Genomic DNA, 260531 nt, shown 5'->3' on the forward strand with positions numbered 1-260531 from the left:
TGCATCTAATGGAGAGTGAGGGGGACAGCATACACTGATGACCTTTAAGAATTGTTCCATTCAGTTGAGTGGGATAATTCTTAATAAAGGATGGATGGATGGATGGATGGATGGACGGACAGACATAGACATAGACATAGACAGAGACAGAGACAGAGACAGAGACAGAGACAGAGACAGAGACAGAGATAGATAGAGATATATAAATATAGATATATAAAATTGTGTTTGTGTAGTGTGTGCACTACAAAATGTAAAATGAAAGTTTATCAGCCACCAGAAATGGAATAGCTGCACAGTTTGGGATCATTTATGCAGCCTTGGTCTGATATTCCAATATATTTGTTTTGCCTGTGTTTACGGGAAAGAACAAAGAAATCAGAGCCTACATTATAATATAAATGTAACAGCACACAAAATTGATGATTATAAATTAATGGCTTGAAACAAGGATAAGAAAATTGCAAACATTGTTGCCTTATCTGTAGGTAGGCAGAGCTAGACAGCATGCAATCACTTTTGTAATATTGCTATCATTATTTCAACCCATTAAATTACAAACTGAAGTACTGAATAACTTTCCAAAAACACAAGCAAGCCTGCTATTTTCAGTAATCGGAATCATCATCATCAAATTTTTTGAATCAAAATACAGGCAAATTATATGTGATGTTCACAGTGTTGCCACCAACTGAATGAACATTCGGCTTTTTATGAGAAAAAATGTTTTAATGAGCATAAAACTGTACTTTGGTAAATACATCATTACTATAATCATATATAATATCGGTAGTGCAGCTGTCACCTAATTTATCACCAAGGACACAATGTTAGTCAAATGCTCCAATAAAAAGGTTTGGTATATGCAGCAAAATATTTGTGTTTTCCCAGATCTGTTTAACTTAGTAGGAAGCAGAAGAATAAATGCACATGGCGCAGGAATTAAATACAAACTGAAAGACCCATTATCTTGTCAGTTCTACTTTCATGATGCATCAACACCTATGGACCTGCAAAAGTTCTGCTTTATTTCTCTGATCTCTCCAGAGAATGTTAAATGCATCTTCCCCTTTTTAATAATCTGAAGGAGCATTATCAAGGTTTTTTCCTCCTCAGATCATCTTGATGCTATTCCTCAACAGGACTTTAAGCCTAGATCCAATATCAAACTGTAAAGTTACATAAGTGGCTTAAACTCACATGTTCATTCCATTTCTCCTCACTCCGTTTCAGTTGTTTGATCTAAGACTTTTCCAGTAAATACTGCCAGAGTTGCCACTGTTCACATTGGGTGGCCATAAAACTCTTTTAAATTCATTAATAATATTTCTAAATGTAAAAAAACAACAACCAAGAATATGTGTTCTAGCTATAGTATTGTGTACCCAACTTCCTAATATTTACAAGGAAACTTTAATATCCATATTCAGTGGACTGCATAAAATTCTCAAACCATTTAATTAATCAAACTATATCACAACTATTCTTCAAATATTTCCCAATTATATTAATCATTGTGAAGACAGTCTGGCTAAAAGATATTGAACAGATCAAGAAGAATTTCTTATTACTATTAACCAGTTTGACTAATGATGTTTGAACTCAGAATTAGAAAGCATGGCTGAAATGAAAGTTTGTACTTATAAATGTTTACACTTTAATTCATTTCCTTGCTCTTCATGGTCATTACAGGTATTAAAACAAATTCCTATTAACATCACTCTCCCCAACACAAACAAAAGGATAATGTAAACCTGGGAAGCTAAGTATCTTATATAGGTAATATTGTAAAGGGATATTTATATATACATCCCAAAAAATGAAAAGTGGCTCATGGTCAGAGAGATTTTGTTCAGTGTTCTGCTCCTAGAGCAGTGATGGCTAACCTTTTTGCCAAAAGGGGGGGGGAGTGCAGGGGGGTGCCCACACCCATAAATTCAATGCCTCCCCACGCCTTGCCCCCCCCCCGCGTATGCACACGCGCCTCCCCTGCGCGCGCCCCACTTTTGACATGTGATGGCCTGGTGGGCCCGGTAGGCCCATTTTTCAGCCCATTCCAGGCTCCAGAGGCTTTCCCAACTTCCAGTGGCCCGGAAAGCCTGAAAATAAACTGGCCGGCACATGCATGTGCACTGGAGCTGAGCTAGAGCAATGCTTGCATGCCCACAGATATGGCTCCATGTGGCACCTGTGGCACGCATGCCATAGGTTCACCATCACAGTCCTAGAGTAATGAACTGGATGCCTGGTGAAATTCACCAGCAAAATATCAGTTTACTCTGTCATTCAAATTCCTCAGGAACTACCATTTAGAGACATATCACTTGTTGCAAAAAGTAATATATAGTTGTGTGAAAAACATATTTTTTTTATCTCAACACAGCAAGATTAACACTAAAATTAACACTAGACCAACAATCAAGAAATAAACAATAGTTCCCAATTAAGGAACTATCAATGCAGACAACAAAAGTTAACAGTAAACAACAGCCTAATCAAAGAATCAAGGAATGACCAAGACCACTCCCACCAAAACTGACAGAGTAAGCCACTTCTAGCACTGATGATGTTATCTAGTTTGTTAGTGAAACATCTACAAGAAAATCACCACGCTCAGAGACCACCACAGACCCCATAGTTTCTGTTTCATTTTTTCCTTTCTTTCTTCCTTTGACAATGTTATTTATTTATTTAATTGTTATCCGACCCTTATTACTTTATAAGTAACTCAAGGCATTGAATATATCTAAGACTCCTTTCTCCTTCTATTTTCCCCGCAATGACAACTGTGTAAGATGAATTGGGCTGAGAGTGAGTGATTAGCCCAAAGTCACCGGTTGGCTTTCACATTCCATAATTCAAGTCTACCAGATATTCAGTTTTTATATTATACACTTTCCCAGCCCAAACTCCATTTTGATGTCATCACTAAAGATTCATACTTCATTTAAAAGCCATTTCTATTTTTTATTGCACATAAAATCTGTATAATTTTATTAATTCAAAAAATGTCTAAAATTTTTACTTCAGCTCTATGATAGCGAACCCAATACATTTTACTAATCAATCCAGGTAACATATAGCTGTGTTATGTCTTTCTGAGGGTTGGGGGTTTATTTTTGAAATATTGTTTCATCAAAGTTGGTCTTTTGTACTCTAGACTTTTTGAATTTCCCTTCTAATTTGAGATTAGAGGGTTTTTAGACATTACTGGCAATGATGCCTATAAACAACTTGAATGCTGCAGGCATCCAATTGGTGGGTATTGTTTCTTTTGCTTTTCCTAATTACTAATTTATGGAAGCCAACCATTGATCATTGTTACAACATTTGATTGAAATTAAATGTAAAACAAGAATGCAAATTACATAGACATTGTCAAGGTTCCGACTAATGAACCCAAGCAAATCAGAACTCTGAGGCCAGACACTTCCTCAAAAAACTTCTTTATTGGGTAAATCATATCGGCACACTTTGCTGAAATCTTTCCCGTGGTTTCAGCATAATTAAAACCAATAGTCACCCCTTGCCCCCTGTGTCACTGGTCACATTGGGCAAATAGTTTAATTGGCGGGCTCCTCAGTCACTCTTCTCCTTTTCCTTCCATCACCTAGGAGATGACCTTGGTTCTCACAAGAAAGTTCAATGTTGTGTCTAGCACTGCATTCCAACCTCCTCTCCCCTTTCATAAGGTGTGCAATGATGGACCAGGAAAATGGCTCTAGCAAGTTCAATTCACCTTTGACAGAAACTGGAACCCAAAATTCAGAGTGTTTGTCTTTTCCTGGTTTATTCTATTTTTTTTACCTTTTTAGCTTGTCCTTTTACAGTGCTTCTGTCAATAGACAGAAGCACTGTAATTTAACACCAGCTGTCTGCAATTAAAGTAAGATAGAATCTCGCCAGGCTCAAGGTTGACTCAGCCTTCCATCCTTTCTAAGGTAGGTAAATTGAGGACCCAGTTTGTGGGGGCAATAAGCTGACTTTGTATAAATATACAAAAGTATGAAGGCTATTGCTTAATGCACTGTAAGCCGCCCTGAGTCTCCGGAGAAGGGCGGCATATAAATCAATTTAAAAAATAAATAAATACTGGTATTGCTACATTTTTTCCATTTGCTCAGGTTTTGCTTGCTTTTCTATGTCAGATATCTTGGGGGAATTTCATTGTGTTTTTTGTTTGTTTGTTTGTTTTATTATCTTAATGTTCCTTCATTATTTTGGGAGATTCATTTGGTTTTTCATTTTTACTTTAGTTTTAAAAAGTATTGCTGATCTGTTCTATCCTATTTTGCTGAAAACACTTGATCCTACATCCATATTGTTCAATTTTCTTACAAGTCTCCACCAGTCTTAAATTAAATTATTACATGATATCTGCAATCATTTTCTATCAAGATTGTATCTTTTCCAAGCTTGTTTTTTTTGCTTATTTTTCAGTTTGTGTTATTTAAAACTATGTAGGTTGCTAACTTCTTTTTAAAGTTGATTTATTTTTTCCAATCTACAGTATTTTTTCACATTGGCACTGAGTTTTAGTTTAGCAGCTTGCTTTCAATTCATAACCCAGTTCTGTTATTAATTTTGTAAGGCTATTCATGAGCTGATTAGTCTCTTTGATCATTTATGTCATAATAGATTGGGCAACCATATTTGAATCAGGCACTGAGCTTGTCGATCAAAAAAGTCGGCAGTTCGAATCCCTAGAATAAGTCTCCTGCATGAGCAGGCTTGGACTAGATGACCTCCAAGGTCCCTTCCAACTCTGCTACTATTACCAGATCCTTGGGGAGCTCATGTTCTAAGGATGGATGCCCCAAAAGAAAAGGCTCTCTATCTTGGCACGTCATCATGAAGCCACCTTCATTTCATCCCCAGATATTGCAAAGGTTTTGCAACAAATACATATTGAATGACTTTGGAAAAATCATGCTGAAATCTGCATATGTAGATGTGCATAGAAACAATATTAGCTATTTATTAATGAGAAACAGATTTAGAAATCAGATTAAATTTTGTCTCCTGATGTTTTTCCTCCTGCATCACCACATCATTCTCATGTTCACTATGTTCTGTGGCATTCTTCCTAATTACCAATTCTCTCAATTCATCTTTTGACCACTACCACCACCATTAACCCAATACAGAGGCAGGGACTAAGGCAAAAAATGTATTAGAGAACACCTTCTTGGTGGAACTGAGGACATTGTTAAAAGAATAGCTTCCATTCAGCTAAGCTATTAAGTAGCTTAATAGTTTAGCTGAATGGAGGAGCACTTACTTTGAGGGTTGAAAGTCATTCAAACTTAACCCTTCCAGTAAAAAAGAGAATCGAACCTGAAACTCTAAAAATGTTCCCATTTGGAGCAGAAAATGAATGTATAGTTTTATTTTATTTTATTTTTACTTTAAAACCTTTTCTTATATTCATATATATATGTATATAAACTCAGCTTGGATCGACAGAGCATTTAAAAGAAAAAAAGCCTCTGCCGATCAGGCAACTCAGCTTGGATCGTCAGAGGCTTTTAAAAGCATTTTTTCTACAACCTCTGAAGAGGTTGTAGAAAAAATGCTTTTAAAAACCTTTGACAATCTCAGCTGAGCTGCACGATCATCAGAGGTTTTTTTTTTTTTACTTTTAAAAGCATTTTTTCGGCCGAAGAGGTTGTAGAAAAAATGCTTTTAATTTTTTTTTTAAAAAAGCCTCTGATGATTGTGCGGCTCAGCTGGGTATGCGGGGGGCAGGGATTTTTGCTACCGGTTCTCCGAACCACCCGCCTCCATCGCTACCGGATCGGGCGATCTGGTCCAAACCGGGAGCATTTCTCCAGAGCCTTTCCAGAGCTGGAAGTTGGCAAATGGGGCGGATGAAGGCCATTTTCGCTCTCCCCAGACTCCTAGAAAGGCTCTGGAATCTGGGGACAGCAAAAAACGGGCCTTCCCCACCACTCCCCGAGGCCCTCCAGAGGCAGGAAACAGCCTGTTCCCTACTTCTGGTAGGCCTAGAAGGCCCAAAAACCAGCTGGCTGAGCTCGTGTGCCCACCAATATGGCTACGCGTGCCATTTGTGGCATGCGTGCCATAGGTTCACCATCACGGCTATTGTGTATGTATAGTATCCTTATCCTCCACCAATTCTCTCAATCTTTGTATAATAAATAATCAGGTCAATCATGCTTTTACATTTATGTTCATTCCTTAGCCACATATATGTATTTCAATACATGCTTAAACCACATACATTACTGAAAACCCAGAGATAGCTACTCACTAAAGGTTTTTCCCATTCATTTTTTGGTCTATAAATGTTCCTGAAACTTTTTTGTACTCTCTTGTATCATTCCAGCCAATTCATCCATGTCAACTAGCTGAATGTTTTCCTCCAGATCACAACCTTTCGTAATGTTGCACAATTTTCCTTAAATAGTTATTTTCATTATCATCATTCACTGGAGTGTAACATGCAGCTATTATTAGCCTATGGATTGCTGGATTTTCATATGCAATCTTTACTACCTAGATGAGATTAATTCATTATTCCATACATACACTTTAGCTCTTTCATTCGTAACTGAACATATATGTCCACCTTCCTGCTTAGATTCATAAACACCACAAAGTCTGACCATCTTCATTCAATCCTCTTAGTTTGACAGACATACCTGCGTAACATATTAGGTTTTTTTTTCCCTTCAATTTCCTTTCATTAATTCCTAATCAATCTATTCTAAAGCACCAACTTCTATATGCCCTGTCCATTCCAGATTGATGTTCCTGTAATTGTAATGACTGTATACAGTTACTCTGTATGGCTGTAAATGAGTCCAGAATTATAGTAATAAATTAAGCCAATCATTATGTGGGTCACCATTTGACTGCCCCAGATTTTATGACCTTTTTTGTAGCAATGATTACGTAAATGTGATAGTCGTGAACACCACATCTATTAAGAAAATAAAGCATTCATTAAGCAAATCCTCCAAGGTCCCTTCCAACTCTATTATTTGTGTTATACTCCAGTTTGGTAGGAGACAATTCACAGACAGCCACTTTTACTTCTCAGCAACTTTGAGCAACAGAAACAATACATGTCTTTTTATTGCAGTCAAGTGCTTCTCTTCTTGACCCTGAATAGGTTATAGACCAACAGAGAGAAAAATACTATCGCCAAGTCCTATAAACCAAACCAAATATATATGAAAGCTCAACAAAAACTGTAAAGCAATATATAGGACATGCCAACTGACTGGGGTCCAGGCATGGGAATTGAGTGGACCAAATGATTAGTTTGATTGTATTATTGCTGCCATGGGAAGTGGCGAGTGGAGTGTTATGGTTTCTATCTTGTGGATTTTAGTGCTGTAAGCCACCCAGAATCACCTGGGAGTGAGTTTAGGTGCCATGCAAATTTGTTAAGTAAATACAGTCTTTGTATTTTTAGATATTACTTCCAAAGCTCCAGGTTATATTCATAGTTTTATTAATTTAATGACTCTAGCAGTACTTGAGGGAGTACAGGGTGCACATACACACATCTTTGCATTTACCAGCCTTCACTGGTTTCTTTTGCAGGGAAAACTGCATGCCATTTCTTTTTATCGCATTTATATCTCACCACTATGGGTTTCATCTATTCTTAATATGAGGAGCATGTTCAGCAGATATACATACATCTGGTTTCAGTATTCCCATTATTCAACCAAGCTTTCTCTCTTTGCTTTTATGTAGTTAGATATTTGTTTTAATTGTAACGAAGCACTTTTAATGATATTTGTTTATGTTTATTTCCTTTTTCTTCCGGCCTTGGCAAGGCATGGCGGGGAAGAGAAATAATCGCTTTGTGCATTGTATTTATTTGCTAGAATTAGGGGTTTTTAATATAAACAATAAGTGCCTATTTACAGAAGGGTGAGATCTTTTGTTTTTTTCCCCATTCTTCAAATACCATCCGCGAAACTCTCCTAGATGACGCTGGAAGGCTTATGAAGAAACATTCATTTCCGCAAGCAACGGCCTTTTGCTGCCCTAAAACTACGGTTCCCATCTTGCCTTTCGGCGACGGTCTTTCCTCCCATAACGCCTGAGTCACGTGGCTCTAGATTAACTGAAGGTCGTGAGGGAGAAGCAACCTTTTTGTCGCCGGGCTCTCATTCCGGCCGATATGTTGGCTAACAGCGTCCGTCGGTTCGGCACCTCCGCCCTTCGGCGGATGCATTACGAAGATGGGCCGGGAAAGGTAAGAAGGAAGTGGGGGAAAGGCTACGAATTCAGGGCCTCCGTTAGTTCTTGACCCTCCAGCGGCGGCATGGCCAGGGGCGGTTTTCCTGAACAAGTCGGGCTAGGCCTGCTTCCCCGCCACCCCCACCCCACCCCCACTCCCCGGCCGTCGTTCGACGCGGGAGGAAGATACCGGAGAGAGGCTCCTTCGCTTCTCTGGGCCCTTCACCTTTCCAAGGCAGTTGAGGGAAAATATAACCTGGGAAGAGAGGAGGCGGCTCTTATTTTTCAGCCTCTATTTTACGGCACGGAGTTTGCATTGGAAGGCCGGGGCCGAACGCTTGAAGCCGTCATCACGGAAAAGAGACTTTTCGAAGTAGAGAATTAGGAGCCGCCATTTATTTTTTTTGAACATTTGATATTTGTAATATCTCTGTTCGCATTTTGGGATCCCCATAGTACGAAACAACGTGGGCTGAGCTCTAGATATGGGGTTTTATTTTATTTTTTATTTATTTATTTTTGTCAAGCATATATAAGATGACTGATAAAAGTATCAGCATGATTTTGAATACATGAGAAGGATACGAGTAAAAAGGGACATTTTAAAAAAATTTAATTTAAAAAAAAAAATTAAAAAGGGATGGGGCAGCAGCATTACTGTTTTTTTACCTCGCACAGTGGAATCATTTTTTAGAAATGCCATCTTTCACTGGCTTCAGCTTGAAAGGCAGGTGCCCAAAGTCCTGCTCTGTGTGGATGGCAGTGTTTTTAATGTTCTTAATAGTCAGTTTCCTGTTTCTGTAGGGGCCTTTAGTGCAATATATAACTATTTTCTTAATTCTACGGGTACAGGTGATGATAGCATAACAGCATGAATAACGATGATCCTGTAAACGCTTTCTGATGTACCTTATCCTGAAGTCGTGTTCAGATACTATTTAATTTCAGGTCATCCAATTAATTTCAGGTTATATCCAAGATGGCATCTAAAGGACATACATAGTGTCTTTTTAATGTGAAATAAAAATAGGGCTAGTGTAAATAAGGTTCGAATTGAAGGATGTTGATATTAAGCTATGAAACCCATGTGACTGACCCTCTTTTTAGAAGATTAGGAATACAGTGATGTACTTCTGTAACTATAAACGCTGAATGAACATTTAGTATTTGGTTGCTATCTATGGGATTTAGGCCAAGTCACTTTTTATACATTAACTTTGTTTAATAACTAAGTACCTTGCTAAAACAAAACAACATTCTTATCTTTTCAGAATCTCCCATTCTCAGTTAACAACAAATGGAAATTGTTATTCGGAACCTTTCTCTTTACCATAACTGGTATTGGTGGCCCCTGTTTTCTTGTAAGGCATCAGCTACTTAAGCAGTGAATATGTTATAACAGGTAATTCCTATTTGTTTTCATTCTCTATAGGTCTTTTACAAGCTATTTAGGTTGCTTCTTGGAAACTATAAAACCGTTTTCTGGTTTAATTTCAATAAAATTCAATTAGTGATAAGTTAATGAACTGTATTGTGACATTTTGTTAAATTTCTTAATAGGTAAACTTGGAAACAGTGCATATAAAAAAGATAACAATGCATTCTAATAAAGATCAGCTCTCCATTATACATCTATATAATATAATGGAAATGATTTGCCATTGCTTTTATTCTAGGATCGGTGCCTACTAACACTGTAATGTAAACATAGATTCAAATTAATGTATTCGAATCCATAGCAGGAAGCATAGTTTTCCTCAAATACTATAGTATCTTTTTTCCCCAATAGCAGTTTAAATCATGATCAGTAACATTTAGAAAACAATTTGAGTAAAGTCCCTCCCTGAAATGCAAAGAGCGTATTTATATAATTCCTAATCAATCATATGTAGTAAGTTTTCAAAGTCTTCAATACATCACAACTAGACTATTGAAATGCATTATGGATAGGGTTACTATGAAAAGTATTGGGAATTCTAGAAGGTCTTATGGCCGCAGCCAGACCACCGATCAGAACAAGGCAGTAGAAAGACCTTATAGCTATTTGACATAGCTGTACTTGTTACCAATGGGTTGTGGGTTTTTTTTTTCCAGAAAAGGTCTTACAGGAGTTAAACTTTTAGAAATGCTAAACAATTTTGGCCTGAAGGTGACCCCTTATAAAGCTGGTTCTGCTTGTAATGACTGACTGTTGGGAGTGTGGGAGAAAGCCTTCCCTTCAGTTACTTTGAAACTATAAAACGCTTGGGTATCATACTCAGTGTAGATTTTTAGGAAGGGTTTCAGTGCCCATCTCTTTAGCCTTGCTTACTGAATGTTCTTAAAATTATATGCACATACAGAGCTGAGCTAAAAATTCTAATTAATCTTGACTGCTATTAAAGTTCACCAATGGGAAAAAGTTGGGTGAAAAAGTGGTATCTGTCATTTTTGAGGGGAAGTTATTATATAATCATTAAATCTGATATATGTGAAAGAAGAAATAAAAAAAGTTAGATTTTTGAACGTCAGAAGAGTTCTGAATCTGAAGCAGAACTTGTCCAGAAAAGCCACTAAAAGAAAGAAAAATGTTAGAAAAATGTCAGAATGAGCTGGAGTTTGTAAGACTCCCCAAACTCTTGCTTTTTAGAAACGATAGCCACAAAGGTATTGCAAGTAGTAAATAGTTTAGTGATGGCAAGGAGGCAGAACCTGTTAACTCCTGTTTTGCATTTGTCTAAGAAAAGAATCTCTTAGAAGTGAAATAGAGTCCTAATTGATCCTTGTTATTATCCAGGAACTATAGCATTGGATAGACAGGAAGGTAAAAGAGAATTTGGCTAAATAAATTCAAGTCTCCAGGATGAGTTATGTTTTAGGGTATTGATGGAAGTGGCAAAGATGATTGCAGAGTCACCCTCAGGAGTCTAAGAATTTTGAAGAAGTGGTGATGTTCCAAAAGACCTGAGAAAAGCAAATATCCCATTCTTAAAAAGGAGGCCTAGCAAAAGACACTTGAGCTTGGGTATGTTTTCTAAAAGATTATTAAACAGCATTTTTTTGAGTACTTATTCTGACTCTGTCAGACCCTACTTGAAATATTGTGTCTAGTTTTGGGCACCACATATCAGAAAAGGCAAGAAGCATAGTGAGGTTCAGTTACGGGGAGTTAAGATAGTTTTCATATATCAAGCATTGTCATAGAGACCAGAAAGTGAATTTCGTGTATAGCTCCAAAAGATAGTACCAGAAATAGTGATTAAAAATTAAAAGCAAAATGGTTCAGGCTGGATGTCATCAAGAACTGACTGTACGAACTATCACTTGAGTGAAAGTGGCTGCAGTATGAAGAGTATTGCTGTAAGTTGAATGGTCATTTCTCAGAGAAGTTCTTGTGAATTCAAGGAATTGGACTAAATGCAATGTTATGCAATGTTATGGATTTAAAAACTTTGAGGAATGCAGTAGTAAATCATATATCTGTTATATACACATGGATGTCTAATAATATGAAATAGTTGTCCTTGAAGAAAAGATTTACTTTATGTATTTTAATTGTGTTTTATATTAATATAGATTGGCCACCTTGAGCTATGCTAGAGTAGAAAGGCAGATTAATAACTTAGATGTGTAATAGTTTAGCATTTGAACTTTTTTTAATACTGCTTTGATTCCATCTTTTTTTCCTCTACTTTGGCAAAAGTAATATGATTGCAGTATGAAAAATGCAAATAATGTAATGGGCAGCATGTAGTTTCTGTGAGCTGTTATCCATTAAGCATTAAAGATTCTCAGAAAGACATCTTTAGCTATATAGAAAAGTTTTCATAGATTGTTCTCCATCTATGTTTTAAAATATTTTGTATGAGTTTCATCTACAAAATAAGATTTTGATAACCTGAAAGGAATGAATTATAGGATATATTATATATATTAAAGATTTTTATGTTTCCTTTTTTCTTTCAGATTGAGAAGAAAGAACAGAAGGAAATTTAAAACTAAGCACTCTACATATATAAATAAAAACTATATCTGAAACTATAGTAGATTCTTTTTCTGTTTTGTCTAAATATAGATTGACGAACTATAATGAAAAAAATTCATTCCTAATTATATAAAAGGCAATGTTTTTTAATATAGGTATATACAAACATGTTTAGATTTATGTCATATATGGCAAACAAGTGAAGTAGGTAAAATGTAGATGTGTACATTTTGATAAGTATAAAATGTAAAGAGTTTATATATGTATAGAAGCAATGTGGATCATGCAAGATACAGAACTATAATTGTGTTCCTAAAACACAAGATCAATGGAGGAAAAACCACTAAAATAAAAAACTAGAATGTAAATATTCAATAAAATAATTGTAATTCAGAAATTAAAATTGCACCCATTTTAAATTTTTATTTCAATCACAATAAATATACTCCTTGTAAGTTTCCAAATGTATAACAATAGAATCAGTGGTGAAATCTGAACCGGTTTACTACCGGCTTGCTGGCTGCGTGTGCGTACCACACACCAAATGCAAGGTGCGCATACGCAGTGCACACCAAAAGGAAGCATGCAGGAGAGGTGATCAGCTGTGGCGCACCCTCTGACGATCACGCGGCTCAGCTGTGATCGTCAGAGCCTTTTAAAAACATTTTTTTAACAACCTCTTCTGCGGAAAAGGTGGTAGAAAAAATGTTTTTAAAAGTAAAAAAAAAACCTTGACGATCAGGCAACTAAACTGGGATTGTCAGCCTTTTAAAAGCATAAGCATATAGAAAATGTAACTTCACTGGGAAGAAAAGACAGATACCATCAAGTTGGGTTAGACTGTAAAAACAAGGTTGCCTTTTCTGTGGTCTTTCTGAATAGTTGGAAGCTCTTTCATAAACATTTATTGATTTTACTGTCTGTCAATCTTTTCTATTACGTTCTCCAGTTCTTTCCTCTGTGATGGAGAGGAGCATAATTGAACGCACCTCTGCTTAGAAAAGGCAGGCTTTGAAAGGTGCAACTGGCACCACTGCTGCCAGGCAAAATCAGTGCCCCCCAAGGCAATAGACAAGAAGAGAAGATAAAGAGCCCGTAGGAATCATAAGTGCAGGCGAATACCAAGCACCCAAATTTTGAACATGTGACAGGAAACTGCAACAGCCATAACTTCAGGAACCAGGCAAAAATTCATTCAGTGCTGTTATAATTTTGGTTGCTGTATGAATAGCTATTAAGCAAGGACTAGCTGTATAAATAGTCCTAACTTAAAATAACTTCAGGCTCCTCTTCAGGGGTATTCAGTTTCCACTCTTATCGCCACTGTAAATGAAACAATTAGTATGATTGGTCACACAGTCAAGATGTTAATCGATTTGGCATTTTTATCTATCCCACCAGCAGATGTTTTAGATGTTTGATAGTTATGGCCTGACTTGTTCAGTATCATTCATAGTGCAATAACACACAGTAATGACAATAGCGAGCCTCCATTAAAGATTCCTCTCTTGAATTAACTTGTCCCAGCAAGTGTGTCTTCCATTGTGCCTTTCATCTTTGGATAAGTTCTACCTACTTGTTATTTCGAGGAACTTTATTATCCACTCGTGGGGTGTCAAATAGCTTCTGAATGATTATATTGGTCTGGGGGGAATGGTTTGTCCTATGCACCTGGCCTAGTTTGGAAATAAAAGTTGTGCCAATATCACAATCTAATCCATTCCACTTCTATACAGCACTCTGCTAGAAATTTGCTTATTTTTATGACTTACACCGATTCTAAAAAACCACCTTCAATTATCCTGATGAAAATATAACATCCACATAAGTTAGAAAAGAACAACCTTTTCCCAGAACAGCATTTCTGCTTATGGTTTCCAAAATATTGATAACTATATGCGAGAAGAAACCGAACAGTCAGATTCATCATGCTGAAATAATGGCTAATGTACATTGCAAGGTATCTGCTTCACTACTGGCAAATGTGCTATTTTGGTCATTATTATTGTGCAGCCCTGCAAATGCCAGGAAAATCAAACATCTGTCATGACAGATGAGGGAACTTATTTACAAAGCTTAACTTACCGCTCATCCTTGAAAAGGTCACTTGTACCGGAACAGGCTACACATGGTTAACCAGCATATAGTAAATGACAGCTTGTAACTCTAAAAGAATATATATTGAACTGGTTCTTGTAGATAACAGTCCTTGGTTACATTTAGAGTCCATATTTTGTTGAATTTTTAAAATTAATACAATATTAAGATGGCTTTAGGAGACAGCTTATACTTCTGAAAATAAATCTATAAAGCTGTGGAGGAGGGTATAATTTGAAAGGGTCTGTGGGCACATGGCATTTTGTACCTGTAGATTTTTCTTTTTTAAACATAGGAGGGGGAAGGTTTCTGGGGCTATAAAACAATTTCAGCAGCAAAATAATTTAATTGGGTTCCAGTTATTTTATACAATAACTCTAAAAAAGGGTGTGGCAGAGGACAAAGTAGAATCACTTTAAGCATTCCTGAAAAGGAGACTTAAGGAAGCAAGGGCAGAACATTCAAATAACACAAGAACAGTGTCTTGCTCACTACAAAATGGAGTCGGAACATAGAAGTGATGTAATGCATCACTTGGGTAAATGAAGATACTTGACCAAGAGGTCCCTAGCCTTGGATTTCTTGGAGAAGAATTTCCAGCCAACTATAAATACAGGTAGTCCAACTGAGCCCAATATTTCTGTTAAGTGAGATTTATTAAGTGAGTTTTGCCCCATTTTAGTTTATGCCCTTTCCTGGACCGGTAATCCCTACTAACAGTCACTCATGCCTTAGTCACTTCCCTTGAGTATTGCAACACGCTCTACATGGGGCTGCTCTTGAAGAGCATCCTAAAGCTCCAGTTGGTGCAAAATGCAGCAGCCCGCATGGCTTTGTGCAGATCCCGGTGTGCACATGTATCACCTTTCCTGCGGGAACTGCATTGGCTGCCGATTTTCTTCCGGGTGCAATTCAAGGTGCTGGTTGTCACCTTTAAAGCCCTTCATGGCTTGGGACCAGGTTATCTAAGGGACCGTCTCTTGCCGATCACATCTACCCGACCCATCAAAGCAGGAAGGCAGGGAATGCTGCGGATCCCATCCCCGAGGGAGATACACCTAGTGGGACCCAGAAGGGCCTTCTCCATGGTGGCTACTTCTCTCTGGAACATCATTTCCCCAGAAATTAGAATGGCCCCCACTCTAATTCTCTTCCAGAAGGCACTGAAGACCTGGTTCTGCCAGCAGGCCTGGGGAACCCAGAGCAGGATGGAGCCCATTAAATGACTGGTGTGATTGGCTGTCGCTGGGGTGGGAGATGATGGGTGGGGGAGTGATTTTATTACATTCATTTATTTGATTTTTTATTAGTTTTACTGTTTTTTAAATGTTATTTTTATATTCTGTAAGCCGCCTTGAATTGCCATGGGAAAATAGGCGGCAATATCAATTTAATAAATAAATAAAAATAAATTTCATGACATTACTTTTAGCCTCAGTTGTTAAGTGAATTTGGCTTCCCCATTGGCTTTGTTCATCAGAAGGATGCAAAAGGTGATCACATGATCCCAGGATGCTGCAATGGTCATAAGTATGAATCAGTTACCAAGCATCTGAATTTTCATCACATGATCATGGGAATACTACAAAGGTGGTAACTGAAAAGTGATCATAAGTCACTTTTTCCAGTGCTGTTGTAACTTTGAACAGTCACTAAATGAACTATTGTAAGTCAAGGACTACCTGTATAAATAACAGCTACCCGATTTGGTGTGTGCACAACAGCAGCCACTGTTCTTACATATGTGCAAAAATGATGCCTGCTTATTTTGTAGCACAAACGCCAAGCAATTGTGCAGATTTCCAATTCCCATTTCTCTTGACAGAAATGAAAAATTGTGCTCAATTTTTCTGACCTGAGTGTCCTTCAAAACACCCCAGAAAGAAATCCAGACAGAATTATCATCTAGCAAAACCACAAATGAGCAGTCATTATGACCGATTAACCATCATTCAATCTAGCAAAAGGAATCACTCGCTAGCAGCCATAATTGTAGCTTTTACTAAATTTGAGCTTAAATTTCTAGACCATTAATGGCAGGTTTTCTATTTTATGCCATCCAAAATGCATAATTCTAACTGTTGGCCTACTTTGAATGAGTTGTTTAAAAGGTTTTTTTCTAAGGAAATAGTAGTATCTGAAATATGACTGTCATTTTAGGACAATTTTCTCCTAGGTATTTTATAACTTTGCATTCTGTAATTTTTTTTTTTCATCTTTTGAGATTTCTCTGAAATATGCTGAAAAGTAAACTGTGTTACAATTACAAAGCAGAATCATTATACCTGATTGTACAGACCGTTAATTTCATCCCTACAATTTTCCAAAGTTTTTTTTTTTTTTTACAAGACTGAATTTGATTTACTGATAGCAGGACCCAGTGTGCAGTTTGAAACTTTGTTTATACGTTTGGAAGTTTATCTACTAACTTCCAGGAAGCTCTGCTAATTGGGAATAGAACTGAAATTAAACAAAATTGATCTCACTCACTCCCGCAGGAATCATTTGCTATAATCGTCTGACTGTATTTATGAATAGTTGGGAATTGGGTGGTAGTTTTTAAAACTAAGCAGGAGTTTTTCATCCTTGGTCACACTGAAAGGTAGATCCAATCAATTCAATAGAGATCATTTTGACTCCAGAATTAAACAGACACCTAATGAATAGATATCAGTTAACTCTGCTAAAAATCCAAACATGTACCACCAATCTTCTATTGGATTTGAAGAATGCAGGCAATCATATATTTTGCAGGCAATCATATTTAAGGAAATATGAAAAGGCATAGATTTGCATTCCATACTCTTCCTTCCCATGAACAGAAGAAATATTATGAAATTGTTTCTCTCTAAGTTACATTCTTTTTCTATATTTCCATATAGCTCAGCCTATGCAGATTTATGCAAAGCACAGAACATTTATTTTGTGGGTTTGTTTATTTTATTTTTTTTACAAAAAATACTTAGGGTATCTTCAGGGCGTTACCACATCCTGCAATCTCCAGCAGGAAGCAAAATCAGGATTTCTCTGAGCCGTCAGCCTGCCATCCGTGGCTGGTGGGATTTTTTTGCGCAGTTGTGAAGTGCAGGTCTAATATGCAGGTTTTTCCTTCTTGTTTGAGAGGATTTGGTGATAATGGCCTGTTATTTTTACTTTACTGTTTTTCCTTGTCTCTTCAGGTTTCCTCACAGTGGGGATGTTAACTAGCTGTGTGCAAAGTTCTCTGCAACCGTCCCAAATTGTTCTGATGAGTGAAGCATAAAAGGACATAACAGCCAAGATGGTGCTCAGCTGGTGATGACATCATAGCTCCAGAAACGTCTCGTTGTGATGTTGCAGAAGGAAATACTGAAAGGAAAAGTGTTACTGTGATGCAGCAGGAATGCATGTGCCAGTTATTAAATGAAAGGCATAAGATGCATTACAACTTCCCAGTATTTTCTCAATACCAGAAGAAACACAATTGCTGAGACAGCTGGCAGCTGCAACATCAAGATTTAATAGAGGCCTAACTGCAGCCAGCATTGAATAATAAATTCCAGCACACACATATCTTCTCTTAGCACAAAAAAAAAAAAAAAAAAAAAGGAGGGGGAGGGAGAAGTGGAGTGTATAGCTGAATTCTGTAAGTGAAGTCTTGCCTCCACCCATGTATGCACTGTCCACCCATTTTTTCTCAAACACATTACACCTCTCCCATCTCTGTCCTCTTAGGCAGTTCTCTTGTATTTTTATTTAATCCGTGAATAAATCAAAATTTTACTCATTCAACAGCCCATTAAACCAGTGCATTTCATATAGTAGATTGCCCTGTAAGTAAATTCTTCTTTGTGTGTAGTTTTTAGTCCTGAAAACCTCCAAAATGGAAGAGAGAGTCATCATGGTTTACCACCACATACCAACTTATTTGCTTCTGATTTCACTTACAACACAATGGTTCTTTGTCTTCATCGTGAATCAAACAGGTTGTACTAGTTTCTCCATTTTGCAGTTGCTCATCTCTTCTTTTCTTTTTCTTCCTCATATCTTGTCTGGTTAACTTTTTCTTGCCTTCTTTCTTCCCCCAATGATGGCTGACATTTTGTCAATGAGACTTCAACAGTAGCACTATAAAATACAAGGTTTTGTTTTGCTCTCTTATAACTTGATGTAACTCACTGAGAGCATATGCACCAAAGACAAATTCCTTGTGTGTCCAATCACACTTGGCCAATAAAGAATTCTTGCATTCACATATAGGAAAGTGGCTTCACCACAGTGGCTTCTAAACATTCCTACATAATTTCTATTGTCTCTTCTCCTATCCCCCAGTAAATCCTGTTAATAGATTGCCAGCTTCTACTATTTTCAAAGCAATTGCTTATCTGTACCCTATTCAGCAAGGTTGAAAAGAGTGGGAAGTTTGTCCTTTCTGCAGTTGTAATGGTATGTGGGAATGACCTTGGAAAAGCCATGAACTGAATGACCTATATTTAAAATATATATCAGCCCGAACATGTGGGAAATGTTTCAGAAGGGATCCTTTCTAGTTTACTGAGAGTAAAAGGAAAGGAAAAAAGGGAAAAATACTTTTAGTCTTGCATGTTTATTTTACCATAAAGATAATACTGGTACTTCTAGTTTCTTGTCTGGACTAATTAACAGAGCTACTGCCTGCTCAAAGGAAATGAACAGAGACAATATGAATTCCCTCATAGAAAAACGGTACTGGTTACAGAATAAGATATATGAAGGTTATTCTGTAGATTAAGGTTGGGAAGAGTTCAAAATAGTGTGTGCTAGGGAAAATATCAAGTTTTACTCAGTGGTTATTCTTTGAAAAAAGAAAACAGACATGCATATGCACAACACACACATACCTACAATATAGATAGAATAAAATAAGAGTCAGGGTATGAAAGCACAATGCAAAACCATTCATGAAATACCTCTGTGGAAATATACTAATCCAAATATACCAACACTATTTGTTTTGGAAATTTTCTTCTGATTCTTCAACTATTGTTTGGATTGTGATGGTTTCTTACCTGGGAGAGGTCAGCCAGGCAATAGATGCTGTCTTCTCTTGATGAAATGCAAAAGAACAATGATGGAATGGAGTTTTTTCCATTGTCCTTTTAAAGTCCACCTCACTTACTCCTTCTTCCCCCAGGAATAGTTCTGTTGCTGACTGATTCTTCAGAACTAATTTTCTTGGACTACAATGGCCTTTGCCCATTCTCTAGATCAGAAAATCCAGTTTTCATTGCTTTTATCTCTACCGTTGGAGAGAATACAGGTAGTCTTTGACTTAACGACCACAACTGAGCCCAAAATTTCATTACTAATCAAGTCAATTATTAACTGAGTTTTGCCTCATTTTATGACCTTTCTCACTACAGTTGTTAAGTGAATCACTGCAATTGTTATGTTAGTAACGTTAAGTGAATCTGGCTTCCCTATTGACTTTGCTTGTCAAAAGGTCAAAAGATCAGAAACTGATCACATGACATCAGGACGCTGCAACAAACATAAATATGATGCCAAGCATCTAAATTTTGTCATGTGACCATGGGGATGCTGCAATGGTCATGTGAAAACTGGTCATAAGTCACTTTTTTCCCTGCTGTTGTAACTTTGAACAGTCACTAATTAAACTGTTGTTAATCAAGGACTAACTGTATTTTCCCCATCTATTATATACATGGTAATTGGGCACTTCAATGTTGATACTCAGTTTGATTTTAACAGACTCTATACTGAACGTATGAACATAAGCAGTGAGTTGCTAAATCAGACTGCTGGCCACTCTCATCCAGCAGTCTGTCCCCACAGCAGCCAACCAACTACATAAGAAAACCCAGAGGTCTCACAGCAAATAGCCACCTTAAGCAGTCACTACCATTAAGCTATTCATCCCGCAACTTTGATGAACTGATCCAAACATTAAAATGGATTGTCTAGCTGAGCATTTACTGGCTGGATGCCCTTTCTGATGCTTAAATGGAGTTCACAGCATTATAATGAATTGTATAATTTTCCAAATCTATTTATTAATTACTGATTGTTGTCACTGGTATACCCATTGCTTTTTATTGCTTTTTAACAATATTTTTAAAAAACACACACACACTATATGTATGTATAGATAGATGTGCATGTGTGCACCCACAAACACACACACATATCAATACACTTTGTCCCTGTAACTTGTCTTGCAGGATTTGGATCCTGTGAATATTTTCTAAATCAAGTGAATTTTTAAACTTAATTTGACAGTCTTGGCAAAAGTTCCTGGGAGGTTTAGGCATACTGCAAGATTGCTTACTGCCTGCTAAATTTTGGCTCAAGGTTCTGCCCAATCTTATGTTCTTCTCCTGCAATGAAGTATAGGAGAAAAATGTTGCAGGAATAAAGAATATATACATAGGTCAACATAACTGGGTTTCTTTTCCATGGAAAAATAAGAAGTCCCTTTTGGGCCCGTTGCCTGCCAAGAAGATATAAAGAGGAATAATGTCATGAGAGCTGCGTGCTTGATGTTTCAATCTGCTTCATGTTAGTGCCCAGATGCTACATCTATTCCAAGCAATTCCTCTAAGCAGATTTTTTAAAGAATGGTTTTTTCTATAGCAAAGATATTGCAGACTCTTCATAGTGATTTAGGATTTCATTTCTAGTTCTCACTGATTATTATGTTGGCAGACTCTGATAGATGGCTTTGATATTATAGTTTTAAGAATTAGTCTTTTCAACACACGAGAAAGGCATAACTCTGAAAAGCAACTGTGTGTGAAAGGACATATTTGCCTGCAAATAAAAGTCCTTGGCATTTTCAGGTATTTGTCTAAAAATTCAAGCCTGTAATCTTACAAAGTCACTCCCAATGGCGATAACTGTAGGCTAGATAACCAATGATTTGATTCACCGTATTGTGTGAATCATTGTGTATTTTTTAAAAATGCTTTGCAACAGCAACTGCTTCTATAAACACATAAATTATTTTTCAAATATAAACAATCTTGCTTTCAGTCTCACTCTTTTTCACATGTACAATATTGCTCTCATTCTTTTTCACATGTGCACTATCATCTCTCTCTGTCATCTATCATCTCTCCTATCTATCCATCATCTATCATCTCTATCTATGAAAGTATATCTTTAATGATATTGTTATATCATTATAACATAACATGATATATTTAGTTTATAGAGACTATAAACTAAATTGGAGCTGTTGCTGCCTTGTTTCTATTTGTTTTATCTGGCTTCATGTTTCCTTACCTATCTATGAAAACCTAAACTAGACCGAATGGGTCATTTATGATGTGATTTAATAAACTATCTTTTACAAATATTCTTCAGAAAGATGTATAGCTTGCAAGCACTTAATAAAAGCACTTATTTTTCTTAGTTCTTTATTTTAATTCAGAGGATTTTGTGTAAGAAGCAATTTAAAGCAACACTGCACATGCTGTTATTAAAGATTCTACCCAAGTCAAAAGAGTTTCAAGTCCCAGAAGAAAATTACAAGCATGTGACAAAATTAGAGAGGTCATAAATGAAAGCTTAACTAGTTCCTAATTTCCAGTAAAAATTACCATTCGAATTGGTCCATGATACCACCCTTCCCCATTTTTAAAATCATATGTGTTTATTGCTCTGCAGCAAAAGCTATGAAGATATGAAGTGACATAAATCTTAGAAAACACCTAGGAACTGATCTGCAACTAGAACTTTATGCAAATTGTTTTCTAGGTTTTCTTTTATCATACTCTAATCCTATGAGCCATGAACTTGTGACCCCAAGGATCATAAGTCTGGCTGAATTCTCTTTTCCAAGTTTGAAGATGAGCTTCTGATCTTAGATAAGATCATTAAAAATAGGCTTTTTGTGAGCTGAAGAAAGTCCAACCTCCGAAGGACCCAAAAGAAGATAGGATAGGAATATGGAACTTTTTCTTCCACCGTTCCTAATCCAACTGTCAGGCTCACTGGGTAGTTTCCAGAGGTGGTATTCAGCAGGTTCTGACCAGTTCTGGAGAACTAGCAGAAATTTTGAATAGTTCGGAGAACCGGTAAATACCACCTCTGACTGGCCCCGCCCTCATCTATTCTCTGCCTCTCAAGTCCCAACTGATCGGGAGGAAATGGGGATTTTGCAGTAATCTTCCCCTGCAGTGGGGAGGGAATGGAGATTTTACAGTATCCTTCCCTGCCACACTTACCAAGCCATGCCCACCAAGCCACACCCACCAAGCCAAGCCACACCCACCAAGTCACGCCCATAGAACCGGTAGTAAAAAAAAAATTGAATTCCACCACTGGTAGTTTCCCAACATATCTCAGTATTTTGCTGATCAGAATAGCACAAGTTATCTTGTAAGATATTTCGCTGAAGTAACGTTGCATTGTTTCCACGCAGACTCGTCTACACAATTTAAACAGTGAAAAACTATTCTTCTCTCAAAACTTGTATTGCATACATCTGTGTTCACTTTGATTGATCAGGATATTGTTTTCAAGGGGCTTTTAGATCTATCATGGTTACTTGTTTGAAACATTTCTACCCTGTTTTCCATTAAAAAAAACACCTTTCCTCTAAATTTTTTTAAAAACCTATCCAGGCTTTAATATTAATCTGTAAATGGCCTGTATGCAACCCATAGTAATTGCGATATAGTTGGGGAAAGAAGTAACATTGGTACAAACTGATAGAGGTTTGCAAAAAGAAACAACAACTTGAGCTCTAGAAATTTGGAAAAATTTGTAATTATTGAGTTGCAGGGAAGAGAATGTAAAGATAAATGGGAAAAATACAGTAATTATATCAGAAGATAATCTTAGGATCTTCTTAGGAAACATAGTGAAGCTTGCAAGGAAAGAATTGGGGCACAATAGCTCCTGTTGTATGCAGCTATTGTTTCATCTTCAATAGTCAGATTGTAGCTTCTATAGTTATTCTTTTAATAAAAGAAGCAAAGAAGAAGTATTCAGGTTGAGAATGCTAATAATATCATAAAGTAGTTTGTTCTTAACCATAAGTTTATGCTTGGTCCTTTTTTAGAGACAGGGAAACCTTTTCTGGTTATATGATATTTTACCCATTCCTCAGGATTTATCATAGATAATAGGTAGACCTTCCTGCGCACATCATCAAAATGTATTTTCAGTACCATCCAATGGCTGTGGATATGCTGACTCCTCCAAAGTTAGTAAATATTCCCTGACTATATTTCTATCCAGCATGAACTGGATAGCATCAATCAATTCTTTATCATTACCAGGTAAAGTGAATGTCCATTTTTCAGAGCAGATTGAGTTGCGTTGCTCTGCCTTTTCTTGTTCATCTGTTATCTTTTTGCCGTTTTCACTTATCTGCTGTATAGTTTGTTTGAGCATAGCTAAATAACTCTTTGTATTTTTCCTAGTATCCATCATTAACCATAGATTACTCTGCACTTTGTTTTTCTGCCATCATGTCTTCAAATCGACATTACTCTTCTATCATTTTCATCATAGTCTTTTGGAGGGAAGGCTATAATAAATCTAATAAATCATCATGATCATCATCATTTGGACCGAAAAGCTGCTAGGTCTTCTTCCTGCCCTTCGCTGTCCCTCCAAAAGACCTGAATATATAGATTGACGCTTTTAACAGCTTTTTAAATGACTTGTAGTCAGAAGTGAATAATAAAATTTTCAATTTTACAGATAAAAGTTATACAGGGGATTATAGCAAAATGCCCTTGAAGGATATTTGCATAGTGTCCATTATTATGTAAAATATATTTCAATGCAAATAAGTACAAAAATGCATTCTGAGAGTTTTTTAAAAAATCACAATCTATCAAGAAATGAACAATTTAGTACAATATTTTATTATAGATCTTATTTGTCAAAAGTCCCTTTAGAGATAAATGTTTACTATTTTCCACTTCTTGATGCTTTTTAATTATTCTAATTGTTCCTTCAGTTCATTTAATTAAAAAAACATACAGGATGTTTTCTCATCATTTGGAACACTATTCTAAGAAAAAGACAAAGTTGGGACTGCTTAAAAGGATTTGGAATATGAGAATCAGTGTTGTAACATGGTACTGTTATGTTTGTTTTTAGGTGTGAAAGCTCTCAGTGAACTACAATGATATGATGTACAGTAGTGGTCAAAATTGTGGAAACCTTTTGGGAAAAGTGTATTTTCTAAAACTAGCTAATAATACCACTTTTTTGGAGGGAGTAGTAGTTATTAAGTGAATTACACGGTCTTAAGCAAATCTAGTTTGTGTTATTCACTTTGCTTCTCGAAAGCCAGCTGGGAAATCGCAACTAGTGATCACGTGACCCATTGTAATCATCATAAATACATGCTAGTTGCCAAGTACCCACATTTTGTTCACATGATTATGGGGATGCTGCAATGGTCATAAAAATGCGAGGACTAGTCATAAGTAACTTTTTTTAGTGCCATTGTAACTTCGAATGATTGCTAAACAAATGGTTGTAACACGAGGACTATCTTTATGCATATTTCATTCTCTTAGTTTTGAGCGCTCTTGATTCTTATTGTCAAGTTTTCATTTAATAAGAAGTAAAATCTACTTCTGCACTTTCATGAATTTGGTCGCATGAGTTTAATTGAATGGGTCTTAGCTACCCCATAGCTCTAAAAAAAATGCAGCTAAAAGTGAACCTCGCCCAAAACCTTCTGTACTTCTCAGCTGAGTGGCTTTCCAACAAGATACCTGTTCCTTAATAATCACTCCCAAATGGTGGAAATTAAGAAGAGAAGGGCTATAAATCCTTTTAACCTGACATATAAGCCACTCAAAATTGATTTTGAGCAGAGCACATTTCCTGTCTGTGTAAATGTAAATTAAACATAACAATGCATTAGCCCTGGAGGTTGGCATGAACAGAAAACAGGAATCATGGAAATCATTTAATGTATTGTAACAGAATCTTAACATCCTGTCTCTACTTCAATGTATGTCTAATCTGATCAGGGCTGAGTTGTTTCAAATTTCTTTTTCTACTTTCTACTTGCCCAGAATTCATATCTTTTATTTTTAATGGCTCAGTCTTCCACTTCTCTGAATGAAGCATACATTTTATCACACTGCACCAATACTAATCCTGGCCAAATCATAAGAAAACAATATCTATCTATATCATCTATATCCATATGTATATCTGTATCTGTATCTATATCGATCTATAGATACACACACACACACACACACACACACACACACACACACTGTACATACATACATACATACATACATACATACATACATACATACAGTGGTGAGATTCAAATAATTTAACAACCGGTTCTCTGCCCTAATGACCAGCTGGGTAGGCATGGCTCGGTAGTCATGTGATCATGTGGGTGTGGCCAAGTCAATGTCACTAACGTCGATGGGCACTTCACCTTACTGTTACAATGTAATAAGGGTTAAACCAGAGAGGCAGTTTCTGTAAGCAGGGCAATAAAGATTAGGCTAGAAACACCAGCAGAATGTTTCCTTCCTGCCTTCCTTACAGGATTAGCCCCGTAAAGTGGAAAAAAGCAAAATAAGATTTTTTCCAACAACTGGTTCTCTGAACTGCTTAGAAAGTTAACAACCAATTCTCCCGAATAGGTGCAAACTGGCTGAATCCCACCACTGCATACATACCAGGAATAGTACTTTCAATGGACCAGCAATTAAAGTATGATTCCTTGCTCGAGAGTGTCATAACAACATTCTAGCCCTTGCGGCTTGATGGATAACACAATCAACTTTCTTAAGCCAGAAGGAAAGTGGGGCAGTCTAAGAGTGAGGTTTCAGAGAAGGGTGACACAACTGAAAAAGCATTTATTCAAATCTCTGTATGCAAAATTTATAGACTATAATTTGTATATGCACAAATTATTTTCAGATGGTATTTTTCAAGATCCAGGATCATCTAAACCAAACCTATGTAAAGATTGTTGTCCAGAGGCTCTATAAAGCACTCAAGATCAGAAAGAAACCTAAGAAGAGTAATCCAGCCATCATCCCTCCTTTTGCATCGTTTTATTTCTTGGACAGTTTGTAAGAGACAAAGATAAAGTAAGATCTCTTTGTTGATAAACTCTTCATTATAGCTCATTTGTCAGAAAATGCCTAAGGTGGTATAGGGAATATCATTTGTTTGTGCATTTCAGCAAAGATCTCATCACATCAGTCATTTTAATTAGTAGATTAAAACTCCCATCTGCTGCACTGTTATTTAAATAAGCCAGCAGATAAATGAGAAGCTACCACATTCTTAGGTGGATGCAGAAATTGTGTTTATAATTTTTAAAACAAACCTTAGCTTACAGGAGCAACTTTATAGGAAAGTAAAGCAAATGATAACCAGACATCTGATAAAAATATATATTGTATGAAAGAATACCACAATGACAATCATCATTGGAAAAACCATAGCAGTATATCCAAAATAGGTAGAAATGTTTTGTTTTGAATCCAGGACAAAACCATCACTATATGGACATTTATCAGGCCATTTCAGGCCAACCTCATCTTGGCAGAGCCAAAATGCCTTGTGTATTCCAGTTTCTGCATGGATTGAATAGGGCAGAACTGCCCTTTCACTACTTCCTATCTACCATTTCATTTTTTCAACACATTCCCCAGCTTGCTCAGTCTGTCCAGCCACCATGATTATCCCATGGTGGCATATCTCCCAGATATCTGTTTGTCCCAATTATTGATGGATGGAGGGATATGATTTACATAGTTGTCTTCTCACTTAGTATCTACTCAGAGGTGTCTGCAAGCTATGTTGCCTCCATACATGTATGCAAAGTCACAGTGACACAAAAAAGGACACACTAAAGTACATCAGCCCTGGACTGTTTTAATCATTTGTTCCCTTCCAGAGAGGATGCCTCTGATCAAACACTGCAGTTTTTAGGGAAGACAGCAAGATTAATACATGCTCTCTATAAGCCCTTTTGTTTGCCTTAGAAAGGTACTGGGCCTTGATCTTACCTTTGGGAAACAGATGACATCTGGAAGCAGGGAGAGTAAGAGAAGTGAGATTTCTTATAAACATTGCCCTGTATTGCCTCTTCACCTCTTCTTATATCTGCCATGTTGTTATAAAGGCTTATCCACCTGAAATTTAAAATGATGTTATCTTGGGATTTCAGGGATGTCTATATGTACAAGCTGAATGGGTGAGTGTTTTTGATGAAAATTGATCAAATTCACTATCTCATAAATCAGGAGTGTCAAACTCCCAGCCCGCTGGCCACACCTACCCCCGGTTTAGCGAAGAGGAAAAAAGTCATGATACACCGTGTGAGGACAATGTGATGATGCAAGTTTGACACCCTTGTCATAAATGAACAAAAATGTATCATCAAGATTATCTCTACAAAATACAGCACAGTGCTATGCACACATATCAGTGCTGTTTGTTGTAATATAATCCGAAGGCACAGATGGATACACTTCTGGTACTAGTCTAAGACCATAATAAACTCTCCTCAGACGGAAAAGAAATCAACAGCTGCTAACATCCAAATGTGCCTCTTCTATGTCAGATGCTAATCATTTTCAAGTATACTTTAAAGTTCCTTAGCATCAAGGCAAGTAGTCCATTGTTATATAAGTTCTACTGCTTGGGTTTAGTTGGATTTTACAGGTGATTATTCTTTTTATTTTATTATGCTAAACTGAGCTACAAAAGAACTATACAAAATACATACAATAGGATTAAAGGATCAACACCACCTCTAAACTATTGAGTTTTGTGTTTGTTAACAAAAATAGAAATAATTGAATGACAATTTCTAAATATCAGGATGCATTTTTAAAAATAAAATATTTTGTTTACTTTCATTAGAATTAATGTCTCTATAAAGTGTTCATGGATGATATCGGTAATAAGATGTATGTATGTATGTATGTATGTATGTATGTATGTATGTATATATATATATATGATGAAAAGTGTCTGATGCTTCATTCAACACACACTCACACCCAAACAAATTTGCTCAAATTTTGATGAACTAAAGCTTGGAAAGGCCATTTATAAATGCAAGAGCCAATGCTCAACTATCCTAACCTTCACAAATGAAGGCAAATATACACGGCCCAGGATAATGTTGCAAGATCTAATATGGGTCAGAAGTTCCCTGAAGATGGACTCCAGCACAAGTCCAAAAGCTCGGAAGACTAAACCCAGTGACTAACCCAGATTGGATCCTCTCCCAGCCCTCCTAAACTGATGAGGAATGAGATTTAAATTGGGTTAAGCATTTATGCACACCCACAAAGTTCCTTAGTTATTCCCAAATCAAATGAATTGAGATCTGCAGCCTATTGGAACAGACCACTCCCCAATTCTTATTCATCTCAAAAAATTGACTATGTACCCCTTTGGTGCTAACCAATGGTGGGTTCTAACCAGTTTTACCACCGGTTCGCATCGTGCACGTGCTTTGCGCATGATCGCTGCACTTGCACGCATGCCAACCTGGCACTTTGCGCAAGTGCATTGAGTGACAAAACAGCTGAGGCACGGCAATCCACTCTGCCGTGCCTTACCGCTGAGCTAAAAACAAAAGAAATAAAGGAAGGTATAGCGCGGGTGCGGAGGGGGAGGGCCCAACCGATGGTCGGAGTGAACTGGTTTGCTCTCTAATCAAGATTTCCACTACCGGCTCTCCCAAACTGGGGAGAACTGGTAGCAACCCACCACTGGTGCTAACAGTGTCATACAAGGAATGCCAAGGTAGCCCAAGAAGGACACTGCCTCCTTCTGGAAAAGCACACCGCTTGAGAAAATTTCAGGCATTTCTGCTCCTGACTTTCCCTTCTAGTTCCAGGCTTTTCCCTAGCATTACATGTCAGAGTTGCCAATAAAGCAGCAACCTTGACACAGGTGTGGGAGGAAAAAGGAGAAGAAACATGTGGATTGTTTTGGAGCTCTGCAAGTACCACTAAATGAGTAAGTGCAACAGCCAAAAGAGATAAGTTTTTTACTATAGACTAGACTAGACTAGACTAGACTAGACTAGACTAGACTAGACTAGACTAGACTAGACTAGACTAGACTAGACTAGACTAGACTAGACTAGACCACTAGAACAGACAGAACAGAACAGAACAGAATTCTTTATTGGGCAAGTTTGATTGGTCACACAAGGAATTTGTCTTAGGTGTATATGGTCTCAGTGTACATGAGAATAAAATACATTCATCAAGAATAAAAAGATACAACACTTAGTGATAGTCAAGGTTAGTAATAAGCAAGTAATAAAGCTTCATCATTGAATCTTAATCAACAAAAGTCCAGGAAAAGCGATTCAGAAACTATCCATATCTTTATATCTTAATGTTCTACAAGTAAATTAATTTCATATTTCTTTCCTCTCCTTAACATACTCCCTTGTCATTTTTCTCTAAAAATACGAAAACAAAATCTTCTTTCCACATCTTATATGAATAAACAAATCTTTAATACTGGATCATTCAACCTTATTAAAAAAATTCCATTAGAAGCTTTCAGAAATAACATATTGAAAATTGAAATCTTTAAACCCTTCAAATGGTGTCCAAGAAATTAATTTCTTAACATCTTCTCTTCATCTCCTCTCAATTGTAATACCATAGTCTATCACTTTCTTTTAAGTGTTTAAAAACTCTTGTTCCCGTATCTTATTAATAAACAAATCTTTAAAGCCTCATTATTCAGTCCTAGTCGAGAGAAACCCATTAAAAACTTTTTTAAAAAGTCCTATACATTTTAACTTTGCTTGAATAAACCAACTTTTAAAACTTTATTTCTACTTTTAAAGCTCTTGATATTTATTCATTACAATAGAAACCCATCTGAGCACATTTCAGAGAGAGGCATTCCCTCCAACTTTTACCAGTAATTTCAACATACAAGTTGACCTTCAGATAAATTTCATTAGCGACCAACCCAGCCAACCTGACATTAAGCAGCACCAGGTGGAATCTAGCACCATCTAAGGTTCTATGACCAGTAACAAGAGATGTTGGCTGATAGCTGAAGTATTTCTTCTTCAGAAGTATTATGAGGTCTGTAATTGTAAAAGGTAAAGGTTCCTCTCGCACATATGTCGTTCCCGACTCTAGGGGGCGGTGCTCATCTCCGTTTCAAAGCCGAAGAGCCAGTGCTGTCCGAAGACGTCTCCATAGTCATGTGGCCAGCATGACTAAACGCCAAAGGTGCACGGAATGCTGTTACCTTCCCACCAAAGGTGGTCCCTATTTTTCTACTTGCATTTTTTACATGCTTTGAACTGTTAGGGTGACAGAAGCTGGGACAAGTAACAGGAGCTCACTCCGTTACGTGGCACTAGGGATTTGAACCGCTCAACTGCCGACCTCTCGATCGACAAACTCAGCATCTTAGTCACTGCGTAGGTTTGGGTTATTATGGTTACAGTGAAGGATTAGTAACAAATATTAAAATAAAATATTCAAATGTTTTTACAGAGTAAATGGATACCACAATCTGTCCCATTTCCACCGTCCTTCCTGATCTCTTGGTTGTGGTATCAAAAGAAAGAAGGTCTTTCCAAGCACATCTTGGTCTTCCTGACACTGATAGTGGTAAATAGTAAATACAATTAGGTAATTTTATATGCTTCCTGACAGCCCTGAGGAACTTGCAATTCTACACTTTATTGTTGTTATAAAAGTCAGGGTGTTAAAAAAGATAAATCAGGCAATATCCTCATTGCAAAGAGGTTGATTTAAGAGAGAGAGCATTCATCTTATCTTATCTGAAAGAAGAAGAGATGGTTGTGCAGTCATGTCTGCATTTTAATCACAGCCACAGCCATAAGAGTCATTAAAATACTCAATGTTCTGATGCAGTTAAAAAACAAACAAACAAACCAGCAATGAGTCAAAATAGCTGCCAGTTTTATAGTACCAATAAGGAATGCACTCCTCTGAATTATGTGCTTAGGATAAGTTGTTGGGAATAGCTAGTTGATGTAGCAATCAATTTATTTCAGGTAATGTGGCTGTCTAAGGAATTCTGGGAGTTGAAGTCCACAGGTTGTAAAAGAACCACATTTGTCCACCCCTGGACTAGGAGACTTCCAAGGTCTCTTCCAAATTTGCTATTCCGTATTCTGACTCTGTACTTCCTCATTTTTACTTATATTAGACATTTATGGTCTTTTTTTCCCCATCATTTGATATTCAGAGTATTTCGTGTGACAAAATATATTCCAGTCTGAGATATCTCTTCATATTATCACTTACCCTTGGTGTTACTATTTTGAGAAAACGTATTGTTGGAACTTCACTGTTTTACTGTAATATGATAATTTTTTTGCAATGTATCATTTTCCTTCTTGTGATTTCATTGTATTTCAAAATGTTCATGGAGCCTTTGTTGGATGTTACCAAATAAGCTAAAGGATCATCAATGGTTTTCTACACAATGTATTGATTCTGGGATTTTATTTTGTATCTGTTCATTAAACTAAAATTAATAAAATAAAATAAAAAATAGAATATGATAAAAAAATAAGCAGTTTAACATTGATTTGGCATTATTAAAATATTCAGCCTGGTATTTTGTTTAGTTATTTGTACTAAGGCAGTTTTTATCTATCTATCTATCTATCTATCATCTATCTATCTATCTATCTATCTATCTATCTATCTATCTATCTATCATCTAATTTCTATTGCTGTCTATTGGATGGTGTGCATGATAAAGAACGTACAGTCTCTTTTACGACTCTGTAGTCCCTTAAGGGTCCCTATAACCCTTAATTAGGATTATAGTTGGGGTGATTGGATGGAACTGAGCATTTACTAGCCGGATGCCCTGCCTGACGCCATGTGGAGTTTGCAGCAAATATTTTTTCTTTCACCTTAGGAGAAAAACATGTGCCACTATCTAGGATCACACAATCTAGGATTGAACTCTCAACCTTCTGAGTGGGAAGCGAGCATCTTCACCATGAGGCCACCATTCAGGTAAATTGCTTCTGATGCCTTTATAGAAAAACAAAGTTGTTTCCCACAGTTGGTACAATGTTGTGACCCTGGCAACTGGGAGTTCTTATTAGCTTGAGAAAATGTTTATCTTTATATGCTTGGTTTTTTTTTTCTTTCTTTAATTTATATGTCGCCCTTCTCCGGAGACTCAGGGCGGCTTACAATGCGTTAAGCAATAGCCTTCATACTTTTTTACCATATATTCTAAATATCCTAAGCTGGAACATGACAAAAACACAAATTCTGTGGTAAACACTGTTGCATATTTCATACTGTCATTTCTTTGTATCCCCAGGTTTTTCTATCTATTTGCATTAATGCCAAGCTAGAGGTTCTAAAATTCCTTTAGTTTACTGAGAACATATGACACATCCATTAATATTCTTAATAGAATCTTATTTAGCAGTTCATTCACTATAGAGTGACAGTTGTGGATTGAATAAAATGATCTGTTCAGCAGTTCAATCATACCCAAGAAGAATTTTTATGTAAAGTCTTATATGAAGTCATTGATCAATTCCTTTCTGTAGACGTAAGGCTAATAAAAGCCCATTTGCTACAATTTATCTTTAATAAGAACCATATATTTGAAGCAAGGGATGATTTTATGTGTGGGCAAGTTCATTTTCAGGTTTTTGAATGAAACAATAAAAAGCTATCCATCTGGTTTAATTATGTCAGTGCCAGAACTTATTATTCACTTCCTCTTCATAAATGCTACTTAGATTTTAATTTCAGGTGTTCTGCATGAGGTACACTTGAAAATAAAAAATGCATTAGCAATTATTTCAGAGTGACCCATATTAAGAAAGGTCTGCAAAACAACTAAGAGAAATGCTTCTTATTACTTAACTTTAAACATTAAGTGAATTGTTATAAATAAAAGCTTTAGTATAGGTCTACCTTGTGTTCCAATTGCGCCCTTTCCTTGTACTGGAGGACTTTTAGATGGTCACCCATATCCTAGTCATCTCACAACTGGACTACAGGTAAATTCCCATTTAACAATTGCCTTGTTCAGTGACAATGTGAAGTTATGACAATGCTGAAAAAGTAACTATGGTATTGGGACTCACTTACAATCGTTGTAGTGACCAGCGGTCATTTGATCACCATTTGTGAGCTTCCCAGCTGGCTTCCAACAACAGAGTCAAGAGAGAAGTAGGCAATAAAATCACAAGTCACAGTCATGTGATGTCTCATTTAACAACCGTATTATTTAGCACTGAAATTGCAAATCCCAGTTGTGGTAATTAAACAAGGACTACATATCAGTGGTGAAATCTAAAATTCGTTACTACCGGTTCTGTGAGCATGGCTTTGTGGGAGGGGGGGGGAATAATGTGACTGGGTGGGTGTGGCCAATTTTTTTTTTTAACTTTTAAAACCATTTTTTCTACAACCTCTTCAGCGAAGAGGTTGTAAAAAAATGCTTTCAAAAGGCTCTGATGATCCCAGCTGAGTTGCCTGATCGGCAGAGGCTTTTTTTCTTTTAAAAGCCTCTGCTGATCAGGCAACTCAGCTTGGATCGTCAAGAATCCAATCCTGAAGAGGTTGTAGAAAAAATGCTATTAAAATTTTTTTTTTAAAAAAAGCCTCTGATGATTGTGCGGCTCAGCTGGGCATGGGGGGGCAGGGATTTTTGCTACCGGTTCTCTGAACCACCTGCCTCCATTGCTACCGGATCGGGCAATCCAGTCCGAACCGGGAGCATTTCACCCCTGCTATCTATATTGCAGTTTGTTCTATATGGGGCAGGTCTTGAACACCATGCAGAAGCTGCAGCTGATTCCAAATGCAGTGGGACAGGTAACACAGGTAGTCCTTGACTTACAACAGTTCATTTAGTGACCGTTCAAAGTTACAACAGTACTGGAAAAAGTTTTTTATGACAGTTTTTCACAGTTACAACTTTTGCAGCATCCCCATGATCATATGATCAAAATTCAGACTCTTGGCAACTGGTTCATGCTTATGACTGTTGCTGTGTACCAAGGTCATGTGACCCCATTTTATGACCTTCTGACAAACAAACTCAATGGGGAAGCCAGGTTCACTTAACAACTGGGTTACTAATTTATCAACTGCAGTGATTCGCTTAACAACTAACGCAAGAAAGGTTGTAAAAAAGAAAGGGGGCAAAACTCACTTAACAAATATATCACTTAACTACAGAAATTTTGGGCTCAGTTGGGGTTGTAAGTCAAGGACTACGTGTAATTGGCATTTTTCACTAACCAACATCTTATCGCTGCTTCCCAAACTGCAATGTTGCTAGCAGTCAATTCAAGGTACAATTCAAGGTATTCAAACTTGCCACAATTACAATTCTGAATTCCACAACAAAATATGATGGTGAATCCATAAGGACAGTCAAAGGGTGTGAATCCTACTTCTTTCCTACACTGCTGTTGCCACTTTCCTTCATTCTTCCATGGAACTGTTGAAATTAATTTAATATATTCTGACAGGCTGTCCTCCTGCTGTCCTAGAGGTGTTAAGTGAAGAAAGGGTTGTGTGAGAGGTCAAACATACATTTCTCTTTACATTCTTTTCTGATAAAATACCCGTGTTTCCCTGAAAATAAGACCCTATCTTATATTTTTTTGAACCCCGAAATAAGCACTTGGCCTTATTTTGGCGAAGGTCTTATTATTTTGGGGCACGTGGAACAAGATGGGGCTCCTCTTGCCGTCTTACCTAATTTCCAGCTCTGCATTTAAATATTGTTGGGGAGGGCTTATTTTTTTGGGCAGGCTTATTTTAGTACATGCACTCAAAAGTCCGATTGGGCTTATTATGAGGGGATGTCTTATTTTTGGGAAAACGATCTATCTATCTATCTATCTATCTATCTATCTATCTATCTATCTATCTATCTATCTATCTTCCCAGGTTGATCAGTTATACTGAATAAGGCAGGATCAGTTTAAGACAGCCAGATCTGGGCTACCAAAACCCCCCCAGACAAATCAGACTATTAAATGGTAGCAAGGTATCAGTTCTCTAAATCTCTTTATCGCCATCTAGTAGTCAGATGGAATTTTATGATCCAAGAGGCCTCTTAGGAATTTCTTCCCCCGGCCCCCTCTCCTTTGCTGAAACATTTGAAAGTGGATGTGTTCCCTGACAAAACCTTAAATGATCTGCCTTTTGTAGCAAACAGTGACTGGCCTGAATAAGCCAAAGTCACTGCTGTGAAATAGGTGGCTACGTAAATTGTTGAAATAATTGATTGAGAGATTGAATGCAATGTTTTGAATGTTTTCTCATACACACACACACACACACACTTGTCAATCCCCCAAATCATTACTGTCAAATATTAAGAGCTGCATATTTTAAAAAGCCATTGATTTGCTTTATGATTGTATGAATAAAATATTTATTTGCCTCTATTATTGTTAAAGAAATAAAGGCTGCTAGCAAACTAACGTCAAAACAACAAAGTATCTTTGGAAACCTTTCCTTCTTGCTGTCCACATGCATTTTCTACAAACCTGGCATTTTAAAGTGCAGCACATTTGTTCTATTAACTTCACATTCATTGGTTGCATACATTCTGGTCTGTTATGAGCAAAAGAACCTAAACCCTTATCCATTCTTTTCTTATTTACCTCATTTATTTTATATAACTATGTTGAAATTTGCTTTTAAGAGCTTACCGTCTCTGCGAAAGCATTGTTTTATTACTTGAAGGATCATAAACTCTCACTAGTAATTCAACTTTTGTTAGCCTCAGTTGCATCAGGATAATTGAAAGTCTAGTTGCTCCATGTTCTGGCTCATAACTCCCTCTTCTGCATACAGCTGCAAGTACTTTGATTTGGTTTCACAGGTATCATAAACTAAGCATCAAGCCTGCGGAAAAATCTAGAAAATTCAGTTGAAATGTGGTAGTCCCTTGCACAGTACTGAGAACAGCTGTTTTATTTCCCATCTTGAATATTAAAAACTGACTTCAAACTGGGCATGAAGATCTATATGAGGAAAGTATGCCAAATACATTTTTAAATCTATCCTACTGTTATAGAATTCCCATTCTTTTGAAACATTTACAGAGATTTTCAGTCTTGGAGTCTTAACTGTTTCTTCTTGGGTTTTGTTTGTTGATTTGATTCTAAAAGGTTTGCTTCCTCTTCCCATATGACCTTACCACTCCATTAAGGACATCTTCGATATCTTCCAGTATTGAAGTCCATCAAATGGCTATTTTGAACTAGAACCAGTGGTGGGTTGCCCCCAGGTTCGCACTGGTTCTATAGAACTAGTAGTAAAACCAGCGGGAGGCTCTGCCCACCAACGCCATCATCATCAAAACGCTTGATGATTTTCTGTATCCCTTTCTCACCTGGCATATTGTTAATTACTGTATTTTTCGGAATATAAGACACAAGTTTCCCCCCCCCCTAAAAGAGGCTGAAAATTTAGGTGTGTCTTATACTCCGAATGTAGCTTTTTCGAAGCTTTTTTTCAGCCCTAACGAAGCACTAGCGAGTGAAGCGATCTTTGCCTGCTTTTCTCATTGCTGCTCCCTCCGATGCTCAGCTGTGCTTTAGAAGCTTTTTTTCAGCCCTAATGAGGCGCTAGCGAGTGAAGTGATCTTCTGCTTGCTTTTCTCATTGCTTCTCTCTCCAAAGATCAGCTGTGCTTTAGAAACTGTTTTTTATCTCCAAGTAGGGTATAAAAAGCGTGCGTGTGCACTTAAAACCAGCGAACTAATGTGCTGAAGTTAACCAGACTAAGGACACTAGCCAGATGAACACCTGGTAAGCACATTTCCCCCTCCCCTATTTTCCTCCCCAAAAACTAAGCTGCGTCTTATACTCTGGTGCATCTTATCCTCCGAAAAATACGGTAAACAAGTATCTGGATTTAAGAAGCAAATGGAGTATTCTGTCTTAATCTTCTGCTTATATAATTACTTTTTAAGTAGGGTCTTTTTTGTTCTCATGGGCTTCCCACTAACTTTCATTTAAAATTTAATGAATGTCTGTTAGTATTCAGTGATAACTGGTCTAAACTACTTACTCTGCATTCAAGACAACTGTATTAAGAATATTTATATTTTTCCCTTTGGAATATTCTGATTTAATTATTCAGAATTCGTTCAGGGCCTCTTCTTATGTTGGGGAGCACATCTTCTAACAAGGACTACTTCCTGAATTCAAATCTCCAAGAACTTTCTCCTAAATATTTTAGTATTTTAAATATATGTGTTTCATGTTTTTTTATCTAACTTGTTACAGTTTTTAATGTAATGTAATGATAACAATGATGATTCAGAACTTCTTTATTGTGATTTTAATGCATATAAGCCATCTCCAAGGAAAACCTGATTTTGAAGAATGGTATAGCTACTTTTAAAAACTAACACCAGGCAAACAATCAGTCAGAAAATAATATCCTAATCAAGGAACTACCAAAGTGGAAATCATACCTCCACCAAAACTGGCAAGTAAAGCTACTGTATATAAATAAGGAGCAAACCCCACACTCATTCACAAATTATGATGTTACCTAGTTGGATAATGAACTAGTTGGATAATGTCTTCAAGCAAATAAACAAGCTCAGAAAGCATCAAGGACATTATACCTCATCTCAACCATGAGCTATAGATATTCTCTTTGTTAAAATTTATTTATTTATTTATTTATTTATTTATTTATTTATTTATTTATTTATTTATTTATTTAATATGCTGCACATCTGCCTGATAAGACGACTCTGGATAGCTTACAAATCATTAAAAAATTAATAGAAAAACAATTAAAATATATGTAAGAATCTGGAACCAAGGTGAAGGAAGGCACTGGAATGAGATCTTCTTATCCTGTCAATCATCTCCAATGGTGAGCACCGTCCCTTAATAAAATAAAATGCAGTAGTCGTGAAAAAACTATTGTCAACTTTTTTTCTGTGCCCAGCATAAAAAGTTTTGATGCACTAATGTTCTTTACAATATATCATCAAGAAGCAGACGTTAGAAAGGGAACAATATGCCTTACTACCATAGCTTTAATTGGTCATCTTTGGCCGTAGCAAACTTGAGATATTTGGACTGGATTAGGGTAAAACTCTACAATCTCCTTTCTACTAGGGCTCCACTTGGATCTATAATATTCTTCTCTGCTTAAAAATTAGCATCTCCCCTCAGTCAATCTCAGATCCTGACGGTGACATGGTAATGCCCATGTTGACCACAGTATCAAAGAGATTTACCATGGTTGCCTTCTGGGATGGTTTGGCTTCATGTTCTACTGTATTGCCCTGAATTTTCTGATAATGTCTCACCCAAGTATTAACCAAGGTTGACCCTCTTAACATCTCTGAAATCAGCTAAAGTCAGGTGGTGCCACCTTCTATTGACATTCTCTCTGGTATAGTAAAAGTCTTGAAAATAGCATTCATTTAAAAAAATTTAAACTAAATTACTGTTCAAGATGAAGCGATAGTACATGTAATCAACATTTGAAAAAATTGTGTTTATGGACTTAGCCTCCAATAACTAGTTTCTAATCATAGCCAGCCTCAAGGACATTTTGAGATACTATGGAGAAATGCACTAATTATGGTCAGTAATTGATTAATTCTATTACTTTTAGGACCATAGTGCTTAAAACCATTAAATCCAAAGTAAAATACAGTGTTAAATGAAATTCCTTTTCAGTACATGTTTGAAATGTACTGCTAAAGAATGATATACTGTCCTGTATGTAAGCTGTTAAAGATCCTAAGTACTGGGATAAGTGACTCATAGATACAAATGTGCTAAGAAGAAAATCTTTAGATGTTTAAATACTTCCCTTTAGTGAAAAAATATGTTCAGATCAGCACTCCAAGTAGTCAGCATATAATGCGTATTGGGAAGAACTATTGAACTGTTTTTTGTTTTGTTTTTTTTGAGGCACAAATCACACCTTTAAAGTCCTTGGGTGAAAACATTCTGAATGTGCAGTTGGTAGATCTAATAAGGCTTTGAAATCATTCAACTTTCTTGAATTTTTTTCACTAACACTTATCACAGAAGAGGTGTTTTTTTTTAAGAGCCAGGCTATGTATGGACCAACAGAATGAACTGGCATATATATTCTGAACACAGCATCTCACTTTGGGCTCAGGAAACATTATTATGGTTGGTTGCAGTCAACCACATTATTATTGGTTAATCTTTAGTGAGATTCACAGCCTTTGAGGCTGGTTAATAGCTCAGCAGCTCGAGTCCTAACCAAGGACCTAGGAACTGTTAAGGTATCATCAGAGGATGTAAGCTGTTCCGAGTAAGGTGGTTTTTTGTAGAGTCAACAAGCCGGGCTGGCTTAATTTCTTTTTAAGGGTTTTATTAATTGTTCTGTTTTGCTGATCGTTTTTAATTAACGGGGCCAAATCTATATATATTTTTAAATGTGTTTTAATATTTGTATCTGGTGTTTTTATCTGGCTGTTCACCGCCCTGAGTCCTCAGGGAGAAGGGCGGTATACAAATTCAAAAATAAATAAATAAATAAATAAATAGAGTCAAAATGTTCAAGTCCGGTAAATTTAGAATTTCTAAATAATGGGGTAGCCCTTTGGGTATTGCCCCAAGGGCTCCAATTACAATCGGGACAACACACGATTTCTTTTTCCACAGTTGCTCAACTTCAATTTGCAAGTCCCGGTACTTTGTGATTTTTTTCTTGCTGCTTATCTTCAATCTGTGCATCACCAGGTATTGCAATGTCAATGAAACATACTTTTTTCTTTTCAACTATTGTTATGTCAGGTGTGTTGTGGACCAAGTGCCTGTCAGTCTGAATCCTGAAGTCCCACAAGATCTTGAGTTTCTCATTCTCTAAAACTTTCTCAACCTGATGTTCCCAGTGGTTTTTGCTATACTCAGATCCAAACTTCTGGCACAATTTCCAGTGGATGATCTTAGCAACGCGATCATGGCATTGTAGGTGGTCAGTTTGTGAAATTTTGCTGCACCTACTGATCAGGTGGTCAACTGTCTCATCTTTCTCATTACAGAGGCGACATTTGCTGTTGGTGGTAACATGTTGAATTTTTGCCTTCATGCAGTTTGTGGCTAGGGCTTGTTCTTGAGCTGCCAAAATAAAGCTTTCTGTTTCTTTTTTCAGTACTCCTGATCTTAACTAGTCCCAAGTTAGTTTCTAGTCATTATTATGGTTGGTTGCAGTCAACCACATAATAGTAATAGTAATAATAATAATAATAATAATAATAATAATAATAATAATAATAATTATTATTATTATTATTATTATTATTATTATTATTATTATTATTATTATTATCTCTTTTATTCATTAAACATGAAACTCAGTCAACTGAACACTTAATGTGTCACAAATACAATTGACTGGTGCTAATGGTTGATACGGGTTGCTGCCAGCATCCTAGGTATTAACCAAGTATCTTCTTAAATATATGATGTTCCAAGTAGCACAGTTTTTTGCTCGGTAGCCCATGTTTTGCACTTTTGTCCCAGTCGCTTTACAGTTGCATGCTCTGGTTCCCCAGCAGTAGCAACTGAGCCCTGTAGCCCATTTTTCAGCAGATGCCCAGGAGCCACAGTATCTGACACAGTCTTTGTTGACCCAGGCGACGACCGATCCGGTAGGGAATTTTGTTGATTTCTTCTCATCATTGATAATGGTAGGTGCCTGGGTTGGTTCACGGTGGCTAAGCCACTACCGATCCAAAGACTGGCATTCCCATAACCATAGGGACTGCACCTGATAGCCGTCCAGGCCCAGTCACAGGTTGTTGTTATGATGATGATGATATTGATGATGATGATGATGATGATGATGATGATGATGATGATGATAATGATGATGATGATGATGATGATAATGTTGTTGTTTGCCTAGTCTGCCAAATGTTTAGACTAGATTTGGCATTTTTATTCACCTATCAAGTCCTTCCCAAGGAGCTGACATAGGGAGATGTTGTTGTTTAATAGTATTAAAGGTATATACTTTTTCTGGCTGCAAGTAACTTTTGGGCACACATGGGCATATCTGCACTTATCAATCAATCTGATAAAGAAAATGAGTGTTAGCAATTCTATCAGAAAACATATTTCTGAGAATTATGTGTGAGTAAAATGCTTTTGCTTTAAATTCCAAAGTGAGCAAGCATCCATCCATCCATCTGTCTGTCTACCTCCTGACTGTTATGGTACAATCATCTTTTTTTAGCACTCTTCAATCTCCTTAGTTTTCTGCACTTTACTCTAAGCACATCACCAGGAAAGACAAGATAAGAAAACTCCTTTCCATGGATTTTTCAGTAATAGTACTCTGGTCCTTCCTTAGTGGTGATCTTTTCCTTGAGAAATTGTTGATTTGCAAAAATTCATAGAAATTATCAAATCAGTTTTCCTGCCCACAAACCTTGTAGAGAATTTCAAGAGGACAGGAGATGGTTTATAATTATGGCAATATATAAATACAAGCAAATAAATAAAATGCCTAACTCATCTCCAATTGGTAAATTATTGCCGTGTTCTTTAAACAAATTAAGTCAGTAAGCCCTTTTGATGTAGTGGTGAAGATGATGGCCTAGAAACCAGGAGACTGTGAGTTTTAATCCTGCCTTAGGCATAAAACCCAATAGGGTGACTTTGGGCCAGTCATTCTCTTTCAACAGGGTTGTTGTGGGGAAAAAGAAATTATGTATGTTTGCCACCTTGAATTACTTATAAAGGTGGAATAAAAATAAAATAAGTAAATAAGTCAGAACAGGACTGGATTCTAAAGTGACTTGAATCAAATTAGATTATTTTGCTAAAACATTGATTCAGAATATTCTCATGTATGCACTACTGTTTATACCCTCCTAATAACTTTCCAGCATAATGCTATATTTTGATCTGATTTTAGTGTTCCATATCCTATGCTAAGTGCTTATCCTTGTATTATAATTCCTGGTAGTGACTGAGCAACTGTTTAAACAATCAGATATTATCATGCTAAACTGCAGACATGTTTGAAAACTACTTTTCATACTTATTTCATCGTAACCTTAAACTCATAAATAATCTCCATAGGAAAATCACAAAGTTCCTACAAATTTTATGCTCCTTTTGAAATCTATATAACACTTCCAAAACAGACGATTGTTAAAGGGCATGCCTAAAATAGGCACATCTTATTAAACAAGAAGATGAAATATTAAAACTTTGGACTTAATAACTAATACTTCAATATCTTTAAAAGAAAGTAGCTTTTTTAAACTCCCTTATCTTTAACCAGCCATAAAGACCTTCCAGAATTCTACACCATGCTGTGGAAATTAAGAGAAACAAGGACATCTCTCAAGAATTTATGCTGTGAATTTTATAAATAAGTTTCTATCTAAGAAAACATAGACAGAACAGATTAGGACTGCCTGGGTAGTTTTGAAAATATTATTTGGGTCATTGTGCATTAAATTGGAATTAAAAATACCTTAGAACATTTGATTATATATGAGACTTCAGTAGCATACAAAAAATAATGTTATTTAGGTATAGATATCCAACAGGTGTAATCTTTGGCATTACTTGTTCCATGAATAACTTATTGTTCCACTCAGTTCCATGTTTCCATTCTTGTCATTTTGTTCTTCTTCTACAAGTTTGCTACCAGGAAGATTATATTTGGTTGTAAAACTCCAGAAGAATACTAAATGACAACAAAGACGTACAGAAATTATTATTCCTTTGTTGTCCTTTAATAATTGTCCAGATTATTACAGTCTGTATGTAGTAGGCCTAATTTCTTTTATTGCAAAACTTTAGTCCAAGAACAGTTATCCTACACAACTGGTTTGGGGCATGTATCTATTAAATTGAATGTCACTTTTTAAAGACCTTGTTCATACTATAAAATATTCAGGAAGGATGATATGAACTATAATTTCCTCTATGGCTCAGAACAGAGAGTAGAATCTGATGAATTTAAAAGCATTCAATTTTACATTTTACTGAGAAAAGTGCTATAGTTAATTTAAAATATTCTATTTTTACAACTTGAATTTATTATTGAAGTATAGGGGTTGGGTGTAACAACTATTTTATATTCTGGTAAAGTTGATGATGGTCGTTACCAAGTATAATGGGATTACTTATTCTATCTTCATTTTAGGTCATTCTCTAGAGAGAATGAAATGAAATTTAATCGAAATACATTTCCATGATATCTAATGTCATCTTAAAAGAGAGTAATAATTTATAAGCACTACTTAATTCAAAAATTCTGGCTGTGAACCTATTTATATGTACCTAGCAGTAAGGCATAATCATTCAATAACGATTCATTCATTATGTCAAGCTTCAGTTTAACTATGGTTTATTTAATAACTCATAACTTGCTGAATCAGTTCAGCGTGTTAAAGTAACATTTGTTTCACCATAGTTTATTCAATAAAACACATTTGGCTGGGTTTGAAAAACATATTGAGCAAAAATTATAGATTATACACTATAACAGCTCATCTACACAACTTAAACCCCAAACAAACAAACAAACACATTCTAATGTACATTAGATATCAGCCAGCCCTTGGATGGGTTGAGTAAAAATCTGAAGCTAGATTTTCCAGTCCTTACTTTTAATTGCTTAATTTGGACACCTTTTTATTAACTTGCTAATCACCCAGGACAAGCATTCAGTATCTACACTGTGAGTATTAAATGACAGACCTTTATCTGTTCTTACCTTGAAGAGGTTCAGTGTTGTTTTGAGATTAATCTTCTGCTATCTCCTGTCTTGTTCTTTGAGAAACAGCAAAAAGAGTTTTATTTGTGTATATATTAAGATGCATTTTATCACAATTTATATTTTATGCATGTATTAATTACTGCAATATTGTTACTTGTTCTGAAATGTTGCATGGTTTGCCATTTTTTTTCCATTTGTAAACTGCTGTGGGTTTTTAAAAATATAGAGAAAGGAAAAAATGAGTTAAAGTCTTGTGAATTAATTAGCCTTAGTAGGATGAATTTTAAAGGTATCTCTTTGCTTTGTGGTTATCCAAAGTCAGGGGTGTCAAACTTGTGGCATTACGTGTTGTATTGCAAATTTTTCCCCTTTGTTAAACTGGGGGTGGGGATGGCCAGTGTGTGACGCATCTGGCCTGCAGGCCGCAAGTTTGACACCCCTATCCAAACTGTATGAGGAAGAAAATCTGTGGATCTATGGGTATGTCAAATAAGTCAAGATAAGGTCATTATCAAAAGTGCTACCCTTTTAAAGGGGCAGTTACCATCTTGACTTATTTGATCTCATTGAGATGCCTGTAAATTACTTATGATAAATTTTAGGTACCATACCATCATTTGGCTCCATGAATGACTATCTCTATTCCTACTACAACTGAGCTGAAAAGCATTCTGCTATTATTGTATTGAATTATTACTGAACAAATGAAAATAAAAAAATATAATAACATTGACTGCTGAATAAATGATTCATGTTTTCAACAGGTAAAACAGTTATGATTGTATGGTATCTCATGCTTTCTATACTTTTATAGTTTTTCCAAGATATGAATGAGATTTTGCAAATAAACAACCTGTCTTCAAGTAGAAATATACAACATTAATACATTTTCAGACTCTGTTGTCTGTAGAGTTTTATAATACACAAATGAAAGTATAGGAAGCAGCCAGGCCTGAAATTGATGGCTTTACCGTATTAGCATAACTGAAAGCTATTGTCAACACAGATACAAACAAGGAATCTATTGTCATAGGTCCAGCTTACCAAAATAAGTTGTATAAAATGAGCACATAAAAATGTCTACACCTACTTGCATGCCAAGCTACTATGCTGCTGTTAGAGCCAAGGACAATAAATTAACATAAAACCACACATATCTCATTTTAATGGTTTAATATTTTAAGTAGGTTCTGCATTGCTCACATTACCTAGTAATTTATACTGGAGGTAAATAGAATGTTTTTATTTATAATTTAAATTCAGTGCATTAAATGCACTGGGTGACATTTTAATAGGCGCTTTGATCACCTAGGTCGTTACTAGCAGAAGCCATTTTGCATTTAGTCAGAGTGTTTCCAAAAACATTTGTAATGCTGAGATCAATGCTCCAAGTGACTTGTATCTTTTGGTTTTCATGGAGGCAGGGGTAGCAAAAAGCAAACTTCCTAGGAAAACATAAAATCTAATCTAAAGGAGAATGGGTACCGTATTTTTCGGACTATAAGACGCACCAGAGTATAAGACGGACCTACCTTTTTTGGTGAGGAAAAGAAGAAAAAAGAAATCTCCCTCTGCCTCTGCCTCTGAGCAATTTTGCCTTGTTGCAGCAAACAGCAAACAACCTGCTTTACTTTCATTTTCATTTTTAGCATAGCTTGATTAGCACAAGGAGGAAAAAAATCTTTTCCAGCAATTTACCTCTTTGCAGCAAGCAGCAGAGCCCTGCGCAAAACAGCTGAGAGCAAATCAGCTGAGAGTCGGGAGGCCGATCCAATCAACTTGTGCTAATTAGGCTGTGCTGAAGCTGAAAGGAGCTGTTTTTTCTTGCTGTTTGCTTGCAAGGAGGTAACTGCTGTGAGGCAGAGGCCAAAGGGTGGGGGCCAGTGGGTGGGCGGGGCTACATTCGGTGTATAAGACGCACCTAAATTTTCACCCACTTTTGGGGGTGGGAAAGGTACGTCTTATATATTCCGAAAAATACGGTAGTTCAGCTCTATGAAACCTTATTTTGACATCTTAATTCTAAATTCTAGCTTCTGATTATGATTAAGTTGGTTTTTTGTCCCAAACCATTTTGGTCACAGATACAAGAAATACTGCACTATTTGCTTAAAGGAGCACTCTATTAGAAAATTGCAGTTGCCTTCGCGCAATGTTGGAAAAGCTCAAATATATCCTCTGAAGATTTAATAATTAAAAAGATAATGGATTGCGCCGAGATGGACAAAATGACACTTGAATTGAAAGGATTGATGGACTCGGATTTTTATGTAATAGGGGAGAAATGGTATAATTGGATCGAAAATAGAAAAATAAATAAATAATAGAATGTAGATTTAGTAAAAATATATAGAGTATAGGTGAATACTAGTGTGATGATATGTAAATGGTCACAATCATGCACAAGAGTTGAATAATGATTGTTTAATTGTAAAAATTAAATAAAACAAACTAAAAAAAAAGAAAATTGCAGTTAACTATAATAATATTAAAACCTGAGGATTGTTGAATAATCATTTGTCTGAAGTGGTGTAGGGTTTCCTGCCTAGACAGGGGATTGGACTAGAAGACCTCCAACGTCCCTTCCAACTCTGTTATTCTATTTCTATTTCTATTTCTATTTCTATTTCTATGTAAGGATTAAGCTGCTCCTTAGTACAAGATTAAACCAGACCGTTCCAGGGAGGTAAGGTAACCTGAAGAAGGCCCTACAAAAGCAGAACCATTTACTGTGGCAAAACTAAGGAACTGGTAAGAAGAATGGTTCCTTGGAACCTCTCTGAGTAAGGACAAGATGGAAGATCACCCGTATGTGTCCCAGATGGCTCTCAAGAAGATAAAAAGATAGCAGGACAGCAGTTTTCTATGGTTTGACTGCTGGGAAATGATTGGGATTAGCCATCTTGCTTGCAACCATGCAAAGACTTATACACGATACTAAATTCACAAATCTCACTTTCTAAGCACTTTTGGAAATTGGTTGTTAATTCTAAGCTTTTAGAGATCTTCCAAATGACAAGTTTGAAATGCCAGCTGAGTCTGTCTTTCACCTTGAATAAAAGAAAACTTTTTTAAAAAAATTATAAATTTAAGAATTTAAAGAATCTTAAATAAGCAGCAAAAATCTAAATTATATTTTGAATTTAAAATGTTATAAAAGGACTAACAATGTTGGTATGAATAGACAAACGAATGTCAGATACAGAACACCTTTTATCTGGCAAGATAAAATAGATTGGGGGAAAAGGCTTGTTAAAGATTTGAAGAACTCCGTGCAATGGGACAATGAAGACAAATCAAATCCTCTGATAATATTTTATTTATTTATTTATTTATTTTTATTTTTATTTATTTTGTCAAGCATATATAAGATTACAGATAAAAGTATAAACATGATTAGGGATACATGAGATGGTTACAAATAAAAGGGGGACTTTAGGACAAGGACGGTAGGCACATTGGTGCGCTTATGCACGCCTATTACAGACCTCTTAGGAATGGGATTGAGGAATATTTAAATGAACTAATGATTGTCACCTTCACTGATCTTTACCATCTTCTTCCACTGCTGACAAGCACCCTCAGCCTAGCTCTTCACAAGGCAGCTGTTGGCTATGTGAGGCATTAGTCAGCTGGAGATGACAGGCACTGGAATGAAGGACAGCCAAAAGAAAAGACATTGAGGAGATAGCTAAGTGTGTGTGTGGGGGGGGGGAATCATCCAGTCCTACATCCAGACCTACCCTATTGCTTTTGCAGTGCCATTTATTTTCCTGTTGGATCCGATGTGTAAAAGGGTGGGGGGACGGGAAACAGAAGAATCAGTTGCATATTGTAGATCAGGGCTGTCAAACTCAAGGCCCGGGGCCCAGATCCGGCCCACTGATAAACAGATTCTATAATCTTTTTATGATTGACTATCCTTCTTCTTGAAGCTTACTATTTATTATATTTGTTCAAACCCCCAAGGTTTCTGCCTCTGAATTTTACTGTACTGTACCTTTTAATAGTCATTTAAATGTCTACTCTACCTTTCAATAGTCATACTTACTGGGAAAGGTGCAGACAGAAAAAGCACTTAATGGAAAGTAAGCATAAAATTCCTGAGATGAAAAGGATTCTGCTTCAGACATGCAGTATGAGTTTTAATTATGGTGAAGAATATCAGTAGTAATAACTGAAATAAATGTCAGAATCCTATTAGGAATCAGAACCTTTATATTTCACAGTTGCTTCACTCTGTTCCTTTCTTTTGTTCATATCTTTGACTGCCTTCAAAGCCACAAAATGGAGCAGCAAGTCACAGTTTCTGGGCCACAAAGATGGAAGAGGAAGAGGAGGTTACATTTATACTTAGAAATAAAAAGAATAGTTTTCAAATGTCCAAGCAGAATTCTGCTCTTTCCACTCAATATAACTAACAGCATTACTATTTTTAATTTTCTTCAAAGTAACCATATCCCGTATTTGCACCTGGTTTACTTTCTTTTCGCAAAGTGTCTCATGACATTTATAATAGCAAGCTAATTACATGTATGGATACAAAGCTATGTTTTCTGTTTTAATGTTGTAAATACCAAGTCTGAATTGAGGTAGGAAATAAATATAATAAATACATAAATTACTGTTAGCTGGATTCTAGTATTCTAAGCATGTTTCTTGAAAATTCTATATCCTGCTAAGGGATGACAAACAATGAATAATATGTTGCATAAGCCTGGCTCCTCTTCAATTTTTTTTATTAACAATTTGGATAATGAACAGAGTGCTTATTAAATTTAATTTACAGAGGATACAAAATTGATATAATAGTTAATATGTTAACAAACAGACACAATTCAAAATAATCTTTAAAGGTTAGAGAAATAGATTGAAAATAACAGAATGAAATATAGTAGAGATCATGGTAGAGTTTTTTTCCAAATCAAAAATCAAATGAATAGGAATGGGACAAGATACCCCTGAATTGATGATAGAATGCGTGAAAAGGATCATGAAATTATTGTTGTTTGAAAGCTAACTGTAAGTTAATGAATATGAACAGTTGCTAAAAATATAAACAGGTTGCAATAATATTATTTATATTTATTTTTAAAAATTAAAACCACCCAATAGCTGAAGTTTGCTGAATAATTTACAATGCAAAATTATTTTGCCAAAACATGGCATGATATTGTATTTATTCCATAATGGTTCACATTCCTGTTTTAAGGGAAACTAAGATAATCTAAGGAGTAGAAACAAAGTCCTACAAAGAAATATTGAAGGAATGTGTAAGTTTAACTTGAAGAAAGAAGACTAAAATGCTTTTTAAAGAGGCAACTGGACTTTGTTTTTCCTTGAAGATGTTTCACTTCTCATCCAAGAAGCTTCTTCAGTTCTGACTCAATCTTTAAGGGAAAAACAAAAGAAGTCCAGTTGCCTCTTGAAAAAGCACCCTCGAGACAACCATGACCGGGAGAATGTCCACAGACACCTAAAATTATCAGTAACCAAAGTGGCCTAGGCAGTCTTGTTCACAATTTTTAAAAAAAGATAAGGAGGAAAAAATGCTTAAATATTTATCAAATAGCTTTAAGTAGTCTCCCAGTTTGTAGCCACACAATATTATCACAAGACTATTTTCAGTTTGAACAGTGCTTTTGAATCCCAGGTGCCAAAAGATTGTCAGCAATTCACTGGAAAAATTATAGGATTTGTTTCTGGGAAGCAGCAAAAGAAATTGGTTGCCTGATATTTAAACTATTTTGCTCTTATTGATCAGACAAAAAGATTTTCTTAGCTGCTGTCTCAAGATAAGACCAAAAGGACAATCTATGCAGAAAGAAAGCAAACTACACTGAAACAAAGGGCAGGGTTGAAGCACAAGATTATTTTCAGCAGAAAAAAACCAGAAGGGAACAGAATGACAGGATTACCACGCAGCTTCTGAAAGACTAGTAGTATTACTGAAGATCTGTTGTTTCTGTAGTGAATGAAAGAGAGAGGGAGGAACCCAAAGTGTCAGTAAAAATGTTTTAATCTGCCTGAAGCATTTCATAAAATGTATTTCTCTTTCAAGGGCACTTTTGGAATGTCTTTGAAGTAATTGATTGCCATATTAGGCAGTCACAGATGTTCCAGAATTGCCAGTGAACATCACACACATATGCAAAAGGTTTGGACAATAGCATGTCTATTTTGCTTCTTCTTTTTCTTTCTTTCTTTTTTTTTCTTTTTTGGATGTACAGAAACACTGCAGATACCCCGGCAGTTTATCTGCAAGCACTTAGAAAAATAATACCATTACTAGAATCTAGTACTGGTGTGTCAAGGCTAACATTTTGTGTAAGAAACTGATTTACAAAAGGTAAACAAATGGAATGCTGTAGATCAGTGGTGGAATTCACTTTTTTTTTTTTAATACTTTATTGAGTTTTCCAATTTTTTTTAAAAAGACAATGTACAATCACAATCTTGATCCGAGGTGCAGTGTTTACACATTTCATAGATCAAACATTAGGCAAATTCCATCCATGGCTATACAATATACAGTTCTATACAATTCTCTACATTTCTATACAATTGAGTCCATTTCGGGTGTCTAACAAATCATAGCCTATTATCCTATTTTTATCCTATTCTTTAACCAGTTATACCAAATTCCCCATACTTCGTAGTACTTAGAGTTCTCTTCATTTTTTAGCTCGCTCATCAATTTAGCCATCTCTGCGCACTCTAGAATTTTATTTATTAATATTTCTTCAGAGGGGGTAGAGTTGGATTTCCAGAGTTTCGCAAAGGCTAATCTAGCCGCAGTAATAATTTGAATTGCCAGTTGGGTTTTATTGTTGTCGAGACCATCTTCAATCATACCTAAGAGGAAGGATTCCGGGGCCAGGGCTATCTCCTGTCCCGTTATTTCCGAGAGCCAGAGTCGAATCTTTAACCAAAACTTTTTGGTCTTAGGGCAAGTCCACCACAGATGATAAAAGGTGCCGACCGTCTTTCCACATTTCCAACATAAAGCAGAAGAATTTGGAAATATTTTGGCCAGCCTGTCCGGGGCTAGGTACCACCTATGGAACATTTTGTAGTGATTTTCCCTGAATGTTACCGATTTCGTTATTTTGAAATTTCTGTTCCAAGCTATCTCCCAGTCATTGAAATTAAGGCCATATCCTAAGTTTTTCTCCCAAATGCTTAGCTGATTTTTAGCTATCGTCTCGGCTCTATCCTCATCTAATATAAAGTTATAGATTTTTGATAACATTTTCTTATCCGGTCCCCAAATAATTTTGTCAAAATATCCATATTTCATTTCAATACCACATTTATCTCTATCTTCTTGAAATCTAGACTTAATCTGGAGATATTTCCACCAGTCCAAAATAAACCCCTGGTCCCTCAATACTTCCAAGGGTTTGAGCTTCCCTTCTTCATCCAGGATATCCTTATATGTGCCCATTTTATAGTTCCCTCTTCTATTTGGGGCCACTAGAGCATCCATAATTGACAACCAGCTAGGAATCTTGGTATATATCTTCTGTCTAATTTCCAGCCACGTACGAATCAGTGTCTCTCTAATTTTATGTTTATAGAAATGAGTTTTCCTCCTATCCTTTGTATCCCAGAGGTAAGCGTGCCATCCTTCAAGGAGATCGTGTCCTTCTAGTGTCAAAATTCTATCTTCTTGTAATTTGATCCACTCCTTTATCCAAATTATTTTTGCCGCCTTTTGATATAATTCCCAGTCAGGGAGCCCGAACCCTCCCAAATTTCTTTTCCCTTGAAGTGTCTTGAGAGAAATCCTCGATTTCTTGCCCTCCCACAAAAAATTCCTGATATGTTTATTCAAATCCAAAAAGAATTTTTTATCTAGTGATATCGGTATATTTTGAAATAGAAATAGAAATTTCGGTAAAATATTCATTTTGATCGCCGCAATTTTACCAGTCAGGGACAATTTAAGCCTCCTCCACCTATCGAGGTCTTGATTAGTTTTCTGCAATAAGGGAATATAGTTATCCTCTTTTAATGAAGAAAGTCTTGCCGTAATCCATATTCCCAGGTATTTTATCTTCTTAACTACCTGGAGGCCTAATAAATCTTCTAATTCTTTCGTTTGTAGATTTGTCATATTTTTCACAATTATTTTAGTTTTGTTCTTATTAAGTTTAAGGCCTTTTAAGGAATTCACATTTTTTTACTATTGGTTCTGTGGACGTGGCTTGGTGGGCGTGGTGGGCATGGCTTGGTTGGCATGGCAGGGGAAGGATACTGCAAAATCTCCATTCCCACCCCACTCCAGGGGAAGGATACTGCAAAATCTCCATTTCCACCCCACGCCAGGGGAAGGATACTGCAAAATCTCCATTCTCTCCCCACTCTGGGGCCAGCCAGAGGTAGTATTTGCCGATTCTCCAAACTACTCAAAATTTCCGCTACTGGTTCTCCAGAACCTGTCAGAACCTGCTGAATTTCATCCCTGCTGTAGATGCAACATATCTTGGCAAGGTCTTTTATACTCTTGTTGGCAAGGTAAATGAACATGGATTAGATAGTACTGTTGTTTAATGGGCTGAAACAGTCACTGTAATTGGCTGAGTCAATGGATTCCAAAGGTGCTTCTCAATGGTTTTACATTATCTAAAAGCATCAGGTAGAATTTTCTAGGATTCCATACAATATTTTTATAAATGAATGCAGGATAGAATGGAAGGATGTGTATCCAATTTGTAGATAACACCAGCCTAGGAGAATTTGTTAATATTTTAGAAGACATCACATTTCAAACGGAGTTCTCCAAATTTAAGAATCCAGTTATAATCAATTATGCCTTAAAATGTGTGTGTGTGTGTGTGTGTGTGTGTGTGTTGTGTGTATGTGTGTGTGTGTGTAATACATAGGTAGAAGAATGGGGAAAACCTAATAGCAACGTGTTTAAGAAAGTTCTTGGCATATATTAGTAGATAATCAGTCGGATATAAAGAAGCAATAGAGCACAGCAGCTAAAAAGAACTATATTGCAGCAATAATTCCTTTGCTTAATGTACTGATTAGACTACACTTGCAATATTTTCTCTAGTTTGGACATCACACCGCAATGTAGAGAGAAAAGTAAATGCAAGAATTGCTACTTAGACAAGTAAAGCTAAACTTTTATAGTCCAGAGCAAGAAGGTAACATTTGAAAGCAGGTCAGACTGATACTTCCCTAATTCTCTGGAGTATAAGAATCGGGAGGAGTTATAACACAATCTGACTTACAAGATTCTCTTGTTGCAGACAATCCCAATAAAAATCATTTTAGCCTTTATGTACCCACTTCTTCAAATAAAAACCTGCAATGTGAAAGATAGCTGTTCTCTATTGAAACTGAAAGAAAGACACATATCAATGGGTTGTGTGCGTTAGGGCTTAATATTAGGATAGATAGATAGATAGATAGATAGATAGATAGATAGATAGATAGATAGATAGATAGATAGATAGATAGATAGATAGATATACAGATACAGATATAAACATATGCATCTATATCTATCTATCTTCTATCTATCTATCTATCTATCTATCTATCTATCTATCTATCTATCCACACATATATTAAGTGTTTTTCTATCGAGACACCTGGTCTACCAGTTGGGAGGGAGCATACTGCATCCCTTTCGCCTTTCAGCTCCAATCCAGGACCCCTCAAGCAGTCACATTCATGACAAACCATTTTATACCAAATTTATATTTCGCTGATGCAGTATTCTCCCTCCCACATGCTGGGGTAAACCAGGTGTCTGGATAGAAAAACACTTAATCTCTCCCCTGGCTCAAGCTGATAAAGGGAGGAGAACTTGTGGCTCAGAGGTTAATACAACTGTCTAATATGCAGGCAGCCCAAGTTCAAATCCAAGTAAGGGTACGGCGAGCTAAATAGCTTGAAATGGATTTATACTAGTCTCCCTTTATTTCTTTATCAGCGAAATATAAATTTTGCACACACACACATACACACACACACACACACACACACACATATTTGACAAAATTGGATTTTTTTAAAAGTTAGAAGTTCTCTCAGGGTCCATCTTTATAGAAAAATCAACTTAATCCATAGCTGGAGAGAGCCATTTAACTAAAATGTCATGGGTTTTTACCAAAATACTTATACACAAGGATGACATTTTGAGGTTTGGAGAGATTCTCACATCATGCTTCAATCATAATAACATAACAAAGCAATTTGATGTGCTACATTTATTTATATTCTTCATGCAAGAGAGAATGTTGTCAGAAAAATGCTGTCAACTTGCTGCAAGGAAAAAATGAAGTCCATAGCATGGGACATAAACATTAATAGTTAGATGGTTTCTATATAATAAGATATATTTGACATTTCATATATTTGACTACTATGTTCATTTCAGAATATCGACAGCGTCATTTGATATCCTGTTACAATACAAAAAATACCATCATGAAAAATAGGTATTTTGGAGAAAGAATTAGCTGATTATTTTTAAATATATAATTTGCTAGCCATCTCAAGGTCTTGAGGGATAAGAGTGGATACAAGAATCATACAGCAGTTTTGTCCATTTTAAACATACATTTGTTAAGCTTAGATTTTTGCACATGCTCTCATACACCAGGGGTGTCAAACTGGATTTCTTCGAGAGCCAGATCAGCACTGTAGTTCTCCTCTGCGGTCGGCCCAGGAGGAGGAGATGGGACGGACACTTCCTGCAACACCCTGCCAGTCAAAAGAGGGCACAAGGGAGCCATGCGCATGGCCCCCCACACCCCATTTTGGCTGCCAGAGGCACTGCAGGCCGATCGTTTGCTATTTCCAGTCCAACCCCACTGGCCAGATTTAAGAGTCCTTGACTTTGACACCCGCCATACACAATTGATTTTGAACTTTAGGTGCATTTTGTTGAATGTTGAAGCCAGTTGATGCATGTACTTTTTAAGCTTCAACAGGTGTTCAAAATACCAGGATAGAAGATTCTATGTAAATTTAAGGTTATTGGTATAGTATAACTTCATGAATCAAATTTGTGCTAATGAGTATTTCACAATGTATTTTATTTGCTAGGTATAGAATCAGAACTAATTCCAGGTCGGGTTGTTTTGTTCTATATTTGAAGCAAAACAAGCTTTCCATTTTATGCACACAGCTAATTTTATTTATTGTTCCTTTGTGCACCAGATTAGAAACAAAGACTAGAAGATTTAGAACACCAGGTCTTTTGTTGGAAGAGTCCCAAGATATTGGGATCAATACTCTGGATTGATCCAGAGGAGATGACAGGGGCAGGTCCTGAGAATATTATTTGGGAATAGTTTGATCCTGTGACTTCCGAAAGCGTGGACAGGATACTGAACAGACTAAATGCGACCACATGTTTATTGGACCCGTGTCCATCCTGGTTGGTACTGGCCTCCCGGGAGGTGACGCAAGGCTGGCTCCAGGAGATTATAAATGCTTCTTTGAGTGAGGTTGTCTTTCCCACCATCTTGAAAGAGGCAGTGGTGAGGCCCCTCCTCAAGAAGCCCTCCCTGGATCCAGCTGTATTAGCAAATTATCGTCCTGTCTCCAACCTTCGCTTTGTTGCAAAGGTTGTTGAGAGTGTGGTTGCACGACAACTGCCTCAGTACCTGGATGAATCGAATTATCTAAATCCATTCCAGTCGGGATTCAGGCCCGGGTACAGCACAGAGACAGCATTGGTCGCATTGGTTGATGATCTCTGGAGGGCTCGGGACAGGGGTTGCTCCTCTGTCCTGGTCCTACTAGACCTCTCAGCGGCTTTTGATACCATCGATCATGATATCATGCTGCACCGGTTGGAAGGGTTGGGGGTGGGGGGCACTGTTCTACAGTGGTTCTCCTCCTTTCTCTCTGACCGGTCGCAGTCTGTGTTGACAGGGGGGCAGAGGTCGACCCCGAGGCCCCTTATATGTGGGGTGCCACAAGGATCGGTCCTCTCGCCCCTTCTATTCAACATTTATGTGAAGCCGCTGGGTGAGATCATCCGTGGTTTTGGGGTGAAGTACCATCAGTACGCTGATGACACCCAGCTGTACATCTCCACCCCAGACCACCCCAATGATGCCCTCGAGGTGATGTCCCGGTGCCTGGAGGCCGTACAGATCTGGATGGGGAGGAACAAACTCAGACTCAACCCATCCAAGACGGAGTGGCTGTGGTTTCCGTCGTCCCGATATAGTCAGTTGGCGCCATCTCTGACTATTGGGGGCAAGTCGTTGGCCCCCACAGATGGGGTTCGCAACTTGGGCATCCTCCTGGACTCACGGCTGTCTTTTGAAGAGCATATGACGGCCATAGCCAGGAGGACTTTTTATCAGGTTCGCCTGATTCGCCAGTTGCATCCCTTTCTGGATCGGGACTCGTTATGCACGGTCACTCACGCCCTTGTCACTTCACGCCTGGATTATTGTAATGCTCTCTACATGGGGCTCCCCTTGAGAAGCACCCGAAGGCTCCAACTGGTCCAGAATGCAGCCGCGCGGGTGGTAATGGGAGCAATGTGGCGCTCTCATGTAACCCCCCTCCTGCGTGAGCTGCACTGGCTCCCAGTGGTCTTCCGGGTACGCTTCAAGGTTTTGGTTACTATCTTTAGAGCGCTCCATGGCTCAGGACCAGGGTACTTACGAGACCGCCTCCTGCCACCAATAGCCTCTCACCGACCAGTTCGCTCCCATAGAGAGGGACTCCTCAGGGTGCCGTCGGCCAAACAATGTCGACTGACGGCCCCCAGGGGGAGAGCCTTTTCTGTGGGGGGCACCTACCATCTGGAACGGGCTTCCCCCGGAGTTACGAAACATCCAAGACTTACGCATATTCCGCCGTGCCCTGAAAACATTTCTATTCCAACAAGCTGGTCTGGCCTAACTCTCCCTTTTTAATTGGCTTTTAAACTGGCTTTTAAATTGGGTTTTAAACCTCTTTAGATAAATTTGGATGTTTTTAATCTTTGAGCCTAAATTACTTAATCTGTTTCTTAATAGTTTTTACCTTCTATATGTATTTGTATTTATTATGGCTGTTCACTGCCCTGAGTCCTTCGGGAGTAGGGCGGTATACAAATATGAAAAATAAAATAAATAAAATAAATAAATATTAATCCTTACTTTCATGATATCATTTGTGTTGTCAATAAAGTTCTAATTGATTAGCATCAAAACATGCTTTGGCAAGACCCTTTCTGCTTATTTGAATTTTGCATGTTTACATTCAGAAGTCCGTTCCATACAATTCATGTGAATATTTTTACTCTATTTTTAAAAAATGAGTGGGTAATTATTTTAGTGCTTTTCCCTCAGAATATGCATTTCTTATGCTTTCTCTTAAAGTATACCCATTAAAATACCCACTAAAGTGTTACATGCACTTTATTGTGTTTTGTAGTCAAGAATTTTGTTTCAACATTTGGTGAAATGTGTAATTTATTTATTAAATGTTTATTCTGCCTTTATTGCTTTATCAGTAACTCAAGGTGGAGAACATACTAATGCTCCTTCCTTCTCCTATTTTCCCCACAACAAGAAACATGAAACATGGGCTGACCAGACAGAGAATGACTGGCCCAAAGTCACCCAGGTGGCTTTCATGCCTACGGCGGGACTAGAACTCACAGCCTCCTTGTTTCTAGGCCAGCTCCTTAATCACTAGACCAAACTGGTATTAGCCAAAATAAGTGGCTAAACCAATGGTTCTTGAAATGCAGCCCAAATAAAATTCCTTTTGGAATCTCCTCTGGAAGATGACAGTTAATACTACATAGGGGGAGGGACTAAAGATTATTCCTTATAGTAAATAGTCATGTATTTCCCAACTATTAATCAGCATTGAGATCCCTGGATTGGTGTTTCCCCCCCCACACACACACACAACTTGGTTTCCCTATAATTTGAAGCCATATCCTGTTCTTCTAATCATGCTGTTCCCAGAAGATTCAACATTGTGTTGCAAAACAATAAGCTTTCCTTTATTTTTGTGATTACTCAAAACATCTTAATGGCTTCCATCTTAAAAAGCTTTAATAGGAGCTTGGTCAACCCAAGTTATAAATAGGTTTATCAACAGCTGTAAATTGTGATGGCCACATATATAAATCATTGTCAGAGATATCTTAATACCAGTTGCAGGATTCTGTTTTTGCCTAGGGCAAAAGTTAGTTTATGCTTACTTTTCATGACCTTCCCTCTCTTTATTTTTTAACATTATGCATTCCTTGTTTTAAATGTTCAGATTTAAGAGCTATTCAAATACATCAACAAATATAGCAATAGCAATCACACTTAGATTTATATACTACTTCACAGTGCTTTACATCCCTCTCTAAGTGGTTTAAACAGTCAGCATACTGCCCCAGCAATCTGGGTCCTCATTTTACCAATCTTGGAAGGGTAGAAGGCTGAGTCAACCTTGAGCCAGTAATACTCAAACTACAGAGTTGTTTGGCTGAGTGTCAGCAGTTAGCAGAATTAGTCTGCAGTACTGCATTCTAATATAAATATATATAGTTATATTTGTTATCAATACAATACGAAAACCTTCATTCTGCTTTCTATGATAACCACGGGGAGAAATATATACTAGAGATTATTCTGTCTGTCTTCAAATTTATGGATTGTTTTGTTAGTCTTCCCTCTGTTGCAGTTGTTTCACCCATGCAGGCCAAAAAAATGTATCCCTGTAAATCTGAATTAGTCATTTATTATTTACTTGCTTTCCAGCATTTTGACAGGTAATTATATAAGATGCTATAGTTTCAAGTAAAACAAGTTTACTTTGTAAACCATAGGGATAGGATTTTTTGGTTTGTTCCAATTTCTGTCTTTTTTACCCTGAAAGATTCTCTGGACTAATTCCACAAAATAATTAAGCAATATGCTGAACTAGCTCAGTGCTTTTGACAAACTGAACTCAGTAACCTTTCCCAATCAGTTGTCCTTCAAATACATTTGTACTGAAATTAAGATATGGTTGGAAGAAATGATGCAGCAACGTACTGATTTAAAACCAGAGCTGTTCCTACTGGGTATCCTCCCAGAAATAAATAATAAAATATTTATTTGATTGTACATGTAATAACAGCTGCAAGGATTGTTTATGCACAAAATTGGAAAGCAGAGAAATGAATAGATTGACTTTGATGATTAAAGAAAGAGAAGATTCAGAATACTTTAAGATATGGAATCAATTTTACCATTGGTTAGAAAAGAGATATAAATAAGTAAATTAATAGTTATGCATAAAAATGCTACAATTAGAATATTGTGTTAGTGATGAATTGTTGTAATGGACTTGGCAAGAATGAAGATAGAAGAAACAACAAAAAGAAGAATTTTTGGAGACAACACCGAGATGTCACATGGAAGGAATGACTGATTTATTAAATGTTTGTTTGTCTAAAAAATAAAAAAAAACTTAAAAAAAAATACATTTGTACTGCAATTCCCAGAATTTCTAGCCAACTGTTGAATATATACATGCTCTTTAAAAATTCTGGAAGTGCCAGCATGAAGAAGGCTGAGTTATTTAAAAGTGATGTTTGACTTTGCATGTGTTTGAGAACGAATTTAAGATGGTCATTCAACCCCAGTTAAATGCTGTGAATTTGGAAGAACTCATTTGACCAAATTTTCCCTTTTAATGGAATAAGAAGCTTAGTTTCTTTTTTTCTATACTTGTGTCACAGCAACATGTCAACCGGTTATTACAAAACATTGGCTTGGTTACACTTTTTCTGTAATAGACACCACAATCAAAGCATAATTTACTAATTTAATCTTATATGTGTACATTTTATTTATTATCCTATCTCACAGGTCCTACCAACATCCTGCAAATTGTCTGAAGCAAACTCCTTATACAAAGCCTGTTTGTTCAGTCACCAAACTTGCACAAAGAAAGTTTTCTTTTCTATCAGAATGAATTTCTTATCATTATTTCAAGACTAGGTTTTCTGCTTACTGCCAGCTTTCTACCCTGACTTCCTGGTGTGGTCTAATACTCTAAGGACATTCTGACAGCAAGTTACAAGAACAAGAAAGTATCCTGTACTGCAGCTGTGGTTGATGTAAGTCCATTCCAATGCCTTGCTATAAATATGAGACTATGGCATTGAGATAATTGGCATCTTAAAATACTCAGTACAATACTCCAGAATTCTCAAGGCAAATGGAGAAGTTGCTGCACCAGATACCTAGACAGTGTTTGGAGATGAAATCAAAAAACATTTTGTGTGCATTTTAATATTCCCGAGGGCTGAAATCTGATCTGAGCAATGACTACTGAAGGAGGCTTTATACTTATAAAAAAGGACCATTAAAAAAACTATTAAAAGCCTAGCACCTATACATCCATGTGTTCCATATATATATGGGTTGTGGAACAAAGGCAAAAGCAAGCAATCTCTTAGACGAAAAGCAAGTTGAGTGATAGAAAAAGGAGGGACACCAAATATATTCTTAACGTTCTATCTATAACCCAGTAGGTCATGAGGTGCTAAAGAGTGAGATGGCACCACTGAAGTCACACTTCTAACAAGCAGCAAAATGGTGCAATTTTTTGCAGAAGTCACCAAGTTCAAGTGACTCACTCTGAGGTGTTTATCCTCATTATGATGAGGTGAAAACAAAGGCAGCCACTGCTGTAATGATTATTCAAATGGTAGAATATCTTAGATCACTGCTGGAAATGGATGAAATGATGTTCCAGTGCCCAACTTTCTTTCTTTTCTTCTTGCACATACAGATCTACCTCTGATTAGTTTAAGAGACCCTCCAGAGCATAATTAATATATCTGGTGGATGCATTGCCAGAAGAAGAAGAATTAGCATTTCTTCCAGCGGTGAAACTGCATCATTGAGTTTCAGCCAATAGATAAGGGCTGGCTGCAGTTAACTGCATTGAAAGTTTTGGATATGAACATAGGGAACAATATCATTCTTTTCATGTGGAGCTCATAATACCTATGTGTTATTAGTACTATTATAACATAGTAGAACTGCCAGGATTACTAAATAAAATGACATGAAACACAATGAGCACTTAGAAAAATGATAAATAACTCTGAGCTCTCTTGCAATAATTATTGGTGGAAAAATCAGCAATTCAAGATTTTGACTAACTAGAAAATAAGTAACAAAAAATGTCCTACAAAAATTTGGTCTCTCCTCTTATGTGCAATGACATTTCTTTTGTATGAATAGAAAGTGTTACTCATACTTGGATTTTATTATGCAAAAACAGGTTTTTCAAGCTTTGTTTGAAAAGGAACAATTACTCTTGCTTGTATTCCCAAGCAAAATCAAAGTATTTAAACTGCAGCCATTAGTGTGCAGAGGATCTTAAATGAATCCATCAGCATTTAAAGACCAGGCATGTCAAATGTTTGCAACAAGATTTTCTAAAACTCATGGCTCATTTGGGTTGATATTCATCATATGATTTGACATGAAATCAAGCACTAACTGTCATATTTTAGTTTTATAAGCAAATTAGGTAAATTATTTCCTACTTGCACTTGATATATTCTTTTTCTCTTTGCCGTTTTCCTGACCCAAAACAGCCTGATAACAGCCCGAAAAACGGCCTGAAAACAGCCTGAAAAACAGCATAAAAGGGTTCAAAAAACAGCCCAAAAAATGGGCAGGGGCGGGGCCAATCAGTGGTGGGATTAGCCCCAATCAGCTGAATCTTACCTCTGCCTTTGAGGCAAGTGGCAGGGAGGCGGGGCTGGGTGTGATGAGTGACATCACCCACCCAGTCATATGACTAACCAGCCACACCTACACACCCAGAGAACCAATTGTTAAGTTATTCAAGTCCCACAACTGCTTCCATCCTTCCAAGATAGTAAAATGAGAACCCAGATTGCTGGGGGCAATATGCTGACTCTATAAACCGCTTAGAGAGGGTTGTAAAGCACTGTGAAGTAGTACATAAGTCTGAATGTTATTGCTATTGCTGTCTTTGTTGTGTGAAGGTTAACCTTTTATTAGTGGGTACAAAACTGCATATGTAGATATGCAGTAAATATTTAAATATTTAAAATGTTTGTCTCTAGTCATCCTTACTGGAACATTATTTAAGCAAAGGACACAAAATTCCATGTCTCAAATGCTGCACATCTCTGCAATTTCTTTGCCCTGCAGAGTCTCCTTGCACAGCCATATCTGTAAAATTCCATTTGTTAAGTCCATACTTTTTGCCAGTTACCCTGCACAGAGATTGTTCCCAAGGCAATAATTTATGCACCTTCCATGGAGCAATTTGAACAATTTTGAGCCACTGTACTTCTCCTATAAAGTTCATAGAAATGTGGCTTAGAATGAAAGTAATATAGATATGTATTCTTTATTAAATTTCTTCCCTATAGCAAAATTTCAGTTATGAAAAGCCCATAACTGTTACAAGTTCTGTCATTTATTGTGTTTTCAGTTACTTAAAAGGCCAATTCGCAAGCTGATGTGAAATGTTGCCCCGAGTGGAATTGCTGCTGCTTTTTTATGAGAAACAAAAAGCAAGAACTAACAAACAACTCTGCTATTCTTCATAAATGGTGACATGTTAACTGGGATGGCTCCCTGTGCTGTAGACTGAAGCACTTCCTCATGGAAAAAAAATTCTTGCCCTGATCATCTGTTTGTTATACAGCAGAAAGAAAATTCTAAGCTACAATGGAATAACCCAAATCAGCAACCTATTGGTTTGAAAAGGACATAAGAAAATAATGAGTGAATCAACACAAATTTTCTATGTGTTGTGGCCTCTCGGCTGCCAGCCCTTCTAGCAGCCGAATCAGATAAAGAGGCAGCGTGGGAATCAGGGCCAACATCAAGACAATCTGAGAGCTCCGAGGGGGAAGAGGAAATTTAGCTGTCAGAGATAGAGACAGAGGCGGAGCCTGGGCCATCCATCAGCCCAGAGAGTCAACAGCTTCCAGGTCTGGAGGTGGCTGATGAAGAAGAGGAGGAACAGCTGGGTCCAGTGCCTGATGCATGGATGTGCAGAAGGCAGAGGAGAGGAGAGCAGCGGGAATCTATGGGCCAGTCCTTGGGACAGAAGAACCACAGCTGCTAGCGAAGCCCTGCCCTAGCTCTGGGGATAAAAGGCAGGGGGCGGAGATGAATAGGTGTGGCAGACAACTATTCATCTCCCTGCTGGTCAACCACTGATAACCTGCTCTTCCAAATCCTGTCTGGAAATTATCAGAATTCTTCTTGGAATCTGCAGGGCCTTCTGAGCATATTTAAGCATGTGTGTGTCTCTGCTGCTGGAAGAAAGTGAGCACACCTTCTAGGGCTTCCTTTGCAAGTGTGGGAAGAGAGAGACAGACACTCCTGGTGTATTGGGGCTATTTCAGAGGAAAAGGGAGTGAACATCACTTTCCATAGGATTTAGAGACTTCACAGCCTGCTGTGAGAGAGCGACTGCTGGCACTCCTAATAAAGGGAATGTTTCATTAAATACAAAGGGATTGTTGTGTTTGGGAGCTGGGTCAGAACACTATGGTTTCATTTTTAGGTATTATTAGATGGCGTATATCTCATTGGGTGATTTCAGAGATATTTTCTTAGCTAAACAGAAAACCATAATGATAATAGGTGGGCAAAAAAGCAGGGGAAGCAAGAGTAACTGTCACCTTCCTGCCAGCTTTACCTTTGCTTGAGGGGAACTGACAAAGAACATCAAAAATCTGCCTTGCCTTTGCCATGCCAGCAGACAGGTAAGTGGCTAATGCTGCGTGAAGGACAGAGGGAGCGAGGAAATATGAGACCGCCAGGGAAACTGTCACAAAATGTTGAAAATGAAGATCATGTGACCCACAGCAGCATCCCAGCAGCAGCTGGTAGCACTGAATCAGCCACAAACTTCAATCTTTCATGAGTCATGGGCCCCAGATATTGGACACATTCTGTACATTTGAGATACATTGATTAAAAAATTGTTGCTCTGTGATGCACCATTTCTCTCCTTTAAAAAGTCTGGGCAAGGAGAGTTTTGTAGTTCATAGATTTTGAGACTTTACCATGATTATTTTTTAGATCACACTGACATCTAGTGGTGATAAAATGGATGTTTCCAGCAATGAAAACTAAGATACACAAATTGTAAGGTTGTATAATTCACTTACAATCCTGTTTATAAGATCTGTGATAGTAGCATTGCTGAATTACATGCTTATCTTAATTATTTGTGACCGTTACAATTTAAGAAGGCCAACTAGGAGAAGTCAGAAGATACAGTATTTCCCAAACCTCGATAAATTACCCAAAACTGGGTACAAGTCATTTTTCTTGGGGTAATGATACACAAATTAATGGTTTTGCAGAGCAAATGATAGAGATTAGGTCAAGCATTCAATACAAAATGTTAGAAAATAAGCATCATTTGGAGATTATCAGGTCATGATGAATATTCTGTGATGCAATTATTTCTGTTTTCCAGCACATACATGTGTGAAGAAGGGTTTTCCACTCTTATCTTCATAAAATGTACAAAATGAAACTGTTTGGTAAATCCCAAAATAGTTTTGAGTAATGAAAAAAAGTTTGGAAGTACTGCTATAATGAATAATAAAATGAACGTTTTTTTAAAAAAACATTGTTGCTTAGAAGTTTCAGGCATGTCCACATGACTTAGTTACGCTTATACATGATGGGCAAGCAGAAATATAAATGACACATTTTCCCTTCCCAAATTGCCCCCCATAATGATCATATGGATTTTATAGTCCAGAACTGGCAGTCAACATGCATGCATATATTAACCTGCATGAGTTATGTGCATAATTAGTACATTATTTAGAATTCAGAAAAAATTACTCCACTGCTATTCCAAATGTCAATTTATTTAATTGAAAGAAAAAGAGAGAGAAAATAAAAAAATACTGAATACTGAAAACTAAATGTTTTATTTTATATCTTCTTCTTGCATCATGCCTTTGTCTCTTTCTAGCACATGGATGAGATGTTCCAGTTTTAAAATAATAATTCTGACACAATTCTCCTGACAATTTTTCATCTGGACATAATCAACCATATTTAATCAATGATATGGCCAGTGGTGGGATTCAAGTAATTTAACAACAGGTTCTCTGCCCTAATGATTTCTTCCAAAAACCAGTTTGCCAAACTGCTCAGAAAGTTAACAACTGGTTCTCCCGAACTGGTGCGAACTGGCTGAATCCCACCACTGGATATGGCTGATAATACTATTAGCAATTGGGATCTGTCCATCTCTTATTGGATGATTTAGGCTACCAAAAGCATTGCCTTCCCCTCCAGCCTTTGGGGACTGTCCTCCAGGGTCATTTTGGTGTGGGCTGAAGGAGAGAATGAGTCTCTAACACATGTTTATGAAGTACTTCATATTTAAACATGGATTTGAAGCTCTTGATGGAGCATTAGTCCCGGAAAGAGAGCAATGATATGTTGCTTATTCTACCATCAGTGAGTATATTACAGACTTTTTGGACTCCTGCCAACTAAAGGTTTTAAATGATTATACTTTGCAGTGTTTATATTACTTGAAGAACACTATAGTGCCTACCCCTGTGCCATTGTGCCTACTTCATAAGATACTTCCAGGTGTTGCCAGACATAGCCATCTTCTGTCACCACTGCCATTTCCCTTGCAACACAGACAGTGCTCACTTTTTATCAGTTGCTCCCCCTAGTTTTGCTCACATCCCTTCCCTGTGCCTATTACCTATTTTTGAAATGGGTTTAGTGCAGTGGTGAAATCCAATTTTTTTTACTACCGGTTCTGTGGGCGTGGCTTGGTGGGCATGGTGTGGCTTGGTGGGTGTGGCTTGGTAGGTGTGGCAGGGGAAGGATACTGCAAAATCTCCATTCCCATCCCACTCCAGGGGAAAGATACTGGAAAATCCACATTTCTACCCCACTCTGGGGCCAGCCATGTGGTATTTGCCAGTTCTCTGAACTAAAAATTTCGGCTACCAGTTCTCCAGAACCTGTCAGAACCTGCTGGATTTCACCCCTGGTTCAGTGCTTTTTCAGAAGAGCACGAGGGCCATGAAAAGAATTAGTCCAACTAATTTTATTTTTTGTCTTGGTCTAAATTAGCCATTCTAAGCCATTCTTCTATACTTGCTCATGCCCACCCTATTGTACCATATAATATATAAAGAGTTGGGTTTTTTTGAACGGTGTGCAAATATGTTTGTTTTTTTCATTCAAGGCTGACATGACTAACAAGCTAATCAAAGAACTACCAAGAAGAAAACCTCAGCCTCACCAAAATCGACAGGGCAAGTTATTGTATATAAAAAGGAAGCAAATACCACTCTACTAACACTGATAATGTTACCTAGTTGGGTAATGAAATATCAGGAAAAAAAACAACTAAGTTCAGGGATCTTGCTCCCAAAGTATCCACACTTCAACCCTGAGTTGCAGATGTCCTCTTCTATTGGAACAGTACTGTTTCTGGCATTTTTGAAACCCAACAAGGACTGGCAATGAAAGCAGACCAATTTACGCCCACATATTTTTTGCTAGTACACAGAGATGAGGAACATGATGAGGCGAGGTGGCGCAGTGGATAGAGTGCAGTACTGCAGCTACTTCAGCTGACTGCTAGTTCAGCAGATCAGCGGATCAAATCTCACCGGCTAAAGGTTGACTCAATCTTCCATCCTTCTGAGGTGGATAAAATGACGACCCAGATTGTTGGGGGCAATATGCTATTTAGTATACTGTCTTTGGTGTAAGCCGCCCAGAGTCTTCAGAGAGTGGGCGGCATAGAAATATGAATAATAAAATAAATAATAACATAATAACATAAATTAATATGGTCATTAGCTGTACCCATAGAAAGCAATTATATATCTATTCTTTCTCAAAGTTTATAAGCTTTTAAGCTTGGGTATTTTTTTTAGTATAAAAGAAATATTGAACTAAGGCGTCTTGTTAATAACTAAGCAAAATATTAAAATGCGTTCAAACAGAAAGATTATCTGAACTCCTCTGCAAAACATGGGAATGTAAGTAATGTTTGCCAATGTTATTTTGGAATAATGTTTTACTAAAATATGAGCAGTTGTGCAGATTAATAAAGCACCATATAGAAATACATAAAAAGATAAGCAAATTTCCTATTGTTTCATGTACAAGTCTAAGTACATCTTACAATAATTTGACTAATAATAATAGGACTATAGAGTCAGAGTTGGAAAGGGCTATTTAGGGCACCAAGGCATCCAGTTCCATATAAGAATCCAAATTAAAGCATTCTCAACAGATGATTATCTTGCCTCTGAACATATGCAATGAAAACAGACTTGTCTCACCACTCCTTCAGGTAATCAGTTTTATTGTTTCACTGTCCTAACTATTAAGTGAGGGTTCCCCCCACCTCTAATAACCAGCCAAAGCCTCTTTTTCTTTAACTTACATGGATTCTGCAAACTGAGACAGTGAAGAATCAACTTTCTTTAACCATGTGACATCCTTTGAGGTTGTCACCCCTCCCCACCTCGCCTGTTGGTCTCCCACGCTGTTCTGTTGCTGTTCTCAGTCATTAGTTTGCTGATCTGCTGTGCTGAAATGCTCCACCAACACCAGCAGCCTCCGGTTGCACTGATGCTCTTCCGTTACTTTCTAGGGTCCTCTCAGGATCTGATTCATTGTGCTGCCTCTCGCTGTCGGCTCTCCTGTCTGCTGTGCTGCTGCTGCTCTTGGTTCCTCAGCTACGTGGCTCCCATATGTGCTGCTTCTCCCAGCAACAGGACTGCCCGGATGGCCCATGGCAAGCTTGCCTTTCGTCTCCTCTCCACAGCCGGTTGTCCTCTTCCTCCTCCCTGCTCCTGTCTCTCACACACTGGCTCACCTTTTCCTTCTCTGCCAGTTGTTGCTTTGCCCTCAGTCAGCTTGCCTCTCTGCCCCATGGATGCTTTTCCTCCCTGCTCCACAGCTGGGCCCCACTCGCTCACCAGTTTGCCTCGTTGTTCTCCGCCAATGTGTTTTGCCTCTCCACTCACCTTGCTTCAATGGGCCTCCATGCTCTTGGGAAGGCCTCTTGGGTGCAGTTGGGCTTCTCTCAGCAGGCCAAGTTCTCTGTGGATCGTTTTCCTCCTATTTCTCCAGTCTTTCCTTTCCTTTTCCTTTCTCCTATTTTTCTTTCTCTATGATTTATTCTATGATTTGTCTTTCCCTTTCCACCTCTCTTCCTATCATTTATCTTACTTTAATAGCAACTTTAATAGGAGCCTTGGTGGCACAGTGGACTAAAGTCCTGTTAAGTAGCACTTAGCTGCCAGCTGCCTGCAATTACTGCAAGTTCAAATTTTACCAGGCTCAAGGTTGACTCAGCCTTCCATCCTTCCGAGGTAGGTAAAATGAGGACCAGGACTGTGTGGGCAATAAGCTGACTTTGTATAAAAAGAACACCACTTAGAGGGGGCCGAAAGCCCTACTAAGCAGGTATATACAAAAGTATGAAGGCTATTGCTTAATGCATTGTAAGCCGCCCTAAGTCTCTGGAGAAGGGCGGCATATAAATCAAACCAATAAATAAACAATAAATAAATTTAAATCATTTAAATTTATTTTATTTAAATTTATTTATTTAAATAAATAAATAAATAAATAAATAAATAAATAAATAAATAAATAAACTTTTATCTTCTTTTAACTCCCTATGATGTAACTATGCTTCCTTCGTTGCCGCCATCTTGAAGAGGTGCCATGCAGGTCAGGAATGGCATGCAAGGGTAATGTAGGTCTGGAAAGGGGTGCTCAAGAGATAGTGCACAGGTCAGGGAAGGTGGGGGTGTTCATCAATAAAAGTACATGGAAGCACACAACAAGTGCCATGCAGTCAGGGAAGCACATAGCGGGGGGGAGCATGGGTCAGTGAGGTTTCCTGAGAGTGCTCAAGATGTGCTGCATGGATAATAGCACAAACCTCCATTAAAGCAAAATCATCAAAATAGAAGGCGTGTCCAGAAGAAAGAATTCCCAACTACCATACAATATTCCTATAAATATTTACCCACAATCATATTGAGATTATTATTTTACATTCCTCTTAAGGTTTCTTTCTTGCAGCCAAACATACCACCAGTCCCAACTCATATATAGCCCCGATTCTTGTCTATCTCGCAAGAGACCGGTAAATTTGTCTGCTTCTGCACAGTTCATGATCTTTGCAATTAACATAGCCTCCGACGGTATATTTTTGGATTTCCATTCTTGAGCGAACGAGATCCTGGCTGCAATATTGATGTGGAGAGCAAGTTACCAATTAAATTTATTTAAATTATCTGGTTTCATGCCTAATAAAAATATTTCTGGGTTCAATTTTATCCTACACCCTATGATTTCAAAAATCCATTTTTGAATTCTATCCCAATATTCTCCTGCTCGGGGACAGGTCCACCAAATATGAAAATAAGTTCCCATAGCGGCCTTGCATTTCCAGCAAACTCTCTATATATTATGTTACTCTCTGCAATCCTATCTATACTGTTATATTTTTTCTTTTGTATTTTTTTATAATTTTCAATAAAAAATTTTTAAAAAAGAGGTGCTGCATGGATCAGGAAAGGCAATGAGGGTCAGGGAAAGTGCCCAGAGGCAGCATAGGTCAAGAAGTGTGCAGGGGAGGGGGCTTGGGGTAGAAAAAGTGTATGGACATTACTTCTCTGTTCCTTTTCCCCCTCTCTTCCTTCCTTGCCCCATTTCTTCCTTCCCTACCCCTTTTCTCTCCTTATTTCTCCACCAGGCAGGTAGGTGGCTGTTGCTGGGTAGGAAAGGGAGCGAAGGACTGCAGACTGCTGGAGAACTATCATAGAACATTGAGAATGAAGATCACATGACCTCAACAGCATCACAGCAATAGCCAGCCACTGCTTTCCTAAATTTTATTTTCCTAAAAGTTCATGGTTCTGGATTTTGGATGCATTCTGTAAATTAGCCCATCTGAAGTACCTTGGTTCAGAAATTGTTGTCCTATGATGCACTGTTTCATCCAGTTAAAAGCCATGACAATGGAAGTTTTAGTATATGATTCCTGAAGTTAAATCTTATAAGGTTTACTGGTGGCATTGCAATGATAAATAGCTATTTATAGTCTATGAAGTTGTCTGGTCTTCTTTAAAAGCAACTCTACTTAGAGCTTCTTAGATCTACTGCACAGTTTTTCTTAAATATCCTACTATTCAGCTGTATTAAATGATCTTGTATTATGAAGAAGCAGAAAAACTTTTTCCTACTCAAACTATACCTAATTTTATAGATCCCTAACAAAACTCCTGTTCATTTTTCTCTAAATTAAGCTGCCCAACAATTGTAGGTTTTTTTCTCTCTTACAAGAGTTGCTCTGCCCCTTGATCATTATGGTTGACTTTCTACGCAATGTTTGAAGTTAATGAAAAAAAACCCGACCCATTGTTTTAAGTATATATTTTTTTCTAATTTACAGCAGATTAAATTTTACTGAAATTTGCTATTATTGTCTCCATACTTCTTTTCTTTTTTAACTCCAGTGTGCATTTATTTACATTTCTTTATACTGTTTATACTATTTATCTTTCATTTTAATGCCCCTGGACCATGCTGATACCATTGATGCTGTGTGTGGCCCTCTGGTGGTCGGAGGAGTTGGGGCCACCAGACAGTGGGGTCAACATGGTAGACGGGGTTTCCCCCAAGGCTCCTCCCGCCACCCCTCCCCAGGGGTTTACTTGGGGATGTGGCTGGTGGGGATGTGAGAGACCGGTCTTTATTGTTTATTTCATCTGGACATGTCTTTGGCATGGAACTGTCCATATTGCCCTCCGGGTGCTCCGCTTTGTCCCCCCTCCAGGAGGTACCAGGGACGATGCACCAGACTGTTGGAACTTGCCTGCCAATGGAAGGACTGGGATGTTAGTGCTCCCAACATGTCCGGTGTGAGAGAGCAGTCGATGTGGTCCTTGACCTACGGATTCCCCCTCATTGCAGTGAGAGGGCAATGGGGGAGGGCTACTGTTCCATCACTTGTTGCATTTTTCCCTGGACTTTGTCATCAGCCGATGAAGTTTTCCTCCTCTGGGATTTCCCGGACTATGTCAGCTTATCCTACCATCATTACAGTCTCTCAGATGTATTCTAGGACTGAACTTCTTGATCTGCGATATTCCCCACTCTCGCAGACTTGGCCCTCTTTTTTTTCTTGGCTGTTCACTGCCCTGAGTCCAGTAGGAGAAGGACAGTATAGAAATCAAATCAAATCAAATAAAAATAAATAAATAAATGTACATTTTCTTTGAGAGATTGTTTCAATGCTCTTTAGTTTAATCAACCCTCATAATTTGAAGTCCTCAATAAACTTGGCTATTGCCCTGGCTCCAAATCTTTTATTTTCACACTTCAGGCAAGGCTACTCTTAATTTAAATTATACAAACTCCTAATTTAAAAAATGTAAACATGTTTAAAACTATCAGTAAAAGTATCAGAATCTTAGTGGATTTATGTTTATTCCTCCATGGCTGAAAATATGTCTCAAATTTCTACCATGCCTGAAATACACTTGATACATAAAACACATAAAACTGCAGCTACTATCTTGATTATTTGTTATACATTGCCTTCACCCTGACTGAAACCTTACAGGACCATTGTCAGGGTGACTTTTCTCCATAGCATTAGCAGGGATGTAATTCAACTTTGACTCTTTTCTTACTGATATGTCTGCCTTACAGATATTGTATACTTATGTTCAAATGCCCGTACAGTTTTTATATATTTCTTCTATTATCATTTATTGATTCTAATCACTATACAAAATTGCTTAAGGAAATTAATATAAAACTTAGCACTAAATACATAACCTAGTAATTGCAACAGCAATGAAGTAGTATTCCCAAAATATATATGAAGGATTATTAATGAAACAAGAAGATGAAAACGTATCTTTGCACTAGAAGAAGTGACAAAGTGATTCTCTGCAATATACAAAAGCCCTTAGGTATAGGCTACTGATAACAGCATAACTTTTTATGTTATCATAGTAATGTATCCTGAAACTATATTACATTATTCAGCAAATATAAAATTGAAGTTCGTGACTCAAATCTGTATTATCTTGGTAATGTTAAGAGTGCCTCGGATATCTAGACATCTAGACAAATATACATTATTTTATAGGGATATAACCACAATTCCTAAGAACAAATCTTTAATTTAAAAATATAGCTAAATTGAAAAAGTGGTAGCAATTCTGAACATCATTAATTCAGTCTCCAATTCAGTAAGATCTAATGTGCCTATGGAAGTATGCACAAAAATATTGTAGAACTTGCAGGTATCTCATCATAAATTAATATATATGTTTGGCTGAAATGGTAGTTCCTGAACCAAGTTCAGATCTGAATTTCTAAGAATTCAAAGGAATCTTCTTCATATGCACAATACTTCTCTGTCTTCGATCAAAATCTGAATTAGTGAAGAATTCTCAGTTTTTCTTCTACCCATTTCAGCAATCCAATCCTTGCTTTTCCCAAAGTCTTTCCTTGATTTTCTTTCTTTTCCTGCTTTCTTCTCCCCACACTACTTTCACTTAATCAACCTCAGAAGTGATATCTGTGAGGAAGAGATGATAGACTCTAATCCCATTATTCTTGCTATCTATAGCAGCACATCAAAATTTTGAGCTGATGAAAATGTGGTATCATTCTCCCACAAATTGCCACATCTTTCAAAAGGGGTTATACAGGCATTAGCAACTGCAAGCTATTACATCCAAATATAATGGTTTAATTTAGGAATAGTGGCAGATGACATACATATCTAAAATATAAATTCATAAAAAGTTTATAAATGTTAAAAAAGATATTGAAAAATCCATCCATTAGAACACCTTATCAGTTTTATAGGTTAGGGATAAAACTAGACATTTCTTGATTAATGTGAGAATGACTATGAGACACTAACAGAGATAACTTGACAAATGATTTGGAATATTCAGAATTAAATATGTTTATAAATAAAGACTTTCAACTAAAACCTGCCAGGAGACGTGATTATTGAGCAGAAGACAGAGAAAGTAAATCCAAAAAACAGGATTATCTGATTCTATCAAAATCAAATTTATCTCCCTTCAATGGTACAATTTTGCCAGAATACATTTGAATAATGAGGAATATGGTTGGATTGAGACAGATAAGGATAATAGACCAACTAATTAGTCAACTAATTCAACCCCACTGAATCTGAATGGTAGCACAACTCAACACAAGTGGGCTATTCAAGTTAGTCAATGAAGAGTCAAAGAATAGAAATCTGTCCCTGTTAAAATGTTGTTAAAGAAAACAAATAAAAACAGATTTGCTGCTGAATCCTCAGATTCCGTACAATAACCTTTTCTTCATCAGACAGAGATGAAGAAACAAACAATTTGTCATGTGTATCCATAGTTAATGTATGAACCATCTGTCAGCCTCCTTAAAAGTACAGAGAACATATGTCTTATGTGGCTTTCCAGAGTGTACAATAACAACTCTTAAAGCTGTTAGTTGACAACAATAATCCCTACAGAACTATCCCTGGATCAGTTGGATAGGATGATTACATGGTTATAGTTGATCAGCTTTTGTCTTAGAATATCAACCTTATATAGACCCTGGAATAACTTTATTCACGAATTTGTTTTACAGTAGCTGTTATGTGGTTGCTGGTGGGGAAAAAAAAATCTGTCACTGCTTTCCTGTCAGGATAATTTGGACTTCAAGCCCTGTAATAACTGAGATGTTGCTTGAAAGGAAATTGGGCTATTTCATGCTTTGTAGAAGTGAACTCATTTTTTATAAGCACAGGTGGGTCCTGGTTTTGAGAGAAAGTCAGTCATATACAAATGTACATTAAGGCTTTTTAAAAATATATTAACAGGCAAAATTCAGCAATACTGCCTCACAAAAGGTTGCTTTTGAAAGCTATATTATCAGAAGAAGGCTCCAATATTTCAGAGCGGAATTACTTTTTAAAGGACATACTTACATACACACTCAGAGAGAGAGATCATTATGTTATATTAATATATTATGTTATATAACACAGCCCTCCACATTCACAGTATGATTTTAAATAGCAATATAGTCAGAAATTTCAAAAGCAATTCGCGAATGTAGAAATGCTGTTACAAGGGATTGTGGGTGAGGATAATAAAAAACATGTGTAATTGTATATGAATGATAATAGCGGCCATATCATGAGAGTTCCTTGATGGTTATAGCTGTATGTGCCAGGGATGCTAGTGGGTAGAGAGAAGTATTTCAACAGGCAAGTGGGAGAGAAGTGAGAATAGGATTATTAACCTATGAGTAGAGTTTTATCTTTTGTGGTGGTAAAAGGTGCCCTGCCACACACAAATAAACTGCACTTACTAACAAGTCTAAGAAAGCTCCTCACCCCCACTCCACGATACATGAGAACTGCTTGTAGTGCCCTTGTCAGAAAACATTCACAGCAGGCTGAAGTGATCCTGAATGGCAATCAGAGGAAGAATTAATCAAGGAAACTGTGGTTCGGTAAACCAAATTGTTCATATTGATAGATCATATTTCAGAGATAATGTAAGTAGCATGCCAATCTAGTAGGAAGGGATAAATAATAATGTCTCCCAGACGGGTTTATCAAAAAGATTCCAGGTACCCGAGGGAACAGTGTGAGGCAGCTTCAGAAAAAGGAAATGCTATCCTAAGCCATGGTGGTGCAGTGGTTAGAATGCAGTATTGCATTAATTCAGCTCACTGCCAGGAGTTTGATCCTCACCAGCTCAAGGCTAACTCAGCCTTCCATCCTTCTGAGGTGGGTAAAATGAGGACCCAGATTGTTGGGAGCATATGCTGACTCTGTAAATTGCTCATAGAGTACTGTAAAGCACTGTGAAACAGTATATAAGTCTAAGTGCTATTGCTATCCTTCAGCAGAAGAACATTGCATCAGTTCAGGGTGATATTGGAGATATTTGACACACAGAGCCAAAGTGAAAGGAGAGTCATAAGGAAAACTTTATATGGAATGGTTAAAGACATAAAGCATATTTTTCTTGAGAACCAGAAAATAGTGGGGAGATGTGACAGCTATCTTTAAGTATGTGAAGAGCTATCATACAGAAGACAAAGCAGAATTGCTTAAAGTTGTTCCAGAAGGCAGGAACAAATAGTTTTAAACAAATGGGCTTAAATTACAAAGAAGTAGATTCCATGATAATTTCAGAAAAATGTCCTAATGGTAATAGCTGTTCAACAGTGAAACAGACTGCTTAAGGAGTTGGTGGATTATTTTTTTCTGGAGATATTTAAACAGAGGCTGGACAGCCATCTGTCAGAGATGTTGTAACAGTTAATGCCTATACTGATGAAGGGGTTAGACTAGGTGATATCCAAGTTGACAGTGTTATATATTATCCTGTCAACTCAGAAGAGTAATATGAAAAAAAGAATCCCTCTGTAACTTGACAGAGCAATAACTGTCCTCAAAATGTTTTTCAAATAATTAAGCAGCTCTTGGATAGAAAGAACATTGTCTGAATGTTTGTTCTCGGTTGTAAGCATCCCAGTTCTTTATTAAGCCTGCCAATTTTGTTATTATTTCGGCCTTTCTTTGGGATGTGTCCTGGCTTTTCAGAATCGCCTCCATTTGAAACTGGGAAAAGAATGAAAATGTTTTGGCATCTGTCTTTGACAATTAAGACAAAGATGGACATGAGTTGATACATCTGGTATGCAAGCATGTTGTGTGTAATTTTTAGTTTTTATATACTTGGTGGGAAATCAAGAACAACTAAGCTAGTTCAGTCACCTTTCAGAGATATTGTAAATACAAACTAAACCCTTTTTGGAGGACAGACAATTTAGGAACATTAAATCTGTGGGTAGAATAGATTTGGTGTAAGCATAGGGACCACAAGGGAAAGACTATCACAAGGGAAAGTCTTTTTCACTCTAGCATTATATATGACTCATGGTAATTGCATTATAATACACTTAAATCACTTAGTTAATAAAGATAACATTATGTTTATTTTTTAAATGTATTTTAGATGCCATCTCCTCCGCCTCCTCCTCCGTTAAATTCTGTTCAGACACTTGTTCAAGGTTTTCCCTTGCATTTCTTCACATTGTAATCTGATCAGATTATTTCTGGCTGTGCAATATTTCTTTATAGTGTAATCATCTTTTTCTCTTATGAATTATGTAGTATAATAAGGAAAAGTTATTTTAAAAGGAACATTCCTTTGAGAAATTTGGAACAAGGAGTCTGTTCAATACAGAACAGTATGCCCAATGACAGAGTGTGTACACTCCGCTCTTATTTTGAAAGAATAGAATAGAATAGAATAGAATAGAATAGAATAGAATAGAATAGAATAGAATAGAATAGAATAGAATAGAATAGAATAGAATAGAATAGAATAACAGAGTTGGAAGGGACCTTAGAGGTCTTCTAGTACAACCCCCTGCTTAGGCAGGAAACCCTACACACTTCAGATAAATAGTTATCTAAACTCTTCTTAAAAACTTCCAGTGTTGGAGCATTTACATATGCTTGATTGTATAATAAACATGCACAAAAGGTAAGTAATACACTTCAGTATGCCTTCCTTAGCAGTGCCAGTGTCTTTAGTGTAGTGACTGTTTAAATGTGAGATTATTTATTATTGAGATAAAAGGTGTTTTCTTCAAATCTAGCTTAGCTTCTGCTGACTTCATCAATACATTCATTCAAGGTTTTCTAATTTCCTATCTACCTAACATCCTGATATTCCTTGTCGCTTATTCAAAATGGGGGATGTTGCAATGGTCATAAGTGTGAAAAATGGTCATAAATCACTCTTTTCAGTGCCGTTGTAACTTCAAAAGGTCACTAAATGAAATTTTGTAAATTGAGGACTACCTGTATAAGGGTGATATTCAATAGTAAAATAAGAATGATTGCCAGGTCAAATTCTCAGAGTCCTGCTCTTCATTCTCTTCTCCCCTAATAAGTTTTGAAGATGTGCAGACTCTCTGATGCAGAAGTGGAGGGGATAGGAAAGGAGAGAGCATGGAGAAAGAAAACAGTATTTGTACAGTAATCTACACTGGATCCAGCTCAATTTCTTAACATATACAATAATGCTTTAAAATATCATGAGAAATTTGGTGTAGGTAATGGCATAATGCCTCTTTTTAAAACAGCACTTTTGTTTGATGTAACATTTGACTCATTTAGAAATCTGCACATGAGGTTACAAACATAACAGTTTTAAGTTCAAAAAGTGCCAGATGTTACTGTTTGAAAAGTACTGTAGTTTTCTTTTAATTGCCCTTTGAAGTGGTCAGTTTGGATATGAAACAATTTTATATCCAGAAGGTATTCTCAAACTTGTGAGATCCATATGTCTTGTTTCAAAATGCAGCACCACAGACAGCCATATCAATAAAATTCAGTTTCTAACCTGACAATATACCACAGCATTCAGAAAGATTATAAAATAAATCAGTACTGAAAGTCTTAAATGTTCTCTAACGATCCTATCATTTGCAGACACAATTTCCAATTTCCCACCCCAGTTAGTTTCTAGAGAACACACACACACGGGGAAAATCCACATCTTTTTATGTCCATGGTATGATTGTAATTCTCATCTTTTGAAGCGGTTATAAATAATCCAGATAGAATAACTTAATATACTAATACATCTTAGAATCCTGTTGAGAACATTCATAGCTTTGTTAATCAAGGCACAATACTTAAAACTGAATTTTCTTGACAACTTTGATCAAAGAAAATCAATGAAAGCTAGTCTGTAATCTCAACAATCTTCCAGAAACATTTTGGGGGGACTCCCTCAGGTGCCACTATATAGCATAAGGATACAATAGATAGAATAGAGCAGTAGGTCAATTCCATCATTTCTAATGCAGATGAATTTTATTAGCTTCTCTCACACTTTGGGAAAACAAAGATAGAAACTACTGCTTCTCTAGAAGGGCTTTCCTATGGAGAACAGGAAACAGCTAAGGACCAAATTATTTCAGAAAGCATTCTCTTAACAAAGATTATGGCACTTGTGCTACTTTTTATTCTTTAGTCTCTATTTTTTTGTTGGTATTTTGTATTTATCAGTGTTTTATGATATCTTATTTCTTCTAACTATACCATGAATCAGGGATGAAATGCTCCTGGTTCGGACCGGATCGCCTGATCTAGTAGCGATGGCAGCGGATGGTTCGGAGAACAGGTAGCAAAAATCCCTGCCCCCCCCACCATGCCCAGGTGAGCCGTGCAATCATCAGAGGCTGTTTTTTACTTTTAAAAGCATTTTTTCTACAACCTCTTTGGCCGAAAAATGCTTTTAAAAGTAAAAAAAAAAAAAAGCCTCTGATGATCGTGTGGCTCAGCTGGGATCATCAGAGGCTTTTAAAGCATTTTTTCTACAATCTCTTAAGCAGAAGAGGTTGTAGAAAAAATGCTTTTAAAAGGTTTTTTTTAAAAAAAAAAGTTGGCCATGCCCAGCATCACATTACCCCACCTCCACCAAGCCACACCCACAGAACCGGTAGTAACAAATTTTGCATTTCACCAATGCCATGAATATGGTAAATATTAAATTATAAGTAAATAATGTCTAACTGTTGTTGCATTGCAAAAACTGCAAGTTGTCAAGAAGCATTAGACTGCAGCACATGGATGGATTGATAAGTTCCATGGCTTTTTCCCATAACTATATCTAAAGGCTGATATATGGATTGCTATTTGATTTATCTAAGCAAGTGATGGTATTTAACCAAGTTTGACTGACCTCAGAAAGTTGAGCATGGTCAAACCTGGTTAATATATGGATGGGAAATCACCAGGAATCCCAAGATCACAGGTGTTATTGGGCATTAAAAAAAATAAATAAATACTGGATGAGGCAGTGGTAAACATATTTCAACATTTTGTTAGCATGTAAAGTCCAGGCAGTCATTGGAAATTTATCTTTAGTTCGGAGAGTCTTTACAGATTGTTAAAACAAACTGATATTTTTTTCTTCTTTTTCTCATCTATTTTTTTGGGGGGATCATGTTCATAAAAACAAGCAGAAAGTGTCTTGGTTTTATCAGTTGCACATATGCTACTCTGGAAGCTTTTTAATTAGACTGTGGTAAAAATGCTTTAAATATACAGAATTTTTAATTGAATTACACAATAGAAATCAAATAAGATTATCCATAAGCCAGTAGTGTGTAGCCAGCTTCCTAATTCAGTTCTGATCTCATGACACTGAGTGTATTGCCCTACCAGGACAGCCAGTATAATTAAGCTTAGTTTCAGAAATCAGGTTCTGGGTCTGATTTCCCCAGCAAGATGCTCTCACTTTTTTCTGTAAAAAGAAAGGCTACAACATTCAAAGCTTTTTAGCTGAGAAGGAGGGAGAAATTGAACATATATAGAAGGAATATACATTTATACATGATGTAGAAAACAGATTTTTCTCCCTCTCAAAATGTTGAAATTCAGACTTATCTATTATTAAAAATAAATGTGGGAAGCCTTGGTACCGATAAAAGTTATTTTTGTTTATATAATACTCTTCTCAGATCTGATGATAAGTTTTAAAAGACAAATGTATGAGGATCAGATCAGATCAGGCTACTAATAATTACCAGATTAGATGGCTATATACTACTTCCCAAAGAATAATATTACCTTAAATGCCAAATGGAACAATAGCAGAAGAGAGCTATCAACTTCTCTTCCAGTTTGGAAACTCTACATTGTGTATCTACCGGTATACCTGAATTTGTGTGGAACTTGATCCAATATGAAAAAGTTTTAATTCTAATCTTATAATAATAGATTAATTGTATTTTTAAATAATCCAATAAGTACTACCAAAGAGCCACAATTTGTTCAGTGTTTATTCCACACAGGAAAGTTCTCCTATTACTTTAGTTTACTTATTTACTTACTTACTTACTTTACAAAATTTAGATGGCTGCCCACTCACTCTCAGTGATTTATAATCTATTGTCTAGATTATGAAGATTATGACTATTACAGCTCTTATAGAAACTCTGCAAATTTTTGCTTGCAGATCTCAAGAGGAGAGATTCATTTTATATATTCCTGATCTCAAGGTATACATAATAAAAGCTAATAAATACTTCAAGGGGCGGCTGAACATTGGGTACTTCTATGATAATATTAAGAATGTTGGATAAGAAATAAAATATATATTTTTATTATACTTTAGAATTGGTCATAAACTTCAAAGAATCCTAGAGTGTGTAATCAGGTCTTTGAAATATAAAGATACTGAGAGATAATTATGACTATAGAGTAACAAGAAGGAATATGGCATTGTGCAATGCCTGGGGCTTTCCTGAGAACATCTAATTTTTTAAAAATACATAACAGCAGTCATACTAAATTTTCCAAAAGTACACATTACCTGAAATGTATTTAACAAGCTGAATTGAACCACAATAAATGTGGTGATTTATACCTTTTGTAGCTTTACTGTAAAATTATTGATAGTCCATAAAAGGAGAAGTACCGTATTTTTCAGACTATAAGACGCTTCGAAGTATAAGATGCACCTAGCTTTTGGGGAGAAAAGCAAAGGGGAAAAAATCTGCCTCTGCTTCCCAGCAATTTACTTCCTTGCAGCAAACAGCCTGGTCAGCTTCAGCACAGCCTGATTTAGCACAAGCAGCTGATTGGTGGTTGGATCGGTTTCCCGGAATACTGCCTGTCAGCTGTTCCAGGTTGCAGGGATCGCCTCCACCCGTCACTGCCATTGCCACCCATTGGTCCTGTTGCTGCCTATCACCACCTCCGTGCCCCATTTTCGGCCTCCATGCATCCCATTTTCGGCCTCCACATGCCCCATTTTCAGCCTCCACGTGTTCCAAGTGATGGGGATAGGCAGCGGCAGCAATCCCCACTGTCTGGAACGGGCCAAAAACAGGACACGCGGAAGCTGTGGAAGCTGTGTGTGGAGGATGAAAATGGGGCATGCGGAGACAGTGATAGTGGTAGCAATGATGGGCGGTGATGGGGGCGATGGGTGGTGGCAATCCCTGCAGCCTGGAACAGCTGATAGGTGGTATTCCGGGAGGCCGATCCAACTGCCAATCAGCAACTTGTGCTAAATCAGGCTGTGCTGAAGCTGATCAGGCTGTTTGCTGTAAGGAGGTAAATTGCTGGGAAACAGAGGCAGGTTTTTTCCCCCTTGCTTTTCTCCCCAAAAGCTAGATGACCAGGCTGTTTGCTGTTTGCTGCAAGGAGGTAAAATGCTGGGAGGCAAAGGCGAAAGGGTAGTGGCCAGCAGGTGGGTGGGGCTTCAGCAACATTCGTTGTATAAGACGCACAGACATTCCCACCCACTATTTTTTGGGGGGAAGGGCGTCTTATACACCGAAAAATATGGTAGTTTACCAAGTAGCTACATATAGTATATGCTATGATGAATTGCCACTTTTGGTCCTCTATTGGGCTGCAAAGAATATATCTAATGCATGGAAGGAGAACTATACAACACTTGAGGCCTACTTCCAATACTTGTGCTGTTCCTAGCTTTTACCCATGCCAGCGAGCATAGTGTGGAATGTGTCAACAGCAGGATCTCAGACTTTTGAATTCTTTGAACCAATGGGAAATGTATATGTTTCTTTCTAGCATGGGGACTAATTAATCCTTTTTGGTGATTTTGTTTCCATTCATCAACAAATTCTTTCTTTTAGCTACTCTGCTTACTTTTGAGATTTCTGTTTCAGGTTTATGAGATGTTTCCAGGTGATTCCACTGGGTGAGAATGAAACTGTAGAATCTATGAGTCTTCAGGTATTTGATAGTTACTTATTATAAAAATACTAAAAGTAATATTTTTTATAAAAGTATAAAAGTTATTATAAAAGTAAAATCTCCAACTTGAGGTTGATTCCTTGTAACTTTATCCATGTAGTTTTGTTAACAACATAAAGTGATTTGCTAATACTCGTTTTTAATGTGTGTGTGTTTTTTAACTCCGTAGTCCTAGCATTTCCTGCATGACCCCATCTTATTGATCAACCAGGTCAATACTTAGTTTTTTTGTTTCTTTGTCTATCCTTTAGGAGCTGATATACCTAAAGGGACACACAGATACTTTCCTTACTTTTATTTCCAATTATATTATTCCCATATAGAGGGAAAAATGATTGTAAAAGCATTAACTGCTAGTGGGGGTGTGAACTGATTTCTGTGATTAAGATCTATTAAGCACAGATAAGAATGACACTATAAATACCTCATAAATCTAACCTTTTAATCTGTGATATCTTTCCAGACTTTTAATTCTGAAATGTCACCATTTTGTAACTGATTTGAACTGACTGTGTTCCCTTGCTTTCCACTGTTTTCCATATCTGTGCAGTACTAATCTGCAGTTGAATCAGCTCCAGTCTTTGTTCTTTAATCAGTTCTTCTATTTTTTTTCAATTCAAAGTTTTTATTTACTATAAGCAGTTTGATACGATTAACCTAATCAAAATCTATTCTGTAATCATTGAAGCATATAGTGACTTCTTTTTGGCATTCTTTGGCTTTCTCAATTATCCAGCATGCATCAGCAAAAATGTCTCATGCTCCCTGGCCTTTTCTATAACCATATTTGGCATTTATTTTTTCCACGTGGATCTCTTATCTGTGTTGGATGATCCTAAGCATTGTTTTTCTGTCATATGAAATTAAGGATATTATGTAATAGTTTGCATATTCTGTCAAGTCTCTTTTTGGTATTTTCTAGATTACTTTAGGTATAGCCTTTGTTGATTCTTTTGCTGCTGCTTTCTCTAATTCTATGGTTATTTTATCAGTTTCTGTAGCCTTCTGACATGGTAATGACCACTATACTATTCTAAACTAACATCAGTAGTAAAAATTCGTGTGAATGGGAAATATCTTCTAAGGTATCTTGGAAGTTCATATCTTCACCATACAGCATACAGCATCCTTTCATCTTCATTTGATTTCCTTTAAATTGTTTATTATCTATCAATTGGCATCCTTTAACATACAATTCGAAGCTGAAATCTTCTTCTGAGATCAGGGATATTTTGAAATATTTTTTTTTCAATGTCTGTTTTCATCTTCTATATCTTTATAAATATCGTTTTAATATTTCTCTTTATTTCTTCCAACAGCTCTCTGAAACTCTTTTTAAGTTCCTTCCTTAACAAAGTTACAGTTCTATGGTCTTTGATTTGGTGTCTTATGATTTTCTCATGTACTCTACCTTCAGTCTAGCTAAAAAAATCTCAGTTGAGTTGAACAGACCAGAAGCCCTTACCATGTGGCTTCAATCTTATTAGTTTATGTTGCACTCAAAAGCAAGTTATAGCTGAACCAGAAATTTAATCTTGAAAAATACACTTGGGGAATTCTCCTTTGATTCTGAATGTTTATTATGGCTTTCTCCAAGTTTTTGTTCTCCATATGTGTTAAGACAAAAGGTTCCTAGTCACATTGAGTGACTGTTAGGTTTGCCTTCAGTATTATTTGATCTTAAATTGTGCGTGTTGTTAAGGATATTCTTAAATTTGGTTTGTAACTGTGTAACAATATCTATGGCTTCCTTGTCAGTTTTAGTTATTATGGCTATATCATCTGTAAACAATAACAAAAATGATACTAACCCATTATTATTTTCTCTTTTAAAGAGACACTTATCCGCTACACCTTCATGAAAACCGATCTTATTTAGCTCTTTAACTATACATTGGTTCCACTCAAACCCTGATTGTCTCAAACCATAAAGGCTTTTATTTAACTTCCAGCAATCAGTGTGGTTTTGTGTTTCAACTCCTAAAGGCTTCCTCATATAGATGGTGTGTCTCAATGGAGCATGCAAGTATGCTGTCTCTACATCTATATGGTTATAAATATTTATTATTAGCCACCCACACTAGCATTGTTCTTAAAGTACTAGCACATAAACTAGGAGCAAAAACCTCATTGAAATCTTTTTCGGTCTGAGAAAAACCTTGAGCTACAAGGCGAGCTTTATGGGTTACCGTCCCATATATGCTTTTCTTAATTTTGTAAACCCATCTACAACTTATTCATTTTTCACCAGGTGGCAATTTCACAGTTTCGTAAACACCTAACTGAGTTAAAGAATTAATTTCATTACTCATTGCCTCCTTCCAAGCATTCTGTTCCTTTTCAGGATAAAGCTTGATATCCTCATAACTTGAAGATTCTATGTTAACCTGGCAAACTATGGTTGCTTTATATCGATCAGGTGGATGCCTTTCCCTAGTAGATCTCCTAGGTAATACAAGACTTACTGCAGATGGTTCATCTGACTCCTCCCCTAAAACTACCTCCTTTAAATCTACTTCCTGTTCTTCATCCTTGATAGAGGATTCTACATTAACTAAATCCTCAGGAATATCATCAGGAATATGATGCTCTATACTAACAGTATTATTATCATGTCTATAATCTGCATGCTCTAGTTTATCCCATCCTTCGTGCTCTAGAAATTTAGCACTTGCACTACAGTAAACATTAGTAGTTCCCTGTGCCCAAAATCTAAAAGACCTGTGATTTGATTCATAGCCAACGAAAAACATTTTTCTGGCTCTCTGTTGATCCTTTCTCCTTAAACTAGATGGAATATGTACCCAAGCTGGGGCTCCAAATGTGTGTAAGTAACTAAGATTTGGTTTCCTCCCATGCCATAAGGTGAATGGTATTTCACCTGTAGAGGAATTAACCACGTTGTTTAACACATGGTTAGCACACATAACAGCCTCACCCCATAAATTTTCAGGCAAACCAGAATCTGCCAACATAGTTCTAGTCATGGCTTGTAATGTTTGACCTCTTCTCTCGATATACGGATTGTGTTGTGCTCTGTACAGAGCAGACAGTTTATGCTGGATCCCTGCATCCTGCAAAAACTTTTCCAACCTTTGGTTGGTAAATTCTGTACCATTATCAGTCACTAAGCATTTAACCTTAAATTTCTGTTTCCTTTCCACAAAACGCAGCCAGTTGTTAATATGCTGGAATGTTTCACTTTTTGTTTTCATAACAGAATCCGTATCTTGAATACTGGTCTACTATGCTTAGAATATAGCAGACACCTCCTATGCTGGGTTTTTTGGGTCCACTTAGGTCTACAAACACTACCTCTAATGGCTTTTTGGTTTTAAAACCATTAACATGGTTTGCGGGTGTTACCCTACTTTTTTGCTGACTACAGGCATTGCAATTCAGATATTTACTACATGCTTGTAGTTTTATCCCTTAAGATAACTGAACTGTTTTCTTTAACATCCTGAAATTTAAATGCCCAAGTCTCCGGTGTAACAGATGAATACATTCATCATGTGGTTTAACATTCTTATAAACAGACTTAGACTTAGCCACCAATACTGGGTTATCCCTTGAAATAAATAAATTATTTTCTAAACTTGCAGTAACAACCTTGCCATCTTTCTCAATAAAACACTTATCATTTTTAAATGTTACTGTAAACCCAAATAGCAATAATGATTTAACAGATAATAAATTGAATTTTAACCCAAGAATATATAACATAAGCAATGGTTCATTACTAAATGACTAACGAGCAACACCCTCTCCAGTTACCTTAACCTCCCAGCCATTTGCTAGTTTAACATGTTGGTTACTCTTCTCCATTTTAACAAAAAAATTTCTATTTCTAGAAATAGATTGAGAAGCACCACTGTCAACAACCCAACAATCCTGGTTAACATCAGTAGTTGAACTGGATATAGCTAAATTACAACCCTTCTTGGGTCTAGTATTGTCCCTAACAGACATTTTCTTATTCTTACAATACTTAGCTATATGCCCTTTAGCCCCACAAGCAAAACAACGTTTTACAAAATAAGCAGTTGAATACATTTTTTCTTCTTTTGGTTGTTGCACTCTCAACTGATCCCTTTCTTGTCTTCTTTTGGATTCTTCCAATAACCTACCGTTTATGCCAGCCAATGTCAGTTCATCTCTGGACAAAACCTCTAACGAAGAAACATAGTCGTCATAACTATCGTCCAAAGAAGAAAGAATTATATAAACTTGTTGTAGTTCTGAGAAAACAAGTTTCTTTTCATGCAGCTCCTGGAAAATTCTGGTCATGGATTCCAAATGAGCCATCATATCTCCACCTTTAAGAAGATGTTGTTTAAATAATCTCCATGTGAGATAAATATGAGCACCCACAGAGTCACGAACATATAGTCTCTTCAACTTGGTCCAACACCTAGCAGCAGACTCTTCGCCACGAATATGGACATGCTGCTGGTCACCCAGTGTTAGTCCAATAATGCAAAGAGCTCGTTCATTGTCTCTGTTAAACTTGGCTAATTTTTTCGCATCTTCCTCTTCAGCAAGATCCCATGTTGTTACATCCGGTGGATTATGAACTATGTCCCACAGTCCTTCTCTACGCAAAAGTAGATTACATTTTGTAGACCAGGATACATAGTTTGTTTCATCCAGCTGGGTTATCATGGAAAAATTTTCTGCTTGTTCTAGTGCCATCTTCACTTGGATTGTATATCACACAGTTTGTACTATTCACATTAACTCTCAGTTTAGCTCTTAACAATCCTAGTTAGTTCTGGTTGGCTCTGGGCCCATAACCAATGTTAAGGATATTGTTGTTGTGTTACCAATCAGCAGAGTGTAGAGCACAGAGAAACATTGCTGAGAGCAATGAATAAGAGATGTGAAAACTGGTTTATCAAAAGTTTACTTTATAGTGAAAAAACAATCTCATAGTCTTTAAATTAATCCAAGTCTTTGCCAGTTAAATCAGTCCAGTGATACAAAAATCTTCTTACCACACAAACAGTAGTTGGTTAGAATAACAAACTCACTCTGGTTCACAAACCACGATGATAGCAGATCCCTCCAACGATGATAGCACAATGATAGCAACTCCTCACACTATGGTAGCATATCATCAACTGAATATGTTACAGTACCTTTCTTAAATATGTTTACAATCAGTGATTATCTAATTACAGCATGACTCAGCATTACAATGAATCAGCAGTAAAACTTTAAAGTCACACAATACATATTCATATTAAAGTCACAGAACACATATATTGCCTGGACAACTTGTTAGGCTCAAACCATATCCTAACATGTGCTGTATCAGTTTATGCCTAGCTATTTGAGAATTGTTCCCATTTTATACTCTAAATCTGCTGTCTTTGAAAATGTTTAAGAAATCAGTTAAACGCTTCTATGTTGTAACCTTCCACATCTTGGATTTTGATATCATACTATAAAGTTAAAAATCCTCATCATCCAAACACAAATTACAAATGTGCAAGGAACCTCTAAACAGATGCTTTCTTTTAGGAGGCACTGATGATAATTGTCTGATTTTATGAACAAACTCATAAAACGATAAAAATAGTTTTTTTTTTAATTCAACCAAATGTAAATCTATTGCAGGATCCTTTTTCTTACATATTTCAATCACAAGTGGGGCTGGAACTCAGATAGCTGCTACTGTTGCTCTACAACAACCTACATACTGCTTTTGAATGCTCAAAATAGCACATTGATACTTTGAGCGGTAGGTTTTAGTGGTTCTCCCATCAATTTGTCTGATCCTCATTTAAAGCAAACTAAGCTAACTGCCATCACTACAGCAAAGTCTGTAACTTAACCGCATACTTTCAGAAGAAAAAAATACACTTCATTCTGCCTGTCATAAATTGCTGTTTGTCAACTTTAATACATGATCCTTTCTAGAATTTGTGAGATAGGAAAATATATCTTTATCCAAACCTTACATGATTATGTACAATTCTCACATATTTTGCCCTTTGCCTTTATTTAATTTAAAAAAGTCCACAAATGTTGCAACTTTACATTGCCTCAAAAATGATCCAGTCTCTCAATCATTTTACATTATGTCTGTTTTGTTTTTTTTTAAAAAACACAATTATTGTTTTCAGTTAGTGGGTCCTTCTACATTAGTATTCTTAGTGTGGCAATACTTAGATTTGAATAAAGGCAAGATACTATTTATTTTTAAATTCTAGTATATGAGTTTGTCTTTTTTATGTCTACCTAATTCTAGCAATATTAATTTACTAACAAAATAGCAATCATGAAATAGTAATGTCTTCCATTAAGGCTTTCAATGCTGTAAGACTAATCTTTCTATCCAATTCAGATTAGATATATAAGAGATCAAGGCAGGGGTGAAATCCAGCAGGTTCTGGAGAACTGGTAGTGGAATTTTTGAGCAGTTTGGAGAACCGGTAGCAGAAATTTTGAGTAGTTTGGAGAACCGGCAAATACCACCTCTGCTGGCTCCAGAGTGGGGTGGGAATGGAGATTTTGCAATATCTTTTCCCCAGGAATGGGGAGGGAATGGGGATTTTGCAATATCCTTCCCCTGGAGTGGGAATGGAGATTTTACAGTATCCTTCCTCTGCCATGCCCACCAAGCCTTCCTCTGCCAGGTCCACCAATCCATGCCCACCAAGCCACGCCCACAGAACCAGTAATAAAAAAAATTGGATTTCACCACTGGATCAAGGCTGTTACTAGGATAGTTAAGCCAGAGAAAGAAAGAAAGAAAGAAAGAAAGAAAGAAAGAAAGAAAGAAAGAAAGAAAGAAAGAAAGAAAGAAAGAAGGGAGGGAGGGAGGGAGGGAGGGAGGGAGGGAGGGAGGGAGGGAGGGAGGAATTCTAGTACTGGTGATTAGAGCAATACATCTATTTCTTGTTTGACCTTTATAACTAATAATAATTGAATAATAATTTTACTGGAAATATTTATATCTGATCCATTTGTTTCAATAGGCTATTTTTGAAATTCAGAGAACAGATTGTATTGGTAATGGTCTCACAATAATGGAACTATTTTTCTAGAGAAGTATATATGATCTCTAATTTGCAAGTTTTATAGGCCTAAAAGATATCTTATTACAATATGCCTTTATTAATGTTTGATTAACACTGACTAATTCAATATCACTCAGTGAGTTTCTATGTTTTCTTGAAGGTAGAGTTCAACCATGACAGAATCTGATCTACCTAGGTGTAACATTTTTTACCACTTCAGCTCGCATGTACCTAGGACTAACTGCATCTTGGAGTACATCTGCTTTTTTTTCTTATTTGCTCTACAGAGTGTTTTATTTTGTTATATCACAATGCCATGAATTCACAAGTAATTAGTTCCAGCAACTCCCTTTCGTTGCCATTGGTTTGAAGGTTATGGTGTTTTAATTCAAACCATGTGCCCCTTTGCTTCCTTTTTCTTCCTTTCATTTTTCTTCACACATTGAAAAAAAAATTGTCGCTGCTCCTAGAATGCTTAATATGTTTGTGTGCACATTGATTCTCTTAGCGAGGATCCTGCTTTTAACCTTGTTGTTTACAATAATGTGCACAGCATGCCGAGTAATGTTGCATACTTTAACTTGCCATGATAACATTTGTGAGACATGCCTTTAACTGTTCTCATGCCCTTGAATTCACCCTTCTTATAGATGTGCATGTAGGTAGAAAAAGAGACACCATGTTTACAAAAGGATCTTGAGAACATGTCCCTTTCTTCTTTCCCTTTGTGTTTGTCATCTTCTACTTTAAAATGATAGTGACATGTAATATATTAAGTCTTATGTTTTTGTTCTTCCTCAGTTACTTATGCAACCAGTGAACAAAAGAAGTGCAGAGTAAAATTGCCCTATATCTTGATTTCCTAGGTCTAATTTATATATACTACAACTGCATGGTGTACCATGACTACCAAGTTCAATGGAATATTATCCTTTGATATGGCTGGGACAACTGAAAATAAAATAAAGAAGACATCAGTTCAAGAGCTTTTATTTGTTCATTCCCTTTGGTAGTTGTAACCATCACAATAAAAGAAAATGCCATATCTGAGTGAGTATAGGATTCTATTCCACCTTTCCCAAGGGTCTATCAAATTACCATACCATACCATACCCCATACCATACCATCTCTAGTGCAATAGAGGTAAAATCCTGCAAAATGAACTATGAATTTTGTCACTTAGTATATAGGTTACAGTGAAGATTTTATACTTTCCTTTGAAGCAGAAAGTCACATGCATTGTACATGATCATTATTTAAATTAACAATTTATCAAATTTGGCTAATTATACTGGAAGTTAAATCATGCGTCTTGTGATTGGAATTAAAGAAACCATTCTATAAGATATCTTTTAATAGGAGATAGATGCTTCAGGACATTTGTTTCTCTTAATTAGGCTCTGCACAATTTGCTGGCTGAGAGGAGAAAAAGAAAATTGGCTATAAAAAAATTAAATGTCCTTTAATTATTGTTTTAACTTTCCAGTACTTTGAATCTAAAGATGTATGTAATGATTATAAGCCAGTCATTCGTTTTATATTTACTGGCTGAAACTCACCTTATTTTAACTCATTCTGCAAAACTAAAAACACGTCTTAAAATTAAAACAATGGAAACTTATATAATGTAACATGGATTTAGGCCATAATCAAGCAGAGGTAAGATTTTTTTTATCCAAAGTACCCAAGTTAGAATTAAGAAAGAAGGCAAGAGAGTAAAAACAATCAGTTGGCTTAGCCTCTGGGAGCACCCCACCATTAGAAGAAAAAACTTTTGATGATTACCTCTGATTACACTATTTGAAAATTTACTAGTTCGAGAACATTAAATCACAAATGAGAGCAAAAGGAAGTAACAACTGATAATGTCCTCTCTTCTGCTTTCTGCCCATGAGATTCCTTCACTGATCCAAAATCTTTTAAAGAAGAACTCTTCCATTTAGGGAAGACATAATATGTTTATGGGTCCTAAGGCTACCAAAAGGCCTTGAGGACCACCAAAACAGTGGGCAAGTGCACGAAGATTTACTTGTGAATGCGCAAGATTTAAGTTGTATGCGCGAAACCATTCCACTCCCCATCGCCAAAATTGCCAAAGCTGCTGCCACCAGTCTGCAAAACCAAACGTTGGGGATCCCTTCTTTAAGCTATAAATGCATATTTATCAAACATATCTGGCTTCAGACAACATATTAAACCAATCCAAACGAACTATTGTACAACTTAGCACAAAGGTTTTCGATTTTTTCAGGCTTTGAAACATTTTTGATTTTTAAAAATTCCTGAAACCCACCGTGTCTGCACACAGAGACTGATGAGCTGCAATTAACAAAAATGTTTCCTCAGGTGATGAGGCTTCTGAACTTCCCATTCAGCTGCACCTTAGGAACATAATATTTTGCCTCCACTCCCACCTGTTTAGTCTTTCACAGAACCCTGGAGAATGTAGTTTGAAAACTATTGGCTTAATACATTTGGCAATTCCGACAAATTCTGAAACCACTATAAAATTCTGTTGCCAGAGATGTATCTGGTAGGGGAGCCATTCAAATGGCATTGTTCTATATTATATAACTATAGCATCGTTCATTAATATTAGCATGTGATCCATGGTATCTAGTCAAAAAAATATTGGGAGGGATGTCTGGAAACAGAAAGCTTTCCTCCATCTTATTTTTTACAGAACTTAGAATGTGTAGATGTATGTTTTAAATCTAACCTAGAGTTTTTGACAAGAAAATAGTATCTAGCTACCCATTACTTTGTAAGTAATGTAAGAAGTTGTTTTAAGTATTTTTATGCAATGTGATTAAAGGTTTCCTTTCACCTTATTCCTTGATTTAATTTAGTACTTCCCAAATATTTTCCTTCATTCCCCCAAATAGCTTATTAGGAAGTTCTTTTTATCCAAAGTGGGTAAAACATTTTAAGTAGTCAATTTAAATGTCTGCTATGATTGGGTATTGGGTTTGTGCTTTGTTACCCAAAGAAAAACCATTTTTACCCAATCCTGTAATAATATTGAATGAGCCTGTAATACAGTGGACTAAAGCACTGTTATTAACATCTACTGCTTGCAATTACTGCAAGTTCAAATCTCACCAGGCTCAAGGTTGACTCAGCCTTCTATCCTTTCAAAGGTAGGTGAAATGAGGACCCAGATTGTGGGGGCAATAAACTGACTTTGTATAAATATACAAAAGTATGAAGGCTATTGCTTAATGCATTGTAAGCTACCCTGAGTCTCCGGAGAAGGGCGGCATATAAATTAAAGCAAAAAAAAAAAAAAAACCTAAAGATTGAGACTCTTAGAAATAAAAAGATAGAATATAAAGTTGGTTTATTTGATCAAGGTTAAAATAATATATGTTGTTACTTTTGGCAACCCATAATGGAGTTTTTGCTCCATTTAATGGAGTTTCAGACACCAGAATTGAAAAGATGACGTGAGACTAGCATGGATGACGTTACCTTGTTTGGGTAATGAAATGTCTGCAAAAAAACAAGCAAGCTCAGATAGCACGAAGACCCTGTCAATCCTGAGCTACAAATATTATCTTTTATTAATGAAAATATGATGTTTTATGGATTTGTTTATAGATAGGAGATGGACTATGGGATGAAAATATAATTGTTTGTAACTTAGAAGGAGTGAAGAGTCACTTCTTAATATATTTATTATATTCTTTCTTTATTCTTTTCCTTTATTTTTTGTTCATTTTACCCTTTTTACTTCTTTCTCTTTTCTTTCTCTTTTTTTCTTTTCTTTATGTTTAGTTTGTATTAGATTTTATTTATTTTTAATCATTGAATTTATAGGCCCTCCACATTTTATTATTTTTTATTATTAAAGTTTTTACTATTCTAATAAACATTCTTAATCTGTGTGGCTAACTTTAAGCAAACAATTATATACAAATTATAAACATGACATATTTAGTAAAATTCCAACATCCTCAGCTTCATACTTGCTAACAACCTGGATTATTTCTTGGCAACACAATGGAACTTCAGAGATGTTTCCGCTTCCTATTCTAGTGTATAGTCCTGGGATTTCCTGATCATCCTCAGCCAAGTCTTAATCAGATTTGGTCTTGCCCAGATTTTTTTAAGATCTTAGATCTTGTTCATATGCTATGCCATTCTTTTTGAATCTCATGAGCAGATCAAATGAAGCAGAGGCTGTAGCTATAAAGGAAAAATAGGAAAGAAAGCAACAACAACAACATCAACAGCTATTAACCTCAATTTTAAGTTTGGACATATTACATCAGTGCTGCTGCTTGTTATACATAAAAGAATTATAGGCAAGGTTGATTCACGGTACAGACTGATTGATTACAATTTTCAGTGACATCTACTTCAAGTATCAGATGTATTTCAACTGCATAAATTGAAATAGAACAGGAAAACCTTCTAGAATCAAAGAGCAGCATCAATCACTCAATATTCAGAACATTATGGGTTTAGTTGGCTTGCTGTACCTCAATAATGAGAAAATGAACTTAACCTTCCTCAAAAGACATTTCAGGAACTTGAATGCTGCTGCATGGAAGCCCTACCTGAATCTCACGAAGGGGACATCTGGGTCTTCATTTTACTGACCTTGGAAGGCTGAGTCAACCTTTAGCCGGTGAGACTCAAACTGCCAAACTGCTGCAGATGGCAGTCAGCAGAAGTAGCCAAAGGTCACGAAGGAGACCTTTGGTGATGAATTCATATTAAGGGAAGAACAGAGGTTGTCTCTAAATGCCATTCAGTTTTGAAATGAAGAGAAATCCAGGTCTGGTGTTAAGTGATCCAAACCTTACTCACTCTGAGCCTTTTCAAAATGTTGAGAGGCCCAGGAACAGAATGTTCATTTAAGCATACTCTCCCATCCCACATTTTTCATGCTTTATCTTGCATCTTTGTAATGCTTTCCCCAAAGAACTACGGGTCTGTGCTAAGGCTGCAGCTCTGAAATAACTTTCAGCATGGTGTAGTGCTAAGTTTTGATTCATGTTTCTTAAATAAAAAAGATGTGGTTTCCCCTCCTTCATGTATGTGCTTCCCATTTTTCACTGTTTTAAAATATCCCTCGTCTCTAAACCTTATGTCATCTAAAAGTGTTCATTAAAGTTTACTAAAATCTCTCTCATATATATATAATTCCTTCAAACTGCAAATCAAATAAAACTTTATCCTTAAGCATCATTTTCTGTTATATTAAAATTCTGATAATGAATGAAATGATTCCCGAACATAAGAAATGATTACCTGTATTTTGGATTACCATCCGAATGCGTGGTATTCATGAGTTTGTGTGAAACAATAAATTATATGGTAAAAAAAAAAGAAAAAGAATTGGTATGTTTATACTTTCTATCATATATTCTGACTGAAAAGTCTTGGCTTGCAATAAAATAAACTCTGACTACACTTGTCTCTAATTTCTTTGGGTTGCACTATTCTTGTAGAGTATTTCTATGAAATATAAGTATTACATTTAATTCACATAAAACAATACATATTTTTGTATTATATTTTGCAAAATAGAAAATGACCATGTCATGCTTACATATGCTTATCATTTATTTCTACATTTCACCCAGATCTTTGCATGCAATTTGCAATGTCTCAGCAGATTTTAAACAAGTAATTCAGTCATCAGTAATCTTGCAAGCTTTCCTTGTTTACAGATTTTGTGTTATAAAGACTTGTTTTCCACTCTTGCCTCAATTCTTTGGCCCATGATTGTGCAATATTTGCCAGCAGTGAATGAGCCAACTCCACAGATGGCTCTTTTGGTGCCAAGTACTTTGGTATATATTTGCCAATACATATCTAGAAGGCTACATAAACTGGACCTAATCCAAAGAAAAACTGGTGCATTTTCTAGTTACTGGAATCTTCAGCACACCTTATTTCACATTCTTCCTCTTCCATCTATTTTCTTAACTTTTTGAGAAGCATGAAATATTTAATAAAAAGTACTTACTGTTATTAAGAAGAGATCTGCTGAATCATATCAAGATTCATCTTGTGTAGCTTTATATTTTAGTGATGTGCTAGACACCTATGGAAAGTCTATAAACAAGAACATCTAAACTAATGGCTATCACAAAAGCTTATTGCTGTGGCCTTATGTTATTTAAGAGCTGTGGTGGCACTGTGGTTAGAATGCAATACTGCAGGCTAATTCTGCTGACTGCCAGCAGTTCAATTCTCACCGACTCAAAGTTGATTCAGGGTTTCATCCTTCTGAGGTCAATAAAATGAGGACCCAGATTGTTGGGGGAAATATTCTGACTCTGTATACCTTAGAGAGGGCTTAGAGAGGGCTGTAAAGCACGGTGAAGTGGTATATACCCCACCCCATTCCTAAGAGGCCTGTAAGGGGCATGCATAAGCGCACCAGTGCGCCTACCATCTCTGTCCTAATGTTTTCTTTTATTCGTATCCTTTTCATGTATTTATAATTATGTTTACACTTGTACCTGTCATAAAATACATGCTTGACGAAATAAAAAAAAATTAAAAAATGTTTTAAAATGCCACCATAATTTAAGCATTGCAATCTAGTATGGAAATCATTCAGACCATGGGCTGACTTTGTCTATGTATACCATAGATCATAATTTTGCTAAAAATATATATCCTCAAACTATATCACCTTTAATTTAATGCTTGGACAGGTGAAGAAACAAAAAGTGGGCAAACAGCAGCAAGGCAGATAACCTCAGTTTATGTGGTGATGAGTGTATCATTAGAAAATATGAAGTACCACATCATGGGGAAATCTTCCTGAAGAAAATCTATGTGATTACCAAGAGTCAAAAAAAACCAATGATTTTTTTTAAAAAAAATCACTAAATTCTCTTTATATCATAAATCAGAAGTGATTAGTGATAGAGTGATTTGCAGTTGGTCAGCAAGGGTTTTTAATTTCCAATATTTCAATAATAAAGTATTTTCTCCATTCCTAAATTAGATTTCTGAAATTTAAAAAATGAATTGGGAAAAAGAATATCTACATGTATGAATTGTAATAACACATTTTGAGGTTGAACAAATGCAGAGCAATCCCCCTTTTTTACACATCTCTTTGTCCGTTTGTGCTCTTAGCTATATTTGTGGGACCTTGCTAAATGACTAGTAAACTGAAGCCTGAACTAGTAACCTGAATAGAGATCTAGTCCAATTCAATAACTTCCCTGGTGCTGTCCTAAACTTTCTAGGATTGCTGCATCTACGATTGCCAAGAAAGCAAAACAAAACAAAACAAAAACCCTGAGAGTTCATGGGGCTTTGTTTCAGCATATTCAGCTCTTGGAAATTAACAGCACAGATACAACTAGCTTTGATTCATTGTCAAACATTGCCACCAGGTGGCTTAATAATGAAAATTACTATTAAGAATTACTGTTGACAGAAAATATTACTTTTGGCAGTTGTAAAAACTATTTAATAACATATTTAGCCACAAAGCTATTAAGAAAATATGTGGTTTGGAACAGATATTATCCTATATTAAAACAACTTTATCTTTTCAACAGCATGAAACAAAATAATCACATTTTCCTGTCTAACGTGTATGCTCATTATTCAAACATATGACATGCTGTATTCCTTTTCTATTTCCCTTAAATTGAGATTAGGAAAAAAATTGTGGCTAATGTAAAACAAATAATCCAGGATATAAAATGGAAAGCACAGAATTGGGAATACAGAATTTTATCATTCAAAATTCTTTGTGAAAATCCTAACAGAGACACATATTTACTATTATTATCCTACCAGGCAGATTCCAAATACAAAATTGTTATGAAATATGAAGCAAAATTCAGTAGTCAATTGCTATGTGGATGAATCTATATAGGGTTTCTACAATAGGGTTTCTATATTCTACAGTTTGGTTTACCAGTTACCTCTTCTTTAGAAATAAATGAAACCAATTTTAATCAATCTGGTCTAAATTTTAGAGTACATTATTTGTTTGATGTCTAAGGCCTCACTTGACACTTCCTTGTTATCAAGGCAGAAATGAGGTGGGATCAGGACAAAACATACACTGAATTTAATTTAATTTAATTTGAATGTAATTTGTCATACATATCTAATTTAAGTATGGTTAAGTATAGACCCAGGAGGCTGCCTTTTCTGTCATGGCAGCTACTCTTGGGATAATACCACCACTTCCCACTCTGAGAGCTACATGACTCACACCATGCTCATCCTTAAATGCCATTTAAAATATTGGATTTTTTCTCACATGCCTTGGCTTAGATGGATGGATGGGTGTCCTGAATGGTGAGGAATATAAACGTAAGAACTTTTACTATCTGAACTGTCACAGATTTCATTGAGGTGATTATACTGTGTTGCATTAATTTTGTAAAGTCCAATAGGGGCATGCACAATGGCACTGCTTCCCAAATCAACCAATCAATTAATCAATCCAATGATTACCCATCCATCCACTCTCTTTTGTTTGCACTTCACATAAAAATTACAATGTGTGGCAAAATTTGGGAAAGTGGCTCTTGCGACTGCACCAAAGTTTTTTGGGGGGCTGTGGCTATGCAGACTGAAATAGCTTTTACCTGTAGGGTATTCTATTACCTCAGTATTCTATTATTCAGATATCGCATCTGAATAGATGCATAAGTAGAATTTTAGAGCATAAGTAGAATTTTAAGGGTATGTAGAGGGTGCACTCATAGAATAGCTAAAATAGAACATGTGCTTAATTATAAAATGGCCTGAAATAATAGGTATGGCCAGTGTCGATGTATCCATTTAGTAGAAAGCAAAAGATCCCCTGAGAAGATCTTTTAAAAATTTTGTGGGACCTAAAAGTATTGTCTCAAATAAACGCATATGAGAGGCTGTCTTTGCATTCTAATTTCCAACAAAAATAATCTTTTTTAAGAATATCAGGGTAGACACTGGTAAACACAGGAGAAGAGAAGGAATACCTAACCCATATTATGGTAATAAATCATACGGAAGATTCCAGCTACAATCTTTTGCAGCATTTGGACATTATTTTAATAAGCCAATGTTTCATCTAAAACAAGGTTTAATTCTGTTTAATGACATATTTTGGCTTCCTCAACTGAAATCTCAGTTGTATTATGGAAAAAAGCATAAGCAGCACCATTAAAGTACATAAGATAAATATTTAAAAGACTCAGTTGAATTTGAAAAACTTATAAAATAGGGACCATTTATTAGTTTATAATTCTAAAAAGTCAGTGAAATATGACTCCGAAACTCCAAACTTTTTTTTATACAAAGTATAGATTTTGATTAAAGGGACGTGGTGGCTCAGTGGCTAAGATGCTGAGCTTGTCGATCGAAAGGTCGGCAGTTCAGCGGTTCGAATCCCTAGTGCTGTGTAATGGGGTGACCTCCTGTTACTTGTCCCAGCTTCTGCCAACCTAGCAGTTCGAAAGCACGTAAAAAATGCAAGTAGAAAAATAGGGACCACCTTTGGTGGGAAGGTAACAGTGTTCCTTGCACCTTTGGCATTTAGTCATGCCGGCCACATGACTACAGAGACGTCTTCAGACAGCGCTGGCTCTTCGGCTTTGAAACAGAAATGAGCACCACCCCCTAAATCAGGAACGACTAGCACACATGTGCGAGGGGAACCCTCACCTTTACCTATAGATTTTGATTAAATGGATGCAGAATTTAGCAATAATAGAAAGTTCAACCGAAGAAAGGCACTATATATTACATTTAGAGAAAACTGGTATAAAATGTTCTATCACGGATACATTACTTCAGTATCAATTCTAAAATAGATGGATCATTCTCTAAAAATTATTTGAAATGTAATGACCAATTTGGATCATTTTTTATTTTTGGATCTTTTTTTTTTTTTTTCATTTTTAGTGGTATGGTAAAATCCAAAAATTTTGGAAAATAATTTATAATAGAATGAAACAAATGTTTAAAGCTCAATTTCTTTTCCAACATGCAAATTTTTAAATTAAATATGATTAAAACTTACATATCCACAAAGCATATTCAACCAGCTCTGTACATGAAAAGTGCTACATGTTTCCCATTTGAAAGAATGCACAGTTCCTTTTGCATAAGGGCTAATTCAACTCTCGGAACGTTAATAAAAACTATACATTTCTGAAGTAAATCTGACAAAGAAGAAACTTGGAGACCATTTTTGGATTACAATTCTGCATATGGCTTTGTACCACATCTGAAATTTGAGTTCTTCTTAGCTTGAAGTCCTAAATTGTTTGGATGGAAATTTCTGTAATTCTTAATCTTATTTAATGTTTTATACTATGCTGATTATATCAATAATCATTATCACCCACAAAGTAAAAGCAGCTGTGCTAGACCCAAAATGGCCCCTGCAACAAGCAGGAACCTCACACAGGCACAAAAAGCCCAAAAAAACAACTTTCACACTTTACACACACAAAATTCCACATACAGCTTTGTGAGATTTTGTGTGTTTGTGTAGTTAGAGTGAAACACTACAGAAACACACTAAATCTCAGAAAGCTGCACAAATATTATTTTATTTTATTTTTATTTGTATATGAAAACTAAACTAAAACTTTTTGGGCACAAAAAGCCCAAAAAACCAACTTTTACACTTTACACACACACAACACAATACAACTGACTCACCGGTAGTGAAAATTTTTAGATTTCACCCCTGGTTTATACATTTGCTTTTAGTAGCTAAATCTTAACTCGTTTTTATTTTAATAAATTTTATAAATCAACTTAGGGAATAAGTTAAATAAACACAATTTAACACAATTTAATTTCTCATGATGGTAATTTTATATTAATATTAATTATGTTTTAAATGACATATTTGGAAACACTGAAAATCAGTATGATATTCAGTGCCTTACTATCTATTTATGCACAATTAAATTATGCACCATTGAGAACAATTCTTGCTTTATCAAATTCTGGTTTCAGAATTCATCAACAAATCAATCTCAGTTGGCTTGCTTTTGTGGCTACAGGTTTATAAATAATCAAAGTTGTCAGCAGAATCTTTTTCTCTCTTTTTAATTCAGTCTGATGGAGCAGCTTTTCCTATGGGATAGTGAAAAGTTTTATGTTTTATGCTGCCTTTTTTCATTTGCCTCATATGTAATTTTGACTAAATAGCATAAAATGTCAGAATAACTTTACATCTGATATAAGAAATCTATTTACACAACAGCAATAGTGTGGTTTAAATATACTTTGTAAACACATACTTAATCTGTGCTTATTGATGGTCAGAATCTTGGATGGCTTTATTGTACTTAGTTATTTAACAAATTTATATGGATTAACTAGATAAACTCATAAAAGGCAGTTCTGTCAAGGGTTATTAGTCTTCTGATTCAGTGGTCCACCTGGTTGGGTGCAAAAGATGGATGTATCTCCACCTGAGTGTCTCTCTGGGACACCAAGGCCAACCACTGTGAGAGACTAAACATTGGATTGAAGAGGGTCCTCAGCTGATCCAGCAGGCTCTTTTATATTCTTATGTTACATTCCTATTAATATACAAATTAGAATGTCTTTCTAGAACTGAAATTTGAAATCCAAAATTTATCAAAAATTGCAGGTTTATAGGTATCATCTCAGAAGCAAGCCTCAGGTTATTCAAAAGAATCTAAACATTGAGTTATTTATATGGGACCACGGCAGTGGTGGGTTGCACCACCACCACCTGTAGTAAAACTGGTGGGAGGTCCCACCCACCGCCCCAGATGTCATCATAGGCGATCTGCACATGCAAGTGATCCCCGTTGCGAACCGGCAGTAAAGGTAGAACCCACTCCTGGACCACGGTGATTTTTTAAAAGTAAAGCTGAGCTTAAAATTTGTCTTTCCATTTCCACAAGACAATTCAGATGCTCCCAATTTCTTTCACAGCATCCTTACTATCTCAAAACTTTTTCACAGTGACTTGAGGTCAAAACTGTGAAGTACCCAGAGCTAGTACTTCATATGATGTCCATTGGATGTTGAGAATCACTGTGCTCCTTAAATTTAAAATATTGCGTGGTGCCCCAGAAGGATGTCCTGGGGAGTCTTAGCACACAATTTGGGAATTGCAGGTAAAGGCTAATTCAGCAAATTCAAGAATGGAACAAATTTATATTAAGATGCCTGGAAACTAAGGTTTTCCATGAAAAGAAAAGAATGCCCAGGAACTAGGAATTCTTTCTTATAAGTCATGTGGCAACATTCACAACCCTCCACACTCTAATAAAAGTTTTTTAAAGATTGAAACAGTTAAAACGTGTATATATACGCATACACATGTAAGAATGAATGAATGAATGAATATATTTCTGATAGTGGAATAAGAATAAGGAAAAACATGATAAGGGCAAGTCAGACAAAATATTTAGCCCTATTTGCCTCACCTATCCCTCTTGTCAATTTCCTAAAGTTTTTTATTATTATTATTATTATAGGGCAATTTTGAAATACATTCTTTCTATTGTATGCATTGGAGAAATAAAGTAAGAATGGCCCCAGAGGCCAACCTAATCTGTTAGGGTTAGGGTTAGGGTTAGGGTTAATTTCTCATATGAACTGTGACAAATCTTTTAAACCATTTCAAAATGGCAATTAAATCTACAGAGTAAACTCATTTTTTTATTGTTTATCAATCAAATCAGTAGAATATATTCCATATATCATCATATATTGATGGAGGTGAAAAAATATTGGGGGGGGGTTATTTTCATTTCATTTTTCTAAACTCTCTTCAGTGCATGACTTTTGTTATGATGGCACTGAAAAAATATATTTTTGTTCAGTATTTAAGAGCTTTGGGTACCTGATACTTGCTCTGTTCCTTCTAATTCATGTTTTTAAAATTGCTTTTTTAAAAACTTCCTGCAGAGCCCAGGAATGCTTTTTAGTGTCTGCTGCTATTTAAACCTTCTACAAAGTAGTGGTTTTGTAGCCACTATCACTAGGTAAAGCATAGGTTCGTGATTCACCAATTTTATTAATGCTCAGAATGCATTTTGCCAATTGACCTGAGGCACTTTTTTGTTACCTTTTCTTTTTTTTCTTTTGTACCTTCAAGTCAGTTTTTAACCTTGGTGACGAGCGTCTGCAGTTTCTTTGGCAAGTTTTTTTCAGAAATGGATTGCTTTTTTTCTAGGCTGAGAAGATGGTTTGTGGGATTGGAATTCATGGTCTTCCAGTTTCAAGCCTGATCTTGACTTGCTTTAACCACTGCACCACTGCTGGCTTCCTTTCGTTACCTTCCTTTGATATTACTGTTAACATTCTAAGAAAGAGTTTTACATTCTGTCATAAATCTTGTGCAGGATAACCAACAATCTTTCTGTGTGTGTGTGTGTGTGTGTGTGTGTGTGTGCAGGATAACCAACAATCTTTCTGTGTGTGTGTGTGTGTGTGTGTGTGTGTGTGTGTGTGTGTACCCCTATTTATTCACTCTCTTACAAATCCTGTAAGAGAGATGTATGAATAGATGAATGAATGGATATGACAACCCTGAATTTGATTGGAATGTGGGATTGTTTGTATCTTTGGGTATTCTGACATGAATTCAGTTTGATAGAGTTTGGCGCTAAAGGAGGATGGAGCCTTCAGTCAAAACATCATAGCTAGCCAATGAGTCAGGCACATTCAAATGGCTGGCTGACCTGAGGAGGAAGAGAAAAGTCGCTAAGCAACCGGCTCCCATCTTGGTTGGACAATGTGACAGTTCGTTTTGGAAACGTGAGAAACTGAAACTTATATTGGGATGAAAAGCCTGGGAACTTCAGTACTGGCTTTTCACCAGTTAGTGCCAAGATGGTGTATCTAAATAAATTTGTTCTTTGAGAAAACGGAATGCCTCGGAGTGCAATTTGTAATGGATGCATTACTTGGAACCTGACAAGACACACACACACACAATCAATCAATCAATCAATCAATCAATCCATGAAGGGTGAGCTGAAAAGGAAAGACATTGGGAATATCTCCTGCATAAACCTCATTGAATGAATCTGAATTATACAAGTGTACAACAAGATACTGCACAACACCACATTACTACCCCATTAATTTTACATTTGACTTCTGAAGGAAACATTTCCAAAGACAGTGACAACTAATTCCTCAATAAATGAGATCAGTCGATATAACCCACATCCTGCTTCAGTGAGCAACAAAATGACCCTTGATCATAATGGATTCGGATTGCACACTATAAGACACAGCTCTCTCCCACTGTTCTATCTGTAGAGAATAATCGAAAACTGCAAATAGAAATAAATTGCATGAAATCCTGTGTGATTTCTAGGTGCTTTCACATAACTATAAAGGCACCACCTGTCACATTCATTCAAAACTCACTGTCAAAATGCCTGATATAGGATTTGCTTAGAATTATATCTAAATAATATCCTATTGAATATGTCAGTTGTTTGGTTCTATTTTTCATCTTTCAGACAATATTATAGAAGTTATTTCTTTCTCAAAGAACATTTATTTTTTCCTAAATTGTCAAGTTTATGCATTTTGCCATACATAAAAAAATAGTCACTGTACAGTATGTTTGAATGTATTGATTTCATTAGATGAGTAGGTTTTTGTGAAAAAATTAGCATATCATCCATTCCTTCATGTTGCATAATGAGATCCATGACTTGTAACGAATATTCCATTTTTCCCTGCAGAGGCACTCATGGTACTCTCATGCCATAGCTTGAAATTCGCTACCAACACATTTGAAAGAAGTAAAAATTCAGTAGCTCAGTGCTAGGGAAATCTTTACTGGGCTATACCTCTGTTTCAGGAGTGATGCATATTTATATGTGTGGCTCCTACTTTTTCTTTTTCATTGGGGAATCTGGCCCTCTGTCATGTTCCCAATATTTATTCTACAGACTGCATAGAAAACAAGAAAAGTGGGTTGCAATAATTCTTCTTTGGGAACAGCAAGTTCCTCACAAATAGTAATTTGTGAGTCAGAGGTCAAGATTTAAAATCAGTGAATATTCTGTTTCAATTTATAAACTCACCAAGTTACCCAGAAGCCTCACTTTATTAATATATGTTGAGCTTATGTCAGCTGCAACTGTCTTATCTATGAGATTTCAGAGTTTTAGGAGGTGAATAGGGAAAGGCCAATGGAATACGAAGCAGATTTCGAGTGGTGGAAAGAAGTTTTCCAATCTGACAAAAATCAGAAGTTTGTGAAACTGTGTAGGCAATAAAATCCTACACAAAAAGGCATCAAAGAAAGTTTTAGCTAACAAGGGTTGAGCAAGCAAACCTGGCCTGGAAATATATGGCTTATTCTGGAATCCAGAAGCACATGAGAAACAAGGAGCTCAAGAAGACAGCTGGACAGCATTTCAAGAACATGGCTCTTCTACTTTTCAGAAACTAGGGGTTTTAACGAGATATGACATAAATCCTTACAAGATTTGGCAACAATGATGTGCTTGAAGGAAAAAATTGCATCATATTCGTTTGGGAGACACCAAGGCATTTTCAGGTTGAAAGGATTAGCTGGTGACATCACTGTTGCTCAGGACTCCTTTCATGTCCCCAGCAGTTCATCTTGCCCCATGGCAGTATTTGGGTCTCGAACACGGGCTTGCCAATCTCCAATTCAGCATCCTAATCACTTGAGCCATTGTGCTCCTATGATGTGTGAAGTGGCGAAAGGAACAAATATTAATTTATTGGAAAAATTAGGAAGTTCACAAAACGCTCCTTTAAAAGGCAGGGGAACATACAGTAATAGTCCATTTCAACCCACTGTGAATCAAACAGAAATGGATGGAAGAGGCACAGAAACTATTAACATACAAAACTATTCAGAAATTTGAAAAATGATTTGTAGTGTGGCAAGCAGAAAGTGAGCCATTGAAATTATTACCAATCCATTTCAGGACTCTTTATGAAAAGTTGGCTTCATTCTTCCTATTTTTCATTTTCCTCTTCTTCAAAATAAAGTCAAAGAGAAATTGGACTTACAATACCCCGCAGAGACACATGCCATTGACCACCACACTTTTCACTTCAGATGACTTCAGCACCAGAGATCTAGAGTTGCCAGATGTCCACTATTTGAGCGGACAGTCCACTTTTTTCACATTATGTTCACTATTTTTTTTCACAAAATAGTGGACATTTTTTTTATTCAAAAGCTTTATGATGAAATGGTACGTAATCTAAAACTGTACAGTCTAAGAGAATAAGGATAGGAGAATCGCGTTTTGTATTTTTTTCATAAGTTAGAATGAGACAAAGATCGAATATCCATTGAACTCGATTCTCCGAAAAAATTAATGATGAGATTAAAATAAAATTATAAAATTATGTACAGTTCACATTTTTAAAATGTATTGTAGCTTGTGTCGACTGACCTAAAATGGCATCGAGTGATGAGAGTGACAGCGGCGAGATTTTGAATTCTTTAAAATGAAAGAGAGGAGTATGCAAATACACCAAAGACTGGGAAGCTACTTTTGCATGGATTACCAACAACGAAACCGACAGAACAAATACGATGGCCTACTGTAAATTGTGTCAGAAATCGTTCACAATTGAATATAATGGTATAAAAGCTATCACACAGCATGCAAGCACAAAAAATCATTTAGATAAGGAGAAAATAGCTTCCAGCAACAAGCGAATCAATTCGTTTTTCATTGTTAAAGACTCCTCTTTCAGTGAGAAAGTGACTGTAGCTGAAATGGCTGAAACTTACCATGGGATCAAACACCATATTTCTTTCCTGGCTCAAGATTGCGGTATTAAGTTAATGAAGCAAATTTTTGATGATTCAGAAATTGTAGAAAAGATGTCTTGTGGAAGAACCAAATCATCAGCTATTGTCAATGAGGTTTTGTATCCTTTTTCTATTGAGTTGGTTCTCAATGATCTTAAAACTGGAATTCCATTTTCTGTCTCCACTGATGCATCAAACAAGGGAAATCGCAAAATGTATCCCGTTGTTGCACAATATTTTACTTGTGAGGAAGGACTGTGTGTGAAAATTTTAGACTTTTATGAGGATTCTTTCGAAGATTCTACATCAATAAAAAATCAGCTGTGTCGAGTTCTTAGTGATAACGAATTGGAAATAAATAATGTTTCAGCTTACTTAGTAGATAATGCATTAGTCAATTATGGAGTGAACAAATCTGTTTACCAAAAATTATTGCTGGAAAATGACAATATTGTCGCTGCTCATTGCAATAATCACATTTTATACAACAGCCCAAAAAATGCATTAAAGCAGTTATCTTTTGATATCGAAAATGTAGTGCTGAATGTTTTTGCCGAATTTTCGAATTCTGCGAAGAAACGAGAAGAGTTGAAATCATTTTTTGAGTTTTGCGAGTCAGAATTCCATGAAGTTTTGCGCCATGTTCCAACACGTTGGTTAAGTTTGTTTAAAGTGGTCAAAAGACTTCTTTTAAACTGGATACCTCTAAAATCGTATTTTATTTCTCTTGGATCTGATGAGTGCCATAAGGTTATCTGGAATCTTATTTCGGATCAGGAAAATGAACTCGCAAAGGACGATGAACCAACAATTTCAGAATTGTATTTATATTTCACGCACTTCTTCATGTCAATAATGCAAGACACCCTACTGAAGCTGGAAAGCAAGAAAATTCTTGCATGTGATCTTCACATTATCATGTGTAAGCTGCGTGATTCTTTACAAAAAAAATACGATGAGCAGTTTTTTGGAATGAAAGTTTTATTTGCCTTACGTAAAAAACATTTGCCTGAGAATGCCGTGCAAAAGTTCAAGAAAGAAGCCATCAACGTGTATCAAAGAGCCATTGCGTACCTAGAAAAGTGGTATAATTTCACCTATTCAGTATATGCGACGCTAAATTGTTTCAATCTAATTGATTGCAATAATCCTCCAACTTTAGAAGAAATGACGAACATCTGGTTATTATCACCATGGCGAGAAGAACTTCCACCCAACACTCTCTTCGATGAAATTTCTGCCTTAGAAGAAGTTTATGTTCATCTGCAGGGCGATTCATCCCTTGATAAGTGGACGTACTTTTTCAAGAAAGAGCCAGCTCCGAGTTTACTGAAACTGTTCCAGTATTGTGCATCAATTCCAGTATCAAATGCAAACGTTGAACGAATTTTCAGCGTCATGGAAATTTGTGGACTGACGAACGTAACCGACTGCTTGTACCATCAGTTCGAAGTGAACTTTGTATATTTTTTAATATTTCTCAACGTCGTACTGAGACTTATTCCTTAAACACAAAGAATTGATCAAAGCTGCGCAGTCAAATAAAAAATACACACGACAGCAAAGTAAAATGTAATTTAATATTTTACATATTATTATAATATATTTGATGTTTTGAATTTTAAGTAAAGTTTTGAAGTGATTATATTAATACTTGTTAAAATGTTTGTAAGAAAATATATAATTTAATTGTAAAAATTTTTTTTATTTTTTTACTACTTAACATCCCCCCCTCCCGTTTGTCCGCTATTTTTTGGAAGCAGACCTGGCAACCCTAGAGATCACTGTGCAGCAATAAAGGCCAAGGGGTCAATGAAGAATTTGTACTATACTGAGTACATAAGAAGTACTGCTTGAAGAAATATTGTAAGATAATTAAGAAAGCAAGTCTAAATAAAAGGAAAAATTCATTGATTAATAATCAATTCATAATTCTTAAAATTGTTATTTCCCCATTACATTTAATGCAAAGATTATCAATGCAAATGAAAAGCTGAAAATTGATTCTGGGGGTTCACAAGGATTAAAAGAGTTTTTAATATTATTGTTGCACAGCCAGTTCTCCTACAAGGCTCTAATTTGAATCTTAAGTTTCTGGTTTTTGTTTACTCCAACAAGTTGTTGGTTTTCCTTTTAATTTTTTTTAACGTACATATTTTAATTTTCAGGTGGGATGGGTTTGTTGTTGGTACATCTTTTTTTTTACAGATAATTGTGAGGATTTAAATTTAAATTTTTAATTTAGTTCATTTTGTAATCAATTCCATGCCTATCTTTTTTAAAAAGATGCCTTTAAGATATCAAAAAAGATAAAACAAGCAAAAATTATAAGAAATTGTGTTGGGGTGTGTCTTTGGTTAGCATGGATATCGATTTTTATTATGTTGAATATTTTAGGTTCAACATATTTCTACTTAAAGTTTTGTTTAAGTGCAACATAAAAATATAATCACTATCTCAAGCAGGAAGATCCCACATTTTGGGCTCAAATCAATAACTGGTACAGATTATTTTCCTTTTATTTTTAATTCAAAACTGGAACTGAAATTGATGAACTATGATTTACTTAAGCTTATTTTAGAAGTTTGTGGGTGAACTAGAATTTAAATTCAAGCTTTCCAGATATAATCAAATTTGCATTTATCATACACTTTTCAAATTGAAATGTTAACTTTGTATTGACAATGCAAATGTAGAAAACTTCTAGGTAATCAAAAATCGGACTGATATGAAGTGCGAGCCAATACATCCTATGGGTTTTATAGAATGGTACATTCCCATCACATGCCAAAAACCATCTTAATTTTATTTTATTGGAGCTCCAGGGTTTTTTTTAATGTGCAGCCCTGTGCAAGCAAGATTAATTTGGTTCTAAAATAAACTTCTACTTTCTCTTCTTCTGTCCTTGCTTAGAAAATAATTTCTGAACTTTCAGTAGTATGCTGTGAGTTATTAGAACTGACATGTAATTTCATTCGTTTCTGCAGTCCCTCTGTATCAATCTGCTATAAAGAGCTAGAAGTGGAGATACTCAAAGTGAGGCTATGAATGTCAGTGGGTAGAAGGCTTCTGAAATGCAATTTCTCTCATCTGGGTCTCTACCTTGACCTGTGCTGTCCAAATCCTAATTGCTGCCTTCTTGTCATTGTGATTCAGACTTAAAGCAAAATTATCTGTCATTTTATTTTAGGAATCTGTTCCCAAGACTGCTTTACAGGACCAGTCTTTAATTTTCATTCTCATTTTTGTCTGTGAAGGATCTGGTAAACAGTTGATCCCACTGGACTTCTGAACCCATGTAAGATTTTTACCCAAAATTCTTCAGCCTTTTCTTGAAAGACAAATTCTAAAACTAAGTGATACATGGTACATATTATAACACTTAGATTAGATTATGCTGTTCTTTTGACACTCCCTATATAGTCTTATTGTTTGCTTGCTTTTTCCAAAATAAAATATATTATTTCTTTTGCTATCACAGACAGCCTTTTCTAATTCAGCACCATCTAGATATGTTTGACTACATCTTCCATTATTGTTAGCCAAATGCCATGTTGGCTGAGATTGATAGGAGATAAACCAATTCATGTTGAAGGTATAAATTAAGGGTTACCTAACTCTGATGAACATGAAGCTGGAAATGTTAGTTCAGGTTTACTTAATTCAAAATGGTTATGTCATAAATTCCAACCTCCTAGAATTAGCTGACTAAACATAGACTATCCTTCCATCAACAATTACATCATGTCAAACTAAAAAGAAGCCACTATGTACAAAAAAGCATGAACTTTTCAAGTTCTTTCAAATCACTGCTAGCTTTGAAAAACGACTGTATCTTAAAAACAACATGGCATCTACTTTATTTTTGCATCTTAGAATCAACAACATTGAACTATAGTAACATTTAAACATTTAGTAAAATATGAACTCATAATCATATTATCTATTCTAATATTATAATTATATTAATATATTATCTAGAGATGACAGACTTTTAATTTTAAAATAAAGAAATAAACAAACACATATTCATTCATTAGAAATTCATCTAATAGAAATAATTGAGTCCCAATATTTTTCAATGTAGGCATACATGAAATAAGTTAGTAGTTGGTAAATTAGTATATAATGAGATAAAAGGGGGGAAAAGCTTTATTCTGATGAGGAATACTGCACTCACTTGGAATTAGTTTTCTTTTTCCAGTTGAGGGAAAACATTCATCTGATGTTGAGAAACTTCAAAAGAGGGTTTTATATATAAAAATTCTAATTCTTTCTTGCCGATCAAGAACTGGTCTAAATTATTCTAATAAATTCTCTTTTTAAAATTAAAAATACCATGGCAAGAAAAACAAGCTATAATCCATTCTTACTCCTACATGGCAGGAAATAACTAGCAAACATTCTCAGACACTCTGGTATATGGAGTTTTATGAGACAGGGCATTCACTCATAATACAAAAATTTAAAACAGAAAAAGTTTAAAAGTGTACATTAAATATTATAAAAAATACTAACATTTACAAACCAAAATATAACTCAGTTAGTAAATCAAGGACTTTTTTTCCTGATTGCCCTGCCTATCATTAATTAAAAGATTTAGCTGTGAGTAGAGATGAGAGGAATACATTTTCTTTATGCTGAAATAGCTTTTCTCTTGCTGCTGGGCCTGCCCGCAGTCTCACGTTTCATGTACAAACTAGACTGCAGGAAATGCTTTGAGGTCTGTGATCTGTCTGTCTGAGGTATTCTAGTCAAGACAAATATCAGCTCTAAATTTATCAGATTTCTTTATCAGGAACTGAGTACTACTAAAAACAATACAGTATACACAATTATATTACATTGGTTGTTAAATAGTCCTTTTCAATTTGGATTTGAGAAACTAATAGCTAACCCATACCAACTTGAAAGACTATTGCAGATAGCTGTTTTTAAATAAAAAAAAACTTGGTTTGTCTTTTACTAATTACTGAAATTATTTAAAAGAAGAGAGATAGTCATTTATTTTGTTACTGACTGAGATGGACTGCTAGAATGAACACACTTGCAAATGTATTTTGGTACAGCTCTGTTTGCTTTTGCTATTACTCTCATCCACTGCCATTTTCTTGCATGCCATACCTGATGCTGATTGCTATTGGGACGAATGAGTTTCACTGAAGCAATCAGAAAGGCTACAACAGGTCAAATAGCTACAACAGTCTGAAGAAGCAGTTACAATTGCCTGCAGTTCAATTACTTTTGTCCGGAGACTGTGAAAGCCATTCTAAAACCTTTAGGGTGGGGTTTTTTTTTTTTTTTCTCTGCAAAGTACTTCATGGTTGATTTGGTGGCAGGTCTTTTCAGATCATCATGTTGCTGAAATATCCAATCACTTTTCAGCATGAATTTCTTCACTGACTGTGGGACATTAATAGAACAGTGGACAGCCAGTCTTAGCCTGCTGGAAAGCTATAAAACTTGGCTTTTCCATCAGGTGTTATAGACTGGCACTGCCTATTCAACAGATAGATTATCCTAAAATTCATCATCTAAAGCAGTATTTCTCAAACTTTTAAGATGTGTGGATTTCAACTCCCAGAATTCTCCCGCCAGCAACTTTTTCTAGAATTTGAAGTTCACGCATCTTAATTTGGCAAGTGTTAAAAACACTGATTGCACGCATGCAAATGAAAAATTTGATAACTTGGCACATTTTGAAGCGATGTGCTTTGTACCGATAAATATAGAAACATCTGCAGGAATCAAATTTGCTGAGAGCAGTTGTGGTTTAAGTTCTTCGTGGTTTCTTTCAAATATACAATTTGATGAAGGCTTCTAAACTTTTGCATACAACTCTACATCTGTGCAAGCCAAATACAGGTTTAAAACGAAGATTTAACTCTCAAAATTACTTCTCCAGATGCAGGGAAAAAAATCATAGCCCACTACACTTGTATGATAAATTAAAGCACATTTGTTGTATTTTAGGTTGATATGTAACTAAAATTATTTATACTTGTTATCAAATATAAATTTTTTATACTTGCCATCTTCTCTCTTTTCTGGACTATTTTTTCTTTTAATTCTTTTTTTTTAGTTTTATTTTTATTGTTTAAATTGTAAATATACAATAAAACTATAAAAATAACTATGCACATTTCTATATTGCACTAATAAAGTGCTTTTTACCAAGGAAATGGATTTCAACAGGAAGGATGTGTAATTTTATCAGTACATTTTCTTTACATAGAACCAGAGGTAAAATGCTACCGATTCGGACCGGTTCTTCTGAAGTGGTGGTAAAAAATGCTACCAGTTCGGTCGAACCAGTATTTCCAATGATCAGCTGTGACGCGCAATTTATATTTGCTAGAATTGTTGGATTTTCTGCTTTCTAGCTAATCTAAATCGCGAGGCACAGTGGATTTCCCCCCCCCTCACTGTTCTACTTACCTTTGCAGACTCAGAAGGTTTCAAAATATTCCTTTTTTAGCTCTGAGCGGGTGTGCCTCAAGTGCTCATGCACGTGTGAAGCATGCACTCGGTAGCAGACTCATAGAACCGTAGCAGACTTCAGAGGATTTCACTGCTGTATAGAACCATGTTGGAAGCATTTTCTTTTCTGCTATCACTTTATATCACTTTATTTATAGCTGGTATAGAATCACAATATAATATCCCAGTTGGATTTTAACAATATTTTAAATAGTAGTGTTCACTGGAGTTGGGTGGCTAGTAATTCGTTATTAATATATCTCTAATTAACACTTCCTAGAGAGCTTAGGGCAGAGTATTGAATAATTACAATAAACAAAGCAATAAAAAAGATATCCTCTTACTATTTGCAAATGCTCATGTGGTCATAACCAATTATATTTTCAGTCAATAACTAAATCTAGATAGCGTCAGTCATACTTTCCTGAGGAGAGTTCCATGACTGGCGTGCTGGAATTGAAAAAAAACCCTAGTCCAGATAATCACACGATACACCATAGCAACAGACCTGACGCAAATTGGTCCCAGGCTAATTTTACTGCAGTCTTGCTGGAGAATTTTAACTACTTGGATTCTAAACTACCTAGTGCCTTATAGAGTAATAACAGCATTTTGAAATGTTCCTAATAACTCATTTAAGAATTCTTTAAGAATTGGTGTTACATAATTCCCATAGTAGTAAATGTGGCAGGCCTAAAGGCCCAATACAAAAGATGGCTTCCAGGCCTGACATCTATTCTACATATGTTTGATATCTTTATAAGTTACAGATTATTCTAGTTCGTATTCTGAATAGCACTATATGGAACACAAGTGTACGAATTATAAAAATTATTTGCACTAATAGTAAATTTCTATTTTAGCAACCTATTATGTCAAACTCGCCATTTAGCTCCTATAAGAGGACTTACTTTGATTTTCTACCAAACTTATGGTTATCTTGATTCACGAAGGATAGGACACAAGACTATTGTATTTATGTTTTGACATGGAGCTGAGATACTGGCCTGCCTTCAGAACTGTTAAATCTCTTACTTGGTTTGAGCATTGCTGGAGCAATAATTTCTTATGCCTTTTATATTTCTGAGCCTGGAAGTTTAGGCATGACAACCCCTCTAATGAAAACCTCTATTGACTACTAGATGTGGAATCATGTGAACAGTGGGATCTCAGACATCTGACTGCACTCTGGAAAATGACAACTTTTGTACTTAAAGATACTTGCCTTTTTTATAATAAAAAGGGAAGTGGTATACCTATAAAGCACTCCGGATATTTAAAAGTACGTCTTTTCAAATGTGGTTCACCACTTCCCTTTTTGAAAACGGCGTTTTGTTTGTTTTATACGAAGAGGAAAGGTTCGTGGTCAATTTGTAAAACACTAAGAACCTGTGAGCTCGAGGCCTCCCTTATTCATGAATAAGGGTGACTTTAGGCCAGTCACTCTCTCTCTCAGCCCCATCCACATCACAATTGTTGTAGTGAGGAAAACAGGAGGCAGGAATATTGTGCAGCCTTGAATTTCATATGTATATGCATATAAAAATGTAATACTCATAATCATTCTTGCTAGATCAATTTTAACTACATCCATTCAGCATTGCTTTTGCCTACACAAGCAGCCAAACTTATTTCTAATTAAACATGTATTTCACAGTCAGGGTCCAACACTGAATTCTAACTATTAAGAACTAGTCTGATAGATAGATGATAGATAGATAGATGCTCTTATCTCAGTGATTCAGATATGAAACAACTCACTTATGAATTGGCTTAAGAATTACCATGTCAAGTTTGGAGTAATTTTGTTGAAGGAGCCCAAAGTTTTCTTTTATTCCATTCTATTTATACTCATAAGTTTAGGATATTTCTAGATGATTATCTTCCATTTAACTAAATCATCCAACTTTACAATGAAGACAAAGCACAATCTGACTTGACTATCCTCTAAGATTACTAAAGCCTTACTAGAATTGGCATACTGTATTTACTTCTTCATGGATCTAGAGGGCTTACTGACAATTAAAGACCAAACAAATCTTTCTCTTATTAGTCAGCTAGACATTAATGGGTATCTCTTCTATCTCTCAGTTTCAAAACAACACACATTTCTCTCCCCCCCCCCCCGTTCCAGACATAATAACCACAGGAACAAAGCCCCCTAAGCAAGCAGATGTTTGTTTGACAGAGCAGTCAAAACTCTTATGTGGTCTATTGCAGATCTTTCCACCAATACCACCATTCTGATACACAACGAAATGGCTAAGGCAATGATTACCAATCTTTTTTCATGCAACACAACCTTGCACAATTCAGATACTTTTGCAGCAACATAGCCTGAGAATAGAAAATCCCCATCTGCAATTGTTTAAACTGCTTCTTAATAAACACCCAGGAGTGGTGCTAGCTAATCAGTAAAGGATTCGATTTATTGCAATATTTCAAATGCATTTTAATAGAAAAGCTTTTAGTATTTGCTTTTCCAGTCAACCAATATCCTCTGTGTCAGAGGATCCTGAAGGATGGTAAACTCAGCCTGTCATTGTTAGTCAGCTTTATTTTATAGATTCATGCAGATACATATAATAATGAGACAGCCATTTTATGCCCAAATCATCAGCTCAGAAGGAAAAAATAGTGTAGAGCACTTTGCAAATTTTTCAAAAAGTTATCATTTTGAATAGTAAGCTTTGTTGTTATTGTTTGTGATGACGATGACTTTTCTTAACTCCAGGCAGTATTGTCTTGAATTACATTTTCCATTACCTGAACTAGTGAAGAAAAGTGATAGTAATATTGCAGGAATCAACATGGTTGCTTTATCTACATAGTTTCCCTTTTCTGTTTCCATTTAGACATATCTTAAACTGCAAAATATGCAAATGTTGCTTTCTTTTGGAAAGGCATGAAGTTAAATGGAAAGTTAAATGAATTGAAATTCTGAGTTTCCTAAATTAATAATGTAAGTAAATACTCTTTAATGCGTAATCATGGAAAGTACATTCTTCAAGATAGCAAGCACCAATGTGCTATCTATTTTGACTGAGCCAATGCTACACTGCAAACTCTTGTTTAAAATTTTTATAGAAAGGTTTATTGTTGAACAACAATAAACAAGCAAATAAAAACACACTTAAAGGAAAATATGAGATGTTAAAGTCAAAGGCAAGGTTTTGGGTGCCAAAATGCAAAATCAAAAAAGGAAATAGTCTTCAGTTGTTTGAACTGCATGTATTAGTCACCTTGTGCTTTGAAACATTTTCTCAGATTCTTAAAACTAACCTTTCTGCATATATATAAATTGAGGTCATGGTCTAGCACTTGTGCTTCTCAGAAAACTCAGAAATATTTCTATTTTCAGACTGAATATTATCACTCAATCTAACAGCAGCAATTACATTATTTCTACCTCTTTTAAGTATAGGCATAAATCAAATAAGCTATTTTTCTTTCCATCTCCTGCTGTGAAGTCTAAAGCTGCTAAAAGTTTCTAAACAACCTCAGATCTATGCTGCAGTTAACTCTGAACTGCTTATTCATCTTAAAGACAGCATTTTAACGTTGTGAGTGGATGAATACTTCCCATGCAAAAATCCTTTTAGAAGAGTATTTCATTGGATTGCACGGATAACAAGAGGCATCAGTGAATCAATGAATATTTAAATTTGTGATGGGCTGTGGAAAAGGGAATCTTCTGAAACTGAAAAATTGATTGTTTCTATATCCATTTGCTAGTTGAAATTGGTGTTAAAAGCAAATCTTTTGGGGGTACTGATTTCCTGTCTGCCATCTTCCATACTATCATAAAAACTTTCATGGAATCTAGACAGTCTGGTTAATGACTGCAATCAAGAAGTAGGAAAATCACCTTTAATATGCCTTTTAATAGTACTGTTCCTTCGCACAGGGCATGGATTATGGCATAATTAGAGAAAATAGCTATAGAAACATATTGCCACCTCTCAAGTCATGCTTCATATAGCTGCAGATGTTCCTGGGGTATCACAGATGAAGTACAGAGAAATAAATTTTAGAATAAATGTATTATATTATTGGTAAAAGAGGATTGAAGAGTTTAGTTATACAATGAAGATGTGGCCAGAAATGTGAGAAAGAAACCAATATTGCCCTGTGCTTTGATGTAAGAGAGTTGCTTCAACAGTGAGATGGTTGGCATATAAATTTAATAACTAAATAATAAAGAAATGGAGAAGAGAAAATGCTGCCAGGCTTTCAAAATTATGTAATGTAGCCTTAAACTGATTTTGTTGCCAAGCCTGTTTTCTGGGTTGCATAGATGGTATCTTGATTATCTTGAGGACCCAGGTTGTTGGGGGCAATATGCTGACTCTGTAAACCGCTTAGAGAGGGCTGTAAAGCACTGTGAAGCGGTATGTAAGTTTAAGTTATTCTATTATGGTGATGGTGTTTATGGTTTTAGCTCAGCTACTGTACTTATATTTTAATGAATTTTTAAAATTCTGCTTGTACCCAGTCACATAGGTGTCCATATACCCGTATTTTTCGGACTGTAAGATGCACCGGTGTATAAGACGCATCAAGATTTCAAAGAGATAAACAAGAAAAAAAAAGTTTTTTCCCTCCCTGGCCCCCAGGAGCACTCTGCAGGGCTCCCAAACCTCTGCGCGTCCCATTTTTGTGAAAAACAGGCCCTTTTTTTACAAAAACGGGAAGCACAGGACAGGACTTTGGGAGGCCAAAAATGGCTGTATTCGGTGTATAAGACGCACCAACATTTTTACCCTCTTTTAGGTGGGGGAAAAGTCTTACACTCAGAAAAATATGGTAATTTATTCATATGAATTGATGAATGAATGAACGGCCTATATAAATGCAGAATTCTAGTATATTGTGATATGTATCTCCTGACCTGATGTATCTCAAAGGGCTATTTCAACCCTATCTTGTCTCCTAAATTGTATCAAGATTCATTTCTAGGTACAATTTAAAGTGCCTGTTTAAATCTACAAATAGTTTGCACCTAATATCACCAGGACCACATTCTCATACCTAGAATTATCTCAACCAATAAGATAACCTTGATAGAAGTTGCTACCACTGCGCCACTTCTGAGTAATTTCTGGGGCTGTTGCCAAGGCATGATGCATTTTTCTTTTAGCATCAACCCACTAATGTTTTTGTTTTTATTTTATTTTTATTTTCAGTATTCATGCTGCTGCTTCTTGCTAGGAGATCCTTGAGGTACAGCAGCTTGAATGTGTAGATGAATCAGAATCAGGTTGCCCAGTGTTCATCACAAGGAGGCTAGTTTATATTGCACTGCATTAATTGAAATCTGGAGGCTAAAACCCAGTATCAGCAAAACTGAGATGGCCTGTTTACACTGGAATAGACAAGCTAACTATACACCAGAAGTGGAATTTAGGAACCAGCTGCTGCAGTTTAGCCATAATCCAAAGTATTTAGGAATGACCTTTGATCGGTCCTTAACTTCTAGGAAACACCTAAAAAACATGGATAAAATAAAAATAAAGGAACAATATTCTTCATAAACCTTCTGACACCAGCTGGGGAGCACGTACTACAGTTCTTAGGATTAGTTCTTATTCGCCTGCTGAGTATTGCAGCCCTGTATGGTTAAACAGTGCCCATAGAAAAGCAGAGGATATTCAATTTAATCACACTATGAGCCTATATCAGGAACTATGAAATCAACACCTTCTGAATGCCTACCAGTATTATCTAATATACCACACCCATTTTAGAAGACAATCAGCCTTAAAAAGGGAATGGCAAAAATGTGAAGTAAACCTATTATTACTGATACATGGGGACTGTCACAATCAAATATTCAGATTCCAATCTTGGAATCCACAGTGGAAACTTGGGACAGAAATTAATCAGAGAAGACTTTGACAATGGCATAGCATGCTGCCAGGAGTGGGCAACTTCTAACCCAAATTTGATTAATTTAGTGTCTGCTCTAATACAACACTCCTTCGGCTTTGATCTCCCCCCAAAAATCTGGACAGCACTCAATTAAGCCCAAACTGACCATGGCATGTGCCAATACTGGAAATATAAATGGGGGCTGGTTGATAATCCTAACTGTGACTATGGGAACATCTCAGAAACTTTACATCAGATTGGGACGGAATGCCCCCTCAGAAGGTTCCTGGATCCCTGCATGAAAAACATCATCTTGAGGGCACTGCTGTCCAATAGCTAAATGATTTAGATATACACCCATAGGTTTAGTCACTCCACTTAATTGCTCATACATAATTTAATTTTATTCATAATTTTATTCATCACTTTTACTGTGTTTTTAAAATAATTCACTGCTCTGTTGTTTTATATTTTGATATACATTTTATATACTTTTTCTGTGAATTTTATGCACTATGCTGCCTTTTGTTATGCTATACAAAATTTTAAACAAATCAACCCTCTGAAAAAGCATCTCCGTTTTCATCAGGGCCACAGTCTCTCTGTCAACATTCAAGAGAAAACAAACGAACATGGAGTCCTTCTATAGTCTTTCCCTAACCCACTATTGTTTTCTTTGTGCTATATTTGTTTGAGTCTTGTTGTCATGAATGATTCAGTCAATAATCAAGTTTTATGTATCTGTATCTTTTCAACTTAGAGGGTGCTCAATTCCATAAGACTCTGGGTGGCTTACAATATACTACATCTAATTTATTACAATTGCACACTAATCTTCTCATATAGCAATCAAAGAAGTTTTAGCCTTCAAATAATAGGTCCGCACTTGGGAAACTATATTGATCTATTATTGTACAACCATAAATATATTTTGAGCCCTACAGAAGACCTTTAGCATGTATATTGGCACTGGTTAGATTTTAAAGGATAATTGTATATATCCTTTAATTCCTATTCACTCTATAACACCTCTTGATTTTTAAAAAATGTTCCCTGAAGCATTAATGAGAAACTATAAGTAACAAAACATACTGACAATGATTTACAACAAAACTTCCTCTTAAGATGTGAAAATGAGGAACACTTCAATTTTAGTCTATGGTACTTGTGATTTGAATCTGAATAAAAATATGTCACAGTAGAATGGCAATTTAAACGTAACTGGGCAAGTAAATGTAAATTATTTTACCCCTATTCACTATGATTTATATGTAGATACTGAATTATGGATTATTCGCTAGAAATATGAATTCAACAAGAGATGGACAGAAATCAGGTAGTCCTCAAATTATGACCACAATTGGTACTAGAACTTCCATCACTAAGCAAAGCAAGTTAAGTGAGTTGCACCCAATTCTATAAACTTTTTTGCTCGTCCTTAAGTGAATTACTGTGAGTATGATTGTTAAGTTTTCCCCCATTGACTTTGCTTATTGGAAGCCAGCTAGGAAAGTCACAAATGGTGATCATGTGACCCCAGGATACTGCAACCATCATAAATATATGCCAAGCACCTGAATTTTTATTATGTGACCATGGGAATGCTGCAGCAGTCAAAATTATGAGGACCGGTTGTCAGTCACTTGTTTCAATGTTGCTGTAACTTTGAATAGTCACTAAACAAATGGTAAATTGAGGACTACCTGTGTTAAACAATACTAATCAAATAGCAGCAGTTCCCACTTTTTAAAAGAAATTAAAATTCCTAACATAATCAGGAGTATTTACAAGATATATTTAAAAAGACTGCAGCTATGCAGTCTTGATTAAATCTTTGATCAAATCTCTGCCTGTTTTTATGTGCATTGTGATCCACATAAAGAACAGAGAGAGCTTTAATAACCCCATTGTGGCTGCTATCTTGATTGTTTTAACCAAACATTGCAGACAACTCTTAATATAGTTATTTTACACAGAGTATGATTCAGTCTGGATATTAGTACATATTAATAGACATTCAACATTATCATTATTAATAATAATATTTAATTAAAAGTATGGAAAAGACTTAGTTTTTATCTAAACTAACGTTGAAGAGAAAAATGGCAGAGTGGGGGGAAGAGAGGGAGAGGGAGGAATCTTTTTATGTTTTAAACACAAAAACTCATTTCACTAATAATAAGCCAGATGAGGAACAAACACAAGGACCCTTTCCTTTATTTATCTCTCCACATTTGCCCTGGGGGTCAAAATAGAATAGATGTTAAAAAAAAAAAATTGGTGGAGTTTTCCAATACCTTTCATAATGACAAGATGATTGTACTTCCATCCTTCTATTTTCTACTTCTTTGAAAATGTGAAGCAAAAGAGAAGCATAATTTTGCAAGGGTTATTTTCCTTGGCAAAACATTCCCTTCACAAAGAAAAAGCTGGGTTACACGCATGTTTGCAATGAGCATGCCAAAAGCTAAAACTGCCATCAATGTTATACATTCTTCCTCTGCTCTTTCATAATCTCTAAATTATGATGGGGTGACATGCTATTTTCCTCATTTCTAGACACAAATAAAACCTTCTCATGTCTTTTTAATAGCTACAATTCAGTGGAGCTTAATTTTAAGTGAAATTTATTACTTAAAATTTCTTTTCCCCTCTTATTTTGTCTGCAAAAATACTCAGCATAATACTCAGCATCTATTCTATTTTGACCTTTCAAGAAATTAGCTAATGTTAGTGGGTATGCAAAAATAATATAATGAAAGAAATATGTTGTGGGCCTTAAAGTGAGGAGGGAGACAATGATGAAACCTGCATATGCCAAACCTCTGTACTTCTATCAGAAGTTTAGACACATCCATGTAATTACGGTATTTGCACAATCAAATCAAGAGTGGTTTTGTATTTGTATCTTTTATGTTTGTATTTGTATCTTGTATTTGTTTCTTTTATGTTTGTATACATATTGAGTAAAAATGTTATAAACCAATATTGGTTGATGGATTGATTCAATTTGTATGGTCACCCATATCAGAGAAGTGATTCTTGGTGGCAAAGAGTCATAAAATCAATTAAATGCAATTACAATCCCAATGCGAAAAAGAAAATTATAATCCATAGATGTTAGTACTTTAATATTACTCAACGTGTAGCATGTCATGTAGTTGAATGTATGAGTAGGCTTTCATGAATTAAATGATAGACGTTTAAGTTAATCACATCAAAAAACCCTTTAGTTTCTGATCTAACTCTAGAAAAGTTAAAATTTGTATTTTTATTTACAGTATAAGTGCTGTAAAAAATATTAGAAGTCACTTTATATATTTTTCTTGCTTTTCTCATTTTCTTCAACATTTTTTCTTTACTTGCATTTTTTGCTTTTTGCTTTCCTTTTCTTCCTTACTTTATATTAGTTTGTATTAGTTTTCACCTTGTTTAAAAGTTTTAATTATAGAGGGACTTCCGGGTTGGCTCCGCAGCGCCATTGACAGTCTTTTTAGACCGCCGCCCCCGCGATCCCGTTGAGCCGTTCTGACAGCGTTAATCAGCTGTCAAAACGGCTTGAAAATCTCCCCTTCGGGAAAAGAAGGGGAGGAGAGCAGGTGGGTGAGGGTAGAGCTCCCCGAAAACCCCTGGATTAATTCCAGGGGTTAGGAGGGTGAGACCTCCCCGTTCAGCCCACTGAAGCTCCGGATCCGGGGGAACTCTGTTTTTTTTACAGAGCTAGGCGTTGCGTCCAATTTCTGCTGTCAAACAGAAGATTAAATGATTTCAAAAAAGTATGCGGAACAGAAGCAGGAGGACAAGCTTTTTGCAAGTATAACACTTAACTCCGGGGATACAATGTTTCTAATTGGTTTTTCTGAGCTGGAAGTAAAGATGGCGTTTCTTTGTTGCGATTTTAAAAGTGAAAGTTAGAAAGGAAAGTCTTCGCTAATAGACTCGTGCTCAGAGACTGGCTTTAAGTTGTTGGAATAGATTTTGAAGAGCGGTTTGGGAAAAGATTATTTCGTTTGGTGATTTATAAAGAAATTGCTGAAAGCTGCTCAAAAGGATGGCTTTGACTTTATGATTTTATGGTTGTGGGAAGAAAGAAAATCTTTTTTAAAAATAAAATGGCTTCTAAGAAAGAAGATCCTGAAAGTGCTGGAAGCTATTTGGAGGTGTCAGAAATGGAACAGTTGTCTGATTTACAGAGCTATAAGGATTTTGATGCAGAATTTACAGAATTTATAAAAGAAGCCATGAATAATCATACTGCAGCTATAAGTAATCAAATAGCAATTCTTAAAGGGATAACAACAGAAATGACTGAGGAGACAAAAATAAGTACGGAGCATGATGACAACTCAGGAGATATTCTGATTGCAGCAGAGAAGGTGGAAGAATCTTCTCAAGAATTTTCGAGCTTATTCTCTGCTCTTTTTGAAAAAATTGATAGAATCTTTCAAAATTACGACTTGGTTTGGAAAAAAGTAGTAAATGATCAGACTTTCGAAGTTTTAGAAGATGAAGGAGATTTGCCAGTGGCATTTACACATTTAATAAAAAAGAAACAACTGAACTTTTTTTCACATACTCTTGACAAACTTTGGTCCTACAGACGAAGGAATGAACTGATTTATATAAGCAAGAAGAGGCGATTTGGGGGCTCTAAATCAGAGGAAATTTTCTTAAAAAGGGGACAATCTTCGCAGTTACATCAACCTCAAATTAAAATGAAAAACCTCCTCAAAATAGAAGTAGGAGGGATGCAGAAAGACTGGAAAAAATATAAAAAGAAAGCAAGAATGGAAGATTAACCTTTTCTTTTGGCTTTGCAGTTGTTCTACTCATGGTTAAAAATGATTATGTTTTAGGTGTTATAACTACTGAGGGGGAAAAAGCATAAAGTTAAATATTGATTTTTAAATATGATGCATTAATGGTTGAATGTAAGATTAATCCTTTTTGGTTTTCTAGTTTATGTATTCATGGTTAATTATATTGATGATTATCTTTTAAAATTCTAAAAGTTGGAGGGAGGAATAATGAAGGGGGAAAATTTAGGAACTTACTCATGGTTAAAAATGATTATGTTTTAGGTGTTATAACTACTGAGGGGGGAAAAGTATAAAGTTAAATATTGATTTTTAAATATGATGCATTAATGGTTGAATGTAAGATTAATCCTTTTTGATTTTCTAGTTTATGTATTAATGGTTAATTATGTTGATGATTATCTTTTAAAATTCTAAAAGTTGGAGGGAGGAATAATGAAGGGGGAAAATTTAGGAACCTTAAAAAATGTAGAAATTTAACTACTGAATATCTAAGGTTTATTTTTTGTTATGAGATTTTATAATATCTGAACTTTGAGAAAAGTAGGAGGGGGAAAAATGTTTTTGCAAATGAATTGAATACTTTACTGATATATTAAGAGAATTTTTAAGGTTTGAATGTTTAATATTTGTTAATGGCTTTAAAACTCTTAGAGTTATTGGATTATACGCTACTTTGAGTCTATAAAAAGGGAGGTTGATGAAATTGTAAAAGGGGAGTTAAGGGGTATTGGGAGTTATTAAATCTTACAGTTAGCTAGTTTATTTTAGTGAATGTTTGGTGAAACCTATGCCCTGTTTTCTGTTCTGGGAAGTCGGGGGTGGGGGGTGGTGAGGAGGGGTTGAAGATTGAGTTTACCAAGGATTGATTTTCTTTTTCTTTTTCTTGATGATAGTTTGAATGATTGTTTATATTGTATACTTGTTTGATCAGAAAATAAAAACTTTTTTATTAAAAGTTTTAATTATATATGTCTGCCTCAAGACATGTCTAGTTTTTAATTTTCAATTTATTACTAGAGCATAATATATTACTGAGAATAAGATAGAATAAGTCCAACACTGTAGGCTTTTAAGAAGGGTCTGGAGAACAATTTGTCTAAAATGGTATACGGTCTCCTGCTTGAGCAGAGAGTTGGACTAGAAGACTTCCAAGGTCCCTTCCAATTCTGTTATCCTGTTACAATTTCCTTCTAATTTCATCCACTTTTAAACCTATGCTCATTGCCTTGAAATTTCCAGATGATTTTTTTTAATAGCAAAGCAACATGTGCTGTAGGATGGATTTCTTGCTTTTAAGCTGCTGTTTAATTCATGACTATGCTATTACTCTTGCCAATTTCTATTTCCACAGAGCAACCTATTTTATTAATAATAGAAAAATCTCTTAACCTATTTCATATTTATGCAAGTTTTCCTTCTTGACATTCTCTGATGTCAGATGATTCCATTCATATACTTTTGTCAGCTTTCCTCAACATGGTGCCTTTCAGTTGTATCATACCATAAACCCTACTACTCTATAACTGCATATGAAGGTGATTGTGATGGCAGCTGTCGTTCAACCCATTTGAAAGCCACCAGTTCAAAAAGATTGCTTAAGATTTTACATTTGTGGCCTGCAGTTATTTTGTATTTATGTGTGGCCTTTTTATCTCCTACAATCGTGCAGGTCTGATTTAAATTATGGTCTTACAAAGGACATTTCTTTAACTTCGTTTTATATCAAGGGAGCCTAACTTCAGACCTGGGACCACATCTGGTTCCCACAAAGTTCTGGGAAATGTTTTGAGAGTCCTTCCAAAAGTTGCCAGTGAACTGATGATAGATGGATAGATAGATAGATGATAGATAGTTAGATGATAGATGAAAGCATTAATAACATAGGAATGAATTATGTTGATTGTATTTCATTGCTTGGTTATTTTAAACTAATTTAAATCAAATTTAGTTTTTGCTTTGGTCCCACAACTTGGAATGTGCTACCGCCAGCTTTCTCTCCCCACCCCTCTAGGTGCTTAGGATCCAAGATTAATCCTACTGCTTTTGTTATTCCAAGAAGCCACTTCTTTCTCTTATCAACAATAAAAATACAAAAATTACAAATAATTATCAATGTGGTATCCTTTTATGTCATATGGTTTATTGCCTTAGGTAGCATTCATGCATTTAAGGAAATAATTTGAGCACTATGTTATGATATACTGGTACAGTAGTTAATGTTTTGGACTAGGCCTAGATTCAAATCCACTCTTAGCCATGGAAATTCATTGGGTGTTTTTGAGTGAGCTTTCTTGGTTTAACCTCACATAAATGCACATAAATTTCATGAAAGAATATTAAGACTAGCTAGGCTGATCAGCCAATAAAGTATATTTTCTGGAGTTAAAAATACTAATTACTTTATATAGTGCTATTCATTTCAGCAAAGTTTAAAGAAAAGAATTTATCAGTAACCTGTTTATTAAATGAAGGTGGGGGAGATCTGGATTGAGAATTGATTTGTCTGCACTATTCCTGGAATTTATTTATTTCTATTGGCAAAATAATTGAATAGTTGAAATTAGAATGTAGTTAAATATTAAAATGGCTGAAATAATTCCAGGAGAGTCAGAAGAGAGTAGTCACTAAAAGAACATACTCTAAACCAAGCTGAAAGAATGGATAGGACTCCTTAATAAGACAATTGATTATATTATTGGCATTTCAGCATTATGCTTAGGAGAAACAAATGAACATAAATTTGTATTGGCAATAAGTAGGAATGAATAAAGAGAAGCAGAATTGCCTAAACTTGCAAGGCTATCAGCTACAAGACTGAAAGCAAAAGAAAACTCTTCCAGACAGCACAATACGATTCAATGAGAGCTGACCTAGCTCTATTACTCACCTGAAGGAAAAACAATTGACATGGAAATATATATATATAAAAGGAACAGGAATGGAAATAGAATGATTTCAGAAAGATAAAATACATGTTCTGCACACACAAAGAACAAAGAAATGATAGATGAAATTTCTGATAGATTGAACGGAAAGTGTTCCTGAAAAGATGCAGGAGCTGCTCATAACACAGTGATGTTACAAAGTGCCATTGAACTGATTGAAGTTGCAATAAAGAGGATACTAAGGATCAAAAGGATAGTTGATGGAATGATGGAATGTAAAAGGTTCTGGATGTGGAAGAATAAACCATACAAAATATGAAGCTAGAAGAGAGGATCTATTATTCATTTTAAATTTTCTCCTACCTTTGTTTTTGGTCAACTAAAAATAAACAAACGAAATAAAAAATAATAACCAAAACTGCTTTGGGGCAGCCAAATAAAGTAACAAATGGTCAAGATTAAAACAGGCAGGGGGAAATTTGATAGGCTTTTGCAGTAGATGAAGAGGGATAAACAAGCTGCCTCGTGCAGAATGAATAGAAGTAAACATTCCAGCCTTATTTTTAATGTTTTATTTTTTAAAAAATAAGCCCTTTTTAAAACCGAGAGCTTTATAACAATCAACAGAATTTTCTCAGACACAGTGATATTCACAGGTATAATACTGCCTACCTTTTCTTTCAAGCTGCCTGATCTATCTTGGAAGCAGAATATGAAACAGAGAAAGATGCTAAATTCATATTTGTATTTGGAATTATTTCAGTTAAATTAAAAAAATACACCAGAGAAAAACATGACCTTAAGGGATTGGCTGATATTGGGAATATATACAGTCTCTGAGGAAAAATGGCTCGGAGTTTAGATTGTCCTGTAGCAATATTTCAAGTTGCGCTTTGCTTCACTGAAACTTCAAACAAAGCACTTCCTAGGGCAGTGTTTCTCAACATTAACAGCTTGAGGCTGTGTGAACTTCAATTCCCAGAATTCCTCACCCATAGTTTTCAGAGGATAAACAACTAGGTGGGTTTGTAACTGTCTTTAATGATGACCAAGTTGTATAAATCTACTGCCATGATTTTATACCATTGAAATTCAGAATCTATTCTTCAACTCCATTAAGTAACTATTTTTTAAAAAAAATGTCCTTTTTCATTAGGGAACTGGATCTCTCTCACAATATTTGTAGTTTAGTTCAGAAGATAGACATGAAATACACAAAGATAATTAGTACAGGTACAAATCCTGGTGTTAGTATATAAAATACATGTTTTTTCTCCTTTAGCAAAATAACTTGTGGGGAGGTTACGACTGATATCTGTATTTTTATACTTGCTTTATATTTTGATTTGTTATAACTAGTTTTGGTCTCTATTTACTGAAAAAGTAGAACAAAAACAATATAAAGATATGGATAAGTAGAATAGTATATGGTCAGTTTGATTTGGTAGGTTTTAGGCCTGCTGTTTGTCTTTCATTAGTTTTTTTTTTCATTTATGTATACATTGTATTTTGTTGATTATTCTTAAAGTTATCCTTAGAGAATTAATTCACTCTATAATATTGGTAACCTTTTGGCACCCTCATAAATTTATATAAATTTTATCTAACTTGTAACTTTGAAAAGGGATGATACTATATTTTTGTGACCAATAATGAAAATGAAAAGAATATACTTTAATAAGACACAGATATGCTCTACAACTTTCCCCTTCAATAAATGTCTCCTATGATAAATTATTTCGGACACTGCTTTCCCCATTGATATAAAAAAACCCCACCAAATAGGGGCTAGAGAAAAATGCACTTTGGAACTAATATTGCTGAACTTGGCGTTCAGATTACACTTTTCATAATTCTTAGCAACAAGACAAGTTAACTTTTGAAATCCAAATTTGTCTTAATAAAGTAACAATTTCTTAATAAGATGAACAAAATTATATATTGGTAAAATATGCACAATGAGTCTGAATTAAGAATTAAAAGATGAGAAATACTGAGATTGACAGGTTCAGTGTCAACCTGACTGCCACACTGAAAATTAGTCTTCAGAGGGGATTATATTTCCCTTGCAAGGGAGAGGAGAGACGCATGAAAAAAGCATTATTGTTCTAATGTGATGCAACCTCTACTCCTTTGGTACATGTGTCACAATGTCATAGCCATGTGCTATGTGTCACAATTATCTGATTTTGTTCTCATTTATTAAAAGGAACAGAACCTGCTGATGCATCTGCTTACAAGGTTGTTTGCAGTCATTTCACAACTGAGAAATGCAAAATGAGGTTCTGCAGATTATTCAAATATACTTTTATATCTGATATATAAAGCATGAAATACGTAGCACTAATGCTAAATTTAAGTAAAGCTTCTAATTTGTAGAGATACTCCTGTAAAAAAGAATTCTGAAAATAAGTGAAAGTTTGTTTCAGACACAACTGGCAAAATCAGTAATCATACAATACAAAATGTGTTTGGGAATTGCAATTTAAATGTCAGACACAATTAATGTTATTTTTAAACACAAGACAGTTGACTACTGTTTTAAAAAAAATGTGCTGCCCACGTGAGTTTCCCAATGAATGAGATATCATTTCAGTATCTATTTCCTTTAATCAGCAGAAAAACAGATCATAACATTTATGAATCACAGAATTTGGCATGAATTTCACAACTCGAAATACTGCAAGACTGTTGGAAAGTAATATAAGATTCTGGAGAGAAAGCAAAAACAAGTGATAAATCCTGCAATTGACTGAAATCTGTGGGAACAAAGAACTTAATGCTAATTGAAGACCAAGATGAGTGGAACTACAAGTTTATTTCAGAGACTTTAACTGAGGTACTTCAGAAAATCTGTGAAAATCTAGACCCAGAAATTTACCATCCAACCTCCTACCGAATGTTGGTTTATATCATCTTAATTTTTGCCCCATTTTTTTTAAATTGCCAAATGTATAGATAGGTTATTGAATATGAAATTAATTTATTTGAATGACTTGTATTTTACTTCTGTTTAAGATCTGCTAAAATGGGATAAATATGAGTTTATTGTATTGTTCCTAGATTTGATTTGATTTTGATGCTTTTTCACTTGCATTAAAAAAAGTCTGATTTTACTTTTTGTAAAAAAGTAAAGGAAAAAAGAAATAGGTGGCATAAAAATAGAAATTTCTAAATCAGGCAACAGTGAAGCCAGTGACTTTAAAATATGAATGATTATGTGTAAACACAGAAGAGGCGATGTATTGGTTAATATCATCCTGAAGATTGTGGCAGATCTCTGCATGGCCGTAATTTGGGGACGTGAAATGAGCCTTAAACTGATGGATTTGAATTATCCATTTTGGAATTTTTTTTTTGTGTTGACAAATATATTATATTATCTCGAATTACAAGGCAAGAGAATTATGCTGGGGCATGCAGAAGATCGGGTTGTTACCCACTACGATGACGGGAATTTATAATCCTGATGAAACCCACAATTATTACTATATGGAATATAATTATAATGTCACTCGGGTGGTTGTTTTTACTTTTATATATATAAGAAGATATTTACTACTGATGGGGGCAGATATGATTGAAGATCTTGAATAAACTGTTGCACCAGCAAGCTATGTTACCCGATTATGGATGTTGGTTCTACCAATCCAGTGGAAAGACCTTAAAGAAGATACTATATGGATTATAAATTTAAAGTTATTGTCTTTTCTTTTTTTTTATTTAGATATAATGGAAAATATAGACATATATTTTTAAGTAGTGTGGGCAGTGAATTAAAGATATTAAGAAATGTGTATGGTAATTTTGCATGATAGTGGGTGAATAAGCTAGTTAGTAGATTGATTAGTCTAAGAAAAGGGATTTTTAAGTGATATATTTAGGGGAGTGGAGGAAATGGATAGAGTGGAATAAATGTTAAACTAGATTTGATGGGGAAGGCTGCTATGAAATGTTATAGTAATATACATAGAAGATTAAATGTTAAAGTAGGACTTATTGTATAGTTTTAAAGTGGAGAAGTTATTTTATAATGTTATAGTATAATGTCTTTTTTTTTATTTTTTCCTTTTTTTCCTTTCTTTTCTCTTTTCTGAAATGTATGGATAAAGGGGGATGTTATAATATTAATAATATTTTTAGTAAGTAAAGGTCAATATCTAGAGGAGGGAGTAAGTAATCTGTTATGAATTAGGGTTTTTTTGTTATGAAGAAGTCACAGGGGGGGATGGGTGGGGTGGGGAGGGGGGGTTAGGGAGGGGGAGGGAGAGGGGGGGGAAAAGGGGGAAAAATCTGTATTTGAAAACTTTTTCAATAAAAAAAAAAGTCTGATTTTTCTTTGTGGCATTCAAAAGTCTAGATCTTAATCTGACTCTAAATCAAGCGTGGATTTGCACAGACTGTGAAACTGTGTATCTAAGAATACATGCAGAAGGATGAATAATCATGGCTAGTGTTTTTTTTTGTTGTTGTTGTTGTTGAATACAACTAAATAGAGAACTTGATTATTCTTTGCTAGCCAATTGAAAAAACATCAAAATTGGAAAACTCACTGAAACTGAAGTTCTCAATCATTATTGAGACTCAACATATGACTAGGTCCATATATTATAAAAGCTCTGCTTGGTTAACAGTTGAATAAATCATAATTGGATAAGTTTAGGTACCGCAATAAGACAAATCCAGCCAAATTAACCATTTCGTGGTAAAGCACACTATGTGAATTCAATCAGTAACAAAAGTTGTTTAATAAAGTTTTATCCTTATTTTGGAAACTATACTGTCTAAGGGCCAAGCTGACTGAGAATTATAAGAGCTGCTGTCCAATGGATCAGACAAAGAGCAGATTGGGAAGATGTAAATTGATTTAAGGTGCTTTGTATCATGCACTTTTAGCGTGCTTGTTGTGAATACTGATACTATATATGTCCTTATTTTACTTAACAGGATTTATTTCCTGTCCTTCAAAGGCAACTGGTTAACGAATATTGCCAAAAATTCTCAGCAAAAACATGGAAGAAGAGAATGAATCCTTTCTTAGTTATTACTTTCATACTTATTGCATAGAGACAAATATTGCTATTAATTTGCTTGATAAAAATCGTTCAACACTTGCAATTAATGTCACAATTTAGGAATTGCATTGGGAAAAACTGCATCTAGTTTCAAATGGAAGATTTAATGTGGCTGGGAATAGTTAAAATGTAGCTGTAACAGACCAAAAGTAAATACTCAACCTGTCTGTCAGATATAATTACATATGCATACATATAAATGTGTAGGGGATGATGAAAAACAAGAGTGTTTCACAAAAGTGTAAGTGCTCCCACATGTCCCTTTATTCTCTGTTAATTGCTGTGATTTGACTCTTTCACAGTCCGCCTCTCCCCCCACCCCACTGGAAGTACTCACCATCTGGCTGGTTGGTCTGTTTTCTTGGTATCGTTCCCATTTAAGCCTTCCCAGTTTCTGTCTATTTTAAGTAAAACACTCATTAAGGACAGTCACAGCTGCCACACAGTGGTATTTGAAAGGAAAATTTTGCCTTTGCTTAGGTGCCAAGATAATAAGAATAGCATGTTTATGTCTGATGATTCAGCTTCTCTTTTCCTTGGAATTCATCTAGTTTCATCTGCATAGCATGAAAGATAAACAACCACAAGTACCTGAGAGGTTTAGAGGAATGACAGAAAGAGAAGATGATTTTTTAAAAATGGGGAATTACTTAAATGTTACATAATATCTGATTAAGTGTTACTCAGGAAAAAATATTTTATCATGGAAATCTAGAAATGCTTTGAGCATACTCGCAGTTATTTCTCCTTTTCTTTTTCTTAAAGCATACCATAACAACATTCGAATGGAACTTTCACCCTCACTTAAAAAGATAAAATGGCAGAATGGCATAGAAAAAGGCCTTATGTCAGAGAAAACTGAAAAAGCTGTTATAATCAAGTTTATACCAACTGACCAGCTGCCTTTTGGATATTTGGGGGTTTCGCTTTCAAAATTCCTTTTTATGAATGCATTGGTTTAGGAATTCTGAGTTATAATCTGAATACACCTACTGGTCACTAGGTTAGAGAAGGATAGAAACCCAAAAACTATGCAACATGCAGTGAATGCATAAAGTCATATATTTCAGTAAGTTAATTTATATTGTTGAAGTCCTCATATTCTGGTACTATATCATTTTATAGCTAACAGCATTTATTTCACATATTAATTCATTATATTTAGTTATGTACTATCTTTTTCTTCCAAACTCAAATTACATATTTAGGAGGCTGCTGCATATTGTATTCCAAAACACCACATCATAAATAATTTATTATTTGTTTTGCTGTATTTCTACACCACCTGAATTAAGGTCATGTGACTACAGCCATTTGCCTCTCTAGAGAACAGTAAATGGACCACAATTTAACTGTAACCTAATTAATAATATCTCACAACTGTTCTGTGCTTTGAAAGTTTAATGGCACCATAGGGGTATGATTAAATATAATGGCATTTGCATTAATATTTTACATGAAACCAAAGTAGGGGAAAGGCCCAAAGGCAAATAATGCAACTTGTAAATCAGAGTGGTTATATTGGTAAAGATAAAGGCATAGTTTTGCAGGTAAAAAATACTTCATACATTCTAAATGCAGTTCTCAACAGAAATTGCCAAGTATATTTTTAACCTGATTTCAGAATTTTGAACTTATTTGAAAAGGGCAGTTTTCCTTTAAAGATTTTGGGAAGCATTGTAAAAAGGCAATATGAATTTTCACAAAGGTTTAGAGATATACTTTATTGGTCATAAGCACACACTAAGCTTCTTCAAAGTATTTTTCTTCCTGTCTCTTTCTACTGAACCCGTAGAATTACGTAAATTATTTTTTTATGCTGTGCTAAATTTTGTGACTGAACTGTTATAAATGTGTTGGTGAATAATAGGGAATATGCACATTATTGCTGACCTGCAGATATGTCATTTTTGTATTAAGAGCTTCTAAATATTTTTTTCAGACCATTTAAATCAGCATAGACTGCATTTTTGATAGAGGATGTTTGATAAGGTAAGGTAAAGCCTGGAAACTAAATGCATTCATTAACTGGCTATTTGTTTTAGTACCATAACTATTTTCTAAACATTGTTCTAATTATAATACAGTTTTTATGTACTAGTCTCCAATAAAGGAAGATTCCAAAAAGCAATGACTCCTTAGATGGCATTATTTTACATTCCATGTATAGTTCCATCTTTTTTGTAATAACTAATCAATTTGTTGACAGAAAAATACATCAATGTCAATATATTACAAGTTGCATAGCTATAATATTAGCTGTATTGCATCTTGCCGTCTTATGCAGCTTGCTAATCTGAATCCTCTCATCTGCTAAATTCACTTCTCCTTTGTAACTGAAACTACTTTAAGAATAAAGCAAGTTGCCAATTTATTCTGACACCTGTCATAAATTCTAACACTCCTAGATCATAAAGAGGTAGTATATAATTGTGTTAGTCCCACTTCATTAAAAATGAACTATTTTTTGGCTTACATAGTTTAATTTACATGCATGAACATTTTCTTTGTGCAACTGCTTAGAACAGTCATATAGGTAGTTTTCAACTTACAACCGGTTATTTAGCAACCATTCAAAGTTATGGCAGACATCCAAAAGCTACTTAAGGCCTGATTTTGAAGTTATGACGTCGGCACCATCCCGTGGTGACATGACTGCATTTTGAGTACTTGACAATCAGCTCACATTTATGGTCGTTTGCAGAGTCCCACATGAAAGTGATTGTTGACAATTTTACACCACTTGCTGGTGTTTGCTTCCAGTTTCTGACAAAAACCACCCATTGAATAAAATGGATTCACTTAATGGCCACAACATTTGCTTAACCACCACTTAACCAACTAACACCAACAATCCTACAATTTGGATAAAAGCATATTAAGTTTTTAGAGCGCCTTGGATCAAGTCCTCAACCTTTAGGGTTTGGTGGCCCGGAGAGGGGAACAAGCCCACCCAAGTAGTGGGCCGGAATGCACACACATGTTGTGCAGTGTGCGTCGGCCCGCCACTCATGCAAGTCAAGCTGTGCACATGCACATCCAGCCCGCTACTTGCACTAGTTGAGCTGTGTGCTGTCCTGCCGCTCGCACAAGTCAAGTAGCGTGAGTGCATGTGTTTCGACCCACTGCTCGTGCAGCCCAGTTCTGAATGGGCCATGGCCTGGTACCGGGCAACGACCTGGCAATCAGGGACTTCTGCTTTAGAATCTCCTTTCACCAATTTCCTGTTTTTCCTTCTTCCTAAATTAATTTTGTATGAAGCTTATGTTTATTGTTGTTATCTCAGAACATTACAGAGTTTTGCTGTTGTTAATGAAAACATTTTTCTTCATGCAAGTGTATCAATACGCTAATATTTTCCCTTTTCCTGTGATATCTAGCATCTTAAATTAGAAAATATTAAACACAGAGGAAAGCATGTAATACACCCAAGTACCAAAATGCAGACGAAGGGTAAGTTTCATTAGTTCGTTTGTACCTTCTTTTCTTTGTACCTTCCTTTCTTCACCCATTCCCATTTTTCAACAAAAAAAATAAAATAAAGAAAAACATTACCCATCCTTATCACAATCACTCTGATGTTCAACCCTTATTTCAGGACTGGATCAGGTAGGTTCCACTATAATGTAGAACAGAATTCTTCAAAATTATAGGTCATTCAAAATAAAAAAATGCTAGTGGGGGCTATTTCTCCTGCTTGGTTCCTAAAAATCAGGGCTGGGCAATTAATTTCCCCAAAAAGCCACATGAGTAATTTGGACTTGTTGTGGAAGGCCGCTAACACCCCACCACCACCACCACCACTACTGATCAGACAAGGACAATCAAAGGGCCAAATGTGGCTTATGGGCTGTAAAATGTCAGGTCTGCTGTAAACAATGGGAATAAATAGTCAAACCAAAGAATCTTTGTGGTTGCATTTTTTTATCTCATCTACCAACCATCCATTTATTTATTTGCTGAGGGTTTTTAAAATTGTTAGATTCCAGAATCATTTTTTTGAGATAGGCATCCATATAAATTGATGGCACACTTTTCCTCCAAAACATGGAGGAAAAAAAAGTTGAGAAAAACAAAAGGAAGTGGTGGCGTGGGATGGGGAGAAGCTTCTATATCACCTATGGCAGAATTCCCCAACCTTTCCAGGTTGGTGGCCCAAAGTGGGGAGGAGGGGGAAAAGAGGAGATGGTTTTGTTGGAGAGGCAGGCACATGCACATGTGCCCATGCGAGCACTTGTTGCTCGCACAAGTGAGGCTAAGAGCACCCGCGCACAGTACCCAGCCACTCACACGGCCCAGTTGCAAATAGGCCATGGACCGGTAGTGGGCCATGGCCCACAGATTGAGGACCCCTGACCTACAGGTTTTCCATGAGTCCTTTATTTTTGGATCTTGAATCCCATTAACAGGCCTGTTCCATGTGAATACAATAGTTTTTAGCAAAATAATTTCTGAAGCACCAAATAGGAATATATTACTACATTAACATACAGCCTCAGATCAAATAATTTTGAAAACAACTACAATACTATAATGTAACTTATAACTTTGGCATTAGAGAATGAGCTACAAAGGATGCTTTGGCTCCAGCTCTAGTGCCTGAAATGCTGCAATTTCTGCCAACCTTATCCATGCACACTTGGGGGAGGATTGAAATATTACTTGGTTGATTTATTGTTACTGTTTTTATATTTTTATTTTATGGCTGGTCTTAGTTTCAACATGCAGTAACCTGCCCAAAGTCTTCTGAATTGAGCAGGCTATCAACATTGAAAAATGAGTAAATATGCCCATAACACATGGATAGATGTTTCTGCACCCAGTTATAGCCAAGCTGCCTTTGATTTAAGAGTCACCTGCAGAGAGGTTTATGCCCAGATAAATATATACAGACCTGTGTTTGCTGACCTTGATGACATCTTACTGGGGTTACATCCAAGAAGCTTGGGGTGAATGGACCAAGGCCAGCAATAATCCTATTTGTAAATTGCAGCAATCAAGAAAACAGCACATTAACGCATTATCTTGAGGCATATTACCACATTTAACTAGCTTGAATTTTGTGGACCAGAGGCAAAAACCATTACCACATCCACTGATTCATCTTTATCAGTGTTTCTCAACCTTGGCAACTTTTAAGGCACGTGGTCTTCAAGTTGCCAAAGTTGAGAAAGACGGCTCTATACCATAATACCCATTGTGGGGGAGGCAATAGCCTTTTTCTTTGCCTCGCCTTAACTACAAAGTCAAATGTGGCAGTCGCGCTAAAGAAAAAACATGGCAGAGATTTTCGTGAGCGAGAAACCTTTTTGCGCCTCTCAGAAATAGCAATAGCACTTACACTTATATACCATTTCACAGTGCTTTACGGCCCTCTCTAAGCAGTTTACAGAGTCAGCATATAGTCCCCAACAATCTGGGGCTGGGCCCTCATTTTACCAATCTCGGAAGGATGGAAGGCTGAGTCAACCTTGAGCCTGGTGAGATTCGAACTGCCAAATTAGAGGCAGCCGTCAGTCAAGAAAGCCTTTATAGCCCATGAACGCTAAATCTGTCTCCTCAATCCGATTAAAACTGGCAGACTGCGCTCTTTCCTCTGCACCACTACTAGTCTCTTTCAAGTTCTGACACTCGGAAAAGAGGCGCTCCCTGAGTTACTGATCGCGCCTTCTTTTCCCAACAGGACCAGGCGGCGCCTCTTGCCCTCTCCGAAAGCCCAGCTTGCCCCGATAACTGCCCCGCCGCTGCCGCATAAGTTCTTTCCGCGCTTTTCCTCGTGGCAAACAGTGGCGGCCGAAAGGACGCGCATGCGCCTGGGAGAAAAAAAAATCGGAGGGGGGCGTGTGGAGGAGAGGAACGGCAAGTGGAAAGACTAGGGGCGCTGCCGCCTCACAGCAGCCCACTGTGAGTCCAAGAAGGGAGGCTGGCTGAGGGAGCGCGTGAGACGCTGAAAGAGCCGCCGCCTTCGGTGCCAGAGGCGGAATGTCACGCCCCCCACCTCAGGAACTGACTTGAGCCCTGGGCTACCGGGCGGCTCTCCCATTGTTCCCATTCCGCGCCTCAGGCAGCTCAGGTCCACCGGTTCCCTCCCTTCCCCGCTGAGAGGCGAAGGCGGGGAACAGCTCTCTTTCCCCCTGTGCCTCTCGGCCGCCTCCTCCCGGCCGCGGGCTGTCCCATTAAAGGCGGGGAAGGGGTGGGAGGAGCCGGAGCAGCATGATGGCGGCGGCCGAGGCTGGCGGCGAAGAGGGGAGCTCGGGAGCGGCCGGAGAAGCGGGGGGACATTGCCCACCCGCCGCCAACGCAGCCCCCCGCAGCGGGAGCATCAAGACCGCGGCGGCGGTTCTTCTGGGAGGCTCCGGCCTGAATGCTTCTCCCGCCCCGGGCTCGCTCGCGGTGGGCTCCAGGCCTGCCCCTGCGGAGATGTCCAAGGGGCCGCTAGCGGCGACACTACCGCTTTCCGAGGGCGGCGGTGGCGGTATCGCCGTCAGTATTACCGGGAGCTTCCCTCCTCTGCCGCCGCCTCCGCAGCCGCCGCTTCCGGCCGGGGGACTGAGCACCGTGGATGAAGGCGACTCTCTCGACGGGCCCGAGTACGAAGAAGAGGAGGTGGCCATCCCACTGAACGCGCCCCCCACGAACCAGTGAGTATGCCCCCCCCCCCAGCCACCCACGCCCCATCCAGGCTAAGGATTCAGATGAGGATCCTTCCCAAAAGTCTCGGTTTCTAGCACCGCACCCGGTGGAAGTGTGTTGTGTATGTCAAACTCTAAGCAAGTCCTGAAAGTTTCTTTGCGCCGCCTCTTTCTCTTCCCGCATCCCGTTGGAAGCTGCTTAGTCAACTGCCTGCTTGCCTGGAAAAACTGAAAACCTAAGGATTAAGTCTTTCCCTCGTCCCTTCGCTTGAAAATAACAAGAAGCTCTCATTTGACACTTTTCCTTCGCTTTTGCCTAAGGCTTCCCAAAGTGGGCGTTTTCCGAAAGCTTAACAGTAGCTTTAACAGTCCTCAGTATTTTCATCTAAGGCATCCATGACTGAAACCAAAAATGCTGTATGAGACTTGCTTGGCTTTTAACTCTAGCATTTTCTGCATATAAAGGTTGCTGTGCTGCCATGGTGTAACACACACGTTGTATGCAAAGCTTTTCATGGAAGATGTAAAATAGCAAAAATAGTAGTAACATCTCTCTGAAATAACTAATATAAATAAATACAGTTTATCACTCTTTGTATCTGATAATCTGTCTTTGACTTTAAAAGTGTCACTATCGATTGAGTTTAGGCAGAAAACGTTTTTTCAATAGATATTTTCTAATGAATGAAAGAAATGTTGTGTATTCTGATAATGGATTAACTTTGAAAGGGGCAGAGATGTTGATCCTGACATCAGAACAGGTTCATGTGGGGACTGAGAAGCTTTAGGAATTTACAACAGCAAAGCTTTAAACCAGCTTTCTGCTGTGTATTTAAAAAACAATGGGAAGCAGTTTAGTTTTTCAAAGGAGGCAAAATATGCTTCATCTCATCCATTGCAGCTACTGCATAATCCAGTGACTTCTTATTTCCAAAGAGACTTCAGTCTTCCTTTTATGAGCAGGACATTGCACAAAACTAGATAAAAATTGTTCATCTATTAACAATTGAGTTTATTGAAGTGGCACATAGTTGCTCTACAGCCTCATTTGCTAAAATGATTTTTGAACCCTGAATACTATTTCTAACGTCAAAACTATTATAACATAAAACAGAGATGTTTTATTTAGGACTACCATAGCTGATACTATAATAAACCTAGCATAGATGCAGAATTGAAATGATTTAGTGCCTTTCTGGAAAATATGGACATATCCAATCACCTAGTGTGCTCCTTCCCTGAAAAGAGACAAATGTATTGGTGACAAATTATAACTACTTTAAATCCATGTATTGTCTTCTTCCAGTAGTAGCCTTATAATCATTTTTATAAAAATACTATTCGTGAGAAGATTTCTCCTTGAAAAATAAAGGACAAATCTGCTGCATCCAAATACTTCAAGAGAAGCACTTACTTATGTTACATTATGTTTACATTATGCATATAATATGAATTTACAAAAATGAGATAATTTCTGACATTTGAACAATGTCATTGCTAATTGTGGTGAAAATAGATTAAATGGACATTTGGGGTAATGCCTTTATCTTTTATTGATTTAAGGCAGTTATTTGATTGTTGAGAGTTGGGTGGTGTACATGAATTATTGAGTCGGGCAGCATGGAAGTTTAATAAATTATTATTAATGGATAATCTATGTACCCAACTACTCCCTTAGATCAAAAGTTAACAATATGCTATTTTGTATACCACCACAGAGTCAGTTTTGGTGAGATGGGCAGCTATATAAATTCATTGATAAAATATATTTTCTTTATTTTAAATGTGTGCAGCTGCTTTATTAACAGGATAACTATAAAAGTGTTAAGGTAATATCTCTGGAGCTGTTGGATACAGTGGCTTCATAAAGGTGAGCAGTATTTGGATCTGAAAAAGATACCTTAGCTCTGTACAGGTTGTTCCTTAAAGGAACCATTTCATTTCCTGGACTTGCATGTTACTTGTGCAGGCACAGGAAAATACCTGTTAGAGCTGAGGGGGTGGCAGTAGGATATATAACCACTGCTTTTTTACTTCCTTAACCGATGCCTATTTTCTAAATGAAGGGAAAGAGGAGCTGCCAATAGAAATAGAAAGTGCCCATGCTAGATCCAGATACTGTACACCTGCAGATCTTTACTTCTTTGCAGCCATTGTGGGAGGTCTGCTCACAGAGTCTTTCTGCACTACTTGTTGACAAGCCTGGTACTGTGATATGATAGTGCAAGAAATGAAATGTGGTAATTTAGGGAGGATTGGGAAATTGAAAATTCATATGTTGCCTAGACAAATCCCTGAAATATTCTAACCCTGGAAATTGCATGCTAATCAAAAAGAGGGAAATTGTGTGTCCCTCCCATCGCCACCACCCAGTTGGTGTCAGTTGGAATTTAGGTTTGATGGTCCTTCACAACAGATTCTTTTTCTTCTGCTTCCATTGCATAACTCTGTCTGGCTGCTATACAGGTAGTCCTTGACTTACAACAGTTCACTTAGTGACCGTTCAAAATTACAACATCACTGAAAAAAGAATGATCATTTTTCACATATATGACCACTGCAGCATCCCCATGGTCGTGTGATCAAAATTCAGATGCTTGGCAACTGACTCATATTTATGACCTTTGCAGTGTCCTGGGATCATGTGATCAGTTTTTTGTGACTTTCTAAAAAGCAAAATCAGTGGGGAAGCCAGATTCACTTAAAAACTATGCTAGCAACTTTCATGACTGCAGTGATTCAGTTAACAACTGTGGCAAGAAAGGTCATAAAATATGGCAAAGCTCACTTTACAAATGTCTCATTTAGCAACATAAATTTTGGACTCGGTTGTCGTCATAAGCAAGGACTACCTGTACAGTATACTTGGACATACAAACTCAGCAGAGCTTGATTTTTAAGTCAACATATAGAATCACTATAAAATTATTAAACTGTTTTATTAATTATTGTAGTTACTGTGTAATCCGAAAAATACATTTGAAGTAATGTATTTATGATGGTTGCAGTGTCTCAGGCTCATGTGATCATTTATTTGTGACCATATATACATTATTAGCTTGATTGTGAGGCTCATGTGAATAAAAGTTACCGGTACATTTCAGTAATATAAACTTAATTGCTACTCTAGATTTAAGTATTGTGACATCTAATTTTCTTGCTGGTTTGTAATTTTTTATTATTATAATATATAGAAGCATAACTAGAACACCCATAAAAAGATAATGCATTGTAAATTGTGATTTCTTTCCCAATTGAATTAATATATTTTGCATCCTGCAGCTGTGTGTGGAACTATGGGTTATAATCTGATACACATTTATATTGGAATAAGCACTTACAAAAGCATTAGGAATGAATCAAAGGCTAAAGGGACATGGACAATATAGATGAGAATGTTTGATTTTATTTTGATCACCACATGACTACTAAAGTGAATTATACATAGTTTTACCTTTGAAGACATCTTGGAGGCCGCAACTGATGCAGAACTGAACAGCCATATGCCTCCTCTGGGAAACCCATTATTCATTTATTTGCTTTGTCTATATATCACCTATTCATGAAAGTTCTCAGCAGCTAGCAATCAAAAACATCACCAAGTCAACCTTTCACAAAATAGTAAATAAACCCACTGATAAAATAACCATAAAAGAATATACAATATATATAAGTGTCTGCTAAATTCAGATCTTTAATCACAGCACACCCTTCTCCTTAGGTTAATAGAATAACCACATCTTAATTGTTGTCTGAAAATATGAGGAGAAGACTGGATCTCCATAGGCAGGGGATTCCAGAAAATATAACTGTAACCAAAATACCTGGTCACTTGGACTGTTGCATTTTATACTAACCGTACTTTCTGAACTTATGCTAACTTTACCTATGCTTCCTGAGAATAGCTCATGTACAGCATATTGCAGCAATCTAAACAGACGGTAACTGAGTCATAAATGATTGAACAGAGTTTCCTAATCCAGAAATGGCCAGCAAGAAATAGCTGTACAAAAACCATCCTAGCTGCAGCTACCACCTTCTAATCAGTCGAGAGTTTAGTCCAGAGGTACTCTCAGTCTTGCAAACTATCTCTGAATGGGAATAAAATTCCTTTCAGAATCTATATTTTCGTGGAATTATTTGGTCCATATAAACGAAATTCAGTCCAGTTTGGAGGTATTCATTCAGGTTTTCATGTGAAAATCTCCAGACTGGGTCAACACTTATGTTGTATAAGCATATGTATAAACTGCTTATCATAAGCATATATCACATCCCTTGCCAACAGATGATGTCCCCATTCTCTTGTGGCTTCATGTAATTGTTAAAAAGTGGAGAGGATAGAGAATTTAACGAAGTAGATGTCTCCAAGGAGATCCTTCCCGTCCCCCAAGATTTGAACCATCGCCTGAAAAAGGAAGAGCACCACTGTAGAAAAGTATATCCAATACCCCAAAGGATGTTCAGAAGAATAGGTTTGCAGTGTCCAGATTCCAGTTTGTTGAAAAATTATTCAGAAGTGCAAATGCAACCAATACAGTTTTCATGCTGTATTCATAGATAGACCATTAATTTAAAGTTGCTGCAAATGTTAACAATTCAAATTTCTTTATGTATTAATGATAAAGAAGAAAAATTTTCTTTGCAACCTCATCCCCATAGTAAGGGCTGACAGCTGACTAAGAGAAAAAAAGAGTAATTTTTACAGGCTAATTTTCTATTCCCAATTGCAAAACAACAAAATTTGTTGTTGTTAGTTGCGAAGTCGTGTCCGACTCATCACAACCCCATAGACAATGTTCCTCCAGGCCATCCTCTGTCCTCTACCATCCTCCTCCATTTAAGCAATACAATATACATTTTTCAAATTACTCACACATTAAAAAGGGGGGAAATCATACATTTAATTATTGAGCAACAAAAGAGGGCTCATTAACTAAAGGATTTTTTTTTAAATGAACAATTGGAATATTGCGTAAATTGATAGATAGAAGAGAAAAAGTAGAAAAGGAAAGGAATTGAAAGTTGCCTAAATAAGATTTAAATGGAAATTAGTCAAGTGATACAAATTAAGATGGCAAATGGGGAAAAAAATCAGTAGAAAGAGTGTGGAGTGATTACAGTGATACTTTATAAATAGTACAGTATGCATCACCTTTATGTCTCTGCCTACTGTAGCCTTAAGGATTCTGGCATCTTCCTAAAAGGTTGTGATCAAGGAAACTGATTCAAGGATCACCTGATTCAGAAACCTGTTAATCAGTACTTTCAAGCTTTTCCTTATCAAAAGTATTACATGAGCAAGTAGGAAATTGTATTCTTTCTTTTAAAAAAACAAACCTTTTTACTATACTGTACACTGACACTTTTTTGTGGACTGTGTTTCCTGTTAGCATGTAAGAGGCAGAATTGAGGAGGATTTTGAATTGGAAACAGGACAAGTTAAAGACATTCTTCTTAAATGTTACTATACTCTAAATCGCTCTATTGTATTTTACACATTGTGCTGAACTGGATCACAGATGTACCGTATTTTCTGGCGTATAAGATGACTGGGCGTATAAGACAACCCCCGACTTTTCCTGTTAAAATATAGGGTTTGGGCTATACTCACCGTATAAGATTACCCCTCTTCCAACGCACACCAAATAAAAATTTAAAAACATCAACTGGCTCACCCACAATGTAAAAGCAGTTGAGCTAGACCCAAAATGACCCCTGCAACAAGCAGGAACCTCACACAGCCACAAAAAGCCCAAAAAAACAACTTTCACACTTTACACACACAAAATTCCACATACAGCTTTGTGAGATTTTGTGTGTTTGTGTAGTTAGAGTGAAACACTACAGAAACACACTAAATCTCAGAAAGCTGCACAAATATTATTTTATTTTATTTTTATTTGTATATGAAAACTAAATTTAAAACTACCTAAACTTTAAATGGCTAGGTCTAAAAAAGAACAACTAAAAAAAAACCCCAATTAACTATTTTTTTTAAAGCTCCCAAAGGGGAAAAAAACTTACCCAATAGAACAGGGGTCTCCAACCTTGGCAACTTGTAGACTTGTAGACTTCAACTCCCATAATTCCTCAGACAGCTTTGTTTTGCTGGCTGAGGAATTCTGGGAGTTGAAGTCCACAACTCCCTGCCTGCTTGATTGCTTGCTGATGGAATGGATTCAGGCAAGCGAAGCAAGGCAAGCGTTGCGACTAGCAGCTAAGGTAAGCAAGCTGGAGGGGGAAAACTTTTTTCCTTTTACATGGCTCTGGCGATCCCAGCTGCATTGCCTGATTAGCAGGCAACTCAGCTGGGATCGTCAGAGCTTGGATCGCCAGAGCCATTTAAGGCTCGTCAGAGCCTTTCGGGCTGGTCTGCCTGGTTACAGGAGAACGACAGCCGGCGTATAAGACGATTCCTGACTTTTGAGAAGATTTTCATGTGTTAAAAAGTCATCTTATATGCCAGAAAATACGGTAATGATTTGTGCTGGGAGAAATCGTGCAAGAGTTATTAAATATTAAGCTGCAGAATTTCTCTCATTGTAATCACATCAGGAATTGTAACTTGATAGGAATTTTTGAAAACTTCTTATAGATGACCCTGTAGACTTTTTTGAAGCAATGGGTTTGCAGAGCAGTGTGACAAAATATTTGGGTGGGTGAGTGATATATGTTAATAAAAGAGAGAGAAAGAGAGACTTGGTTTATAGTTCTAACGATGGCAAATGGCATCCCAGAATAATGGGCATGATGGAATATCTAGTATGCATCATAAATATAATGTTGATTTGGAGCTTGAAGTAATACATTTAAAAATCTGGGAAACTTAAATAACACAAACATTCTTGGATACAGTTGTTTTATATATGAAGTTAGGTATGATAATAGGTATTAATGTAGTTGGAAGCTGTGTTAGTTTAAGGCATGGGTAATCACTGTACTCGATCACATCATGTGACATATCATGATGTTTTTTGCCTTTGTGGAGCCGGGGTGGCTTTGGCCTACATGTGACACATTCACCCTGCGGGCCTCCAGTTTGACAGGCCTGTTTAAGGTAACCTAAAAGCAGAAGGGTTTTACTAGCATCTTAGCATCTTTTCAGACCAATCCAATTGATTAAAAGGCAAAAAAAATTTGGCTTACAGCTCACTTCATCAGATGCATGAAGTGACTAAACTGATGTAGAATTTAAATTGGGATCAGATGGAGAAGAATGGATGAACACAGTGTGATTTATGTTAAAAATTAAGTACAACTTTGGAAAAAAAAATCAACACATACTTTCATTAACATACTCTATGTGAACATTTTAGACCTGTCAAATATATAACTTACAGTATGTGGAATTTTATTTGATTATCTGTTAGAGGCACAATGTTGTAATTCATTGCATTCTTGCAAGGAAGAAAATGTATGTTTTGTAGCATTCATGGCATAGGACCAGGTTACTTATAGAAGCATCTCTCCCCAACTGTGTGGGTGTGCTCTAAATACCAACACAGCTGGTGGGGGCCAAGAAGGAGAACATTTTCTGCATGGCACCTGCCCTTTGAAATATCATTTCCCCTGAAGTTAGACTGGCCCTGTACCCTTTAGCCTTTTGTGAGGCTTTGAAAACTTGGCTTTGTGTTCAAGCGAGGGACTCTGAGTTAGAGCCCATGTCTCAGTTGTATGGATGATAGGTTAGGTGATGCCTGGCTGCTATATGTCTTTACTTTTGTTTCCTATAATATATTAAGTATTTTTATTTTATTTTAAGCTGCCCAGAGCCACTTAAAAGTGAGATGGGAGACTATTAAAAATAAATTTATAAAGTAAATAAAGTAAAGTAAAGTTACTTTACTTTATAAAGTAAATTCTTTTGTGGGCATAAGTAACACTGAAGTTTTAATCTATTTTAAAATAAAATGCATTTAATTTAAAAAATGAAACAACTACATAATTCTTACTTTTAGATTTCTGTTACTAGTATTAAATTAGGAATAAACTTGCCATTCACTTGCACCAGCCTGTAAGAAAAATGGATGTAGGAGATTTTATCCAGGATTTTCAAGTCCAGATATATATATAAATATATATATAAATCATGCCATTATGCTTTGGTTTTCAGATGGTATCATGGAAAACTTGACAGAACAATTGCAGAAGAACGTCTTCGACAGGCAGGAAAACCTGGAAGTTACCTTATTCGAGAGAGTGATCGAAGGCCTGGATCATTTGTGCTTTCATTTCTGAGCAAAACCAATGTTGTTAATCACTTTAGGTGAGTGAATGTTTGTTTTTGAATTCCTATAAAATATGAGAAGCAAGTCTTTTAAGGCAGTGGTCTGCATCCTTTCCCGTTTAATGAACCAGCAGGTGGGGGGGGAGGGGATGATTCTGTGTGAGTGGTACAGTACAGTTTGTGCACACTTGCCATTCACGCAAGTGGAGCAGCATATTCGCTCGCCCACCGCTTGTGCAGCCTGGAGGTTGGAGCCCCCTGTTTTTAAAGGTAGTGACTGTGGTTCACGTATTCTTTCACAAGTTTCAAAACATTTGTGAAAAATCTCTTTGGCTGAAAGGGTATGCGCAGGTTACATATTCAGTTAATATCGAGTATTGGCAGATTTTGTGATCAATATCTCTTTGCAGGTATTAGAATATGCCCTGGAAAATGCACTTGTAATTCAAGCAGGCTGCAAATATTAATCAGTTATATATTATATTTAATAGGAAATTGGCCACTTCTACTCTGTCTCTTATTCTTATTTTTAACTCCTCTCCCCAATTTTTTATTCATTCCATCATCATTCTTCTATTGACTACTGGGTCTAGAATAGTGATGCCTAAGCTTTTTTGGACCGAGTGCCCAAACCACACATGCGCCTGTGCAAATGTGTGCCCATGTGCCCAAACCCCCAAAATGCAATGCGCGCGTGGGCCCCACACATGCCCCCTGCATGCGCCATGTCCCCCTACCAGTGGCGGGTTGCCCCCAGTTCGCACCGGTTCTATAGAACCGGTAGTAAAACTGGTGGGAGGCTCCGCCTACCAACCCTGACATCATCAGAACACTTCCGTGCATGTGCAGAAGAGCGCGCACCCAAGCAAAGCAAGTGCGCGTGGTCCTGTTGCGAACTAGTAGTAAAGGTAAGTAGAATCCACCCCTGCCCCCTTCATATGTGTGCATGGGCTTTCCGCACATGCTCTGCCCCACGTGTATGCACGGCAGAGACCTGAAGACCAGATGGTCAGTGGGCAGTGCATGCACATGTGCGGTGGAGCCGAACTGGGGCAACGGCTCACATACCCACAGAGAGGGCTCTGCGTGCCACCTCTGGCATACATGCCATAGGTTTGCCATCACGGGTCTAGAAGATGAAGTTGTAGCGTGCATTAAAACATTTTCATTCGTAAAATATTGTGGTAAGATAACCACAATAATAACCATTCCATGAACTTGTAAATATTGTGAAGCAATATTTACTAGCATATATATGCTTGGTATAATTTCTAATTTCAAATCAAGGAGATTAATTTGTAAATGTTGGAAAGACTCAAGAAGGGTTGCTTCTCTTGTTTGAAGAATGGCAGCTGCTGAGAGTTTAGCCACATGTTCTACAGCTGTCATTTTTTTTAAATGCAGCTTTGTTTAATGTAGGGTCATGTTCTAGACATAATTCTCAAAAGAGATCAGTCTTTCCATGATTTTGAAAATAAATGGACTAGACTGTTATTTCTCTGTGTCATATAATATATGTGGGTATATGAATTATTTTGTCTTTATTTTGTCACGTTTATGTAGTGTATATTGGAAGCGGTCAACTTTGAGAGCTGTATACAACAAACGTTCATTTTAATGTATACCAATTAGTGTACATTCAAAGTGACAATAAAGTTATTCTAAGTCTAAGTCTAAATTATCTTTGATTTGCTGAAAGGAAGAATAAGGTTAACCTTATAAATATTACTTAGTAATTGTTATATTAATTTTAATTTATGCTTTTTATCCTTCTATACCCTTAAAAAACTCAGTTGTCAGTTGAGTAGAAATGTAGAATATAAATCAAATTCTTGATTACCATTTGGAACTGGGAACTATTATTAAGCAAGCTGCTTGTAAGGTGTCATACCACATGATCACACCAGTACCGCAGGGATACAGAGAGGGACACAACTATGAGTATCTCCTGTTCAGCGCCATCATAACTTCAAACAGTTGCTGAAAGAATATACCTTAAATGAGGACTGCCTCCAGTTTTGCTATATGTGCAGTCATTTTTAATAGAAAAGGACATTCTACTAATATTGGTTATTATTTTCTCTGATAGGATTATTGCAATGTGTGGCGATTATTACATTGGTGGCCGACGGTTTTCTTCACTTTCTGATCTAATAGGGTATTACAGCCATGTGTCTTGTTTGCTTAAAGGGGAAAAATTATTGTTTCCTGTAGCACCTCCAGAGGTATGTATTTTTTATATAAGAATGTGCATTTTTATATATTTGAAATTAACTGGAAGTGAACCAGTTTGATATTGTGGTTAAAGTACCAGGTAGGAAACCTGGAGATGATGAGTTCTACTTAGGCACAAAGGCAATTGGATAACCTTATAGGCAGTCACTCTTTTAACATTAGGAAACAGCAGTGTTAAACCATTTCCAAACATCTTGTCAAGAAAACTACAGTTGCCAGGAGTCAATACTGATTCATGGGACAAAAAGAATAAATTAAATTAAGAAACTGAAAATCACTGTTTCAAGATTCACAGCTTTGTTGCACTTTTTTGGAGGATCTAAATGCCATACCTATATAAACCCATATAGTCTCTTAAAGAGGTTAACTAGATTGACACAGAATAATTACAAGTTTTGAAGTTCTCCAGAATTTTACATCAAAATTAATAATATGACAATAATTAAATGTAATACAATCTATTTTTATAAATCACAATTTGAATTTAAATCTAAGACTTTTCTATAACTTATTTAAATTTTACAAAAATTCAACCATATATAACACAAATGCCAGTATTTTATATTTGTTTATAGTAATCTTAATTAAAACATGATTGTGTCCCAATTCAAAAAAAGCCCACCTCAATTATTTTATTATTAAATTATGTTTATTTCTGATGCTACATCAAAACCTAGATAAAAATCTTGATATTTTTATTGGTTTTGAAATTGGTTCTGGCCAATTGAAACTTTATGATTGAAGGAATGGGGGGGGGGAAAGCTGAGTATAAATTGTGGGTCTTAATATGCTGGAGATTTTGTCTAGAATCAGTATACCAATTCTGAAGTTTTTCTTCAAAACAGAAAATCTTTCTTTCTTTTTTTACAGCCAGTAGAGGACCGCAGGAGAGTCCGAGCCATTCTGCCATATACTAAAGTGCCAGAAACAGATGAAATAAGGTATAATTTAGAATGATAAATAATGCATGTACATTTGGGTTTAATATTTGTTAGATTTTTTTGTAAGAATTAAAATGACACGACACTCTCTTAATTTAAAATAATGGAAAACTGCTTTAAAATAATCACTTTAATTAATAATACTTTTATTTCAATGTAAAGCCTGTTTTATCATTAAATTAATAATGAAGTCAGTCAAATTTATGGAAATGATGGATATAGTTAATGTGGTATAAGTTTAGATTTAAGGAATGCACAGCAATACTCCAGGTTTCTATTTAAAGTAACTTTATTAAAGCACCATCCAATTCTGTAGTGTTAGTCACACCGAATTCAAGCAGATACACTTCGTGGTAAATAATTGTGGGATCATATGTTACCAATTTTAACAATTTTGAAAGTAGGATGTGATTTTTTAAAAAAATTAGAGGATTTCAGGAGATTTCTGGAGAGCTCAGTAACATTCTGTTCTTGCTCCATATCTGCTGTTCTGGAATCAATAGCAGTTAGCAACAGCAATCACATTTAGGCTTATATACCGCTCCAATGTGTTTCTCCACCAATATTTCAGAATATGAGTCCTTCAAATAAATAAATAAATATATTTAATATAACATAAAACACATTTAAAATAAAATTATGTTACAAGTGATCATCAAATAGCCTATAGTTCAGGGGGAAATTATAAGAAATTCATTTAATTTGCAAGATAGATTAGAAATTAGGTCAAGTTGATAAAAGTGTAACTTTGCTCGCTTGAGTGTTGATTTAAATAATTAATAAAATTTACCTTAACTACCTGTAGTTTCCTTAAAGGAGACATGTTCATTGTCCACAATGAATTAGAAGATGGATGGATGTGGGTTACAAACTTACGTACTGATGAACAAGGCCTTATTGTAGAAGACTTAGTAGAGGAAGTGGTAAGTAATATTATTCAACTGTTGTTGTTTTCTTCTTCTCTTGTGAACTTTATTCCTTTGAAGATATTGTAGATTGTTGAGTCTCTAATTGTTTCTTTTCTGTTATGACAAAGGGCATCATCTACATACCAGATCCATATTTTTAGTTGCATGTATGGAAAAGCTATTGTTTCTATACATTGCATTATAGTCTACGAGAGTGGTGATCCCATAAGTATTCCTGGGAACTTGGCAGTCAGACAAATCAGCCACTGGCACTTAGAGATAAACCACATTTACACAGCATTCAAAAGAGGCAATAAAAAAAGCTAAAAAGGAAACAAAAAGATCAGAACATCTCTTGGTAGAAATCAGTACCCAGATAAGCAGGGATTAACACCAGGACCAGCATCAAACAAACAATCCAGCAGTGAACAAATCAACTAGTAAACAACAGCCTAATTAAGGAAGGACCAAGGAGAAAACAACCCCCCACATACGCACACTGATAGGGCAAGCTACTGTATAAACACAGAGAGAGCAAACTCCAAGCCTTCTAGAATGAAGATATTACTAGCCAGGTAATGAAACGTCTGCATGAAAACATCCAAGCTCAGCATGAATATGAGGTTTTATATTCTGTAAACTGTCTTGAGTCGCCAGGTGCGAATAGGCGGCAATATAAATTCCATAAATAAATGAAAGACTCCCCAGTTCTATCCTGAACCACATATATTCCCTTCAATTAGTATTATAGGTCTATTAATTAATTTTTACCTTGTCCTTCCTTTGGATAGGAAATAGAAAAAAGATTAGGCACAGGGTCTGTGTTTATTTAATTATCTGAGTATCCAATTTGCAGAAATGATACTTCCAAATGGTATACAATAATAAAAACAAATCACAGTACCCTAACAACAACAACAACAAAACAGTTGAGGCTGGATCAACTTGTATTTCACCTCTTAGGACTAGGTCTCCTAACTTTGGCCCTAAGAAAATAGCAAGATCTTCAAAGGTTAATAGGGTCAGAGACATCTTGGAGGGTAGTTCCACAGGGCAGGTACTGCAGCCTAAAAAAACACGTCTCCTAAATCTTGACATGTTATTTCAAGAAAGGGTGTGTGCATACTTTCAGAGACTACTGTCTCTGAAGACAGTCAGACTACTGAAGATGGGTGGTCCTGCAGATAGTACAATTCTGTGTTATGATGGACTTTGTAAGTGATAGCCAGCACCTTGAATTATACCTAGGAGCCAAAGTACTTATAAAATTGAAATTTTACTTGCCTGTACCAAGATGCTACCATGACTACCTGTTCTGCTGCATACTGAACCAGTTGCAGTTTCTCAATGGTCTTCAAGGACAGCCCTATGTAGAGCACATTACAATAGCCCAACTGAGATGTGGCTTAAAAATGATAGTCTGTATCCAGATCTCCTAGTCCAGGAATGGGTGCAATTAACACACCAGGTACTGTGTGGAGAATCCCTTGACCACATCTGCTACCTGCTTATTGAGGGATCTTATCAATCTCTTTTACTAAGGTTTTCAACCCAGGGCATATTTTAAAATATTTAGGTCTTTTTAAGCATCTTAGACTATATTCCTTTATAAACTTTATTTGCAGAAAGCTTTGTTGTCTAATGTACCATGTAATTCTGAATAAGCATGGACAGACACTCTGTTCTGACTTAGAACAACCTAATGTTTAAATTTTCTAAATTATACTAGTTATGTTTTTTTCGAAAGAGAATTCTTTAACATGCTTAATGCTACAATCATTTTATGTTCATACTTTTGTATCGTATTTTTCTAAGGGAAGAGAGGAAGATCCACATGAAGGCAAAATGTAAGTGTAGAATTTTTTACACATAAGTATCTAGGTATACGTTCTTCCAGCATGCTAATTCTTGCTTTTTTTATATGCCAGAGGCATCATCCCATAAAACCAAGATTGTATGCCTAGATACATACAGGTAGTCCTTGACCTTCGACTACAATTGAACCCAAAATTTCCATTGCTAAGCAAAACAGTTGTTAAGTGAGTTTTTCCCCATTTTACGACCTTGCTTGCCACAGTTGTTAAGGGAATCACTGCAGTTGTTAAGTTAGTCACACGGTTGTTAAGGGTATCTGGCTTCCCCATTAACTTTGTCAGAAGACAATAAAATGTGGTCACATTATCCCAGGATACTGCAACTGTCATAAATATGAACCAATTACTAAGCATTTGAATTTTGATCACATGATCATGGGGATGCTACAATGGTCGTAAGTGTGAAAAACGGCCATAAGTCACGTTTTTCACTGCTGTTGTAACTTTGAATGGTCACTAAATGAACTTGTAAATCGAGGACTACCTGTATTGAGCAAAATTATTAACAGGCAGCACAAATAAAGATACTGAGCCTGAACACTGAATTAGTGCTATTTTAACGTGCATAATGAGAAATACTTTAGGACTTCAAAAATATATATATATTCCAATTTTGACTCATATTTGACTCAAGTCATATCTGGATTTCTTTGTTTGGTATTAGTCACAATTTTTTTTAGCACTGAGGTGATTAATTAGTACAATGGAGAAGTTCTCGAACAACAAGTTGTAGTTCAAAAGGAATGAAATATATTCATCTGGATAAAGGAACATCAATAGAAATAAAGCTTGCTTTGAAATATTTTCCGAACATATTTTAATTGAATTTCCAAATTTAGACACATCCAAATCCTTGTGCAACTTACAAATAAAAATGAAAATCAATATTTCGAGATACAAGTAAAAAAGAACCCTCGCTGACTGGAAAGCAATACATAGGCCATTCAGCATACATACTAAAAAGGGACCACTCCAACTATCCTATCCCAAGGTCAGGGAGAACAGCCAGGTTTTTAACAGCTTCCTAAACATCACAAGGAAGATAGGTGCAAGAATCTATGTGTGGACATTGTTCCAAAGGGAAGAAGTTGCAACAGCAGCCCTGCCTCCAATGTAACACTGTAAAATCAAGTGGATCCAGAGAACACTCATTCCTTTTGATTGTACTGAACAAGCAGAAACAATTGGAAATAGACAGTCCCTGAAATAGCCAAGACTGTATGTCATGAAGGGTTTTAAAGGTGATAAGCAGCACCTTGAATTTCTCTCAGAACCTAACTGGCAACCAATGCAGTTTGAAAAACAGTGAGGTCCTGTGGGCATAGCATGATGTTCCCAACATTCCCCACCACATTCTGGACCAGCTCTAGCTTCCAGTTGGTCCTTTCATGAAATAGATCAGGTTGCTGTTTTCTATTATATTTGATTTAGAAAAAACTAGCACTTTTAAAACTTATTTATCAGATATTGTTGACATTTAATTCAACTGATATAAAAGAATCCAAGTATTTTTAATGTTACATTTTTGGTTTTTGTAAATACATTTTAATTGTCATTTGTAAGATGTATGTTTCCTAAAGCAAACCAAAGAGCTTGCTACTAATATTTCCTAGTGTTTATTGTTGTTGTTGTATTCTTTAAGATGGTTCCATGGAAAGATTTCAAAACAAGAGGCTTATAGTTTGCTGATGACAGGTATTTGTGAATTTTAATTAATAGAATATCTGTTAATATGAAATGTATGCTAGGATTATATGCCACTGTTCTATCTCCAATGTTGGAGCATGGAAGTCAGAATGTAGCATCTTTCTTTTAACACCTCAGAGCAGTTATGTCCTTTTCTGAGATCTCCAGAAACTGGAAGACAATAGCACAACCTCAGACTATAACACAGGTTCAGACTTAAGTAGTATTTGCATTCCTCATGAACTTTTTTAAAAAATTTGAATCAAAGTATTATTCAGTCCTAAATACATGCATGTCTTTTGTACTAATGTTGCGGTTGAACTAAGCCTTTTTTTAAAAAATAAAGAAAAGTCCATTTTTGAGTATATAAAACATAATTGTATAACATCGTGTAACATTTTTGATAGAATTAGGACTGTGAAATATCACACATGTGCTTAGGCCAGGATTTCTCTGCTTTTTAGGGGGTTTGGTGGGATTTAAAAAAAACCATTAAAACTATTTTAGGACTTGCAGTATATAATTCTGCAGGAAATGAATTGTCAGTTTTCCACAATTTTATAACTAAAATCCATCGGAATAGCCAGATGTAAGTATGGAAACTGAGGGCATGCATATGAATCAGGGATAGTAGTATCTTATCTCATGTCTAAACTAAAATTTAAATATCATTCTAGTATTTGCCAAAATTGTCTACTATAAAAATATGAGGTATTTTTCAGCAAAGGTTTTTAAATTTGGGATTACTTCAAGATGTAGAAGGCTTTATTTGCAAAGTAAGACATGAAAAGATTTGACCTTTTTTTAGAAATTCTTGACTCCTTTATCACTGCTTGATTAATGAATATCCTAATTACAAGTCTTTTTGCAACTGATTAAATTTTTCTCTGCTGCATGCTAAATTTCAGACCAATAAAATAAAACAGCTAGATTTATTGACAAAGACCTGTAACTTTTTTCTTCTTTTTTATAATTAGTGGGTCAAGTATCAAGTTTTCTTGTGAGGCCTTCTGATAATACACCTGGAGATTACTCACTCTACTTTCGAACCAGTGAAAACATACAGCGTTTTAAAATATGTCCAACACCAAACAATCAGTTTATGATGGGGGGCAGATACTATAACAGGTATGTTGCAAACATATTTTACAATTTGTGTTATGTATTCTGTTAATTGCCATTAATGGTATATACTGAATTCTATCAGATTTTTGTGGTTTTGTGAGGTTTGATTTTTTTGTGCAGGGAGGAAGGATATTATAAGTAACAATTATTTTTGATTTGAAAGATGCAACATTAAAAAATGTATATAATACATTAAATAAAAATTGTGTACATGTTTTCAAATGAGTAAGATCATGTGTCAATTGTCAGATCTTAACAAATAAAGGCTTGGCCATTGGAACATAAAAGTGGATTCCACTATATTTCTTTTAAAAGTATCATTGCTTCATCACTAGACATTGCACTTAATTTTCACATGAGAGAAAATTTAGGACATAAAACTGCACTTATACTGAGTATATTTCATTCTATTTTTCAAGTTCTTAAAAGTATGTTAATCTAGACTGTGTTTGAATAACTTTTAGTAGTGCTAAGTTTAGTTCTCACTTCCAAAGAAGATTTGCCCTAACCTAGATTATGGAACTTGGATATGCCAAACATGAACCAGGGAATTGATGTCCATCCCAACCGAGAATTTCTCTCGCTTCCAGCTTGTCTTCTGAGTGGTTAGAAATCCTGCAGCTGGTGTGACTGAGAAAGTATCAAGTTCTCCTAGCTGAGAAGGTCATTGGATTGTCATAGAACTTCAAGTGGAAGATGTTATGAGGCTATACAATTGGATCATTTTGCATATCCCACATACAAGCTTCTTGAATATCTTCTTCACTAAATCTGTCTGGCATTCAGACATCCTCACTGAAAACCGAGCTAGCAGCAGAGTCAGCCCCTTAAAAGGTAAACTATCTTTTGCCCATTGTCTAGTTGTCTAGTTCTTAAGGGTATGGCAGTAGAAGCCTCCCATTTGAAAACTTTGACATGTATGAAACAGGAGTCCACAGTCTTGAATTAAACAATAAAAATCCCATTTCAACAGGATCTGATTTGTGTAACTTGGCAATGAGAAAAAACTAAAAAGTGTTTTCTTTTTAGAAAACATTCTCATCTGAAGCCATCTTGAATTACACTGCCTATTTCAGTTTTTATAAGCTGTTCTCAGTGGTTGTTACAAATACAATAATTCAACCTTAAGTCTGTGTTTGTACTTCATTGTTTAGATACTGAAATTGCAATTTGATTTTATACTGTGTGAGTGGAAATTTACTTATGCTTATCTAAAGCAGCCTGCTGGATCTCATAAACTATTTTCTACAGCAACAGCTCTCTTTGCTTTTTCTGCTCTGATCCTGACGAAGCTACAAAGTAAAGGGAAAAAGCCCATTACATAAGTTTTTTGAATCCAACCTATTATCTTAACATCAACTTCCTCAAAAGACAATTTTGTGCTAATTAGCTGAGTTTTTGGTGTACTGAGTATATAATTAATTACCAGGTATATATAATTAATTAAAAGTAATATCTTTAAAATGTTCATAGTAGGATTTCATTCATATAACATTTTTAAAATTTCTTTTGTCACAAGATATAGTTTCATTATTGGATAGTTTCTACATATGCACATGTGTGTGAGAAAGAGAAAGACAACAACATATTATCATGAAATTTTCAAAATGAAAATGCTTTTTGCAGAAAAGCAAAATATTTGATATATCTGAGAGTTTTGAAGTAGTGTTTAACACTTCCAGATCCAGCTCTCAAATTATCAAAGCAGTAGATATTGGAGGTTCAGTAGGAGCAATTTAAAGGCTTCCCCACACAATGAGCATGCAAAGATGTAAGCTTCATTGACAGTCTGATAAATTTTTGAGCCCAAAATCTAAACTGAATAATATAATATAATATAATATAATATAATATAATATAATATAATAATAATAGTATTTGACATATTTGATAGGAAAATGTTTTATTAAAACTATAACTGTAAAGTTGTTGACAAGGATCCAAACAGAGGGAATCTGTTTTACCATTTACCATATTAGTTTTTATGTATATAGTATATTTATATTTAGAAGATTTTTTCGTGCTGATGTCATTGCATGTTTACATTACAATTGAGAATGCTAAAAGGGGGGAAATGCTATGTTGATGTTGTCTGTACACAGTGATTTTATTCAAATACGTTTCAGAAAGCATGATGTACAGACATGTAAATGATATGATCTGCAAGAGTTCCATAACTGTTTAAATATTAGCCTTCAAATGCAATTTTATTCTGCCTCTTATAATTTTTTTCGGAGTATATAGTATGAGAATTTAGTAAGTCCATTGATAGTGCCACACTTTTAAGTATGTCTTATGTAATTATTCAATATATCTTTTTTCAGTAGCAAACCAACTGTTTCCGTATTTTTGTTAAAAATATTTATGATTAATAGGAGAAAACTCAGCTCAAAGTAGTCATAAGCTAAAATATTCAGTCTTATGTAATTCTTCAATATATCTTTTTTCAGTAGCAAACCAACTGTTTCCATATTTTTCTTAAAAATATTTATGATTAATAGGAGAAAACTCAGCTCAAAGTAGTCATAAGCTAAAATATTCAGTATTTTACTAGATTTAACGTTCTTTTCAAATGTGTATTGCTTTAATTCCTAGGTTTTACATATAGGTTACTGAATATGAGTATACTGAATAAGTGTGTGCTATGCATTTCTATTAGCAAAAGGATGGGATATGCAAAATATTCCAAACACAAACTGTTATTATTCACAGAGTACAGGGTTTTTTTCCTGACAGTTCAACCAGAATTAAAATATTTATGATGTAAAGCATGGACCAAAATGAAGTTAGTGAGCCAGTGAAAGTAGGAGAAGTATAGGAAAGGAACTGGTGTTGGTATCTTTAACAGCTCCAGATTCGGTGACTGACTTTTATCTTTTTCCTTTCTTTTATGAAATTCTATTTAGAAAATTTTAGCCAGCTGAATTTCTTTTCAGCTGCCTATTAACACTGTGGAAAATGATATGCAGGTAGGTGCTACGATATACAGTAGGGAAGAGGGACATAAGATAAGATTTTACAGATAACCTCCTCAACTATAGAGCAGTCTCTTCAGAAAATCATACTTCTCTCTTCCCTGGCTGTAATGATAATGGGAAGACAGAGAGAAGAGATGTTGCCTAGAAAGCTATAAAATATAAAGTTGTGGCTATGTCAGATAAAAGACAGCATAGCCTATTATTTTATAGTAGGTGGTACAAGAGGCTCAGAAACCTAATTTTTTGGCTTATAAAAGAAATGGCAGGAGAGTCTACCTAGTAAAACTGACACCATCCTTCTTCACTTGTAGATATTACAGGAAAAAAATTGATAAATATCAGATTTCATAAAGTGAAATGTATTGGTTTTATTGGGCAAAGTCTCTAAAAATATGGAAAGCGGGGGGGTAGTATAAAGCTTGATAATATAACAAATAATTTAAGTTTATGAATACTGCACTTCTGAAAACGTAACATAAAGTATATAGTTTACTATTGGTTTTAAGCACATATATTTAAATTCAAATTTTCTTTTCTGCTGATGTCATTGCATGTTTATTATAATTGAAAATGCCAAAATGAAGAAAAGTGTTCTGTTGATATAGTCTATACACAATGATTTATTCAGGTGCATTTTAGTGCTCATGATGTACAGACTTGTGAATGATGTGTGGAATGCAAGATTTTGTTTCTTTGTTTGAATATTGGCCTTCAGGTGCAATTTTACCCTGTCTCCCTATTATAATACATATCAAACTTTTCAGTGCAAATGTGATTAAATTTGAATATGATTTTTTGCTTTCCCTTTTAGAGAAAAAACTCAGAGCAATTTATAAAAATAAGAATAGATTTGTAATAGATCAACAGTTTATAAAAGCCACACTTAAAATATTCCTCAACCTCATATTAAAATGAGCCATTTCAAAGCAATATAATCGAATAATAAAATGGAGAAAGAATTTGTTTTTATGCTTGCGTACCTATACTTTTAAAAATGATATGCCAGATAGAAAACTAGTGTGAGACTGCTTTCCTGTTTTCAAAGGAGAACAATTAGACACATGCTACTGTTCCTTATCTCAATGTATGGAGAAGGTGCTATAGGTGAAGACTGTCATATAACTTGGTTCCAAACCATTTATTTACATTAGAATTTTGTGACTTAAAATTTTTTCTTACTGTTTAGACCTCTGTTTCATATTAGAGAGTTTCAATATTATTTATAAAGTACTAAATACTGAATACATTAAAATATATACATTCATCATTTTTTCTACAAAATTTAAAATGTGTTTTACTTTTCAATGTAAAAATATATATGTAGAAAATGTATTATGTGCTATTAAATATAGTTCTAACAGGTTATAGTTACAGAATCTTTTACATTTCAGTGAGTCACAAAGTGAACAGAAGCTGATACAAGGGTACAACGTTAAATACAATATACAATTCTGCAAATTTGAACAAGTTCTCCGTTGTTGCTCAAAATAAGAAGAAAAGAAGCAAATATGGTAGATGGAGAAATTTGGACATCAAGTTAATTTAGTGCTACTTTCTTTTTGAAAAAGAAGAAGTGTTTTCAAAGAAAACAAACAAACAAAGTCCAGTTGCCTTTTGGCTAAAAAAAAGCATCCTTGGGACAACCATGTCCTGAATGATTGAGAATCTCCAAAGACATTTTAGATATAACAAAATTGAAATGTTCAGCCACAACTATATAAAGTACATTTGTAGAAAAAAATGTAGGAAGCATTTAAATAAAACAAGAAATGGTAGTTATTCTTTGCAACTGGGGGGCAGCTAGTGGCATATTAAATATTATGCAGGTGAGAAAAAGAATGGATTCAGCTAAATATCAACAGTTAATATGCCACACTCAGTGATAAAGTTGAAAAAAAGTTGGGTATTTCAGAAAGAAAATCTGAAAAATACCTGCAAATTAATCATGAAGTACTTACAGTAAAGAGAAATAAAGGACTTAACAAAAAGGAAAGAGAAACTACAGGGTACTTGCCAGGAAAATAAAAATAAAATCTGCCCTTCATACTTGAATGGTAGTGAAAATATGTCAAGAGATCTAAAAAATGCAAGAATATTTTTGAACTAAAAAAATTCAAGAAAAAGTAGAAAAACATTTCAAAAACAGGCACAAATAGCCTTAGCTAAATACAGGACGTCTTTAAAAACTATAATTTCTAGAGAGGCATTGGAAATTGCTAACTGGAAGAGTGTTCAAACTTTTTGCAAATGCAATGTTCAGTGTTTTCTTAATTTTGAATCAATAAATAACTGCACATAATAGTATGAATGCATTCATTTTTTCAGAAAGATGTTATGGTGTATTTGCTTTGCCCTTTGTGTAGGTTGTGTCAACTTTGTTTCATTTGGAAATTTATTAAAACATACAATTTGAGTAGAAAAGCCTATATTTTTGCACCCATCTATATTTTATAGCCATTCTATTTCAATTTTATAAAATTCTGACTCTTAATTGACTCCTGTTTTGTTTTGTTTTTAACAGTATAGCAGATATCATAGATCACTATAGAAAAGAACAGATTGTTGAAGGCTATTATCTTAAAGATCCTGTTCCAATGCAGGTGAGTCATTACAGGAATGTTTAATTGTAATTAAAGGTTTTAGTAATCGCAAAAATACAAAAAAGTCATAAAGGCTTATTATTTTTTCATCATTTGTTCTTGCAAATGTGTATTGAGAGCCAGTGGTTAAAATGCTGTCTGAGAGGACTGTGAGTTTTAGACCCACTTTAGGCATGAAAGTCAGCTGGGGACTTTGGCCAATCACTCTCAGCCAATCCATCTCACAGGGCTGCTGTTGTAGGGGAAATAGGAGGAGTGAGGACTATTATCTGTGTTCACTGTCTTGAGTTAGTTTTAAAAGTAATAAAGGCAGGATAAAAACATCAAATAAATGAAATAAAAAAATATTTGGTTTGCTCTTTCGGTAGAGAGAGTCGTAATTGAAATTATCATATTTTTCGGAGTATAAGATGCTCCGGAGTATAAAATGCTCCAGAGTATAAGATGCTCCGGAGTATAAAATGCACATTAGTTTTTGGGGAGGAAAACAAGAAAAAAAAAAAATCTGCCCCTGCCTACCAGCATCCATCGGTATTGATCTGGCTAACGTCTTTGCAGCAAACAGCAAACAGCCTGGTCAGCTTCAGCACGTTATCACAGCCTGATTTAGCACAAACAGCTGATTGGCTATTGAATCGGCCTCCTGGAATACTGCCAATCAACTGTTCCAGGCTGCGGGGATCGCCAGAGCCCAGCACTGCCTCTGCGTGTCACGTTTTTGGCCTCTGTGTGTCACGTTTTTGGCCTTAACACAATCAGTTTTAAACATGTTCCAAGGTGCTGGGATCACAACTGGGATCCAAGGTGCTGGGATCCATGCGTTGCATTTTCAGCCTCCGTGCATCGCGTTTTCAGCCTCTGCACGCTCTGTTTTTTGCCTCCGTGCATCGCATTTTCGGCTGGTTCCAGGTGGCAGGGATTGGTGGCGGTGGCAGCGATCCCCGCCACCTGGAACTGGCTGAAAATGTGATGCACGGAGGCCAAAAATGGGACATGCGTAGGCGGCGATGTGCTGTGGCGATCCCCGCAGCCTGGAATGGGTCTAAAATGGGATGTGCAGAGGCCGAAAATGTGATGCGCTGAGGCCGAAGGGAGGGGCCCGGGGAGGGGCTTTGGCAACATTTGGTGTATAAAACACACTGCAATTTTCACCCACTTTTGGGGGGAAAATGCATCTTATACTCTGAAAAGTACAGTAATGTTAGTAATAAAAAAATGGCTTTTTCGTCTAAAAAGTTTATTCTATTTTGTAGATCACTTAAATTCTTATCTTTTATAGCTCTTGTTTTTATTATTGTTTTTACTTTTATAAATGAACAAAATCAAGCACAAGCAGATCCACTTGTTTACAGTATTATGAAGTGACACCAAAGCAAAATTAAGTAAACCAACCAAAATAGGTAGGCCAGGAAACATTGTGACAGAAGGAATGGAATAGAAGCTTAGGAGAAGAGTAATGGAATAAGAATTCCTGAACTTCCAAACAAAAATATGAAACACGCATATTGTTGCTGTTCCTACTTGTAAAACTAAATAATACAAGTAGAGTTAATACAATTTTAAAACCATTAGTTGAAGTATAAAGATTTCTAAAATGTAAAAGAAAAGAAATTTTTCATCTGATTCTTATTGTTTTATTGTATTGTTAATTTGCTCTAGTTGGATATGGGAAAATGGATTAAAAATGAATACGGGAGGGGGGAGGTATAGAAGTAGCTGACAAAGTTATACCATGAATTTAAGATAGTATACTTTAATTAGTATCCTACAGCAGCATGAACTAATCCGTGTGCTATAGTATGCATTGTAGAATTCTAGTGTTTCAGAATGAAAAATTAACATTTTTTTTTCTCTCAGCATCAAGGGCAAGTACTTAATGATGTTGTAGATGGAAAAGAAATTTACAATACAATTCGGCGAAAAACTAAAGATGCATTCTATAAAAATATTGTTAAAAAAGGATATCTTCTTAAAAAAAGTAAGTACAAATCATAGTTTTTTGGGGTGGGGGGTTTGTTAAGAATGGCTGTGAATATTGGACAATTCAGATAAATTTTGCTTCACTTGTGGCAAATACATCCAGTGTCAGTGATCAGAATCTTGTACATACTAAAGTTTAGGAAATGTTATTATACTAAATAGATCCTGCTTGGTCCAGCAGTTAATGCAACAGGCTAGAAAGCAGGAGACCTGCCTTAGCTATGAAAGCCAGCTGGGTGACTTTGGATCAGTCACTCTCTTTCAACCCAATCGACCTCACAGGATTGTTGCTGCAGGGAAAACAGGAGGAAGAAGGGGTGTTGGACATGTTCACCACCTTTAATTATTTGTAAAAATAATAGAGGCAAATAAATAAATAATTGTGTGGTAGAAACATAATGTAATCCTATCTGCTTATACTTAATTTGTATGCTTTATACAGAGTGTAACTGCATATTACTGTCTTTTTTAGCTCATATTTATATATTAATATTCCTGCAAGAAGAAAATGCAATTCTACAATTGCCTTTTTCTTCTGCTTAGGATGTATAGAATTTGAAACTACTAATTAGAATTATAATATTAAAAGAAAACCTTCCAGAAAGGTATGAATTCATACATTCATATCCAGTCTATAGGGAATCTTCCCAGCAGTCAATCAAAATTTGAGTTCAGCTAAATGTTTACCTTGTGTACCATTCCATTATTAAAGATCCATTTTAAAAATTTGGGGGGTAATTTGAACAAATAAGATAATTTTAGAAGTCAGATGGTCAGAGACTTGATGATAGAAAATCCACATACTTTACCCTGCCTCTTTATCCTGTTTACAGGTAAAGGAAAGCGGTGGAAGAACTTGTACTTTATTTTAGAAGGAAATGATGCTCAGCTTATTTATTTTGAAAGTGAAAAGCGAGCAACTAAACCCAAAGGATTGATAGATCTAAGTGTATGTTCTGTCTATGGTGTACATGATAGTCTGTTTGGCAGGTAAGATATTATTTTCAAATATTTGGGGGTTAATTTCATTATTAATGAAGCAAATGTAAAGACACTGTTCTGACAATATCTGAATGGGATTTTAAACTTGGAGAATTGCAGCAACATATATCCAATAGAAATTGGGTTGGTTTTTTTTTTTACTTTTTTGTATATTCTTGTTAAATTTGTTCCATTCATCAATATTTGCCTTTCATTTTGTGTGTGTGTGTGTGTGTGTGTGTGTGTTATGTATTAACAATACAAGATTTATTTTCAACCTTGAAAAGTCAAATAATTCTAATGCTTGTAACATTAATAATCCAAATTGTAATTAATATTGATAGAATATCTTTTTTTCTCGTCTGTTTTTAGTATTCTAGTTTATATAAATAATTGAATGTTAATAATTTTTAAAATAATAAAGTGTACAAGTCTTGAAAACAAAAAGGTGACTTATAAGTGGTTCTTGAACAATAGAAAATATATTTGCCTCATTTTTCTTTTTTAATTTTGTATTGTTATAAATCTTGAAACATTATATTTTCTGTTGCTTAAGAGCTATTGTAATTCATCTTTTTATTTTCAAAACCTGTACAATGTATTGATTTTTAAATTTTACAAGGAACAAAAAATGAGTGTTTCTGGAAGTAAAATGACCCATTTTTTATTTTTGTTTATCCTTTTTTAGTGGGAGAAGGGCTAGGTCGGTGTAAGAACATTAAAACTAACAGATAGTTTTACGACCTATGGATTGTCCATTTCTATTCCTGACAATAGGACTTGAATAATTCAACTAAGGATTTTGACTACCTTTAAGAAGTTGTTGATATTATTACGTGTATGACAGGAAGCAGACTTTCTAGGAGTTGCTGGAACAGGGACACTGCAATAGGAGAGTAATAATAGTAAACATATATGGGAGTGAAAAGCACTGCATATCCCAGTAATGACACCTGCATTCTGTTAAAAGAATTCTATTTTTATTTGCTTGTTTGTTTGTTTTTCCTTTAAATAGGCCAAACTGTTTTCAGATAGTAGTTCAGCACTTTAGTGAAGAGCATTACATCTTTTACTTTGCAGGAGAAACTCCAGAACAAGCACAGGTAAATATTTTTTAAAAAACCTACTGAAATAATATGATTAAGATAGCAGTATATGACATGTTTTTAATGTATTGTGATAAAAATTAGATTGGATTGTAATAATGTGCTTGCTATAGTAGTTTGTATTTATAATATTCGAGGTCAAAAGTTTTTGGTTACAGCGTGTGTATGCACGCACACATACTCACCCCCCAAAAGGACATTTTCCTTGTAAGCAAATTGACATACAGCTTAATGAAGCAATTTATTAAAAGGTAGAGGGTAAAAGGGTTGTCTTGATTTAAGAAATCTGTTTAGAAGTGAACAAGAGCAAATACTTACAGAAATAGGACAGTCAGAAAAAAGTGTCTTCAGTTGCCTTTATACTTTACCTTCCTGTAATTAAATGGTTAATTGATTATGAGCATACTACTTTTCTGCATTAGGAGGAATAAGAAAGAGACCTGCTATAACAAATTAAACTTAACTAAAATACCTAGAGATTAGTTAAAGGATTAAATGTGCTATTTTGTCTGTAATCCTTGCAACCAGCTATGGATCTATAAAAGTTTGCACTGTATAGATGGGAACTGCTGATCTGAGATATTCTTGCTTGCAGGACTGGATGAAAGTTTTGCAAACTTTTTGCAATTTACGAAAAACAAGTTCAGGAACATCTAATAAGCGCTTGCGTCAGGTAATGTGTTCTCACTGATACTGAAATGTTTTCGATTGAACTAATGTATTACTTATATGAAGTAAAGAAGTTATAACTTTTTTTTAGAATAATCACAGGGTCTCCTTTACCATGTATTTTAAACAAATTAAAGATTTAAATAAACATGAAATAAATGGAGTTAATAATTTTAATAACATATAAGTACTGCTTTGCTTTTAATAATTTTTAACTTCAATTTTAATAATGAAGTCAAAGCCAATAGGAGAGTCATGAACTAACCTACTAACTAAATTATAAGAAAAAGCAGTTATATAATCAATTATGATGTTAATTTTTCTTATAGAATGCTCTATAATCATGATGGAGCAACATATATCTGGTAGTATGGGATATCATTTACTGTATTTTATGTCTAATTATAGTGGGATTATTATTGTGTGGATGTCATCCTATATATGTTACAGGATTATATATTGAGAATATAATCTGATAACTAAGTATATTCTCCTCTGAAAACTAATTGTTTAGCATAAATGAGACATTTTTACAGAGAAGCCAACTCCAAAAATGTGTATTATTGTAATAATTGTATATCGCTTATTGGGTTGCTTTTTCTTCCAAAAATTCTTGAGAATTAAAAATAATAAATAGCAAATTGTACTGATTACATCTTAATATTTGGTAGAACAATTAAGATTTAGATGTTACAGTACTCTTCCTTCCAATTTTATACGTGACAAAATTAGTCATTATAAATTATTTTAATCATAAAAATAGTGTTTTTATGATTAAATATTAACTTTTTTATAGGATTGCTGTACATTCTTTCAAAAGGCTGTATGTGTCTGCACAGAGCAAACTCTTATGAATTACAGAGAGGTTTAAATAGAGGTTGGTGCTTATGCCTTCCACAGTCTATGACATTTCTTTATACCCTAGGAAGTGGCCCAGTGATCCTCTTCAACTTTCTACTAGGTCCTGCATTAGTAGCAGTGTAGGATATTTTGTAGAAGATTATTGCATTCCATGGAGATTGATGGTTTTCTGAATTTATTTTGCAATAGGTTCTTTCCCCCACCTCATCTCTTTCAATAATTAAACATGTATCTCTTTTATTGTTGCTCTGGGTTCTGTTTATCTTTATCCATGTACCTTTGGAACAGTAATATCATTAAACAGTTTCTCTGAATTTGCTCTATGCAGACAAAAACCACAGTTAAAAACCAGTCAATAATTTTGCATTGTATTCTAATTTTAGTAGTGTGTAAATTCTATCCAGACATTTTTCCGCTTTCTTTACCAACATTAGATAGATATGAAAGAATATACAATAGCATTCAAGTTAAATCTATTTATGCTTGAGTTCTTAATGTGGTATTACTAGGTATATAATTACTTAATATATCAGTAGATGTAACTATTTATAGTTTATGTACAATTTTTTATACTTTGTAATTTGTGTAAAATAAATTTTAAAATTCTGTTGCCATTTTTCTAGGTCAGCAGTCTTATTTTGCATGTTGAAGAAGCCCATACACTTCCAGCAAAGCATTTTACTAATCCTTACTGTAATATATCCCTGAACTCTGTTCAGGTAGCAAAAACCCATGTACGAGAAGGTCAGAATCCTGTGTGGTCAGAGGAGTTTGTGTTTGAGTAAGTTCCATGCAAATTCTATTTCATGGGGCAGGGATGTTTGCCAACAAACTGAATAGATTTGGTGGGGGGGGGAGGGAGGGAGAATACCATACTTGAAAATGGAATTGGAAATCAGACAGTTTTATAGTATGTAGCTTTCTTTCATTTGTTTACCAATATGACTGTAATGAAAATACCAACAACTTTCTGGCATTCTTTCTGGCATTGTGAAGGTAAAATACAAATATGAATCTGATTTTTCTTTTTTTTTCCCCCAGTGATCTTTCTTCTGATATCAACAGGTTTGAAATAAGCCTTAGTAATAAAACAAAGAAGAGTAAAGATCCAGATATATGTAAGTTTGATATTTTTTAAAAAAAAAATCATTTCAAAACTCTTGCATTTATCAAAAAGGAAAATGACTCTTTTCTCCAGTTAAATAAAAAAAAGTTTTCACATAACTTAAAGCTGCTTTGTCCCTTCCTATAATATCATTCCAAGCACATAATTTATTATAAATTTCATTGTTGTTGAATTTTCATTTTTGGTAGTCATTTCAGCTGTAATTTCAGTTCATAGAAATACTTTGAAAACAAGAGAGGATAGTGGCTATTATGTATTCTCATTTCAAATGGTCTTCAAATCCTATCTGATTTCCACTTAAGGAGTTCTTCAGCAATCCTATAGGCAGGTGAATTGAGAGCTAGGTTGCTGCTAATACCTCTAAAACGTCCAGCCCAGATAAGGTTGGCCAGGAACAGCAACTTTTTTTTTTTTTTAATTTGATTTATATGCCGCCCTTCTCCGGAGACTCAGGGCAGCTTACAATGCGTTAAGCAATAGCCTTCATACTTTTGTATATTTATACAAAGTCAGCTTATTGCCCCCACAAACTGGGTCCTCATTTAACCTACCTTAGAAAGGATGGAAGGCTGAGTCAACCTTGAGCCTGGTAAGATTCGAACCTGCAGAAATTGCAGACAGCTGTGTTAATTACAGGGTGCATTAAACCACTGTACTACCAAGGCTCTTTGGAACTTTTGAAATATCAGTTAGTTATAACACAATTGCAAAACGCTAACTATAATCTGTAATGTTATATTTCAAGTATTTATGCGATGCCAGTTGAATCGACTGCAGAAAGGACAAGCAACAGATGAATGGTTTCAGCTCAGTTCACATGTACCTCTGAAAGGTATTGAACCAGGCTCTTTGCGTGTCCGAGCACGATATTCTATGGAGAAAATAATGCCTGAAGAAGAATACAGTGAATTTAAAGAGGTATTGACAGTGTGATTTCAGTAGCATTTTGAAAAACATTTGAAAGTGTTTCTTATTGGTCTTTCAAGGTGTTTATATTTTCATGTAGCTCTCAATTTGTTACTTAGATTTGCTTAGATTTATTTAAGCCATACACTGAAATACTTTGGAAAACAATGTCAGTTTTACAAGACTTAAAAGATAAGAGTAATATTGCTCTTCCAGACTATATTATTGAACAAGCTGTCTGATAGCTAACATAATACATAAAATCAACACTAGAACTTTATTACTTGAAGAAGCATAGCTCATGAACTATATAAATATATATGATGGAGGAACATGAAAGAGAATAAAAATTGTAAAGGACTTACCAAAGATGCTTTTTCAAAGGCAACTGGACTTTGTATTTTCTTGAAAACATTTAGCTTCTCCAAGAGGTTTCTTTAGTCCTGACTGGTGATGAATGGAAGGATTTATATTCTTTGCAGTCATCTGATCATTAGCTCTTTGAGAGTTGTTGAGGCCACTTGGGGATTTATCTGTACCCTTAAGGTCACCTAAATCAATATGCAAATGATGTGGAACTTTTTTGGAACTGCTAAAAGAGAGCAAATAAGTGGTGTCCTTTCACTGTCCTTTCAAGGAAAAAACCATGTTGCCTTTGAAAAAGCACCTTTGGGACAACCATGACCTGGATGGTTGAGAAATCTACATAGGTGAAAGGACTTATTATAAGACGAAGTTTGGAACTTCATGACAAACATAGTAACTAATTTTACCCCTAGCCTTTTGTTTAAATGCCTTTCAAACTGGAGATTACTAGAGTAAGAATTACCGTATTTTTCAGAGTATAAAATGCACTTTTTCTCCCCCTAAAAGAGGTGAAAATTTGGCTGCATCTTATACACCGAATGTAGCCCCGCCCACCCGCTGGCCCCCACCCTTTGGCCTCTGCCTCCCAGCAATTTACCTCCTTGCAGCAAACAGCAAACAACCTGTTTCAGCTTCAGCACAGCTTGATTAGCACAAGCAGTTGATTGTCAGTTGGATCGGCCTCCCGACCTCAGCTGTTTCAGGCTGCTGGGATTGCCATTGACTATTGCTGTGCGGGCCTCTGCTGTTTGCTGCAAGGAGACAAATTGCTTGGAAGCAGATTTTTTTTTTGCTTGTACTAATCAGGCTGTGATGAAAATGAAACTAAAGCAGGCTGTTTGCTGTTGCTGCAAGGAGGCAAATTGCGGGCAGGCAGAGATTTTGCTGCAAGGAGACAAATTGCTAGGAGGCAGATTTTTTTTTGCTTGTACTAATCAGACTGTGATGAAAATGAAACTAAAGCAGGCTGTTTGCTGTTGCTGCAAGGAGGCAAATTGCGGGCAGGCAGAGATTTTTTTCCTTGTTTTCCTCCCCAAGAAAGGTAGTTGTGTCTTATAGTCCGGAAATGTCTTATACTCTGAAAAATACGGTACATTTGCAGATACTTAGATTCCATTATAGATGAATTACAACAAAAATTACTTGGTGAAGCTAAACATTATCATAGTCTATGTACCTATAAATTGTTGGAATAATAAAAACTGGTCTCAAAAATTAGGGAAGGCTTCTAAGAAAAAGGACAGTATTTGAAGTGCTTGTACAGAATCAAGATCACCTATTAGGGTACATGTCTAACATGTCAGTTAAAATGGTAGATAAACTGAATGCAAAACTTAAAAGAAACAGTTCCTAGACAACAATGGGAAGAACTATGGAACACATCTATAAAATTTTCTCAAGCTGTAACTTAAGAGAAAACTGGTAGAAAATGTTTTATAGATGGTATACAGCTCCATCAATAAGCATACTGTAATCAATGCTGAAAATGCCATGAGAAGAACATATTACCTAATGTGGGAGACATGTAAAGAAAACTTAAAAAGTAGTATAAAGAAACATGCAGCACCATTCAGATAATTTTAGAATTCAAATCTGGAAAAAAAACCAGATTTTTTAACTAGGCATAATTCTAAGATATTTTAATAAAAACACCACAGTTTAAAAAGATACATGTTCACAACCTCAGGGATAAACTTAATACTATCTATACAATGAGATATCTTACCAATGATATTAGACTGGAAATTTTAACTTGGAGAATATGCAGTTATAGCAGAATTAACAGCATATATTCATAACAGAGGTTTGACCAAATCTTTAAAAATGGTGTTCATATATATTGTGTATTACCCAGCAAGAGAAATTAGTATTTAGAAAAAAGTATTTAGAGTACGGCTTTTAAGGGAAAAAAGAACTGAAATCAGAAATACATGAAAATTGCAAAATGTTTAGAAACAATATATCATTTGGAGTATAAGTATATCAGAGAGACAAAAACATATTTAAAATAGTTTTTTATTATAAAAATATAGTAGCTTCTGCAGCTACTTTCCATTCACTAATATTCCATTTTTGCATTAACTAATTTTTGATTTGCTTGTTTTCTTTTTTTAAGAAAAAAAATGATATTTTGGTTTTATATTATATTATTTACCTTTATTTTTCAGTTAGTACTGCAAAAAGAGTTGCACGTGGTCTATGCCTTATCTCATGTGTGTGGACAAGATCGAACATTGCTGGCTAGTATTTTACTTAAAATTTTTCTCCATGAAAAACTGGAAGCATTATTATTGCGAACGCTAAATGACAGAGAAATATGCATGGAAGGTATATTGTAAATCTTTAATACTGATTTCTGAAATTAATTTTCTATGGCATTCCTTTTCTCTTTTTTACCATTTCCAATCCTTTCCTTTAGAATTTCTTTTGTACCATTAACATCTCTCAGATTTATTATAAAATGCCATATATAATATTTGAACTCAGTATATAAACACATATTTTTATTCAGATGAAGCCACTACTTTATTCCGTGCCACTACACTGGCAAGTACCCTTATGGAACAGTATATGAAAGCTACAGCTACACGGTTTGTGCATCATGCTCTAAAGGACTCTATTTTAAAGATAATGGAGAGTAAACAATCTTGTGAGGTAAGAAATTCAGTTAATATTACTATCTAATGAATATGCACATTTTCTTTAGGAAACACTTTTTTTTTAATGTACATTTGTTTCGTTTACACAATTTTTTATGCTATAAGCCTATAAACTGTCTTCATGATAGTAACTAAGCTAAGAGTTTTTGAGGAGATTTTAAACTGAGATTTATCCTTATAAAATTAATTCCCTTTATATTATATTATTTAGGTTTTAAATTGAGTTATTAATATATTTTATCATTATCAATTTTCTAAGTACATTAATTTTAGAAATATTATACTAGAAGTGTAAAAGAAATCATATGCTAATCTAATTAGTACTTGTCTTTAAAGTACATATTTCCAATATTATTCCATTTTATTATTTTAGCTTAGAGCAGATACTCTCAACCTGGGATCCACAGATCCCTTGAGAATCCTTTCCAAAGGAATCTTTGAACTTGGGGGAAAAAAACATTACAGCTTTATTTTCACTACTTCTAACTAAACTTTGCATTCAATGATATAAATAGGTACTATGTAAATATGGCCTCTAGACTCCAAAACTTGGGTTTTTAAAAAATTAATTTATATTGCCAACCATCCCACATATATGACTCTGAGCAGCTTACAATAAAATAGATTAAACAAATAATATCAATTAATTTAATATTAGTAATATTTTAAAAATATAGCAGCCAAGCGTCACAAAATAACCATCAACAAAGCCAAGAGATGGGCTTTATCACTCATCTGGGGCCTCAGGTCCATGTATAAAACTAAGTTTTAGGGCCAATAGGATTGGCGCTAAGTTTTAGGCCAATAGGATCCTAAATCCTATTTTAGGATTTAGGATACCCTAATCTCAGATGGAATTAAGAGATTAAAAATGTTTGCTAACCGCATAACATTGTCTAAAATTATTGTACCCAAAAAGTGCATCATCTTGTTATCTATTAAATGGATTAATAAAGAAGCACATATATTAACTATTGGTTTTTTAAAAAAATATTTATATAGTTGTATTTAACCTGTACATAATTTTTCCATTGTAATATAGACAGTGTCTTTGTATTTTATTTGATAAAGTTAAATACATTTTTCTGAGAAAGATTTGTAGGTTTCACCAAATACTCAGAGGTCAAAATGGAACAAAAAAGCCAAGAATGCTTAGTTTTATGGCATTACAACCCATATGCTTATTATTGAATTTAAATTTTCTGTGTATTTCAGTAGTCTTAATCTGTTAATCTTAAACCGCTATGTATTGTAAACATATTTAATCTATTTCATTCAAAATAAAAATGTTCAATTTATGGTTGTATATTTCAGTTGAATCCTTCAAAATTAGAAAAAAATGAAGATGTAAATACTAACTTAGCACATCTACTAAGTATCCTTTCAGAGCTAGTGGAAAAAATATTCATGGCTGCAGAAATACTACCTCCGTAAGTTCATCAGTATTTTCTAGAAAAATTTGTTGAAATTTGGTTGTTTCAATTTCACATGTATTAGAACATGTCTATTGTTCCGATATAGTTCTTTCTAAAAAGTTATTCCTTGGCCAAGTTCTTCAATTTTGTTCACTAGCTGAGTGTTTGTGGGTTAGGGTTAGGATTATGTATGCATAGTAGAACCTCTGTAAAATTATAAAAATAAATTTCCTTTGTTTTCACCTGCATCTTGATTATGATGTACTGAACTGGAAGTATTATTACAATCACAAGTCACTTTATTTCTAATATAAACTTGAATATTTCCCTTTTTACAACCCTATAATCCCTTAATTTGGGTAAAGACAGGGCCACTGGATGGAACTGAGCATTTACTGGCTGGATGCCCTTCCTGACGCCATGTGGAGTTTGCAGCAGACGCCATGTGGAGTTTGCAGCAGATATTTTTTTCTTTGTGCCCTTAGAGGGAAACATTGCTGTGATTTAGGATTGAGCTCTCAGTATTCTGAGTAAATGGCCTAGTCTTCTCTACTAGGCCACCACACTGTCAACACTGCTATAAACTTGGATTAACACTTAGAAAGTTCTTATATTTGTTTTAAAATTATATATCTTTCAGTTATTCAGTTGATACCTAAAAGTAAAATTTCTGAAGAGTTCAGAAGTTTTTGTGTAATACATATTTATTGAGTCAGATGTATTTTATTTCATTCAACTTTTCCTGATGTTTCATGCAACATTTTTTTAAATACTACTCTTGATTGTATAGATAAAATATGAAGTATCAGGAATATCAGTTATCGTTAATTTTGGAATATTGACTATAGTAAAATTTACATTTGTTATTATTCCAATTGTATTATTTGAATAGGACACTGAGGTATATTTATGGTTGCTTACAAAAATCTGTTCAGAGTAAGTGGCCAGCCAACACAACCATGAGGACAAGAGTAGTTAGGTAAGATATTTTTATTATTATTATTGCTTTGTTGCCTGTTATATGCTATAATTGAGAAATTCACCTTCATGTTTTATTTTTCAGCTATCTTTGAAAAGATACATTGTTTTAAAACTTTGAAAATGCACGATATTTAGCTTTCATAGTTACAAAAAATCACTCTTCATAAATTACACAACAGTATAACATATTTTAAGGGACATGGTGGCTCAGTGGCTAAGACGCTGAGCTTGTCAATCGAAAGGTCAGCAGTTCAGCAGTTTGAATCCCTAGTGCCACGTAACAGGATGAGCTCCCGTTACTTGTTCCAGCTTCTGCCAACCTAGCAGTTTGAAAGCACATAAAAATGCAAATAGAAAAATAGGGACCACCTTTGGTGGGAAGATAACAGCGTTCTGTGCACCTTTGGCGTTAAGCCATGCCAGCCACATGACCACAGAGATGTCTTCAGACAGTGCTGGCTCTTCAGCTTTGAAACAGAGTTGAGCACTGCCCCCTAGAGTCGGGAACAACTAGCACATATGTGCGAGAGGAACCTTTACCTTTACCTTATAACATATTTATTATTTATTAAATTTATTATTATTTATTAAATTTATATGCCGCCCCTCTCCGGAGACTCAGATAGGATAAAACATTGTATGTGTAGAAAAAATACTATTAAAATTTGAGAGAAAAGTATTAGTTGGGTAACTAGGAAAGTAATTCTTACATCCCAATTAGGAAATATGCCTTTGTAACTGTTCTTGCGAAAAGATGCTGGTATAAGTGCTCTCTCGAATGTGAATGTATATAACGTCACTGCAAAGTGATGTTAAATCCCTATTATTGGTGGTAATTCACTTATCCTTTCTATAACATAATACAGTATGTTATGGAATAGGACCTCATCAGAAAACTATGAGATAGAGAGAAAAAGAAATTAATACACCAGATTTAAACTCTTTGTTCCTTATCTGTGGATATGTATATTTAACTACTTGTTAAACACTATATTACTACAGTACATATATGAAATGTTTTGTTCATTTATTTCAAATATCAACATATTCTTGTATCTATAATTTCAGTGGCTTTGTTTTCCTTCGGCTCATCTGCCCTGCTATTCTAAATCCAAGGATGTTTAATATCATCTCAGGTGAATACATTAGATAGTAATTACCTCATATTTAGCATTAGGACAACACTACCTATTTAGTTTCAAATGCAGTCATGAAAATAAATTATATTGCTTGGTTAAATAGGGCTACGTGTTTTTTTTTAAATATATAATTCTTATTAGAAATGTCAGTAATAAAATGATAATGAGAGTATATGGACCTGGTGCACTCATTTGGGTTCAGCATCATATGCGTCTAATACTGGTAAACTTCCCTAAGAGTTTTCCTTTCAACATTTTATTTTTTTTAAGTAAAATAAGTTCATACTGCTACTCAACAATTCATTTTGAATTGTTTTGAGAGGGTTAGATACTAGGAAGATAATGACAAATATGCAGTTGTATAATTATTTTGATATATTTCCTAAATAACTAGTTGACCCATTTTTTTCCTTAAAGAAATTTTAGGAAAGGGAAAACCAGAATTTACTGTCCTTAAGATTTCTATAGTTATATTATCAGTGCTTTAGGAAAAGAATTGCTATGATTTGTGAATTTCCCCTTCAAAAGACTATCAGTTAACACTTGAAATCAGAAGCAACTTAGCTGGTTTAATGTGGCTTGGAAGGAAGAACTTGACTTAGGTTGGCTTGCTATAAATTACTGTAATATTGGTTGTAATTTTCAAATTGTTTGTTACAGATTCTCCTTCTCCAACTGCAGCAAGAACACTCACGCTGGTCGCTAAGTCTGTGCAGAATTTGGCAAATCTTGTTGAGTTTGGGGCTAAGGTAAACATAATTAGTTCATTATACTTTCATCAAGAAAGTACAAACAGCCTATCCTAATTGCTGTATACATTGCCTGCAGATAGTCCCATAATTAATCATCAGGGAAAAGGATCACTTTACATTCTATGTCCACATATCATACTGTATTTCCCCAAAAATAAGAACTGGTCTTCCCAGGAAGGGAGTTCCCAGGGAGGGAGAGGGGGCGAGAGAGAGAGAGAGAGAGAAGGGGGAACAAACAGAAAGGGCTCACGGCACTTCGTTTTGATTTGCATGCCGTGTCTCCTGAGAGGCCTCGTGGAGAGATGGGCAAGCCCTTTGTCCTTAGCTTCTCCCCCCCCCCCCAATTCTTTTCTCCACTGCTTCAGACTAGCCTAGGTCTCCATCAAGCAACTAAGAATGAAGGGCTTGTCCTCCTCTCCATGAAGCCTCTCAGGAGACAGGGCATGCAAATCAAAACAAAGCGCCGTGAGCCCTTTCCATTTGTTTCCCCCCTCCTCTCTCTCTCTCCCTCCCTGGGAACTGTGTGGGGGGAGGGGAAGGTCCATCAAGGGACGCTGGCAAGGTACTCCTGGAGAAAGGATCAAGTGGCCCTGCTGCCAAACCCAGGCGCTGACTTGGAAGGAGCGGCTTTTACATTTCCATGCCATTTCTCCTAAGAGGTCTTGCGAAGAGGTGGGCGAGCCCCTTATCCTTAGCTGCACGGCTTCTCCCCCTCCCCTTTTCCCCTCTGTTTCAGCCCAGCCTAGCTGTCCATCTCCCTCTGAGGAGGGAGGCCAGGTTCAAAGGGGATGGGAGGGTCGGGCAAATCTGAAAGAAATAGACCTTTTTGTCCACGCCAGGTTCCCGCCAGCAAGCCTAGGGAGCAGCCAGCAAATAGGCAGCCCTCGAGCAACTGTTCTTCCTTTTCCTCCTCCTCCTTCCTTCTGTAATGAGGGATGAAAAGCCACATTATTCCCAGTCACTGTCCCACCATCTGTCTTTGCTTGTGGAGTGTGTGACAGAGTTGGAGGACCAGGTTTGATGGTGGGGCTGAGTACGCAGGAGCCATGATGTGCCGCCACCCCCACCCTGCCATCTGCCTTGCCTTGTCTGCTGGAAGACCAGATTGGATGGCGAGGGCCGAGTGCAGGTGCTACCACCCCCATCCTGCAACCTACTTTGCCTCACCTCACGACAGCAGCACCAGTAACAGTTGGAGGCACAGGCTTGGGGAGGCATGCAATCCGGCCTGCCAGAGGTGCTGCATGACCACGTGCCCCATAGCAGGCAAGCAAAGGCAGAGTGGGCAGGCGACAGCGCAGCTCGTCCAGCAGGCCAGATTATGTGCCCCCTCCGGGCCTCTGCTGGTACCACCGGTGTGATACCGGTGGTAGGGAAGGGCCCCTGCACTCTTGGCCCCCACCTCCAACCTCTGCTGCACACTCTGCAAGCAGAGACAGACGGTGGGACAGATCGCATACCCACCCCCCCCAGCCTCTGCCTCCGCCTGCTGCTTGGAGGGATTGGGCTGCGTGGTCTGTAGTTGTTTCTGGATACTGTCGGGCCCCACACACGCTCATTGCCTCCCACGCCCTGCTGATGATGCTCCGAACTAGGGCTTATTTTGGGGATAGGGCTTACATTTCAAGTGGCATGAAAAATCATGCTAGGGCTTATTTTTCAGGTAGGTCTATTTTGGGGGAAACACGGTATTAAATTATGAGTTGTTGGGACATTCTAAAAACAGACCCAAGTCATATTACAAATGAATAAAGAAATCATAACTTCTTTTTTGCATTCCTGTTCCTTTTAAAAGTATCACTCTAGATTGGACAGGACACAGTAAAAAAACTGTTTTCTAGGTTAGAAATTTCAAACAAAGATTTTGCTATGATTTGCAGATCATATAGTAGACCTTCACCTATGACTACAGTTGGGACTAGAATTTCCATTGTTAAGGCAGTTGTTAAGTGAGTCATACCCAATTTTGTGACCTTTTTGCCGTGATTGTTAAATGAGTCACTACAGTTATTAAATGAATCCATCTTCCCCTATTGCTTATTGGAAGCCGGCTGGGAAGGTCACAAATGGTGATCACGTCATCCTGGGATGCTGTAACTATGATAAATACATGCCACTTGCTAAGTGCCTGAATTTTAGCATGAGATCTTAGGGATGCTGCAGTGGTCGTAAGTGTGAGAACCAGTTGTAAGTCACTTTTTTCAGTATGTTGTAACTTTGAACAGTCACTAAATGAATGGTTATAAGTTGAAGATTACCTGTATTAGTTGCAGAACCTAGAACCTGGCCTTGTCCTGTTATCTGACTAAATGAAATGGTCATACATATTGGCTTTTTTTTTTTTAATGTACTCTGCCTATTCCAGAGAATGGCCACTGGAAATAGTTTTGGATCCATAACTTACCTCATTCTTAGCAAAGAGATTAACAGACACTGAAACAATTAGCACATGTTCTTGATCATGTTTCTTTTTCTTGATTAGGAATTCTCAATAATTAAGAATCATTAATATGATAAAAATCACATCATTAATCATACTTCTTAATTCTAAGAATCTGAATTTTGATTGAATATGTGAAATATGAAAACCTTCTTTGTATTATCTCAAATCTTACCAAGTATAAAAACAAAATCCAAACAAACAGAACTCTCAGTCTATTTTCAGTTTTGATTGTTACTGTATGTTCCATGTGGGGGTTTTCTTGAAAGCAGCTTAGTAATTTGAACTGATGCAGAATGCCAATTCATATGTATTGGTGTGCACTGTTTAGATAGATAGGTTATCACTTTTCTTCTCAATCCATTTTGAAGTGCTGTAACATTTTTCACAATTTAAAAACTACAGTACTTCCTTTTAAAGGCCAATTATGAATTTCCCTTGTCAGTTCTGGTCAATTGCTTTGCTGACTGTAAATAGGATGAGATTTAGTAAATCTCATAAAGGAACCTCATTACCATTGTTACCATTTTACAAAATATATAAAACTTGTGACTTAAGCCTTTTGTCATGTAAATCTTTTGATCTGATTTTCATTAAATGTAGAAAAGGGATATTCACATATTTTAACTACTTAAATTGCTTTGGGAGTTCATGTAGAAATAAAAATTTAAAACTATTGCATGCATTACAATATATGTAGAATAAAGATAGCATTATTTTTATTGCTATCTTGCTTATTTAATTTTAGGAACCTTATATGGAAGGTGTAAATCCATTTATCAAGTGTAACAAACACAGGATGATCATGTTTTTGGATGAACTTGGGGTAAGAACACTTATCTATAACACAGCTATCAGTTTTGTAAATATTTGCTTTGTTATCTCCTCATTGAGAACTGGGAAAAGACTTTATTTCTCTAGTTCCAAAAATGTATTTCAAAGTTTTAATTGTTTATTCTCCAAGGCACCATCTGTGCCTTCTGAAATGGCTTTTCTTTATATGGCTTGTTTTTTATGTGTGTTAAAGTAATTTCAATGGACTTTTTAAATATTCAAGTGATATTGTCCTTCTATTTTATGTAGTTCATCTCCCTGCTTATTCCTGCCTTGCTATTTTATATATTTCCATTACCATCTTTGTTCATGGGATTTTTCTTGCATAGAATATCTTCTTTCAGAGCACATTAATTCAATGTAGCTGTTTGCCATGCTTATTCACTAACATTGGATAAAATCAGCCTATTGGTATTAAAAATAGAAGGTTAAACTTCACAAGAGGGGTAATATTTTTAAATGCAGCATTGCATATCAGGTCTTACTTGAGCTTCCTGCATCATTCAGCAATTAAACGGAATCTGTTAGTTACACAATTTTAACTCCTGTGATGCTTACACAACTTTTTAAAAGCAATCATTATGTCATTTAAGCCTTAAGCTGCCTGTAGTTAAAAATGACAGTGACTGTAATCATTCTCTATATGGACAAACATTGTCAAATAATGGTAAAAAGTGAGAAAAGCCTGACTTTTGTATTATTTTATAAAAGATTATAAACTTTGTTATATTTTGTTCAAGAACATACCTGAGCTTCCAGACACTACAGAGCCCTCTAGAACTGACTTATCACGTGATCTAGCAGCCCTTCATGAGATTTGTGTGGCACATTCAGATGAACTTCGAACACTCAGTAATGAGCGAGGGGCAATGCAGGTAAGAGCTGATACCAAACATAAGCTTGTTCCAAAATATGCAAAGAATTGACTTCTGTCAGCCCTTCAAGGTAGACCAGACTAGGGGACTCCTCCCAAGATGGCTGCTGCCCAGTAGGAAAGTTTTTCTTTCCTGCTGACTGTTTTTGTTGCCAAAGCTGGTTTTTTGGCAGTGTTGCTCCCTGGCTTTGAATGCAGGCATTTAGGAATGATCCAAGATGACTTTTGGAGAGCTGGGGCCCAACTAGGAGGAGGAATCTTGAAGACTTCAGCTCCCTGTGGGAGTAGCTGGAAAGTCATTTGTCTTTTCTCTACTTCTTCCTATCAGCAGAAAGTTCTACTGATAGGAAGCTTGGATAAGCAAGCCTGGATTTTAACTTCACTTTTTAAAATTTTGCTTTGCTCTTTATCTTTAAATGTTAATTGGGTAGTTGAATGCTGATTGATTTCAACTGCCTGCTAGATTTTATCTGAGGTTTATTTCCGTTTTTGTTTCCTTTGGATCTATTTGGCTGTTATCATTAACTTCTGCTCATAGCACATGCCTTTGGATGGTGAAAGTGCTTCTACTTGATTTATATTTTATTGGACATTCATTGCAGGGGAATTGTATTTCTCAATTTGCTATTTTTTTTCCTGTCGTCTTATCTATTACATTGAGCAACAACATATTGGATTAGCCATGGGAAGAAGGATGAGACTCAGGGGGGAAAAAAGACTGCTTGACAACATGCAATCTTTAGCTGAAAGTTTTCTTTAAAAGTTTTGTGAACTCATAAAAATTGTGGAAAACATTCAAAGGAAACTGACAATAAAAGGTAGATCAGACTAGGAAACCAAAGTCATTCAGGCCAACATAACTTTTATTACAAAGTTATGATAACATAATTTTATAAATTTGAATGTATTTACTTACCCCCCTGCACATGGTGCGCGACCCCCCTGCACTTCTCCCGTTTTTGGCACATAATGGCCCAGTGAGCCCAGTAGGCCCATTTTGTGCCCTCTCCAGGCGCCAGAGGCTTTCTAGGAGCCTGGGGAGGGCAAAAACAGCCTTCCCCACCCCCCCAGGAGGCCTTCTGGAGGCCGGAAACAGCCCATTGGCCAACTTCCGGTGGGACTGGAAGGCCCGAAAATCAGTTGGCCAGCACATACATGCGCGCTGGAGCTTAGGTCGTGTGCCCACCAATATGGCTCCGCGTCCCACCTGTGGCACACATGCCATAGGTTTGCCTTCATGGACCTATATACTAATGACAAAATAGTTAACAGGAATAATAAAGACAAAATTAAAGTTTCAAAACGCTCTTTTAACAAACTGCTATTGTAATCAACTCGTAGAATATTTATCATGTTTTCTTAAACTATCCCAAAGTGTCCCCAAAATTAATACTAATTCATCCTGGATCAAATATTCACATTTGTTTCTTAATAGCATCTCTTATCAATTGTTATCTGATTAAATATAATAAATTCAATCTCCCAAAAAGTCCAGATGAAATTGTTTCCCAGTATAGCATAATAAATCTATTCCCCAATGTCCTTCAATTCAGATTAAAAAAATCAATTGGTCACTTATCTACTCAGACAGCTTTCTGCTGTTGTATAAGAATGCAGGCTTGAACTTCAGAGAGGTGTATGGAGTCAACACAGTTAATTCTATGTCTGGGTCCATATTTCTTCCCAGCAAATCTATTGCTTTTGAATCACATTCATTTTGTGGGTTTAATTTATCTATAGTTACTTGCCTGTGACTACCACACCTTTATGAGTTGATCAAAATTTTAAAAAAGCTTTCAGCTAATAATTGCATGTTATCAAACAGTATTTTTTCAAGTATCAGCCTCATCGCTTGTCTGTAATCTGATATATTGTTGCTCCATGTAGTAGATAAAGCAGAATAAGAAGACTGACTAAGGAGGAGGAAAAATATTTTCTGGATATTTGAATACAAAATTAAAAGAAAGACTGAGAAAAATAAGCTAAACTTTTTGCAAATTGAATTAAATACAGAATCCCTGTAAATGTCCAATAAAAATGTAAATCAAGTAAAAGCACTTTCACTATCCAGAAACATGCCATAATTCTCCATTTGGAAAAAAACAGTTAATAAAAATAGTCAAACAAAGCAAAGGGAAAAAATCAAGAACAACAGATAAAATCCAGCAGGAGGTTGAAATAAAGCAGCATTGTGTTATGTCCGTGCAGGCGTAAGCAGACACTTTTCTTCTGCCACGCAGGTGCGGGACATATTTTAATGTTATTGTTTAAAGGCTGATAGTTTTCCTTTAAAAGGGGCTATCAGCCGGAAGTTGCATGTTGGTTTTACTGAGTCATTATCTGCAATAAACATTGCTGTTGGGAGTTTGGCTTCTCATCTGTATTCTTACTCCCACACATTCCACATTGAACTAGCCAACTTTTAGAAATAAAAAACAAAGCAAAACAAAAGCTTCAAAAAGTGAGGTTAAAACCCAGGCTTGCTTATGAAAACGATCTGCTGAGAAGAAATGGTGGATGAAAGTTCCAGCTGCTCCCACAGGGAACTGCTGTCTTCAAGCTTCCCTCTCCTGGGTGAGTCCACAATCGTCCAAACGTTGTTGTGGGTAATTCCTAAGTGCCGCCATTCAAATCCAGGAAGCAACACTGCCAAAGAACCAGCTTTGGTGGCAAAAGCAGATCATCGGCAGGAGAGACAAATCTTCCTACTGGAAGCAGCCAGTTTGGGGAATAATCTCAATCTCTATATTTTTTATAACCTTAATTTAGAGAAAGATCTTAGTATATTGGTTAACTGTGAATATGTCCATACCTCAAATCATAAAGGTAAAACATAGCAGAATAAAATAAATTCTACTTTTAAAATTTAGGATCTGAAGTGAGAATTCCTGGCTTCTGAGAAGTCCTTACTTTCTTGAGAGTCTATATTTAAAGCAGACTTTTTAAAAATTGGATTAAAACATTTGGCTAGCTGTGCCTGATTAAGTCAGCATCATAGAATCAGATTGACCTTGTCTTTCACTTTTGTATGTGCCAAATACCAAACTAGTATGATACTTACCAAACTTGGTATTTTCCGAAGTAATTGTATTGAAAGTGTATTACAGACAAATTTAAGTATGGTACATTCTTTTTTTGGAGTCTTGGATTGGGAATGTTTAATATTCACAGATAATTCAAGTAAGTAGTGAAGAAATTATTCTGCAAGTTAAAGAATCATATATACTGAGTGTATATGAAGTGAAATATAAACTGAAGATGAAAACAGAAATACAGTCTTGTGAAAAGATGAATAAGTTTACTGAAAATCATGTTGTAGTTAATGGAATGAATTCCTATTCACTTAAGATGAATTCATCATCTACGAGCTTTTATGGGTAAAATTGGGAAGAAGCAAACTCACCAAATGTCTTTTCTCCTGCCCTCTGAAAGTCTGCTCTGACTTTGGAAACTCTTGAGCAACTTCAAAAGATGGCACTTAAAAGACTGCAGATGGTATAATTAGCAAAGCATTATCAAATACAACTGCCTTCTGTGAAATGAATGAACCTTTTAGCATGGCTGTCTTCTGTTTCAAATACACTGTGTATTTGAAGTTATATCCATGATTACAAAGTGATATTGCAAGACATTACATTTTTATATTCATTGCATATCATCACTTGCTTTATTTAAATGTTAAAGCTTCAGGAAAGTTATTTTGATGTACGTATTCAAGCTAGAAAACTTGGATTATCTTTTCCTTCCTCAAAATCCAAAAGTATTCTAAAGATGTTTAAATAAATAAATCACTTCTTTCAGCTTTTAAAACTTCCAGAAAGACCATGGATAATTTAATAAATTTACCTTTTTTTTAACAGCATGTGCTAAAGAAGTTGCTGGCAATTACAGAACTGCTTCAACAAAAGCAGAATCAGTATTCAGTGTCTAACAACATTAGGTAGCAGCTTTCTGCATGAGCTAGCATGACCAACATGACAACTTTCACCAATATCACTTCTTCTTGCTCTTGCCAAAAATAGCACACATTTCACGTTTCCAGTGATGTGTGAACTATGCAAAAAACAACAGATCTGTTGGTGACTGACTGTACCAGCAGCTTTAAGCTATCTGTGCAGGACACTTGCACTTTTGGAACCAATTTTCAGGACCTCTGAGCCTTGGTGTACAAATCACCTTCCACGAAGTAAATGCTGTGACTGTCTCTTTGAACTTCAATGTTATTTCAAACCTCCAATTGCCAAAGTCTAGCTGTCTTTCAGAAAACACACAGTCAACTGCCAATAAATTGTTTCAACAGCAAAGTATAACTGGATTGAACATCTTTTACTGTAATTCACCTGGTTACTGTAATCACATTACAATTGTTCAACTACTTTGTATTTACAGCTTCCAGAATTTGAAAGGAAATCTTTGCTGTACACTTTTATACCATTCTATTTTGCTTGTTCAGAGTTATGCTGAAAGAAGATGCAGACTGGGTTTTGTCACCTTTATTTTTTTTATGTGCCATTTATCATTTTGAGTATTTTTTTTCACCAATGACTGTATCCAGATAAATTGCAATGCTTTTTGTAAAATGTTTACAACAGTAAATTTGAATTCAGTAAATTTATTGATTATTGTATCAGGCATGCATGCATTCATTAAACAGTTTTATAGCATACATTCAATTTTTTTGACTAATAATTAAGAATTTAGTACATATATGTACGTTCATAAGTGCTGACTGAAAAAAATCCTATTTAGGGTTAGTAATCTATGTATTGCCATTAATCAGTCCTTTATAAAAGAGTAAAAGGAGAAGGCTAAACAGGGACTTTTCTGAACTAGGAGTTGCTAAAACACCATTACTGAAAGAGAATCATGATGGAAAGTACTCTCCTGTCACTTGGTGTTAGATTAATGAGATATCACAAAGGCTAAGGATGACTAGGTGGTGGCCACTTTAAAGTCACCTACTACTATGCTGTCATTATTGAGTCTAAAAAAATATACCATGGCCCATTGCATTACTGAATTTTGAAGTCTCTGTTCTTCCTGCAAATCAAAAGTTACAAATAAAACAGAAAAAACAAAGGAGTTCCAGAGGGCTGAAGCAGGGGAAGCTTTAATGTAATTCATTTCAAAATAATTCTTAAAACAATTGTGAAAATCTTGTTTAGATTGTAAATGAACAAAAATATTAATGAGTGAATATTCCGTTCCCAAGTATGTACTGTATATCATTTCTATCTATACATTTAAGCTATCTTGCAACATAAACTACCTCGCATCTTTAGATATAATACATCAAGAATAATATGAAAAAATAGAAAGTGTACGATATTCATAATCCTAGGACAGTAGATGTGATATATCAGCAGGCCTTAGACTGATAAAGAACCTTACCTGCTTCAGAAGCAGTTCCCCTGCCTTCTGAAAAAGTGTAGAGATGGTTTTGTGCAAAAAAACAGACATGCTCTCAAGCGGATTAGGACTTCCCCCAACAGGCATGCCTATTTCATTTAAAGCTCTCTGCAAAGTGGTATACTGAAGCAGCTTTCTCCTCCCACATTCTTAATTTTCTGAGCTTTGCATATATATTGGAGGCATTCTTTTAAAAAACATGAGGGGATAAGGGATACATCCTGAATGATTTCTTTGAAAACTTGCCTACCTACCCAGAAAAACCAAGCAAGCTGAGTGATCAAACAATGGGATAGGGTAGAGTTTGCAAGTGTGACCATACTCAAAATCTCAAAATATTTCCACTAGCCCTCAAATGTTGGAAACCTTGGATTGGGAAATCCAAACTGATTTTCAACAGTCTGAAATATAAATCAGGATATTACTAATTTAAAGAGATTACTTAGAAGAGTCCCTCTCCAGTTACAAAAATTCTGAGGTTTGGTTACAAATGCAGATCCCTTTGGAGAGATGTATCATCTGTTGTGACTAACAAATTATATGATACTAAACTGCCCATTCAAACATAATCACTGTTCTGCATTCTTCATGGATCTATATTTCATAGTTATGCCTGACAGAATGTACAAGGCAGACTATGCAATAGTTATAAAAAGTATCTTAGTTGTAAAAGAATATTCTAATATGTATCAAAAGTTCAGTGGGTTGTAAGACATTAAATATCAGCTCAGAATTCTTTGTACAACTGATATTTATGTATTCCTGTAAACTATCTCCAGTCATTAATGGGAGTAAATTGGATAATTACAGCAGTATTTCTAATTGGGAGTGTTCTTTTTAATTAAAACATTTCTCATGCTCCTTCACTGAGCTAAAATGCCCAGTAGATCAAAGCAAAACAATATATACATTAATTCTTCTATTCCCCAATTATATACTTGGCATTAAATACAATTTGCTGACTTTACTACTAGGTCAATGCAAACCTTTGATTTAGAGATTAAGCTTGATTCTACAAATCAGCAACTCCATACATGCTTTATAAAAAAAATTCCAACTTTCACATATTGTGACACATTTCCATAGCTGTTTCCAAAGTGTACACAATAAGCAGGATATTTCACTTGCAGCCCTTGGAACACAAGAATATTTGCCTGGGATGTTAGCGAAACATTTTGCTAAACATAGCTGATACTTTCTGCTCAAGCAAAGATTGTGCTAGAGTAGTTAAGTAGCTTTTAAAGTCTGGTATATCAGACTTTCTGAGAGCAATTAATTAGGTGCATATCTGTATAAAAAATAAAGTTTAAATATCCTAAGAATTTCAAAATTATTGCATGGCATCAATCTTAAAATTATTTCATGATTAGTGCTTCCTGAAGAAATAATTATAGAACTTTAAGGTATTTGTACAGGTCCTTTGAATGTAGTAGCTATGTTCATATCTTCTCTGAACATGGTTATTTCAATTGGTTGGCTGATGGCCAATGAAAAGCCCTGTTCATTGTGAAATCACATTAATGCCACTTAAATAAGTTCAAGTATCCCAGTCACTTTGTAAAAAAAAATTTATTATATTATAAATATATAATTTTCTGATGAATGATAAGTTATACAACATGCTGCCTGGGTTTATTTCCAATGTATATTAATTCAGGTTTTATTTTCTATTAGGAATGTAGATATCAGTCCATGAAATCATCATCTGTCCATTCATCCTAAGTAAAACAAAATCAAATTAACCACATATTACAAAAGATTAAAACTCCAATTTATTCCTAAATCATTTTTTTTCCTGCATGAAGATTGGTCACAATAAGTATCCTGTTAGAGTGAGTTAACTACAACAGTTTTGAAAAACATTCCTCTTAATTTATCAAGGATCCTGATTACAGATCAGATGCTTTTAATATCAAAAAGCAAATTTTATTCATATAAAGCAAATCTGACAAGCCTATCAGCATTTTCAAATAAGTTACAACTATTACTGCACAACTTCAATACTGTAAGCATTTAAAGATGGAAGAATCTCAGTATACATAAATTTGCTTCTAGCATGTCCAGATGTCCAACTGAAACAGGACATGAAAAGAGTTTCACCTGAGCCAAAAGGACTAGAGTGAGTGGTACGAAGATTTAATTCAATGCAATGTAACCTTATCTTGTAAAAATGGGTGTAGTATATTAGGGATAAATTCTGATTGCTTTGTTTAAACCATGATTTGCTTTAGCTCATGTTCCTCCAACATGTTTTGCATTTAATGTCACATTTATTTCAAAACCAAAAGTACAAATCTAAAATTAGCAATGCTAATTTTAATTGTCTGCATATTCCTGATACTTTTAGATTTTGTAAATAAGGCAAAATTATTTTAATAATTTGATAGTATTTAATTATTGATAGTTCTGGTTTATTGGGTAAAATAAGATATACATTTCTTAATTAATATCTATATTCACATAAGTTGCTGTGTAAGGTATCTGGGAACTAGTCCTGCCCCTTTGATTCCATGATAATTTATTTTCTACTTCTTTATCACATTTGATAGCTACCCATCTATTGTAGTGACTCTGGATGACTCACATGATAAACAAAATACAATAAAGCCACTAAAACCACAGTTCAAATTAAAAAGTAGATAAAAAATAAAAAATATGGTGGCACATATTACAGATTAGTGGTCTGCGGTGTCAGGTGGAAATTTTAGTGAATGATCCAGAAACATTTATAAATTCAATTCTTGCTTCATTTCTTATGAGCTAAAAAAACCCAATAAAAATTGATCAGAGATTTGCTCTGATAAGAGCCAATTTTGATAACAAAATAGCACATTGTCTTAGTTTAAAAAAAATAATTGGCATAAGAAAAAATGATACAGGTGCCAATAGTGATCTTGATTTAATAATACAGTTTAAATACAAATTTAATCTGGTGATATAAAATCTACTAACCTCCTCCATTCTAGATTTTTTCGAGATGAATTCATCACCTTCATAGCCTTTTCTTTTTTTCCTATCAAAATTCCACAGCAGAAAAATGTTAGAGGGTATGTTCCACTATTAAATTTATTCAATCCCATTTTTATATTAAAAATAATGCAATAATTTAATTAATCTGTAGAACAGGTCTCCAACCTTTCCAGCTTTGCGGACTGGTGAATAGGGGGAGAGGGATGGTTCTGCACATGCAATGGGCACTCATGAGTACAGCTCCATCTATGCAAGCGACGGGTGCAACTGCCCACCGCTCATGCAAATGTAGCTTCCCATGTTGAGTGCCCGCCACTCACACAAATGGAGCTGCATGCGCTCGCCTGCCACTTGCATGGCCCAGGGTTGGGGGATCCCTGATGTAGATGATTTATTCAGCACCAATTGATTCTAATTCTAATCCTATCCTGCTCCAAGAGCCTGAAGACACGGCTCTGCCAGTTGGCCTGGGGAACAAATGGTGCAATTCTACACTGGAGGTGCAGATTGATGGCAGACTCCATCTCCTCACCATTTGCTCTGCCCTCCACCCATCTATCTTTTCGGTTCTCAGATTGATATATTATTCTCATTGTGTTCCTTTGTCGTTGTTTATTTTATTGTTCTATTATTTTACTTCCGGTCTGTTTACCTCCTTTCATTTTTCTTTTTATTATGGTAAGCCACCTAAAGTCGCCCCATGGCGACATAGGCGGCAAATAAATGTAACAAGGAAAAATAGCCATTCTTTGAGGAGGAGAAGGTGATTGAGGGAGTCCATCTCTCCCAGAGATTAAGGATTCTGGAAAATCCAGAGGCCTTCTGCAGGTAGGTGGCAATAAGAACTGAGAATAACAAAAAAAGCACAGCAGGCTTGGGTTACTTCCCTTCTGCAGTTAGGGCACATTTAAAACTATAAATCCTTTAAAACTATAAATTAAAATTTATCTCTGAGGTAAATGAAAAGTTTGCTAGACATATACTTTTGTATACCGGAATCAGCTTCCATAAGATATGTTTTCCATTGATAGTCTGTAGAAAAAGTAATGCAAAGACTGATGAAGTTGGAAAAAACCTTCCGATTAATAGGAATATTATTTTGCAATTTCTTTCTACTACTTTTATGAAGCCTTAAGTAGCAGATCATCTTAGGCTTTTGGTATCCCAATTTAGCAAAAAAAAAAAAAAGTGGGGAGGGAAGGGGAGTATAAGAATGAACATGCTCACCATTTATATCTCTTGCCCCATCTACTGTTTGTTTCATTTTCTCCTTCATGCAACCTCCAAAAGACTATTTTGAGAGTGTATATCACACAGCAGAATAAAGATTACCTAAATTTAATCCAAGTGTTCTTTGAAAGTAAACTTTTCCTATTTATATAAATAATTATTTGAACCTAGTAGAGGAATTACAAAATTCCTCTACTAGGCATTACAAAATGCGTACAACTCCAAGTAAGTTCTAATGTTGTTCTAATGTTTTTATATAACATCCTTCATCTTCTCTTTATCCACGTTTATTGTATAACATAAAACTATCCCTATTCAACCTTGCTGCATGAAAAGTTTTTGCTAAGCAACATTATAATCCACAAAATGATTTTCGTCGTATTATACATTTAAGCCCCGACTGAGGAATAAATACTGACAAACACCTGGAATAGCATCAGTACAGACAACCCTAGCCAGAAATTAGGCCATTAGAACAGAAGAAATTTAATAAAGCTTTAAATTGTTACTTACGTATTTGAATTAAGAGCAAGTTCTGGACTGTGACATTTTTCTAGCTTCTGTTTTAATACAGCAACCTCTTCAGGATGTGGTAGCTCATATTTTTTTACCAGATTTTTCATGCCTACACAAATGCAATAAATACTTATAAAAGTATTATAAAAATATGAACTTTTATGTTACTTATCAAAAACAGATCAGGAAATTCTAAGAAAACATATGTGCTGGTTAAAAATTGTCTCAGTCACAAAACAGTTTGCATTCTAAATAATTTTGTATTTAGCCTATTTGCTCCTACAAAATTGATCAAAAGGCAATGACAGGGTGTGGGGGGGGGTAAGCTAAATTGGAAGGACTTTAGGTTATTGCAACCCTATCCATATGGAAATGCTTCAGATGTCAGCTAAGGAATTCTCTAATTCCAAGATATATGTTGGAGGATATTCAGATTAGGGAAGGTGAATCAATTCTTTTCTCAGTGCAGACTTTACCTGAACACATGCAGGGGAGGCCACCGTGTGCCTAAGTAATTAGTTTTATTGTTTAAATGTTCAAAAATATTAAAACTGTTTTAAAAAAACACTTGGAACCTGCCTTCTTAAGAATGTTATTTAAAGTGCCACATTTTAGGATGATGGAGAGCTAGCCCTGACTCTCTTCTCAAGTAACACTTCAATATCTGAAGAGTGCTATCAATTTTTTTTTATCTCATTTCTTCAAGTCATAGCATATTTAGCCAAATAGTCTTATAATCACTAAAGAAAATGAACATAATAGTGGCTCTCTTGATATAAAGTTGCTTTCGATATTGCTCAGTCCCAAGCATAGGTCTCTGTGGCATACTGGATTCAAACAGAAACAAGATGCTTTGAAGCATTCAATGCATTCACAAAATATTTGTCCACAGACCTTAAGATAGCTCCATTATTTCTCTGGATTTCACAGCTGCCTCCAAACTAATTCCCATGGAGACAGACACTGCTGGCATGCTACATATACACCCCTGCATAATTTGAAGCACATTTTTCATTTTGGAACACTATACTATATAGCTGGCAAATTGTTAGCTGAGGAAAAATACTTTTCTCTGGCATAGGATGGGTTAGACTGGCTCCTGAAAGCCTGTTTGGTTGACCTGTGAAGCTCATTCTGTCTCTTATTGTTCAAAACAAAATAAGGTTCTCGCCATCTTGAGGTGGGTAACATGATCCCACTAAAAAGAACAAAAACTTTGCAGACTCTTCTCCAAACCTAGTCCTACTCTTGAATGATATGCCTCCCCTCCAGGTTTAATATGGTCCATGGATAGCAAAATATTGTCCCTGTCTGTTGTGACATATAGCCAATGTCTCTTGCAAGGAAAGAAAGATAATTTTGATATTTCCAAAATTGACTTCCTTTCCCCGAATACATGTCTGCATGAGGTCGAGATCTCAATGAGATGCAATACAGTTACTGATCATGGTCTCTTTCAGATTAAAAATAAATCTTTCATAGCTAAGAAGTGCTTCAGCTTCTTTTACACACCCTTGGCTTAAATGTTCAGTTCTTTTATCAATCAATCTTCATTATGGTCACAGACCAGCAAATAAAAGCATTAAAACAATAGCAAAAAATAAAAATAAAAAACAGACAAGCAGAATAATATATTGTGATTGGTAGTGGATTAGTATAGGCTGTTAAAGTTTGCCTAATTTTACATATAGCACAGCAGAATTTGGTGACATCCAGAGAAAGTACTTCATACAGATCTGATTAACAGCAATTAAAAAAGATCAGTATTCCCCAGATATTTTATTAGGTAAGGTGTTATAAATTGAATCTATGAGTCCTTATAGATGGTACAGTATAGCAGGACATAAGCTATAGTTTCAGTTTCTGGTTTCTCTTCAGATCGTACTTATAAAACTTTCACTCTTTTACCAAATTTAGCAATCGCACTTATACTTATATACCACTTCATAGTGCTTCACAGTCCTCTCTAAATGGTTTACAAAGTTGGCATATTGCCCACAACAATCTGGGTCCCCATTTTACCAACCTTGGAAAGATGGAAGGATGGGTCAACCTTGAGCCAGTCAGGATCAAACTGTTAGCAGTCAGAAGAATTAGCCTGCAATACTGCACTCTAACTACTGCACCATCATGGCTTTATTTTAATTGACATATATTTTTATCAATGTCGAAGTAGAGTGTAAATGTATAGTTACACTAAAATTGTTATTTCATTGTTTTAGTTTTCCTGATTAGCAATACAGTCACAGAGAAAATATTAGAGACATAGGTATGTTTATACATCAATGCTTCAAAATATAAATCAACTGAAACAGAATCTAGTAAGTCCTAAAGAAAAAAACATTAGTATAGTTATTGACATTTTAATATATCCTGGACTACACAATACACAATATTTAAAGGAACTCACTCTGAAATCAGGCAACATAAAACTCAGTATCAAAATGGATAAAGCAAACCTGTTAATGAGACTGTGCCATAGTTAATACTGCAGAAATCCATACAACTACAAACATTTTATGTTACAGGATATGAGAGGTCGTTGGTACTCTGAGCTTGGTTATTTTCTTGCAGAAATTTCATTACACAAACTAGGTAACAACCTCAGTGCTACACTACCATCAGCGACTAACACTGATGATACCTAGTTAGGGTAATGAAACATCTGCAAGAAAACAACAGAGAGCACCAAGGACCCCTCATTTCAACTCTGAGCTACAAATATTCTCCTTTATTGATAATAGGATATCCTATCCCAGTGACAGCTAACCTTTTTGCCATCGCGTGCCAGAAGGGGGGTCGAGGGGGTCGTGCACGTGTGTGCCCACACCCATAATTCTATGCGCCCCACGCATGTGTGCACGACCCTCTCCCCGCTCCCAGCACGCGATGGCCTGGTAGGCCCATTTTTCTATCTCACCTGGCTCCAGAGCCTCTCTATGATTCTGGGGAAAGCGAAAACAGCCTTCCCCACCCCCACCCCCCCAGAGGCCCTCCGGAGGCCAGAAACGGCCAGTTTCCCAACTTCCGGTTGGACAGGAAGTGACATTTTTTGCTGTCCCCAGCCTCCAGAGACTCCTAGAGAGAGCCAGGTGAGAGAGAAAAATGGGGCTTCCCCATCCATCAGGCCCTCCGGAGGCAGGAAACAGCCTGTTTTCCTACTTCTGGTAGGCCCAGAAGGCCCGAAAATCAGCTGGCCGGCGTGCACACGCATGCCGGAGCTGACCTTGCGTGCCCACTGATGGTTCGCCATAACAGTCCTATCCTATTATATCCTACATGCTGACATGGGGAGTAGGAAAGATGGAAACAGACAAGATTGCAGGTATTTTTGTTCTAAAATAATGGGTCCTTTTATACAGTTAGAAATATCAAAAATAACTCTTTTTACAATTCTTAAAACATATCAAGCTCTTCACCTTTTCCTTTCTGAAGCATCAAGGATATTTTAAACAAATATGTAGGTACTGTTTCATTGTCAACATCAATACTTACATTTCATTCCATCCAGCAACTGTGAAAGGGATGCTTTGTTCTCTTTGAGCATTAGGGTTCCTGACAAGTAACTATTAAAAAAATTCAGAAAATTAGCAAAAATAAACAAACAGCTAAAAAGAATTAAATTATAGATCATAAAAGAACGATCATATAGAACATTTCACAATAGGCAATGCCAGGTATTTTAACAGTATTTAAAATACAACTTATGCGCATGAAAGCAGTTTTAAAAATTTTTTTAAAAATAAGGTAACTTGTGTTAGACTTAATTTCTTGTATTTCCACTTCCTATGGTACTCAAATTTCCCCCCCCCCCAACTGTGTTTAAAACATTTATATAGCTGTCTTATACCAAACACTGGGTGGCTCCCAAGCAAGAAGCCATATTAAAAGTATTAAAACCAAATGCATTAAAAACAAAACCCTGGCTCTAAGTCAAGCTTCAGATATGCAATCACCACATCTTATCCCAGCAATTGGGGAGGAAGCCTGGTCCTTCACAGAAGGTTAGGAAGTGGAGGCCTGCCAAACTTCAGGCAGGTTTCATGGGGCAGGGGCTGCCACAGAAAAGGCACTCTTCCTAACTCACCTAAAGTGTCAATGTTTAAGGGAAGAGACTAGAACCGTGATGGCGAACCTATGGCAATGTGCCACAGGTGGCATGCGGAGCCATATCTGTGGGCACGCAAGCATTGCCCTAGCTCAGCTCCAGTGTGCATGTGCATGCCGGCCAGCTGATTTTTGCGCCTTCTGGGCTCACTGGAAGTCGAGCAATGGGCCGTTTCCAGCCTCCGAAGGGCCTCCAGGGAGGGGGTGAGGAAAGCCGTTTTTGCCCTCTGCAGGCTCCAAGAAAGCCTCTGAAGCCTGGGGAGGGCAAAAAACAGCCCTACCACGCCCACCGTGTGCCAAAAGCGAGGGGAACGCGGGGAGGGGGTCAGGCGCACATGCATGGGTCACATTGAATAATGGGTGTGGGCACGCATGTACGTGACTCCCTCCCTGTGCTCCCCCCGCTTTTGGCACGTGACAGCAAAAAGGTTAGCCATCACTGGACTACAAGCATACCCACCCTATCTAAGCTGGTAGCATAGGCTGATGTCCTTAGGGAAAGGCAGATAACTTGGGCCTCTGCCATATAGGGCTTTAAAGGTGATAACCAGCACCTTAAATTTCACCCATGAGGAAACTGGAAGCCAGTGCAGCTCACACAATAGAGGTGTTATATGGGTAAAGCTAGGAGTACCCATCCTGAGCACATTATCACATTCTGGAACAGTTGAAGCTTCTGGGTGGTCTTCAAGGGCAGCCCTATCTATAGCACATTGCAGTAATCCAAATTGGAGGTACAATCTTCATAAGCAGAACAATAACATTCAGACACGAATAGCAGATATATATATATATATATATACTCGCCTATTTTGGCAGGCTAAAGCAGTTTTAAAAGTTGTAAAAGTGATCATTCCAAGAAAAATTTTACATACACCAGAATTAACAATTTACTGCTGCCAAACTCTTATATAAAGTTGTTCAGGTAATCAAATCAAATCCTGGAATTTGGGGTATATGTCTGACTGAATCGTTGCAGCAGTTATCATTATTCATGCCTTTTTATAGCCTATATTTTTCCTACAGAACAGAGTATGTTTATGTGATTTCTTAAATATTCAGAAACTGCCTACCTTTCCATATTAAATCCTGCCCTGGATGCACTTGATACCATGGCAGTGAGAGCTGTCTGAGAAGGTGTAAATAGAAGGCAGGCATCTGTCAAAGATACTCGATTAAGAAAATCATCTGCTGTCTTCCTCAATGTCTCAGGATTTTCAAGCAATTGATAACGGGTCTAGAAAATAAGTAATAGACGATAATGCTTTGGAATAATTTGTTGCTACAATTTCCTCCAAGTCCATATCCAAGATAAGTACCTTCAAACGAAAGGCAGGTACTAAAAGGATTTCCCTGTTTTCAAGCAATAAAATAAAACAAAATAAACTAAAAAACTTATCTAGTCTGTGGCCTTTTTCATCCACTTCAAAATAATTGTATATAATACCAAGGTTTTCATGAATTGATCTGATAGCGAACAAAACTTGGAGCTTACAAAATCAAACCAAAGAGTCTTGTACAGTACTTTGTTCTTCAAAATAAAAAAAAAGCTCATAGATTTTTAAGCTGATGATATCCAACTCTTTACCAAGATTTATCTTTAACGATATTTGTTTAAGGGTAGCACAAAAAACCCAACAATTTTTTCTATACCTCATTACTCATAACTGTTCATAAGAAATATAATTATATAGGTAATATCCTTATTTACAGACAAATTAAAATCCTGTCAAACACATATGAACATCAGCACAAACAACTCAACATTTCCAACCCTCATTTTGGCACTCAGTTCTAAAAGCAATATTTTGTTACCATTTTCAAAAACTGAAGAAAGGGCTTTGAAAGATGTGCAAAGAAAATTGAAGGTATTAAAGATGGAGTCACAGAATATAGATTGATATCTATGTTTCATAGTGTAGCCATTCATTTTTAAAATACATTAACTTAAAAAGAGATACTTGGTAATTATCACTGTAAAAGTTTATCTCTGTATTATTCATATAACAACATTTAATACAGTTGTTGCAGTCAATGTTCAACTTGGTAAGAAAAAAAGGGGGAAAAAGGTACCTTCAAATCAATCAATAGCCCTTCAAATGGTCTGTAAGGGTTATGTACTATAAGGTGGAAGTTCAGCTGCTGAATAAGAAGTAATTCATATTCCAAGATCTGTTCCAATGTTTTCTCCTGTCCTGCTGGACTGTCACGGAGGTTATTAACAAATTGTGCACTAGATACATTAAATTCATCTACTTTACAAGCCAAGAATGCACACGTTAACCTTAAAAACAAAACACAAACATTTTATTGTAGCAAAAGTATATGTACTTGAAACAATATAAATAATTTCAAGACCAAAAACATTTTCCTGAGAAACAGGCAGTTTTCATCTTGGAATATGAATATGAACTCTACATATGTCTTGTCTCTTATTAGTTAAAATTTCAAAAAATATATAAACATTATCAATTTTAACTGATATCAAAGCATAAATGGTTAAGAATTACTCACATAATTATACGGGGATGATATTCCATTACTGAGTTATTGAGATAAAAACGTTTGAAATACATGCAGGCTGTTCCCTAAAAGCACAAAAAAGTTGGAAAGTTCAAATTACTTGCTATAAACATAATACAAGATACATTTTAAAATGCCAATGGAAAACTAAATAACATATTGCTCAGTTCTATTCAGTTTTTTCTATTCAGAAAAAAATCAAAGCAATAGTGTCAGAAAGGGAATTTATGAAACAAAGGATGCAGCCCTGAAATAGTTTATTACTATACCAATGAAAAGTGCATGCATTTTATGTATAAATTGGCCCAGAATAAAATAGCATGTTTGCTCCAATCTACTTGGAGATACTAAAACATTTTTCTATTTATTAAAGAGTAGAGTGCACAAAACTGATACTAGAATTCCCTTCTAAACAGCACACTAGATCAGTAAGTCTGCTCTTCTCCAAGTCAAATATGGTACACTTCACAAATACAATAAATACAAGTCTACATGCCTATGATCTCACATAGCCTTATATTCTTTACAACTGTAGTTTTTCCAGAATTGTGGGACTTGTTTGGTTGTCTCTACCATTAATCCCCAACATAGCTGAGATGTGGTCTCCTACAGCAGAATTTAGCAGTATTGCAGGATAATTAACTTTCCTGATAATGTTATGATCTTTTGTGCATTCTGCTGCATGCCTGCTGCACAAGTCTAGCAGAAGCTGTGACAATATTACAAATTGATTACAAATATTACATTACAAATTGATCTAAGTGCTCTGACATTTGATGCATATTTTTTTCTTTCTCTTACCACTTAAGAAAATAAGGTGGACCAGAGTCTTCATGGGAATGAAGCCATCAATCACAGAGCAGCTAACCTTAAGGCAGTTCTAATTACTTGGAAGGGAAACTGTTTTGCATTTCTTTTCAGCATTTCAAATCAGCATTATTAATGCTAATGTACAAAACTATTAACTGATGCTAATGTACAAAATAAAAGATTCTGCATATGGAAAAGAAAACCTTGCAAACCACATTAAATTTTGAAAAATGAAGAAAGGGAAGATTAAAACTTACAAAGAATAAGAATTAATTAGCTATTTACATCCAACATAGCCATTTTAAAAATATGGGACATTATATGAACCCAGATGTGTGCTTAATTTATACTTCTATGTCATGAGCATTAAAAAATTGGTTTTCTTTAAATCAGCTTTAAAAGTTGCATTTCAAGTAAGCACCAGCAAGACATTGATTTCTTTAAACAGAAAAGTTAAAACAGGTGTAAAACTTCAACAACTTACCACAACAGATTTGGGCATTGCTGGCTTAAATACAGAACAAAAATCTGCTAATCTTTTTTCATAATATTTACAAATTATCAGCTCTTCATGTTGGTCAAGAAGAAACGAGTCTGTCTGTTGAACCTTATGAAAGAGTAATACATACCTTAAATAGAAATCACAATTCACTAACACAGACTATAACTATTAAATAGAACCACTTAAGGCATAATCCTATACATGAGCCTTACTAACATAGTACTGTTCACATGTGCAGGACTACCATTCCCATTATCACCAGACAGCTAAAGGAATCGAGAGTTATAAATCTACATATTTGCACAGAAGAACTTTGGGAAACCATATACAGTCAGGTCCAGAAATATTGGGACATCGACACAATTCTAACATCTTTGGCTCTATACACCACCACAATGGAGTTGGAATGAAACAAACACAATGTGTGTTAACTGCAGACTGTCAGCTTTAATTTGAGGGTATGTACATCCAACTCAGGTGAACGGTGTAGGACTTACAGCAGTTTGCATATGTGCCTCCCACTTGTTAAGGGACCAAAAGTAATGGGACAGAATAATAATCATAAATCAAACTTTCCCTTCTTAATACTTGGTTGCAAATCCTTTACAGTCAATCACAGCCTGAAGTCTAGAACGCAGAAACATCACCAGACTCTGGGTTTCATCCCTGGTGATGCTCTGCCAGGCCTCTACTGCAACTGTCTTCAGTTCCTGCTTGTTCTTGGGGCATTTTCCCTTCAGTTTTGTCTTCAGCAAGTGAAATGCATGCTCAATGGGATTCAGGTCAGGTGACTGACTTGGCCATTGCATAACATTCCACTTCTGTCCCTTCAAAAACTCTTTGGTTGCTTTTGCAGTATGCTTTGGGTCATTGTCCATCTGCACTGTGAAGTGCCGTCCAATGAGTTCTGCAGCATTTGGCTGAATGTGAGCAGATAATATTGCCCAAAACACTTCAGAATTCATCCTGCTGCTTTTGTCAGCAGTCACATCATCAATAAATACAAGAGAACCAGTTCCGTTGGCAGCCATACATGCCCACGCCACGACACTACCACCACCATGCTTCACTGATGAGGTGGTATGCTTAGGATCATGAGCAATTCCTTTCCTTCTCCATACTCTTCTCTTCCCATCACTCTGGTACAAGTTGATCTTGGTCTCATCTGTCCATAGGATCTTGTTCCAGAACTGTGAAGGCTTTGTTAGATGTTGTTTGGCAAACTCTAATCTGGCCTTCCTGTTTTTGAAGCTCACCAATGGTTTAAATCTTGTGGTGAACCCTCTGTATTCACTCTGGTGAAGTCTTCTCTTGATTGTTGACTTTGACACACATACACCTACCTCCTGGAGAGTGTTCTTGATCTGGCCAACTGTTGTGAAGGGTGTTTTCTTCACCAGGGAAAGAATTCTTCGGTCATCCACCACACTTGTTTTCCATGGTCTCCCAGGTCTTTTGGTGTGGCTGAGCTCACCAGTGCATTCCTTCTTTTTGAGAATGTTTCAAACAGTTGTTTTGGCCATGCCTAATGTTCTTGCTATCTCTCTGATGGGTTTGTTTTGTTTCTTCAGCCTAATGATGGCTTGCTTCACTGATAGTGACAGGTCTTTGGATCTCATCTTGAGAGTTGACAGCAACAGATTCCAAATGCAAATAGCACACTTGAAATGAACTCTGGGCCTTTTATCTGCACATTGTAATTGGGGTAATGAGGAAATATCACACACCTGGCCATGGAACAGCTGAGAAGCCAATTGTCCCATTACTTTTGGTCCCTTAACAAGTGGGAGGCACATATACAAACTGCTCTAAGTCCTACACCGTTCACCTGAGTTGGATGTACATACCCTCAAATTAAAGCTGACAGTCTGCAGTTAACGCACATTGTGTTTGTTTCATTCCAACTCCATTGTGGTGGTGTATAGAGCCAAAGATGCTAGAATTGTGTCGATGTCCCAATATTTCTGGACCTGACTGTATAACAGAGGTCCTTAGTGCTCTCTGAGCTTGGTTGTTTTCTTGTAGATGTTTCATTATCAAACCAGGTAACATCAGTGCACCAATATTCTCTACAGTTAGACTATAACCCTATAGAGATATAGTGTTTATCCGCTTAGTGGTCAATGCAACTGTAAAATAATGCACACTCCTGCCAAGAGAAGTCTGACCTGTTCATGGGGACATGGCACACTATAACATCCGTTTCTCTTGCTCTTTTTTTTTTATAAAAAGTTTTTTATTTTTTTTAAGACAAACATATAATATACATCAGTATTTCCATGTGTCATCTTGCTATTTCTTCGGTGACTACTTCTTTTTGTTACTCCTCCTCCTATTTCTTCCTTAATAAATCTCATTTCTCTATTTCAATGTTTCCCCCAAAATACATGTATTTAATGTAGCTTTCTCCTGTTTGCTTATCAAATTCTTTATATCTCTTTTCTATCCAATCATAAAATTTCCTCCATATCTTAAAATATTCCGTATCCTCTTTCTCTTTAATATTAAAGTTAATCTATTCATCTCTGTGCAGTCCAAAATTTTTCTAATTACTTCCCCTTCTAAAGGGATTTTCTCTGCTTTCCATCTTCGTGCAAATACTATTCTTGCTGCAGTTATTATATGTATAATGAAATATACATTTTCTTTACTAATTTTCTCTGATCTCTGAGTTTCTCTTATTCTTAAGGGAAAACAGAATCTATATAAGTGATTTCAAAACTTGGCAATTTTAAGACCTGTGGACTTCAGTTCCGAGAGTTCCTAGCCAGAATTAGTGTTGGTACATACAGGTTGTCCTTATTGAATGACCACCCATTCAAAGTTACAGTACTGCTGAATGAATGGTACTTGTAAGGGCTCCTCATGGTTACAACCATTGTTGCATCCTCAGTGACATGATCACAATTCCAGTGTTTAGCAACTGGCTCCCAATTATAACAGCATCATGTTCCAGAAACGTGATTCCAACAAGAAGAGCCTTGGTGGTGCAGTGGACTAAAGTGCTGTTAAGTAGCATTTAGCTGCCAGCTGCCTGCAATTACTGCGAGTTCAAATTTCACCAGGCTCAAGGTTGACTCAGCCTTCCATCCTTCCGAGGTACGTAAAATGAGGACCCGGATTGTGGGGGCAATAAACTGACTTTGTATAAAGAAGAACACCGCTTAGGGAGGGGCCAAAAGCCCTACTAAGCAGGTATGTACAAAAGTATGACGGCTATTGCTTAACGCATTGTAAGCCGCCCTGAGTCTCCGGAGAAGGGCGGCATATAAATCGAGCCAATAAATAAATAAACAATAAAGCAAAAGGAAGCCGGCAGGGTAGCCATCGCACGACATTGGGACACAGCAACCATGCAGGATTCGCGTTGACGGGGACTGCCAAACTGCCTCCATAAATCCGTCTACTCACGGGTGCCCCCCCCCCACGCATTACGATGGCGTTGTGGAGTAATAAGGAGTCCCAATTAACGTCGGTAAGCAAGGGTTATCTGTACCATTCTGACAAATCCTAAAGCGGGCGATCCTAAAGACCCAAGGCAAATGCAACGGAAAGCAAACTCGGGGGATCCTTGGTTCTTTTGCCCCCCCCTCCCACCTCCGCCCTTACCTTCCCATTGGCCACAGCTTTGCATCTGAACTTGCGGTTGGCGTCAGAGCGCCTGCGGGCCAACTCCTCCTCGCTGCGGAAAGTCCAGTAGCGCCTCTGCGTGCTGCTGTGGTACATCACAGCGACCGCCGACGAAGACGACGACGACGACCCCGAGCTTCGCCCAACCTTTCAGACAAACCGCCTTCCTCAACCCCGGAAACGGCGAAACACCCCGCCACGGAACGGCCGCCTCCGGCCCCGCCCCCACCCCCACCCGCTGTCATCACAGTCGCCACCACTCCGCCCCAAATTCCCGGCATGCCTTGCGCCAAAAGGCGAAGTGTGGGATTTCCCAGCACGCCCTGATATCTACATTCGCGGGGCTTTCTGGCAGGGCCGTTCCGGGAGATAAAAAAAAGTTAGAGTCGCTTTATAATCTCGCACTTCCGGAAAGCTGCGTTATAACAGTAAGAGAGCGACGCGACTTCTTTCTGAGGGGCAACTTTCACGTGTACTCAGAAAAAGGAAACCTTAGATTTGAGCAACGGCAAAAAAAAAAAAAAAAATTCGCGGGCTCGCACCGCCTACTTAATACCACATAAGCTAGTTTAGTTTCCCGTCGTTTACAAGCCGAACCTGCCTATGAATCTTAAATTTTATAATATACTGAAATTTTATATATGCTGGTATATATTCAGTTGACTGAATAGAAATACAGGCGAGCCACATCAGAGCATGCGCCAATTTAGATTTACGCTCGTGAGCTTTTTTCTCAATTAACTAGTGTTAATCTAATTTGGCGCATGCTCTGATGTGGCTCGCCTGTATTTCTATTCCGTCAACTGGCAGCTCGGGAATTAAAAAAAAGTCCTTTATAGAATAGCTGGCGAGTGCAGATATAGACATAAAAAGTAAAGAGATGACGCACGCCGCGCGATTCAGGACTGGATTTCCGAACTACAGCGAGAAAAAGGCTGCTGGAAAGCTGGTGTCTCCGCTTACTTTTTTTTTTTTCCGCCCGTAAATTCTTGTCGGTTTGGCTCTCATGGGTGGGTGGGTGGGTGTGTTGTGTTGTGTGTGTGGGGGGGGGTGTCTCAATTAGCAACCAGCATTTTGGAAACTTGAAGAAAAGGCAGCGCGATGAGATCCGATTCGAGCCTTCCTGGTTGCGAGAGATGGAAGTGTAGCCCAACGAGGAAATGGGCAACGGAGACTCTGCATGGACGATCCCGCCTAGCTTTGCCCTCCGGCGATCCTGAAGTGTAGGATCTCGGCATTCCGCCGGACATGGCTGGGATGGAAATCCCGTTAAAATTGCAGGCGTCCTTTCCTTGGAAGCCTCGGAAATGCCCGTCGGCACTGCAACACCATGTCAGCCCCCGGGCACAGCCTGCAAGGGAATAAAAGTAAACCCATTATCTCTGAATGGAAAAGTGCGCAGCTCTGAAGATCGGTTTGCCTAACCTGCCCACTTCCGAACAGGTTGAACTTCATTTCCCATAGTGTCCCAGGCCGACCCAGGAATTATGGGAGTTGAAGTGCAACGGATCAGGTGGGTCTCCGAAGGATTCCTCCTCCTATTGGATGTGGCGTTGCGGAGAGAAAAGAGTTTTGCAATGAGAAGGCAATTCGAAGCCGGTTATCTCTCCTCGTCTTCTCAACGTTGCGAGAAGTTGGATCCTAGTTTTTCTGATGAACTCAATCTCTGGGGAGGCGGCTCTGGAAAGGATGTCACGTCTCCAGAAGCCGTTTCATGGTCATCTTTTATAAAAGAACTACTATGCAGCTGGATTACCAGCTCTCTACTATCAAACTGACTAGTAGGTTTCCACCGGGTGGTTTACTCTGCTGTAGGTAGATCTTTGAACAATTTACAGGGACCGGCAAGAATCAGTTTTAATGCATGATTTAATCCTTCTGAAGCAAAATATTGAGATGCCTTAATGTCTTTTTCTATGCAGGCACAAAGGGTTGACTTCATTAGACGATGCCTCTGGCCGAATAGGCTTCGCTTGCCGCCTTCGTTAGAGCAGGATAACAGCCACGGACCCCACCTATATAGATCTCTGATAGGCACTTTGTGCTGATTTGACGAAAAATTAAAAAAAAAAATCTTTACCAAGTCATCTTTCTATGCAGTTTTCAGAAGATGCAATCATGCTGATCTCATTCCCTGGAATAGCTGCAAAAAATATAGATCTTTAGCCTTAAACTGTTCATTTTCTCCAAAGCAAATGTTTAAAGGTAATGAAAGGCTTATTTATATCCATGCTGTGGTTAGTTGCTCCAACTCCTTAACTGCCAAGAAATAATTTTGTTGCGTCCAAGTTTTAACTTTTGGCTTGGCTTCTATAAAAGTATAATATATAACACTTTGCCAGTTAGGTGGGGATAGAGACACATGAAAAAAGTTTAAGTTGTCTGACAAAAATAGATACAACATATACCTAGTAATATTAATAGTGTAATAGTTCTGCAATATAATGACAATATTGACAAAAACTGCTGTTCGAGAAAAAAGAAATGATAGCACAGCGATTGCACTAATGGTCAGTACCATTATGTGGTATTATGGTCAATATCTTCGAGACCGCCTTCTGCCGCATAGCTCCCAGCGACCAGTAAGATCCCACAGAGTTGGTCTCCTCCGGGTCCCGTAAGCTAAACAATGTTGGCTGGCGGGCTCGCAGGGGAGGGCCTTCTCTGTGGCTGCCCCAGCTCTCTGGAACCAGTTACCTCCTGAGGTCCGGACCATCCCCACCCTATTGGCCTTCCGAAAAGCGGTGAAGACCTGGCTTTTCCGGCAGGCCTAGGGCCGTTGATCTCGCTCTTGTGATCTGGCGAGATCCGGCCATGAATGGTGTGAATGAGTTTTTAATATTTTAAATGTTTTTTAATTTTTCAATGTCTTTTTATAATGATTTTTTAAATGTATTGTGAGCGGCATATAAATTTAATTAATTAAATTTAATTAAATTAATACAAGTCAGAGGTGAAAAGTTTGGCTAAGAGTTCAAGTTAGTCAAAGCAGAATAATATTGTATAAAGTAAGCCAGAGATGGGAAAGCTCTGGATGTAATTAAGAAAACAAGTAGTCACAGGTTCTTCATACTTGTATCAAATATATGGCATATCTTAGCTTGCAGATTCCTAATACAGAGGGAGAAGTTATCCATATGCTTTGTGTTTCTAGAAATACTATATCAGCAAATTAATTCAATCAAATTTATTCAAATTGTTGCAAAAAGCAATAGTGATCTTGTCCAATGTTTTGAAAGCAGCAGTAGCAAAAAATTATTTTATAAAGTTTACCAAGCCATTAATGGTGGAAGGGAATAATGCAAATAAATAAAACCTCAGTACCTGTTTAATGGTACAGTTTTAATGGATGACTCAGAAAGATGCACCACTGAAAATTAAAACTGGAAACTGAAATGTGCTAGTTAATTATGAATGGCTCAATTGCCTGTTATGCAAATTGTCCAGAGGCTAGAGAATTAGAAATGCAGTGTTAATTTTACAAGTATTGTAATCTCATGTTCATAACTAGCTGTAAAAGTTATTAATCAGTTTCTCTGGCCAGTCATGTGTAAACATTCTTAATCTATGAAGATGTTTTATTTTGCCATTAAGCATTACATGTCCTAGAATATTTGATCAGAATTATGAGAATGGTGGAACAGCAAAGCAAACTTGGAAGATAATGAAAATTATCCAATTACTTATCCCTTTAAGAATGTACTACCTGAGTTATATCAAAATCTGCCAGAATTTTGCTGAGGTTTTTTTTTTTTAAATAAGAATGTACTTCCTTGTTTCTTATTTATTTCTTAAATAAAAATATCTTGTTTCCCTTGCAGCAAGAGTATGGACCAGATGTAGAAAAGCTGAATGGCTCTCCAGAGACTGCTGAATAACTTCTCCCATCATTTTGGCCATTGGCCATGTGGTCTTTTATTAACAAAAACTGGAATTCAGGAATTGGCCAATTTAGTCATCCACTTTTTATAAATGTGTTTTTAAAAACCTTCATTGCAGACTTAAACAAATGCAGTAAATTAAAGATGCTATCTAAGGCTCTGAAAAACAGCAGTGTGTAGAAAAACTCAAAACACCAAATTAATTATTGGGAGTGATTAACTTTACCACCTTGAATGGAAAAAATCAATTCATCTAATTATTTCAAATACTAAACCATAGTTTGAATGGAGCCCTTTCCATCTCTGAGAACTGCAATTATTATTCCAATTCTTCTGTACAAAAAATGCCCATAGCATGGGCATAAAGATCAATGAATGCACACATATATGGAACTCCTGACCTAGCAACTAGTACATGTTTGAAACTGAAGTGGTCTTAATACATGTCTTAAAGACCTTGGTGCAAAGCAGAATGCTGGTGTTTATTTAGCTGCAGAGTGCATGCTGCATTAGGAGTATGTTTTGATATTAGTTACCTTTAAATTTAGTTTAATGTAATGGTTACAAATACAAGGCTAGGAGTGAGGATTCTTACATCCTAGAACCTTAGATTTCAGTTAGCCAAAAGGGGTGGGGTGGCTTTAATGTAGGGTCAATGAAAAAAGAATTGAGTGGCGAATTCAAAATAAGCTCTGTCTTGATTTCTCAAAGGCTGTTGTCCATTCATGTACAGTATACTTAATACCCATTCACCAGATCATCAAGGTGATCATCAGAAGAGACTGGCAATGTTGCTTGCAGATTATTTTACTTCAACCGAGTACAGTAGCAGAGTCTGAAGTGGGAAGTAGTGAAAGGCTTAAGGTCTTAATTCTGGCAGCCCTGCTCATGATTGCTGTGCTCTGTCCCTGGTAGCAAATAAGACTGATTGCCATTGAAAGTGGTGGTGCCATAGGCATCTGCTCTTAGATACAATGATTTAACAGTGGGGACATCAAAATGCAAAGCCCACCCTTTCAAATCACGTCCAAATATCATTTATATATACATAAATCAAATAAATAGTATTTGAGCCATGATATAATGACACATTTAATCACTAGCCATGTCCAATATGGATCCCTGTGGGTGAGGTGATATTGTGGGTCTTCAGATTCCATGATTTATGGCTTCAAATTGTTTACTCTTCTGTTAAAAACCATACTTAGTTCGTACAGGCTGGTGTACATATACACTATTTGTTTCCACTTCTGACAGTTAAGGGACAGGCAAGAAGCCCTACTGCTGTTAAAACCAAGGCTTCAAAAAAAAACCAAAAAGATACAAAAGAAGCCTCTAGTTCTTTCTATCATTCTGTTGGTTTTATTGGTATTCATCTGAGTGTTAGGTTGAAGCTAAGGAGACCCAGTTCAAATCCCTTTGTCTCTATGATAACTAATCTTGGGACAGTCTTTGTCAAGCTAACATTTTGTGGAACAGTTCTGAGAATTTGTTATCCCACCAGAAGTAAATGTATTAAAAGATGTGATGTGGATTGAGATCCTTAGCATGCAGAACTGAGCATCTGGTGTCAGATTCTGCATCATACAGAAGTAAAATGGATAGATGTTGCTGTAATGATTCCTGTTAAATACATGATTTAATACTGTTTACTTTTTTTTTTTTCCTGAGGCAAGAATAGTGCTTGGTCTTTGAGTACCAAGACAAGGACCTCACTCCAAAAAGTAGTGGTTGGACCAGTCTAAAGCAAAGATTGATACCAAATTATTTACATTTAAATGAACATTGCCCTCCAAATATACAGGAGTTGAAGCTTCAAGAATTTCCAACCAGCCTGTGCATTAAAAATGTTTCATTTCCAAATCCTGTGACATGCATGAGAGGATTTCCCTAATAAATACTAAGTATGACTCGACTGCCTGTTTTTCAGATTCACAATAAAGCACTAACATGAACCAGACCAGCTGCCTTACTGATAAGTGTTTTCCTTCTCCACTTGAAAAACAGGTCTGTTCTGGGATAAAAGAAAGAAAAACTCTTCTCATTTTTTCCTGTAGCCTTGATTACATTGAAATTCACAAGTAGCAATGGTTCCCTCCCTGGCTCTGTTGTTGCCATGGTTATGTTTTCTCAACAGGAATCTCCCCCTACCCTGCTTGCCTGTATAATATATTAAATAGGAATAAGATTATTATTTTTGTGTGTGTTAGTGTTCAATAAATTGCAGAGGAATAAAAAGAATGGCATAAAGGATGCTATTGTTAAGGGCTACTACTACTCTGAATGGTGTGGTATTGTCTGTTTTCTTTCTTTGGGGTGAGAAGCAAAACAAAACCGTATGGTAAGAGTAGTATTGCTTGCTTGGAGTAGGTAAACCCTTAAAACATGTGACAGTCACTGATCTTACACCTGAATCTAGGCAGCAAGTGTGTAGACCAGAGGTAGAGAAAATGAATGGCTCTTCGGAGACTGCTGAATAACCTCTTCTACCAATTTTAGCCATTGGCCATATTATCTTTTATTTAACAAATGCTGGAATTAAAAACCATAGGAATGCAATCACTTTCCTTTCAGCTGATCATTTATATAAAGATTCAGCTTTATTGTTTTTATTTGTACCTAAATTAATTCTAAACATTCCTTTGTCCCAGTTCTGGTTACATTAGGTATTGCATTGATAATTGTGAAGGGAAAATCAATTATTAATACCAGTAGATCACCAGAATTAACCAATTCATATCAATCAAGTATAAACGTAAAACAATTGCATGTTGTTTCAGTCACATATCCACAGGATATATTAAATATTTGTTCTCAACCTCCCTGGATTTTCTATAAGGTAAAAGGCATGATTATTTGAAGTCATTACTTGGGCAGTTATACTATTATATTCAGTAAATTCTACATCTCAAGCTACTTCGGTTATTCAGTAGAGGGATTTTTACCCCTTTTTCATTGGCAAGATTAAGTAAAATGGATATATTTAGCCTACTTATTTTTATTGGAAAGCATGGGAAATTGTATGGCTGTTGTTCCCATAGGTTCCACAAAAGGAGCTAAAAGCTACATTCAATTTAGGGTCACAGCTTTTCTACTCCTGGTTGTGTAACCTTCAGTGGTACCATTCAATTAATTCAAACATTCAAAAACTTCTCCCAATTTCAAATGTTCAAATGTTAATAAATGGGAAAATTACATAAAGGTTTGTGGAACACTATAAGATTAATCTTCCAGGATCTTGCAGAAGTTCCCCAAAACTACAATTAAAACTAATGCACAAGAATGAGCCTGGAACTCACCTAATTATAGTATTCCTAAAATGTATTCTAAACAATCTGAAATAATCTAGAACGCTTATACTATATGCAGAGGCAGCAAGTGTGCACAAGAAAGCTTTTCGTATCTATTTGTGGAGTTTTTCTTGAAACTTTCAGAAGCCAAGATTCACAAATCATGAGAGGAGCCTCCATCAATGTTCTCAGCAGACACTTGCCTTCAGTGAATAGTAAAAAGAAAAAAGGAAAGGGTGGGGAGACAACACCTGCACATTCTGTTGTGTCCTCTTTTGGACACAATGGACAAATGGACTCCTATTTATAATATATTGCAGTGGATGGCTTTTGGGTGTCACAACTCATTCTGCCATGCTGCTTAAAGCATACCCTTTGCATTATTGCTTGCCAGAATCATATAGTCTAGAGAAAATTTGTCGAAAACTAGTTATCTCCTCTAAAGAACAATCCATGATTTAGGAAATAAAAATATATTTATTGTGCCCTCCAGTTTAAATCAAACATTTGTAGGAAATCAAGATTAAAAAACTGCTACTGCTATTACTATTACTACTACTACTACTACTACTACTACTACTACTACTACTCTTTTCAGTTTCCTAAATGAGTTCATCTCTCAGTGCTACAGAAAAAAGGAAATATGTGTCTTTGTGAAACTCAGGTCTGCTGTTCATCACAAATAGCAGAAAGATATACATTCTGAAAATTGCAGTTGCGTATATTTATATACTATTTCCAACTGTGGGAAGAAATATATCACCAACTATCAATGTCTGGGGGTGGAGGGGAGAATTGTAGACCAGTGCAGTTTGTTTAGTTAGCAAGACAGAAAGCATTACTGTTTCTATAATTGCTTCTGATGAGTTTCTGACTATTTTGCTGACTATAATATGTTTGTCTTTAGTCTTTGCATGAATAATTTTCAGTGGTATTTTGTTTTTGGGCAAGAGCTTTGCATCTCATTGTAGCCAACTAAATAAAACACCACAATTAATATCAATAACACTGAAACGTATACACCACTATCGCTTTTATAGTTCCTAAATAATGTTGCTTGCCTAGTGATTCCAGTTGTCCGAAAATATTTAAGTTAACCAATTACGCTGTTAAAATATAATGATGTACCTTTCAGGTTCTCAAAGTATGATAAACATAATTTGTGGAAGGACTATTTCCTCAGGATAACCTTTAAGAAAAGGGAAGGAGAAAAATTCCTATATTTCCATGACCTAGTTATGTCACAATCTTTTCTGCTTTTTTGTGGAGGTGAGTGAGCTTCACCAGGCTGCTACATTAAAGTGGCTCTAGTATCCTGGCATGAGGTTTAAAAATGGAAACTTGGGTACTGGATTAGTAATTGAGACCAAACTATAAACTATTTCCGAAAAACTAATTCTGTTCACTAAGATATTAATAATTCAGTTTCTTAGGCCAAATCATTAATTCCTGGCATGGCTCAGAAGAGATTTTTTTTTTTTTTTAATTTGCTAGAGGGGAGGATAAGGCTTATTTCACAAATATTGTTAATTAGTTTAAAATTAATTTCAATTTATACTTTTTAACTTTTAGGAATATTTTCTTTTTAACTGCTTTTAATATTCGCTTGAGAGGGAAATCAGTATTTTTTTTTTAAAAAAACAACACCTTATTCAAGCTTGTTTCTTCTCAAGAAATGGCTAATCATGGAATTCATACTAAATATAAAAGAGAAACTTACTCCTCTCCATTTATAACCCTCCAAAAAGTTAAGTGAATATATCTACATCAGAACATCTGGACTGTGGACTGTTCCAGCTCTTTGCTCCCATTTCCCATATTGAGGTACATTTCTTATGATTATACTTCTTGGTAGTATGTAATTCCAATCCCAGATGTTGGTGTGTGTGTGTGTGTATACTTATATATACATACACACACATACATATACACATATACATATATGGAACACATACAAGGGAGAAGCAGGGCTAAATCTATCGGCTAAGCCGCATTGGTGCATATTATCCTTCATCAAATGACTGAAATTGAAATTATTCAGCCAGCAAAATATCTGATTTTTTTTTAAAACAAGGGGTCATGGTAGACTGGTAATTCTGAGATATGAAATCTAATGTCAGATTTCTTTTTATATTATCTCTAATAGCAAATAAAATTAGAAGATATGTAAATCACAGAAGAAAGTCAACCCCATAGTCAAAACTTTTGTTCCTGCAATATCAGCTAAAAACCTGTTAATTCTTTCACGTGTTACAGGTGTGGCAAACATTTAAAAGACCTGCTCAAAATATTGGTGGATTTTCTCAGTCCTAAAGCAATAGACAATTTCACTTTGATGATTAGTGCTCTTTCAATAAAATTTTAATTGCTCACATAATACTAAAGTTGAATAAACTGACTTTTCTAAAATCTTGGCCAACTATGGATTATAAATGCTTAATGTGGAATTTTATTGGATTTTACATATGAAAATTGGGAATTTGAAAAGAAGTGGTTTCCACACAAAAAATAGAACTTCTGAGAACAAATATTAAAAATGCACAATACAAACTACCAAAGTTTTTTTTAACTTATTTGATGGATGATTTGGATGTAGTTGATGTATAGAGATATAAAAATGCTGATACAAAAGAGTTTTCTGTTTTTTCTGAAAGATATAGATCTTTTTCAAGAATAGATGTGATTTCGTACTCTGAGTCTTTAGTTATTAGTTTGGTTTGGTTTATGCATATTAATGTACATAAAATGGAGACATTACCAAAGACTTCCTTAGAACATGTTAGTGACTTAACATTTTAAATGAAAAACAGTTCTTTTGAGTGAAGATTGAATGAGATATTGTTCCAAAGAAAATGGTAGGTAGTGGAGAATTACAAAAAAATGAACTTGTGATTTAGTCTGTTGATGATTACACAGGATAAATTATAGAAAGAAGAGAGACATGGTGTAACTTTAGCGAAGCTTCTTTTTATCTTTCTAACCCTCTTTACATCCTTCTCTTTTTCTACTCTTTTTTATAGCACTTTTAGCTTTTTCTTTTATTACTATTTCCTGTCCATTTCTCTGTTCTATTTTAGTTTGTGTTAGTTATTAATGCTGTTAAAACTTTAAATAAAAATTAGTTTAAAAACTAGAATAACCCAAGCTCAAAACACAATGTTTGTTTTTAAAAAGCTTTCAATATATGTAAAGTGTGTGGGTTTCATTTTCTTAGACAAGTAGATATTATCATAACTATCAGGGCAATTTAAGTGTATTGAACTACATTGGGCCTCAGAGAACTAGAGATTATAGCTGCTTCCCTCAGTTTGTCGCCCCCAAAGAGAGCTTCCTGTGTTTGTCTCAGGCAGGTGAGATATTTGGGCAGGTAGGTCCATCCCCAGGCTGGCATACCTGCATGTGAGCCAAATGGTAGATGAGTCCTTAAGCTACCTGTTAGTAGAGGTAGTCTGTGACTTAAGATCACAACAGAGACCAAAATTTCTGCTGCTAAGCAAGACATTTGCTAAGTGAGTTTTGTCCCATTTTACAATCTTTCTTGCCATGGTTGTTAAGTGAATCATGGCTGTTGTTAAGTTAGTAACACTTGTGAAGTGAATCTGGCTTCCCCATTGACTTCACTTATCAGAAGTTCGCAAAAAAAGATACATGTCCCCGTGACACTGCAACTGTCACAAATATTAAGTCAGTTGCTAAGTGTCTGAATTTTGGTCACATGACCATGGGGATGCTGTAATGGTCATAAGTATGAAAAAAATCATGAGTCATTTTTTTCAGTGACATCGTAACATCAAACGGTCACTAAATAAACTTTGTGAGTCAAGAACTGTCTGTACTCTTGATGGGCCATGCAGAGCCTGTATAACAAAGACAAAGGAAGAGGGACTGTGAACAGATGAGGCTCCTTTCAATGTAGAAAATAAGACCTGACTGTCAAGCATATCATACAAGACATATTGCTAAGATAAGGAATAGGGCTAAGACAGAGCCAAAAGAAAACTTGCTGAATGTCTTCTAGAATGCCAATAGTTAACTTTTAGGAATAGGGCTGAAGTAGAGCCAATAAAAGACCTGTTAGATAACTTTTGAAGTGTTTATTAGTTAAGATTTAGAAATAGGGATGTCATGGAGCCAATAGAGGACCCTTTAGATAACTTTCAAAAAGCTTATTAGACAATGCTTCTTTATCCCATCTTGAAAAACGATATTGTCAGATGTAAATGCCTTATTCTCTAATGTGTAAATAGTGTATAAACAGGGTATCAGGGGTTAACTTATTCTTCACTTCTTAATGTATTCATAATTCACCACTCCCACATATAGCTCCACCCATTGTATATATAAGGAGCTACCTACACCCTTCCCTTTGCTTCTATCTGTGAATATTCAGTGAATATAGAATGCCTATTGTAAATAAAAGAATATATAGTTAAATCTTTAACTCTTGCTAATCTTATTGAGTCTGATCCTGAAAATATTGCAACAATCTGGTAGCAGAGGATGGTTAATTGACTCAATAAAAAACTTTAAAATGTCTAAGAAAGATAGGCCCAACACCAGGGCCTACAGCAAAGAAATGGAAACGGAACAAGAAATAATCAACGAATCCACAAACGCAATTTCGAGAGAGTCCGAAGAATACACCACTGAAGACGAAGAAATAATTGATGACCAGGAAGAAATCGAAATAGAAAATAACGAACTCAGGTCAGAGATATTAAAACTATTAAAAAACCAGAAGAATGATGAAAGCCTCATCGCGAACCTCCAAGATATGCTGAAGAACAGCGGAGCAGCGAGAGAGAAAAACATCACTAATGAAAAGCCTAAAGATCCAAAAGTGGTGAGTGATATGACTGCGGAGAAAATCATTACAAAGAAGAAAAACGATGATCCCGCGCGAAAATTTGAATGGCGGCCATCTTGGTTTCAACCAGCCTCCAAGATGAACGAAGCAGAGCCAATCAGCAAGCTCAATTCAAAATTTCTGGCGCGAAAAATGTTATCAGACAACGAAAACGAAAAAGAAGATTCAAACACCTCAGAAGAATCAGAACCAGAAAGTGAGGAAGATCCAACAAAACACCAAATAAAATCAGCAATGAAAACGCTCTTTGCTGCATTTGGGCCAAAACTGAAAATTACTAAAAAGATGCCGAAGAAGCGAGCGAGCAAACCAATGCCTCAAGACCTGCCCGCTCCCATCCCGACTACAAGAGCGCTGACGCCCGAACCTAGAGAGCCCTGCCGATACCGCCCTACGCCGCAGACCGAAGCAAGCACCAACGCTCTCAATAGAAGAGGAAGAGCAGCCACCGTCACCAGAACCCCCAAAGTCGAACCAGAGACCGACTCGTCTGAAGAGGAGCAGAGCGAGCAAGCCGCAGTGGGGAGAACCTTCCACGACGACGCCGAAGAAGAAATGAACAACGCGCATGCGCGAAACTACGCTGACGGTCCGGGAAGACATGAACTGGAGAGAAGATCATGCAGACTCGTAGCAAGCATCCCCACGCCGTTTTGCAATTTTCTGCATTTACGAGACCACGGACTACCTCAGGTTGTAAGTAATGGACCCAATAATGTCGGAAATTTACCCAGTGACTTCCCAAAACTAAGGGTTGATGGCATTAATTTACAAGAATGGTATCAACAGCTCCAGGTTGTCTTTATGAAGGAAAACTTACTGTTTTTTATCACTAGTCCCCCAAAAAGACCTTGGACTCTAAAAATAGATTGTTTACACCATAGAGCTTTTTTCTTAATAATATCTAGTGTGTCTCCTGCAATGTATCACAGCATTAAGCCAAATTTGACTGTTTCAGAAATTATTCAATGCATGTTTAATTTGTTTCACAGTGACAGTGTAGCTACCACCACAAGGATATCTAAAGATTTCTTTTCATCTAGGATAAAACCAGGGGTTTCCATAAGTGAACATTTAATATCTTTGAACAAAATAAGAGCTGAACTGCATTTGAGGGGGGAGGTGATTTCAGACCAAACAATGAAAAGTGTTATTATCAACTCACTTGATCCATCATGGGACAATTTTATGTCACATTTAGACACAATCAATCTAGGATATTTATCCATAGAAAGTCTATCCAACAAATTGATAACAGAAGATAATTCTAGAAGGAATCGTTCTAACAATCACACAGAACATAAACCATATAGGAAAGTAGCTTTCCAAGAAAAATATAGTGGAACATTTAAATGTCATAATTGTGGATCCAGGGAACACAATAGAAGAGATTGCCCAAAATTCTTAAAAGAAAGATATAGATCAGAATACAGAAACAAATACGATTATAGACAGCCTTCCATAGAAAGGCATAGATATAGGAGCCCACCAAATCACAGAGAGAATAGAGGGGGCAGAGACAATTCAAAGGATAGAAAGTCTGGTTCACTGAATGGATTAAATAAACAAGACAACACTAACACACAGCAAAGTGAGAACAATAATTGGCTTATTGATTCTGGAGCAACTAATCACACCACTAATAACAAGAGTATATTGTCTTCATTTGCAGAAGATAAATTTGTAATTAAGGTAGCTAACCAAGAAAAGGTTCAAGTATTAGGTAGAGGAAATGTAACCTTGCCTGGTCTAGGAAAAATAGAGGGGGTATTACTAATACCTGAAATACCTCATAACATATTAAGTGCCATAAAACTAAGCAGAGATTCTGACATTAACATTGTCTTTTCAAAAGGAAAGGCAACTTTGGAAAAGAATAAAATAAATGTAGGCACTGTGGTGACTAAAGGAGGCCTACCTTATCTGATAACAAAAGAAAAATGGTTACATAATATTGATTCAAATATGGAAGATTGTATTGAAATAGATGATGAGAATGTTAGCAACAGTGACAATGATGAATGTAAAATATCTCATGATCACACAGATGCACACAACGATAAGAAGCCAAAAATAGGTAAACCAATTCATGATGAGTGTGCTCACATATTACATAGGAAGTTAGGACATGCCAGTTTTCCTGTAGTACAAAAAATGACTGAACACGCAGAAGGTGTTAAAATAAAAAATTGTGAAAATTATCTGGAATGCTCAGTATGTAAATCTACAAAACTAAAAACTAGTCCCAGGCCAAGAAAATCTACTAGATCAACTAACAAAATTTTTGATTTAGTGCACATGGACTTAGTTGGTCCATTAACTCCATCAATCACTTATAGAAAACGTTACTTCCTGACAATAGTGGACGATTATAGCCGCTATGGATTTGTTTATACGTTAAAACACAAAGATGAAACATTTCAAAAATTTAAAGAATTTTACAAACGCATAGAAACACAACACAACATCAAAATAAAACAAATTATGACAGACAGAGGATGCGAATTCATGTCTAAAGAATTCTCCCAATGGTTAAAAGACAAAGGAATGTTACATTACACATCTAGTCCATTTTCTGCGTTCCAAAACGGGATTGCAGAGAGAAAAAATTCCACATTACAAACCATGATTAGATGCACATTGGAAGATGCTGGCTTAAGCAAACAATTCTGGTCAGAAGCCTTACATTATTCAAATTACACACAAAATAGAACATGGTCCAGCATTGTAAATAAGACACCATATGAAGTGATGTATAATAGAAAACCAAAATTAGCACACATGCATATATTTGGAGTCACAGCAGACGTACACATACCTAAACAATTAAGAAGAAAGGGAGAAAATGTGTCCAGAAGACTCAGATTTATGGGATATGAGACTGGCACTAAAGGATACAGATTCATTGATAGTAACAACAAATTTATAGTCTCCAGAACAGCTGTGTTCCATGAACAAGCCAACTGGTCTAAATTACATCTTAATGAAATATTCCCAAATAAATATGAAGATACAAAACCTCATGAGAAAGGGACTATAGAAAAGCAAAATATCAACAAATATAAAAACAAAACCAAGACTTGGACAAATAGCCAACACAAAATAAAGACAGACACACTAACAAAAAAGGAAGCAAGATATTTGCATGATAACGATAGTAAACCCGAAAAAACCATTAGAAACACCAGAAATCAAATGCCAAATAAATACAAGGATTATGTAATGCATATGGATGGTGAACCAACAACACCCAATACATATGAGGAAGTGTTAAAACTTCCTCGCGAAGAAAAAGAAAAATGGGAATTAGCAATGAAGAAAGAGATGGAAAGTTTACAAGGATTAAATGTATTTACACCTGCAATTGCACCTAAAGATAAAACAATTATTGGTACCAGGTGGATATATAAAATTAAGAATCTTGAGGGAGGAAATACTCTATACAAAGCTAGATTAGTTGCACAGGGTTATGCACAGAAATATCCGGAGGACTATACTGACACGTATTCCCCCACTGTAAGAACAGAGAGTGTCAAAACAGCTCTAGTGGTAGCATCAGCACTCAATCTTGATGTATTCCAATATGACATACAGACTGCGTACCTACACGCAAAACTAGATAAAGAAATATACGTAAGAGCACCTCACAGTCAATACACAAACAGAAATGAAACTTGGTTGTTAAACAAGAGTTTATACGGGCTAAAACAATCTGGTAAACGGTGGTATGATTGTCTAGTAAAAGTACTTAAGACCATGGACTTCAACGCTACCACTGCTGATAATTGTTTCTTTGTCAAGAGGGGTGATGATTACATTGAATTTGTATTGATTTATGTGGATGACATTTTATACATAGGAAAACATAAAGAGAGAAGAGAAACTTTTGTAACTAAATTAAATGAGCATTTCTCGTTGAAATCTTTAGGCAAGGTAAACAAATACCTTGGTGTCCAAATTAATAAGACAAAAAGGGGATTCAAACTTACCCAGAGAGATAAGATCATAGAACTTTTAAATAAATGCAACTTAAATAATGCCAAACCTTGTGATACTCCTATGCAAACTGACTTTCTAAGAAATACTGATGAATCTTCTCCCGAATTCAAGGACAACACATTTTATAGATCAATCATAGGTTCACTCCTTTATATATCTAATTGGACTAGACCAGATATCGCTTTACCACTCAATTTATTATCCAGGTATGTCAGCAAACCAACAATGTATCACTGGGAAGCTGTTAAAAGAATTTTAAGATATCTAAAAAGTACACTAGACTTTTGTTTAATGTTAGAACCTAATAATAATAAAGAACCAAAGCTTACGTGTTATGCAGATGCAGATTGGGCTGGAGACATCTCCTGTAGAAAAAGTACATCTGGTTATGTATTTCTCTTAAATGACTGTCCAGTTTACTGGTACACTGGTAAACAAGAACTAGTGGCCACTTCAACGACAGAAGCGGAATATGTTTGTTTATCCAAAGCCGCAAATAACCTTGTATGGTTTAATGATTTAATTTCAGATGTCTGGAAAAAACCTGCTTTGCCTTTTGTTATGCATGAAGACAATAAAGCAGCCATTGAAATATCTAGATCTGATGCCATTGGACAAAGGTCCAGACATATAGATATAAAATTTAAACATGTGAGACAATTATCTCAGGATGGATTTATTAAAGCAGTGCATTGCGACACTTCAGAACAATTAGCTGATATATTGACAAAGCCTTTACCTTCTAAGCAGCACAAATATTTAACCTCTAAGTTATATGTTTTGTATTGTCCTGAATCTGAATGTAACTGGTGTTGTATAACGAATCGGCATTTAGAGGGGGATTTGTCAGATGTAAATGCCTTATTCTCTAATGTGTAAATAGTGTATAAACAGGGTATCAGGGGTTAACTTATTCTTCACTTCTTAATGTATTCATAATTCACCACTCCCACATATAGCTCCACCCATTGTATATATAAGGAGCTACCTACACCCTTCCCTTTGCTTCTATCTGTGAATATTCAGTGAATATAGAATGCCTATTGTAAATAAAAGAATATATAGTTAAATCTTTAACTCTTGCTAATCTTATTGAGTCTGATCCTGAAAATATTGCAACAGATATCTTGTTGAATCTTGTTGAATCCTTTGTCCTGGGTCCTGGCATTTTGCTGGCTGGGACCCCTTTTGCTGAAGCACTTCAATAAAAGGAAATTAATCCTGCCCCTCGTGTCTGGTAGGCTTCATTGGCTTTGGTACCAGGCTAAGACCTGAATTTGGGGACAACACTGTAGTAGTGCAGCTTTATATCAGGCCAACAAGGCCATTTACTCAAGTAGGTTTTATTGTATGGTGGCTTTTATATTCTGTGTTTTTATTCCAGATATATATTCAAATTTTAAGTAAGATTCTATAGATTTTCTTTTTCATAGTTTTAACACCTTTTTTCATAGGAACCTAGGGCTGCAGATGGGGAGCGACCAAACCTTATGTTAGTGGGCTCCAAATTCCTTGAACATCCTTGTTTGATGCAATTCATAAATAGCACCAATCAGAGTGGTTTACAGAAGTTGAACTATTTTGCTCCTTTCTATCATGTCTGATGCTCGGAAACTGCCAGGATAAATCCCTGCAGTTTTCTTTTTCGGAAGTGATTTGCCACAGCCTCCTTCCCAGGATTGAGAGAAAGTGACTGATCCAAAGTCACCCTGTTGGCTTTGTGCTTAAGGCAGGACTAGAATTCAGGGTTTCCCAATTTCTAGCCTCATGCCTTAACCACTACATCAAAATGATCCTCGGGTATATACAGTATTAGGAGAGAACCAGTTCTGTCTATTCAATCATCAAAGTAGTTGTGAGTTTCACTTAGTTCTCCCACATTTTTTAAAATGAGATTACAATGCACACGTTATTTACTTTCATATAATTGGCACCGCATCTTGTTTGGCTCTTAGACACATCCAGTTCAGTGGTGAAATCTAAAATTTGTTACTACCGGTTCTGTGGGCATGGCTTGGTGGGCAGGGGTAATGTGACTGGGTGGGTGTGGCCAATTTTTTTTTTTACTTTTAAAACCATTTTTTCTACACCCTCTTTAAAAGAGCCTTGGTAGTACAGTGGTCTAAGGCACCCTGTTATTAAGCTGGTTATTAAGACCAGCTGCCTGCAATTACTGCAGGTTCGAATCTCGCCAAGGCTCAAGGTTGACTCCATCCTTTCTAAGGTAGGTAAATTGAGGACCCAGTTGTGGGGGCAATAAGCTGACTTTGTATAAATATACAAAAGGATGAAGGCTATTGCTGAACACATTGTAAGCCGCCCTGAGTCTCTGGAGAAGGGCGGCATATAAATCAAATTAAAAAAAAAAGAAATAAACCCTTTTTTCCTTTTAAATGCCTCCGACGATCCAAGCTGAGTTGCCTGATCATTAGAGGCATTTAAAAGAAAAAAAGTCTCTGCCAATCAGGCAACTCAGCTTGGATCGTCAGAGGCATTTAAAAGAAAAAAAGGGTTTTTTTCTTTTAAAAGCCTTTGATGATCCCAGCTGAGCTGTGTGATCATCATAGGCTTTTTTTTTTACTTTTAAAAGCATTTTTTCGGCCGAAGAGGTTGTAGAAAAAATGCTTTTAAAAGTAAAAAAAAAAGCCTCTGATGATTGTGCGACTCAGCTGGGCATGGGGGGGGCAGGGATTTTTGCTACCGGTTCTCCGAACCACCTGCCTCCATCGCTACCGGATCGGGCGATCCGGTCTGAACTGGGAGCATTTCACCCCCGATCCAGTTGCTATCTGAATATAGGTTTATATTCATTGGCTGCCTGCAACTGGGATGAGGACATGACATTGTAGATAGGCTTCTTCTGGGTGCCTGGAAAGGAAGGAGATATGCAACAGACCATAGGATTGTGTCCCTTGTTATTTATTCTTCTATAAGAGATATTTCTGTACTGTTGCTCACAGAAATCCTGATGCATTTTACCATATCTGTAAGATAATTTCAGAATTCTGTAAGTGATGTATACATAATATTTGATGATATTTCACTCTGAGTTCTAGGGAAAACATATTTAAGGTAGTGCAATGTGTAGTGATTCTGCAGCAGTTTTCAAGTTTCTGGTGGGCCATGGGGGTCAATAAATCCATACATATTGAAAAAGAAACGTTTTTTAAAAGAAAATGTCTGTTTCATATATTTGGTGTTTAAAAGACATCTTCTACCTATAGGACAGCTTTTGATTCAACCAATTGTAGAATTTATCAAGATATTCTCTTGTCTAAGAGTTAAAAAATGATATATTTATTTTAATAAAATATTCATAAATGTGCATTAACAAAGCAAACAGCCGAAATACTTAGCAGTTGCAACACTGTCTGTGATCTATAAGTGGCAGCATTTATTTGTTTTAAGTTGGCTTCCCCCCCCCCAACCCTGCTTGATATTTGTGAAATCCTATGTGTCAGAGTTTCATTTTCAATCATACTGTATGCAAATAAGCTGTAGCATCATGCAAGGGAGAAACCACAGCTTGCAAAATAATTGCCAACATTTTCCAGCAATTCCATTCTTACACATGGAACGGTCTTTTGAGAAATTACACCTATAAATAAATCCTTGCAATTGCTAGAAAGACAGTTGACAACTGCACTTCCCCCTCCCTTGCTTCTTATATGGAAATATGTTAGCAACAAATTAAAATGGGGGGAAAATGTTATTTTATACAGCTTCCTTGAAAGCCACGTAAGATTGCTGGATCAAAATGTACAAACTGACTTTTGTTCTTATTGGTGTTTTTGAATACATGAAGCTTATGCCAAATCAAACAGTGGATCCATCCAATGTATAGTCTCTGTTTTGATTAGCGGTGCCTCGTCTTCTCAAATCTCTAAGAAGGATTTTCGTCTGAATTCTATTGACAAGTTAGGCATAGTGGAGAGAAGAACTATAACTGTAGTTATGAAATGCACACCTGACCTGTCAGCCATGCTTCTGAATATATATTTTAAGGTAGAAAATGTGCAATATAGTTGAATATAAACCATTTTTCTTAGCTTTAGCCCAACTAGGCAAGACATCAGAGTATTACTATATCTCATAATTGCTTGAAAAACTCATTGTCTCCATCCACTAACTAGATTCAAACACTATTGTCAGGCATATTAGGATGGAGTAAGCAACATATTTTCCCTATAAAGAATTTAGCATACTCAAAACTAAACCATTTGGGATATATTTATACTCTCTTTTACTAAACCATTTCCCCATAATGCTGACTCTCTTTTGAAGTCTGAATATGCTTTTTCTATATTTTGTTTGTTTATTTTTTTATTGGCTAATCCAGAGCAAAGATGGGATTCTTTTGTACAGTCAGTGTCTGATTGGTTGGACCTGACTGGGTTCCAGAAGGATCTTAGGGCTTTCCATGAGGATATCTTGGACAGTTCAGCTGAGGCCTTTATTTAAGGTGACCAGACGTCCCGCTTTTGGCGGGACAGTCCCGCTTTTGAGCAATTTGTCCCGCGTCCCGCGGCGTTTCAAAAAACTCCCGATTTTTCTTGAGCCCCAGCTGATGGCTAGAAGAAAAAAAAACTGTTTAAACTCTTGCCCGGGGCTTCAAAGGGCCGCCCTACAGGCAATCAGTGTAAAGCAGTTTTTTTTCCCCCTAGCTAAGCTTCAGAAACGAAACCGAAACCAGGGTCTTTGGTGCAGTGACAAAATGAGGCAGAGAGAGATTTATTTTTATTTTTATTTTTCCTCCCCAAAAAAGGTAGGTGAAAAACTGCAAACAATGGGAAATTTAGAAGGAGAGTTCAAGATTTTAAAACACAAAGGAAAAAAAGCTGTATTTAACTAGGGAATTGTAATAATTGAGATACTATTAATTGTATATTGTGTTGAAAGCAGAAATGGTTAAGTTGTGGTTCGGAGGAATATATGGGAGAAATTATTTGGTTTATTATTATTGGTAAATATAATTAATTGATTTGTAAGAAATTGGATTGCATGGAAATAATTGGAATATTCATGTTCATATTGATTAATATACAAAAAAGATAGTTTTATAACTAATTGATTTATATTAAAATGTTGAATTTGTATTAAACAACTGTATTACATAATTAAACAATGTGAGGATGGATATAAAAATAGATGACAATGGGAAGGGATATAATATAGAATAGAAGGGAAAAATTGAATTTGATTAAGATTAGAGATGAGGATGAAGGGTAATATTGGTTTTTTTAAAAAATAGATGAGGAATAAATATGGCAAAAAGGAAATATAGAAATTGTAAATTTAATTGAAATGACTAAACGCTGTTTAAATTTGTGAACCAGCTAAATATTCTGTTCAAAGAAAATACATTGTATGTTTGTATGTGTGTTTCTAACTATTCATATTTGTTCTCTTTTATTCTTTAAAGTTTAACAATTCATTCTTTATCTTAATATCTTTATATTTGCTTGGGGTTGGCTTTCTTCCCTTTCATCTTTTTTATTGTACAGCAATCTTTCTCCTCAAACCTACCACCTCTCTCTTTTCTTTCCTTCTTACTTTCTCTTCCCCCCACCCTCTTTTTCTCCTCCCTACTTCCTCTTTCTTTCTCCTTCTCCTCCTCTCTTCCTCCCTCTCTTACCCTCACTCCTACTCTAATTTCCATTCCTTCATCCCTCTCTATTGCTGTAATCCTTTAATGCATATGGACTACTCAGAGGGCTGAAAAAGTTATTTTTGACTGGTCCTCACACTTTTGACCAGTCCTCGAACTTATGACTGTCCTCACATTTTACATTTTTGCCCTATCTTGTCATCATGGTGAAGAGAAGCAGTTGTGAAATGAGTGACATGGTTGTTAAGAATGCTGCATGGGCATAAATGTGAGGATGGTCATAAGTGTGAGGACCAGTCAAAAGTGCGAGGACCTGTCAGAAATGACTTTTTTCAGCTCTCTGGTTAGTCCTTTTGTGCATATGGACTACTCAGAGGGCTGAAAAAGTTATTTTTGACTGGTCCTCACACTTTTGACCAGTCCTCGAACTTACGACTGTCCTCACATTTTACATTTTTGCCCTATCTTGTCACCTTGTTGAAGAGAAGCAGTTGTGAAATGAGTGACATGGTTGTTAAGAATGCTGCACGGGCATAAATGTGAGGATGGTCATAAGTGTGAGGACCAGTCAAAAGTGTGAGGACCTGTCAGAAATGACTTTTCAGCCCTCTGAGTAGTCCCTATACACATAGCCATGGCCACCCGGTCACATGACCAGGTAGCCACGCCCACCCAGTCACATGGCCTCCAAGCCACGCCCACAATAAGCCACGCCCACAATGGTGTCCTTCTTACCAATGTTAAAATCTGTTCACCTTACCCTATAGACATAGCCATGGCCACCCGGTCACATGACCAGCTAGCCACGCCCACCCAGTCACATGACCAGCTAGCCACGCCCACAAAATAAGCCACGCCCACAATGTCCCTCTTTACCAATGTTAAAATCTGGTCATCTTACCTTTATTGCCACTTGGAATAAGTAAGTATCTGAGGCTCTGGACCAGATAGGTTCTATGCAGCCCCTGCACCAAACCTAGGGTGCTCCAGGAGATTTAAGTATCAGAAACATTCTTGGAGAAATCTTGAACAGTATCAGAGAAAGGCAAAAAATGAATTCAACTAAACCTGAGTGCTTGTCCATACCTAGGCCTACATTGTCCCTCAGATTTGCTCAGAGTTGGATTCCAACTGGGCAAGTCCATCTAGACTAAATTCAATCTGTGACACCTGAGGAAGTGAACAGGGGAAGTCTTCTGCCTGTTTGCTCAGCAACCATTTTGTAAGATCCTCTTGGGTTGTTAAGACAGCCTGGAAGTTACCAAGCTATGGGTCCACATCGCAATAGCACTTAGCAATAGAACGTAGACTTATATACCACTCAGTAGTACTTTACAGATTCTCTGAGCAGTTTATATATGTCAGTAGATTTCTCCCAACAATCTGGGTCCTCATTTTACCAGCCTCGGAAAGATGGAAGGCTGAGTCAATCTTAAACCAGTCAGGATCGAACTCCTGGCTGTGGGCAGAATTAGCCTGCAATACTGCATTCATCACTGCACCACCATTGACATCAGTGATATCAGCTTCTTTGACAGAGGGGCTGGTTCTTCTGCCCTTGAAAGAGAGTGTGTTCCAGGTCTCCTCTAATCAATGCTGTCACTTTGCAGGTCCAAGCAAGCATACTTTTTTCTGTCATGGCCTTGTGAACCTTCAAGGTGACCCAGACTAGGAAATTAATGTCATGAAGGCAATACTATTTTTACTGTAATGAGATAGTAACAGGATTTTGCAAGTCTGAATGTATTTTCCCCTTCCCTTTCTTTATCTATTTTCACTGGAGAATGTGAGATGGTTTATGTGAGATGTTTTCTCATGTTACATTTCTGCCCCATATTCAGACCTCTTTTATATGACCATTGCCTTAATAACAGCCCTTCCTCTTCTTCCTCAAGGTCATTCCCACTTCCGTCTCTAGGATCACAACCTCTGGAACATTATCTCCCCCCCCCCCGAGATGAACCCTTTGTCTTGGGTTATAAACCACCCAGTCTCCTGGAGTGGGCAGCTAGAACAAATTTACATACATGCATGCAGGCTTATGGGGGACATTTTTTAAAAAATGGCTTACAGCTCATGAATTGAATCAAGCTCAACATTTACAGCAATCTAACTGCAGGCAATCATAACACAAATCTGATCTTCATCCTCCTTGTCAGTATCTAATTCTCTGTAAAATCCACCACCACTATCAGTTACCTAGGTTTGTTTCACCCTTCTTCCAGCCCCCAGAAAAAAGGATCTACTATGTTCCCTTCTCTTCTTCTTCCTCCCTTTCCTCTGCCACCCGCACACAATCCATTTCTCTCTAGCACCTAACATCAGTCCAAATATATCTGGCAACATCTTTTTTTTCCTGCAGTGTCTCTTTCATCTGATCACTGGACCTTGAGTGAGAAAAGCTTAAGTCATCCTTCATTGTACTCAGGTTAAAGTCAATTTTCCCCATCACCTGACAGCATCCAAAACCAGTTATGAGATATATAAAATCTGTTAGATTATATGGGGTCAACGTGTGGCCTGCTGAGTTCTTCAAACTGATGTGAAAATGTTACCTCATATTTGGTCCACAGAGAACCACTTCTGTCACCATTCGGCTATTTTCGCCTTCATGAGCCGAACACTCTAATGTTGGGGTGATGGCCAATTAAAACTGCTAAAAAATGTTTGTCTGATCAGCCAGCATAGCTGTAAATGCTTTAACTCTCTGATTCTTACCAGTTTAGTACAAATAATATAAAAATAGAATGACAAGACTAACCATTCCCACCCCTATACAGAACTGTTACACAGAACAAAGCAAGAGAAATATGGAAATCAATATTTGTTGCTTGCATAAGATAAAAAAGGAATTTGAAAGAAACACCAAATAAAAGTAGTTTTATGACTCAATCTCCTTTGTTGAAGATTTTTTTTTTTTAAAAGAAAACTATCTCACTCAGTTTACAAGTTTAGGGTAGAGAAAAACAGAGAAGAACCAAGAGGCAACGAAAAATTCTGCTGTCACTCCTGCTTCATTCCCGCCACAATGCTATGATTGATCAGCAGCTATTGTTCCCACTAGTTGTTAATGTCCAGAAGAGGAAGACAGCAAAGGTGAAGGAATCCATCAGTCACTTAGTTTATCATGTGCTGTGTATACATAATCAAGACAGCACCATTCAGAACAGAGACAGGACAGGATGGAAAGAAGTTAGCAATGGGGCAACAAATTTCATGCCATAGATTTACTTCCTGATTCAAGGATGGATGGAGATCGCTTTAACTCAGCAGTGAGAAAAGGGCCATAGATGCTCTATATTGCAGTCTCCAGCTGTTCTCAACACCTGTTTCAACAAGTGTTGCGATGTTATCCTTTTAGCAATAGAGTTAGCATAGCCATTTAATAGAAACTGAAGGAATGGCACTTTCACAGCAGGAAGAATTTCCATCATAACAATCTCTCTGTGTGTATACTGTGTATGTGCATGCATACAGTACATGTGTATGCACAATCAGCTAAACTGTGAACAGCCATACAAATTAATACATTTTCCAAAACCAGGAATGAAATGTACTTGTTATTCCAAATGACTTCAATTATTCTATAATTTCGCTGTTTGAGTGATAGCATCTAGGAAATTTCGCCTGGACTCCAAATATAAGCAGGATCAGTCCAGGTTATTCTATGGATGAAAGACCATAGAATACCAGAATAGTAAATTAGGTGGAAAAGTTAAAAAGAGACAGGGTGGAGGGAGGGGGGAGGAACCCCGCTCTGCAAGAAGACAATGGCAAACCATTTCCATTGTTACCAGAATGACTGTTGTGTAATCACACAGATACAAACAGTAGTTCATCTTCAGTTGGAGCATCTTTACCTTATTTTATAAGTCAAATTTTATCAGTATTTTAGCCCATGAAAGTACTGAAGACCAGCTTCAGAGTGGTTTGTAAGGGTTTGGGAAAGGGGATAAAAGCAGCAAAAACTGGTAGGTGGAAGCAGCACCCTTGCTCATTACTCATTAGGAAAAGTATTTATTACAGTTCTTCATCAAAAAATAAATTACCTAGCACATCAGCAGATGTTCAGAAATGATCCACACAGTATATAAATTCACAGTATTGTACCAATTCACATAAGAGAATCAAATAGCATGCTTACCAGTTGCATCTACTGAATGGGATACTTACTTCTACGATATAAATTAGCCATAATCTGGGCCAACTTTGCCTAACTTTGCAAACAACAGCATAAAGTTTTACCCTGTTGAGAATAACTGAAAGCTTTAAATCTATCACACTTGTTAAGTATACAGCAAAACTCATCATATTGGTTAGTCTATTGACTTAAAGGGGGATAATGAGAGCAGAGCAGATATATGAATATGTAAAAGAATTTAATCTGTAATTTCCCCTCATAAAGATCAGGATGATCAACCTTTTTTGGTTCATGGATACTTCTAGAATTTAAACACCATGTGCATGTTCTCACCATATGGCTGCTTTCTTGAGCAAGATCAATCAGAAATGCCCACATACTAAGTATGTGAAAAGCCAAATATTTTCCAGTTCATGCCAATATTCTTGGAGTGGCTTGATCCAAAGCAGAAGTTTATTTTTGGTGTTCCAGATAATAGCAGCCTGCTTCAGGACTGGACCATGGCCATTCTTAGAATGTTCCTCTTTGCTAGTCTTTAGTAAAGAACAAAGAGATTAAAGTATCAGTGGCTTCTGTGAGGGTCAAGTGAGCCCTTGAAGCCCCACCCTTTTTGTATGCATGCCAAAAAAAGCTAGGTTGACTCTAGTACTTGGAGGATGTCAACAACATCAAAGCAGGAAGCATGACCATGTATTCCGCAACATCCTTGAGGGATAGAAAGTGAGGGGCATACTGATGAAGTGTTGCTGTGACACAAACTCCATATCTTTTCATGTTTGCCAGTGGAATAAGGTGCCAACCTCAAATGAAGGAAAAAAAGATAATTCTTCTAAGGACCTTTCAGTAGCACTAAGTTGTTCAGTTGTAGTATTGTTCTTCTCTCCTTGAATATCAGCAGGAAATGTGCCTCTCTCACTTATGATGCCAATCTGGTGCCTATTGTCTTGTATTTAAGTTACTACAATGACCTAACAATTCCTTATCAAATAATGGCAAGCAAATTTGGGAGCAAATTTGAATAAATGTAATTGATTAGAGGGGAATGGGAGTTGAAAGGATAGTTCCACTGAAGGAGTAGTCAAATTATTTTAAAAGTTCCATGTCTATATTCTGTTATCATCTGATATCCATTTCTCATCTATCCAAAAGGACACTATCCATCCACAGGCTTGGCAAGAATACAGTGTTTAAGGAAATGCAGAAATTTGTAGGACTGCATTCAGTAACAATTGGTATCTTACTATTAATGAGAATGATTAATTCTCATGAGAAAGGCATAGTACCTTGTGGTGAGGTACTTTTACCTTCAACTTTGATATATTAAATCTAGAAGCAATAAATGTTAACACTGTGTTTCCCCGAAAATAAGACAGGGTCTTATTTTCTTTTGACCCCCGAAATATGGCCTTGGCCTTATTATCAGAGGTCTTATTATTTTTGAGGTGCAGGACCTCAAAACCTTGGCCCCCGGCAGGGGGACTGGTACCGGAGCGCTGACTAGCTGTTCTGCCAGTGCCTCTCAGGCCGCTGCCTCTGGCAATCATGGCAGCTTTTTTGTTGCATTTCCACCCCGGTCTTAGTAGTCACCCGCAAGTTTCCTCTTCATTCAGCATGGCAAGTAAGGCCAGAAGCAAGAAGTGAGGACAGGACCATCAGGCAGAACTAGCTCCAACCAGAACCTCCCAACATCACACACTTGGAAATTCTCCTCCAAAATGTGGCTTAGATGGCTTGTTTGCAAAGAGCCAGGCTGGGTGCAAATGTAAGCAAACCTGACCTTAAGGTTTAAGAGGAAGCCACTTGAGCAGGAGCCATTGACACTTGGTGGGCTTTTTTAAACTGTGTCCTTTTTCATGTGGGCAGCGTGAAGCACTTTATAGAAGTGATTAGGGATGCCCAGTGGGTCTGGCTTGGATTGCAAAGGCCATGGACTGCTCGATCGCCTTCCTCTTGAAGAGCCTGCAGGGCAAACAGGAGATCTGGGGTTTGGGCAAGCGGCAGAATTCTCACTTCTCTGCCACCCCACCCATCCCTACCTGCCACTCCCCCTCACTGGCTGAGATTAGCAAGCCAGATTTGGGGAGCTGAATGCGCTGCCGCTGCCCAGAATAAGAACGTAAGAAATGGGAGCTCTCGCAGTGCCTCCTCTCTCTCTTTTCTTCTCCCGAGTGGCAATGATGTGTCCAGCTTACCAAATCTGGCCTGCTGATCTCAGACGACAATGACAGCGGCTCTGATATTCCCTCTCCCTTTCTCCAACCCCTCTCCGGCCTCGCCTCCTCATGTATTGTTTGCACGGCAGCTGCGCATGCGTCTAAATATTGGGGCGGGTATTTTGGGGGGGCTTATTTTAGCACATGCGCCTGAAAGCCCAATTGGGCTTATTATCCATACATGTCTAGTTTCGGGTAAACACGGTACCAAATTCTCGAAAGTCTCAATTTTTTTTATAACAGCTATCATATCTCTTTAATAAAAAAAAGTCCACTCTGGTTCTAGTAAGCATTAGATCAATACATATCAGAGATAAAATAGAAAAACCCAAATGCTTGTATAACCTATACTCTCAATCAGATCTACTCTGAAAATATTCAGATGCAATGCCAAATCTTTTGCTGGGAACACTTTTCAGTACCCTGTTTTCCCCAAAATAAGACATCCTCTGATAATAAGCCCAATCGGGTTTTTGAGCGCATGGCAATTAGGCCAAGTGCTTATTTCAGGGTTCAAAAAAATATAAGGCAGGGTCTTATTTTCGGGGAAACATGGTATTATGTTTTCTCAATCTGCCTCTCACATATTGCACATACAAATACAATAAATTTTGTAGGAAATCAAACCAAAAATAATATTTAAACAAGTAAATTATACACATATCTACAGTTGCATTTTGGAAGATTATTGTATTTAATTTGAGTGAAAAATTGAAAGGCTTTTGAATGCTAAGCTTCAAGCAAATTTAAAGCAAGAGGAAGGCGATAGCTAAAGAATCTTGTTTTTCTCTATCGAATCACAATGCAGTATGCATAGAAAACCTGCACAAAATTATACTGTATGTCAGTAAGCTGCAGAAGGCCACACATTCAATTCCAAAGCACAGATCTCCTGCAAATGAACATTACAATCAAGTCTTTCTTCTCCTCCCCTTTCTCCTCCTTGCTCCTCCTATTACTGGCTGTGGAAAGAAAGAGATAGACAGAAAGAGAAAACAGCTTTTCTTTGTGTCTGTAGAGTAATTATCTTAACCCAAATCATTTTGTTTGGAGGGGGCGATGGGGATGCGGTTTGAATTACACCTTGTCTTGTGATCCTACTGAGATATAAGTTTACCTCTTCTTTAATTACATCCCAAAATCCAATGCCCCCCTTTTATTTTGATCACATTTTAGACTCTCACTTGAGGCATTCTAATATTTTAGGGTGTCAGATATTTGACAATGATATTGCATATATACCTTCTTTTTCTTACTGTTTATAAAGCTTTAATCAGCTATAGCTGTAATCTGGGAAAAGGATGAAAAATGCAAGTTTCTTGAGTAAAAAATCATGTATTTCAATTTTTTCATAGGATATAACCTCTTGAATACATATATGTATGTGCGTGCGTGTATGTTAATGAAGTAGGTTAAGGACAGCATCTTTGTTAACATACATTTTAAGCATGGTACTTCTCCCCATCATTATTTCACCTACTAATACTGCTTCACCATACACTTCCGCCTTTGTTAATTTACATAAACATGCATAGGCTATGAATAATGCATAACACTTACTTGAAATGCAGGGTTTCCAGTTTCCACAGTGCAGTAGTATACACAACAATTTGATTGGCTCTGCTCTGTTTTCATTACTGGCAATTTCTTGGAACACAAAGGAGGTGGGAAAAAAGCTGACAAGAATGGACAGTATTTATTTTGTGAGAAATATTTGTTGCCTTTTCAAGGCAATTGTATTGCAAAGTTTTTGCCTTGTGATTGTTGTTTCTTTTTCCCTCCTTAAGAGAATGCATTAAAAGATGTGCAATTGCTCTTTTGTGCATTCAGTCAGATCTCCAGGTTTTTTTTTTTAAGCTTGCCACTGGATTTGTTCCTTATTTGCATAAACGTGAGCACAAGCTATAAATAAATAAAGAACCATCAGATTTCTTCAAGCCTCTCAATTAAAGTGAAAGCAGCCAGCTATTGTAAGAAGGGCTGGTAGAAATGCTGAGATAACTCAACTTTCAGAATGTAGAAAGTTTTGGGGACAGGTTTCAAAATATTTTTTCCCCAGAGAGTTTTAATTTTTTCCCCTTTGTCTCAAGCTGTCAATATTATGACAATTGTATTTATTATTTTGGCATGTTAGTTTTACCAAGCAATAAAATTGTTACGGACAAATTAATTGTTTTGCTTAGATTTTTTTAAAAAAAATTATGGAATATATTAACAAATGTTTATTACACCTTTTTATTATAGGTACTCGTCCACTTATGACACAATTGGGACCAGAATCAAGAGCCTTGGTAGTACAGTGGTCTAAAGCACCCTGTTATTAAGACCAGCTGCCTGCAATTACTGCAGGTTCGAATCTCGCCAGGCTCAAGGATGACTCAGCCTTCCATCCTTTCTAAGGTAGGTAAATTGAGGACCCAGTTGTGGGGGCAATAAGCTGACTTTGTATAAATATACAAAAGGATGAAGGCTATTGCTTAGCGCATTGTAAGCCGCCCTGAGTCTCCGGAGAAGGGCGGCATATAAATCAATTTTTTTTAAAAAAAGAAGAATTTTAATTGCTAAGTGAGGTGTTGTTAAGTGAGTTGCATCCAAGTTTATGACTTATTTTCCCATGATTGTTAAGTGAATTACCCCAGTTAAGCGAATCACACATTAAACAAATTCTCCCATTGACTTTGCTTGTCAGAAGCCAGATGGGAAGATCCAAATGATGATCACATGACTCCAGGATGATGCTACTGTTAAAAATACATACATACATACATACATACATACATACATACATGTATATATATACATACATGTCACATTTAAAACAAATTTTAACTGTGCCATATATTCATATAACAGATTAATTTATCAAAATATTTAAAAGCAATTAAAACATCAATTGACAGCATGGAAACAAAATGCAATGTTAATGACCATCTTAAAGAAAACCCAAGGTATCAGTCCATTTATCTAAATAAGGAGTCACTACAGAAAACTAAACCACCATCTGATGATCTGTGGCAGCTGTGACCAAATTCTCCAGATGACTTTACTGAACAGTTGGGATCAGGCAGCTGAAGGCACTCTATTAACTGATTCAGATCCAAGCCTTTTGGGGCTTAAATAAATATTTATTAGCACTTTGAATTTCCCCGGAAGCAAATTAGATTACCAAGCTTTAGTCTCTTTATTTTTTTGTTTGCAAACAGAGATGCAAAAAAGGAAGAGTCTTCATACAATTGGTTTGTAATTCTTCTGACATACTAACCCAGGGTTGCACTTCTACATAGGCATGAATAAGATTTTTTTTTTTCTTTTTTGTTAAGGGGTAAAATGGTGATCATTTAATGACTGTAAAAAAAGAACAAAGCCCTGGAAAAAAATCAAATATAGATCTTCAGAAAACTTTTTATATACAATTGTTGCTAATTTAGGAACAATTACAATTTAATAGAAATGCATTAGAGGTTCTCTACTTACAACCATTCATTTAGTGACGTTCAAAGTTACAATGCCACTGAAAAAAAGGACTTACTGCTATTTTTCACACTTACAACTGTTTCAGCATACCCATGGTCACGTGATCAAAATTTGGCAACTGGCATGTATTTATGGCAGTTATAGTGTCGTGGGGCCATGTAATCACCTTTTGTGACCTTCTGGCAAGCAAATAACCATGTTCCTAACTTAACAATTGTGGCAAGTCATAAAATGGGACAAAACTCACTTAACAACTGTCTTGCTTAGCAACAAAACTTTTGGGCTCAATTGTAAGTCAAGGATTACCTATACAGAAGCCAGCGAGCAAGCGGCCAGCTAACCTGTGTGGTTGCTTGCTCCACTTCCAGCTAATTCTTAATTTTAAAGTTCATATTTCCCTTCCTATAGACCTTTAAATTAGACTTGGATTAGTCAGGCTTTCAGGTGGAGAATACTGGGATAGAAGACTGACTCAATAAATGCAGGAGCTATGTTTCTGTTCTTCCAATTTGATAACCAAACAATTTTCTTTAACATACAAGTTGGGGCATTGCCTGACATCCTTTCTGGGCTTTCTCCAGCATATCCAGTGGCCCAAAGAAGTTTATGTACATAGATCTTTTCTAGTTTCTGAAAGCGGAAAAGAAGGCCTTGGAAATGAGGAAGGAAAAATGCCAACCCAACAGTTTGAATAATCTAATTGCTACCATTCAAAGAGGCAAAGAGTATCACCTCATGTCATATGGTTGACTGCTACACTGCATAAAGGAGTGCCTGCTAGATAATCAGTGAAAAGCAAAGTTGCCTTGGTTAGCTTGGGAACAGTAATCATCCCAACTTTCTTTGCTAGCCAGTTTCTTTTAAATAGTTAAATAAGATGGTCCAAAAGGGTCAGACTTGCCTTCTCTGTTTGCTTCATTCACACAGGTTTGTATCTCTGTAGGAAGAGGGGAAGGATAAAAACCACACACACACACACACACACACACACACACACACACACACACACACACTAGTACTGATATATCTAACAAAACCTCAGTTTGCAACTCATGTTAGCCTTGGATTGCTTCTGACCCTAATACGAAATAGATATTTTTGTTTCTGTGCACATTAATCTCACCCTTGACCTAGTTATATATGAACAGGGCCTTATAGTAAAATGAGATCTATGTAAGCTGCCATTCAGCCAAACATTCACGTGTGGTCATCCAGGATTTCGACCTTACCTTTGTTTCCCATACTATCCAACACTATCTTGAAGACTTAGCAGCACAGCTCAATTTAGGGTTGTGTACTGCTTCAGACTGGATCTCTAAGAAATGTTTGAAGCCCACCGGAATCAAAAGCAGATGCACCTTTTTCTAGAATTTCTCTCCTCCTTTATAACTACATGAATGGCATGTCAGTTTCACTGGAAATTGAGAGGGTAATACGATCTTTGCAGAGCAAATGTTCATATCCTATTTTTCTAACTATAAATAAAAAAAAAATCTTCAAATGGGGAAGAGGAAAATTAAACGATATCCTTTTCCCCTTCAGGAAAACAGGTAAGATAAGAGCTAGCACAAAGCCATGTAAACTAGATGAAGAGATTAAACCCAGACTTAACAAGTCTGGGTTTAGCACTGTATCCATTTAAATGCCTGTGCCTTTATAAGATGTTATTATGGGATGGGTCATGTCATAGTTTAGAACAATCCATTAAAAACACTAAATAAGTAAGATAACAATTAGTTAAAGCTATTATGATAATTATTTTAAAAGAATTAGAAATTATAAAAGCAGAGCTAAAATAAAAAGAAGATTAATAAGGGAGTCACCTCACCTCCCCCTGCTTTGTTTTGTGCACAGTCTATGATCTGTTCAATAATTCTTGCACAGACCAACAACTAACATACAGGCCACAAAGAAGAAATAGGCCATGGACTGGGCCTGCTCAGATACCAAATAGGGGAAATATTGGGCAACAAAGAAGAAAGAAAGGAGAGAGGAGTAGAGGGTAAGTCAGGAGAGGAGAGGGAGAGAGCGGAATGGAAGAAAGGGAAAAGTAAAGGAAAAAAGGATAGGGGAAAAGAGTAGAAGAGAAGGTTAGAAAGGGGGGAAAGAAGGGAGGAGTGGGGGAAAGGAAGGAGAAGTAGGGAAGAGGAAGGAGAGGAGGAAAGAAGAAAGGAGGAAAGGAGAGAAGGTAGGGAAGGGAAAGATAGAAGAAGGAGAAGAAGGTTTGTTGTAAAACGAGGGAAAAGAAAGGATGGAAGAGCAATCCCAAATGTAATTTAAAAAAAAATTCTATGCTTTCTTTAATAAAAATATATATGAGATTAATTATGAATAAGAGAATGTACATTTACAATATGTGTATAAGAAATAAAAAAAAATTCCCCCCCAAAAAAAATAGGTCATGGAGAGTAATCTGAGGAAACATTCTGAGAAAAAGCCAGGCAAATGACATTGAAAGAAAGTAATAGCTTAGTGGCAGCATATCTTCTCTGCAGAATATCCATGGTTCAATCTTTGGAATTATTAACTAGAATTGAAAAAACTTTAGGATGGAAGCCTGAAGAATTATTGCCAGCAAATCATTGCTAACCAGACTGGCAGATGGACCAGTAGTCTAATAATATAACACAAGTTTTTTGTGTTGTTCTTACGAGTCAAGGTGAATGCTTTAAAGGAAGGATGGACACAGCCAAATAATTATGCTATTCTTATTTCTAGTTAATAGCTCACAAACACTCAAACTATATTCATTAGATCAAAAAATTGCAAAGATGATTAGGAGAGAAAGTGAATATAACACTTTTGATGTACTTCATAGCTGGTAAAAGTAAAATGAAGACGCCTCAACACAGGATCAAAATTATTATAAATAAGAATTTTGTTACAAACTGTGTTCTAAGAAAAAAAGAAAAAGAGTCCTTGCTTTCAGCTTCTTAAATGTTAGTTTAATAAAGGCAGGTATCCCTACTTACAGCTAAATTAGGCAATTGCTGCGAATGTCTTTATACGGTGCCTCTTAACTTCTACCTCCTTGGCTACTAAACTACATTAAATGCATGTATTTTTCTTAAGGGCACTTAAGTTTAAAAAAAAAAAAAACTCCAGACAAAAGAGAATTTATGACAGCCAAGCTCTCATTTGAAAACATAGTGAAAAGGTGAAGTAGAGTAGAAATGAGGTAAGTAGAGAAAGAGTTAAGCATCCCCTTCATTTTGCTATCCTCCCGCCCCACACACAGCAAAGCTGTTTTTCTTTTGAAAGTTGACATTGGGTCAGTGTGACATACATTTTTGTATGTGGTGCCTGCTGTCAGAGTAGAGCCAATTACTGTTGCCAAAGTGTGCTTCCATGGCCAAATGGCAGCCTAAAGTTAAGCCTTCAACCATGCACAGGGTGTAATCTCTTGTTCAGTAAATGCTGTTTCCAGTGTATATTGGGCTAAAAGCTCTTTACAAAAGCCAGGCATCCTTCAGGTGAGAGTAGGAGTTATGCAGAGTGTAGGGAAACAGGGAGCTGAGAATGGTGCTGTGCTTTTTTTATCTGTTACCTTTGTACTAATGCTCCTCAGGAGATCTGATCCATAAAGACACCAACACATTTTAAGGATCTTGTACTGGCTTAGAAGTGTTGGCAGAAAACTCTTGTTTAATCATATTACTGTGCTTGCATCTGTTTCAATGATGCTTGAGACAAATTAGCCTATACTCACTAGGGCTGTAGCTAAGCAGATGATAAAATCTGGGGAGCTAGAGAAAATCCTAACATGAGGGGTCATGTTAATACCAAGCCACCTCCTTTTCAAAATACAGCCAGTGTGGAACACAGTATGCATGTATGCATGCATGTATGTGTGTGGTTCTATAATTGTCATATGTGATTGTACACACAGATATTTACACTGTTTTCCTCTACCATGGGAGCTTCCTATTAGCAGTCCTAATTTAGCAAAGGCAGTAACAGAGAACATACATTGGATTTAGTTAAATCTGGGGTCCCACTGGGCTGCTGGTTTGAAGAAATACTCTGGTGCTCTGAGATGAAGCAGCAATTCTTCCATAATAACTATAACTGAATCTGGATTTTACTGAAGCTTTTTTGATGTCTGGATCCGGCTGTTTTGGCTAACTACCATCCGGTCTCCAACCTTCCCTTCGTGGCAAAGATAGTTGAGAGTGTGGTGGCGCGACAGCTGCCTGGGTACCTGGATGAAGCTGTCTATCTGGATCCGCTCCAGTCTGGCTTCAGGCCTGGGCACAGAACAGAAACGGCATTGGTCGCATTGGTGGATGATCTCTGGAGGGCTCGGGATAGGGGTTGTTCCTTTATCCTGGTCCTGTTAGATCTCTCAGTGGCTTTTGATACCATCGACCATGGTATCATGCTGCACTGATTGGAGGGGTTGGGAGTGGGAGGTACTGTTCTGCAGTGGTTCTCCTCTTATCTCTCTGACCGGACGCAGTCGGTGTTGGCAGGGGGGCAGAGGTCAACCACGAGGCGCCTTGTTTGTGGGGTGCTGCAGGGGTCGGTCCTCTCACCCCTTCTGTTCAACATTTATGTGAAGCCGCTGGGCGAGATCATCCGTGGCTTTGGGGTGGAGTTCCATCAGTATGCTGACGATACTCAGCTGTACATCTCCACCCCAGGCCATCCCAATGATGCCCTTGAAGTAATGTCCCGGTGCCTGGAGGCCGTGCGGATCTGGATGGGGAGTAACAGGCTTTGACTCAACCCTTCCAAGACCGAGTGGCTGTGGCTTCCGGCGTCCCAATATAGCCAGCTGCTGCCATCGCTGGCTATTGGGAGTGAGTTATTGGCCCCCACAGAGAGGGCTCGCAACTTGGGCGTCCTCCTGGATGCAAGACTGTCTTTAGAAGAGCATATGACGGCCATGGCCAGGGGGGCTTTTCATTAGGTTCGCCTGATTCGCCAGTTGTGTCCCTTTCTGGATCGGGACTCCTTACACACAGTCACTAAGGCACTCGTCACTTCCTGCCTGGACTACTGCAATGCTCTCTACATGGGGGCTCCCCTTGAGGAGCACCCGGAGGCTCCAACTGGTGCAGAATGCGGCCGCACGGGGGATTATGGGAGCAAGGGGGTGCTCCCATGTGACACCTCTCCTGCGTGAGCTGCATTGGCTTCTGGTGGTCTTCCGGGTGCGCTTCAAGGTGTTGGTTACCACCTTTAAAGTGCTCCATGGCATAGAACCTGGGTATTTGCGGGACAGCCTTCTGCTGCCGATAGCCTCCCACCGGCCAGTACGCTCCCACAGAGAGGGACTCCTCAGGGTGCCGTCAGCCAGGCAGTGTCGGCTGGCGACCCCCAGGGGGAGGGCCTTCTCTGTGGCAGCACCTACCCTCTGGAACGATTTGCCCCCAGAGATACGCATGATACCAGATCTCCGGGCTTTTCGCCATGCCCTAAAACCTTTTCTTTTCCACCAAGCAGGGCTGGTGTAAACCCCCCTCCCCCTTTTGAGATGTTAGATTTTTAATTGTATATGGGTTTTAGTTGGGATGTTTTAAATTTTGGGCCAAAGTTGTGTAATTCTCTTTAAAAAAATTTAAATTTTGTATTGGAATGTTTTTTTATTTTTGGCTGTGCACTGCCCTGAGTCCAGCAGGAGAAGGGCGGTATACAAATTTAATAAAAATAAATAAAAATAAATAAATAAAATATTTTGAAAAACTGCAGAAAAGTAGATACTTTTTAAAATAAATCTGCTATTTTCTTTTATTACATTTAGGGAATGGTAGGTAAGAATGAGAGGATCTGAAGGACTGACATTTATTTATAAGGAATAGTTTCCCAATGAATATCTAGTCACAACGTTTTTGCAAGAATCGTGTCCACAATGTAAAGTCCACTTTGTATACATAGCTGTGTTTCTCTCATGAAGGGAAAGATTTAAAGAATTTTGTTGGAGTTTATGAGATAATTGTTGTTGTTCTGCTTCTTCAACCTGATGTTCTGGGTATGGATCTCTTAGTTCAGAGGTGTCAAACTCATGGCATCACGTGATGTATTGTAACTTTTCCCTCCTTCGCTGAACTGGATGTGGGCATAGCAAGCATGTGATGCATCCACCCTGTGGGCTGCGAGTTTGACAGCCCTGCCTTAATTTGTTTCTGTCTTACTCCAAAGGGGACATCTACCTCAAAAATGGCATTCAGCTCAAAATGTTGCACCTATCCTTTTGTGATTTCACAACTTCCTTACATATTGGCAACAAATAGCCATTAAACAAATTTTTGAGATTTTTTTTCATGATGATGGAGAGATAACTGTGAGTCAAAGATTCAGTAGAAAATATTCTGACTCAATAGAAGATCATTTTCTGAAATGAAGGTGAAACTTGGCAATAAGTTATAAATACCAAGGATCTTTACAGGCAGCTAAGAATAAGTTTATTCCATCACACAGAAATTTTGTTGCAATAATTCACAAAGCAGCAACCTATGTTGTTGGGAAAACAGATTAAAGTGTATGAGTTCTTACTTCCTAAAAATGGGAACTATAGTATTTTGGAAAATTTATATCTTTAAACTAATTTCTACTAATTCCTCTTCAGACAGGCCTTAAACTGAGTGGATAATAATTTTTGCTTATTTTGATTCTAATTATTCACTTCTTTTGAATTGTTGACTATTTTGAGTGTATTATGGGCAAAAGATACTATATACCAGTAAATCAAGATGAAATCCAGCTGGGTGACTTGAGCCAATCACTTTCTCTCAGGCCAACTCACCTCACAATTGTTGATGTGGAGAAAATAGAAGGAGGTAGGTGTTTTGGATAAGTTTGCCACCTTGAGTTATTTGTATAAATAAAAGGTAGGATACAAACAAACAAATAAACATAATAATAAAAAAGTTAACAAATGCAAATATTTAAAAATAAATCTGTGGTGGTATCATGATTGAGATCTGAAGAATTAAAGATATATAAGAATCATATCTATCTTCAATGGAAAATACCAGTTACAACTTTATTGACATGAAGTTCAGTGCAGCATAGGATCTGCCCCGCATGCGCATACCCCCCAATGGGCCCTGCCCCCAGGGCATGCGCGGCAGAGACCCGATGGCCAACTGACCGACGGGAGGCACACACCCATGCACGGCAGAGCTGGGGAAACGGCTCATGTGCCCACAGAGAAGGTGCTGCATGCCACCTGTGTTCACCATCACAGAACTAAATATTTGGAGCTTTTTCCAATAAACTTGAGAGTTTTATTTTAACCCCACAATCTATTGTTTTTTCCCCCCAAATCAATAGCAGTAGGGATTAGGCAATGGAATAAGATACATGGTATAGGGGAGTGGAAAGGGTTAATTCTTGTTCCCTGCTGCAATTCCAATCCAAATTTGAATAAATATTAAAGAGCTCCAGATGGAGGATTGTCTTGAGGTACACACAATTGACGAAATTACCACACACTGATTATGGGAAAGATTGCAATTCTGTGTTGCGCTGCAAGAGTACAAAGTGAATTTTATTATTATAGTGTTGCTAGAAAGAACAAGGAAAGGATACAATAAATTGAAGCAATAGGTGCCAGCCCTGGATTTTTGCAGGGCCTTTAATTAGTTACTGTATCTGGGCTGCAAAAATCCAGACAACCACTAGATGGCAGGTCAAAGAATCAAACACTCCCTTTGTCTCTAATACGGTATATCCGTTTTGTTTTTTCATTTCAGACATAGTAGCTCTACCTTCCTTTTCCTGCCATAATCTCAAACATGAGCATATGAAAAGAGAGCATGTTTGGCATACACACATGTTCTTCATCCAATCTGTGTCTCCTTAATATTTGACTGAATAGTGGGATGCATTTCCCTTGGCCATAATGCTTGCCTGTAAAGTAGAGAAATCCAAGAGAAATATTTCTTTTCAAAAGGCATCCATTGCTTTGTAGAGAGGCAATGTTCTCAGTGCCGTCACCTTTTAATTTGGAGATGGGAAATTTGCTGTTTGTGACATGGTTGCCTGGCAACCAAGATGTGCTATTTCATCTTTTTGCCATGCCACAGCCTTGGTGGCAAGCAAGTCTCTCATGGCAGGTTTGTGAACAGGGCATAGGAGTGTGTGTGAGAGCAATTAAGAGTGTCTCTGTTATAACATAAATATAAATTATATTCAGGTCTAGAAAGATAACTATTAGTGAAAGTAGTGATCTTAGTATGTTTTTATTTGCTTATGCTTTTTTTAGTCCTGTTAAATGGAAATACTCTAAGTTTAAAAAGCAAAGTGAAAGAACTAGAATTACCATGTTTCCCTGAAAATAAGACCTGGTCTTATTTTCTTTTGGGCTTGAAAATAAGCACTCGGGCTTATTTTCTGGGAGATCTTATTTTTTTTAAGTGCAGGGGCTGCTGGGAGTGGGAGCGCAGCTACTGCTAGCCCCGCCCTCTCTGTCCCACTGTCTGCTTGCCCAGGGCTGCAACAGGCCAAGCTCCCAGCATGCCCCGGCCTCCACCCACCCTGCCTGCTGACCCAGCTGCTCAGGCCGCAGGCAAGCAGACAGTGGGATGGAGAGGGCGGGGCCAGTGGTAGCTGCCCAAACTTTTCGTCCAGAGGGTTAGGGTTAGGGTTAAGCTAACACCATGCTCGCTGCCTCTCATGTTGGTCACACTCATTCCCACAAGCTTATTTTTGGGGTAGGGTTTATATTAGGCCCACCCCAAACAATAAGGCTAGGGCTTATTTTCAGGGTGGGTCTTATTTTGGGGAAAAAACGATATGTATTTTTAAATTTAGATTACATCAAAGCATGAATTGTATCTCCATGTGGACTTGAAACTCTCAAGTTCCGTTGTCGAAACAGGCAGAATTTAGACTTGTGGCATTTTAAAATCAACAAATGCACCAGGGATGTCCACAGAGGAAGTATAAAAAAAGGAAAAGTCATGAAGATACCCATGGCCATGCAATCAAAGTCTGCTCCCTTTTACATGTATTTGCCTACCATTCATCAGTGGGATCATTGGCATTCTGATTGAATGTTAGGGAAACTGGAATACAATAACATGGATAAGCTAAGTGGAGAAAGACTGTACAATTCAGCACAGACAAATATAATCTTGAAAAATAGAAACCCTTCCATAAAATAAAAGACTGAACAAACTTCAAAATGTAAGGACAGAGTAAACCTTAGTATATTACTTATATTTCATAGCAAAACTACTTGCGAATATCTGGAAGATCAGTTAGGATAAGCTGAAGGCCTATTCAGGCTGCAAATCTTTTTGGCACAGACAGAATTGTATTAAAATACTGACAACTGAACATATATCTAAGATAAAATCAATCAATTAACATCTAGGGAAGCAAGATTTTAAGATATTTTTTTAAAATTTGAAGATAAGTAGGATAACTGATAAATGTGGTGATATTACTTAATGGAAATAAAATTGAAAAATGCATGGGAACTTTGATCATAAGAAGAGTTGATATAAAAATATTTTGGGAAAATCCAGAACAGAGAGCTGTGTAGAGGTTTGGGGAATATATCATATGTTACATAAATAACCCAGATGTCACAGTATTAGGATGAAATGCTAATTGGATTGGCTCCTGGCCATCTAATTTTGCCAAATAAGATTCTTCCAGAGTGAAACAATTTGTTTCATTTAGTGATATATAATTCCAGTCTGCCTCTATAAAGAAAAACTTGAACATGGAAATATAGTTTCAACCATAAAATAGCAATTTAGATTTCAATGAAGCACAATTTGTGTTTTGAAACTTTATTCTAGATATGATATATAATACTTCTACCCTGCCACAAATAAAATGACTCTTGGTGACTTACAGGCTATATAAACCAGAATTAAAACATCCATGTTGAGCTTGGAGCCAATAACTGAAATTATAACAAAAATAATGGTAACCACATCTGCTCCTAGATAAAAATAAGAACTCAAAAATGACAAGACACAAAATAATAAATTAAAAAGCAGACAGTCAGATGGCCTCAGGTATGCATTTAAGTAAAGGCCCTTGAAATCATCACAGCTTCTGGAAAAGCAACAACCTGATCTATATTAAGAGACTATTCTGAAATACTGAAAACCTAATCAGCTTGGAAAGACCATGATATTACAAAGCTATTAATAAATTGCATTTGAATAAATAGATCCAGATATAGAGAACACTGGTTTTTTAAAGATACATTTCAATTTGTTCAACCTAAGATTTGGGCATTTGCCTATCAACCTTGCCAATCAAATATAAGCAACTAAATTAAATTCGAGAATGAGAAATGCCTATCTTATTCTTAGAGAAATCCTGGGCATATTCCAAGAACTTTGGGGATGGAGGATATTAGGATCTCAAAGTTTTATGGATTATTTGAATCATCTAGATCCTTATTTTTTAAATCTTACATTAGATCTTGGCATAGAAACAGTACTGGTTGACTTGGCAAATAGCCTAGACCAGTGATGGCTAACCTTTTTGCCATTGCCAAAAGTGGGGGGAGCACAGGGGGTTGGGCGCACGCATGCCCACATCCATAATTCAATGCGCCCTGCCCCCCCTTGCGCACACAATCCCCCCCACACTCCCCCCACTTTTGGCACATGATGGCACAGTGGGCCTGATAGGCCTGTTTTTCGCCCTCCCCAGGCTCCAGAGACTTTCTAGGAGCCTGGGGAGGGCGAAAACGGCCCCACCCCCACGGAGGCCCTCCGGAGGTCGGAAACAGCCCATTTCCCAACTTCCAGTGGGCCCGGAAGGCCTGAAAATTAGTTGGCCGGCATGCACTTGCGTGCTGAAGCTGAACTAGGGCAACGCTCATGTGCCCACAGATATGGCTGTGTGTGCCACCTGTGGCACGCATGCCATAGGTTCGCCATCACGGGCCTAGACGGAAAATTTCCAAAACTAGATTTGGGTGTCCTATCTTGACCTCAATAGTTAATATGTTAATGTCACACTGTAATCCATCAGCATTCAGAGGCATATCAAAGTTACATCTGGCCCAATATTAAGTCTAATGGAGATGGGAGAGGAGATATTTCATTCAAAAATCACCTTAACCATAGATATGGCCAAGTGGCTTTGACCAACTTTGCACACATAGCCTTTTCCTTAATAGATCAATTTGGGGAAGTTGCCTAGATCAGCCTCAAATGCTTGACGCTAAAAAGCATAGAAAGAAATGACAACAATCCAGTATTTATTATTGAAGATTTGCAGAAGCTATGGCAAGAGTGACTTCTATTAGGAAAAAAAATCTGTGTAGGTCTGAAGTCCTTCTTGTAGTCATCTGATGATCCAGGATTGATTATTTAAGTTCCACTGTCATAGAATCCATCCAGTAGTCTATGGACATGAAATGAGGCAGGCTACTCAGCAGCATACCATACAGGTAGTCCTCAATTTACAAAAGTTCATTTAGTGACTGTACAAAGTTACATCACTGAAAAAAGTGATTTATGGCCATTTTTCACACAACCGTTGCAGCATCCCCATGGTCACCTGATTAATATTCAGATGCTTGGCAACTGACTCATATTTATGGTGGTTGCAGTGTCCTGGGATCATATGATCACCCTTTGCGACCTTCTGACAAACAAAGTCAATGGGTAAATCCGACTCACTTAACAACCATGTTACTAAATTAACAATTGCAATGATTCACTTAACAACTGCGGCAAGAAAGTTCATAAAATGGAGCAAAACTCACTTAACAAATGTCTCACTTAGCAACATAAATTTTGGGCTCAATTGCAGTCATAGGTTGAGGACTACCTGTAGTGCAGATAACTCAATGTGCCCTCCTTCGGGTGTGTTGTAGCTGCAGAATTCTGTGGGGACTGCAGTTCAATACACCTGGAGAGTACACTACAAGGAAGGGCTAGTGTACTGGATCATGATCTTGTTCCCCTTCTCCCCACAACCTCATAGCAAGTGTCCCCTGACTCAGCCTTTGTGAGAAAATTAGAAATAAAGTCAATTATTCTGCTGAAAAACACCAGCAGCCTGTTAACAGAGGAATAATATTACCATGATGTGTAAATCTACATTTCAAAATTCATTATTACTTTAATCAGACCTACTCAGGCTTATGACTCTAATGACTCTAGGTGACCTTTAAAAAAATGTCAGGTATGTTTGCCAGATAGATTTTCAGTATTTGAAACATATGCAATTATCATAAAAGTTATGAAAATTTAGATATTTCTTTTCAGGTTCTGAGAAGATTGCTCTTTGATTTCTTATCTTCAATATGGAAACAACAGGTCCAACTTACAGATTCCTGGCTTCCTCCAAACAGCTCTATTAAACCTTTTTCAGTAATTTTTTTTTTTTTTTTTAGTTTTGGTTGTCTAAAGATGCTGCATACATAGAATTGGCAGAACATGTAGCTACAGTGCACAAAGTGTGGCACTGGATCAGGAACACTGCCAGCCTAAACTAAGAATATACCTGAAACTATGATCAGCTGATCTTCTCGGAAAATGTAGTGCCCTTGATTCTGCACTATTAATAGCTAGCAAGCTATTTCTGCAGCATAGAATGACAAATTGACTGTGCAGTATTTGCATTTCTTGTAACACTGCCAAGAGTTTATTAATGAAGAGCTATCAATCTGTGCATGAGATTAAACACCCTATACACATACGCAGCATTAAAAAAAAAAGACATCAACGTTGCCTCCAAGATGATGCAGTCTATTTGATGACCTTAAAATTTAATTGCTTAATTATATCAACATAGAATATTCTATTCTATGTGCATATGGAAACCTAGTTTCAGGGCTTATGCTCACTGCCAGTTGCTCTATTTCCAGAATTAGACAGCAACCATTTTTGGAAGGCAGAATGGACAATGTCATTCTGCATTCACCCTCTTGCCATCATAAATACAACTTTCCTGTGCAATTTTAAAGTACTCTGTTCCCCTTCTGTTCCTTTGAGTGCTTCCTTTTGGCTGGTGTGCTTCATTTCATTAGAAGTTAAGCCTAAACGTTCATTGGTTACTTTAAAGAAGCAGGCAGGCCTCCATCACCAGGTCAATAGTTACCATGGCCACTAATGTCTTCTAGAGCTATCTTTATCAGAACTGCTACAATAGCACAATATTTATAACACTTGCCTTGAAGGTGGAAAATTGCTGGTTTGAAATCTGACAGAATTTATAAAAAAGTATCTCCATGAGATAATCTCCATGACGTTTCCCAAGTGTACATTTTCCTAAGTCCTGTGGTGCACCATTTCATCACTTTTCTAGTCATTTCAGGTAGAAGTGTTTCATCTCCAGCTATCATCTACCACAAGTGGGTGAAAAAAAAAGTAATGAAATGATGTATCGCAGGACATTTTTAAGCCCAGGGAAAAGTAGATAGCTCAGGGAAATAAAAGTATAATTTAAAAAAAAATATGGCAGGGTTTTAACCAGTAACCTTATATTTGAAGGCTATGGTAGCATTATTGTACTAATAAAGATAGCTCTAGTAGATACTATAGACCAGGGGTGTCAAAATTCCATTGTCATGGTGGTGTCACATGATGTATCGTGACTTTTTCCCCCTTCACTAAACTGGGTGTGGATGTGGCCAGTGCATGACACATCCAGCCCACGAGCTGGGAGTTTGACACCCTGCTATAGAACAGGAATACCCAAACTTGGTAACTTTAACCTGGTTGACTGGGGGTTTCTGGGAGTTGCCAGGTTTGGAACTCCAGCTATAGACCAATAGGGGAGTGAGAAAGCAACTTTTATTTTAAAAGTGGACATTTTAAAAGTTTATAATGGACACACATGTACACACACACACAAATGTATGTATGTCCAATAAGATCCATCCATGGGAAAGACAATAATTGGCAATTGCTTCCCTACAAAGAAAAGGCAGGAGGATCCAGCAGCCGAGAATTGTCCATGAGGAAGGCACGGTAACCGGCTGTCTGGCCTGAATACCTTGCAAGCTGTCTTGTAACCACAATGTCTCAGTCTGAGAGTATGTTATTTTGTTGACTTCGTCAAACCAGCCTAAGAACAGAACTGGAGCAGCTTAAGAATACAATCTAGATGTACCTTCAGGTACACCTAAGAAAACCTGAACACAATTTCTCTTGTATGCAGTAATTAACTGGAACTATAAACACATTTTAGCTCCAAGTACTGTTAGAAATTCTCTTCACCGCCCTTGTGACTTCTACTCAGAGTCTTTTGCTCTTTGAAGCTCACATTTTGTGGGACACAGCCTTTTGTGAGAATGACAAAATGCTGGTTCAAAAGCAGAGCTGTTCTGTTGAAGTCAGTGTTATACAGTGTTATATATATGCTATAAATATACAGTATATTTTAAACTGGGTTTCCTCTTATTAGTAGTTTCTTTTTTTACAATACTAATTTCCCTTTGGTAAAGTTCTTAGTTAATTAGTGAAATTTATTTATTTCATTTATATCCCACCTTTATTATTTTTAAAACAACTCTTATAGCATATCATCTGTTCCTTCTTCCTCCTGTTTTCTCCACAATAACCACTCTGTGAGGTGGATTGGGCTGCGAGAAAGTGACTGGCCCAAGGTCACCCAGCCGCCTTTCATCACTAAGGTTTAACTTGAACTTCATGGTTTCTTGTTTTCTAACCTGATACCTTAATCACTACACCAATAAATATTACATAAACCAAATGCCACAGTGCGGATAAGGTATTACTGTATGTTTTTGGCTTAGTATAATTTGTTAATAAAAATAAAAGTTAGCTTTTATTTAATCCCAGGTCAGATTCACTCTCAAATATAATCTTCTATTATATTAAGTAGTGGTCTTTTGCAACTATAGAGTCATCATTGATTTAAGTTTTAGTTGAAGGATTTGGAGCTTTCCAGATACTGCTAGCCTCAGTCAGTATGTTTGGTGGTAAAGAGTGCCACAAATTCTAATTCAGAAAAATCTGGATTGCCACATCTGAGTCATGTGGCAAAAGTGTTTTGAAGTACAGCAAATGCCAAAAGATTCTCATTCTACTTGAATTAAGTTGGCTCGGTGAATTTTAGGCAGAAAACAACCAGCACAGACATTGAATAGACTTTCTGCAGTAGTTACATCTTTTTTTTCATGAAACATTTCATAGAGAAAAGAGTAGAGAGAAAAGAGTAAATGGAAAATGCAGGATACTTCTAAATAAGAAATTATGATACACCTGGCTGCTTGTGAAATTCAGTGATCCAACCAACTGCTTTGCCTGCTATATATTCAATGTCATATAGCTTATTATATACATTTGTAAAATTACATTATATATACATATTACATATATACATTTTTAAAATTATAATGTACAGACCTAGGATGGGAAGAGGTAACCATTTTTCTGCAAATAAACCACTAATTGTTTTAAAATTAGTTTTTGTTTGTAAAATGGCAGTAATTTCATCTGGTCAAACATAAGCATTTATTAAACATATCCATAAGTGGATATAGACAGCCAATGTATCTCTCCCACTCTCCCATTCAAAGATTTAACTTATTTAGTGAGCTGAATGCTGAAGAATGAGAAGAGAAGGCATTCAAATTTAATGAAAATTGTAATAACATAACAACTGAAGCTAAAACAAGGACAGTGAATTGTTAGAGACAAGGGACAAGAATCTGGGCCTGGCTCTCCCAAACAAAGCATATAAATTCAATGTGCATTCTAGGCAAAGCAGTGACAAACTCTTATGCCTGAAAAGTATAACCTGGCATTTGGGAGTGGACAACCTATGACCCAAGAGTCATAGAAAGCTGTCAATTACTTATTAGAGCTTTCAGACAGACTTCCGACCATAGCTGCTGAAAAATAACAGTACATTTTCTTGTCTTTTTAATGTAGAAAATGGATGAGAGGCAGTGGTGAAATCCAAATTCTTTTACTACCGGACCTGTGGGTGTGGCTTGGTGGGCATGGCTTGGTGATCATGGCAGGGGAAGGATACTGCAAAATCTCCATTCCCACCCCACTCCTGGGGGAAAGATATTGCAAAATCTCCATTCCCACCCCACTCTGGGGCCAGCCAGAGGTGGCATTTGCCGGTTCTCTGAACTACTCAAAATTTCCACTACCGGTTCTCCGAACTACTCAAAATTTCTGCTACTGGTTTTCCAGAACCTGTCAGAACCTCCTGGATTTCACCCCTGATGAGAGGTATATTACAAAACCTAAAATAAGAATATCACATTTTTTTTAAAAAAAACCTTTGAAATCCTTCACCCATCTCTAAATCCATTAACACATTGTTGGCCACAAAAACAAAATAAAATAAAAGATGTCCAGCTTTTAAGTGTTTAAAAGGTTGTGTAAACAGGACAGTCTCTATATGTGGAACTTGTTTGTATGGAAAAGAGAATGGACGAAAATGGAAATACCAAAAGACAACTGAGAATAGAAGTTTAGAGAAAGGGACGAATCTGTTCTGTAGGGGGAAGTGTAGAAGCTTTGAAGGAAGTTAGAAAAATAAATAACAGGTTGTTGTTATTACAAAAGAGAGTAAAAAGAGGGAAAATAAATATGGGTGGAATTGTATATAAACTCAACAAGAGAGATGAATGAAAGAAAGCTTGGAGAAAATCATAGTATATGTAAATGTAAATATATATAAAAAGAAATGGAAAAGGAAAGAAGAAAAGCACAAAGTACTTTGTGAGGTGTTGTATATCTAAATGTATGGCCTTATTTACATAATGGATTGAAGACCTGATTATGCTTGCTACTTATGAATAGCCTATAGACATGGATTGTCTATGGTAAATATAATGAAACATGGAACTCATATGTTTTAGATTTTTATCCCATCTTCATTATTTATAAATAGTAAATAATAACAATAAAAGCTGCAAACATACATAAGACTCCTAAAATATTATAGTTGTGTAAAAGTATTAGAAATATATGTAGATTTGTAACTGTTTACCATTATAACATCATACTACACTCTAAGGAAACACCCACAGTCTAGGGTTTGCCAATATTCCATGCAGAATATTTTGAAGATAAAATAACTGGATGTGCTAAGCTAATTTGGCTGTCCATGTAGTAGTCTTTTTCTTATGCTTTTTTTTTTAAAAAGGACATCTGAGACTTGTAATGTTAGTATGGTGCATTAATATGACACTCCATCTTCAGTAACAGGGGAGGCAACAAATTATAGGGTAATACTCGGTTTTAAAAAATATATACAGGAAATTACGCAGAAGGTTACATACTTTACTAGAAAACATTTGATATAATTTAGACTTCGGTTGAAAGTCTATCATTAAGTTCCTCTAGGTTCAAAAAAAAAAGATAAACATAATTTATTATGCTTAGTGCAGATGTTTTCACACACTTTTAGATGCTGATATATTTCTGCTACTCCCAGGCAAAATATAAAAGTTAAGGACATGTAAGTGACTGAAAGTTTAGGCTCCTAGATTTGGTCTGCCACTAGATGGCATCAAAGAGTCAGAATCTTCTGTATCGTTCTGATACCATCTAGTGGTCATCCAGGTTTTCATAGCTCTAGCCTTGAGGGATCCATTTTCACTAGTGTTCCTAATCATAAGAAGGGGACTAGCAAAAGGCAGATTTTAGAGAAAGTGCTTTTTTAAAAAAGAAGGAAATGCTGTTTCCTGCTCAAGCTTGCTTGTTTAGGAAGAAAAGGCTTATCCCCGGAGTTATTAAAACTATTGCTCACCTGAAGTAGTAGTACAAAAACATAGTGCAAATTGGCTCTAGCAAGTTGTCATTTGGAGACTGACACTGGGAACTTGCTTTAAAAATATGCTAACAAGGATAATCTATGCCAACTACTGCATGCAGGGCCTCATCGGAACATCCTTTTCAAGTCATTCCTAGTCTATGAAAATGGTAAATACTTCCATCCTGCAGTCAATATTTCTTTATACTTGGTGCTTAGTAAAAATTTTCAGAATGGCCCCAACTCAATTACTTTTGTACTTATTTGATTTACTTTTTTTTAATTGCTCATTACTTTGGGATCAGGTTTTCCAATAAGGATCTAACTGTATTCACAATGGCAAAGTAGATTTAAAAAAAAATATTGACCTGTTTCTATTCTATCTTTCTGCATTTGTGATTTTTAAAGAATATTTAATATTATTCATGATATTATTCATGATAATAGCCACAGAGAACTGGTCTACAGAAGATAAAAACAATGCTGATCCTTCTTCAGAAACTTGTAGTAAATGTTGTGTATAGATGAGGAAGCATGCACATATGTGAGTGGGCATATGCATATGAATGTGGAAGATAAATCTTTCTCTCTTCCCCAACAGTATGTCAATTGATATATGCACCAAGTTTGTATCTGTTGTAGTCCCACCCCGTTCACCATTCTTTTTATTTTGCAAAATCAGGAAAAACATAGGTTCCTCATCTCTGTTTTCCTAAACAGACCTACTGGTTCAGGGTAGCAGAAAGATAAAGAATCATATGAAGGCTAAGTAAGGTTTTTAAAGTAGCATTGATACAGCAGATTGAACATCATAATAATTCCTTGTTCATAGTGTCACAATGTCTGCCCTCTAAACAGCATCCCTCAAGCGATCAATAAGGCCCTCAGCCTGATGTTGTTTTTGAAGTTTCTCCTAATTAGGATGGGTGGTGAATCCTTCATAGTATTTTATATGTTAATCTGAACCCTTCTTCACTAGAAGTAAATCTTTTTCTTGTTGTATTGTTCTTACTGTTTTTAACATTGCAGTGTCCACAGACTATGTGGAGTTGGGCTGGGTTTTTTAAATTTGATAAATAAATCTTCCCAACTATGATGTGTTTGAAAGTATATAATTTAAGCATAATTATTTCTCAGTCTTCAGTTTTTTAAATCCATGTGCTTTCTTTAATTTTTTTTTTTTTGTACTGAGGAAGTGGCTACTTTGTTGTTACAGTGTGAGATAAATGAAAAAATAAGCTCTGCTCTGCGAGTTATGTCCAAGTTTTATTTTAAAGAAGACGGATATCTATTTAGTTCAGGGGTGTCAAACTGGCAGCCAACGGGCCAGATGTGTCACAAGAAGGCCACACCCACCGCAGCTCCGCAAAGGGGAAAAAAGTGATGGCAACTTAACGCGGCAAGTTTGACACTCATGATTTAATTCTAATAGAATTTAAAACAGTGCATTTATTTTACAAACAGAACATGGTGATTTGATAATAGGAAGAGATAGAAAAAAACCTATCTATAAAATATATCTAATCATAGAGTACAAAAGCAGTTAGACTATTTCCTCTAAAAATAGAGTAGGATATTTAGATTAATGTTCATTTTTACTAAGAATCATCTGTTTTAGCCAGCAATCCTGAATGCAGAGTTTAGACTGCCAGGCAGCTGTTCTGCTAGGAGTAGGAAAAAGATCAATTATAGGTGACCCAGATATCTCTATTCCTCAACATGAAATGCTGCTATAATAGAATGATTCCATTTTCTTAGGAAGTTAGTTTTTTTCTCCCAGGCTGGGCACTTTTCTATTTAACACACCTGCTGTCCAAAGTGAACATCTTTGTCCACTTGCCCAAAATCAAAAGGAAAGCTGGGAACATTAACAGACCAATATTGTTGAGAGTTCTGATATTAATTTGGCAAAATTGGGTTCATGGGTAATGTAGTTCAGTAGTGAATACAACACTGGAAGTTATCTAAATGTCTGAATAGCCATTAGGTAGTCTGGAGAATTCAACTGGATTCAATATACCAATTTGAAGAATATAGGTCTTAAATATTATATAATCAAATTCCTAGGCTCCCATTTTGGAGTAGCATGCAAGATTTGAAGCATTGAGCTCCATATTCATGTCTATTGGAAACAAGGTACGGTACAAGGTAAACCGCATCTGGCGTGGAGTCCTCCCACTCCTCCTCTAATCAACTCTGAACAGGGAGGCTCTGCTGCTTTGAAAATCCATTTGTCTTCTTTTAGATTTCTAAAAATCATATAGTGACTTGTTAAGGACAGAATTTGAAAAAGAGACTTTAGCACTTGAAGAAGTGCCATAATGAAGAGCAAATGTATAAGTACACTTAGAAACATGCACTAATTCTGCTAGGTGCACTTGGATGTAAAAAGAGGGAATATATTGCTGTTCATTTCCAAAAAATAAATAAATAAATAAATAAATAAATAAGGGGAAAAACAACTTGACAATTTTCATTACAACTTGTGGGAAATGTTCACACTGATTTTGAATATGGTAAGGGGAAGAACTTCTCAGGAACCGGCAAGAAAAATGCTCCGTTTCATCAAATGGGGTGAGGAAAATCCATTCAGACCCTCCCTCCCCTGCCAAAATTAGCAGAGGAACTTCTCAGGAAGCAGCAAGAAGAAAGGAGCGTTTCTCTAAAGGGGAGGGGAAAATCCACCCTTTGCCTTTCAAATTTTGCCGATTCCCTGCATCCTGTTTGCAAGCACATCTCAGGGTGATTTTTGTTTTGGCTGGGTGCTGAGTTGGCTCCACATCCAGTTGCTGGCGGACACTTGTTCTGCACCCACCTGGCCACGCCCACCTGGTGTCCCCTAGCTGGCCACACTGATGTGGTTGCGTCCACTTGGCCATGCCCACCCAGTCATCTTCCCCAAGTGGGCTGCACCTAATCCTTCACGTTGACCCAGCCATACCTACTCACCCATGCCCACCTGGCAGCACTCAGATGGCCACACCTACCCAGTCATGCCCACTTGGCTTCAGTGAGTCATTCCATTCCCTTACTGGACTATGACTCCAAGCAACTCAGTATGGGCTGTGCTGACTGAGGCATCTGGTAATAGAACTTCATCAATATCTTAAAAGCCAATTGTTGTCTAGGCTTAGTGTAGCATAACAAACAAGTAGGCTTAAATCATTATAATCATGTTACAACAGTTCATTTAGTGACTGCTTGAAATTACAGTGGCACTGAAGAAAATGACTTACGACTGTTTTTCACACTTACAACCTTCGGCATCCCCATGGTCACGTGACCAAAATTCAGATGCGTGGTAACTAATTCATACTTATGACAGTTGCAGTGGCATGTGACTCCCCTTTTGCCATCTTCTGACAAGCAAAGTCAGTGGGAAGCCAGATTCACTTAAAAACCATGTTACTAACTTAACAACTGCAGCAATTCACTTCACACCTGTGGCAAGAAAGGTCATGAAATGGGGAAAGACTCACTTAAGAAATATCTTACTTAGCAACCTAAATTTTGGGCTCAATTGTGGTCACAAGTCAAAGATTACCTGCATCTCTTTTCTTTCTACATGTTTCATTAAAATATTTTATGATTAACTTTTAAAAAACCACAAGTATGATAATATAATATCAGGCATATATTCTGAATGTTAATAGAATTACATATTACGTACAAACCATCTTTGAGGGAGATGGACAGTTTAGAAATATGAAATATAAATAAATATTTACAAGAGAAAATTGCTGTAACACTTATTATATTATAAACATCTTAAGTACTCATCAAACATAACTTTTTAAGATATCAGGTCACATAATCAGTGGTGGGTTGCTACCGGTTTACCCCGGATTGGGCAAACCATTAGCGGCGGTGGCGGGAGGCTCCGCCCACCCACCTGGATGCTTCTGCGCATGCGAGCAAACCGGTAGCGATGGATTTTGAAACCCGCCCCTGCATATAATCATTTAGAAATTGGCATGTTAAGTTATCTATCCAAGCACATTTTTAAAAAAGTTGTATCTATTAACATAATATGTTTGAAATTTATTTTAATTAGCTGTAGTGTCAAAAGCAGAACAGGAAATTTGTAGGTTTAGATACACACTTGGTATAATATATTCATTCAGATTTACATTTTATATTTAAAATGGAAAAAACACCTTTAATGTCTGCTTTTTATAACCTGCTGAAAAAGATATATTTAAAGAATAAAGTAAAATAATGTAGGGTTTTTTAAAAATCAAAGCTGCAAAAATACAAACTATGGAAGAAATTTGGATTTTCTTCTTATTCAGCATTCCAAAAACTGGAAGGGAAGACGTGAAATACTTGAAAATGATTTATACATCAAAAAGTGAAGAGAAATTATTATTATTATTTAGAAATTTTATTAAATTTATAAACATATATAAAATAACATTTCCATTAATATCGGATGTGCAGTGTTTATACATATGTACAGAATATATATACCTGGTGTCACTTAGGCTACTTTTTGCTTTTATTTAACACACCTTTTTCTCTTTCTTTCACTTTATCGTTCATCCATTCATACCACCTTCCCCACACGGTATAGTATTCTAAATTCTCGTCATCGTTTATTTCATGGGTTAGTTTGCTCATCTCTGTGCACTCCAGTATTTTCCTAATTATAAGTTCTTCTGGTGGCTGGGCTTTTTCTTTCCAATATTGTGCGTAGGCCAGTCTGGCAGGAAGAGAAATTATTAAGCTAAAGCTTTTGCCCTAATTTTTGTACTATATAAATAGTAATGATAGTGTGCAACTACATGGTTAATTCATTCTCCAGTCTAGAAAAAATGGCTACCACATTCCAATTTTGATCTCCAAGATGTCACATGTTTCGGTTGCTACGGAGTACCACAACTTTCTATTTGGAAGGACAGAGGATCCATTCTGAAATGTACAATACAATGTGTAAAAGTTGAAAAGTTGTAAATGACAGTGTGTTACGAATACCATTCTGTATAGCAAAGACAGAGCTGAAACAATGAGACATTCGCTTACAAAAAATATTTCAAGATATTCCAGAAAGAGTTAATCAAAGAAAATCTCAAAGTACAAAGACGGTCATGATAACATTAATAATGCTAGTTTATATTCCACCTTTCATCATTATGGAAGAATATTGTCTTTAGGGAATAGTTGTGAATAGCCCTATTTATTACAATTTAAAGTAAGCTAAAACAAATCAAAGTAATTATAACTGCAATTTCATATGCTCCTCTTTTGACACACTACTATATCTCAATATTATAATTTTTTTTCACTGCCTGGAAAATGTGAGAAATGAAATAAAATTTGAAGAGGAAGAAACATAAGAGATGGTTATTATTCTGTAACTAAAAAATATCTGATTTAACTTGTACATATAACAAGAACTTCATATCCAGGGTTAAGGCTCTCATATTTACCCCTCTTCAATATATATTTAAAATATTTTTTTAAAAAAATGTATTTTCTTAGTGCTTTTGTAAGCCAAAAGAAAATATGATTTAAATTTGCTGGAACACTCTTGCAACAATTTTGATATAAGGACAAAATGCCAAGCAATATTTTGGCACAGCAGTGAATGTGTATTTGGGATATACTTCCAGGAATTCATTGATTTCACTGGCTCATTCATTCATTCATTCATTCATAAGATTTGTATCTTTGTGTATAGCACAATCTTCATTGCTGGTCTCAAGGAAGATAGATAGATAGGTAGATAGATAGATAGATAGATAGATAGGTAGATAGATAGATAGATAGATAGATAGATAGATAGATAGATAGATAGATAGATACATATAGTCATACATATACACATCATTTAGAACAAAATAAAAGGATAAAATCAAAATTAACAAAAATGTATAGTAACTACAGCTTTTAAAATAATAATAATAAATGATTTAAAAGCCAGGGTATACAGTCCAGTTCCAAAGCAATGGGCACTTCGAAAAGATCAGTTTTTTCATCTCACAAAATAAAAGCTTAGATTTCTTCTCTGGATAGTCTGCAGATTTTTTTATTTCATTTTTACAAGATCGTAGTATGTATACAATTCTTTCACAATACAGTTAGTCCTCGTTTAGTGACAGTGATGAAAAAGTAACTTGGGAACCAGTCCTCGCATTTATGACTTTTGCAGTTTTATAGAGCAAGGGACAGCTTAAGTAAAATCATAAATCCTGTTACATAATTAGCAACCACTTTGCTAAATGATTGAGTTGCCTGTGCTATTGTCACTAAATGAGAACTACCTGTAGAGTGTATTGCTCTGTTTATTTTTTTCTTATATTTTATATCTACTTCATATGGACATTCTTAGGTATCTGTGGCTGCAATAAATTGACTAATTGATTAGGGAACTCATTGAACACATCGTGTATACATATGTATAAACACGTACACGTACATAGTTAAATAGGTATGTGAAAAATTATTTGACAACACAGCCAAAATAGTTCTGTGTGAAAATATTTACCCCGTTTTGGATTGTTCTGCATTTTGCATAGATTTATTATGGGATGTTATCAGAATTTCATATGGGTCCTACTGATATACAGTATAGAGGGAGTTGAGTAAACAATGATACCAAAATTTACTGATTGTTTCATTTACTTTGTAAATAGTCATCCAATGTGTCATGCCTGTGTTAAAAAAGCAATCATCTCCTCTCCCAGTTCAATCAATTCTTGTAGAGATAACATGGGGCAATAGTGTGAATACTTAATTAATCAATCAGGGCTGATTTGCCCCAACCCAGTTCCGTATAAATTTCACAAACTTTGGCACTCAACCTCATTAAAATGAAATTCTCACCGGTATCTCACCACATGTAAGATTTTCGAACTTTCACGGAATTGTGTGTGTGCATACACTAATATGCAGTTTATGAGTATTAAATATTTTTGAAGGACCTCAGTAAAGGATCTTCTTAGTTCAAGTAGTAATTGCCAAAGAAGGCTGGACTAGTCCTTTTCCTGAAGAAAGAGCTACCGTAGTTTCTTTATTTTGGTAAAATTTAATTCTGAAGTTGGCATAAATACATTGTAATTGTTTAAGAACTGAAGTGCTTGATCTTTGGTTGGTCGAAGACTATAGACCTTTGAATGATATAGGGAATATTCTACTTAGAAATAAATACGTAAAATTCTTGTTAATGAAAACTAATGAAAAATCAAGGAGAAGAGGGGAATGCCTGGGGACATATGGATGATAGTGAGTATCTTGAGGAACTAAGAAGAATGGCAATGAAACTCCACGCTTCCTGATCAGAATAAGCAGAAAGTGAATGGTCAACATTTATGTGAAGCCACTGGGTGAGATCATCTGTGGTTTCGGGGTGAAGTACCATCAGTACACTGATGACACTCAGCTGTACATCTCCACCCCAGACCACCCCAATGATGCCCTTGAAGTGATGTCCCGGTGCCTGGAGGCAGTGCGGATCTGGATGGGGAGAAACAGACTCAGGCTCAACCCCTCCAAGACCAAGTGGCTGTGGTTTCCGGCGTCCCGGTATAGCCAGCTGGTTCCATCACTGACTATTGGGGGCGAGTCGTTGGCCCCCATGGAGAGGGCTCACAACTTGGGCATCCTCCTGGATTCACGGCTGTCTTTAGAAGAGCATTTGACGGCCATGGCCGGGAGGACTTTCTATCAGGTTTGCCTGATCCGCCAGTTGCGGCCCTTTCTGGATCGGGACTCGTTACGCACGGTCACTCATGCCCTCGTCACTTCCTGCCTGGACTACTGTAATGCTCTCTACATGGGGCTCCCTTGAGGAGCACCTGGAGGCTCCAACTGGTGCAGAGTGTGGCCGTGTGGGTGGTTATAGGAGCGATGTGGTGTTCCCATGTAACACCTCTCCTGCGCGAGCTGCACTGGCTCCCGGTGGTCTTCCGGGTGTGCTTCAAGGTTTTAGTTACCACCTTTAGAGCGCTCCATGGCTTAGGACCTGGTACTTACGGGACCGCCTGCTGCCACCAGTAGCCTCTCACCGGCCAGTACACTCTCATAGAGGGGGGCTCCTCAGGGTGCCGTCGGCCAAACAGTGTTGACTGGCGGCCCCCAGAGGGAAAGCCTTCTCTGTGGGGGCACCTGCTATCTGGAATGAGCTCCCCCCGGAGATATGGAGGATCCCGGATTTACGCACCTTCCGCTGTGCCCTCAAGACCTTTTTATTTCAACAGGCTGGCCTGGCCTAACTTCCCTTTTTAATTGTAAATTTTTAAATTTGTCTTAAAACATTGGGGGTGTTTTAATCTGTTTCAGACCAAATTATTTAATGGTTTTTTATATTGTTTTTTAAATTTTGTAATCTGTGTATTTTATCTCTTTGGCTATTCACTGCCCTGAGTCCTTCGGGAGTAGGTCGGTATATAAATCTAATAAAATGAAATGAAATAGTCAAGATCTGCAGGGTTCAGACTAGCAATGTGCCCAGATAAAAAGGCAAGCAGGCTTTTAGAATAATATTTCCTGGAAGGCTGGGGTTTTATTTGGGGGAGTGGAAAAATACTTAGTTCTTAAAATATATACTATTAAGAATGAGAGGAGAGACTGCAGGGATTTATTTTCCAATATATTATGTCAAGAAGATTTGTAGAAAGCATGCAGACAATAACAATAATTGTGCATGGAAGAGGAGAAAAGCTGATGAAGAAGATCGTTAAAAGAGTAGAAACTCCCTTGAAATCTGAATTAGATAAGCCTTTAAAGCATCTACAGAGAATGAGCCACAGGGGGAAAAGACAATGGTATCTTTCCCTTGGAGAAAAGGTTAAAAGTAACCCTTCTGTATAAATTAAAATCACATTTTGAGGGGGCATCCATCAAAAAAAGTACTTCAGAGAAACAAATGGATTGATTTTTCTTCTCCTTACAGCAGCGGCCCACAACCTTTTGGGTACCAGGGACCAGTTCCATGGAGAGAGGTTTTTCTGTGAACCGGAAGGGGGGTGGTTTTGCGTGTTGCCTGCACCCTGTGAATGGGGCTTCACTTGTTTGCATGGCCAGTTTTCTGGCATGCAATGGACTGGTGCCGATCCATGGAGCAGGGGTTGGGGACCCCTGCCTTAAAGAATACATGATCAATATATTTGGCCCAGGATTTCCCTAAGCTATTATTTAAGGGTGGTTGGTTTGTTGGTTTGTTTATCAAATTTATATAGCACCTGTACCACAAACAAGTGTATCTGGGTGGTGTATAACAGAGCTAAAAAAGACAATCTATACTAAACAGACTGGTAACCAATGCAGAATTCTAGAAGCATACATAATTGCCGCCGCTGCTTTTTGCACAAGCTGAAACTTCTGGAAACTCTCCAAGGGCAGGCCCATGTAGATGGGGCACATTACAGCAGTCCAACCAGGAGGTGTCAATCTAATTAGATTTTTCAATTTAAGAATGGGAGCAACTGATGTGCAATACAAAGTTGATTGAAGGCCCTTCTAACCACAACTGCCACATGCTTTTTGAGAAGAAATTGTGAGTCAAGGAGGATCTCCAAATTGTGGATGGGATCTCCTTAGGGTAGCGCAATTCCATCCAGCATCAAAGATGGTGAAGCCTTAGAACTGGCAAGCCTCCAAATTTAAAGTCACACGGTCTATTGAAGCCTGTTGTTTCCCATCTGGACCCTTACAGCCTCCAGGCACCTGGATAAGATATCTACAACATCACTTAATTCCCAGGAGCAATCTTCTGAGCCAATCTAGAAGGATACCATAGTTGATGGTATCAAATGCCACCGAGAGGTCAAGTACAATGAAGATGCATGCATAGCACCCAATCGTACCATACTTAAGATAATCTAATAATCTAATATAATGATATAACAAATAAAGTTATAATTAGTAGCCAGCACAGGTTTGCTAAAAACAGATCATGCCAAACCAATCTTATTTTATTTTTTGACAAAGTGACTAAATTAGTAGACCAGCGAAATGCTGTGGACATAGTATATTTAGATTTCAGCAAGACATTTGACAAAGCAGATCACAACCTACTTCTTGGTAAGCTAGAAAAATGTGGGATAGACAGCATCACCACCAGATGGCTTTGTAACTGGCTGAGTACAAACCATACTCAACAAGTAGTCCTTAAGGTACCACAAGGTTCTGTTTTAGGCCCAGTACTCTTCAATATCTTCATAAATTAGATGAGGGAATAGAAGGAGAACTCATCAAATTTGCAGATGTCACTAAACTGGCAAGAACAGCCAACTCCCCAGAAGACAAACTCAGGATCCAAAAAGATCTTGACAGACTTGAACAATGGGCCCTATCCAACAAAATGAAATTTAATGTGGAGAAAAGCAAAGTTTACACCTGGGCAGAAAAAACCAAAGGTACAAGGACAGATTAGGCAAAACCTGGCTCCAGAACAGTAACTGGGAGAGGGACCTTGGAGTCTTAGTGGATGATTACTCAAATATGAGTAAGCAGTGTGCAGCCGCCGCCAAAAAAGCTAATACAACCCTTCATTGTATAAACAGAGGCATAGAATCAAAATCATGTGAAGTATTAGTACCACTTTATAAAGCCTTGGTAAGACCACACCAGGAATACTGTATCCAGTTTTGATCAC

General features: G+C 36.5%; 3 protein-coding genes, 3 long non-coding RNA genes, 1 other non-coding gene and 1 pseudogene across 17 annotated transcripts; 5 read left to right on the forward strand and 3 right to left on the reverse strand.

The window, feature by feature from the left end:
• The first annotated feature begins 8061 nt into the window (after positions 1 to 8061).
• On the forward strand, positions 8062 to 17705 carry COX7C (cytochrome c oxidase subunit 7C). 2 transcript variants are annotated; one of them, XM_060690627.2, is made up of 3 exons: positions 8062 to 8239; positions 9495 to 9625; positions 17464 to 17705. In XM_060690627.2, exons 1-2 carry the CDS (start codon positions 8165 to 8167, stop codon positions 9609 to 9611), a joined length of 192 nt encoding a protein of 63 aa, XP_060546610.1. In that variant the 5' UTR covers positions 8062 to 8164; the 3' UTR covers positions 9612 to 9625; positions 17464 to 17705. The 2 variants fall into 2 exon arrangements, with proteins under 2 accessions (XP_060546610.1, XP_034297135.1); XM_034441244.3 differs by lacking the exon at positions 17464 to 17705 and adding an exon at positions 12169 to 12243 and having other exon boundaries at positions 8079 to 8239.
• Positions 9070 to 9131, forward strand: LOC117679389 (small nucleolar RNA Z39). Its single transcript, XR_004595382.1, has one exon. It is a non-coding gene; the product is annotated as a small nucleolar RNA Z39 (small nucleolar RNA).
• A 12507-nt stretch (positions 17706 to 30212) lies between the features above and the next one.
• Positions 30213 to 89950, forward strand: LOC132711497 (uncharacterized). 4 transcript variants are annotated; one of them, XR_015732117.1, is made up of 5 exons: positions 30213 to 30357; positions 32183 to 32283; positions 80108 to 80150; positions 81792 to 81858; positions 89774 to 89950. It is a non-coding gene; the product is annotated as an uncharacterized LOC132711497 (long non-coding RNA). The 4 variants fall into 4 exon arrangements; XR_015732116.1 differs by having other exon boundaries at positions 89709 to 89884; XR_009622381.2 differs by lacking the exon at positions 80108 to 80150.
• LOC148115086 (uncharacterized) lies at positions 44018 to 137406 on the reverse strand. 3 transcript variants are annotated; one of them, XR_015732120.1, is made up of 3 exons: positions 137284 to 137406; positions 135684 to 135765; positions 44018 to 44072 (listed from the first exon to the last, which is right to left on the reverse strand). It is a non-coding gene; the product is annotated as an uncharacterized LOC148115086 (long non-coding RNA). The 3 variants fall into 3 exon arrangements; XR_015732118.1 differs by lacking the exon at positions 44018 to 44072 and adding an exon at positions 104440 to 104565; XR_015732119.1 differs by lacking the exon at positions 44018 to 44072 and having other exon boundaries at positions 134039 to 135765.
• LOC117679129 (large ribosomal subunit protein eL21 pseudogene) lies at positions 89214 to 89645 on the reverse strand (annotated as a pseudogene).
• On the forward strand, positions 136604 to 183754 carry RASA1 (RAS p21 protein activator 1). Of its 2 annotated transcripts, none has more exons than XM_034441245.3 (25): positions 136604 to 137430; positions 145538 to 145690; positions 147741 to 147876; positions 148757 to 148827; positions 149633 to 149750; positions 151551 to 151582; positions 153252 to 153304; positions 154273 to 154423; positions 159920 to 159998; positions 161856 to 161976; positions 162812 to 162968; positions 163975 to 164062; positions 164661 to 164738; positions 166219 to 166376; positions 166637 to 166713; positions 167467 to 167639; positions 170162 to 170321; positions 170506 to 170648; positions 171968 to 172083; positions 172961 to 173047; positions 174118 to 174185; positions 174849 to 174937; positions 178129 to 178206; positions 178955 to 179089; positions 182949 to 183754. In XM_034441245.3, the coding sequence occupies exons 1-25, from the start codon at positions 137003 to 137005 to the stop codon at positions 183030 to 183032; spliced, it is 3033 nt and encodes a 1010-aa protein (XP_034297136.2). In that variant the 5' UTR covers positions 136604 to 137002; the 3' UTR covers positions 183033 to 183754. The 2 variants fall into 2 exon arrangements, with proteins under 2 accessions (XP_034297136.2, XP_087741991.1); XM_087885865.1 differs by having other exon boundaries at positions 183478 to 183754.
• A 2293-nt stretch (positions 183755 to 186047) lies between these two features.
• Positions 186048 to 201078, reverse strand: CCNH (cyclin H). The gene is made up of 9 exons (XM_034441246.3): positions 200765 to 201078; positions 197138 to 197260; positions 195835 to 195908; positions 195394 to 195604; positions 194394 to 194557; positions 192709 to 192779; positions 189211 to 189322; positions 187450 to 187510; positions 186048 to 186215 (listed from the first exon to the last, which is right to left on the reverse strand). Exons 1-9 carry the CDS (start codon positions 200879 to 200881, stop codon positions 186183 to 186185), a joined length of 966 nt encoding a protein of 321 aa, XP_034297137.1. The 5' UTR covers positions 200882 to 201078; the 3' UTR covers positions 186048 to 186182.
• On the forward strand, positions 201057 to 206626 carry LOC117679368 (uncharacterized). 4 transcript variants are annotated; one of them, XR_009622378.2, is made up of 3 exons: positions 201057 to 201213; positions 202708 to 202990; positions 204607 to 206626. It is a non-coding gene; the product is annotated as an uncharacterized LOC117679368 (long non-coding RNA). The 4 variants fall into 4 exon arrangements; XR_004595354.3 differs by lacking the exon at positions 201057 to 201213 and adding an exon at positions 201651 to 202596; XR_009622380.2 differs by lacking the exon at positions 201057 to 201213 and adding an exon at positions 201946 to 202298.
• Positions 206627 to 260531: the final 53905 nt, after the last annotated feature.

Source organism: Pantherophis guttatus, chromosome 2, assembly GCF_059756535.1.
Source record: "Pantherophis guttatus breed Tessera chromosome 2, ASM5975653v1, whole genome shotgun sequence".
Lineage (NCBI taxonomy): Eukaryota > Metazoa > Chordata > Lepidosauria > Squamata > Colubridae > Pantherophis > Pantherophis guttatus.

Excerpts from the sequence above, each read along its gene's own strand:
- COX7C (XM_060690627.2), top strand. The coding sequence starts at position 8,165 with ATGTTGGCTAACAGCGTCCGTCGGTTCGGCACCTCCGCCCTTCGGCGG. Across the intron at positions 8,240-9,494 it reads ACGAAGATGGGCCGGGAAAG|AATCTCCCATTCTCAGTTAA; the intron begins GTAAGAAGGAAG and ends TTATCTTTTCAG.
- RASA1 (XM_034441245.3), top strand. The coding sequence starts at position 137,003 with ATGATGGCGGCGGCCGAGGCTGGCGGCGAAGAGGGGAGCTCGGGAGCG. Across the intron at positions 162,969-163,974 it reads CATGATAGTCTGTTTGGCAG|GCCAAACTGTTTTCAGATAG; the intron begins GTAAGATATTAT and ends TCCTTTAAATAG. Across the intron at positions 166,714-167,466 it reads GAGTAAAGATCCAGATATAT|TATTTATGCGATGCCAGTTG; the intron begins GTAAGTTTGATA and ends TTATATTTCAAG.
- CCNH (XM_034441246.3), bottom strand. The coding sequence starts at position 200,881 with ATGTACCACAGCAGCACGCAGAGGCGCTACTGGACTTTCCGCAGCGAG. Across the intron at positions 195,909-197,137 it reads CAATGCCCAAATCTGTTGTG|GGAACAGCCTGCATGTATTT; the intron begins GTAAGTTGTTGA and ends TTGTGCTTTTAG. Across the intron at positions 195,605-195,834 it reads TATCATCCCCGTATAATTAT|GTTAACGTGTGCATTCTTGG; the intron begins GTGAGTAATTCT and ends TTTGTTTTTAAG.